The following is a 280,193-nucleotide window of genomic DNA, read 5'->3' as shown; positions in this document are numbered from 1 at the left end:
CCGGTCGGAGAAGATGTAGACGTCCTACAACGGCGGCATAATAAACCAGCCGTGCAGGCGGAGACACCAGTCGGCGGCAGCGAAGGTGAGCCGGCGATGAAGACGGAGACGCCCAACAACGGCGACATAATAGGCCAGCTGTGCAGGCAGAGACACTAGTCGGCGGCGGTGAAGGCAAGTCGGTCGGTGAAGACGTAGACGCCCAATAAACGACGGCATAATAGGCCAGTCGTGAGGCGGAGATACCAGTCGGCGGCGGCAAAGGCAAGCCGGTCGGTGAAGACGTAGACACCCAACAACGGCGGCATAATAGGCCAGCCGTGCAGGCGGAGACACCAGTCGGCGGCGGCAAAGGCAAGCCGACGGTGAAGACGTAGACGCCCAACACCGCCGGCATAATAGGCCAGCCGTGCAGGCGGAAACACCAGTCGGCGGCTTCGACGCAAGCCGGTGGTTATGTTCTGGCTGATCCATTCCTGGAGCGTAGGAGATAAGCTTAAAGCCATTAATACCTTTTATGCATATCTGGATCTGGTTCCTGCAGAACAAACATATAGGATGAGTAGTATCTGATGTAAATATAATACTCGAGGAACATTCAAACATTTTAAAATGTTTATGAATATGTATTTCTCCTCTTGTCAATTTTGATTTCCCCGAGCGGATGAATCCTTACGTTTTAAACACTCTGCCCGACTAGTCATAGCCCCCGCGCACCGGGAGTCGGCCTAGGCACTTCCCAAACATGCATACGAGTGACATGAGTTCGTCATTAATGGAACAAAGTTTCACGGATCGGAGTTTACTACTTGGGTACTTTTGCAATTGTTAAGAGCAGAAAATAAATTATCTTATCTCTATGCTTTTGATTTCTTCCGATTAAAACTTAGCACCTTGCGTTACTCGATCTATCCAACGAGCCCTCAGGTGCTAGGAATTGGCCCAAAGGCAACTATCCATCGACAAACCAAACGGAAAGCATAGGAAGATAGAACTCCATAACTCTATAGGCACTTTTGTACTCAGATTATGTCGCAAGCAATCAAGATAAATATTATAAAAATTGTTAAGGAAATATGATATAACATCTGTAGCCCCCGACTCACTAGTCAACGGCGAACCAGCTGATGTAGTGAGGCAGAGGAAAAGAAAAATATCATATAAAGAAAATTAATGATGACTTAGCTTTGTAATATTCCCCTTGGTGATGGCAGAGGTGGCCAATGTGGGAATAAAGTCGTCCATCAACAACAATGAAGACACCAGTCGACGGCGACGAAGGCGGTCGATGGTGAAAGCGAAGATGCCCACCAACGGCGGCATAATAGGCCAGCCGTGTAGGCAGAGACACCAGTCGGCGGCGGTAAAGGCAAGCCGGTCGGTGAAGACGTGGACTCCCATGAACGGTGGTGTGACCAACCAACCGTATAGGCGAGGACACCAGTCGGCGGCGACGGAGGCAGGCCGGAGGTGAAGTCATAGACGCCCAACAACGGCGGCATAATAGGCCAGCCGTGCAGGCGGAAACACCAGTCGGCGGCGGCAAAGGCAAGCCAGTCGGTGAAGACGTGGACGCCCATGAACAGTGGTGTGACCAACCAACCGTATAGGCGAGGACACCAGTCGGCGGCGATGGAGGCAGGCCGGCGGTGAAGTCGTAGACGACCAACAACGGCGGCATAATAGGCCAGCCGTGCAGGTGGAAACACCAGTCGACGGCGGTGAAGGCCAGCCGGTCGGTGAAGACGTGGACGCCCATGAACGATGGTGTGACCAACCAACCGTATAGGCGAGGACACCAGTCGGCGGCGGACGAGGCAGCCGGTCGGTGAAGACGTAGACGCCAAACAACGGTGGTGTGACCAACCAACCGTGTAGGCGAAAACACCAGTCGGTGCGATGAACGAGGCGGCTGGTCGGTGAAGATGTTGATGCCAACAATGGTGGTGTGACCATCCAGCCATGTAGGCGAGGACACCAGTTGGCGGCAGATGAGGCAGCCAGTCGGTGAAGACGATGATGATGCCCATAGACAGCGGCGAAGTCCGCCAACCATATAGGCGAAAACACCAGTCGGTGACGGTGAAAGCAAGCCGGTTGGTGAAGCCCCCGGGCATGCGACGTGATGCCTCGGACGCATGTGCCACGGGGGTAGTCGGGCCGCGTCAGCCACGCAAAGGATGAAGTCCCCGGGCATGCGGCGCCGTTCCCCGAGTGTACATGTAAAAAAGGAGAAATCAATCTTATAAGCAATCATAGATTAAAGCACATGTATATGTGTAGATGAAAAAATTAAGGCGTGCAGAGCACTCCTAGCCAAGATCCTGTTGCAAGGTGTTGTATGGTCCTGTAGCCTGGCGATGATGTGTCTTCACCTCATTGGTCGGCCACGTTGCCATGGTCTATGGTGTAAGGATTGGATCTCCCAGCCATAAGCTATGCATGGCACGGAGGCGACGCTCGCGCTTGGGCGTCGTGCGCGGGTCGCGTGCGCATGGGCATCGGGGAGATCGGCGAGGTCAGGCGTCCGTGCCGTAGAGGATGGCGACAAGGCCGACCACCGTCTGCAGCTTGGCCTGCCGTCATTGCGGACGATGCTGGCGGGAGATGTGGATGTGGCCTCCTGCGATCGGAGGGAGATCGATCGGTGGCGAGGCGTGATGCTGTTGATGAAGATGATACGGAAGTTGCATCTCCTCCTTAGCTAAATTGAATCTCTCCCGACTGGTTTGAATCCAAGTCAAAGAGCGAGAGTTTGTTGTAGTCGTCGGCGGCGAGGAAGCAAAAAAGATCCCAAAGCGAAGACGAAGCGAGCGACTCATCAAGTTGATTCCATCACACCTTTCGACGGGAAACTCGATGCACCCCTACCTGGCGCGCCAACTGTAGAAACATAAATTCGGTAATAATAAAAGGGGTAGCGCACGAGACCTAAAAGTGGATGGATGCGGAGACAAGAATTTAGACTGGTTCAGGCCATCTCAATGAGAGATAATACCCTACTCCTGTTTGGGGATTTGAATCCGCCGGGTGTGTTATTGATCTGACGATCAGGTTGTGTCTCCTATCCCCTAGAGGGCCTCCTGCCCACCTTATATAGGATGGGGGGCGAGATTACAAGATAGAAACCTTAACCAATACGGTATCGGTTTCCTAAATCTACTTTACAATCTTGTCAAACCAGGACTTTAGGCCGTTCCATAATATACAAGGAAACGTAATACCCAAGTCATGATCTGTTACATATTTCATAGATATAAGTTATCCCCTATAAACAGTCGGATAATCATGTCGTGTGGGTATGGGGTACCCATAATCTCCACATTGATGGTTTCTTTTGACCCGTTTTTTGTGTTCCTACCATTCACCCTCTCTGATAGGCTTAGTTCTTGTGTTTCGATCCTAAAAAAAAATACGGTTTGTAATATTTTGACATACTTCAAGTTTAGGCAAATTTGATCCAGTGAGAAATCCACCTCTTGATTCACTTCCACGATGTAATCCCTCTCATTGCATTCTTAATTTGGCAAGCTCAAAATGTAATGTTTCATACACTGTTAACTTTTTCCTTTTGAAGGTTCACTTGGTTTGTGTGTGTGTTGGGGGTAGGTAGTGATGGAAATAGGAGTATAACAACTATGGCTATAGCCCTACTCCAGAGCCTAGGGAAGATGAGCTTAGGACTAAGGACACAGATTAGTCTAAAGACAAAATGCTACTCTTCCTCTTCTTTCTTCTATATGAAAAATAAGGTTACAAGTTCAAGCTTATTCTTCTTTCTTTTTCCCATCATTCAACCTTATATATTTGATAGTTTTCTGTCAGGTGCGAGTCTATTATTAAGGAACTGCAAGCTCTTTTTCTAGATCTTCCTTACCATTTAGGCAGGGTGTTCAAAGAGGTTCCACCTTCAACTTAAGGAACCCCAACTCCCAATTTGGCGTTTATGTAAAATGAAGGCAATATGAAGGCAACAATATGTAAGATAAAGGAAAAAGTATGTAAATTACATTAGTTTATCCTAGGCTTAGCAAAATTCTGGCTACGGCTCTAGGCGTTGGCAGTAGTGTTCCCACGTGAACTCTGTGTATAGCTCGCTAAAATTATGAGAATTTGAGAATATAGAGTAGAGAAGACGGAATTAGAAGGAGCGGATGGGCTAAAAGAAGATGTGTTCTCCCAAACAGAAATTACATGTCGTACGCTTTATACATTGTTGTGTCACTCTTGGAACGGATGGTTCCTCTGCCTTTAAGACCACATCGTGGCAACAAGCCAAAAATATTCCATATAGCCTCTAGAAGCACATAAGATAGAAGTTTCTGAAATGCTTCTCGAGAGTACATACGTTGAGAAGACCCATGGATATATATATATATATATATATATATATATATATATATATATATATATATATATATATATATATATATATATATGTATATATGTATATATATATGTATATATATGTATATATGTATATATATATGTATATATATGTATATATATATATATATATATATATATATATATATATATATATATATATATATATATATATATATATATATATGTATATATATATGTATATATGTATATATATATGTATATATATATATATATGTATATATATATGTATATATGTATATATATATGTATATATGTATATATATATGTATATATATGTATATATATATATATATATGTATATATATATATATATATGTATATATATATATATATATATATGTATATATATATATATATATATATATGTATATATATATATGTATATATATATATATATTAAATTTGTTTGGTGCTCTATGGTGCCCGGGCACCATTGTTGAAATTGAGTATATACCCAATTCAAATGAGTATGAAACTTTTTCAATTACTTAGGTATTAACATTAACTACTTTACTAACTAGTTTAAAGCAAGTTTGAACTGAATTTGAACTTGTTTTTGTTAGATTTTGATTCTAGGTATATAGCATCCATACATATAATTTGTTAGGTATGTAATCATGGATTGTAAAATAAAGTTAAATTTGAGTTGTTTTGTTGATAAGTATAGGTATGAATCAAATTATTATAACTAGGTATATACTCACAATTTGAAAATTTTGAAAAATTTGAGTGATTTTGTGCATTAGATACCATGGTGCCCGGGCACCATATGAGTGTCCTATATATATATATATATATATATATATATATATATATATATATATATATATATATATATATATATATATATATATATAGGACTAAGTAGAAGTGCATCCGATTCACGGTTTTTACTTAAAGCTAAAAATTTTCATACTTTGTTCAAGGCTTCAAGCAATTGGGGCATTTCCGTGGCAAGCATTCGCTATGACCCATGATAATTTGCCATAGCACACTTTCTTTTCAGAATGCTCCTCTTGTTGTTCTTTTTTGTCCATAAATATGAAAAATATTTTGAATGCATTAATGGAAAAAAACATATCCTGCACAATTATTTTTTTGTCAATAATATATGCTGATCGACCAGCTAAAAATGGGTTAACTACAATTTTGATGTGTATCCTATACATAGGAAAGGAGCTACGTAGTATACATTTGAAATTTGACGACGATTTTACGCGTGTTTGGTGAGATTTGCGGGCGATTTGATTTGACCTAGTCTTGACATCATGACATGTGCCGTATCATTCTTTGATGTACTACCTCAAGACTAAGTTACTATAAAATAACATGAAGTGGAGATGGTGAGGAGGCGAAAATGACAGTCGAGGACTCGTGTTGGAACTTGGCGTTCCACCTCAGCCTCTCAACCCAGTTTTATCGTCGCCCAACTAGCGGTTTAAGGATAAAAATATGTGCAGCAATAAGAGAATCAGAAGTTGCATGACAAGAATTTCTACGTCGCCTTCTATTTGTCGATGCTAGATTGGTGCAAACTGCACACGGGCAGAGCTCTTCTAGAGGAAATAGAGAAGTTAGTGAAAGGAATATATACCATGGCTACAATTAATTATGACGTTCGAAGCTTGGCGCGAAAACACAAACTTTTTTTCATCACCGGCCTCATGGTTGTGATATTACAGCTGCTGTTCACAGATTATCGATGCTACAATACTGTCAAATTTTAATTTAGCAAAGTTACTAATTTAAGAATTTCACAGCATTAATTGTTCGATGAAAACGTGAGGGTAATATCATACATGTGCGGGTGTGCTAGTTTTCAATAAAAAAAAGTAGTAGTGAGCTTGGAGATTTATGCTGTTCTCCATTAATTTCTTTGAGCCTGTGCTAGGAGCACAGGTGAGCACGTGTGATGTATGTGTGCGGCTTTTATATAAGTGTAAAAATACGATGATGATATAAATAAAGATAATATGAGTTGATATTGTAGCTTTAGTAATATAGCCACGTAAATGCATGGACCACCCTACTAGTTTATTATCAAGAGAGCTCGAAAAATAGGCATCATATATTACTCTCATGAGAAAAAGATAAATATTAACAATCTAATCTTGATAGATGTGAATTATAATAGTGTAAATTGGTTAATAAAGCTGTATACAAAATAAGATTGTATCTATGTAAACAAGAGCTAATTAAAATTGTATAAGAAATCTAATACAACTGAATATATGGAAATCTCTATTTTATTATAAAAATTGAAGATGTTTTTGGTAATACTTTGGTACGTCATCCGTATACAAGTCGGTTTTTAAGTTCGTTTGCTTTTGAAAATACATATTGGTATTTGAGTTGGTTTTTTAAGCTCGTTTGTTTTTAGAAATACAAAATGAGTCGTATAAGAAATCTATTTAAAGAAACTCGCATGCTAACTTGAGACGAATGAACTCCTAACTGCAGCTCATGATTTTCTAAAAATATATATATCCAAGCGAATTCCCACGGTAAATTTTACATTAACTAAACCATATAACAATAGTAATCTCTACTATTATAAAATTGAAGATGTTTTTGCCGATAGTTTGGTAAGTCATTCGTATATAAGTAAGTTTTTAAGTTCGTTCGCTTTTGGAAATACATATCCGTATTTGTGTCAGTTTTTTAAGTTCGTTCACTTTTAGAAATACAGAGTCATATAAGAAATCTCTTTAAAAAAACTTGCATGCTAACCTAAGACGAACAAACTCCTAACTACATCTCATGATTTTCTAAAAATATACATATCGAAGCAAATTCTCACAGTAAATGTTATCTTAACTAAACCATATAATAATAATAATAATAATAATAATAATAATAATAATAATAATAATAATAATATTATTATTATTATTATTATTATTATTATTATTATTGCCTTCACCCATTGCAACGTACGGACAATTTTTCTAGTATATGCTAAAAGTTGTATATCAAATACAATTTAATTCATAAAATCTACAGTATATAAATTACATACAATCGTAATTATAAGATCAAAAGTTGAGAGTTATGTAGCAAATTGAATTCTATTATTATCTAGCCCTGCGAAAAGTTGCATGAGGCAATCCACTAGTTTGATGCTTTTCTTTTAGTATGTCTCACATGTATTTAATTTTATCTATAATTCAAATGTAATATTTTTAAAGTTATGTACTGTTTTAACATGTAATTTTGACATTTGTGAAGAGTATTAAGGAGAGCGAGTCTTAGGTTGCGTTTAGAAGTGAAGGTTGGGAACTTCACCTCCTCGCATGCAAAACGTAGTTATCCATAATGCATGATTAATTAACTATTAATTAATATAAACTTGAAAAAAATGATTAATATGTTTTTTTAAAATAAACAACTTTCATATAGGATTTTTTTTAAAAAAATACATCATTTAGCTGTATGGAAAACGTGCACGTGGAAAATTGAGTGAGTAGAAATTGGGAAGAGGTGATAAAGAACGCAACTTAAAAAAAAAAGGTGAACATATGCAATGTCATGGACATGAACACGAGGTACATTGGAGCAAATTTGTGTCCCGACCAAAAGGCAACCAGCGTATCGTATCGTTGAAGCTAGCCATCGTTTTGTCATCAGGGTCATGCACTGATGCATGCGCCATGACCTTATTTGCTTGCTCAAAAGCATGTTAATGATGATACGATTAGTACTGATCAACTTTTGTTCAAACTTCCAAATAACTTCCCTGTCAACCAAGCGAGGGAGCTTTTTGTGCTATGCCGTACGCGGAAGCTAGTCGCAGACGCTTGGTACTTTCGTCTGTACCCTGTAGTACATTCTTCGCGAGGTCCTGGATAGTACTGTCGCGTTTCGCCCTTGGCTGGCTAGCTGACATGTTCTGGGAAGAAAGTGACGCAGGCGCTTTGTATGCATTGACTTTCAAGAACGCTCGTATACCAAAGCAGATTATGACTTTACGACCGTTCTATCTTGATCGGCAGCTGTATACCTTATATCGAAATTGAGAACAGTGTTCAATGAGATCACCTAGCTCGATGTTTGTATTTTTGACGTTTATTTTCTGTTCAGATTTGATGAGTTGTACAATAGGCTAGGACTAGTGGTTTGATGTTTGTTTTCTGTTTCAGCGCCAGGGTTGCAAAATGTCAATGTCCGCACTCCTGAGGTTAGACATTTATGCCTGAGTGAGATTCTCCCAATAACATTTTTAGTCATCGAAGATGATCCACCTGTGATTGTTCGATTGGCTGAAGTCAACAATTAATAAAAGAGAACAAAGATTCGATCCAAACGCACTGCACCATCAGCTGCAGTTCTTGTACTAGTACTTGTTTTGTGTTTACATAACGTTGGTAAATTTTCAGTAAGATAACACGCTTTGGTGGAAAAATATTGACCATGCATGGACCATACTTGACTTCCAGCTCGACCATCACGTTTGACCAACCACTATTTTTGCAGGATAGGACAAAACAAACCACTCTTGTCCTCTGGCCACTTACTCTCATTCTCCCACTTGCTCCTGGATGCTCATATTTTTCTCTCGCCGTCGCCGCCTCACAAGGACCCAAACAGCAAAGCGACAATTCCAGGAGAGACGAAGAAGAGAAGGGGAATAAGCTGACGACAATAACACGAAAAATAGTACTACTACTCCGATCTGTGCGTGATGCAACGTGCAGGCTAGCTTCAGCAGCTAGCAGAGTCGTCATGGTACTTAATTATATGAGGTGAAAGTGGCAGTTGGCCAGCCTGAGGAGGAGGAGGAGAAAGGCGTTTGGATTTCGATCGATCGATCGATCGGGGACTCGGCCGGGCGGGTGGTGATGCGAGAACCCACTCCTCGCCGGGGTGGAAGCGTGCAGTCCACGTCGAGGTGCCACGGGATTAGACAACACCGGGGACCCGCCGGGATTTCCTCGCGGATCCATCTACCACGCGGTGACAATTTCGTCGTCGCCGCAACTGAGTGTGCACACTGGCGTTGGCGTCATCGCGACACGTAACGGGCCGATGCCGATCTTTGCTAGCTATGCGCATAAGGGTGTGTTTAGTTCCACATCAAAATTAAAAGTTTGAAAAAATTAAAACGATGTAATGAAAAATTAGAAGTTTATGTGTGTAGAAAAATTTCAACGTGACGGAAAATTTTAAACTTTTGAAGATCAAACTTTGAATCTAAACAAGACCTAAGTTGTACAGGCTCGTTCTTACGCTTCAGCACGAAGCTAGCACTAGTAGCTTATGTGCCTTTTTTTTTCCGGGGAGCTTTTACTGCTTGTTTTACAGGAAAATTAACATTGAATTTGTCAAATTACAATAACAATAACAAACTGTTTCATGTTACGATGGGGCTCTCACTGTGAAATAATAATATTTGAAATTATCACAAAATTGCAATTGCGATAGAACCCATCAAAACGTGGTACCGAAACGGTGAGCCACGTCATCATGACACTTCAATCTACAAGCTGGGGGTCTGATTTGTCAATAATAAAAAGATTTTAAAGGGTTCCAGTTTTATCATAATTTGTAGCTAATTGAAATATGTCACTAATGTTAAACCAAGTCGATAATTTTGTCACTAAAATTGTAGTTCTATGAACAACTTTAGTCAACTATAATTATACTAGATCAGGAAGGAGAGCACATAATCATGTATTGTTCTGGGGATATAAGTTTTGGTTGAATCCCGTTAACAAAAAAGAAAACAAATATTTTGCCACACATTGTCATCAAGTTTAGATCTTCTATGATGTTCTTCCGTGTTATGCTACTGATGTCTATATCGGGGTCAGTTTTTATAACAAATTGTACATAGACAAACGTTATATTTGTGCAACAACGCGCGAACATGTGTACTTGTCCCAAGCACATGCTTGAAAGAGATTGGAGGCTCTAGTCTTGAGTGCACCAGTAACATGTATGCAATCCACTAAACATGCACACATGTGTTCCTTACCTAATCAGAACTAACCAAAAAGTTAGTCCTGGCAATGGCAAAGAGTGGATACCTTCTTAGGTGAGGTTCATGAGATGACCCCGTGGATTGAAACCACGATTGGCCTACTGCACGCCCCGGTGCCTAATCGACTGTGCTATGTGCAGTCCTCACTATTAACAGTTTCATATTTATGGTTTTGCTAAACAATCACTGATGTTTTAAGATATTTACAAATGTATAGTAGAATTCGTGACCATTGGATGTACATAAAGATTCATGCTCAGCTCCCTATGATAATGCAGTTCTAGTCATCTCCAGCGTACTTATTCCCGCACCGGGGTCTGGGCTTCCTCCATACCAGCACTGCTTGGGGCTGAGGTCAGCACCGCCTAGTGGCGTAGCTAGGATTTTAGGTTAGGGTGGTCTAACTTAACATAATTTTTCTGAACACTATAAATGTTAACATACAAGCATAGAACTGCTTCAACAAATCTACAATAGGATTATGCATTGCTTTAATTTATCAATCCAATTCTAATTGGAATTCCCAAAATCGAACCGAAACTGACATGGTGACATAGCTACTTGCTGAACGCTGCTCTTGATCCTGGTCGCCAAACGCCAGTTGCCGCTGTTGGACACAGGTCCCCAATCCCAAGCGTTGAGTCGTCGAGTTACGAAAGAAGCACTCGCACGATCAATGGCGTAGTTAGGATGGGAACTGGGAAGGACGGAAGCTGGAACGACAAATCGATAAGGCAAATCAACTAATGAAATAAAAGCATCATTCTTTTCTATGTTTGGACCAGAACAGGGGTAATTGGCACTTGGGCCAGATTTTACTGTGGTCCATGGCCCACACGGACCACCATGTGGCTCCGCCCCTGGCCCTGCCTGATCTCCTAGCACTGCTATCGACGGGGACGGGGTCCTCATCCCCTCTTTGCAACGATCATCTTCGCTAGTTGGTTGGTAAACACCGTCCACTCTCTTCCAAACTTCACCGGATCTGCACAGCCGCTGCCCACTAAGGGCATTATCTTTATCGGCAGGACTCCGCCATGGTCTGTTGTCCCGTCCACTCCGCTGGCTCCACCAACCGACTATAATCTAGTACGCGCCGTTGACACCCTCTCTATACCGCCACACCTCCGTCGACGGCTTGTCACTCTACCTCTGGGCGATTGACTCACCAGCAGTCATCTTGTTCGAGCATGGCCTCCACGCCGTTCCTCCATGATGGCTCCTCTCATGTTGCTAATCTCCACGAACACTATTGGGGATATCCTCTTAGCTTGTTTGCCCAACAGCCCAATCTCCGCCAGGCTTCGACGTAGCCGCCGTCGGCTGACCCTTTGCTAGTCTCTGTCACCAATTCTCTCGACCTTGTATCCACTGCCACTAATATCTTCCTCCAAACCGTTGCCGCTTCAGGGTGAGGATGTAGGCGCTTCCCTCCGGGCTCCGGCCGTTTCCCGCCATCTCTGCCTCGGGCGTTGCAAAATGCTTCATGCTTCACCATGTTCTTGAATCTAAAATATCTAGTAGTTCTATCTACTGTTAGAAACAAACTTTGATGTGTGAATATGTAGCTAGCATTCTTGAATTAATGTTGTATTGAGTTCGGTATAGCAATGCAGCATAATATTGCCAAATGTACATGTCAAAAATACAAAGATGGTACATGTCCACCGGCCAAAGACAAAAACAACTCGAAAGGACAATTTCAAGGGAGACCTATGTGTTTGGACAATTTCACCTTTGTGGAAAGGGCGGTGGGCAACTTCAGCTGGTTTTGTGGTCCATCCCACCATTTCCACCTAACATGCAACACGTCCCATGAGGAATGCTCCTATATATGCATGCAGGTTGACTTGGGCACTAGGCTACAAATCACAAGCTTAAGTCAGAAGTGGCACTCCAACCTAAAAACCGGATACGGTAAAACCACCACATCCATGTCGAGGAACGAGCCACAGGCTGTTAATTGACGTAAGATAAAGGCAGCAATATCTTCTTGTCCAAACTCCAAAGTTGAAGGCTAGTTGTATCCAAGGACATGATACTTAAAATAAAGTCATATGTGTGGCCGGGTTAAATCAGAAGTCACACAATTAATTAATTTCAGGATGGATAGATCGATCAGGTTCAGAGTACTATATTTGCAATCATCAACTATAAGTGAAGTTAAAGAATTAATAATATAGCTCGACTAAGCTAGTCCGAAAGTGGGTCTCCTATACTTTTAGCTAAAGTGGGATCTAACGCTGGCTAATTCCCTTGCCATACAGACAAAACAAATGGTTAATAGTTGTGTATGTTTAATTAAAGGTTGTCAATAACCATTCTGGAAAAACACACTGGATTTTGTGAATATTGTACACATACTTACATTCTATCTGGAATAATCAAAATGCTAATCTATTATATACTAAAAGTCCATTAATCTTCCTACAAACCTCCTAAGCCGCCACTTAACGCTCTAATAAATTAGAGAAATCAAAGAAATTCTGAGAAAAAAAAACATCTATTCGTTGATTTTTACTTAAAATAGTGGGTCCACTATTAGAAACCGTCAGATTAGCTAGATTGATCTTAAAACGTACAATTCCACACCATCCGTAGGTACGTACGTACTTACGGTTCCATCTCCTTCCCTCCTTTTTCTTTTCATATATATATAATCTAGTTAAATTTTATATAATCATAACTTATATAATTATATTATGATATATCTTTTTTCAAAATAAAGTTTACACTACTATATTTTTACCCATTAAATAAAGGTATACGTGAACCCTTTATGTGGAGCATTATTTTCAAATTAATAAAGTTTACCCTTTATTTTTACCCATTAAATAAAGGTATATGTGAACCCTTTATGTGGAGCATAAAGTTTATAAAGTTTATACCGCTACATTCTGTACGCATTAAACTAACAAAGAAATATATTAACTAATTTATACTTAAACGTGCTATTTTAGACTTTTTAATAAAGGCCGGATTAATTTTACGAGTCTTTACAATTATTTGTACCATAAATTATATATCTATTTTTATTTTTCAAATAAATATAAAATTTTAATATCTATATTGGATTTATTGCATTCTAGACCCACATCCATCTTGAGTGCTCCACTAAATAAAAGAAAATACTAAAATTTGTCATTGAAAATAAAAATATGCTAGCTTATTTTTTAATGAAACTGTTAAACCCATTAAAAATACATTGTTAGACATCTAATGACTTTCTACCAACTTAATTAATTTCTTCATAAAAAACTTCATTAATTTCTCACAACATACACGTGGGGGCTATTTAGATATACGAATTGATCTTGATGCTTTTGTAAATAAATGATATTTTAATTTTAAAAGATAAATAAACGATCTTAAAATGATCATAGCATCTAAATCATACATATGATTGCTCCTACCACTCCTATAAACACTTCTATGTTGTTATGTGGCATTCTATTAATTACAAAAACTCTCATATAATCGACCATCGGTTTCCACTTAAACCGATGGACCCAATTTTTATACCATCATATCTATCTTTTGGTAAAAAAAACAAAGTCTATCAGAACCTCTGTCTGGCTCACTGCATAACATGCATGTCTGCTCCTATACCTTTTAAACCGGTAGAACCATTATTTATAACAAGTGTTTATTCATGGTACATGACATTCCAAAAATATTATTATGCAATGATATTTTGTCGTTATTGTATTCCTGCTAGGTTGCGTGGAGCCTCTCATTCACTCTACATGAAATGTTCATAGGTAGATCACCTCTCAAAATATATCAATCATATTAGGCTATATAAACTCGTGCATTTTTCGTGTAGCTTAATGTCCCACCCAATTCATCCTTTAACATATTATGATAATATATTATACAAATAAAAAATAAAAACACCTTAATTTTTTTTACACTTACTTTTACTTTCGTTGACATGTTTTCTAAAGAAAATAAATCTACCTTCTTTTTAAATGATGAAGAAGATTATAAATAATTACTTATTGATATTACTTATATTTGATATAATATAAATCTAATAGGTTAAAATATTATTAAATAATTAATTAATGCTGACAAAAATAATTTATGGAGAAATCGTGGCAGATGTTCTCCTGTTAATATATCGCTTTTATAAATACCTCAAACTTAGCGTACGACGCATGCCCGCGCGAACGCGTGGCTACCTTCCTAGTTATACATAAAAGTAAATGCATATATGAATCGGTCACTTAATAGAAAACTTCCATGTTAGTATCCGACTGTTTATGTCGATCATATTATGGCCACGCGCGTTAATACGTTATAATTGCACAATTGAGAAGCTTATATACCTATCTAGCTAGATTATTTTTATAAAGATAGTTAGGAATTAAAGGAGGCAATGCGTTCGCTCTAAGTATAGTTCTCATATTCTATACTACTTAAAAATGTTAATTCGTAGTGGTGGTATCCATTTCCACACCAACCTACCACTACCACTGACATATACTATTACACCACTTACTATTGGCTCCTCTAATTTTCAAAATCATCTACTTGTTAAATAAGAAAAAATATAGTATTACTTGGACTAAATAAGCGCATAACGATTTATTTAATAAGCTAGAAATTCAATTTATTTTCCGTTGTGTGTTTGTTTTCCATTGCAACACACAGACTTTAAGCCAGTTATCAAAAGAGAAACATATTAACCATCCGATCATGATATATTTAACTATAGAGGTGTAGATCAATTGATAAGGTAGCACAAAATCTATGAAATAGAAGTTAAGAGTTTTATATGAAATCCAACCATACTATTAAAAACTACTATATAAAAATAGAATTGTATCAATTAAAATATATACTATGGTTGCATATAAAATCCAATTTGACTTGATGTATATTACAGTTATATTTATGAATCAAAAGAGTTGTATACCAAATCCAATTCTATTTATCATAACCCCATCCAAAGTAGCCGGGACAATCCACCAGTATTAATTAATCAAAATATATAAAATCGTAGATTGTATTGAGAATCCATGTTAAATAATCCAAAGCATTGGAAACACAGGTGAACTCTTTAGGCTGTGTTTAGATTTAAAAGTTTTTCTTAAACTTCCAATTTTTCCGTCACATCAAATGTTTAGACACATGCATGAAGCATTAAATGTGAATGAAAAAAACCAATTGCACAGTTTGCATGTAAATCACGAGACGAATCTTTTGAGCCTAATTACGCCATGGTTTGACAATGTGATGCTACAGTAAACATTTGATAATGACGGATTAATTAGGCTTAATAATTTCGTCTCGCAGTTTACATGCGAAATCTGTAATTCGTTTTGTTATTAGTCTATATTTAATACTTCAAATGTGTGTCCGTATACTTCAAAAAAATTTCGCACACGAACTAATTAAACACAGCCTTAGTTTAAATGTATCAAACTTCAAAAAAGTCATCCTATAAATAATAATAGGCCGTGTAAAATAGGGTTTGACAATAGAATACTGAAATTGGTCATCGTCGAAAAGGGAAAAGAACTATACTTTATGTCCGTTTGATTTAGATTAAGTGGATTACATTCATGAATTCTCTACCTGGTTATAGGGATAAATTATAATATTTTGATAAATAAAATTAAATAATTGTTTACAAAAAAGTATTATTTTGAGAAAACATTTTTGAAAAAAACATAGAAGAAATAATCTGTTTCAATAATCTAATGAATAATTAAAATAACATAGCGTAAAGCCTGATCGTTGCAAATCAAGTCCGGTAAATGGTATAATAATCATGTACATTTAGAGTAGACTCATCAACTAGGAGGTAGGAGTAGCAGTGCCGTGTTATGAGACTCCGTAACTTTAAGACAAAATACATCCAAAATTTATGGTCGATCTTGTCACAGGAGACCCAAAACACATGACATGGTTGTTGGAGAAAATATTAATAACTAGACGTGGGCACTACTGCCATTTATTATTTTTTATTTCAAATGAAAAAAATACCACGTGAAAAAGATAATTCTATCCCGCTTGCGACTAGGTCTGTCCTGAACCAAAACCAAACTACTCTTCCTCCTCCCATCCTCTCTCATCCTCTCTTCAAGGCCCTAGAATTTGGGGCAGCAATAAGGGCGTCTAAGGTGGCTATAAGCATTTGACTTTATGGTAAAATTTTCTTTCTTGTATGATGATGTTTTTAAGTGAGGTGTTACAAATACCATAAACTTTTGCTGTGTTGTGTACTCCCTCTATCCATAATATAAGAGATTTATTTGAATGAATGTCACACATGTTAGTAGTACGAATTTAAATATGTTAGGATTTATAACATTCTTTTAAAATCATTTAGGGCCCCTTTGAATCGCAGGATTGAGAAAACAGAGGAATAGGAAAAATATAGGAATTGAATGCCACATTTATTGGATTCCTATGGGATTTTGAAACACAGAAAAGTCTTCAAACTGTCGTCGTTTGATTAGCACATAGGAAAAACGCAGAAACCTTAGACACATGAAGAGGAAAACATGAAGTGAGACCTCATGCTTATTTTCCTCCAAAATTGCTCTAGTAAGGTTCATTTCATAGGAATTTCAAAGGAATTAATAGAAAACAATCATTTGTTTCAAATGACTCTATTGGATTATTTTTCATAGGATAAAATCCTCTAGAATTCCTGTGGTTTTTCCTTCGATTCAAAGGGGGTCCTTATACTATGCTGTATCAAATTTCCTCGTAGCTCAAAACCCCATGAGAGCCTAGGTCGGCCAAGCTCGAAGGCTTGCCGTGAATCCGTACGTCCGCTTGTTCTGATGCCTGCGCTGCAGGGTGCTGGGTAGTGGATCGGTGGTGCACATCACATGTGCCTGAGACAACAGCACAGTGGCGCGCATGCGAAGCTACTCCATCCGCCGAGTGGAGGAAGCTCTCGCTCGCGGCGGACACGGAGCAGCACGCACCTACCGCGCGCAGCAAGCAAGCAGCAGGCGGTATAGCAGTAGCCCACTTTCGACCGGTCGGTCGGGGCGCGATGATAGCTATACGAGCTAGCCGGACGACGCGACGGAGCAGAAACCCGTGCTCCGGCCTAGCTAGTCCTAGCGCGATCGATCGATCGATCGAGAGCTTTTTCGGCTTTTGGCTGAGGAGACGGCAGCTTCATTAAGGCTGCGTTCGTTCAGTGGAGATAGGGAGATTGTCCCTCGTTTTTCACGCGCACGCTTTTCAAACTACTAAACGGTGTGTTTTTTGTAAAAAAATTCTATATAAAAGTTGTTTAAAAAAATCATATTAATTCATTTTTAAAGTTTAAAATAGTTAATACTTAATTAATCATACGCTAATGACTCAACTCGTTTTGCGTCTCTTCCCGATCTTCCCAATCCTATCTCCCACAAACACAGCCTAAATCCGTAAAGATGCATGGCTAGCTCGCTCGATCTGTCACGGCACATAGTGGGTGTCAGTGCCTGCCTGCTTGTCTGCTCTCTCCCTTCCCCGAAATTCAGTACGTGTGCGCGCCATCTGACCTGACATGACCATCCTGCATGAGCTGCCGCATTGTGGTGTGGCAAATGTTTTGTGGCACTCGCTTGCTATCCTGCGCCTACCCCCTACCACTTCTGGATCAGTACGTAGATAAGTCGAGTACCATCAGCGATAGCAATAAATCAGGTGATCATCCGGGTATGAACAATGATGGCTGCGATGTGTGCGCTGAATGAGCTTGTGACTTTATGAGCGTGAGAAGATGGATGGATAGTGGGGGCAGATGTTTAGTTTCGTTGGGCAAAGTTATTCGCGTTTTATATTAGTCACGTATAAAAGGGCCACGTAGAGGAAAATTCAACCGAGCAAAGTAAGGACTACTTAATCGACGTGACAAATATACTACTCCTACTGTCCTAGGCATAAAGAGAAAGGAGTAGAACCGACCTTCGTAAACAAATATATTAGCACAAGTCATCATAACAAACTGGTTTAATCTTATCTGCTTAGCTAAACGGGTGCTAATCGCTCAAAGCGAACGCGTAATCGCCGGCACCTTTATTCCCTTCATACTTGTCAGTTGTCACCACCTTTGCGACTAATTAAGGTCTCGAGGGAAGTTGTGATCATTCTCAAAAGGTGGTTTCTACTCGTCTTCTGCCTTTGGGGGAGGAAAAGGGGAATTTGTTTGATCAGCGAGAGATTAGTACGCCCTCGTACTACCTTGTCACGGACCGCTTCTAATTACTACTTTGCAGAGTCTTCTGTTTTGATGAATCGTTTCTTTTGGACGCTACTGACAAAAGCTCACACGAAGCGAAGGTCTCAAAAAGGGCTATCACGGCCGGAAGCGATCAACTGTGGACGAATTCGCAGAAAAGACAGCGAAAAGGTAATAAAAAGGGGACAAAACCGATATCATCCAACAAAAGCTCGTTGTTGAGTTCAGAAAGAAAGAAAAGCTCGTTTTCTTTTCGTGTCTTTAGCTCTTCCATCTGTTGTTGCTGCCGCCGCTTCTTCCCCTTTCGCCTTTCTCCAAAATAAAAATTGTCACCTAGCCAAAACAGACTCGGTTGCGAGTAGTATACCAAAGTTATTACTCCCTCCTGCCTGCAAAGCTCCATCCGAGCAGCCAAATTAATTGGGAAGTGGTGGTACTAGCAGCTATACGAGCTACAGTACTAGGTATATTAGCTGCACCCGGCAGGCTGTCGTGGGTGAATGGGGACACGGCGAAGGAATTTCGATGGATCCATTCGCCGGTGGCAGCCGAACAACAATAATGGTACGTACCCACTAGCAGGCGCACACGCACGCACATTCACCGTTGGACTATGCGCGCGGGGGCGGCAGGAGCAGGAGGAGCAGCTCCCACCCCATCCGCGCGCACTAGCGATAGCGATAGCGATATCGTGAGATGGCGCGAGGCCCTCACCGCCGCGGCAGGCAGGGGGGGTGGGCTGCCACCGCCCCCGCAGACGTGCGCGGCCGCTTTAGCCCTTGTCGGAGCGAGCGGGTCCCCTTCCCACGCGCGGGCGGCTCGATCTGGCTCTCCCATCGATCCACCGATCGGTTTCGATCGATCCCTCCCGCCCTTCCCGCGCGCCGAGTGCGATCTCTCGCCACCACCACCAACGTGGCACGGCACCGCGTGTGGTGTGGTACGGTGGGGTTGGGGGTGTGGTGTGCGGTGGCGTCGCGCCGTTGGCTCGCGCGGATGCGGATGGATGGGTGCATTCGCCGGGGCGGGGCCCTGGCCGAGACGCCCGGGAGGCTTCGATCGATCGCATTGGCTGGCGCGCGTAAGGGGGTCAGCGTGTGGCGGAAGTGGATTGACCGGAGGCGGACGCGGACGCGTCGGCCACATCACCCATCACCAAAGCTAGGGCGTGCAAATTAAAACCTGTAGCAAGTTAGCAACGGGATTTCCCGTCCGTATATACATCGTGCGCGACTACAACGGACATCGACCATACGTACCGGTACCACGAGAATTCACCGCCGGACTCCCGGCTCATTCTGCTACTAGTTTCGTTTTCGCATGTCCACCTGTTTCCACCCACTAACCCACTCAAACCTATTACTTCTCTCCCAACTAATAGTAGACATACGTGGTGTTTTTGTGTTAGTGACAAGTAAGGAACCTCGTTTTCCGCGCACGCACTATCCAAACTACTAAATATTGTGTTTTTTCAAAAAAAATTATATAGAAAAAGTTATTTTAATAATATATTAATCTTTTTTTAAAATAATTAACAGTCAACTAATCATACGCTCATGTCACATCGTTTTGCGTATTTCTTGATTTTCCTTTTATCTTTTCTCTCGAACACACCCAGTTGGTATTACATGGCCGAACTAGTTAATTGGTTGGCTAGTAGGTTCTGCTTGGTGAGAAAATTTGGATCTTTGTCAAAACTAGTTTTACAGCACTAAGCCAAGTGGAGGTTTCATTGTTACCATTAGTCATTGGTCTACTTACATGGAAACATATATTATGTATACAAGTTTTCTACACACCAACTAAAAAATATCATAAAAATTCTTTACCAATTGATAACTAGAAACCGCGCGCATGCGGTTTATATATACAATCAATTCTAAGACTTTTCTCATTAATTTTTTTTTCTTAATATAATAATACCAAAATCGTAATTAGTAATAATACAAATTTGGAGTGGCTGTGAAGTCTTAATTTAGTTTACGATCAATCAAACAATATATAGATTTGGGAATTACTAAGATCAAAGTTGCATTGTGTATGGGTCTCAATCTTAGTAGTTTCATTTTTTTCCTACAAATATTTTCATTACTTAATAGTTCATAAATTCTATGTTTGATAATGTGAAGTTTCAATATATTGATATCTTGATTTTTAATATTTCATTAACTTTATAAGATTGAAATATAGAATTAATGACAAGCCTATATTTTCATATTTATTTACTATTTTTTACATGCAATTTTTTTATCTGAATGTCCATTCGGTATATAGGCAAAAATTGATAACGAAAATGCTATAGACGGAGATCCCGTTCCAAGGTGTGGACCGGGTCTGCCCCCCATACGCCGGGAGGCATGCGCAAACCACCACTTGATCTAGTTGATTAGCTGCTTATCGCCTGTAGTGTCGCCTCCTCCTACTCCTCCTCTTGCCTAGGAAGGGCGAGGATCACCGAAGCCACTGTCACGATGACTAGGAGGATGAGAGAAACCTCAGCCATCGCATCGAGAGGATGGAAGGACTGTGCCGATGGAGGATAGGAGAGTGGCAACGTAGTCGTTGTCGTGGGGAGACCATCATCACCGTCATCGCCAAGAGAGGATAGGGGTTGAAGCGGCTGTCTCCATCGAAGGAGGTAGTGGCCACCTCCATCGATAAAGGAAGGGCGATGCTAATGAAATCGAAACATATAAATATTACGAATTGATACTCTGGTACCTTATCTGGTATTAGAAGGTATCGATATGATACCGATGCAGTATCGGCTAGTACCAACAAGTATCAGCTAGTACCAACAAGTATCAGCTATTACTATGGGTTCTAGATCTGATCTCGACAACTATCAAGTGATAATGATGGGGTATCGGATCTAATATCGACGACTATTGGCTAGTGTCGATGAGGTATCAGAATCTTATACCTGCTGTTGATTGGTATCATACCGTTCTAACGGAACTATGAGGTATAGCAACCCGTATTTGATAGAGTAAATACATAGTAACAGTGGATTGCAGCTTATATTTGCAAGTGTGTATGATGTCCAACTATCGACCTATTATCGATTTAAGTAGGAATGCTATGGTGTAGACTGATCGATATAGTAAGAGTTGTACATCATATATTCATGTCTAATGATCTCTACAGTCATTCATATATGAAATACGTTGTATCTCATTTGTGAAAATAGATTCCAATAGTTGTACATCAAATCTAATTCTGTTTTTTATAAATCGATTGTATACAAAACACAAACACATACTATATGGAAACAAAAGCTCAGAGTTGTATATCAACTCTAATTCTACAGCTTCGTGTAAAATTACCTAGGAAAGTCAGCTGGTCCCTCTTAAAAATTTCCTTGACATAGTTCCGAACATCATGTAATCACTTCACCTAAAAGCAGGTAGCACTGATGAGCCAAGTCATATTTAAAAGCGCAATGAATTTGATCCTGCCCGTTGCTGTTGAGAGCTGATCTGTACCCCTCCTCAAGTATCTATACGCAGCTTCATACTGCTAAGCGCTAAAAACACCCTGGTTGGTTTGGCTCGCACGTGGCGCGTCGTCCTACGCACGTGCACGGCCCCACGGACCATCATTCGTAGGGCTGCGCGCCTCTCTCCCCCTGCCTGCGCGGCTGCGGGCCTGCGGCTTCCTTCGCTAGGTTGACTACTCCCACCGACTGGTTTTGCGAACGGCCCACGCACGCAGGTGGCGGCACACTCAACCAGCCAGCCAGAACAAAAAATTTACAACCAAAAACGGAGGCAAGCACAGCACGCTGCTGCACCAATTTCCCTTGCTGTTCCTCCTCCCTCACATCCGTCCTCTCTCCTCTCCTCTCCAAGAGACATAAAAATATTGGGAAAAGAATCCCACTATCTCATGACATATGAGAAGAGAGAGAGATAGAAAGGGAGAGCAATTCAATTGAGGCCATCCACAAGACATTCCTCCTCTCCTTGACTCGTGCCTGCAGCTAGCTACTCGAGACATCCAGGAGCTCCTCATCCTCCTTGCCTCTCTCTCTTCTCCTTGTGTTGATAGCGAGAAATCGTTGGCGAGGATCGAGCAATTGGGATTCTTCTTGCATGGATGCGGCCCACTGGCATCAGGTAATTAAGCTGCGGCGGCTGATCTGCGCTCGATCCTTTCTCGAATCGGTGCATGCAACACCGGCGACATGTCTACAATTAAGATCTCTCACCGGGGGCCCGGCCGGGTCGATTTTGGCTTCTGCTCTTCTTCTGGATCTTGTTGATGTGGGTGTTTCTTGGTCGATCCTTCTTGTTTAATCTGCCTGTGCCTTGATCTTGGCGCTTGCTTTTCCTCTGGTGGGATACGGTGATCTCTATTCTCTCTCGGCTTTGTTTGCTCTTGGGAACCGCCATGGCCAACCTTTTATTCTTTGTGCAGATCTATGCACGGATCGGCCATATTCTTCTCGCTCTGTGTGTATGTGGGTTAGTTTCTGTCTTCTCCATTGGCTTCGAGCTGAGGGCTCTTGTTGTTGTTGTTTGGGGCCTTTTAATTCTCTTGCTCCCTCCTCTCCTTCCCCTTTTAATCCTTGAAAGGAGCACACGACGCACCGCTTTTCTTTTCCTTTGTTCCTCGCTTTCTTTCTTATCCTCCCTTTCCTTTTTATCTTTTCATCTCTCTTTTCCTCATGGCTTTTCTCTCCACCCCTCACCCTTTCGTCTCTCTCCTCAAGCCCACACCTTGCATCAAAAGAGTAGCCATGTCTTGGAGGATGATGTAGTAGCAGCAGCAGCAGTACTGCTACGCCACAAACACAACCCTACAAGAGCACAAACAAAGTTGTGTGTTTTGTGTGGTGGTGTGTTTTCTCTCTCATCTTTACTTTGCTTTTTTTTTCCCGCTTTATTTCTATCTTTCACCTTTCCCTCTTCTAGCTTTAATCTCGCTTTGTATCCATTTGCTTGGTTCTTTGTTGCACCATAAGGATCCTAGCTCACATCACACCTCATGCTCATTCATCTTCCCCCATTCGTCTCTCATATACTACATGTTCTTGCTTCTTGGTTCTTGCTAATTGTCTAGTATTGCATAACTTAGTTCTAGGTTTGTGTTGATACTTGCAATTGCAACATCTAATGGAGTGCAACGACATGTGTCAATCACCAGGGGCTAGGGCTAGTGAAGCCCATGGAAGAGATGCTGATGGGTGCAAATCCAAATCCTAATGGGAGCTCAAATCAGCCACCGCCACCGCCGTCCTCGGCGGCCAGCGCCCAGCGGCCTATCGCCCCACCGGCGGCTGGAGCGGCCGCCGGCGCGGGCGCCGCCGGAGCTGGGGCTGGCACGGAGCGCCGCGCGCGGCCGCAGAAGGAGAAGGCGCTCAACTGCCCGCGGTGCAACTCGACGAACACCAAGTTCTGCTACTACAACAACTACAGCCTCCAGCAGCCGCGCTACTTCTGCAAGACGTGCCGCCGCTACTGGACGGAGGGCGGCTCGCTCCGCAACGTCCCCGTCGGCGGCGGCTCACGGAAGAACAAGCGCTCGTCGTCCTCGGTGGTGCCGTCGGCGGCCGCGTCGGCCTCCACCTCCGCGGCGGTGTCCGGCTCGGTCCCCGTGGGGCTGGCGGCCAAGAACCCGAAGCTGATGCACGAGGGAGCGCAGGACCTCAACCTAGCGTTCCCGCACCACCACGGCCGCGCCCTGCAGCCGCCGGAGTTCACGGCGTTCCCGAGCTTGGAGAGCAGCAGCGTGTGCAACCCCGGAGGCAACCTGGCGGCGGCGAACGGCGCCGGTGGCAGGGGCAGCGTGGGCGCGTTCTCGGCGATGGAGTTGCTGAGGAGCACCGGCTGCTACGTTCCGCTGCCGCAGATGGCGCCGCTAGGGATGCCGGCGGAGTACGCAGCTGCGGGGTTCCATCTCGGCGAGTTCCGCATGCCACCGCCGCCACAGCAGCAGCAGCAGCAACAAGCTCAGACCGTGCTCGGTTTCTCCCTGGACACGCACGGCGCGGGTGCAGGCGGCGGCTCCGGGGTGTTCGGCGCGTGCAGCGCTGGGTTGCAAGAGAGCGCGGCGGGCAGGTTGCTGTTCCCCTTCGAGGACCTGAAGCCGGTGGTGAGCGCCGCGGCTGGCGACGCGAACAGCGGCGGCGATCATCAGTACGACCACGGCAAGAACCAAGGTGGTGGCGGCGGCGTCATCGGTGGCCATGAGGCCCCAGGGTTCTGGAATAGCAGCATGATCGGCAACGGCAGCAGCAATGGCGGCGGCGGCGGCGGTTCTTGGTAAGGTGGTGCGAGCTGCTACTGCTTGCCCGCCGCCGCCATGCATGGCTCATGCATGCACGCGTGGTGGTCAGCAGCTAGCAGCATGTGGAGATAGAGAAACGAGATAGAGACAAGGGGGGTTAATAAGCCTGTGGTGATTAGTGTTACATATGGCGTTTTGTTTCTCTTTGCTTTGTTTGGTTTTTCGGTTTCATGGTGTTGCTTCTTTGTTGTTTGTTCATGTGTGTGTGGTTAATTATCGGCTTGGGGGCTGGCTAACACAGCAGGATACACAGATTTTTAAGGGTGGTGAACTTGGTGATATTATACAGCTGCTGATCTATTCACCAATCAATCTCTCATTTTGTGATTTAATCATGTCATGTAGAATCTGCACTGAAGCATGATACTCTTATCATTTTTTTAGTTTTGATGGCTGTGTGTGTGTCCACGGACGGTACGTACGCCGTTTGAGTTACTGTATGTAGTCTGAACAAACAACATGTTGGTTAGTTGCATATGTCCGATTGATTGGCCAAATTCTTGTGTTGGTTTTGCATGGCATGCATCTTGCAGATGCAGGCACAGGTGACATGTTAGAAATTTCAATCGATGGGGAATTAGAGATACAGAATTAATGGCCACTTGTGTCGTCAGAAACCACATTGATATACCTCCAGTTAACTCGGTGCATAGTTCAATATATGCGTCCTAAACCAAGCTCACATAGATCACTGAGGGGCCTGGTGCTTTAGCATACAATGCTCTCTGTTAGAGGGGCACCTAGCAACAGTCATTTTTTATGGTGGCTTCAGTAAGTTCATTTATACACCATGATAGTAACTTTGAGGAACAGCTTGTAATAATACTCCTATTAATTTACTGTCGTTTACAACTACTCCTACATTAATATATTGATTATATTTGCCATCCTTTTATTATGTTCTCCTGCATGCAAATGCTGATTTGTATATATACCGATCTGTCATCTCGATCGCTCGCTCGCACTCTGTGCTATACTATTTTCTTGTGGCAGGTAGGCTTAGCTACTCTCTGAGATGTCGAATCGTCTCTCATCATCATCATCATCCCAGAGGCAAGAATCTTCCAGCCATGAAAGCCACTAGTGGGAGCTAGGAGGAGAGGAGGGAAGAAGGGCCGGCATGGCGCGAGTATGTATGACAGACGCCCCTACTTTAACTTTCTCTCTTTCTCTCACCTTCCATCCACATGGTACTATTATCATATGTTAGGCCATCTGTTTTAGTGCACGGCATGGTCATTTGTACTATCCTATTACAAACCATGATATATTTATTTTTCTGGGCCAAAAAGCTATATATAGGTACTCCTCTAACTCTTCATCACCATCATCATGCTTGCACCCTGCCTTTGCACAATTGCACTCATACTGTATCTTGAGATCTCTCTTTTGTCAAGTTTACAACGAGTGCATGCTGGGCTTTTTTTACTCTAGATTTTTTTCCCCGGATGCAAGTTCAACTGCCCATACCAGAAAGTTGCCATATACTATACCTAATGATTCTTTCACCGCTTCACTATGCCCATGTACATACGAACGCGGCCATGTGTAGCTTCTTCTACCTGGATGTACGGCGCTAGCTAGGAATTGAAAATATTGATAATATTTTAGCCATGCAATTAGGCCAGTCACAATGGGGGTTTCACTGGTGTGTCATGCACATTTAATAGGGGTAAGACTGAATAAAAAATGATTATTTGCATGAAATGGGGATGAGAGAGAAGGAAAGAGTTTCATCCTGGTGAAACTCGTCAGCGTCGTTTCCAAGTCCTCGGTAACAGAGTGAAACCCCCGTTGAGGCCGATTCGTTTCATTCACCGGATCTCTTGCGTCCGCCTCCGCCGTGCGACCTCCGCATTCTCCCGCGCCGCGCCGGATTTTGGGTACAAATGATCCCAGCAACTTGTATCAATTAAATGCTTTGCTTAGTCTTGGAAACGTCAAAGTGAAACCCCTCCACTGTGGGGATTGTTTCATAAAAGATTTCATTTGAGAGAAGATGGTATAATATTTTGGGTAGCCGTGCAATGACACTAGCCATTGTGACTGGCCTTAGCACCATTCTTTGGAGGGCCCGGGAAAACATTCTCCTAGGGATGCGGGGCTGCCGAATACTACCAGTCCACCTTGTGGTTGCATTTTGGCCGTCCTAATAAATTAGTGTGCTGCTACTTGTAGCACTACACTCATTAAGGAAGATAAGATATGCTACATTTGGGTGTGTGTGCAAGTGCAACCATGTCCTACAGTCCTAGCCATAGCAGACCACCATGCATTCACCCATGCTTCACGTTTAGTATGCTAGTGGTGTACTACAATGCATCTAGCTATCGTAACCATGACGTACTCTCTGATCGATCCAAAAGGGTGAAAAAAACGTTGAAATTTTACAGGTGTTTTCACTTCATTTAGTGAATCCTGAAAAAGAAATCCTTCATTCTAAAAACAGATATTGTAGAGAGTTTCAATTAGGTTACTTTGCTTAATTACGATTTTAGATAATGTCAAATTACCTGAAACTTCGAACCACCCTCTAAAAAGAAAAAACTCTAGCCACCTCAATGCTAGCTTTTCTAACTCTTAGAATAATATAATACATAGTATTATTACATTATTGACTAAAAAATTGGTATTATTCTTTCCTGTCCTCTCTACTCATTTTGATTTGACAGTGTCGGCTTTTCAATATAGTCAGGATGAAAATCACATAATTTTATGTTCCTGATAACTTTATTTTAATGTAAATAGATAAATTTGTAATGTTGTGAAAGTATTTTTATTTGGTCGACAAGTATTACACCAGTAGTCTTTAAATTATAATCCCTCCGTCCCATAATATAAGAGATTTTGACATTTTGCTTGCACTGTTTGACCACTCATCTTATTCAAAAAAAAATTGTGCAAATATAAAAAACGAAAAGTTGTGCTTAAAGTACTTAGGATAATAAAGTAAGTCACAAAAAATAAAGGTTCCAAAAATAAATAATAATTTTAATTTTTTTAATAAGACGAATGGTCAAACAATATAAGCAAAATATCAAAATCTCTTATATTAGGGGGGAGTATGTCCCTTCCACCTAGGTTCGATTAGTAAAATAATAGCATTGTGAATGCTTTTTCATCCATAAGTAAAAATAAGTAGGAGTATTATAGTTTTCATATCTCCATTTTACATTCTGGATAGTTTTGAGCAGCAGTCTGACGATTCTAATTTATAATATGAAGTAAAAAAAAGAGGCAAATTAAAGTACTTTGTCATATTTTTGCCAAAAAATGATATTGATTTTTATGGTGTAAGATACTTAATTTATAGGTAGCATAAAAATTGATGATTGGTGCGTACTCCACTGAAAAAAAAATCATATATATTACATAGTTTTTTCACTTTATTAATTTCACAATATAAGGCACATGCAACTATATAATGCTATCTCCTCTTTCCCTTTATTTCTCATTATCGATCGTCTCAATATTTATGATCTAATATTCACACAAGTTATTTCTTGTGGCCATTAGAAATCTACAATGTACTTCTATTATTTTTAGCATTGTTTTTCCGTGGCATATTTTTGTTCTTTTGTGCTGAATGGTTGAATAGATAAATGATTTGTGATAATTATTCAAGAGTAGAAACGAATGAATTAACTATTATAAAATTGAAAGATTGATTTTTATAAAGTTCTCTAAGAAATTTATGAAATATTTTACAAAAATTACATCGTTCAAAAGTTCAAAAAGCATTACCGTTAATCCATTCATCCATTAAGCATAATCAAGCTAGATGACATATTTAAGTATTTCATAAATAAGAAAGCTAAGAAAATGGATCATGCATATTCCCTGTAGTATCTATGCCGTCCGATTGGCACTGTGTCTGGGAGTACTTGAAATGATGAACTATATATATATACACCACACTGGATAAGTTACTGTGCTGAGAAATAACGTTTGTTATATTAATTATATTACCATCAGTTACACACCCCCGCTGCTCATTATACCTTGATTAATACTGTGCCAGGCCAAGCGAGATTAAGTCATGGCCGTTGCCTATTAATTGTAATATTTATTGTTCGTATTGCATACAAGCGTGCATGCGTTGGTCGATCACTTGTATATGATAATGCGCAGCTAGTGTACATTTGTGTTACTAGTAAGTAGCTAATGTGCAATTTTTTTTTTTGCGAAAGTTAATATAAAAAAGTTGCTCTTAAAAAATCATTTTAGTTTATTTTTTAAGTTTTTTTAACAAATATTTCGCATTAATAGGCAATACTGTTTTCCGTGCTCAGCTGTAAGAGACGAATCAATCATCACCATACGCATGCATGTAAGCGGCCGGCAACAGAATGTTAGAAACCTACTTTCTCAGTTCTAAAATAAACAAATCTAAATATCTTAAATTCATAATACTAAAGATATGCCATATTTTATACTATGTTTATTTTTTTGACTGAGGAAGTATATATATCTTTATCTTTACTATTATAAAAATTAAAGATGTTTTTGTCGGTAGTTTGGTACATCATCTGTGTATGAGTCGGTTTGTAAGTTCGTTTGCTTTTGAAATTACTATTATAAAAATTGAAGATGTTTTTGCCGTACTTTAGTACGTCATCTGTGTATGAGTCGGTTTTTAAGTTCGTTCGCTTTTGGAAATACGAGACTCATATATATATATATATATATATATATATATATATATATATATATATATATATATATATATATATATATATATATATATATATATATATATATATATATATATATATATATATATAGTAAATTTGTTTGGTGCTCCATGGTGCCCGGGCACCATTGTTAAAATTGAGTATATACCTAATTCAAATGAGTATGAAACTTTTTCAATTACTTAGATATTAACATTAGCTACTTTACTAACTAGTTCAAAGCAAGTTTGAACTGAATTTGAACTTGTTTTTGTTAGATTTTGATTCTAGGTATATAGCATCCATACATATAATTAGTTAGGTATGTAATCATGGATTGTGAAATAAAGTTAAATTTGAGTTGTTTTGTTGATAGGTATAGGTATGAATCGAGTTATTATAACTAGGTATATACTCACAATTTGAAAATTTTGAAAAATTTGAGTGATTTTGTGTATTTGATATCATGGTGCCCGGGCACCATGGTGCCCCCATATATAGTTAATACCTAAGTAATTGAAAAAGATTCATACTCATTTGAATTGGGTATATACTCAATTTCAACAATGGTGCCCGGGCACCATGGAGCACCAAACAAATTTACTATATATATATATATATATATATATATATATATATATATATATATATATATATATATATATATATATATATATATATATATATATATATATATATATATATATATATATATATATATATATATATACAAACTCGCATGCTAAATTGAGACGATCAGAATTACAGCTCATGATTAAAATAGTTTTCATCCGTTACAACACAAAGGCATTTTTCTAGTCTTGATAACTTTTAATTAATCCACTATCAAATTAATGACGTTATACGGTTACCCCGCACCAAAAAAGAAATAAAGAAAAACGTTATAGAATGTGCATACGAGCATACCTAATCCTGGACCATTCGATACAGATCCAATAGTCCACCTCCCTCCTTTCTTTAACCCTAAGTCCCTAATTAACCTCCCTTTCTCAAAGTACAGTGTTGATGAGGCTTTGCTGTAATCTCCCTACCTCATGCCTCCATCCTTGACCTGCACACCACCTCCCTTTGACGCATCGACTACCTTATTGCCGCCTTTAACGTTTATAGCAATATACAGTGTTGTGTTCTTTCCCCACCACCGAAAAACTTTCGTTGCATCTTGCAACACCGTCTTCAGTTCTAAACGCTCGGATTTGCTTCTTGGATCACCCTAGCTAATCTAGCGTGCCGGCCTGTTGATGATCCCTGTATTGTCTAGAGCGTGTGTTTGGTTTAGTAATGAGATGGAACGAATCTAACCCATCTTTGTGTTTTGATGGGATGGTTCCACATATATGTTTAATTTGCATGAGAGGTGGAACGGTACTATTTCTTGAGAATGGGATGATGTGGTCTACGTGTCAATGAGAAAGAGAAAGTGAGTTGGATTGGTCTACCAGTTTTTTAAGTATGGAATTGACCCGGATCTAGAGAAAATATTTCTTTTTAGGGATCATATCATCCCACATGTCCTAAATCAAATACTCTGAAAAATGGGTTCGCTCTAACCGTACCCTTCTTGTCCCTCCAACCAAACACATAATAAAGGAATGATTGGGAAAGTCTTTTATAACCCTCAATGGGGCATCCCCTCCATAAACATGCAATCGCGTTTCTTATTTTTGTTTTTACTTATATTATGAATTTAAACTTTATGTTTATGGAGTGATATTTTGATCTTACAAAGTTTTTAAAATTTTCTGATAACTTTTTAGGTGATATATGGAGGAAAAAAATATTCTGAGGGGTATTGGATATTAAAAGAAAGCATTAATTGAAATGCCCATCAAAATACCTTTCCAAAAACAGAAAGAAGTTATATACTCCCTCCGTCCCAAATTATAAGGCATATACTATTTTTTTAAACAATGATATACTTTATTCCATGTTATGTTCCCAATAAATATAAAATTAACATCACATAAAAATACTTTAAAATATAAATATAATGATATAATATGTATAATATTTAGCATATAAATGATTAGTATGGTTATTAGTCAAAAATACCGAGTTTGATTTTCTTTGAAAATATGGTGTCTTATAATTTAGGACGGAGGGAGTCCTAAAGAAACCAAGGCTGACGACAACACATGTACCACATGATACGTACAACTCAATTTTAATTTTGGTACATGTTTGAGTGGAACACTAGAAAATATAAATGACAAAAACCTGGAACCGGTTATATATCCACATCTTCTACCAAACGAACATCAAACGAACTCGGTGCCTTAACCGGCCGGATACCAATCCGAACAGTGAATATGACAATCTCGAAACGAGCTGAGGTAGCATGCACAGCAGCTCAGGGCTGTTCAGCTGTGCTGTTCAGGTCAGAGGCTTCCCTTGCAAGCACAAAAAAAGGCATGCATGTGTTGCACGCGTGCAGCGGTACTCCTACTTGTGTGCACACAGTGCCGGCCGGTTGCTCGTCTCATGATCGAAAGGTCGGCATGCATGCGTCCGCAGGTACGTGACGCAACGCTGCCATCCATTTGCTTATGTTCGGCTACATGACAACAGTTCATGCAACAGCACAATCATAGAACATGGGTCATGAGGTAGTAGCGTGGAGTTGTGTGCCACTAACCCACTGCATGATCCGCAACAAGATCCCTACTGGTAGTCTGGTACTGATTGCAAACTCCTGAAATTAACATAGCTTTTCATTCACAACATAGTAATAGTATTTATTCTTTTTAAAATATAATGATCTAATACTATATTAGATAGATTATATCACTACTAGTCTAAACAAGTTTTTTTTTTCATAATATCAAGATACGTCTTTGTTGCGAAAGGGCTTGTAGCCTAGTGGTTACAAAAGTCTCAGTAGCATCTAAGGTCCTGGGTTCGACTCCCCATGGAAACGAATTTTTCAGGATTTAACTGCGTTGTGCTTTCAGTGGTAGGCGACGTACCCATGGAAATGAATTTTTCAGGATTTAACTGCGTTGTGCTTTCAGTGGTAGGTGGTAGGCGACGTACCCGTTGACAGCGAGGCGTCTGTAGTGACTTTGTTAATCTCTCCAGGATTTGCCGGCCCAGGGGTAGGGTACTGTGTAATTCTCAAAAAAAGATATGTCTTGGTTAATATATTTTAGAATAAAAGGAATATTAAGTAACTGATGTCAGCTAGTACTACCTGAAACTCACAAATTGCAGTAACATTTCCCCTCCCATTGTCATTTTACGTGTGTAATGGGCATAAGCAATTCTATACAAGTACAGTTTGAAATGCGAGATTTTATCCTGCGAGCCCAAATCTTGCTGACAAATTCCTGCCCCCCCCCCCCCCAGATGGGTCTAATTGTGCCATTTTTTTGTGTTCCTGGTCGACGCACAGCATTGATAACAAACAGTGGAAAGTGCAGACACCAGAACGCACGCTTTATCATGCCCCATCCATCCATCGACCGACTCACTGCTGGTAGGCCGCTAGCTGCAGTTCAGGGGAGCTCGCCTGATAAAAAGACGGGAGCACCACGCACTGTGGTGGCATATGGCATCAAAAGGCCGCGTTTCCCTTTCGTCACCGCAATCTCAGGCGGACCCCGCCCGCGGCGTACCGCGGCAAAAAGCCATTCCATTCACGCTGGTCGGGCGAGCAGTGAGTATCGCCGGTGAGGAGAGACACCGAGAGTTTTTATTATTTTGAATTTGTTATTTTTACAAACAAACTATTCTAAAACTTATTTCTTAAATCTGAATCTTTTGGTCAAGCCAGCTTGCCTGACATGGCCAAAAGTTTAAATCTTGAAAATGTTTATTTTAAAATTAAGAATTTGAAAAGTTCAAAAATAAAATCAGAGGCCGAGGGAGGGGGAAAATATACCACGTCGCTAGCGGGGAATGATTCAGCTGTTGCGTGTGAGCGGTATGGGAATAAAGGTGGGTTGGGTTCGGCTGATGCTGATGAGGCCGGCCGGGACAGCGGTCCAAATCAGCGGACGACAATGCCGGTGTAGTGGATGTCACTGTTGCCAAGTCCTCACCGTTTCTCCGAGTCATCAGACTTCGTATGGAAGCAAGGAAAGCCGCCGGTAAAATTCGGTGCACGGGGTTTTCAGTTTTCACCACGGTTTTTCACCCACCCCAGGACGTTGCAGCACGTTGTGCGGATGGTGGATGGAGCGGCAGGACGCCGGCGTCGTCTCCCACCTTTTGCGGTCGGCTCAAGCATTCAGCATTTACCGAAAACGAAAGAGGAAGAAATTCTTGTTTTGACAGAGCAATTCGGGCGAAGGATTCTCTTATACCAGACAAAAACAAAAAAGCCCTCGTGTAACACACATTAGGGATGCCGCGAAACAACTCAATCTAAATTGAGTTGCACTGATGTCATCGTGCCAGATGAGCAAACGTGTTTCTTTTGGTGTCTTGTAGAGTCGCACTTCTGCTGACTGCTGCCCTGTGCAAAGCTACATCAACCACAACTGTTTGAAATAATTTCCCATCACCTGTGCGTTTGACGCGACCCGCACTGTGTTCCTATCTTGGAGAACCATACAAGTATGGTTCTGAAAACAAGTATATGAAGGTATTGTTCTGAAAACAAGACTCTACATGCAGCAACTGACAGATATTTGTATCAAAGCATATAGCAGCGTTAAGAGTCTACAGAATTCGTGTACATCAGATATACAGCAGCATCGTTTTCAGCCTCTGAGCATCTCTCTATACAACGATCACAACCCATCAGCTAACAACATTTAAGCTCTACTCCTTGATACTCTGATGAGCCAGATGAACTGGAAAGGAAGATAGGTAGATGTCTGCTGAAGGATCCTGCTGCCTAGTTCCCAGCATTAATTCCAAAAATCCGGACCTTGTGCATGTTCGGTAGTTTAGCGACCACGAGCACTGCGACTGCAAGGGTGTTGAGGAAGAGCATAGGATGTTGGTAGTCTGTAGTGTGTGAAGCTATCAAATACCTGTCGACAAAATAGCAAAATGGTTACCACTGCATTCAGCGATGCATAATAAGCATCTTAAACATAAGACACAAGTATAAAACCACACAGCAGGTATCGTTACATATCTATGTATCATGGAGAAAATAGTTGATTCTGCATTATATTTCTCTAAAGATATTTGTCATAGGTAGGGGCCAAGGGGTCGAGGCCTAGTGGGCCGAGGGGTCAAGGCCCTATCCTGAGATTAGATTGGGTCTTTTCCTCCAGCTGTATAAGGATGGATTGTATCGTCATTCTAATTAACAAATGAATCAGAATTAGTCTCCCCAACCTAAGTCCTACTCTTACCCCTAGTAGCCGTCGCCGCCCCGCTATCTTCCTGGCCGTGTTTACCCCATATGAACCCTAACCCATAGCATATTAGGACAGCATAACAGCAGCTCTGAATTAGGCACTAAAATCTTGTCTATTTCAGGACTAGAATACTAGAAACGACCTAGGATGCCTATTCACAGTGCCTGAAAATATTTGCAACAGGAAAAATAAAGAGGTCACATGAAACATCAGTCCATATTTACTGTTCTACAGTTATAATACCATGTGTGCAAATATCATTAACCATGAGCAATGTACAGAAGCCAACAGAATCACTGTTGGTAATGCAGCTAAAGCATTCAACTATATGCCATGCCTCAGACTGATTCCAAAAATCTACTACCTCCGGTTTGGAATATGTCACTGTTGATTAGTAAAATTTTAACTTTGACCACAATAAATATTGAATGGTTAGATTATGATGTACGGAGGTTTCGTGACTGTAAGTAGGATGCAACACACTTCGTTAATATGCCATTTTTTCCAAATAAGATGAGTGGTCAAAATTTGAAGATGAACAATATCGAGTGAAAAGTATTTGAAGACAGGGAGTATCTTCTGTAACTGGAATATTGGTGTTAATGCTAAAAATAAAGATGGCTTTTTTCTCATTGCACCCTGACTAGGTATCATTGCAGTGAATGAAAATTGTAAGGCATTAATAATCTGCTATTCTCTGTCTTCTATGGAAATTCCGTATTTGAGGTGGTATTTTAAGTAGTTTTCTTGTTTTTAATCAAGCTGTGATTCTGTAATTCGCAATCATTTGTCCTGAAACCTCTGTAATAACTGGCTGTAGATTTTCTAAAGCAAAGGCCGAAATGAATTCCATTATCTAAAAAAAAATGCAACTGCTATTCTGCTCCATAACTCCAGTCAGATGGTGAAATATAGCAGGAATTTCTTCATTAACTAGAGAAGTGGCGTTTCATGTAGAAGTTAGCAGAGACCTTTATGGAAAATCCAACGATGTCAGTGTTTTTCGGGGGACAAATCTAGTTATATCATTTCCACATGATTTGGTGTATCATGTTATTAGAAGTCCAAGTTTTGAAAGTTTAACAATCTGTTCTAAAACATTTTTTTAAAGAACTAGTGCCTGAAGATGGAATACAACTCGTCTCTTAGCAGCAAGATGGGGATTATCAGGCCAAAATGAGAACATAAATCATAATTGTCATCAGTGAACAGGAGGTGATGCTACTTTGAGGCTATGAAAAGTACAATACAGAACCTCAAACACGAGAGGCTTTTTACAGTGATCATTGCAGTTAGCCTTTCATGGACAGGCTGAATTCATGCTGAAGAGAATTCATAATAGTTCAGCTAGAGCCCTATTAAAAAGACATAAATGTATAGAAGTGCAGGCTCAAGTAAATTGGATAGGATTTTATTTTCACTTCTCAAGAAAGCTAAAACAAGCATGTTATTCCCTCTGATGGGCCAAATTATGTCTAAATTTTTAAATGCATGAGTAGTTACTTGTGCAAATGTGCCACTTTCTTAAAAATCTGCGAAAGCCCAGTGATTTATGTCTATCTAGAAATAGCTGGGAAAGAGACTAGTATCATATAAGGGTTGTGCAACTACCTACATGATCAAGTATTTCATTGCAGCATATAGCTGTTGTTCAAATCAATTACTTATTTGAAACACTCCCTCCCAAAAGGCTAACTGGGGTCATACAAGCAACTATGATGGTCAAACAGCAAAAATAAACTGGAAGAATACCTTTATTTAGTACTAAGGTACAAGTATAACTGCATCCGATTCAGATGGTGTATATAAGATATATCTATGAACTCAAGCACAGAACTGTGGAATACTACCGTTAAGACAGACGTTGACTACATCATAGGATGTATAATCATTAACCGATTCTAATATCTGTAAAATAGTGAAACAACTTAAATGTCCTAACATTAGATGGCATCAAATGGGCTTAGAAAAGATATTACAACAATTTAAAATGATTGGAGCCTTTCGTTCAGAATTGACTTTACAGAAATCATAATATATGCAAATAAGCAGCTCCAAGTCTATCATGATGGTGCTATAGTGGGCTAATGAAACATTGAGTACATGTTGCCTGTTATTGCTCCTAAATCCTAAGTGCCCGCCAATAAGTTTGTATAATTGAAATGGATGCTAAGAAGTAATAGAAGAATACTTACAGGACAACAGGAACTACAACAAGGAACTTCCTGTTGCGAGTAAGCTGTTTGCCATTGTCCATTTGCTCCCACCAAGTCAATGTGTTGTACATTCCCTGGTCATCAGCAAAAGGTGTTCCCTTCTTCCAATGGAAAAAGTGGTATGTGATCTGAAACATAAGATTATTCGATTAAGTGGGAAATCATTGGACACGGTAGGTATCATCCGATGCTATAGAGAAATGCTAACGAAAATGCAAAGAGAATAGTTGGGTAACAAAAACTCAGTATCAATGAACAAACCCTATAATATACAGGTCAATGGCTTTACTTGTGTTTGTGTAAAAATAATAATCCAACCATTTATAAATGTAAGTAAGCTAAAGGAGCTTCGATTCGCAACAATGTTTGGATAGCCCTCATATAACAACATAATCATTCAATGCAAAACTACATGTTACCGCAGCACGGCACTCACAATAGAAGTGGCATTGTTATTACTCTGAATATTTATGGGTTAGCACTTTAACTTCACATTGCATGGATTACAAAGCCCCTTACCAAAGTTTATAAAACCAACTACGTTGAATCAGCGGGCACCTGAGGGAGCATTTGGACAAGCTATCCATTCACAGAAAGTGATCGCAGTCGGTAATTCAGTACCGAAATGGAAACACGGCAGATGTTCCCCTTCTGCTTTTGGTTATAAATTCTGAAAAACCTAACTAAATTTATATTGAACTGGGAGGAGACACCCTGAAACTGGTATAATAAGCTACTAAGTACTAACCCTACCTACATTAATGTGACCGCATGGCTGCACAGGATTTCAGTGTATGTCCACTGCAAGCAACTGATAGTGCCAAAACTAATACCATCAGGTAGATGGACCTAAACCATACCGTAATGCTGATGGCTATGTAAATCAATTACTCAATTTGGGACCAAACAATACGGCAATACGGCATGTAAACGAGAGGAGCATAAGCACACACACACAACAAAATGTTTAGCACAAGCACCTACACGGGACATCCACAACCATGCGCTCCACACTACCTACAGCTATATCGAAAATTCCGTCACACCCTCCTCCTCTTCAGTTCAGATCCACAGAGGCGACCCCGCTCATGCCCCACCATTTACAAAGCAAGCGCGTAGTGGCACTCACAAAACGGACGACGACGATGACGACGGGAATGGTAATGAATGGAGGACGTGGCGCAAGGCGGGGAGGATTACCGCGAAGTGGAAGAGATTGACGACGGTCCAGGCCATGCCGGGCGTGCAGCCGAAGACGGAGAGGACGAGGAGCCAGGAGAAGAAGAGGATGCAGATGTAGGTCGTCCAGACGCCCGGGTACATGAACCACTCCGTGTTCCTGTTCAGATCCGGCGGCGGCACCGCCTGCACGTACAGCTTCGCCATCGCCCCCGCCTCCCCCCTCCCTCCCTCTCCTTTCCCTCCCTCTCCGGCCGCCGGCGGTTGTGGAACAGAGCAGCGACGAGCGAGCGAGCGGCGAGCGCGTCTCCGAGCCGCGCGGCTGGGAGGGATTTATAGCGGCGGGATCGGCGGGGAGGAGGAACCGAGGCCGAGGCCGAGGAGGAGGAGGAGGAGGAGGAGGAGGAGGTTGGCTGTTTGGTTCAAAGATGGGGGGCGAAAAAATAACGCGACGGTGAGAGCGACGGGGTAGATGAGAGGCGAAAGGAAGGAGGAGACGGGGTTGGGTTGAGGCGACACGAGACGAGACGAGACGAGACGAGACGAGGTCAAAGATGGAAGGAGCGTGCGGGCTATTGGGCCCCTCATGGGCCGGACTCGCTTTCTGGGCCCTCGTACGCCACGAGTTACTGGGCCTTACTCACGTTTGAGGAGGACTTGAGGCTTACATCGTGCCACGACGTGATGGGCAGGAGCTTCAGATTCAGCTGCTGATTGATTAGCAAACTTCGAAACTAGAGAGCTTCTGATTTTTTTTTAATTTTTTATTTTGGATTTTGAGGAGCTTTTGACTTTAGAAAAGCTTTCCTAAACGGGCACTGCATCATGGATTCGAATACAAGTAAGCAGACGTCGTCAGCAAGCGAATACATTTCGTAGTCAAGGTGTCAACAAGGGCCAGCGGCAGGAAATGTATTTTAACTCTATCGCTCTGCTTTCTGCCCTGGCAGAATAGTATTCTCTTCTAGGTGAAGTAGTCTTCTAGGTGAGCGAAGGGAGATTTTATAAACTACTAATAATCTTCTAGGTGAACTAATATTTTGTTTATATAATCGGTTTAGGTATAACCGATAAGCCGTACAAAATTTAAAAAGTAACTTAAAAACATTATTTTTAGTAAACTAAAAATATTATTTATAGTAAACTGTTATATACTTATTCTTTGTGGTTTTAAAGTCAAGGCTGAACAATATACTACAAGGGAAAAATAATCAAAATAAACTCCAAATTTTAAAATCTTTGCCATCAGCCTAGTGTATGTGTTGATGGTCCTCATTTTCTCCTACTTTTGGATCAAACACTCCACGGAAACTTCTGAACTCGTTCCTGTTTCCGATTGGTCTTTAAAGAGTAATAACACTGAAATACAAGAGAGAAAGAGATCAAGGACAAGGTTATCTGCTCATGATAACATATACACACCAGAAAAAACCAGCCATGACGATGCAATTATTAGGGAAGTCATTTGCACACCAAAGGGGAAAAAACAAGTCAACAAATCACTACACACAGAACAGCATGCACCCACAACAGTGTCCTGAATTCTGATTACAAGCCTGATTCCTAAATTTGTTTAGTATTTGTACATCTTGGAATGACCAACACTAAATGGAGAGAATATCTCTTAATGATGCAATGCACATATTTTACATCCTCAAAACTTATCATATCTAACAAACCTTACCCCTTGGTAGTCAACTTCCAGCGGCAATCAGCAATCTGAATGTTTTCAGTTGATGCCTCCTAATCTGATCTAATCCAAGTGTCTGTGGTCACTGTTAATCTGTCATCTATCTGCAAGGCCAACCGGCACTGATATTGGAGATTGCTGATGCTCTGCAAACGATGGAACCCCATTCCTAATGACCTTTGATATCTGGTCAGAGGATCGGTTGAGGCTATTTTGCTGAAGTAACTGAACGAGTGACAAGAATATGTCCATCCTAGTAACATTCTTGTTTGCCTGCAAAGCCAAACAACAGAATAAGCACGCAAATAATGAAGATAGAAAGAGCAAAGCCAAAAAAGCTACTATCTTGTTCTCTACCTCGACGAGAAATCGAGCCATGATCTTGCCATCACGGAGCTCCATCAGGCCCTTCAAGATTGTCAGTCCAAATCCCCGAATTGTGTCTGCTATCTCCAGGAAAAATCCGCGTTCCTCACAAAGCATCTGTCGGACAGAAAACAAAGAGATCGTTTCAAATTTCTGCATCGTGCAAAAAGAGCAGTATACTATACTTAGTTCTGAAAAATACCTCCACAAGCATCTGACCAGGTGGTGAAAGATCCTCGATGATTATTGGGCAAACCATGGTCCGTCCTGCAACCTCATAGGCCCAAGTGGCACCACCATTATTGCTTCCAGCACTAGAGTTATCTTTCAAGACAACACCACTTGAGTTCTCTTTCAGGACAGCGCCACTATCCTTGTTGCTGATCATCTTCACATGATAGAAAGACAGGATAAGCACTAAAGCATAACTGGAATAGTTTATGTTGTGTAAGGTATAGATATGCAGTGTTCAGCATGGCATACCTTAGGTTCATCAGCTTGCTTAATTTTCTCGGCATACTTTGTTACGCTTTGCAGAAAGAGCATATGTTTGATTGTTCGGTCCAACAAAGCGTCAATGCTACACTGTTGTGCACAAGACAACAAAACTCAGTCAGTTTCCATGAACCTAGGCACAACAAAATGTAATTCAATACTGATTACCTTAGCACTGTTTGGGACTATCTCACGTAGTTCCTTGACACGATCCTGTATCTGCTGCCGGTCCTTTGGTCTTGGCCGTGTGCTCTCACCCGGTCTGGCTCTTTTCTTCACTACCTTCACTTCCTCAGGCCTTTTAACCTGGCTGACCTTGGAATGTGCCGTGTTCAAACTGCAACAATCGTCCATGGACAACGCCCCTAGGGACAGTGGGATCATCTTTGATGATCCATTTGGCACATGTTCAGACGTATCGCTACCGGAAGGGAAATCCAGTGATGGTTCTTGTTGTGGCTTGCACACTGAAAGAGAGTCCTGAAGAGTGTACGTTGGCAATTGACAGCCTGAGACAAGGCCGACTAATGGATCACCAGCCATCACCACAGCTGAATCACCCGGTGCATCCGTATTCACATTGCCACTAACACCAAGTAGTTCCTCAAAGACAGATTCTGAAAACAAGCTCCTCTCTTCAACTGACAATGGATAACTGCTTGCATGTTCTGTAACAGAATCGGCGGTAGTGGCACCAAAATGGGGAGTGTTTCCTTCTAGTAAGGCATTGTTATCGCACCATTCTTGCACAAAGGGATCAAATATTGTACCATCCAGCAAATCAGAACTTCCATTGTTACTTTTTCTGTCAGAATATAATGCTCCAGTAGCTGTTTCCCCTAGAATTTGTTTGGGTAACTCATGAACCGCAGAATCAGCCTGAGAAGTAAATCCAGTGAGATTGAACTCTTGCATTAAGTCATTCTGAACAAAAGAAGTGGCACTGTCAAATAAAATTGGCTTCAGCTCATCACCCACAGAAAAACAAGATGAGAATGAACTCTGAAAACTATATGGCTTCTCACTTTGTATGCAATATCCTAGCTTGTTAGGTGGGCATGATATCTCGTTCTCTATTCTCGGAAGATTGTTCAAACTTAAAAAAACGTCTGTTGCACTTGCCAGATTAGAATCAGGATGTTGACAGAATTTAATCTGTAGTGGGTTTTCTGAACCAATATTGTGCTGCAGCAATTTTCCGGTACTATTAAATGCTCTCACCGTATTTATTGATTTGGAGTTCACTGGCATGGCCACTATATGAGGATTCATACTGTTGCAGCTTTCATAGGAGGTGAAACCGTTTGAAGAACTCTGAGAGTATTTGCTTGAAAAACTTGCTAAACTACGTAGAGACTCTACACTTGCTGAGTTCTCCAGAAGTTTCTTGTTTTCTGGGTCAGTCTTGATATTTGTAAGACCATCTGCACTACTTAGAGAACTGAGTTGAAATTGCTGATGATATGGGAGAACATTTCTTTGAATTTCTTCAGCAGAAAGATCCCACGGAACGATTTCCCTCTGACAAAATATGCCCTTAACTTGATCCAGAAACTCCAAGCACTCAGAAATCTGGTAAATGTGAAAATTGTGTTTTAGTAAGAAATGGAGCATATTGGCTTGTCCAGATCCATAATGACAAAATAACATATTGAGCCAATGAGGAAATATACAGAACATATATTTGTTACAACACCACAAATTGTTAAACAATTTCCAACCCAAAAAAGAGAGATATTTCTTAATAGGTATAGATAAAAAAATAGCCGCTTAAATGAATTCATGTAAAAGAAATTCTACAGTACCTGAAAACAAAATATAATGAAAAAAAACGGTACCATAATCATGAAATGGCCTTTTTTTTTTTTGAAACCGTAGAAAATGGCCATTTCTACTGGATAGCTATGAAAATTAATTGCATTTGTCAACTTATACCAACCTTTTGCATGGAACCAAACTGTGCGACACCAAGATCTGCAATAGGTATTACTGCAATAGTCTGTAGATATATGTCAATTCAGTCAGGTATAATGAACCAAATTCTTCTCCAAGTTGGTATAAAGCTAGTAGTAGTATATCCTTTGTTCAATTATCATTAAAAAAATTAAAACCCAATTATAACAAAGGATCACAAACCTTTATTCCACACAGGAACTGATGCTGCCACCAAGTATAGCCCTACAAGAAGGTAACCTTCTTCTGTTAAAATAAAGAAACATCTTATTTTCTGCAATGAACTAAGAATACAGTTGAAAGGGTTAATTGGATCTATGCCAAGTGAAAATATTATTTTGAATTCATGTGGCCTTTCTACGTAATGAACCATGTGGTGTTGTTTGTCAACACACATGAGCTTTGAGTCTAAGAATCTAAATTACACCGTCTACAAAAGTAGAATTGTGACTTTAAATAGAACCCAATAAAGGAAGAACATGATAGGAAATATGTACCTGAAATAAGTCTTGGTTATCTGCATCACTTGTCTGGGCAAAACTAAAGGAGGTATCAGAAATCCATTGGCACTCTCCACTTACTAGAGCTCTCCCTATGATGCTGAGACAAAAGATGACACAATATCAGTAAGTAGTTGATCTTTGAGGGTAAAACCATCCTAAAGGAATTCAGAGAAAGAAAAAACCACAACCCCAATGAAGTAGTAGAAGTCAAACACTTAGGGAGGCAAGAGTTAGGCGGATTTGTGAAAGTCAATATTCCGAAAATGGTTAATAATTCCTTTAAAATAGTTTGAAAGGAAAATCTGTACCATATAGTTGGCCGTGGTCACGGTACAAGCAACCAAAATATCAGGCATAGTATAGATATAGAAGAGCTCCAACGGTTCAACTCACTAAAGTATAGAAAGGAAAACTTTGCCATACCCTTCTCCAACAACATGGACCTGATTAAGCATCTTCTCAACAACATTTCTGGTACCATCTTCACTGTGGAACTCACCGATCGTAAGCAACCTTACACATCAAATTAAGCATCTGTAAGAACTTGGATTACCAAAGAGCAGGAAGGATCGAGTCTACTGATTCTTACCCAAAAATAAAGAAGATATAAAAGCTGCATAGATCATACGGAAATAAAAGCAAAGAAACACAACAAAAAAATGATTGATGATGCATGATTAACTTTTGCAATGTGTCCAAAAAGAAAAGAGGAGACAATCTTTCTGTCAATTTTGGTGGAGCTACATATTATGTCTAGGAAAGGGAGGAAAAGAAACCTACTTTTTACAGCCCTGCTTAAAGTGAAGCACAATTGTGGTCAAAAGGGCTAGGGGGTAAAAATTATCGTCTACTAGTGCTGTGGAACTTTGGCACACGTATCAGTAAATTAGCACTGCCTTGCAAATTCCTCAAATATTTTTATTTGCAAGTGAAAACAAACAAGAATTATGAATACTGGTTAGCACACTAGTAGCTTACAGGCAGAAATTGGAAGGTAGCAACAGTAAACTGCCAGTGGGTATACGCTACTTCCGGCCTGAAGAAAGTTCTTGAAGACTGTGCATAAATCGCAGTAGGCTCAGTGTAAGAAATGAGCATATACGGGAAAACTAGAGTTCAGACTTCAGATGGAATTGTGTTATCATTTTCTGACAGTGAAGAGTGCAGCCATCTTAATTTCCCAAACATAACTGCAAGGTTCTTGAGATCTCAATGCGCACTCGAAATTCGAAAAATCGTGCTGGTACTATTTTCCTACAAAACCGTTGTTCATCTGTGTGACATGTAGTACCACAAAGCTTGGCCATGTCTCATTTTTTTTATCAAACGCACATGCATCAAGCACCGCGGCGCAAAAGCATGACGAACAATTTACGAACCCGGACTGGCAATCAGAAGCCCAAAATCAGGAAGGTTGGGAGCGAAAAAATCGTCCGTTCCCGTTTCCAGTTATCCAATGAAACATGCAGCGGAAAAAGAAATAGTCCCGACGCCTACTACCAGGTTCGAATCGCGTGTGTACGCATGTATAGGCAAAGCTAGCAGCCTAGCTAGCACCGATCGAGTGGATCTACGGTAGAGACCGAGAGCTAGCTCACTGACTCACCGTGGGTCGCGACGGTCGGAGCGCCAGATCGCGGCGTAGCACCATCCCCCGCCGCGGCAGAGCGCTCCCAGTCCCAGCGACTCCGCCATGCATCAAGCTCACCGCCCCGGTTGTGCTGTGCACCAGTAGAAGAACCGAAGCGTGGCGTGGGGGCGCTGTGCGTAGCGAACGAACGTAGCGTGCGCGGGGAAGAGAGAGGGAGGGCAGGGGGAAGGAGGGGGGGCAAAGGGGTTTAAGCGCACATCGTGCGATCGAGGGCGCGATAAATACTGTAGGCGCGGGGAGCGGCGGGGCAGGCAAAGGGAGGGGGAAGAGGTCGCCTGTAGGCTGTAGCTAGTAGCTGGTGCCTCCCTGGCCCGCCTCTCGGGCCGCGTTATGAGTTGGTGACCGCAATTTGCAAGGGTAGACGGTAATTTCTGCCGTTTTGCCCCTCGCGTATTTGGGTCGGGGGATTAAGTAGCTAGGCCGGTGCGGGCGGTGCCGCCGCGCGCCGGTACGTTGAGTTGCTGCTCACCTCTGAAACCATCACCGGACCCAGCGTTACAATACTGACTAGGGTGTGTTCGCTACTGTCTGTTCCCAGCCTGGAATATTATGCACGTAAAACAGAATGGTGTATTAATACGTGATTAATTAAATATTAGCTAATTCTTTTTAAAAAATAGATTAATTTGATTTTTAAGCAACTTTTTTATATAAACTTTTTGTAAAAAACGCACCATTTAACAGTTTAAAAAGCGTGTGCACGGAAAACCAGGGAGATGGGTTGGGAAAAGGGGTGCCAGGTGTGTTCGCTACTCCCGTTCCCAGTCTAGAAGAGTATGCACGGAAAACGAAGCAGTACATTAGCGCGTGATTAATTAAGTATTAGCTTTTTTTTCAAAAATAGATTAATTTGAAATTTTTAAGCAAATTTCATACAGAAACTTTTTGCATAAAACGCACCGTTTAGCAATTTAAAAAACGTGCGCGCAAAAAACGAGGGAGAGGGGTTGGGAAAAAGGGTGCCGAACACACCCGCTGCCTTCGGAACTCATCCTTCCCGACCTCTAAAAGTTTGAGGTAGAAGCTTTGCATAGAGTAAACTCGGTAGTATAGAATAACTTATCGCTATCCAAAAATAGTGGACATTTCACAATGATTTACATGAGCCGGCCATTTTTTTAATTCAATTTTACACTGCAGGCAATCTTCTATGAGCTTACTTATGAAATTAACTTATGCAACATAGGAGTAACTAAAATTATTCAAACCTAGTTTTTTTCCTGGGAAGAGAACGTACTGCAATATCCATCCTTGCAAAGTGCATGTTTACATGACTTCTCCAAATGAGAATTGATCTGATATCGATAGTGCACCTTGTCTTTTTCAGCTAGCTTTATTATCAAGATCGAGTGCCCTATGTATATATGCACCTTTTCCATGTGCATTTTCAATGGATGTTCGTCGAGCTACATATGGGTCTAAGCAGTAGCAATTAGTCCTAATCATCGAGCGTCATTTTCGTCACTCATACTCAAAGATATCTGCTCTGGATTTGTGCAGAGTATAATACTGCAAATCAAGTCCACGACGGTTAGTGGGATATATATGGATCACCATGACGTAAAACTAACGTGAATCAGTTTGAAGCCAGTTTGAACTGTCTCCGTAGATTAAACTGAATGACGAGAAGTTTAGGACTTTATCCTGGCAGAGAATTAGGACCACTTCTGTCCAAATAATGTGGACTTCTATTCTAAAGTATATGTACGACGCTAATTATTGGTTTTTTTCCCTAGCAACGGCACGTAGATCTACTACTGGCGTACGTACCTTGAGGAAGAGAATAAAATCATGAACTGCCATAAGACAATGCAATGACTTGGGTGGCAGAAAGATATTGTAGTCATTGACTGTATCACTGTGCCTTTAGGTCAGTTGTCAAAATGAAACTATTTCTCCACCTACATTCTTCTCTCAAGCAAACACAGTCATTATTCTTCACCTACATTTCTTTTCAACCAATTACACACTTCCTTTAATCATTATCATCTATTTTTAATACTTGTACCAACATAAGAAATACTTATATTTTGGGATGGAGAAAGTATTTTGATAGTATGTTTGTTTTGTGTTGAAAATACTACTATATTTTCTATAAATTTTATCAAACTTAAAAGAAGTTTGACTAGAAAAATAATTAAAACGAAAAATAGATAGAGTAGCCTATTTTGCAAGCCCACGAATACATAAATTTATCATACTAACATGTTCCCATGCTAGTACTACAATTGTTGCTAACAGAAACAGAATAGGACACCTATGGTTAATTCTGCACTAGTATTATTCTTGCTACCAAGTGCTAACCCAATCATATGTGGTCACCTACTTCTGAGGCTACCAAGAGAATATTTCTAGGGTTTCCTTCCACTGCCTTTTTTTTGTAGTGATGCCTGACTTTTCATGATTGTCCCTCCAAATACGCCAACCATTTCACAATCATTTTGCAGCCTGGTAGGGCAACAAAGGGAGAGGAAAGGGTGTATAAATTAATTAGATATTCACTGCAATGTGTAATTGCATTGTATGGTCCTACTGTACCAGCCTCAGTACTAATACTCCAGTATGTAATAGAAGAAGTTCGATTCTAGTGGAAGAACATTAGATCACAAACTCATATATTTCGAGTTCATAGAAGTTCAAATTATCATTATTGAAATAAGAAGTTCAAACTATACTATGTTTCCAAATGAGACTTTTTCAGTATTTTGGACGCGGCCTTGACTATAGATTTTACTTATAGCAGAGAGTCTCAACATTTTGGATTCAAAATTTTGAGATGACCCATCGTTTTTATGCCCAATTTATATCTTAATACTAAATGTTCAGCGGCTGATTGTGATCGGGGATCTAAAAAACCGTCGCAAGTTTTTTTAAAAAAACTTTCAGACGTAACTATAGTATAATTGAAGTGTAATTATATTGTAACTACATTGTAACTGTACTGTAACTATACTATAATTGCACTGTAACTACACTTTACCTACAATATAACTTTTAAAACTTGCATTCAACGATGCTTTGGTTAGATAGTACTGTGATCTTACGCATGATACGTGTGAAGATTTTTTTATAGTATTTTTTCTTCATGCATAAATTTTGAGATGATCTGATGGTCACAAATCTAAAAGTTTTAGGGGTAAAAAACTTACCAAAAGTTTTCTAACAAATCCGTTGTGGTCATACTAGTGCGGATTCATGGGCAGTACTTACTCAACAGTGAGGTCAAGGGCTAGTTAAAGGCTAGTTGAAGACACGTAGCGTCCCATCATTTTTGGCGTTAAGGCCCATAATTTTGTCTCTTGAAGCTTTCCAAGTATATGTACGTAGTCTGGCAAGGTCAATGACACGATCCAAAAGGCCTTGCTTTTGCTCGAGCTCTCATTTCCACATGCCCCTCACTTCGTGAAAAGAAGAGAGTACTGGATGGACTACTCCGGTTTAAGGATGCTGAAATTAACGCTGGATGCAGTTCGTTACCAAATGTGTCGTGCTAAATTTGCCGGACTCTAGTTAATGCTTACTTAACCATACATGCATGTCAAATTAGTAGTACAACATGTTTTCGTTTACTACTATATATAGTCACCATTTGATGCAGAGCACACATGCTACAGTTATTTTTAGCACGCACAATCATTGTGCGCAGTAACTTTTCTTTGCGGGGAACATATATATCACTTCACTTCAGTAAATTAACGTCTATTCTAGTCGCTCAGATCGATCAGCACCATCTTTCTCTCAGATCAATCAGCACCATCTTTTCACAACATGGCCGGATCGAGTCAAACTAGAAAGCAACATCGTATCACCGGGGAGATTCCACACCATATGCAGAGCTCGACGACATCGACGCGGCCGATATTACGCGTACAGCAACCTCACAAGCGCGCCGTTATTCCCTCCCCTCCAACCTTCCTCGATCGTATATATGGCAGCAGCGCAGCACGTCGTCGTCGTCCGGCCGGCCATCGACGTCACGCGAGCTGGTCAGGCCATCCACAGTCGCTTGCTTCAGCGACACCCCGACCGAGCGAGCCAGCGAGCGCGGTGGGTGTCGCCATGCCGTGCCGATCGGGTAATCAGTCGGCGAGCGGCCGTGATCGATCGAGCTCGCAGCCTCGGACTTCAAACATGTCGGCGCTCGGTTGCATCCAAGACCAGCCGAGGCGAGAACGACGAGCTGTGATGAGTCGGATCGGCGGACTGTAGCGTTTGGACTGGATCAGGGTCGTCGTCATGGTAGTAATCGCCTAATATAATCTCGGCCTGAAGGTTCGATAGTTACGTGGTATAGCCCACTGGCAGTACTATATGGATGCAGCCGTCAAAGCGTAAGAACAGCTAGCTGATGATCACTAGATCGGTCGTTTGTGTGATCGCGATCGCGCGCGCTTGGGCTGGATCTTCCTCGATGGCGATGAGGATCGAGAGCGATCGATATACACTCCACTCCAGTACAGGTACAGCATCGATCTAGGAGTAATCCAGCAGCAAACCTGTACAAGTGGGCATGCATACGCAGCTTGTGATCGATCGACGCCAGATTCTTTATGGTAAGTAGCAGTTGTTCTCGAGGTGACAGGTGGGCCCGCGGAGAGACGTGGCACGTCGCGAGGCGCACACGTCGGCAGGGACGTATGCCGTGCAGGGAGTTTTTACAGTTTGTCTTTGTGGGGCACGGAATAGTCCTGGTGCAGTGGTGTTCCTGCTCATGCATGCTCGATTGCTGCTGGCTCACTCTGCTCACGGTCTTCGAGCGCCAGTGGCTCCGTGGACCACGAAAAGGAAAGCGAAAAAAAAAAGAAGAAAGCAACAGCGACGTTTGCGAGATCTTTTGGCCGAGCAAGGCCTTGGATTGGACCACCCCCACCAAAATTGGGGGATGGAGCAGCGTCCTGATCCATCGCGTTTGGTACTACACAACTACTCATGCACGCTCCATATTGCGGCTCGCTCGTCCCAGCAGATCTTTCCAAATCGTTCCACATCACATGAGGCTAAAACTGGAATCTGGGGTACCTCAGGATTCAGGCGCACACAAAAATTATGTGGCCAACCGACGGCCGTTATCTTCGATCACCAAACGTAAGTACGTACTGTAACCCGTAAACCTATGGTGCAAATGGTCGATCGAGAGCCGTAATAAACGGGGCACGCACGACAGGGGCCAGGGAATGTCCCGCTGCCGCCTCGTGACCTGCTCCGACAGTCGACAGAGCAACTACAGTAGCACCAGCCCCCCGACCACTGGCGGTCTGCTACACAGTACTGCGCCCACCACCGCTCCTCGAACGCCGCGAGAGACCCGGGCGCTCCTCACGTCGATCGTCACGTGGCTCCTCCAGCCCCCTGGCCTGGGCCGGCCGTCGCCACCACCACCACGCCGCTCCGCCTCGTCCCTCGCGCCCGCCCCGGCCCGGCGCCTGTCGGCCACCTGCCGCCCACGCAGGGCGCACGCTGGCCATCCCGCGCGGTGCCATCGCCAATGCTTCGCGGCTGCGTTGCACAGCGGGTTAACACGTAGTACACGCTTGGTACTCCTGCGCCGCGATGATTCCCGCAAGAGAGACCCCCCCGCGCGCGACCCCAGCCCAACCGGCCTACTCTGCCGATCGAGCGAGCGCGGGCGGGACACCAACCGCGCCTCGTCTTGTCTTCTCCTGTGACGCCACATGCGTCGCGTGCCGTGAGTGCACGCGAGGCCGCGGCCCCTCCGGGCGGGAGAGGCGGGCGCTTCGCCCCCCGCTTTTACCGGCGATTGGCTCGGGGCCATCCGCTTTGGGCCGGCCGAGACTGTTCACTTCCCTCTCTTCTCCTCCACTCCTGTGGCCTCCTTTCGCGTACTACGCTTTGGCCCGCCCGCCGCGGCGTGGCATCATTGCGCGCTCGTTATCCCCGGTGCTTTTGCCTTGCCCAGTTGCCCTCCCTCCCTTTACCTTCGGTTGGCTTCTGTTACGTCGGGATCGGTGGCACTGCTGCTTTGGCGCCACATAAATAGGGGGATGAGTGCGTGTTTTGTTGCTCCTAGTACACTCTCGTTTGGTAGGAGTAAGTACTCCGTTCACCAACACCGTACCTCTCCCATTTTTGGTTTGACGACTTGTCAGGAAGGAACAACAGTGGTTTGTCTATGGACCATGAAGCAGGCTTTGGCCACGAATGTCAGCAGTATAGTGTAGGATTTGGCGTAGTCTATTTCGTTTGGATCTTGGATCGTATAACGTGCGATTCGGGGTTGATGGTCCGTGATCATCAGACGTGCTAGTACTTAGCAGCTTGGACGTCAGGGAGGCCTGCTTTAGTAACAGAATCCTTTGTCCTTTGTATTTGTCCGAGATCCCTAGGCCTAAATTCTCCGCGTGACGCGTGCTTTGCAACCTCTAATCCATTTGTAGAGGCCCAAAAGGAAAGTACTCATGTCCAATGACTATGGCCCATTTACATCTAGTTCAAAGCCTATTTGAGCCTCTATCTCGAAAGCCCATCAAACGACAAAGGGCTGATAAATCCTTTTTCGCCCAACCGGCGTGGAAGCCGGCCGCAAGGGGCTGACAAATCTTGTGCCTAAGGGTCCTTCGGCTAAATTGGACTCATGATAATCGGAGCGGGGCGACTGGGAGTGGCAGTTCAATGGGCGTTTCGAAATTTGTCAGCCCCTTTCGAAAGGAATAAGTTCACTTTAGGTCCCTTAATTTGTCGCCAGTCTGATTTTGTCCTCAGACCAGAAAACCGGATACAATGCATCCCCCAACTTTACAAAACCGTGCAGACGAGATCCCTCGATAGTATTGTGCCCGGTTTTGGATGACGTGACGCCTACATGGCAGGTTTGACTAGGTCCTCGTCCCACGTGTCATTGACGTGGCGTTTACGTGGCAATTGGATCCCGGAAAAATAATAAAAAAACATGGGACCCCAATTTCAGCTACATAAAAAAATAATTTTAAAATGGTGGGGCCCACATTTAAATGACACGTTAGACAAAGACCTAGTCAAAAGAAGCCACGTAGACGCAACCTCAGCCAAAACCGGGGTCAAATACTGCCGAAGGACCTTATTTAAACGGTTTCGTAAGTTGGGAACCCGTCGTACCCGGTTTTGCGATCAAGGGATGAAAATCGGATTGGGCGATAAATAAAGGGACCCAAAGTGAACTTATTCCCTTTCGAAATGACATGTTGGGAAATGGGGCTTTCAAAATTTAAGCTGTCTGAAAAAAAAATCTACGAAATACGAAAATCTTTTTTTTAAGTAGTGTTAAAAATATATTCGACGCCACACCAACTTATGACAAAGCTTTAGTGGGTTCTTTTCTCCCATTATCCAACTTCTACCCTCGTTTTTGAAGCGCATGTTTTCCGAACTATTAAACGATGCGTTTTTTGCAAAACTTTCTATAGGAAAGTTGATTAAAAAATCATATTACTCCATGTTCAAGGTTTTTTTATAGCTGATCCATTATAATTAATCATGTGCTAATAAATCATTCTATTTTTCGTGCTAAAGAGAAGTTTTGAACATGTAGGTTCGAACTCAGCCTTACAAATGCAGAGTTGATTGACCAAAAGCAGTTCATTACTTCACCGAGCTCTACAAAGATCTAGGGGCTGATCCAAGGCCCAACGACACTAGGCTTGCTAGTTGATCACACACTGCACTAGGCGATTGACATCCCCTATCTTCAAAGTTACTGTATCTTTGTCACTAATACGTGGATACAAGATTTATCGGGCTCATAGTAATGTTAAAGTCATGTGACTTCGAAGGTAGAGGATCCTAATCCCACACTAAGATTAGTCGAATGACTTTAATATTTTTATTAATTGTTCAACATTGTGTAAAATCTTTAACACGTGTTTTGCTATGCTCTAGGAAGTTTCAAGATCCGCCACTGCGAAGATCATATCTTTCCTACGGTATTCAGCGGTAACATAGCAATAAGGAAAATTATCTCAAGTTGCATAAAATCTGAAGGACACTTCCTCTCGGTGATCGGTGAGCATTTCCTCCACCAACCGCCGTGCGCCACCCACCGGAGGGGAAAGGCCAGATTAAGTCACCATCAATCTGCAGATACATGCCTCTAGAGAGTAGACTAGCTCCTATGTTGTTCTTTGTCGCGTGCTGGAAAGAATTCGCTCGTACGATATGCGTTTGGTCGTTCCACTACTTATGTGATAGGCGGCTTGGCATCTCAATATGAGCCGTCGTCCTCCCGACCGAGCCCTAGCAAAGCATGATAGCGTCTTTTGCACCACGATAAGTGCTCTCTTCTTGCACTCACCAGCCATCCGTTCAGGCTGCGGTCACTTTAAACAGAGTCGTGAACAAAATTGCCGCCTTTGCAGGACGTGGAAAGGCCTCTTAATTAATCACACCAATATGTTAGTTGGGTGATGGTCTCCTTTACTTTCTCTAAACTTTTGACGGAGTGAGGAAGTACTAGTATATATATGGTGAAGATGAGCTAGATAACTGTGTATCGTCTGTTTTTCTTATCATGTCTCCATGGCAAAACAATCGAAAGCGTTATTGTGGATGCCTTCGCTTCGATGGACTTTCCAGCCTTGGAAGATTACCATCGTCGAACAATCTCGCAAATCGATATCTGGTCTCTGTTGTGTGCATGCCAACACGCACGGCGCCACGGCCTGTCGTTGGCCTCAGCCCTGAGCTGGATAACAAATTAAAGCCGGCGTTGGTGACTTTTGGTGACTGGGTGAGGAAAATGGCAAGACATGCGCGTACGAATCGACGGGGGAAAAAAATTCGGTTCCTGTCTCCGCGGCAGGTCAGCCTGGTGTTTGACACCGTCGAGGTCAAAATTTTCAGGTCCAAATTTGCAATGGTGCTGATCGAGACCAAAATTATGAGTGCCGCACTAAAGGACTGTAATTTTACACCAAGTATATATCTTTCCTGTCTCCAATCTTTTACCTTTTGATATCTTTTTTCTAAAGATTGGCGGAAATTCTCTTAGCAGTGGTCTCAATGTCTCACATTTCAAATTCGATGCACGTATGTTTGATTTTTTTTTTCGCGTGGTAATGAGGCCGAAAGAAATCAGATCCGGAAAAAAAATGTGTTAGTACAAGCAGGTGAGAATAGATCACATAACTTATTTGGCTTGCTGTTTTTTTTTTGCGGGGTATTTGGCTTTCTGTTCACCCACTACAGTCTATACAGAGGGGTTTAAGAGCCCCGATCGACAGGTTTCTTTGAGGGATTTTCTTCTTAATTCAAAGATGGATGGCTATCCCCTCTTGACTATTGCTGTCTTTTCTAGCACAAACGGTGCCATGCCTCATTATTTCGCAGTTTCATGTGTTCCGTATGTGGTTGGCACCCTGGATTCTATCAGTGCCAAGGGCAGGTTTAGTTTGTGGCCTAAATTGGCCTTACCAATTTTTGTCAATGTTAAATTTTGGTAACTTTTAGCATGACTAATTTTGGCAAAGGTAAAATTGTGTTTGTATTGAAGCCAAAATAGCCTAAATTAATGGTTGAAATGGCCTATTTTCTTAGGCATGTCAAAATTTGGCTCCAAACCAAATGGACAATAAACACTTTTGAAATTGCCAAATATTGGTAAGACCAATAGATCTCAAACAAAACCAGCCCTAACTGACAAATTAAGTGATGCCATCATCCTCGTCCTGTTTTCATGTTTCACCTGACGATGTGGTACCTTGCATCCATTAGTTTCTATTGCCCATCTAATCTTGTTTGGTTGTAGTACTATGAGACAGTCCAATTTTGCTTCTCCTGCAGGACTACAATATTCTAGAGAGACATCTCCATGTCACACTAGCTATAGCTGAACATGATACATTGACACATCAGCCAGCAGAGAGCGCGAAATCCTGGGGTGCACACTGCTGCAACAACAGCAATCCTTCTTTTCCACTAAACACAGGTCACCTCTTTCCCACATCCATCGAAATATCATCCCATTACTAGTGGTTTCAAGTACAAGAGGGTACATTTCGCTTGCTTTTCCAAGCCCGCAAGATTATACTAAAGGAGAGCCTCCATTCCGACCATTAATTATGTTTTGCTCCTACAATCACTTTTACTTTAACTAATTTAACCTAAACCATGATTAGACCGAGGATTAATTATAACATGGGATCACAAAACACAATAAAAAAGATCTGACTATAGTGAGTGGGATTCCCTTTTCCCCAAGCATGATAGCAACCCTCATTTTGTGATCATTTTAACCCTTGTGCGCTTACCGAATTAGCTTTTAATCTACATAATCCGACGGACAGATGCTCCGATGAGAGACCAGATCAGAGGAGGATAATTAGCAACCTCTTTTGGTTAATTAGTGCGCAGCGCGCTAACAAGTTAATTAATCCAAGCCATTTTTTAAGATAGGGTTTTCCGGCTAAACTTCACAAGATGATAGGTTAGATGATCTGGGTTTAAAGTTTTACCCCTCTAATTATTTAATATTAGGTTATTCTTTAATATTCGCGTCTTTTAATCCAAGCCATTTCTGCCCTACGCTGAGCGAAGCCGCGCAGCCATGCATGTGGACAGCGCCGACGTGTCAATACATCGACGCTTCTGGACCTCCACGTAGGAAGGCTTCAGTGCCATGTCAGCGCGTGCAAATGCTTCCAGCATTGCAGATAAAGATCTGCCGGGTCGTGAAGGCAGAGGTGGTGATTGATTAGCAAGCGATATAGCGATATAGTAAGAGGCAGACCTGCGTTCGCGAAAAAAGTAAGAGGCAGACCTAATGTGTGATCAGTATAGCGCACGTACTACACTGGGTCCCGTCAATCGTGGTGGCGCCTGCCGAACCTATCGTTTTACGACGCAAATGTGTGGATGCATCATTCAATCTTGTGGTAACTATGAAATTAAGCTCCCATGCTACGTCGCTACTCCGTTGAGCTCGATCTCATCACGTTTCTTTCAAGTCTCAAGCAGGCTTTATTTGGTCCGATGCTATGCGGTTCTCTTTCAGTTTCAGGTACGCATAACGTACGTACTTGGACATACACTGCCGCAGTGGTTAGGGTTGAAATTTGCATATATAATTTGAAAATAGATATTTTTTTAATAGATACCGTTGTTGAATGTTGATACTATGTTTAACCATTCGTTTTGTTAGAAAATTTGTGCAAGTGTTATTTATTCGGTCGTGAGTTATTTGTCATTAAAAACTTTAAACATGGCTTATATTTGCGTATATTTATATTAAATTTTTAGATAAAACTAATGGCAAACGTTATATCAGCATCATCTATTTAGAAAATGGATATAGTACATTGTTAGTCTTATTTTCTTAAACTGGTGTGTTTTAGTCATTGTGAGAGGGTCAAACGCATTTTTAGGCCTGCTTAGCAGTTAGTATAGTAATAGTGTCTCGTCCGTACCTTGCTCACTATTTTAGTGGTTCAATAGTTCAGTACAGTGTTCGACTGACAATAATAGTATGTTGTCACGGAATGGCAGCTGAATCGGTCGTGAAAACTCGGTCAGAATTTTAATTCCTTGCATGTGGGCTTCGTATTTCCTTAAACCTTTTCCATTAGAGCATTTATTACATGTCTTATTAGGACATACATAATTTGTAAATAAGGGGGTGTTAAGCCTCTTGAGAAGTAGTCTATAGATTGTGAAGGTGATCCATATAGGAGGCTTTTGTATAAGCTGGATTAAAAAAACTAGTTAATACCTCACGCTTTATTGTGGATATGTGAATGAATACATTTTATATATTATGCAAATGATAGATATATATTTAAATAATACGAAAATAATGTGCACATAATGATTTTACATTGCTTAAATATTGAGTTTTAAAAATACAATAAAATTGTAAATGATATGTCATATTTGCATGATATTTAAAATATTGTAGATAATAATTATTGGTGGGTAATGACGTGGTACGCTTGCATATGATTTGAAATACTCTAGATAATATTACTAGGGTAACGATGTGACACACTTGCATGCTAAGCTTTAAAAGTTAGCAAACATCAACTTTATAGAAAGATATGATTGATTTTCTCTCCAGTTCTATTGCTTTCTAGTCTCATATACATTGTGGAGATGTCAAATATACTCGTTGGGACTCGCCGGGGCCACCATAATACCTGATTTTGATATATGCATTGATGATGCCCTTAGCCCTAAAGCGGCAGAGGCAGCTGATAGGATTGCCGCCCAGGCTCCGTTGCTAACACATCCACTACAAGTCTACAAATTATCATTAAGGCTCGTAAAAAAAATTGTTATCGTTGGAAAACGCTATTGTTAGTTGTCTGAGCTTGATAATGCTGTTGGCTCCGCTACTACTTGCCGATCCACGTTAATTAATGACAAGTTGTGATGTGTCCAAGACCAGGGCATTTTTGGTTGGAGAAATACAAGTGGCTGTGCAGGAGCAATTCAAAGAATATACTACCTTTGTTTTTTAATAGATGACGCAGTTGACTTTTTCTTACATGTTTGACCATTCGTCTTATTTAAAAATTTTATACGAATGTATAAGATATAAATCACACTTAAAGTACTATGAGTGATAAAATAACTCATAGCAAAATAAATTATAATTACGTAAATTTTTTGGATAAGACAAATGGTCAAACATGTGAAAAAAAAGTCAATGACGCATCTATTAAAAAATGGAGGGAGTATATATATAGGTTCGGTTCCTGTACCGATAGGCTAATTAACCAACTATCATTAATAGGGTCATTAGCGGCTGGATTACCAAAGTAATTAGTACATTTTACTATTTTTATTAGTTGAGTCTGTCAGTCCGAACAGACTTCATGTGGGCCTGCGTGCTCCTTTTATTAAGAGCTGATCTCATCTGCCCTGTATCAGTGGAGGAATTTTTTGTGTCGTTCTGTTGAGAGTTCTCCAGGAAAGCTGATGGCTATCCCATATGCGAATTGAGATTATTGCTGCCGCCGTGAAGGTTGGAGAAGAAGCTAGGTCTGGAGATTATTTTCCTGGTCTTGCTACTTGGTACATGTTAGTGCCCTTTCTTCTGATCGTGTAGAAAGCACGGGTAGAGGATTATTTTATCTAGGGTTTGGTCTTCAACTGTTATACGCCGAGCTCTCGATTATTTGGTTTGTTTCCTGCTGAATTTTATCTATATATGCAAGTCTAGTTAATCTATCAGCGTTGAGATTAATTACTGGAGTTGTGATTTTTATTAGCTGCTGATTGAGATAGTTGGTGACCTCACGTTGCCTGACAAGTTCAGAAAGTTAATTTGTTAATTGCTATTGGTACCGTTAAAGAGAGGGATAAAATCAGGGTACTCACTGTTGGATACTGATCAAGTGGTCGCATAGGAGAGAGATGAGAAAAGTTGACTGGGTTTGCATCACTGTAGAAAGGGCATAGCACTGCCAACTACTCCCTCTACGAAAACAAACACGTAGCATCCCAATGTGGTGTTAAGGACGAAGGCAAAAGAAAAAAAAAGAATTAGTATTGTTTTGTGAGATAAAAAATAAAGAATTAGTGAAACTCTACCACACTTGTGAAGCATCAAAATTTTTACCATTTCAACCTAAAGTTGGTTCTTACCATAACTGCGACGTGTCACACATTTGAGAAATTAGACCCCTTCATCATCGACTCATGACATATCACACTTTGCCAAAACTTCCATAGCAAACTGTGAACGGCACCCAATCAGCCTCTAAAATGTCTTCGGATTCAACCCGTGACAGAATAGCAGGTACGTACAGCACGAGCGCGCGACACTGTTGCTTTCTGTTGATCTGAAGCTTCCGGTTACTATTGGTGTCGTACTTTCGCAAGTAAAAACGAAATGATCCGAGTCCACACATGCATGTATGTACTTAAGAGAAAACTGAATATATATTCCATAATTTACATATTCTGCATAAACAACATTTTAATGCGCAGCAATCTGTAAGTCTCTGTACTACTACGTTGTGGTGGTTGATTTTATCAGTTATTGCCAAGATAATTAGGGAGAGATAAGTTACATCGTTCTCTTCCCTAACAAAAAAGAAACAAATAAGAAAATAAAAGATAAGAGATAAACGTTACTATGATAAGTGGTAACAAACTTAGGTGATGTTCTATTCTCCTGTAAACGAAGATGAAGATAAAAATTAAGTTTTTACGCAAAACTAATTCTTGTAGGAGCTTCTGCTATATGTTAGGCTTTGTGGTTGAGTAGGAATGATATGGTTTTTAACAAATCACTATCTGCTTCATATATGCAGGCAATTTTCAGGGCAACATATTGGCTCCGATTTTGGTCACAGTTGCAAAAGTGTGATGAAGATGGAGAGCTCTTGAAGGTTGCATGCCGTAAGCTTGAGACGACGGTTATGCAACTTTTTGCCAACCATGGATGGAGGTTCACAAATATACTTGAATAATTGTGTGTTCCTTATCTTGGTCTGGTCACTTTTATAATGTTTGGGTGTGTTTAATTCTATTTGAACTACACTCTTTGTTCGAGTGATAGAATGTAATAATTGGCTGTAACTCTGTTGAGCAAAGGCCGGATGTTATCTATTCCATTATCTAAAAAAAATAACGTATGATTAATAGATTAATATTATATTTTAGAGCAACTTTCATATTGAAAGTTTTTGCACGAAACGTATCGTTTAGCAGTTTGAAAAGCGTGCCATGAGTATCCAAATTTTCATTCACTTTTTTTTAGTGGAAACGAACAGGACCTAGAGTTCTATCCGGATTACCCCTGAACCCCACTAGTGCAAATGAAAGGAAAGAAAGTGTTGAGAAGAAGTGACGACTAATTCCTACGCTAAATCCCAAAACCCTAATAGAGTCCGATTGATGTATTGCACTAGAAGGGATTCGTAGTGCTATGTGCATTAGCGTTGCATCCTCTACCCGACGTACAGAACACAGGGAAGAAAAATAGGAAGAAGGGAAGAAGGACAAAAGGAAGAAAATGAACAGAAGCAACTTATGGATTCAATTCATTTGGTCAGTAAACACCTTAATTTACATTTATATCAAGGTGATTACTCCCTCTGTACTCGTAAAGAAAGTCGTTTAGGTTAATGTTTAAGACAAACCTTGAGAATATAAATCATAAATAACTCTCAAGTTGAGTTTGAAAATGTAAAAATTATATGAATAGATTTGTCTTGAAAAATACTGTCATAAAAGTATACATATATCACTTTTCAATAAATATCTATTATATTATTAAAGGAATAAAAAAGGACCCTCCACGTTCGCTCTCATGGCCTAGAAATTCTCACATTAATCGGAGAAAAAGAAAAGACAGAGTCCATATAGAAATACAATGTAAAAATAGCTGAAATTCGGAATTAAAAAATAAGGAATATTAGAAGAGGAGACTAGAGTCCATATAGAAATACAATTTAGAAATAGTAGAAATTCGGAATTAAAAAATAAGGAATATTAGAAGAGGAGACTAGAGTCAATATATAAATACAATTAGAAAATAACTGAAATTCGGAATTAAAAATAAGGAATATTAGAAGTAGAGTATAGAGTCCATATAGAAATACAATTAGGAAATAACTGAAATTCGGAATTAAAAATAAGGAATATTAGAAGTAGAGTATAGAGTTCATATAGAAATATAATTAAGAAAAAAATAGAAATTCGGAATTAAAAAATAAGGAATATTAGAAGTAGAGTATAGAGTCCATATAGGAATTTAAAACTAACTAAAATTTGGAATAAATATAATAAAATTAAAAGTAGAGTTTAGAGTCCGTATAAAAATATAATTTACAAATATCTAAAATTCGAAATTAAGAAAAACACGGGAAGAAGAGTTTAAAGTCAATATAGGAATATAATTTAGAAGTAACTGAAATTCGAAATTAAAAATTAAAGAATATTGAAAGATGAGTTTTAGAGTCCAAATAGAAATACAATTAGAAATAATAAAAATTCAGAAATAAAAATAAATAATATTACAAGAAGAGCATAGAGTGTATATAGAAATACAATTTACAGAAAATTCGGAATTAAAAAAATAAATATTAAAAGACGAGTCTAGAGTCCATATAGGAATATATATAATTTACAAATTACTAAATTTTGATATTAAAAATAATTAATAACTAACACGTAATACAATATAATATGAATATTACACATTAGTAGTTTTGTAAAGTTATTGCAAAATTTAAAATTATGTTGCCATTTTAATATATTTGAAAAATATAATGAGAAAATATATATGCTATTATATGAGAGAAAATATAATGATGCTAGCCGCGTAATCTGCGCGGGCCATCATGCTAGTTTTTATAGAAACAAGAAGTCAAAATTATGTTTTGGAGACCGTATCGCTGTTCAAAACGACTTCCTTTACGAGTACGGAGAAAGTATGTGTTAAGCTAAGTAAATTGGATCATGAGTAAATAATTCTAACACGTCATGTACTCATGTGTGCCTCCATTTTTTTCCGATCAATTCTTGAATGCCATCGTATATTTTCAAAAAGAGCTCGCTACATTATTACAGGCATATGGCCCTCTTATCTGAACGAGAAAGGGATGAGGCGAACATTATTCGGTAGTTGCTGCGCTTTGTCAAGTCGCACAAGCAGTTCGGCTGTGTTCCAGCAGCGCCAGGGCACAATTAATTGAACAATCATAGAAGAGCAGAGCAGCTTAGTATGCTGTGTGCCTCGGTGCTTGGCACCCACCCATCGATGAAGCCGGAAAAACGCGTCTCCGACACGGTAGCCGTAGCAGTGTAGAACCAAATGCCGAACAGCCTACGCGCGCACGAAGCAAGCACGCATACGATACGACGCGCTGCTGATTGTGCTGAGAACGTGGCGTCAATTCAGTTCGAACAATCTGATTGTGATGCCTGGAAAGTTCGACGTATTTATGATCCATTATATCTTTGCACAAGCAATTTTCTTTGATGATACTAGTAGAAATCAAACCAACCTCTACATCAAAGATGCAGGTATTCGATCGGTCACCACTTCTTATTACAATCGTGCAGCGCAAAGTTGTTTGATGTAGAAAAGAAAAGGAACTAGACTATACTAGGGGTGTAAAACACAACTTGTACTGGTACAGTTGCATATACTAGTGTGGAGTGAGTCAATTTGGTGGCTCGAAAATGTGCATGACAGTGCTTCACTTTGAACCGTGTGCCGCTGTGGGCAGTGGCCACAGCTAGGCGCTAGCAGCGTTATCCATTCCGCTCTAAAAAATCGATAACGTACGTATGTAGAAACCGGGGAAGGTGCCGTTTTTATGTGTATCTCGCTTTAGAACGTACGATTCAGAACATAAAGAGGAACGGGGATCTCTGTCTAAAGCAGAGAATATCCTAAGGTGCGTTTTCCTGCACCTTGCGTGCTCGCCGTATTTTGCCGGTTCATCTGGGACTCTACCAGAACGGGCAGTCCGGTGAGTGCCATAGCTTTGCGACTGTTCAGTTGAGAATGCAACCACCTGTGTGCAGGTAATAGTTACGGCCACTCTCACTCGCTCAGCTCCTTGGGTGAAGTCGAATGCGCAACAGGATACACCGGTGCACTGATATTTTACAGCTACCGAAGAAGGAAGTTTCGTGAATTAGTAGTGCGCAGCAAAGCAAAGATTCTGTGTCGATCGATCTCTTCACTACGTACCTAGAGAGCGCGCATGCACGGATGACGCAGCGTCCTTATCGGCGACGGTGATGCGCTGCCCGAGTGTGCTCGCCACTGACACCATCGTGATCGAGTCCACCCAGCAACACTGACCAGTGAGCATGCATTCACCGGAGGAGAGAAAGAGCTAGCAATCATGGCGGCGTCGCCGTACGCCAAAGTGCGGGAGGAGTACGTAGTACGGAGGCGCGATGATGTTGGTGACAAGCAAGGACGATGGAGATGGCCATGGGGTCCGGAGAAGCCGCTATCTATCGCGTTCTAGCTTAAGTACTAGTTGTAGTTGCAAGCGGGGCGGGGCCGGTTGGTCGCGCGCAAGTTGGCTATCGCGCGTCGCGCGCGCGTGATATTTCGGCCGCGCTAGCGGGCTAGTACTAGATCTGTTGGATACAGCTGCTGCCACTACCCGGCCGGCCTCGTACGCGCGCACGAAGTACGCTAGAGCCTAGATGAGTGGAGCTCTGGTTCTTTTCCGGTTCATGGCCAATCCCGTTGGAACTTGGAACTAGGTAATTTGCTCTATGACTCTAGCTAGGTCGTCTTCGAATGTTTCCTTCTCTTTTCCATCCGGTATAATAATTGACGGGAAAATCGTGCGGAGTGCGACGGCATGCGCCTTGCACGGCCGCCGCTGCGCCATCCGTTGCAACTCATCTAGCAAGGGAAAAGTACCAATGATGTATGGATACATAGGGGTGTCAAGAGGCGACCTAGCTAAGAGTATCTTCCAGAGCCTTGTCGAAACTTGATTTCTATTTGCTCATTTGGTAAGCTAGCTAGTTAAAAAGTTCTTCTCTATATTTTCCGTGTGCTCCAACAGTATCTCTCACTCTCTAAATTTTATGGGTCCACATGCCAGTGTCTAAACCCTCTTCTACAATAGCTGCAAATCAGGATGGGTGATGATGGCGCTCGGAGGCCGGAGAAGGAGGGGGCGACAAGTCGGCAAGGCGGAAGACAACGACGTGGGAGATCAGGGATGCGATGGGCCACCTGCTACTTTTAGCGGATGAAGGCCAAGTTAGTGTTGTTGTTGGCCTAACACTACGACGGATGGGGAGGCGTCGACGCAACGCACGAAAGGAAAGGCGGTGGCATTGCGCGCGGAAGGGGAGGCGGCGGCGCTGCGCACGGAAGGGGAGGTGGTGGCATTGCACTCGAACAGGGAGGCGACAATGCAAGTGAGCAATGCAGGAGAGGGAGAGACAATGCGAGAGAGTAGGGAGGGCGAGGGAGGGGAAAGGGGAGATTCGGACGGTAGGGCCCATAGATGGCCAACGATTTTGGCTGATCAGATTTGGCCAACAGGGAAAGGACTTTGGTCAAGTTGATAAGGGTGTTGGAGGGTTACTTTCTCAAGTTTGTCAAATTTTTTCTTGGAGAGCCATCTAGCAAAGCTCTTGGAGATGCTTCGAGTGATAAATGATTGATATTGTTGAAAAAGAGAGCAACATAGCATTTGTGCTCTCTATTGATGTTAATGATAAAGCTAACTGATAGCTACTCCCTCCGTATTTTAATGTATGACACCGTTGACTTTTCAACCAACGTTTTACCATTCGTTTTATTCAAAATTTTTGTACAAATATGAAAATACTTATGTCATGTTTAAAGAATATTTGATGACGAATCAAATCACAATAAAATAAATGATAATTACATAAATTTTTTGAATAAGACGAGTGGTCAAATGTTGGACAAAAAGTCAACAGCGTCATATATTAAAATATGGAGGTAGTATTAATTAAATCCATAGCGTTTAAGTATAGCTAACATGTACAGTAATCATATGCTCCTAACTCTTTTTAGGTCAACCATAGTTCATATAAACAAGATGTGATGGTTGCGGCGGCATCTTCAGCAATTCCAAATATATTTTGTATATATGTTGTTGTGTATTGTCCCAGGTGCTATGATTGTGGATGTAGTGGTAGCTAGTTGATTTAAGCAAAGTTTTTTTTAAACAAATTGATGAGCCACCAATTTCATTAAAAGAGCATGAGAAAACTATAGAGAGACAAAATATCTACAAGTTAGGACCGGAGATCCGGTCTAGCGACAAAGTTAACCAAGCGGTGAGCTTTCTAGCATCCATGAGTGCCTACATTTTGGCCTCCTCGCTGACTTTGGAGAATGGGCTAGACGCCGAGAGCTCCTTGTGCTGAAAGATCTTTGGTTCTTTTTTTTTCCATATCTCTCAGGAAACAGGCAAAGTTGTTTTAACTTTTTTCTGAATCAAACTTCTTTAGATTTGATTAAATTTGATTAAATTTATAGAAAACATTAACAACATCTACAATACCAAATTAGTTTCATTAAATATAATATTGTGTATATTTTCATAATATATATATTTTGTGTTGAAAATATTATTATATTTTTTTATAAACTTAGCCAAACTTAAGATAATTGATTAGAAAATATGCCAACTTTACCTAGCGGCTGACAAGTGGAGCTGCATGCAAGAAAGTCTATGCCCGGCTGTCATGGGCCATCAGTCAGCCTCCACGAGGTGCCGAGGTGAGACTAAGTGGGAGAGAACGAGGGGCAACATGTCACGTCCCTCCTATTCCTTCAGTTGACGTGGGCATGCGGGAGCCCGCGTGCGATGCCACGTCCTTGAAGCATGCGGTTGAGCTGCTTTCCAGGTTGCTGCACTCTGCAGTTAAATCATGGTGTTGGTCAAAGTTTATCCTCCGGACCCACCATTACCTATAAATGGGCGGAGTTCTCCACGGAGAGCCCAGGTAGAGGGTGTGCTTGGGCCCTAGCCTGGGGCCCTGAGTCGCTTGCAACTTGTTTCGGGGCGGGCTCCGTGATCCGGGGCACACTACATGCCCGGGGAATCCTTGGCCGCTCCAATGGCCAAGTCATAGGTTTTCTTGTTGATTTGGACGAGTTTCTCGAAGATGTCGTTGATGAAGGAGTTATGAACATAGCTTGAAGGAGATGCCAAAAATTGCAAGTTGTATCTTCAACTCTTTGAAGACATAGCTAGATCATATAGATCTCGACTCTCTTCTCGACACCTCGAAGATGTAGATAATATAAATCTCTTGAGTATATAGATATTGTCTGTCTCTTGAATATGTACTGTTGATGCCCTGAAGTCCTAGGAGGGTTAGGGACTTTAGTTCATATACCGTTGATGCCTCGAAAACCCAAGAGGGATGAGGACTCCAGTTTTCGTTCCTCTAGCATGTGGCATTTCATTGAAATCACACGAATAGAGTGGCATATTGTCCATTTTCTAGTTCACTGCTAATTATTGGAGGTCATTCAAATAGGAAGCAGGTGAAACAATCTATACTTTCTATATAGTTGGTACCCACTAATAATTATTAGAAGCTAAAGCTCAACATACAAGCATGCCACATCATCACTCACTAGCAATTACTGTTCTAACCCATTTAAAATCCCATGCAAGCATGCCACATCTTCACTCACTAGCAATTACTATTATAGCCTATTTAAAACCCATGTAAGCAATTCCATGCAAGCATGCCACATATTCACTCACTAGCAATTACTATTATAACCTATTTAAAACCCATGTAAGCATGACACATCATCTACAATATTATATTATAAAGATCAACAAGTATGTGCCAAATTATCTTCCTCACATTATTTTCTCAACATTTCAGCTTTCATCATTTCGACAATATTTAATATATACTTATCCATGAATCCCGCAGTAAAGCGCGGGGTATCACCTACGTAGACCCGCAGTAAAGCGCGGGGTATCACCTACGTAGACTATGCAATAAAGTCTCATTGGGACTACCTATTAATCTTTCAATAGATTTATAGTTTCGAATTAGAGAAAACAGGAAAAGAGCTAAGAGGGATCAAACCCAAGAACTTCTTTTCAAGGAGTGTCTCAACCATCGAGCTATGTCACATGTTGTTCATGTATTATAACACACATCTATTTGAACCGCTTTAAACCAGCGGTTTGATTGGTCCGACCAATAAACCAGTGAATCGTGTGCCTTAGCGGTTCGATCCTCGGTCTGGTCTTAATAACTATGCCAATGGATATAGCCCGTTTTAAATGAAATAACAAGAAAAAGAGACAAATATATAAAAAAAAATCGTAAATCTAGAAAAAAAACTGTTGTAAAATATAATTTTGGTTCACTGTAATTGAATGTAAGTGCTATGTAACTAAGTATAAGTACATTGTAACTGAGTATAAGTGCTCTGTAACTGAGTGTGACCGTAAATTGAGTACACGAGAATACGAATTTTGATGAAAGATTTTACGAACGAAAAAGTAAATGATAGAAGTCAAAAATCTATCGCAAGTAAAATAGTAAATCCGTTTTGCTTTTGCTTTTGCTTTTCGTCAACGAGCTAAACGGTTTCGAGCTTAAGCTTGTACCTGCATGTACCCTCACCACTTCACCAGGCTGCAGGCGTGATATCAATTCTGGTAACACGTTGAGCTTAGAGAGTTTATAGTCGCGCCCGAACACAAGCCACAAACGTAGAAGTGAGAGTTAAGTCAGATCAGGGACACAACAGTGCACAGACGTACGTGGCAGGCAAAACAAGGTGAAAAGAAATCGCACCATAGTCGTCACCGCACCTCGCCGTCCTATTGGCGATATCCCACTTCCCGGCATATTTCCAGCGGCAATCTTCTTTCCAAAATGCACTGTATGGTTGTTGCACTTTAGCCCGTTAGCCGCAGCTAACAGGTACCCAGCCTTTCGTGTGCTCAAGGTCGTCGTTGCCTGGCTGACACAAGCAGCGCAACAAGCGTTCTTTTGCATCGCCCTTGATCGTGCTCCCTTGTCAAAGTCCAATACGCCGGAGCTCTCATGGCTATATATACGAAGCCATATCATGGCTTCTCACTTCATTCCAACATAGGGAGGTAGATCACATTTGGCCAGAAGCCTTTGTCACGTTCCTCTCTTTGGAAACTAGCTTTGGTAGCTTGCTTTACTCTTCCTAGGAATATATCTGTGTGTCCAGAAAATAATTGCCACAGAAACGAAAGCAACGAGAGCAGAGGTCAACCCAGTCGTACTTACCAAAGGCGAGCGAATTGAAGCAAATTTAGGCCGCATTTTCGTTGCGTACATAGAGAATCGAGGCTTACAATAGGGACCCATCTGGTGTGTGCAGCGGCGCTCGTGTACCGGTCGCCATCAGCATGGACGCCGCCGCGAGGGAAGCGCAGGTGCAGGGCAGTCTGGAATGGCGGGTGACGGTGCCGGAGGGCTCGTCGGTGACGGTGGAGCACGAGGCCGGCGTCGCCGAGAGGGCGTGGGCGTGGGTGGTGAGGATGCTGGTCGCGGTCAGGGCGGCGGTGGCCGGCTTCGCCAGGAAGGTGTGGAAGATCGGCGCCGACGATCCCCGGAGAGCGGTGCACAGCCTCAAAGTCGGCCTGGCTCTCACCCTCGTCTCCATCGTCTACTACACCAGGCCCGTGTACGACGGCGTCGGCGGCAATGCCATGTGGGCCGTCATGACGGTTGTCGTGGTCTTCGAGTACACCGTCGGTGAGTAGTAGTACAACGTCGTGTGGTGAATTCTGCATGCTCTTGCATGTCAGTTTGCTGTGTTCCTCACCGTGTTTTTGTACACTCGTGCGTGTGTGCAGGTGGATGCATGTACAAGGGATTCAACAGAGCCGTCGCGACGGCGAGCGCCGGGCTGCTCGCGCTCGGCGTGAACTGGGTGGCGGACAAATCCGGCGACAAGCTCGAGCCGTTCATCCTCAGCGGCTCCCTGTTTTTACTGGGTACGTATTTGATAAGCCTACCTCCACCGTACGTAGTGCCCCTGTTTTGTTAGGCTCGTTTCGTAAGCCGTGACAAAGACTTGCACAGTCACATACTACGTGCAACGCTGACACCCAAGTAAAATAATGCGTGCGTGCGTACGTGCATGGTGAACAGCTGCGGCGGCCACCTTCTCGCGGTTCATACCAACGGTGAAGGCGCGGTTCGACTACGGCGTGACCATCTTCATCCTGACGTTCAGCCTCGTCGCCGTGTCGGGGTACCGCGTCGACCAGCTGCTGGACCTGGCGCAGCAGCGGATGTCCACCATCGGCATCGGCATCGTCATCTGCCTCGCCGTCTGCGTCGTCATCTGGCCGGTGTGGGCCGGCCAGGAGCTGCACCTCCTCACGGTGCGCAACATGGAGAAGCTCGCCGGCGCCGTCGAGGGCTGCGTCGAGGACTACTTCGCGGCGAAGCCCGCCGCGGCCAAGTCGGAGGGGTACAAGTGCGTGCTCAACTCCAAGGCGTCGGAGGACTCGCAGGCCAACCTGGCGCGGTGGGAGCCGCCGCACGGGCGGTTCGGCTTCCGCCACCCGTACGCGCAGTACACCAAGGTGGGCGCCGCGATGCGCCACTGCGCGTACTGCGTCGAGGCGCTCAACAGCTGCGTCCGCGCCGAGGTCCAGGCGCCCGAGCACGTCAAGCGGCTGCTCGGCGACGTGTGCACGCGGCTGGCCTCGCAGTGCGCGCGGGTTCTCAGGGAGGCGTCCACCTCGGTCGCCGCCATGACCAGCCCCAAGACGCTGGACTTCGCCGTGGCGGACATGAACACGGCCGTGCACGAGCTTCAGGGCGACCTGCGCGCGCTCCCGCCCGTCCTGGCCTTGGAACCGGCGGCGGAGATGTCGCTGATGGACGCGATGCCGCTCTTCACCGTGGCGTCGCTGCTGATAGAGATATCGGCGAGGATCGAGGGCGTCGTCGACGCCGTCGAGACGCTGGCCAGCCTCGCCAGCTTCAAGCAGGTGGAGGATGATGACGACAAGAAGGGACAAACCGAGATGAAAGTGCACCCGCTGAACGTGCCGGATGATCACGACGCGTCGACACATGAAAGCCAGACTACAACGAAGCACCCTGAACAGGTCTAAACTTTAAAAACGTCCATCAAATCAAACCGCACAAAATCAACCAGCGGGACGAGTCAGACCGGAAGAACACACGAATACATGATTGAATCTAAACTGGCTGAGCCACCGCTCTTTGCTAGCTTCTTCTGGTGATTAACAGAATAACTCTATCGATTTACAGTGGAGAGAATCTTGGCAACTTCATACCACGGCTTACACGACGAATAAAACCGGCTTACCACTGTCATAAAAGTCGGCATGTATCGTCGCATTCATGATGTACTACTACCTTGTACATATATTAACAGAACATTATTTGATATTTTTACAGGAACACTGCAAGGCATATGAGCTCAGATGTTCCCCTCTCCTTAAACGCCATGCACTCGAAATTCAGAGAAATTTTGAGAACATCATTATCTCATAAAAACTCAATCTACTCAACTGATTTTTATTCTTTCTCGGTTTATAAAACGAGTTTTATACTTTGGTTTTCTTTTTCTTCTTCTTTTTTTTTTTTTGAAAACTGTCGGTAGTAGCAGCAGTACGTACCAGAAGCAGGTACCGCTTGTACTCTACCAGAAAGGACCCAACATACGCACAAGCCGATAAGGTCGCTTTACAGGGACCGAGGGACAGGCCACGATTAAACATTTCCAAATACACTTTCGTCCGCGCGTTGCTGCCATTGCTTTTCTTTCTCTGGCAGTATGCACGGTTTTTGCTCTGTTGCAGTACAGCAGCGCCACGCACTAGGGGGATTTTGTGCGCATATATTGCCTCATGTTTCTGATCGCATCGCTGCGGATATTGATTTTATCTTGGATTTAATTTGGGCAATGGACATTGGACAGCCCGTATGGAACGGAAAAGTTGCCCATGTCTGCCTGATCAACGGCGGCGTGCTGCAAACCCATACAATGCACTACCTCCCTCCCTGCACTGCACCTGACGAGATCCAGAGAAAACCAGGATAGGAGTTGGCCCAGCCGGTTCGTGGCTAGTGGAGTACAAAATTTGTGCACTGAGTTTGGATGGAAGAAATAGGTAGATGATGATAATTCGGTCACACACATGCATGCACATACAAGTGTGAAATGGCAGCAGGGAGCACTAGCTCGACCGATCATTGATCAGTTTGATGATCTTTAGCCCGACCCGACTAATGAAGTGATGAGTGATAAGTGATGACAATGAGATAATGTTCCGCGGCATATCCGCTGGGTAATGCATAAGCATTAGCCAAAGTGGTTTGCGTGTTTATAAAGTTCTGACGATCTCTGAACATTATTTCGAGGAGATATATCGTGCATTCACGCGGGGATCGATCTTATACTTTCAGCTATCCTTGCATTATTTTTCTATGATCAACTTGACAGTCTTTATAAAAGGATTTCCGCATCGGTCATATGATCGGTACTACCAATCGTCTGCAAAAGGTTTGCAGGTCTTATTCGTAGGAGATAATTGTCCCTTGGCCGTCATAGTGATGTATCTCGTTCTTCGATCAGTGGAAGCTTCCGAATGACATATGATCTAGCTTATCCTTCAGATGATTGCAACGGGCCAACGGTAGTTCAGCTCCCATGGGTAAACCAGAAATGATTTCCTTGCAGATTTGATCAAGCTTCCCATGGCTGAAATCATGCTTAGGTATACATAAAACCTTTATTTTTTTGGATTTTTATAATCAAAGGATCTTCTTTGCTGATATACTGTGGATAAAGGCATAAAACCAATGTCGTCCAAAGGAACAGATCCATCTATTTATCTTGAACGATGAAATCTCATAGCAAATTTGGCGCTGGAGATTGAAACACCCCCCCCCCCCCAACTGTGAAAACCGATGTAATTTAACTCTCTCGACGATTTTAGAGGACAGTTTCGCTGACTTGGCGCTTTGGCTTGGTCCAATCCGCTAAGTCACCCTATGGGGCCCGCACGTTAGTGTCGCATACTCTTTCTTCTCTTCCTTCCCTTTCCCCGGCAAAACACGGCGGTGATGAGGGGAGGTCGTCGTCGCGCCGCCGCCCCCTCTTCCCCCTTCCGCTCGCCGCTGTAAGGGAGGAGGAAGCACGAGTGAGGATGAAGGCAGCGGTGAGAAGGGAGGCCATTGTCACACCACCGTCCCTCCCGCCACCACCTCTACCTCCCCTCCGCTGTCGTCCTCAACCCCATGTGGGGAAAGCCGCCACACTTGCTCCGCCAGCAACGCCCCGGCGGGCACTCCACTCCGTCTCATCCCATGCCACCTCCTCGCATCCCTCCCCGCATCCCTCCCACCATCGCCTTCGCCTCCCCACCGCTGTTGCTCTCAACCCTAGTGGTTACCCTGCTTCGTCTCATTCCACGCCATCACCTCCGCCTCCCCTCCGCTGTCGCCGCGTGCCTGATTTTGCCGAGATCCAAGAGAGGTAGGGGAAGAGAAGCGGATAGAATGACTGACAACTTCTTGCCTGCTTGAGGGCATAGGCGTGGCTGAAGCGGAAGAGAAGAGAAGACTGGCATGGTGCGGTGCCTCTTCCTGCCTTCCTCCCTACCAGCGGTGGTGAGAGGGGAAAGATAAATGTCACTGACAAGTGGGCCCCACAGGTGACTCCATAGGTTGGAACAAGTCAAAGCGCCACATTAGCGAAACCATCCTTTAAAACCGTTGATAGAGTCAAATTGCACCAGTTTTAATAGTTGGGGGATCGAGATATCTGGTATTACAGTTCATGGGTATGAATTAGATTGGGCCACTAGTTAAGGGGTATCAAAGTGGACTTATTCAGAAAAATCCTAGAAGATTTTTTAGAAGGAATAAGTTCACTTCATGACCCTCAAAAGTGACCCGAATCTAATCCATGACCCTAAACTGCAAAACCGGATATCTTCACCCCCAAACTATTGAAACCGGTGCAATTTGACTCCCTTGGTGGTTTTGGAGGGTGGTTTTGCTGACGTTTCAATAGTTTGGGGGTGAAGATATCCGGTTTTGCGGTTTAGGGCCATGGATTAGATTCGGGTCTCTTTTGAGGGTCATGAAGTGAACTTATTCCTTTTTAGAAACTGAAATTGTTGTAGAGAGTAGACACCGGGCTAATAGAAAGACCAGTGCTGCCTGGAAGCTATCAGCATCAGGCCCGCCTAATATTTCTGTCCAAGTCCAGATCTGATCTTGGGCTGTACATTTTCTCACCAAAGCCTGGTTTGGCTTGGGCCGAAAGTTCTTCACTAAGGCCCAGAGAAGCAGAGACCAACGTTTGAACATGTAGATACGTACTGGTGCAGCACTGCACCTCTGCACCACGGTTTTGAAATTGGAATCCTGCTAAAATGTTCTGCTTTGACACCTACTAGCAGCTTGTACCCCTTTTTGTCACTTGCTAAAATGTTCACTCTGTTCAAGGTGCGTGTTTGCCAGATTTTCCGGTGAGGCGGTGACTCGTCCGAACGTGCCACCTCGGCTTCTGGCTTATCGGTACCGTCAGCATCGTCGGCCGGCTTGAACCCCGCGAGTGTCGCCAGCGTGCCGACGGCGTGGACGACGCCCTCGATCCTCGCTTAGCAGCAGAGCAACGGTGAAGTGCTGATGACCTCTGCCAGCGACGTCTCCGACGCTTCCTCGGCTAGGATGGGCGGGAGAGCCCGCAGGTCGCTCTGCAGCTCGCGCACGGCGGCGTCCATCTCCGCCACGGCGAAGCCAAGGCCCCGGGACGTCGTCATCGTGGCGACGCAGGCGGACGCCTCCTTGAGCACCCGCGCGCACCACGCGCCAACCCTCGTACACGCATCGCCGAGGAGACGCGGGGGCGGGGCTCGCTGGCGCGACGACGCGCCGGCGCAGCTGATGAGCGCCTCGACGCAGCACGCGCACTGGCGCATCGCGGCGCCGACCTTGGCGTACTGGTCGTACGGGTGTCGGAAGCCGAACCGCCCGTGCGGGGGCCTCCCATCGCGCGGCCTGCTGAGTCCTCGGACGCCTTGGAGCCGAGCACGCTCTTGTACCCCTCCGACCTGGCCGCCGCCGCCGTGGGGTCGGCGAAGTAGTCCTCGACGCAGGCCTCCACGGCGGACGCGAGCTTCTCCATGTTGCGAGCGGTGAGGAGGCCCAGCTCCTGGCCGGCCCACACCGGGCAGATGAGCGTGCAGACGGCGAGGCAGATGATGACGCCGATGGCGATGGTGGCTATCCTGTCCAGCACCAGCGCCGCCAGGTCGTCGACGCGGTACCCCGACACGGCGACGAAGCTGTACGTCATGACGAAGATGGACACGCCGTAGTCGAACCGCGCGTTCACCGTCGGTATAAACCGCGAGAAGGTGGCTGCAGTAGCTGCAACATACGTAGTAGTATGTTGCCATGACCAGTGGCGTAGCCAGGAAATTTTTGTTGGGTAGTCCTACTTCATGGATCACAAGTTCACATCACATACTAAAATTTTTCAATCACCGTAAATCCCATATACAGATCAAAATTTAGAGAAAAGGCCATACAAAATTAGAAATATAGCAATTGGTGCATCTTTCATAAATAATTTCTCTGAAGCTTTTTTATTGTGTTTACTTGTTACAACCCTACATGTTTGTCAAGTGCGTCGGATTTGTTCCAATTTCTCGAACCAACCTTATCAAAACTACTACTTAATTTGCCAAAGAAATCCTACAAACTAAAATAAAATGGCAGCAAGTCAACAGCACATTCAGTGATTCACAAATCACAGTTCATAGTTCTAATTCACCAATTAGCACTATCACAAATCACAGTTCATAGCTCTAATTCACTAATTCACATTCCATAGCAAGTCAACGTCACACATTCAGTCATTCACTAACTAACTGATGCACAAATCACAGTTAGAAATATACATCTATTTGATTTCATAGGCTCATAGCTTCAATTCACCAGTTAGCACTTAAACTCACCTCGTCATAGGCTACTAAGGCAGCCGCTGGCACAGGCAGGGCAAGGGGGAGGAGCGGCAATCAACTAGGGCCAACCGGCCAGGGGCCTTGGGCTCCCGGCGCCGGCGACCAGCGGCGCTTGGCGGTTCAGCGGCGTGACGGCGCCACTAACCTCCGTCAGTCCGCCTCTCCATGGATTGAGCAGCCGGGAGGTCAACGACGGCAGCGGCTCAGTGCCTCGGCGGACAAAGAACGACAGGGGAGAGGTGGGAGCTGCGGAACCAATGCGAGGGCAAGGCGAGCTGGCGAGGCCGGGAAAGGAGGAACGGCGGCGGCATGGGCGGTCGTCACACGCGTGCGAAACGAAGTAGCGTCGGGTTGCAGCGAACTCCAAACCCTAGCCTTTCTAATTTTTCATTTCTTATTGGGCTGGCTTCTTGGGCTTAAGTCTGGGCTAAAATTTTTGGGGGGGTGGGGCTCCCTGGGCCAAATTCGGGGGTAGTCCCGAGCCCACCAGGACTACCCCCTAGCTACGCCAATGGCCATGACGATGTTGGACACGTACCCATCAAGATGACCGAGCCACTGGCGACGAACGGCTCCAACGTTTCGCCGGATTTGCTCGCCACCCAATGCATCCCCAGCGCGAGCGCGGCCGCGCTCATCGTCCCCGCGAATCTTTTGAGCCCCTTGTGCATGCTACCACCTACACGCGTACGTGCAAACCAAAGATAGCAAGCAAGCAAGCAAAGCCAAACTCAATAAGGCAGTAATCAAATGGTGCGTCGCACGGTCGTGAGTTGCGACTTTGTGGCTTTGTGCACGCAAATTGTAGTTTTTTTTTACCAACGGTGTACTCGAAGACGAGCACGACTGTCATGATGGCCCACACGGCGTTCCCGCGGACGCCGTCGTAGAGGGGCCTGACGTAGTAGAAGAGGGAGACCAGGGTGAGCGCGACGCCCACCTTGACGCCGTACGTCGCCTTCCGGGGATCGTCCGTGCCAATCTTCCAAACCTTCTTAGCGGAGCCGGACACCTTGGCTTGGAGCGCGGCCGCGCAGTAGACCAGCCGTGCCCGCGCACGCTCGGCCGGACCTTATGACGACGACGACGACGACTCGCCTCCCGCCGGCGGCATCGTCATCTGCCACTTCGGAGCATTCCGTGTCTCCGCCTTGGTGCAGTCCATGTGTCTGATCGCGGCGGTCGCAGGCAGTGTAAGTACACGCGCGGAAAAGTGTAAAAATGGGTGGTGCGATCAAGCGGATATCGGTGGTTTAATTTGCTGTGTTCTCTGGGCGAGTGCTGTTCTTATTGTGCTTGGATGTTGTACTGGTCTTGCAGGCATCCTGGAGAGGCGTGGTGTGTACGATAGAGAAATGCTTGTGTCGCTCACCGCCTCACCGCAGATGGCACGGTCACGACAGCAAATCCGGAGATTGGCGTCTATGCACGGGCGATCTTGCGACAGTTCGCACGCACGGTCAACAAAAAGGCGCTCACGTCGCGGTTAGGACATGCCGTCGCACAGACGCGTCGCTGGTCCGTCTCGCCTCCCGTTCTTGGACCGGGCCTTTTCCAGGCCGAGATTCTTCTTCCGAAACGAAGATGGTTAGGCCTGAGACAATAAGGCCGTAAATTGGCTGAAAGTTGCAGGATAAGTTCACTATTGGTCCCTCAATTTGTCGCGCAGTCTGATTTTCATACTCGGTACGGAAAACCGGTTACCTCCAACTTACAAAACCAGTGCAAATGAGATCCCTCAGTAGTATTGACCCCGGTTTAACTGACGTGATACCTATGTGGCTTCTTTAACTAGATCTTCGTCCCACGTGTCATTGACGTGGCGCATACGTGACAGTTAAATCCTGAAAAAAAATAAATGAGCAAAACTAAAAAGTAAATGAGGGACAGGCGGGGAGGGGGGAGACATGCCAACCAGGGCGGAGAGGCCGGCGAGCCTACCTCCCTCCTGCTAACCGGCGAGCGCCGTCGCTCCTCTCCCTCCCTCCCGTCGGCCGCTGCGCGTTGCCTCCTCTCCCGCCGGCTCCCACGCGCCGCCGCTCCTTTCCTGTCGGCCGCCCTGACGATCTCGCCTCCTCCCTCGCGGCACTCCCATCGGCCGCCCTCTCCGCCGGCGTGGCATGGGCCGCCGCTCCCCTCCCTCCCACCCTCCAGCCAGCGTGCACCGCTGATCCTCTCCCGCTGGCCTCCGCACGCCGCTCCCTCCCACCGGTCCCCGCGCACCGCCGCTCCTCTCCCGCCCTCCCGCCGGCCTGCGAGCGCCGCCGCTCCTCTCCTGTCTGCCGGCCCGACGAGCTCGCCGCCTCCCTCGCGGCGCTCCCGTCGGCCGCCCTCTCCGCCGGCACGGCGCTCCCACCAAGCGCCGGACGCGAAGCAAAAGAAGAAAAAAGAATGAAAAAGAAAAGAAAAAGATAGATACAAAGAAGAGGGTAGTGAGGATGACATGTGAGGCCACATGGGTACCATCATTTTTTATGTGTGTAGCTGACGTGGGTCTCACGGGTTTTATTATTTTTTCGGATCGAATTGCCACGTAAGCGCCACGTGGGATTAAGACCTAGTCAATAGAGTGCCATGTAGGCGTACGTTAGCCAAAATCGGAGACAATACTGTCGAGGGACCTCATTTGCATGGTTTTCTAAGCTGTGGGATGCATTGTATTCGGTTTTGTGATGTAGGGACGAATTTAGAACTCGGTGACAAATTGAGGGACCTAAGGTGAACTTATTCCAAAGTTGCATCACATATCATTTTCCGGTTACCGCCTCGCGTCACGTCGGATGTACAATAATTATCAATGGATCATCTGTCCCTGTCGCTCTTTAGTCTTTGCTCTTTCTAGATCGAGTTTGTGTCGTTGTCATTTCGGTCACCGATTTGTTTGGAAACAATTTACATACTCCCTTCATCCTGAAATAAACGAATGTAGAATTAGATGTGACATATTCTGGTATAATGAATCTGGACAGAGGTATGTCCAGATTCGTAATACTAGGATATGTCACATCCAGTACTAGGTTGATTTTTTTTTGGGACGGATGAAGTAATTGCTAGCAACACATTCGTTGATTAATTAGATTTCTAAGGAATAAACTTAACATATATTTAAAACAATTAATCTAAAAAATACGGTAGAAGAAACTTTCTTGCAAACATATTTTTAATTTGAAACGTGGAATAGACAAGTTGTTTTAATAATTCGATAAATAAGCTAAAAAGAACGTAGTCAATCTAAGAATGATACAGTGTGTTTCACCTATAATGTGGGGGCCTTTATGAAAAATCAGGCTAAACTGTAATTATTTCAGTTGACCATAACTGTAGCATTAATTATACATTGTGAAAAAAAAGTAATTATGACATTTTAAAATAAATGGATGACAAACTAGTACGCAATAAAGTAACATAAGAGAGACACAGATAAAACATCTTGAGAAATGGAGCGAAACATAAAAAAACAAACTAAAATTCGAACCATTGTCCAAACTAATTTGAAACATCTCATTTCTATGTATGAGTATGACACATAAGTTCCAACCGCTACAATATTTTCATAATAAAAATAAAAATGTGAAATATAGTCCAATTCTAATTGGAATATTTCTCTCCTCGTGCATAAAACATTGAATTTCAAATGTTGATACGTCAAATAAAAAAGCACGCCAATCAAGATTGGTTGTCTTCCTCTCCCGCATAGCCACCACGGCGGCTATATTACCAGCAATCATGATTACTTGAGAAGAACCCGTCATCAACCACAGCCCGCACCTCCTATCGTAGGCTACACTAACCAATGGTGCTGATTGCGTAAGCTCCTGCTCTGTCTATGTAGACCTCCGATTTTGTAAATCGGAAATCTTCTGTGTTTATCTGTACCAATCCCTGAATCAGTAGTTGGTACACACATACATAGTTGAATCACAACATATCACGAATGAATTCAGGCTAAAAGAGTTAAATACTTACATTAGGGCCAGGTAGCCCATCAACTATCAGAGAACAGCAGTGGAAGACCAAATAATATAAGGGCCCGGTTAATATGCCACAGGCAGTCGACTGGGGAACGAGACCTAGAACCAGACCGCACTCCGATCATCTTGTTGGATACGCAAGCGTACCGACAAGGGCTTCTCTTCAACACTCTCTTAAAAGATGTATAAATAGCAAGAGTGAGTACCGACCGTACTCAGCAAGCCACCACAACAATAATGCATATGATAGAGGGGGTATTTTAAGGAATAGCCACGGTTCTTTTGCGCAAAGCAAGTTTTGCAATTCTTTTCAGAAGCCTAAAATCTAGCATAGACTGATCAAATTTTAGTACCAATGTTCACATTAAACAACGATGGTTCTGTCCACCATCCATTGTGATCCCAAGGATAGCTTCCCGCCATTGAGTCGTCATGGTTTTCTGAGGACGTCCACCTTCCCTCCTCTCAGGAAGTGGCTCCATCAGCATAAAAATCATCATGCAATATCCCATCCCACACAAGTTAAGAATCTAGAGTCTAGCCAAGTATAATACATGTCCCGGTGCTCAATAACCGCGAGCACGGCTATTCGAATAGATTTGGTTTACTCACACTGCAGTGGATGTACACTTTACTCGCACTCCGCAATTGTCCAACACATGAGCCTCGTCCCAACACATGAGACGCGTCACGACAAAGCTTTTCGATAACCTCGCATTGGCAGTACCCGCTCCATGAACTTAAATCCTCATGCACTCTAAGTGTCCATGTTTCTAGCAGTGAGAGGAGTTCTGGCGCTCCCGGGAAAGGGAAGTCTCATACACATATTAAATTAAGATTCAAGTTAAGTTATCTCTCTCACACACTCATGGCAGTCCTACCAATGGCGACACCGATGTAGGGCACGCCTCTCGGCCCTACCTCAACGGTTGTCCCACGGTAGCGCACCTGCCTCACTCAGGGGTGAACCATCTATGCAGGGATACTGCCTCCGCTCGGCTATCTAATCCGCTAGGTCTATACCCATTCGAGAAGTACGGTTGTACGGGGGTCGTTTCATGCTTAACTTCATGGCTCGGTCCTTAATTGACCGGGGACGGTACTAGCCTTTTCCAGATACCACCCAAATCCTCCGTCCGCCCCAGTCGAAAACAGTTGTTTAGTTTTATTTCTCCTTCCACAAATCATGTCATCAACATCATGGCAATATGGCGCTCATGTCTCCACATGCCGCATCTCAATTACCTTCCCAAAGGTAATTGCCCAAGCATATAGCATTTGATAAATATGAGTATGCATGATTCTAGAATAGCATTTCTAAGCAATTGTCATAATTGACTAGGGACTCATACGTAAACATGGTTACGAAGGAATAAGGGGGTAAACAATAATCAAGGCATGGCATAATCACAAGTAGGATGTTCCTCATTGCATGCAATTTTATTTGTAAACAAAATAATTTCGCAATTGGGATCAACATGTTCAAGGAATAGTGATGACTTTCCTGCGCATGATAGTCCTTATTCTTGATATAATTATTGTTCAACCTTCACCTCCTGGAAGTTGTAGACGTTGCCTTACGACTGATCGATACACAATTTCTATAATACGCAAGAAAAACCAATATTCAAGCAACAATCAAATATGCACAAACAAAATATATTTGATGAGGTCGAACCTAGGGTTGCTCATATTATTCGCGCTTGCTGATGGATTCCAACATGCTAAGGGCTAAAGTTTCTTAATCTTTCTGTTGTCATGGTGGTCTATTTAGGAGCTAGCCAACGTAGTATAAACGAGATACATATCTGGCTAATATGTGGTTTAGTCTAGCTAATGGCTATGGAAGGATTATGGCTACACATGCATTGATCTAAATAAAATGGTCATATACTAGAGGTTCTGTTGTCGTCGGATGGATTTGGGATCAAGCAATTAATCGCAGGGAACCATTTGTATTATTATTTTATTGATGGAGGCTTTGCTTTAATTATGAAAATATTTTACTTGTCACAATAAATTAGAAAAGGTTAATAATTATCCATGCTTTGTATGTTAGAGTTGTTTAGGATAATCATATTATGGTTACAGATTATCCCATCACATAATTTTACAATGAATAATCCTAATTTACAATTGAACTATAATTATATGAGATCAAGATTTATAACTAGTATTTGTCTAATATTCATGTTTATCATATAGTCCCTCTAATTTAATATATGCAACAAGCAAATTAATACTATACCGTATAGCTATAATGGGATGTACAGTATAGGTGTGTGCACAATATCTTAATATTAAATCATTTATTTGAATAGTTACTATTTACTACGAGCTACACAATACATGTGATTTTAAGTGGATTTATGAGTGAATTACCGTCTATACAACTTAAGGGTCGATTTCCAACCTAAACATATACTACTGTATAGGAAATGCCGTTAATTAATTTCGTGCGGGTGATTTTAGTCACACTAGCTCTGTTATTATCTCTCATAAACAAGTTAAAGACTCATCTACGTGTGTTCAACTTTTAGTCACAAAGTATGAGGCTAAACATTATTTATACAATTTGGACGTCATGAGTATAATTATATATTGACATATATTAATAAATGGCACTAGTATTTCCTATGCTTTAATTAATTTGAAACAATGCTCCTAATTAGTTTACATAGGTTTTATAGTGAGAAAGCGTGTTAAAGACAATTATTTGACATCTACTTCACAGTACAATATCAATTTTATTTATTAGCACATTTTTAAGTTAATTATTATGCATCATCTTGATATTAATTATTTAATAATTATAAATATATTTTATCAAATAGTGAATTATATACCATTGGAAAGCTTATGAATTTAGATGAATTTAGGTTCAAGTTTCACTCAAATCGGAGCTAAAATGAATAAGTTATGCTAGTGTAAAGATTCAAATTTGAATTAATTCTAATAATTGCGAAATGGTACTGTTCCTAATTCATTTATTTATAATACAACCTTATCCACAAGCTATAGTGACTGACAGGTGGGGTCTTCCTATTTTCTTTTCTTTTATTTTACTTTTCTTTCTAAAGGAATCCATATGGGCAAATGACAGGTGGGCCCGACTCCTTTGACTAGGGTCAAACCGGCCATTAAACCTAGTAGGGCCCGCTTGTCATAGACTCGAAACTATAAACTCTCCATAACTAGATTTTTAACCACCCGGACCTACATGTAATAGACTTAACTAATAAAGATTAAGGGGATTACTATTTACTAATCACGTGGGGGCCCACTCTAACCTCTCTTCTCTATTCTATTTTCTCTCTCTCTGCTTTCTCTGTTTTCTCCTCTCTCTCTCTCACGGCCGAGCGGCGCGGCGCGGCTACCGGCGATGAAGGGAGGCGGGAGGGCTTATCGGACCGGCGGCAACGGCGGCGGGGTGCGGCGCGGCGGCGGCGAGACGCCGGGGCATGGCAGCGGCGGCGGAATGCGGCGTCGGTGGAGGGGAAGAAAGAGGAAAAAGGGGAGAAGAGGGGGGAATGGCGTGGGGAGGGAAGGGAAAGGAGGGGGTATTTATAGGGCTCGGGGGAGGGGTGGCCGGCTTTAAACGTCGACGGGATGGCACGGCGGCGCGGGGCTCGGGGCGATGGCGACACGCAGTGACGGGACGGCGCGGCGCGGCGTTGGGATGGCGAGCGCGACGGCGACAGTGCGCGGCGCGGGCGGGGCTCGAGGTGGTGATGGCGACGGCGGTGACGCGATGGCGCAGCAGCGGCGCGGGGCTCAAGGGCGACGGCGTCGCGATAGAGCGCGGTGCGGCGACAGGACGGCGCGCGGCGCGGCAGTGGAGTCGACGGGACGGCGATGGCGACGGCACGCGGCGCGGTGATGATGACGACGTGATGGCGATGGCGACGTGACGAGCGGAGGGGTGGGGCTCGAGGCGACACGACCGGAGACGGCGACGGCGCGCGGCACGATGGGACGCGAGGGGGCGCGGCAGTGGCGCGCGCAGAGCGAAGCAACGGCGCACGGCACGTCTGAGCGACGGCGACGGCGACACGATATCGTGCGGCGGCGCGGGGCACAAGGCAGCGGCGCGGCAGGGCTAGGCGCGACAGGCAGGGCAGGGCAGGGCTAGGCGCGGCGCGGGCAGGGGGAGGGCGGTGATGGGACAGGGTCGAGCACCTAGGGGGCAATGAACAGTGCTAGTTGATTTATTTGGATTTTATTAGATGTTTTTCTAATTTAGAAAATGGACTATTGCCACCTAACAATGTGTTTCACACAAAATCTAAGTTATTCCATCGAAATTTATATTCAAATTTAATATTGAACATATCCTTATTATTATTATATATTTTCCTTAGTTTTCCTATTTTCTTACTTTTACGGCTCTGGTTGATATATAAATTGAGAAAAGTTGCAAATTAATTTTGTATTTACTCCTAAGCATTTGGGTGACCGTATTAAGTGTTCAATGTGAATTTGCCCAAAATTTAATATTGTCCAATATTTAAGGTTTATTAAAGATTCTATAATTTCCTATATTTGGGATTTTGGTATTTATCTGTTTTCACGCATATTGGTTTATCTTCTTGGATTGGTTTTACCACCACATGGATTTCTATAATTTAGCATTTATGATTCAATTCAAATTATATAATATCTAATTAATTTTTCCCAGTAAAACTATTCTATAGATAGAGTTCCATTTATTTGAACGATTATCATTTCCTAAGTGTTTATATTTCATGGCACGCATCACATGGTTCAAGTATTTAATATTTGATTCATAAATTAAATTAGTAATTAACCTTCCCTTTTTCTGGCTTTGTTTTCTTGTACGTAAATATTTATAGGGTTCATAATAAATATCTTATTATTATAATTATTACTTAGTTGTATAACTTTAGTTTAATTTTCCATTATGACAATTTATAGTTTGGCAAGCAAAAGCAACCATAACATCCAGCATGATGTAAAAATTTTAAAAAGTTTAAAATTTTAGTGATTTTTATTGTCTTGAATTTTCAGGGTGTTACAGTCTACCTTGGCACCTCCAACTCCAAGCACTCTATGGCTTCATGGGAAACTGCACTTAGAAAATGCACAACATGGAGGACCAAATGTAGCCATCGCTTGTGGAGATGAACTGGATGGGATGTGCTATCAGCCTATAACTTTGGCCGGCAATATGTTCACATATCCTCTTCACCTATCTCGAATTCATTGTCACCTCCCTGATGGACACAACTTCAACAATACTGACGCCTTGAGGAAACATGTGGTCGCCATGTCCCAAGTTACCAACAACGGATGCTCGTTTTCCCTTGTCAACCAGATCGACAACCACCACTAGCTCAAGGAGAGGTAAAAGGGGAAGGAGAAGGAAATGGGAAAAAGAGACAGAAAAGGGATTGGCTTGTGGGCGGGTGGATGTTTTGCTCCTGCCTAATTTTTCTTGATGGTTTCGACGCCTAGCACAAGCATTCTTGTATGTATTTTCACGTTTATATGACAAGTAACATGTTGTACACGTAGATAATATGGTCTAAAAAAAAAGAATGTATAGAATGCCTAATCTAGGCTGTAAGCATCCTTCCTCTCTCTCCGAATCTCCTTAAAAAAGCAAGAGGCCGAAAGTTAATAGATTCTCATGAGGAATAATTTGGCATCAAACTTTTTCGGTTGAACTTATCTAGACCCAACCAATGAATAAGTATTCACTTTGTATTTGGCAGTCATTTTGATTTTTCACAATAATCCAGAAATTTTCATCCTATTCTCAACTGAAAAAAAAAGAACGGCAAGCCTGGTAAAAATGGATTTTCGCTCATGCGTATTAACTGTATCACCGTTTATCAGTATATATGAGTTTGCGTACCATGTAGGGGTTGTTTTGTTCTCTACCTTACCAAATCATTGGTAATACCAAATTCTTGACATGTTTTGGTACTACCAATTTTTTTGGTAGGATAGAAATTTATTATACATGTTTGGATTACTACCAATATGATGTCAAATATTGATGATATAAAGAAGAAGGTTCTAGATTAGTGACAAATTGATCATTGGCATTATCAATAATTTGGCTTCAATCCAAATCCATACTATTACTATTCAAGATACCAATAAATTGGTAGGACACATTTTGGTATCAATCCAAAATCGCTCGTACTTCCTGCATTGCATAAAAAAATAAATCTAATATGAGATGGAGTACAATTTTTTTATGAAGGGAGTACTACCTCTATTTCAAAATGTTATTAACTTTAACACAATATCTTATTCTAAAATGTTGCTATTTCTCTATCTAACATTTTCTCTCAACCAATCACAATCATTTTCTATTTAATTTTTTATCTATTTTTTTCTCCAACCAATTATAATATTTTTCCAATCATTTTACCTGTTTTTTAAATACCGTTTCCATATAAAAAATGCTAACATTGTGTGACGGAGTAATATGAGCGTCATCCCAGTTCACAGATGCAGCTGCTGCTCCCGAACCGTAATAAAGGCTCCAGGCCTTTACTATTTCTCTCCCACCTTTTGCTCCCCACCACCACCTACCTCTCCCCTCTTATTCCTCCTCGCCTCCTCCCCGCATCCGTACACCGGCGCGCCGCTGAATTCCTAACCCTAGCCCTTGCCTCCGCCTCTCCTCCATGGCCGCCGCCCCCGCGTCCCCGTTCGCGTAGCCCTCCATGGGATCCGCCCGCGCCGCCGACGACGAAGGGAGGAGACCGACCGGGGGAGAAGAATGAGGTGCTGCGCCAGCCGCGTGGCGTCCGCCGGGTGCCGGGCCATGGGAGTTGCGGGTGGGGTGAAGGCGACGTCGCTCCGCAGCAGCCGCCGCCGCCGCGAGCTGCCGTCGCCGGCCCCGTTCTCCGAGCCCTTCACCGAACGCCCGGCGATCCTATATAATTAACTGGCCGCCCCGCGCCGTCTCTCCTCCGCTGCATCGGTCGCCGGCTCTAGCTGCTGACCGCCGTGCGTAGCGGGCGCCCGCGCCGCTCCACGCGCTGTCCCGGCGATCTCGCCTGGCTCATCTCGCTCTGCTTCCTCTCTGCTTCCTGATTCGTTCGTGCGCGTGGGGTGATCTGAAATGGAGGTGTTCGGCGATCTGGATAAGGTGGACGATGCTGAGTGCGTGGAGGTGGATCCGACCAGGCGGTACATACGCGTAAGTTTTTTTCTCATTTATTTTCTGATAGGAACCTCTTCCATTTTAGTTGATCTGATGTGAACGTGATTTGACATGCCCATGCTAGTCTATTTAAGTTTGTGATGAACGGATACCTGCATTAAAATTTTCAGGCTTCTAGTTTACTGGTACAGAAAGGCTTATCTAAATTTTGCTTGCTCATAGAATTTAATATGTTTGAAATGCATTACTAAAATGCTGGAAATTTGCTCAAACGATTACCAAAAGGAAAAAAAAACTGCATGCAATTTTGTCAAAATTATCCACAAATGTGCCACTCCTGAACTCTGCCTGCTGTATTCATCTGAACTTTTTCCCTGGTGCAGTACAATGAGGTGCTAGGGAGAGGAGCTATGAAGACTGTGTATGTCCTTGGAATCTCTTCTTTGTTTTTGTGCTTCTTTGTCAAAGAGATATATTTATATTGCAATGGGTTGTCACATTTTCAAAATCTAGGAAAAAATGCTGCATTAACCATATATGCAACTATGTTTCGGCTAACACAAGAAGCCAAGCAGGGTAGTAAACAGCGTTCAAATTAGAGAATTTCAGGTTCCAAACTTTCAACTTAAGGACTACTAGTATTCTAGCAATCGTCTCATGTCTTGGCAGCCTTTTAGCACCTATATATCTATGCCAAATATCGTCCTAAGAGGTAAGAAATACTAAGGCCCTGTTTCTTTCAGCTTGGGTTATAATCCAGATTATTGGGAGTAAGCTAAAAGAAACAGACAACTTATTGAAATAGCTTATTATAATCTGGAGTCCAGCTTATTATAATCTGATAAGCTCATTTATGTGAGCTTTTTCCAGATTATTGGGTGAAAAATTACCCACCATGCCATCCCACTCCCTCTTTAGACTTGCAAACCCAATAATCTAGGCTTTAATAATCTAGGAAAGAAACAACTAACCGCTTATTCTACTACAGATTATAACAATCTAGCTTATAGTAATCTGACTCAATAATCTAGATTATAATAATCTTAAGCTGAAAGAAACAGGGCCTAAGCAACAAACTAACGACCACCTAAGGAGTTTTATCTGTTTCAACTTTTAGGCCTACTAATTGCTGTGGGATTTAGGTTTAATGGTTTACGTGGAGGTTAATCTCTTTAATTTGCTGCCTGCTGGTGTCTAGTACGGTCAACACTGTTACAGAACAAACATCGAATGGGATCCAGGGTATACATTTCTAATGGCAATAGCTGCAAATGTATTAATGCTACCTTGCTCATTTTCTGTCTGTGCTCTTGTTTACATCGGGCTGTTTGTAACTATTTGCATCCATGCTTAATTCGGATATAGTTACAAGGCATTTGATGAGGTTGAAGGCATTGAGGTTGCATGGAGCCAAGTGGAGATAGATGAGGTTATGCAATCTCCAGATAATCTTGAACGGCTATACTCTGAAGTTCATCTACTAAAGTCTCTCAAGCATGAAAACGTAATGAAGTTCTATAATTATTGGGTTGATGATCAAAAGAAGACAATTAATGTTATTACAGAACTTTTCACATCTGGAAGTCTCAGGCAGTAAGTAGCAACTAAGTAATAGTCTTGCCTTCTTAATACTACCATGTTTCTTGTGGAATGACACCATTACCTTTTGCTTATAGGTATCGTCAGAAACATCCACGTGTTGACTTGAAGGCAATAAAGAATTGGGCTAGACAGGTACTCCGTGGGCTGGATTACCTGCACACCCACCAACCTCCAATTATCCACAGAGACCTGAAGTGTGACAACATTTTTGTCAATGGGAATCATGGAGAAGTTAAGATTGGAGATCTTGGATTAGCCACGGTGATGCTAACGCCTAGAGCAAAAAGTGTTATTGGTAATAACCTTCTGCTACTTTGTGATTCCAATGTTATTTCTGAATTATTGTCCTCTGATTTGGAGAGACAGACTAAATGACGATTTTGAGTGTGCAACTAAATGCATAATCCATGGGCAATGTCAACCACTTCTATAGCTAATTAGCCATTACTGATCTGACTTGTCAACATTTATATCTGATGTGTTACACACACAAGTATTGTGACCGATATACTTGGGGTTTCAATATTCCATTAACTCAAAATTGACTTGCTTATACCACATTTATAACCCTTTAAACAATATTCTTATAGTTACATCTTACATGTTGATCCTATGCTGCTCATTTCATATTTTACATTCCTTTTACAATATTCAGCTATGTCTGAATTGAGTTCGATGCACCAACCATGTCACTTAAAAACATAAACTAATGTAAATAGGTCCACAATACAAAACTGTGAGAGTCACCTGTTTTTCTCATCTAAGCATGTTAGCAGGTGCCAAATTAATCCACAGAAAACATTCTGCATTCTCCTGATACATCCCTGTGATATGGGTCCACTTTCTGCAGGTACTCCTGAATTCATGGCGCCTGAGCTATATGATGAGAATTATGATGAACTTGTTGATATATACTCATTTGGAATGTGTATGTTGGAGATGTTCACTCTTGAGTATCCTTACAGTGAATGTACAAATGCAGCTCAAATTTTTAAGAAAGTATCTAAGGTAAGTATTTATTAATTTATCTTTGTATAATTGTGCCTCAACACTATCTTATCTAAATCTCTGATTTCTAGGGTGTCAAGCCGGCTGCTCTGGCTAAAATCACAAATATTCAGGCAAAACAATTTATTGATAAATGTTTAGTTCCTGCTTCTGAAAGGCTGTCTGCCAAAGAACTATTGCAAGACCCCTTTCTTTGCTCTGATAATTCTAGTGTTCTTGTTGGCACTAAGTTTCCGTCATCATTACCCAAATCAGTAGATGTCTCTTTGGAAGCTTTGCACATGGATGTTGACACCAATGAATCTATGTGTACTAGCACATGCAAGAGAAATGATCTTGGTGGTCCACATAGATCTGTGTTGGAGTTCACGCGAACTAACAAAAACACAGAGCTAAAGCTAACAGGCGAGAAACTTGATGACAATTCAGTATCACTGGTTTTGCGAATTGCCGATTTGTGTGGTACGACTTTCTATTGTTAATTGAATTTATCTTTTGTGTTCTCGTGATACGATATCATTTTTATTTTTGCAGGACATGCAAGGAACATTCATTTTCTCTTCTACTTGGATTCTGATACAGCTATGTCTGTTGCTGCTGAAATGGTCGAGCAGTTGGAGTTAGCAGACTGTGATGTTACTTTCATTGCTGATTTTATTGATCTTTTGATAGTGAATCTTGTCCCTGGTCAGCAGCTGATGAATGATGCAGTAATGAGTACTTCCAGCGAATCTAAAATGGGTGAAAGTGAGCACGTAATTACTTCCCAGCAGCATCCATCGGAGTTGACACATGATTATGTACTAGTTGAAGGTATGATGCATTCGAAAGAAGCCAATGCATCACCAAGTGATTATATTGATTCTCTCTTGAATGCAACCAATCTAGGAGGACCAAATAGCTCTGAAGGGTCAGACATTTCTGTTCAGCTTGATGGGAGTTCCAAAAGTCTTAGTGAGTATGGCGTTGACGAATACAGGACACTGGAATGTGGTGCGTACAAAGGAACCGATAAACTGGGCTGCAGACATCCGTTAAGTAATGGTTCAAGTAATTTTGCAATCTTTCAGATGGATCAAGCATCACATCACTCGGAGTTGGTGATCGGTGCATCGGTTTCAATTACTGAAAATCGAGATGTGTTAAATGGAGAGCTTGGTCTGATTGAAGCTCAGTACGAGCAATGGTTTCGTGAATTAACAAGGATGCGGGAAGAAGCTTTGGAAGGAGCCCGGAAGAAGTGGTTACCAGATAAATGATGATGTATAAAGTCAAGTTTTGTGTTTCATCTGAACATCATAAGAAAGAATGTTCAGATGTTCATGTTCCAGCTTCCTGGTTCAACATTTCTTGTGTTTCATACATAATTGAGCAACGTTAATAATTTTTAGTTTAAACGTTGCTGTAGTCTGCAATGCTGTAAAGCCAGCTTGTTGGTAATTATTAAGCCGTTTGGCAAGAGTTTACAGCATGATATTTTGATGGTGTTAATGAATGTTTGATGCCGTAATTGCTGCAAAATGCTGTTGTTGATGATAACCTAAGTAGATCATTCGGCAGAGCGGGAGGCCTTATGGCCGCAATCTTCTCGTTTATTCATGCTCTCGTGTTCTAGACCAGGACAATCTACATCTCTAACACCAACAAGGCAACAAAGACCAAAATCTAACTTCTGAGGGTGTGAGAAGCCTTTTCTTTTTTGGGTTAATGCCTTAATGGACCAGTCTTCAGTTCGGATTCTTAGACAAAACACCACGATAGGTTGGGACTTTGGCACACGCCTAGACCAAAATATCACGATATTTTGTGGTACGTTGGTTTCCCATGTGTAAGTTTTCTTTGGCTCTTTGCTGCGGCATGAGCTGATTACAAAAGGTTTCATATGATTACATAGTTTTAGCAGGAAAAATATCCACACACATTAAACAAGAAATATTACTAAAGTCAGTCCTCCCTCCAATCAAATTGGCATTCTTCTCTGCAACACTTGTAAAATGTAGACATTGGCTCATCAGCTGATCGAATCTGCATCTGCCTGTAGTATGCTTCTCCATTTTGGCACCTTGGGCATGTAGCTGAAAATCAAAATCATTGAATGTATTTAGGATTATGTATGGCAGAATGTCACCTCTAGGGTCACTAATTCAGACAACCATTAGAACTTTATTAAAATGTTTAACCATATGTTAGGTCAGGGTTCTTTACGTGGAAATTGTTAAAATATTGAACTTATTTGCGTTGGGTTGGAGACATGCCATTATAATCAGAACAGCTAAATAAATTCAGGTACAGCTTTGAAAAATGCTTTTTTTTTGTCCTTCCACTATCAAAAGATACAAGCTTATTCTGTCAACACAACAAGCAATCTTATCTTGTGTTGAAAGTGTACAGAATAGATGCTTGAAAAAAGAAAGCACTGATGGTCCACCATTTTACTCCTTTTTTTTACAAGGAACTAAGCACGCACATGCATGATAGTATACCACGGCCATGGTAACAATGTATCAAAACTAGAAGCACCCATAACTATTCAATCATCTGGTTTCCTAATAAATATGTGCCAGACATCCCCTAATGAACATTCCCATCTCAATGATGACTTTAAACAACGAAATACATAGGAGTAGCAAGTTTCTTGAAGGTACTTGGACGAAATCTGGTGCTATTTGGATTTTATCATAGCTTAAGAAGTATATTAATTTATTATGCTTCAAACCAGCACTGCTTGGCTGTGAAGTAAATTTGAGCCTTTTATTTTAGTATATTTTTCATCTCTTTTTTTTTTTTATGAACAAGCAATCATGTCTCCTGTATCGACATAAGCTAAACAAACTCAGAAGACAGAATATGTGCATAAAACACTTTCGTTTATGTTGGACTGCGGCTAGATTACCCAGCTATACATTTCAATGGATGGAAGAAAAGAAAAAAAAACAATTACTAGTACAAAAATCAGCAAGTACATTTAGAACAAAATTTCCCATTGGTGTGGCAATAGCAATGATTTTTCACCTAAATTTAAATGGCAAGATAATCAACAATTCATGACATACAGATGATACACAGTATAATGGAGAAGCTAAGTTCAATTATTCCCAACGAATTGTCTCAACAAAAAAAGTTAAGACAACAATTAATCCCAATGTATTGTCTTAACAAGAAAGTTAAGGGCGAAGGGCTCACTGGTGGTCTTAGGGGCATTCTTCATGGCGTCGCTGTCGCTGAAGATGGGCTCCACCTCCTTCTTCACTAGTCTCGCCTTCTTCACGATCTGCGAAAGGCATCAATCAAACGCGGAGGCCGCGGCAGCAATACGCAAAGTCGCAGACGAAGTAGGGAGGCGAAGTGATAGGGGGGGAGAGAGCTAAGAAGAGGCGTGCCTTGTTTTTGACGGGGCAGACGTAGGGGCAGGTGGGGCAGTAGAAGCGCAGGCGGTTCCCGCCGGTGGCCGGCTGGATCTGCAGCAGCATCCCGCACCCCGGGCAGAACTCCATCGCCGCCTTGGAATCCGCCGCCCCGCGCTCCGGTGGAGACTGGATCCGACGCTAAACCCTGGGTAGAAGAGAAGCCTCTAGTTTGAGCCCACTGGATAGTGTTTTTGGGCCTTGGGCCTAGCGTGACTGCGTGAGCAGAATGGCCAGAGTCGCAAGCTCCCCAATTTTGAGAAGGAATAAGTTCACTCAAGGTCGCTCAACTTGACGCCGTTCGAATTACATCCCAATGCCGCAATAACCGTAGAAATATAGTCCCAAATAGACATGGCAACGGGGCGGGGCAGGGACGGGTTAGACTAGAACGGCCCCGTCCCCGATCCTGGCACGAGTGGAGATGCGGGGGCAAATTAAGCCCCGCCCCCGACACCCCCCGGCCCACAACCCGACCAGGGCCCCGTATTGGGTAGTATTTTCATCCAATCAGAAATTTTTTTTTTCAAGACTATCATATAGAATCAAGCAAGAACACAAATATTTCCATGATACATCGTTCCGTCCATGATCTGAATGCATGCATGACCACAAAGTTCACAAATACTTTGACACAACAATTCACTCAATAAACAAACAACATTTCACCAATTTAGTGAAATACCTCTCGGTGTGTTTCACCTCGCCTGTCACCTGTGTCGCCCGCTCGCCGCGCCTGTCCCCTTGCCAGCCGTCGCGCCTATGCGCCGTGCCGCATCCCTCGCCACGCCCGCCTGTGCGCCTCCCCGCGTGCCGCCCGTGCGTCGTCCTGCGCGCTACCGTGGGGAGATGGGAGGGAAAGGGGAGACTGGAGAGGACAGGAGGTCGGAGGGGAGGGAAGAGGGCGACTGACGACGGCGAGACCGCAAGAGACGGAGAGAGAGCGGCGAGATCTAGAAGGGAAAAGCGAGGCGAGAGGAGTGTGCCACCTCCGTGCCTGTGTGGCTGCATGGGATGGACGGGAGAGGATAAGGTAGGGTTAGCATGTTTAGTTTTTGCTCATATATCACAGTATTTTGCTAAGTTGGGCTTGTTGGGCCTTCTATGGGCTACATTTCGAGGGGTAATATATCCCCCGGGTTCAATATCCTCTCCGTCCGCTCCCCGCCCAAATGCGGTGCCCTGCCCCCGACTCACCCACGGGTCAGAAATGGCCCCTGCCCCCGTAGGGTCGGGTCCCCGCAGGGGACCCGGCCCCGCGGGGGAAATTGTCATCCCTAGTCCCAAATCAGTATTGTAAGCATTTTACATGACATGATGGGGACGTGGCACCAAAGACAAAAATTAAAAAAGAACAGATGGATCCCACATATCAGTGTAACCACATCTTCTACTTCCCTTTGCTCCCTCTCCACTCTCTTCCCCCATATCTTTCCAGGGTGCTCGACCGATGGGAGAAAGCAGCATGGGCGTAGAAGAGGAGTGTTAGCAACCTCTTCTTCTCAACTCAATAATCTCAAGAGCAACTAAAATTCAATGCAATCTCAGGAAAATACAATAGGGACAGGATGAGAAGATGTAAAGGATGCAAGCTACTAGATTCCGGAAGCTTCTAGAAGTATTAGTGAAGAGTAACAAGAGAGAGGGTGGGAGAGGAATAGAGATCAACAAGGTTCAACCGAACCAAGTCGTTGCCGCTGCTGTAGCCGAAGCCGCCGATTGCTAGTTATGTTCCTTCCCTCCCAAGTGTCGCCGTTGCCTTTGTATATGTCCCCTCTCCTTGGGCTTACTTGGGCTCAACTTGGAGAATAGCTGGCACGGCCCAAGGTGCAGCCCAATAGCACCTGACAATCCCATCTGGTTTCAATTTTCCCGAAATCCCCAAATTGAAGAGTACCCCAAAATCTGAATCAAATCCAAATCCAAATCAAATTAAGAAAATTAGGCTTGAGTTCATATTCTTACCGGATTTGGAGCCCTAATTCTACCGGGAAACCCCACCGTTGTGTGGGTCTCACCGGGAAGCGACACTGCCACACCTTCGCCTCCTCGTGGTCGCATTGGGCTTCCCGTGTGCGCGCCTTCTAGGAGTTCCTGGCGATTAGACCAGAAAAAACCAGAACCAGAGGTGACCACGGTTCAGTTTCCTTTAAAAACCGGACATGCACCTTCGCCTCCTCGCGGTTGCGTTGGGCTCCCCGTTTGCGCGCCTTCTAGGAGTTCCTGGCGGTTAGATCGGAAAAAACCAGAACCAAAGGTGACCACGGTTCGGTTTCCTTTAAAGACCAGACATGCAATCGAACCGCTCTGAACCGCCTGAACCGGCCGGTTTTCGGCGAACCGGACACTAAACCGGCACTGGTTGAACCGGCTAGCCATACTAATGGACCACAATGGGATGTTTAAAGGCCCATTTGGTGCAGCTGTTGGTCTTATTTTTGCCCGCCTGAACCGGCCGGTTTTCGGCGAACCGGACACTAAACCGGCACTGGTTGAACCGGCTAGCCATACTAATGGGCCACAATGGGCTGTTTAAAGGCCCATTTGGTGCAGCTGGTGGTCTTTTTTTTGGCAAAAATAGCAAGAAATGGTGCACTACATGGGATTCGAACCCGGGTCCAAGAGTTACAAGAGCAAAGAGCTAGCCATTACATGAGTGAATATGTAATATACATGTAGTTTGTGAACCGCAGTTCGACCGCCCGGGTCACCGGTCAGACCGGCAGACCGCTGAACCGAGAGGTCGGCCGGGTCACTTACCAGTCCGGCTTTTTTTACTATGCCCCCACCCCCCGCCGTCGAAGCCCAGCCTATCTCGGCACCCGTTTCTACTTGCGCGCCCGCTTCATTGGACTGTTGACGCTGTGGCTTGGCTTGGCGCTGCCCTCAGGCACGCCTCCCAGCCGGTGAAGCCGGTGCCACTCGCTATCGCTGCTGCGTGCGTGCTCCACCTCGACGGACTGTCGTCACCACCATCGTCGTTGTCCACTCTCTCGCATCACCAGAGATTGGATCAGGAGAGTAGGGGAGAAGGGGGATTAGGGTTAGGGTTTTCGAACCCCTCCCCCCTCCGACCGGCGATTTCATCGGCACGGGACTGATCCGAGCCGTCCATCAAATCGGATGGACCATATCAGCCCCACGTAGGGCCACCACCGCTATTGGGCCTCGTGGTCTTTGGGCCGCAGAATACAACTGGGCCACGCTTAGTTCGCCCTGCGTCGGGTCATTGCCGGTAGACAGGCCACGCTCACGCTAAACAGGACGGGCCAGTTACGAAAGTAATGGGCTGAAATAAGATTTTATTTAATTCCCGCCACTTTAATTCATTTAGTCATGTACCTTATGGCACATTACAAAGGCTCTCAAGCCTTCTGCCGTGCATGTTTTGATTTGGGTATGTTGTGATTAGAAAGGTTACGACAGCTCTCAATAAGGTGTTGTCTAAAATGGAAAGTTTATAAGTGCACTTTCGTGCAAGGTGAAAGGGATGAGTTCTTATAAGATCTATATGTCACCGGTCTTCCACCGGTGTTTCATGATGCTAAGTAAACATAGGAATTGAGAGTTATCTTTGATCCAATCGTGTTCCAAGATGTGTACTTTCTTACAAGAAAGAAGAAATATAGGAATTGAGAGTTACCTTTGATCCAACCGTGTTCTAACATGTGTACTTTCTTACAAGAAAGAAGGTTTGACTGTCATTTTGTCAACGCTTGATAAAATGCCTATCATTGATGAGATGAACATTGATGAATTCAGCGCTGATCTTTGCAACTTTTCATCGAGGCTAGTTTTTTTTTTCATCAAGAACAACATATAATTGATTCATTAGGTAAATACTTCATTAACACCCTAAACAATATATTATTGTTCTTGTTAGTAATCTCTGGACGCATTCATCAAGGCGCTGAAGGAAGGCCCCGAGGATGAGGATGAGGCCTGACCAAGCATCAGCTTGGCAGCGCCTTGAGCGACCAAGCATCAAATCTAGCAGCGCCTTGAGCTTATTCTCTACTCTAGTCATGTTAACATAGTCACTGGTCATGAATCACGCAAGAAATACATTCTTAGCGGCAAACATGAAGCAGTACTTTCGTTAAAGTTTTGTGCTCTAATTATGTCAACCTGAAATCCATTCTTAGCAGCAAACATGATACTGTCGTTAAAGTTTTGTACTCTAATTATGTCAACCTTTTAGAAAAACCTTGTGTACTGTAATGTTGCTCTGGAGTTAAAAAGTTGTAGTATTTGAGTTAAAAAGTTTCGTCGGAAAATACTAAAGAAAAGTGTGGCGATGCACTTGCGCTAATTAGCCATCCCAGCATGAGTTAACGTACATGCTGTTTTTCCAGGACGGGAACAAATGTTGCATTCAGGATTTGCCCGTGCTGACATGTTAACAAGATCAGTAATGGCTCACGCGTTCCATTATCAAGATGGATGTCTGCCAACATTACAAAACCCAACAATTCTTCCCTCCTCCTGCATTCCTCAAGCGACCAAAAACAATCGACTTACTAATTTTACAACTGGAGTAACTTCTAAGTAAACCGACTTAACTAATTTTACAACCGGAGTTAAAGCTGACGAGTGATAAAATACTTATGTCGTCCAAAGTGTTTGTATTCTTGCACGATGATTCCTCAATGTCATAGTCCTCAAAGTAAGGTGCCGACTGCTTCACATCAGGCAGGCCTCTCGCCGTCTGATACAGTAGGTTTCTGTGATGTGCCTTGATCACCATCTATAGGGGCGCTTGCTCTGGGCGGTGATGGTGGCTGCACCTCTGAATCAGGATAGGCAGCCTTGTACCGTGCTCTCAACCCTTCATCAACAAGCCTTACTCCATTTAACTGGTTACCCAGAGAAAGCCATCTGAGCAAACAAAGAAAAAGGGTAAATGGTACGTAAATGGTTAGCATCTAGTTTGAGGACAAAATAATCTAGGGGAAGAAGAATACACAGCAGGAGCATACCCAGCATGTGCATTATGCATTCTTGCAAACAGTTCCAGCTTCCTTGTCCTTGGGCTTATTCTTTCTAGCATGGGGTACATCTGCACAGCAAAACAAATTTAAAGAATGTAGGAGTATAGCCTTGAAATGAGCATGTTTATTATTACAGTAGGGAAGAAAAACATTATAAACTATAGTTAGAATTTTTTTATAAGAAAAAACACAATGCTTTTGCGGCGAGTATAGAACCATGAATCAAAGAAGCGAGTGTACCTCATCAGGTTTTCTGCTTGTTTCACGGACTTCAGCAACAATAACATCAGTGTCAATGTTCCTGTTGACTAAAGGGTTTCCTTTTATTCCAACAAGGCAATGCTCTTTACTATGATTCAACCAATGACCAGTGCGTCCAGTTCGAATAATACGTTGAAGTTGATTGGTCTTCACCCAAATAATTTCCTCCACACGTTTGTAACCCCAGAGCTCCAAACTGAAGAATGGTAAAAACAAGCAACATAGTTGTCAGTAAGAAAATTGTTCAGGCTGAAAGTTCATTCAGGGAAAGTTTACACTTGGCAGTAGACATTAAGTAAAAACAAAATTCAGTAAAGGAATGAATATGACATAACTTGTTATTACAGTAGCATCTATATCCTATCGAGTTATTTGAGTATGAAGTGTGGGATATCTAAATGATCTGCACTCAGTAAGGGGCATTAGGATATGAACAATGCTAAAATGCTACGCAATTATTAATTAACCTGTTGGTACTGCTGAAGACAACTAATCAAATATAGTTCTGGAAACTTACCACTCCCGACCAAGTTCCATTGCACGACCAGTGACCCATAAGAAAATTAATCCATCAGTTTGTAAAGCAGGGACATTAAGGGTCCTCATTTCATCATCAGCCATTGTGCCATATGGCAATTCCATATGAATATCCCAAGGGGGATCGGCCATAATTACTCCAAACTGTCCTAAGATATCCATTCTGAAGTTTCGGATGTCACAGTTTATCCATTGAGCTTCTCCAAGCTCTACTTCTGAACAATATTCAGCTCTCTGGAGCCTTATTTGCCTTGGGGGTGCAAGAGCACCAGCCATCATTGGAGGTATATCTGGTGTTTGGTCAAGCTCGTAGTGGACATACTTGCAGGTCTACAGATTATAGGATATATGTAAGATACAAAAACACACATCATAATAGAGGAAAATACAAGGGTGTATATGCCATAGTCACCTTTGTGTGACGGCAAGTGTCGAGAAAAGAACAATCTCCTAGGTTTGTATCAGTATGAGGAGCAATAATACGGCGGAAATGGACCTGCTCAGAATGAAATATAAACAGTTACTTCCAGATTAGTTGTTACCATGAACAGCTAAAAGACCAGATAACAAAAGCTATTCAAGTATTCAAGGAAAAAAATGTGAAGATTTTGATTGGAATAAATTCAAGTAACCAGAAATAAGGCCTAATATGTTAACAGGATAATTTCATCGTCAAAGAGGCCATGATTGTGGATAGGCACATCATTTTAAGTGATTGAATCAAACACAACAGGTTTTGCTCTACTGTTGTTAAAAGTAGACAAAATGTAACGTGCGGAAGTACACATTGTGAAAAGGGGTGCAGGACACTATCACCACAGACCTTATCACAGGCAACAAAAGATCCACTTTGGCGTCGGCAATCTTCTTTAGTTAAGTTGGTACAATATTCCTTCAGCTGGGAACCACCTTTTGTTTTAAACTGCATGAACATAAAACCATATTAACAAAACAAGATGAATGATTTTCATGTCAACCATATTATTACAATTAAATGTGTAAGAACTGGAAGAGTGGAAGTTATAAGTGTCGAGAGGTTGACAATATATAGGCAATGCAGATGGGTCAAACAACATTTAACAGTTTTACTTTGACAGTCGCACTAATTCAGTGCAGAATCTAAGCAATTTATGATAAACCGTTCATTATAGCAGTGTGCCTCCGACAACTAGCTGTTATGCGTCCTATGATAGTTTTAACAACAGCAATGCATAAGTAGACCAGCTCACAGGGGCGGGCCCAGAGGGTAGTCCAGGTAGGCCCAGGACTACCCTAGAATTTGGCCTAGAGAAGATCAGGTATTTATTTTTTCTTGGCCCATGAAAAAAGCCTGGCCCAACAAACAAAAAAAACCCTAAGTCTCTTCTCTGTTCTCTCCTGTGCACTCTCCCCTCCCGACCGACCAACGGCGACAGCGCTCCCTCGAGCCGCGAGGCCGGCGCAACTCCGGCGCTCCCACCGTCCGGTGAGGCCGCTACTCACGCCGCCGCTCCTCCCGCCGCGTCCGTCGGTCGGCGGCCTCCCGGCTCACGCCAGGCGCACGCCCATCCGTGGCGGCAACGCCGCTGCCTTCGCGCGCCGCGCCGGCGCCCCCGCGGCCGCGCCATCTCCGCGACTCTGCCCCTGGCCGGCTGGCCGCGCCCTCTCCGTCTCACGTCCGGCCGTTGCCCAGCGGCCTCCCGAGCTCCCGGCTCCCGCGGTCCCGGCGTCCTGCCCGACGCCGCCAGCGCCCAGCCGCCCCTGCTGTAGTTGGCTCACTCATTTCTTAGTGAGCAGGTTGGAACCCAATCAAAACACAAACTTCTATATAGATTTATCAAGACTGAACTTATACAAGGTCACACAACTACACAGGTCTGCTGCAACTCTCGACAGCACACACGGCAAAGAAAACAGCAGCAACGCCACCTGAGAGGCTGAGACAGCAACGAAGAAAATGCAAGTCCAGGAGCGAAATCACAAGGCAAGGCTTGGATGGATTTCCTTGGCAAAAAACATACCGTACTCTTACAGACAGCAGGCAGCAAACCAGATGCAACTAATCACCAAAAAAAAACATGGATCAACCTCATCTCTTCAGGACTACCTCTGGACCATGATTCACTGCAGTCTGCAAACCAGCATTCCACATTAACTCGTGTTGCTAGGGATTGCAAGAAAATCAAGCAGGATCGTCCTGCTCTGATACCATGCTGTAAATTTTGGATGATTTGGACCTGGTGTCCCCCATCTCCTTGTATGCAATGGTCTTTACATTTAGTCCCTAAACATATACATATTCACTAAGACACATAACTCAACAGGGGTCAATTGAAACTGAAGAAGAACCGCCGCTGCTTTATGATGTTGATGATATTGAACATGATCCAGGCTTAAGGGCTTCTATTTCAAGTTTTGATGCCAACGATCAAGATGCGGCTAGAAGAGGGTACATTCTAAAAGGTCCATGCCAACTTTGGACCATTTAGGTAAGATTCAAACTTATTTGTTATTTTCTACTTGTATTGAACCATTTAGAGTTATATACCGTATCGTTTACCACATTTTATATCGAATCATATTGTATTGCATTCAGATTTTTTTTTTTGCTAGGCCTACCCTGGGTTCAAATCCTAGGTCCGCCACTGCCAGCTCATTTACTACTACAGGACTAACAGTGTGAGACTACATCAATAACAAATCAGCAACCCAAAGCATCACTAACTACACAGTGCAAACAACAAAACCACTAGCATAGGTGAAGGGAAAACAGACCTTCGCTGCCACAGCCGTCTCCTTCGCCGTGGGCCGGTGAATGAGATCTAAAAGTTCCTCCCCGGTCTTGGTGTTCTGCTTCTCTCTATATGTCTTTTTGTTCAGCAGCAACTCAAGATCCTTAAGTTCGTCCTCCTCGCTCTTCTGCTTCTGCTGGTTAGGGCTAGGCCCCACACCCCCACCCATTGTGATAACTCCAGCTGGTCCCATGAATGGCCGCTGCAGCGGCATCAACCCTGGTGGCACGCCGGGCACCCTCTGCATCCCCTGCATCGTCATGCCCCTTGGCCGTGGGAATATCGGAGGCATCGAATGCGGCCACATATCCGGCTGCGGCTGCTGCTGCTGCGGTGTTCTTGGTATCATTGCGCTGCCGGCATCGGTCTCAGAGGGGGGCATCTGGGGGGCTGGAGGAGGTTGGAGTAGCGGCAAAGTAGCGGATTCTGGCAGCTCCTTGAGGAGCTTGTTCCGGTCGATGGCCCAGACCATCGTCATCGACTTGCCCCCAATCATGGCCTCCTCGATCTGCACACCGCCGGTGTCCTCGGCTATGCGGCGGAGGGCGAGGACTACAGCGGAGGCCGCCGAGCCGCCGAGTTCGGCGGCTAGGTCAGCGAGAGCAGTCCGCTCGGCCTCGCTGGCGGATGAGCTCTCCGCCTGCAGGCGGCGGGCGAGCGCGGCGGCGTCGATCTCGGCGAAGGGGACGAGCTCCAGGAGGCACACGGCGACCATGGTGCGCACGGCGTCGAGGCCGCCGGGGGCAGCGGCGACGGAGGCAGGGGAGGATCCGGGCGAGGTCTTGCGGCGGGTGGAGCGCGCCGGGTCAGGGAGGGCGCGGCGGTGGTGGGGCTTGAGGGCGGCGGGGCTCTTACCGTGGCCGCCGTCGGGGTTCGGGGTGGGGACGAAGGGGCGGTCGTTGAAGGCGGCGATGATGCGGAGCGAGCGGTCGAGGGAGGGGACGAGGTCGGGGACGAGGCGCTGGAGCGATGCGACGAGGCCCATCTGCGTCTCCCGGCGGAAGCCGATGGCCTCCTCCAGGCTCCGGCACTGCTCCCGCATGGCGGCGAGGTCGTCGCCGCCGGCGTCCGCCTGCGCCTCCATTGCTGTTGCGGCTGCGGCGGAGAGGTCACGGGGGTTTGGGGGTCTTGCAACTCTAGATCGAGCTTGACACGACGCGATACGGCCTTGTTTGTGCAGCTACGTGGCGCTTGCACGGCCCGGCCTGTTATAAAGTCGAGCCCATTTGAGAAAGGGGACGCGGTGGCGGGCCCAATAGCTGGCCGAAAGCAGACAAGTTAACCTGCCACCTCAGCGAAAACCACTCTTACAATAATCTATGAAGTCAAATTACACCACAGCCTCATCTTTTTCTTTTGCTTATGCTTATCAGCCAAAATTTAAATTTTCAACTCTCAATTTGGAGTTGATTTTTGGGTTTTTTTTCATCGAAGTTTATTTTTCAGTCTTTACTTTTAGATCGCTAAAAACACGTGTATAAAAATTTTATTCACAAACTGTTTTTCGTTTGCAAATACTATGTTCTCTTATTCCACGACGGAGCCAGTTTCAAATATCTTTGCGATTAAGGAATTCAAATAAACTGGACTTATATTTTGAGGGAGTCCTACTGGACTTATTCCGCCTAGCCCCTTGCGTGCACAGTTGTGTGGAGGCCGAGAGGAGGCGGAGGGAGGCCGCGCTGGCAGACCACTTACTTGAAGGCCGACACCCACGGCCCACCTCACCGGCCCACACCCTCTTTTCTCAATCGGAAGTCGGAACCGTGGCGTCGCGTTGTGGTTCCTTTTCCTACTGGGTTTCGAGTCCGCATCTCGCACGGCTCCGCCCTCCCCCTTTTCTTCGGCGACACGGCGAAGGCGCAGACTGCAGATCGGAGACCACTCCCCTCTCTTAAACCCCCGGCACACGGCGGCGGCAACCAAAACCGATCGTCCAGAAACCCAGAAGGCACGCAGCGGCAGCAGCAGCCCACGGCAACCCTAGATCAGCCAGCCATGTCCCGCGCCGTTGACGCCCAGCAGGAGCCCACGGAAGGGCGCCGCTTCTACTCGCCGGATCGCCCCGAGGGCCTCGCCTTCCCCACCTCGTACCGCGCGCTCTACGACCTGCCCACCTCGCCGGAGTGCCTCTTCGAGGAGGACAAGTTCCGGCAGACCCGCACCTGGGGCGAGAACCTCACGTTCTACACCGGCGTCAGCTACCTCGCCGGCGCCACGTCCGGCGCGCTCGTGGGCCTCCGCCGCGCCGCCGCCGAGGCCGAGCGCGGGGAGTCCGCCAAGCTGCGCATCAACCGCGCCCTCAACCAGAGCGGCTCCGTCGGCCGCGCCTTCGGCAACCGGTTCGGCATCGTCGCGATGCTCTTCGCCGGGACCGAGAGCTTCGTCCGCGACCAGCGCGACGGCGCCGACGACTGGGTCAACACCGTCGCCGCGGGGGCCAGCGCCGGGGCGCTCTACCGCATCGCGTCCGGCCCAAGGTCGATGATCGTCGCCGGCATCCTCGGCGGAGTCCTGTCCGGCGCAGCTGTCGCGGGTAAGCCGATGCTTCAGAGATTCGCGCCGAAGCTATCCGCCAGATTGGATTATTTACGCTGAGTAAAATTTCAGGCTGAATTACTACTCAACATGGTGTGCGCCTGGAGAAGTTTTTATTCGTAGTATCTAGCTAGCAACTCTGATCTCAATTAATAGTTTGTAACTGTTCATATTTGGTGTCCTGCAAATTAATGGACAAAAAAATGCTAATCTTTTCGTTGAGAATCATATTTATACTAATACTATATACACTTTAAAAAATAAAACATAGTGGTGACGGTAACTCCATCCCTAACCGACCAATCGTTAGATCTTGATATGGGTCGGTTCATATACATCACGCACTTCAATCTTGGCAGACACGCCGATTCTTCAACTAATCGTTAGATCTCGGTATCGGATGCATATCCTTCCCACGAAGCTGAGTGCAATTTATTTGCCAGGTTGAACTACTACTCAATGTGGAGTTCCTGCCTCTCCCACGAAGCTGAGTGCAATTTGTTTATCAGGTTGAATTACTACTCAATGTGATCTCAGGAAAAGTTTTTATTCCTAGTATCTATAGGAAAGTGATCTTAATCTCGAGCTTAATCGTCCATGGCCAATGCCGGATTCATAGTTCATATATTTTTCATATTTGTGTTGTTATTCGTGAAGTTTGATTTCACTATATGTTTGCACCTTGTGAAACCTGTTAACGCTAAATTTTAGCGATATGTTAAACAAGCCCTCTCGGCAAGATCATTTGGAAATCCCGCGCGCCGGCGAGATACAAGTTATTCATGTTTCTTGCCGTCCGCAATGCTTGTTTAACAACTGACAACCTGTAGCGGCGAGGTTGGAAGCTCGCGCCAATTTGTCACCTATGCTCCAATGATGGCCAGTCATACTAACACATCTTCCAGGGTTGCCCCTTCTCAACCCTTCTCGCAACAGGTTTGGGTACAGATTCGGACTCGTTTGAGTCTCTCCTGTTCTCCATCGTCTTCGGACTTTCCCAGTTGGTGGCTTACTGCCTAGCACTCCGTTTCCAAGGTCGACCGTGGGACGTTCGACGCCGGAGTCATCCTCGTAACTTGGTAGATCTAGAAAGAGCGCAACATGTGGGTATTCGATGGAACAACCTCGTCGGTCCCTTAGTTGTGTGCAATCATGTGTGATGAGTGGGAAACTTGAAAATCAAAGGCTCTTTAGTTTGTTGAGTATTGCCACAACACCAGTTTCAGAGAGATTTCAACCTATTGTAATTTCTTAATGTTGTAAAGGCGATGTACCGACGCACTGTATTTGCGCTCCCTCTAGAGAGGGTATGTTCGTAAAGTTTTCTCCCTTCTCCTTAATATACATCAGTCGGCATCTTCATCGACCCAACGATAAACAACATCAATCTCTTTATATATTTGTAAGGTTTCAAAAACATGAGTCGGATCGTGTGGTTGTTGTGTATGCTTCACTGAAATAAAGGTAAGTAGCACCCTAAACACACAACAGTGTGCATATCGTATCTGCACAAACACGGAAATTGTTCAAAAATAGCCTCTTTCAGGACAGGACATGGATATACCAATAATTCAATAATCATGATTGTAAGGTTGGTGTCTATAGTCTTCCAATTATGCGTACGTTTTTTCATACCTGGACCCAGATGTATCTTTTCATAAACAAGATGAATAGACCGGCCATCGCAAATCTACTAGCATCATCTCAGGTACTTATCCGTTTCACAATGTAAGACTTTCTAGTATTCCCACATACATATAGGTATTAATGAATTTAGACATATGGAGTACTTGGCAGCTGCTGAAATCAACTTAGTAAGAAAAGCTCCGTGACTATATCAGATTCCGGTCCTAGACTTTTCCATGTGTAACTCTAATCGATTATTTTGATCCTATAAGCAATGCGCGTGAGGAGAGTTTACGCAAAGGAAGAGAATACGCTTTCTGTTCGAGTTCACGGGAACCAACAGAAATACGCCTTCGGATCGAGTTAACAGGTTAACAGAATACGTCTGCAAACCCCAAACCCTCCTCGGACCTCGGCGCCGCCCAAAGTGCGACCGAAGAGAGAGAGAGAAATCCTCGGCGCTTCTCCATGGCGGCGGCGGCGGAGGAACCGGAGCCGAAGCCCGAAATCGAAACCCCACCGCCGGCCCGCGAGCCTCCAACTGAGCCACCAGCCGCCGCCCCCGCCCCCGCCGCCGCAGCCAGCGACCGACCGCTGCAGCCATGGGAGCAGCACGCGGCGGTGATAAACCTCCCGCGCTACGACTACCGCGCGTCGGGCTCCCTCCTCCTCCGCTCCCACTCCGGCTTCCTCATCACCTGCCCCATCAGTGCGTGCCCCTCATCCATGTTTAGACTTACTCGTGCTATTTTAGCAAAAACTATTTTGTTGGATATGGATACGTAGGGGAAGACTAGATACTTCAGGTGGTGGATTTGTTAGTGGATTCATTCGAGTGACCCCTGTGACGCTAAAAGGTACTAGTAGCATTTAGATCATTAGATGTGGATATTGGAGGCGCAGAACTAACTACCTTTTTGTTACCCTTCGACTTTGGTGTATGAGTTTTTAGTACATTGTTGTATGGATATCGGTTAGCTTACCCAATGGTTGTATACTCGACCCTGCCAGACACTTCTTCTGTTGACTTGTCAGTTAGTAGTTGATGAACTGTAGTTGTATGTGCTGAAAAGTAAATCAAATTTACAACTGTTTAATGTTGGCATAGTTTATAAATTTGTGGTGGATCACCTGCAACTATTGTACTTTTATTTGTCATAATGCAGTATAGGAGAAAAGGAAAAAAATATGGTGAGAAGAAAAAACTTCGCTATACTTGCCAGTGTCCTCAGTCCTCATGTAGTCCAGCTAGAAGATGAAGCTGAGAGGGGGCTGACAAGTAGGCCAAATACACACTAACTAGACATATGGCAAAACTGATGCTTTTTTTTTTGCAAGGGATATCTGCATGCTTTCAAAAGTTTATCGACATATTTCAAACGATTTGGAGTTGGGGGTGAAAACTTAAACCATGGAAAGAGTTGAGAGACCAAAGGTGTATTGTCTTAAAAAAATAAGTAATGATGTTTGGTCTGCTGTATGTGCATTCTGGAAATTGTAACATGCTCACTGAGTCAAGGATTGAATAAAATCTGTAACCGCTTGTGTAGCCAGGAGTGTTCTTAGGTATGTAATGTGCTGAAGCATCAGCCAAACCACTTAGGTTGCGGTTATTCTGGAAAGTTCTGCTGGTCTTGAGTGATCTGGGTTATCCTACATTTTATCCCTGTTTTGATCTTATTCCTACTATTGGGTTATTTTAGAATCCAGCTGCTACCCTGTGACAGATCTTACAAAGATATTTATTAAAACAAATCTTAAATATAGCTAAATTCTACATATACACTTAATTTCTATTCACTACTGCAAAAATTTGATGTGATCATCATCTTCTTACAGAACGTGAGAAAAGCGCAACAAAGGAAGCCATTTCCATTCTTGAAAATGTAGGTCTTGCTCCTTATTCTTTGGTTGTTCTTCTGCAATGGATAATTCTAGCACATAAAACTTAATGTTACAGCACATTTGCTACCATCTGAATATCTTGCAAGTATAGAGCAACTTTAAGTTGTAGTATTTACCTTTGATTGTGGTAGTTTATTCATACTTTGGGCAACCATTTTCCACTTCATCTTCCTTACACTCTATTCTGAAATATACTGGGTGTGCTACTGTTTTTCGCCAGTCCATTGGTCATGCAAACAGCTATAGTTCTGAAAAGTCAGAACCAAGTGATACGGAAGTTTCAGCAAAGAAAAGGAAAATATGTTCCGAGACACCAGATATTGAAAATTCAGGAGATGCAGTAACATATGAGAAGGGTGATGCTTCAGAAACAACTGGTTAGCATCAATTGTATTTCATAACTTATTAGCCACATTCATTCATTCAATCTAAAGGGTGTGATTTTGGATGGTTTGGTTACCTGTCTTTTTTCTAACGCTGTGTCTTTTCTGGTTCTGTAACAGGCAGTGTAGAAAAAGACTCAGTTTCACCTCACTCCAAAACAAGTAAAAATGTTGACGACACTTCAAATCTCTCACTGGTTAAACTGTCAAGAAGTGGCTTGCTTTTCTTTTCGTTTCCTAGCGGAGGCCTTCGTGTTGTTCAAATGCTTACACAAATGTTTCATTCACTGCATTCTGGCAAGCTTAAATCTCCACAGTAAGTTCTTAACTTCATTAGACACTCATTCTCTCAAAATGCTGTTAACAAAGTTGATTTATTAACTACAGGCTTCAGCTGTCATATGGAAGTGCCGAAAAGTAATAAGCGATCCCACATATTACAACATACTATTTCTAGAGCACGCTTTGTCTAGCATAATTTCTTTTACTAGCAGATTCACCACTCACCACCACCACTACTCCCTTTTAAAAGAGTATAGTTAAGTTTGTCAACCTTGATTCAGTTTTCAACTTCAAAACTTGTTAATTTCGGTACCGTTTAGTGACTGCGCAATATGTTACGCTTGCTTGCTTCTTTCTGCTAATATGCTGAATGTGTGAATGATGTGCAGTGTAGACCAGATCACTAAGAAAGCAGAAGAAGATAATATTATTATCATTTTGTCCTTTTCTATTCTAGATTTGCATCATAGCGATTTGATTTATGCAACCTATTACCATTCATTTGTTCAAGAAATATGGCAGCAGTGCGTCTTTCTGCCAACCAATTCCGTATGCCATGATTGACTCTAGTTGCACTGGAAAATTTCTGATTTGAAACTATTCAACCTTCAATGGGCAGATGGTGTCATCGCATATTTCCTATTCAGGAAACATGTGTTCTGTCAGAAGCAGAACTACATACTACTGTGTCAAAGTTATTTCTTGACTTTGTAAAGAGTAAGGAAGACCAAGATGAGCCTATCAAGGTACACAGCATATTGCACTGCTTACATTTACTGATTGGATTAAACCGTTGATGGAATCCAATCAATCCAGTTCTATAGCTGGATTTCTCTTGTCCAGTTCTTTTGTGATATATATTTGCCATTGCAGATCTCATATCCAGTTCTCTTGCCATTGCATGTGTTGAGTTAAAAATATTTCTTGTATTTGGTTTAGTTCTCTAAAATGGTACTGTAATGCTATGCACAAGTAACAAAATTACGCATTTCTGTTATCCTAATCATTACCCATTGAAATAGCTTCATGCTTTGAACGGTTTATAATTGTATCTATCTTGAAAATGGCATGGGCTTTAGCATTGGCAGCATTATCTCGTGGAAACATATCAACTGTTAATATTTCATATAATGTTAACCTATGGTAAAGTTCGCAGTTGGGTATAATAGAAGAGGCATTGATGAAACAGAGATGAAAGGGCAGAAGAATGGCAATGAAGGTTCAAAACAACAAACTTTAATGGACAGGGACCAATGCTTCAAGGTCGTTGCTGGTGCCGTCAAATCAGTTGCTGAGAACTCAATTGTGGATCTCAGATCTCCTGAGGTAAAATCGGTTCCTTGAATGAACCTCTCAATACTTTAGCAGAGTTACTTGCCAGCTAACATGGAGGATTTAAAGAACCATAATCTAAAGACACCAAATTGGAAAAACAACAAAGTTATCAATGCTGACTAGTGAAGTTAGCGTGTTATTTTCCACTCGATCATGATGACAACTGAGATAAGTTTTTGAGTCTTTGGACAGTATTGACACGTGATTATCTGACATCCTGCAATTTCAGCACGTTTACTTTTGGATGCAGCAGATGTCAGTAAGTCAATATTTTTCATCAAAGTTGTCATCATCAAGATTGTTCAATAATAATCTTTTTGGTCCGCTAAGTATACCTCTACTTTCACCACGTCTTTTTGTTTGAACTTTGAAACCCAACGGCCAACTAGGTTTTCTGATAGTTCACAACTTTACGTGTTTTTTGGCTTCTACCATGGGTTCCAAATGTTATAATTCACTTTTCAATAATATAAACGAGGAGTGATGAGAGTAAAATGAAACAAACTAATTTACTAGTGAGATAAAAAGTTGGAACCATTTATCCAGAGTCATAATAACTATGTAAAGTTGAATTCTATGTATACTTATCTGCTCTTTTACTTTGAAGCGTAGAGGACAACTTACACTTTTAGATAACTTCTGCACTATCATGTTTGAATACGCAATTATATTCTCTGTTCTTTTACTTTAAATACAGAGAAAAACTTAAGTTTTAGATCTATGGCCTTTTGGAAATTGCTTTGCACTGTTGTGCATAAATCTTGCATACTGTTTTGCACAATAAATGATATATTCTAATGTCCAGGTGGCAGTACTAGTGGAGATGCTCCCTATTTCTGGGGTATCCCTGGGATCTTCAGTGGCTGGGGTGTCCGTTCTCCCGTCTGAACTCATCTCGACTAAGCCTCGTCTCTGTGTCAAGGCTTTGGTGCCTGATGCAAAAGCGGCAAAGAAGAAGTGATGCCTCCTTGGTTGATATCAATCAGATGGCACCGTGATGGGCATAATACAGATGATACAATTTGATCAGTCTGCTCATTTCAAGTTTACAACTCTGCGGCAGCTTGAATCTTCTATGGTCGAGATGGTTTAACAAACATCAAACCCTTCCATGGTTGCGTGCTGTTCTACGCATCATATCATCTGTAGTCCCCACCAACTGCTGTTTGGCTGGTTTTGGGTAGGTCAGTGTATAAGTTGCAGCCCTGCAGAGTTCGTTCATGCAGCTCTTGGAGGGTACTTCTTGTCGTTATTTTTGCATGTTGCGATGTCAAAACCATGAGGTCGCTGGCTATTATGGTGTTCTACTGTTTTCTGAACTTTATCTATTATGGCCAGTTCAGACAAAAGCATGCATGTTGCTGAAGAAGCAGCTACTGAGATGGCTTTTGTTTCGTCCACCGTACTTTTTCCCTGCAATCTACTGTGGTGCTCATCATGGTAATAATGTGTACTTGAGATGAGATGCTGTCAGTCTGAAACTTTTGGGTAAGTGGTAAATGGTTTGATTTTGACAAAAGATGATGCCATTCGCAGTATCAAAGGTAAGCACAGAAACTGACGAGTATATATTCCTAACCACCTTTTTAGATGTTTTCTTTACTTTTGGCGACCAGAATAGTGTTGTATTTGTCAATCTTTTAACCAGCAAATCAGTGGTCTACGTGACATGTTTGCTTCTCTTAGGCTTTTGAGAAACAACAACTCGAAACAGACAACACACGCACGCACATGAGCTGACTATGTTTTAATCATTCTGTTTGTGTTCCTTCCAGCAGAGCGAGGGAGAAGAAAGAAAAGCACATGGTAGCTCTACTACAGTATACCCATGAGTACATATTGCTTATAAATACAAGCCTGAATTTAAGCTACTACTGTTTGATCTCCTGACACATAATATACTGTGCAACATGTGAGCTATCACTACTGATGCTAGTATGCTACTCTGAAATTCCATTTATATATACACTTGCGAACCTCAAAATTATCACCTGATTCTTTTATATATGCTGAATGCCTTTAGACAAGGAATAACAATTTCAGGACAGGAGGAATCTTCTTTGTTCAGCACATTCCTGCAGATGCAGGAGCTGTCAAAGTCGGTGGCAAACTGGTAATGGGTGATTTTTCTTATAGGCCGCCCTCATTTCATTTCCACTATATCTAGTTAAAATGTGCAGACCTTTCATAGTTCATGTATGAATTAAACTGTATTTGTGGTATGTTGCAAAGATCTTGTGAAAAATTTGAATTCATGAGGGCCCAAAGTTTGCATTCCTTGATGTGTCTAACTAGGGTTAAGGAGGTGAATTGAAAAAAGGGAATTTTTTTTTTTTGAAAAAGATAATGGACAAAGGTTGTGTTTAGTTCCCTTCAAACTTCTAAAAATTCTGTCACAACAAATGTCTGGACACATGCATGGAGCATTAAATGTGGATGAAAAAAAAACAATTACACAACTTGCATGTAAATTGCGAGACGAATCTTTTGTGCCTAATTACGCAATGATTTGAAAATATGGTGCTACAGTAAACATTTGCTAATGATGGATTAATTAGGCTTGATAAATTCGTCTCGTAGTTTACAGGCAGAATCTGTAATTTGTTTTGTTGTTAGTCTATGTTTAATACTTCAAATGTGCGTCCGTATACGTCAAGAAAAAATTGGAGGAGGAACTAAACGCGGCCAAACTAGCACACAAAGCTCAAATGAGGGGAAAAAAGGGTACATGTCTGAAATGCTACTGTTTTGCGTTTGAAATTCTAGCCACTTCTACCAGAGGCCTTGCCAAAGTCAAACATAAGTCACGCATAAAGTACTATTCATATTTTACAATCTAATAACAATAAAATTACTAATCATAAAAAAAAATTTGTCAAACATAAGTCACGCATAAAGTACTATTCATATTTTACAATCTAATAACAATAAAATTACTAATCATAAAAAAAATTTAAATAAGATGGACAATTAAAGTTGGACACGAAAACTCAAGTCCGCTCTTAAAATGGGACGGAGCGAGTTCATGTTTAGGAACCGTGTAGCCTGCTATTGTGTACTCCCTCCGTTTCACAGTGTAAATCATTCTAGCATTTCTCACATTCATATTGATGTTAATGAATCTAGACATATATATTTATCTAAATTTATTAACATCAATATGAATATGGGAAATGCTAGAATGAATTATATTGTGAAACGGAGGAAGTAATATACTCGTCTGTAAATCGTGTGTCGAGTAGCTAGCTTATAAGTTTGAACTTGCTCTGATACCTTGATCCATACGATCAGCAATCACAGCTTCGAGGGTGTTTCACGAGAAACGAGATCAGCAGAAATTAGTAATAGCACCATGACGAGGGACTGATCAACAAAAACTACCATAATTATTAATATTAATGATCTAAATTATGATCCACATATTGACAGGGAAAGTTCCAGGTTAACTCTCCGGCCAACAAAGCTGCACCCTGGAGGCCCAGAGCAGTCAGTACTGAAGTTCCTCGGCGACGGCGAGATAACGCAGCTGGCCTCGCTGGGCCAGGAGGAGATAGCGTTCGCAGCTTTCTGGTCGACGGCTAGCGACAGCGGCGGTGCGCGTTTCTTGACTTGTTCATCTCTAGTTGCACTTCTCACCATGAAGAATCTACTTTCGTGGTTCTCCTTGCAAGATATCTTCATGTTCCTGACCATATGGTTCAGTTGATGTGCTTTGGGTTTACTAATCTGCAAAATCCAACGACACAGCAAAGGTTAGGAAGATATATCAAACTGTTCTAAATGTTTAACTGCATTTCAAGCAAGACAGGCTTTGTTTTGTCCTGCTGCAACTGTCAAATTTATTTCCCTGATATGCAGGTTGATAGCCCATATATACGAGTGCAGTGAAACTGTAACACACAGAAGGAGCTACAGATCGAGCTAATGTGCTTCCAAAGCAAAATATTTGACACTAGTCAACTTTTGCTACTAATTTGCAGCCGGAGCAGGGGCACCAGAGAGCTTTCATGATCTTGTTCTTTCCGTCCGCACCGCGCCATCATCGTCCATCATGAAACTGCTGCGTGCAACTGCAAGGATAGCAACCGAGTTCTGCAAAAAGCCACTTCTTTTGGCTTATCATTGTCGATGAGCTGAAGGGAATGCTCTGAGGCAAAGTTACACCACCGTCGTGTTCCTATCAGAAAACAGGGCTCTCAAGGGCCATTTGTGGCAGTGTCCTATATATACTGGTGCCTAGTACAACTGTGACAGTGTATGTACCACACTGTCCTAGTATTTCTATACTATGTATAAATTCTATTAATCCTGTTCTTTTCTTCTCTCTCTCTTTTTTGAAGGACACGTCTGGAGTTTGTTGACCTTTGCTGGGATGTGCATGAACATGCCCATATCGATGCCAATCAGAGATATGACTCCCAAGTCCTAATAGGTAAAGTGTCCTAGTATATCTTTGGACACTCTAGTCCAGTTCCATATAAGTGAACATGTTATAGTATGCACGATGAGGGAAAGGAGGTAGGTATCAGCAAATCTAGCTAGCATCTGGGAGAATTATACGAAAAAAATATTACGCCAACCATGCAGCAATATGCATAAAGCTAGGAAGAAAAGACTAGAGATAGTGAGAGACATGTGAAGAGAAAGATCAGTGGCGGCAAAGCAGTTAAGACAAGAGAGCTAGATGTATCTTCTTTTGATAAGCCTTTTGTTCTTGCCCTAGCTAAGGTTTCTTTTAGCTTTTCTTTTTACCTGGTGTACCATAAAGGGCTCCTCTCTTCTTCCCTGCACCCAAAATCCCAGTGCCTGATGAAGGCTTGAAGCAGCAGCAGCAGGAGCACGAGCACGAGCGGCAGCTGCAGCATCGTGTTGATCTGATCTCCTCCTATCCATGGACACTTCTTGCAGTCGCATACAATCATCGATGAAGTACCGGGTGCCTGCAGGAGGAGCACTACTCCTCATGTCACTGCTCCCTTCCATGCATCTGTATTTGCCTGAAGCTTCTGTCCCTACCTTGGCCCTGTTCATCCAAAGAGAAGAGCGAGAGAATGAGTATGGAAAAGGTGCTTGTGCCTTAAAGAGATTAGGCCACTAAAGATAATCTTTTTAACTTAGCACTATTGGGAGCTAGCTAGAAAAAGCTAGCGGCAGCAAAACCTTTTTATGGGTGGGCACATGAATTCCTTGGGGCTCTGCTCATCACTGCCGAATGAGTGCTGCTTCAGATGTAGCTGTGGCTGCATATCTGATGGTAACATGAGAAAAGAATAAGAATAAAGTCGGTTTAGCTTTCCATTAGCAATTCACATGTGTGCTGAAGAATTACAGCCCCCACAAGTCCACAACCACAAAGTGAGGTCCTAATTTACACCAACCAGAACTGGGAAGTTTCAGGAAGTTTAGATCTCTTGTTTCAGATAGAGTAATGTAATTAGTATACAATAATTAGGCACGTATAACATTGTCGAATTATTACACTATAATCAGCTCCTGTAAAGCATAATCCAATCCCAATTCCCAAGAAAGAGAAGAACTAAGTTAACAAAGCCTCACCGTTTTGTCCAATGCCATGCCGTGTGCCTCTGTACATCTGTCGAAATTAAACAAACAGTAAATTCTGGTGTACTTTCTTATAATTCCATGGTCGATGACTAGTATAGCAAAATAACGCCTGAAGAACGGGAGAATTGAAGCTGACCTGTAGGTGACTTTTAACGTGAGATATGGTAAGCCCTCTGACATCCATGAGCTGAAGAATGAGCTTAGGAGTTGCTTCTGCAGTTAAACAACGCCATTGAGAACATGAGGCCATTGGAAGACAGAGATCGCATGAATGTACGCACGCGTAAGTGAGGGTGAACAAACAAATGGATAAACAACACCCGTTCCAGAGAGAGATCGAAGCAGAGATCAGCAAGAAAGCAGGAGAAAGGAATTAATTGAAGTGACTGATCTGATCGACGATCGATCGAGGCATTACTTTGTTGGCCGCCAAGGCAGTCGATGGCTCGCACGAAGCTGCGGTGGAGCTCCGCGGTCCATCTCAGCCTCGGCACCTTGGACCTGTTGTACTGCCTCGCGGCTCCCTTCCTCTCGCCGCTAATTCCCATTTTACCACTCGCTCGATCGATCAATCTCCCACTCTCCACGCCGTTTCGCTTGTCGCCGCCGCCGTCGCGCGCGCAAGCGCTATAGCTCTCTCTGACGTCGCGCGTGTGGTGTTTGCCTTGTGGGCTTTGGCTGATGGCTATGCGCTCATGGCTGCTATATATCGATCGTTGGGCGTACTACGTACGGAGTACGTGTGCGGTAGCCGTCTAGGGTTCGCGACAGCGTGCCAGGCGGCGGGCATCGGCAATAGCGATCGATCTGACGGATCCGCGCGCGCGCGGCGCAACCACGCCCCGCATCACGAGACGAGACGCGAGATGCATGGCGCGGCCATCATTAGCGGGAATTCAATGGGATCGATGGCTAGCTAGCTGCTGCTGCTCGGCTCAGCTCAGAAAGCGCGCGCGGGCGGACGGACGACAGGAAACGCGCTGCACGTTTTGTCGACCGATCGATCGATGGGATGCACAGTGTATATAATTGCCGCTGTACATTGCGCTAGCTAGCTAGCTACGGTGGAGCTAACGTAGTTAGTTACTCCCAGTGACGTATAAGGGAAGAGAGGAGGACTAAGCAGACTAGATAAAACTGCAACTCTCCTAGCTTTTCTGTAAAAAAGTTTAGTAGGGGTTTCGTGGCGACTCCTATGGCCCTCGCGTTAATAGTGGAGGCTTAGAGTCATCACCGTCTTCATGTTAGATTCGTCCCAGGCTACTAGCTAGCTTGTACAAGTACGTGCTTACCAGTGTGTGTTTATGCATACCTGCACGAGTACATGTGAGCCTACGTGGCCAGAGCTGTTTGATGGCATTGCAGTAAGCAGTTACGGCGCAGATGGAAGAATATATCAGGCACATTCAGAACGGCCGGGACCTCACCCCTTGCTGCGTGGAGGAAACGTACATATAGGCATCGAGAGCTAGCTAGGTAGTAGGTGACATGGCTAGCTAGCTCCGAGCCTCCGACGATCCGGCTTTGACTGCTCGATCGAAACGTACATGGTCGATCATGGTGTGATGTGGCCCTGTGGCTAGCATGCGAGAATCGCGTCGTTACTCGGAAAACCTGAGAGACACAGACGCGATTCTCGCACTACCGCTCGTTGCACGTTGCCCGTTGTTGGTTTCTTCCGTTCTAGGCACCGGCACGCCGCCCGCAAGCGCTATGACGTACTACCTTCATCTCAAAATATAGCAATTTTAAACTATGATATGAATCTGGACAATTGACATACGCTATGATCAGTACGACACGAGCCGTCGCGCGTCCAGGCGCGACCCAATCGCGATCGACCAGAATTCCCACTGGACCACCGGGGAGTACGTACATGAAATTTAGCAACCGCGCGCGCGCTTCTGCCTGCGCGCATCACGGCCCATGCGTGTGTGGCCTGCGTACCATGTACTCCGTAGTAGATGCTTTTCGCAGTGCACGAGAGGGCGGCGTGCCGGCGGGGCACAACGGCATACTAGTAGCTAGCTCGCGTACGTCGTTCGGTCGAACGAACAGCACAAGGGACCGGAGACACGGGCACACAGCTCACGTCGATCGGTAGGCGTGTACTGTGCAAAACATACTGGAACATAACTCGTAAACGGAAAAGACTCGGACCGAGAAATTTGGTCACTTTATCCAGAGGCGGAGCTAGGTTTGGAGGAGAGGGGGGCTCAACCTTCTTCTTCCTCCTCCAGCCCCCTCTCTCCCCCATTTTCTTCTTCCTCTCCCTCTTCCCCCCCCCCTCCTCCCTCATATTTCCATGGAGTCCAGCGGGGTAGCGGGGCTCGAGCCCCCGCCCCCACGCTAGCTCCGCCGCTGACTTTATCCTGTTTGGCATACTTTTTCAGATCTAAAAATTTTTTAGAACTTGTTACTTAACTTCAAATAATCGTGGGTCTGTGACCGTGAATAATTTTTAATATTTGGATTGATCATTTTGTTTATATTTCAAAGAAATTATAACATTTTAAACCCCTTATAATTTAACTTACAAACTTTAGACCCATTTTGTATTTCAAATAAAACCTAATTCAATCACTGGATCTAAGCAATTTTTATTCGGTCCATTCGGCCACTTTCATGGTTAACTGAAATACTTTAACAAATAGAAATTTGATAGTAGACCCACCACCAGCCCAACAATATATATAGTAAACGAGGGGGTGAGGTTGGGAACCTCAAGTTAAAGAATACAGCCAACTCTCTCTGTATTCCTCTCCTCACGGCCCCACCCACATGGGGTTTACGATTCCGAGATAACCTTCCGTTTCGGGCTCTCACAGAATGACGATTTTTCGCAAAATCCGGTGAAAAGTCGGTAGATTCCGAATAAATTTTATAAACCAAAATTTGAATACAAATTCTCTGAGTTTACTGATTAGCTCGCGAAAACCAGTCGGCTTTGGTGAAATTCCGAGCGAAATAACCGAAATTTCAATTGGTGACTAGAAAAATAGGAAAAAGCCTCGTCGAAACCTCGAAATTTCGCGAAATTCGATTGGTTTTCATCGGAATTGTGAATCCTGCACCCACCCAGCTGATCTGATGTTTGTTTATAGCTAGATTTTTGCAAAATGCCTATGCTCCTCAATTCTCACTCATAGGGTCTATTGTCCAATCTGGTCATGACCAAGACTGAATTGCTCGGTCTTTAATTCTATTGTTCAGAGCTGATCATGCTTTAATTTCCATTGACAGAAATCTACTAAAGAACGAATACCTAGACTGAATTTATCAGTCTAACCGAATACACACCTAGGCATGTCGGCTCTAACGAAAGAGACTAGTTATATATCACTCAAAATCACACAAATGCAATTACAAATATAAAGATAATTTAATTACATTATAACTACATTTAAATTGTAATGTAATTTCATTCAATCGTTACTTTTTTGAATAATCAAACCAACCCATACATGCGTGTAGCTGGACTATATCAATGTACTCATTTCGTTCCATAAAAAACCAACCTAATACTAGATGTGTACTACGTTGATTTTTTATGAAACAGAGGGAGTAAATGAGTAAAGGATGAAATTAGGTCTAACTTGACAGCTTGATCGGTAAAAAATTGAAATCCAGTGAAAATCATATGTCAAAATAAAACGTATGATTTTTAAGGAAAAAAAACAAAACGGCATATATATAGCAAAGGAATAAGTCCACTTTGACTCCCTTAAAAGTGACCCGAATTTAATTCATGACCCTAAACCGTAAAACCGAATATCTCGACACCTGAACTATTGAAACCGGTGCAATTTGACTCCCTTGGTGGTTTTGGAGGGTGGTTTCGCTGACGTGGCGCTGACGTGGCAATGTTGACCTAGTATGTGGGTTGACGTGGCACTTAAGTGGCATTTGAATTAAAAACGTATACGTGGGACCCGTTTGTCATTCACACATATTGAAAATTGTAGGGCCCACTGACATGTGGGCCCCACATGTCATCCCCTCTCTCTTTCTTCTTCCTCCCCTCTTTCTTTCTCTTTCTCTTCTCTCCCCTTACGGCCGGCCGCGGGGGAATAGGCTACAACGGCGGTGGGTGGGGGCCAGAGCGGCGGCGGCGGATTGCAATGTGGAGGAGGAGTCGGCTACATACTGGGCGAACGGCGCGACCATGGGAGTAGTAGTAGGAGTGGGCGCCATTTTTCGCCTCCTGACCCGGAGTTGGGGTCGTGGAGGGTTCCGGCCATGGGGGGCCGAGACGGCAGCCTCCTAGGGCATGAAATGCGGCGAGTGTAGGTGAAGGACTCTCCCCTGAGCTCCACAACCACACGCCGTTGGCCTGCGCGGTACGCGCCATGGACAGCGCCGGGGCGTTGGGCGGTGACCAGCGCGCGGCAGGTCGACGCGGTCGTCGTGGAAGGTGAGCTCGCCGCCGCCGCTCTGCCCCCGCCCGCCGTCGTGGCGAGGCAGGTCGACGCGGTCGTCGTGGAAGGTGAGCTCGCCGCCGCCGCTCTGCCCCCGCCCGCCGCCGCTACAACCTGTCATGTGACCCCCGCGGCCGGCCGAAGGGGCGAGAAGAGAAAGAGAAAGAAAGAGGGAAGGGAGGAAGATCAGTGGGCCCCACAATTTTTAATATGTGTGAATGACAAACGGGTCCCACGTATGCGTTTTTAATTCAAATGCCACCTAAGCGCCATGTCAACCCACATACTAAGTCAACATTGCCACGTCAGCGCCACGTCAGCGAAACCGCCCTCCAAACCACCAAGGGAGTCAAATTGCACCGGTTTCAATAGTTCGGAGTCGAGATATCCGGTTTTGCGGTTTAGGGTCATGGATTAGATTCGAGCCACTTTTAAGGGAGTCAAAGTGGACTTATTCCTATAGGAAATTCGCCGACGAAATGAATTGTAGCCTAAAGAAGCCCACTAGAGGCCCAGTACAACACCCTCTCGAGACAGGGGGAACACAACGCGTGCATGAGCTGCCTCGCACTCGCAGGCGAACCGAGAGAAGCCGCCGGAGCTCGGAAAGGCCTTGCAACTTTGCAACTTGTAACTCTGCGATCCTGATGCTGCCTCGCAGTCGCTGCCGCTCGCTCGCACACCCAGATTGGTCTCCGTTGCGCTTTACACCTGCGCACGCAACGAGTACGCTATCTACTAGTGCCTCCAGACAGACACTTGCCTTTTCTTAATTGTTCTCGAGTAGGTGCAAAAGCCGAGGGTTGCACGAGTGCACGGCATATTCCCGTCTCATTGCAACTTGATCACGAAACAGGGCACAACAATCACAGGGGAATTAATGGCTTAATGCTCGCTTTCCTCCCCCTAACCTCCTTTGCCTTTGCATGCGATTGCCGGAAATTAACCGATGCTTTTGTGCACGGCCATTGTGGCGTGTGACTAGCTAGGCGCTCTATGCGTTAAACAAACCCCTGAATATGTAAAGCAGATACAGTATAGTCGTATAGATAGGCCATGGAATTAAGGTCTCCGTAATTGTTTAGTTGCAAAAGGATAAGCACCAAACCAAACTGGCCACTTGCCTCTGAAAACAACCAATTGGTGGCGCGAAGCGGCAGAGCCACATAAAGCGTCAATCCAGTGATCCGTCTCTTTCCTGCGTACTATATCACATATTCGAGGCTCGAAACCACTCACAACGACCCTGATAAATAGTGACATGGAGTACCGGGCTACTGTACTGGAATTGGCCTTCCTCCCGTCCAGGGCCCCACATGTCATTGTCACCTCCTAATTAACCCCGAAGGCAACGCACTGTCCTAGCTAGACAACTCCCGGCTAATAACATTAATCATCGCCAGTTTGATCTTGCTAGCAGGAGCAGAAAGCATGGCCAAATCAAGCTACTTCATTAGCCACAATATAATCTGCAGGGCAAGCTAGCTAGCTAAGGCACAGCTGCAAATGGGTGCCAATGGCCTCCCTGTTTCCGAACAGTGCGTGTGGTGCCTCACCATTAAGTCCATTGCCACCACTTCACCAGCAGCGAGATAATAGCTAGATTAGATAGCAATCTGGTTTGCAGGTAGCGACCGTGCGTTGCTGCTGCGTCGTCCGCCAATACTACACATACACCATCGCCGATTCCCCCGGTGTCGCTTTCTCGCGCGCGAGCGGCCACCACACCCACCGCCAAATCAAACACCGGTTCTTTATCTATAAGGACGCACCCCTCTCTCTCTCGCCTCCACCTCCTCCAATTATTTCTTTGTTCTCCTCCTCCTGATTCGTCGTCCGTCCCTAGGAAGCAAAAGGAGAAAGTTTCCACTCTGTCTGCGGGATATATCATATATATCTCAATCGATCCGCCATTGGCGATCGACGAAGTGATCAGGGGCTAGCTCCTTTGCGCTGCGGCTTTGACCGCGGTGTCGAAGCTTCTTGCACATGGCCTTCCAGTTGGACAACGGGTACTACTCCCATCAAGGTACGCACGCATTCCCGCTTTTAGTTGCCTCTCCGATCGCGATCGCTGTTTCTTCCTCGATCCTCGCTTCTTCAGTTCTTCTTCTTCCTATTTGATTCTTCTTCCCTTCTTTGCTTCTGTGAACACAGTTTTTGCCTGTCGATCGAACTGTACGTACGTGAGATGCCCATTAGACTGTTGCGGTTGGTGTTAGTGCTACAGTTACTAAATAGTCTCCCGTGCATGTTGTAACAAAGCAGTTGTTTTCCAACCTGTTCCCCTGTCGCTGGTGGATGCAGCTCCCCCTTTTGTCGTTCTTGATCTTGATTTGACGTGCACCGGGATACGGCCAAATTAGGGGGGCGGCCTGGGCCGGGAGACGGATTGAGAGGATCGGCTGATCGATCAGGTTAGGGATAATGATTGCTAGCACAGGCTCTTCTGCCGTCGAATGTTCGATCGGCGGAGCTGGGTTAATCTGGACCGGGAGTGTCGACATGCTGCCGTTCTGGCGTTCTCTCGGTGAGTCCAGCAAACCTTCGCACTGCCAGAACATTAGCCAATCAAATCAATGAACAGGAGAACGAATTTGACAGATGAACAATATGCTTGCAACTTCGATGAGAAGGATTAGGAAAAATGAAATGTACCAAATACGACAGGTGAGCAGGAAATTTGACTCGCGATTTGGCAGATAAGCCAAGGACAATAATAGTGGAATAACCAATGGGAAGACAAAGCTTGTTTCTAATCCACGTGAAACCGAAATAGCCACGGAGGTTGGTGGGGCCCGCGCGATCTTGTTTAACGGAAGCCACACTGACCGAGGAAGGGCCCCGCGGGCCAGGTCGTGGGTGCCGCACCAGGTGCGTGCGGTGGGGGCCTTGCAGGTGGACCCCACCTGACACGTTTCGAGGCTTTAGCGGTCCAGGTTTTTTTTTTCCATCAGTGGGCCGAAGCCGCCTCTGGCCCACTGGCTAGCTGCTGACATGTAGGGAGGCGTCAGCGGGCCGGCCCACTCCCCACTTGGCATCTTTCGATGTGTACTCCATTTTCCTTTTATTTTTCCCTACATTATATGTGTACTGCTCCTAGTACGCATTTCCTTTAACAACGATTATTATAACACAACCAAATCTACTAGAAGCAGCTGTCTATATGTATGGACGGTTTACCAGTAAACCTGGCGATTGCTTGTTCTTCCTTGTGCATAGATCAAACCGGTTGCATAAACAGATAGACTAGTCTAACATGTGCAGATTGACTTGCACATCTCAAGAAAAGTATATCTTCTACGAGGCCTCAAAAAAAGTTTAACCAGGAGTAAAAACCATCCATAAAAAAGTACCACTACGTACTGGATGACTTGAAGTAGTACGTGTTAGTACAACAGTACATGGCAGTTGTGGTCTTGAGATTTTCATGTTTGTACTTCAAACTTGTATACGTCGCATTCGCTTCTATACGATGCTGGAGTGACTGGTTTTATCCTCCGAAAGCTCTTGACCATGGACTTGTTGTCCTTATAGACTTGATAGGCTACACTGTCGGCTTCCACAGCAACGTTTAGGTCAAGTTTGAGAGCGGATTCTCTACTTATTATAAAGATAAATTATTACTTTTTAAATAGGCTTAGCAAACAGTTTATTAACGAGTTATCTAAATAATGGAAAGGAAGAAAATATTTTTGGGAAAACATATGTTTAAACGCGTGGAACAAACAGTCTAATAAAATAGCGAAAATAACAGTCTAAAATCGTGCTTTACTAGCATCGTGGCTCAATGTTATACCAAGTACCTATGCACGTTTTGGTCCTTGAAGTTTTCAATTTTACCTTTTTTTAAGATAATAGACTAGATATAGTTAAAACACTCAACTTCCGCTATTAAAGTGTTTAAAAATTCAAGGACGTTTCGCTCTTAATACCAAATCAAAATTTGATAAGTCTTAACAAAAATATAAAATTTTGGTAGTATCTATTATACATACCCTCCGATCCATTGTTGGGTCTAACTTTCATACAAGAAGTACTAGAAGAGTTTAACTAGAATAACCTTTTCGATAGATGTATTTATTTTGAAATACGAGGGTGTAGAAGCGAACAAATTCAAGGGATTAATATCACCAACAATCATCCTATTTTATTCCCAAAATTGATTTCGAGAGATTTCAGTGAAAAAATCCGATCCAACAGATCCAAAAAGCACTGCAGTAGTTTTGGATTTTCTATCCCCATATATCTTGCTATGTGGATTTAAAGGTAAGAGAGCAACTCCCCATCTCTAGTTGGTGTGTTTCTCTCTCCTTCCCCATGGATTTTGAGGGTGAGAGAGCGACTCTCAATCTCTGGTACGTGTGCGAGCGCTGAAAATTTATGTTGGGAGCATGCTGGGTGTGGAATGAAAAAAACAGAAATTTCTATTGGTAGTTTAACAAAAGATCCACTTTTAATTTTGGGATTAAATTTAGGCTATCTTTGAGCTTTTTCACTCCCTATTTAGTTTAGGAAACTAAAAAAATCAAATTTTGGGTATAGATTATCGCTAATGTGCTGGTGCTCTTAGAAATCTATTTAGGAAAGCAATTAAGATTATAAAACGGATGTTTCTCCTTATCAATTACCATTCGGTTTTTCAGACTCCTTAAAATACGGAGGAAAACAGGGAGAAGATTGACACGAAAATAAAGCAGAAAGGATAAAAGTGTCTCCACACGCAGCCCACGAGTGCACGACCGACCTCGCCCAAAACCGCTCTCCCGTCACCCTCGTCCTCACCCCGGTTCGCTCGCCCCTCGCCTCCCCTACCCCTAGTCCCCTTCGCCGCGCACGCGCACCCGCACCCGCACCGAGCCCTCGACCCCCCTCCGCAGCCGCCGCCTCCTTCCTCGGCTCCGCTACCGCTAGGCGCTCGCCCGCCGCCGCCGCCCGTCTTCCTCCATCGGCCCGGCGCGCCGCGTCGTGCCCGCGCTCGTCCGCACCGGCTCTTGCGCCGGCGCCGGCGCCGACGAAGGGGGAGAGTCACCGGTTCCAGCGCTCTAATCGTTCCCCTACCCAGCAATCCCTGTCGGGCCATCCGTCTCGATTTGTAAGGTAGGTGCCCCGAGGTAGGTGCCCCGCGTGAGTGAGACGTGTTAGTGTTGGGGTTGATCTGCAATATCCTGTAATTTGTTTGTTGGTTGATGCGATGTTGTTATATGCTATTGCTACCTGATTTCCTTTGTTTGTTGGTTGATGCGATGTTGTTCTATGCTATTGCTACCTGATTTACCTCGATGTTTACAATGCAGATTGTTATACACGATCTGTAGTATTTATTTGGAAAAGAACCTAATCAATGCAATCCTTCCGATATATACCTAATCCTTCGTTAAACATAGTATTTATTTGGAAAAGAACCTAATCAATGCAATCCTTCTGATATATACCTAATCCTTCGTTAAACATAGTATTTAGGATGCAAAGATGATGCTGGATAAGCAACCATATATGCAATCCATCCGATATATACTTCGTTAAACATAGTATTTAGGATGCAAAGAAAGATGATGCTGGATAAGCAACCATATATGCAATCCATCCGATATATATAAACATAGTACTTAAGTTAAAGATGCAAGATACAAGATGATGCTGGCGTGGTCTGAAAATGGAAAACCTAATACTTTGTATAAACATAGTACTTACATGCAAGATGATGCTGGCGTGGTCTGAAAGTGGAAAACCTAATACTTTGTATAAACATAGTACTTACAGGCAAGATGATGCTGGCGTGGTCTGAAAGTGGAAAACCTAATGAGTACTTAAGATGCAAGATGATGCTGCACCCATTTATTTTTCTTTTCTTTTGCATTTCCCTATTATTTACTTTTCTTCCTCAGCAAAATTACTTCCACTACATTGCTCATCAAACTTCCATTTCATTTCCAAGTTCCCATCTCTCCCATTTCCCAAAATTACTCCCACTTGATCACGCATGTCATATTTGTTTGTGGCTTTCTAACATTGTCAAGGGATTTCCAAGTTCCCATCTCTCCCATTTCCCTATTATTTACTTTTCTTCTTTAGCAAAATTACTCCCACTTGATCATGCATGTCATATTTGTGTGGCTTTCTAACATTGTCAAGGGAATTAGGATGATGTGACTTGTTTAATTACCTTGTCGAATTTCGTCCTATTCAGTATTCACAATGATTCTCGCTCACTTTCTCTGACTTTTTAGCATGCTGACCTGAGTATTGACTACTGTCGATCACTGCATCTCATGTGGAAAAAGAAAAAAGTTTATCTTGTTGCTTGTAACTCCTCTTTTTCTTTTAATGCATGAATCTGGGAGCAGCTGCACTTTGTAAAGATACTTTGAATTTTTGGGGGTATTTGGGGACATAACAAAGATAGTATCATTAATATGGTGGCAAAGACTATGTAATATTATGTGCTGTACCGCCGTTGCCTGAAAGATTATAAACCATGTTGTAATTCAGGTCATTCAATGTGGCAGATGTAGTATCTTCGATTGTATGGCAATGATGGATTTCCCTCTTTCTATTTATTATAGTATTTGCCTGGTCATTCTACTTTCTTATCTGTTTTGCACTTGATTTTGTGCCTTGGGCCTCCATCACTCTTTAGATTTGTATTAGCCTATGATAATAATAATACTAAAGCTATAACTGCACCTTGCATTGCAGCTTTAGCCATGATGAGAAAGAAAAAAACTGAACCCCGTAATGCTGGGGAAAGTTCTGGAACTCAACAAGCCACTGGAGCTCCTGGACGGGGTCCTTCACAGCGACCTGAGAGAGCTCAACAGCATGGAGGTGGTGGTTGGCAACCTGCCAATCCTCAATATGCTCAACAAGCTGGTCGTGGTGGTGGACAACACCAGGGACGTGGTGGACGTTACCAGGGTCGTGGAGGGCCAACATCACATCAACCAGGTGGTGGTCCGGTTGAATATCAAGCACATGAGTACTATGGCCGTGGTGTCCAACGGCAAGGAGGAATGCCACAACACAGGAGTGGCAGTGGTGGACATGGAGTTCCTGCCAGTCCATCAAGAACAGTTCCCGAGCTGCACCAAGCCTCACAAGACCAGTACCAAGCTACGGTGGTTGCACCATCACCATCAAGAACTGGCCCATCTTCGCTGCCTGTTGAGGCCAGCAGCGAAGAAGTCCAACATCAGTTTCAGGAACTTGCCATCCAGGGTCAAAGCCCCACTAGCCAGGCCATTCAACCAGCACCACCATCGAGCAAATCAGTGAGATTTCCAATGCGCCCTGGCAAGGGTACATTTGGTGATAGGTGCATCGTGAAAGCCAACCATTTCTTTGCTGAATTGCCTGACAAAGACCTTCACCAGTATGATGTAAGATCTTGTTTATGTGTTGCCTTGTTATACTTATACATATGAAGCTTTGTAACTTTTGTTGTTTTTCATGAGCTTTCATTTAACATGCTTTCAGGTGTCTATAACTCCTGAGGTTCCTTCACGTGGTGTCAATCGTGCTGTCATTGGAGAAATTGTAACACAATATAGGCAGTCTCATTTGGGTGGCCGTCTTCCAGTCTATGATGGAAGGAAGAGCTTATACACAGCTGGTCCATTACCATTTACTTCTAGGACCTTTGACGTTATTCTGCAGGATGAGGAAGAGAGCCTTGCTGTTGGGCAAGGTGCACAGAGGTACTCTCTGGACATATCAACATTCAACAATTTGATAAATTCATCTTCCAATGATTCATCTGCTTGTCTTCAGGCGTGAGAGACCATTTAAGGTCGTGATCAAATTTGCTGCACGCGCTGATCTCCACCATTTAGCCATGTTTTTAGCTGGAAGGCAAGCGGATGCTCCTCAAGAAGCTCTTCAAGTTCTTGACATTGTTCTACGTGAATTGCCTACTGCAAGGTAAATTTACCCTGCCATTTGTTGCTATATCATTATCATGTTAGCAAGCTTTTGAACATTTCTATATTTTTTATATGTAGGTACTCTCCAGTTGCAAGGTCATTTTATTCGCCTAACTTAGGAAGGCGCCAACAACTTGGCGAGGGCCTGGAAAGTTGGCGTGGTTTTTACCAAAGCATACGACCCACGCAGATGGGACTTTCTCTGAATATTGGTCAGATTCCAAGTCCTCGTTTTCATGTTCCATGTTACTACTCGAAGAAAAATAATAATTCCTTATAATTTAGAATAGCTACTTTTTTTTGCCCCCTTTAGACTAACCTGTAGGTCTGTGTTCTCATTGAATGATCTATTTGACTGACTATTGATAAATATCATTTGTGTTTTGGAAACAATAACTTAGGAGATTTCTATGATACATGGAACTCTTAACTGCTAATTCTTTTTTAATATTTCATTTCCTAGTATTTTTCCTACTTACACCACTTTCTGTTGTAGGCTGATAGTAAGAAAGTTTATCTAAGCTGCATAAATTACATGCACATCTGTGGAAGTTATCTACATAAATTACAAATTTCGATTAATTGAGCTTGTTGGTTGCAAAGCAAATTATCATAATCTAATGTTATGGTACAATAGCAGCCAATATTAGGAATCACTTGTATTGGGAAACCTTGAATCTTAGATGTTGTATTCAATATTTATCTGTCACTGGTTATGGTTGATAATCATCTAGAATGTGTGTACATTGTCATATATTGGTAAAGATCATCAAACCACGTCTCTTTTCTCTTGCATCTGGGGGGTAACCTGATATTTTGTCCTGCAGATATGTCATCGACAGCATTCATTGAGCCTCTACCTGTGATTGACTTTGTTGCACAGCTTTTGAACAGAGACATCTCAGTTAGACCATTATCTGATGCTGATCGTGTGAAGGTTAGGTTATCCTATTGACTACTTTATTTGTATATTTGTGTTCTCTGTGTTTGCTTTACATGCTTCCTTACTGTCCCATTGGTCAGATCAAGAAGGCCCTAAGGGGTGTAAAGGTTGAGGTCACACATAGAGGCAATATGCGCAGGAAGTATCGCATTTCTGGCCTTACCTCGCAAGCAACACGAGAGTTGTCGTACGTAGTCTGCTTTGCTCATATCTGAAGCCTCTCTATCATGTGGTTGCAGATGTGTGTCTGATTGGATAATTTGCTGATTTCACTTGCTTGGTTTGTCCTGTATAGTTTTCCCATTGATAATCATGGTACTGTGAAGACGGTGGTGCAATACTTCCAGGAGACATATGGATTTAACATTAAGCACACAACTTTGCCTTGCTTGCAAGTGGGCAATCAACAAAGGCCAAATTATCTACCAATGGAGGTTAGTGTCCTAAAATGCCATCTTTATGAAGTATGAAACCTCCTTTTGTTCAACACCCATTAAGGTCAGAAATGCTATAGGCACCTTTATGATATCAGAAAAGTGTTTCATATCACTCTTAACTTTCAGGTCTGTAAGATTGTGGAGGGACAGCGTTACTCAAAAAGACTAAATGAGAAGCAGATAACTGCTCTTCTTAAAGTGACCTGCCAGCGCCCTCAAGAGCGTGAGCTGGACATTTTGCAGGTAATTATGGGTGCATTTTGTTGGCAGATTACTTCCAACTGCCCTATAACATTGTTGTACTATAAAACTGTGCTATTTCATTGTTTCATGCCTTGGTGATCTATTTCTTTATTAAGCCATATGCATTTTAGGCCATGCATATAAGTTCTTCCAATATCATGTAAAATTTTTATCTACTCTTTTTGGACTGAGTATTTGAGTATGTATAAACACTTGTTATTGTATCTAGAGTTTGTATTGCCTTATGTATTGGCAAGCCCTTTATTTGTAAAGGTTTTGTGGTTTCCTTATTTCAATTTTTTGTGGGTCTGAACTCTAAAACAAGTTTTTTTAGTTCTTACTCAAATATCCAATGCTTTGCTATTGTACCCACAGTTGAGTCCTCGTTATATTTTAATTTTGGATTTAAACTGTTTCTATATGTTTTTACATATTAAGGTGGTTTGATTCATGTCAATTGTTATGCCAAAACACATTTCAAATGTAGCTCACCATCTATTTGTGTTACTTGGATATATAACCATTAATCGGGTTCCCTATTGGAACATCAGAATCGGCTTCTAAGTTTTATAATTTTATTGTTTTGTCTTTGATGACCAGACTGTGCATCACAATGCATACCATCAGGATCCATATGCACAGGAGTTTGGCATAAGGATCGATGAGCGACTTGCATCTGTTGAAGCTCGTGTTCTACCACCCCCCTGGGTAAGATCAAAGTTCAAGACATGGCTGACATTTGTCAATATCTCATGCCTTTTGTATGTTATGCCTCAATATTTGACTAATATTCTTTGCAGCTTAAGTACCACGATAGTGGCAGAGAGAAGGATGTCTTGCCAAGAATTGGCCAATGGAATATGATGAATAAGGTATGGTTTTAGAAGTGAGTTATTAGAAAACAAACCTATACGAAGCATCCCCTAAAAACAGTATTAGGCTATCCTTTTTTTCTTTTCCAACAAAAAAATTGGTTTTCTTCTGTTCTTCAATAACTGTTGCTTTGCCGTCTTTCAAGATGTCTCCCAACTATAATTGCGTACAGTTGCGACAATTAGTTTTCTTTAATGTGCTTGTTGCAGAAAATGGTCAATGGTGGTAGAGTTAACAACTGGACATGCATCAATTTTTCTCGTCATGTCCAAGATAATGCTGCTAGGAGTTTCTGTCGCGAGCTTGCTATTATGTGCCAAATATCTGGGATGGTAAGTTTTTCTTCCATCTAATGGTGCCTCCAGACATCTCTTTCAGTGTTGCTATTTGACTCTGTATATTCTTGGACCATAACATCCTTTCACATGCTTCATATCCTCTCGTTGTAGGACTTCTCAATTGATCCTGTGGTTCCTCTAGTGACTGCAAGACCTGAACATGTGGAAAGAGCGCTCAAGGCACGCTATCAAGAGGCCATGAATATACTGAAACCACAGGGCGGGGAGCTTGACCTGCTGATTGCAATATTGCCTGACAATAATGGTTCTCTTTATGGTATGCCTTTTTATTTCAAAACAACACTTGATTGTTATCTGATAAAAAAGTCTTTATTAATATGCTTGTCAATCCTCAGGCGATCTCAAAAGGATATGTGAGACTGATCTTGGATTGGTCTCGCAATGCTGTCTTACGAAGCATGTTTTTAAGATGAGCAAACAGTATTTAGCAAACGTTGCCCTTAAAATCAATGTTAAGGTTCGGAAATGTTCTACCAATTATTTTTGCCCGATTTTGTAGTTTTTTACCTTTATTTTGTAGTAATTTATATTCCTTTAATTTATAGGTGGGAGGAAGAAATACAGTACTTGTTGATGCTTTGACAAGGAGGATTCCCCTTGTGAGTGATAGGCCAACGATCATTTTTGGTGCTGATGTTACACATCCCCATCCTGGAGAAGATTCTAGCCCTTCCATTGCAGCTGTAAGTGCATAGCTTTTCAATGTTACGCATACCGTCTCTTTATTATCATATGATAGAACAATGACCTTTTTTATGTCTTGCGTTGCCTTCTGATTGTTTTTGGTGATTTCATGCTTCATGCAGGTTGTTGCTTCTCAAGACTGGCCTGAGGTCACCAAATATGCCGGATTAGTGAGTGCACAGGCCCATCGTCAGGAATTGATACAGGATCTTTTTAAAGTATGGAAAGATCCTCAAAGAGGAACTGTAAGTGGTGGAATGATCAGGTATATATGTCCTAGTTCGCATTGAACCTGAATATTTCTTGGTAGTAGTACATATATAAATTCTATTAGTTAAATATGCAGAGAGCTTCTCATTTCTTTCAAGAGGGCAACTGGACAGAAACCCCAGAGGATTATATTTTACAGGTAATTTTCTTCATTTGTGCACAACTGCATATTCAGTTGGTACTGTTTTTCCACATATTTAACATCTCTCATTTCAGGGATGGTGTCAGTGAAGGACAGTTTTATCAGGTTCTGTTTTATGAGCTTGATGCCATTAGAAAGGTGATTTTAATTTATCTACTTTTCTTCTCACCATGAAGTTATCTCTCTAGTCCCCGACTAACAGTTCAATAAAAACTAGGCATGTGCATCTTTGGAAGCCGATTATCAGCCACCCGTTACCTTTGTGGTGGTCCAGAAGCGTCATCACACAAGGCTGTTTGCTAATAACCACAAGGACCAGCGCACTGTTGACAGAAGTGGAAATATACTACCAGGTAATTTGTCGCCTTCCTGTAATTTTAGTTATTTTGTATATCTTGTTAACCCTATGATTGACACCTCATTTCTTTACCTGAATTTAATTTCTTTATGTTCATCTGATTTCAGGCACCGTGGTTGATTCAAAGATATGCCATCCTACTGAGTTTGATTTCTACCTGTGTAGCCATGCGGGCATTCAGGTCAGCTTTTCTGCACTTACAAATATTACTTCTCCGCAACAAAAAAAACATTCTTTTACAAGATGAAATGGACTTGATTTTACTTTATGCTATTTTTAGGGAACAAGTCGCCCTGCACATTATCATGTTCTGTGGGATGAGAACAAGTTCACTGCTGATGGTTTGCAAACTCTGACAAACAACTTGTGCTACACGTAATTTTCTTTCATGTCATTATATATTGCTATTTAGGAGTACATTATTACAAGACTAGTAAGCTAACCATTGTCCCTGTAACCCTATTATTGCAGCTATGCAAGGTGCACCCGTTCCGTATCAATCGGTAAGCAGATGACTCCTCTATTTAACCTGATTAGAAAACGTTAACCCCTTGGTCCCTCGGTGTGGCTACATATTCTTACAATGGATTTGATTTCTGCAGTTCCTCCTGCATATTATGCCCATCTCGCGGCATTTCGAGCTCGATTTTACATGGAGCCGGATACTTCAGATAGTGGGTCGATGGCGAGCGGTGCCCATACCCGTGGCGGTGGCCCCCTTCCTGGTGCACGCAGCACTAAGCCTGCTGGGAATGTTGCTGTAAGGCCGCTTCCTGATCTGAAGGAAAATGTCAAACGTGTCATGTTCTACTGCTAAGTTTGGGAATATTTGTGTATGGGGGAAAACGTCTGACGGTTTGAGTCGCCCCCTGTTATCTAAGACGGAACGACCTATAGTGTGTGTACGTTAATGATTGTGGTGCTGTGAACTATCGACCATGATCTGGTTGTTTATCTATTATCAACACTAGAAGTTGAGGATTCTAGACTCTTTCAGTGTGGCTACTCAAATCATATCGTCGAAGAAATGTAATAATTGACAATTACATTGCTGCCATGTTTCCAGGACAAGCTGATCTCAGCTACTGCGGTTCCTTTCCACTTGTTGGATGCGCACCTTGATTCGCAAGGATTATTAGCCTTTTGTCTCGGACAAAATTATTGCTTAGTTGGCTCCTGGTACATAGAATCTAGATTTGCATTAAGCAGTTTAGCCCACTTTTGCTCAAATAATGTCAAGGTTGAAATAGTTGTTTGATGGTAGACAGCTCTAAGTATGATTGCTTTCATTTTTATTCTTTTTTTCCAAAGACATACATTCCAAATAGTTTGTCTGAGCATGCAGAGCAACTATCCTATACAGTGCCACAGGACATTTTCCTAGTCAACATGTAATAGTTCTGTACCTGAGCGCTCTACACTAGCTATGTTGCTTTGCTACATCTACCTACACGGCAAAGGCATGGTATATTCTACTAATTTATTCCAGCCGCTCGTCCAGACAGACCCCTACCTGGTACAAACCCAACACCTGCTTTGCACCCACGGCTGGAATTGTTTCTGAAGTTTTCATGAGCATAACACCAAAACGGCCTACAGAAGAAGCCACAGCGATCACACAGCTCCCTTCTCCTGCACTATGATTTGCTTACTGGAAAGCTATATGTTAACCAGCATATATTCACACATTGGATTCTCCCGGCCATATGGCCCTCAGAAACTAGAACACGCCCGTGACCGTGGGCGATATATTATAGTAGTATAGATGCGCAATTATCAGCCGGTGGCTATAGGCGAAGGATCTCGCCGTGCATCCAGGCCAAGGCACGCTGCGACAACGCTACAAACAAAACAGGCGCCACATCAGCAGCAGTGCAGATGTGTGTGTGCAGAGTTGTTAACCTGGCACAAGCTAATGACAAGTGTTAGGTGAGCAAAAGCTTTCTACAGGTTCATGCAGTTAGTAAAAAGGAAGTTTAGCAACAGCTTAATTTGTTCCCGGCAGTTGGGCTGGGCAATGTAATTATAATTTGGTTCTGTAGCTCTGAGAGCTTCCAGAACACTAACACAGAATTGCAATCACCATAATTATTGTATAGTACATTGCGTACTGCTTCTAGTACAAAAGGTACAGCATATCCATCATTTTCCTGAAGATCGATTAGACATTATGAGGGCCATTACAAACGTCCGATGATATCCATGATTGTTTCACTTAAGTACACACAAGTGCATTAGTCATTAAGGACAAACAATTTATCAAGCAGAACTCTTCTAGCTGTCTGCTATTATTCTAGCATGCTGTTTACACAAGACTCTACTCTTTTGATCTTTTTATCCTTCCGTTTGAAAGCATATATGGTACCAACTGTATACTGTGCCAAATCTTAAGCTCGTCATCATCTGTATCATTAGTATTCTGTCACGGACACGACACATACAGGCAACACGACGCCACTAGGTGGCCTGTGGCGACAGACGATCTCGAAAGGTCGCTTTCACCAGCTACCAAACATTCACTTGTTTTCCCTCAGAATTATCATCAGAATGGAACGCGAGCTTCGTGCAAGCAAACCCTATAAGTATATATTAACTTGGGCGCTACCCTTTAATTACCAACGAAAAGTACGTGCAGAGATCGCCATCGAGGCTTGCAGATTGTTGACTAATTAATTTTGCCGTCTAGGTGCTGAACTTTTTTAATGCACAAATGGAATTAGGGACGTACTCATGCATATGTATATGCCCTACTTTATAATTAAGAAGAGAATGTACTCGAGGACTTTGTCTAATTCCGTTCTCCTGTGAAATATCAACGTCGATCGAGGCAGGCATGTACCGAACGATCGAACACCTTGTCCCCCCACCACGGGGAATCATCGCTGTCACGTCCTGTATACGCCCTGCGTCACACGGTTGCCGTAGTATGCAAGATAGCGATAGGAACCACGGTTTTTTCATTTTTCTCCTTGCCCTCTCTTCAAAACCTAATTGAGGAGTGCCAGCGAAGAGCTAACCGGCCTCTATCTTGAGCAAAATCTCATCGAGATAAATTCAAAATCTGAACAAAATTTTAATTAAATTTGAATATATGCACTTTCTTTGACCGGTTGAAAGAAAAATACCAGGAGTACTCCGAGACAGTGAGATCACATTATAGAGAAACCAATCAACGGTATGATGAACTAGTCTAGTTGGCAAATTAAGTTGTGGATAACATCTCACTAGATACGCTTTCGCTATTTTATGGATAAAGCTGTAAGGTTGCTAGCTCGCGGACGCCACAACAAGCAGCCAATCATTTGTGGCAGTACCAAGCCCAGACGTACGATCACCCATCATTTACTCTACGGTTCATCCGTGGAAAATGAACAACGCAATAAAACTAAAAGTTATTATGGGTAAAATTTGTATATTAATTTGTGTTCTTAATTAGCGATTTAAAAGGTAATGCATAAAAACAAACACAATAAAAACAACTCTAAAATAATTAGATTTATTTTTTTTGCATAACTGATAAGCTAATTAGAGACAAATGATAGAGCTAGCCGCCAAACTCGTCATTGCATGACCATGAGCTATATATTCTTCTTAGTTCCCCTGCTCGCTACATATATAGCCAAGTGTATGCGAGAACCTATCAAGTGCCCTCACCCCAAGCAAAACCTTCATGTCAGAAGAATTTCCCGCTTGGCGTGCTGTCTTTGAGGTTGTTGCAAAACACTCTTTGAAACTTAAATCCCAAGTTGAAAATCGGAATCATTCAATTTTCATTTGGACCAAAAAAAAATTCGAACATTAATTAGTTGAGTGATGCGCTATGAGACAGAAGTCAAACATATAATTGAGAGGGGGAATTAATATATAGGTCGAAAGTGGCTCTAGTTTTTAATAATTTGACCAGATCTGCACAGAAAGCACCAACTTTTTGAGAATTAATTGAGGCTATGAAATCCACTCAATTTTGAAATACTTCAAATCCCAAATAATATTAAAATTAATATATAGACCATATAATTCTCTCACAATTTTTCAGAAAAGGATAATGGTTTGAAATGTTATTTCCAGGACTTAAAAATCACATTTCATATTGATCAATCGCATATCTATTATAACTTTTCAATGGTTTTATATATATCTCATATACATGTAACCCAATCGTTATCCCAAAATATTTAATAACTTAACAACGTTGGCTAGATTTGTACTAGGTGAAATCAATTATATATGTTCCAATGTAGAAAGTTATAATTGCAGTTTTGAATGATGTGATCATTAATGATTTATATGTTTATTACAAATTTATAAAAATACTTTGAAATTGTAGTATATAAGATAGGAAATCTCAAGCTATTTTAAAGCAAATTGAGGCCCTGATTCTTTTTCTTTTGATTCACATAATCCGGTTTCTGGATTGTGATTTTTAGAAGTTCTTAAATTGATTGTGGATTTGGAAATAGTCGCAATACTCGCCGTGAACATCATTACCCAAAATCCACAAATAGCTCAATATCCTGCTTTTGGATTTTAGAAGAAAAAAAACAGGATTTGATTTTGCTAATCTGTTTCCGGAATCAAGCTATTTGTTTTTCTTCAAAATTAATTGTTGGGGCAGAATCAAAAACAAAAAATGAAACATGGCCTGAGTTGGGTGATGATTTCTACTGGTGCATTTTTATTCAACAACACTTTAGATCACACTCATGCACCGCCCTCCTGTTTTCAAGAGATCCTTTTGGTGCAAGTTATCTAGGTGTTAACATAATTTATCAATCTTACAAAATCACATATATAGGCGCACACACACGGGTAAAAGAATATCATACTAACTATATAAAAATGAAAATGAGTCGCAAAATAATTAACCCCTTGAATATATATATGTATATATATATTTTTGAGAATTACACAGTACAACGCACGCACACTCACCCCATGAACGCACGCACGTAAACCCTACCCCTATGAGCATCTTTGAAGACTGGACCGGCAAATCCTGGAGATTGACGAAGTCACCACAGACGTCTCGCTGTCAACGGGTACATCGCCTACCACTAAAAACACAAAGCCGTTAAATACTGGAAACCACTAGGTTACAGGCCCTTTTGCAACCCCTTGAATATATTGGAACAATTACCTAAATGTAGTTGCAGGAAATGGAAAAAAAAAAGGTTGGAATCATTTTTTATTAAGTTTGTTTATCCATCCCGTATATATATAATGAAAACAATAGTACAAAGATAAAAAAAATCGATTATAATCAGGGAGAAAAATAAAAATATATTAGCTTTGTTTTCTTTCTTGTTCTTCTTCAGGGATTATGGACCTGTTTTAGGAAGCTTTTTGGCGAATTGTAGCTACTTCAAGAATCTCCAGCTAGCTCCCAAAACAACCTAAATTATTCGTCTTGATTGTGAATGTTAGTAGCTATAGATAGAACCCAAGAATAAACTAGCAAAAAAAGTTATATTGGAAATTGTAGCTATATACCTTCGAAATAAACTAGCAACAGAAGTTATAGAAAGATCTAGTAGTTTCTCATCGGCTACTTTTTAAAATTTCGAGCTCAGTAAACATAACCCATCTATATTAGCAACACAGCCGACACGTTGATGACATAATTAACATGAAACGACATACACCACAACATGGACTATATATCATGATTAACTGCATTAATTGCAAGAACAATATTTTTGCTCTAGAGGGTTAACTGAATGACTGAAAGAGGACAAAAAATAGAAAAGATCAGTAGGGTAATTAAGTCTCATTATCCCCCACAGACCTATAATTCGTCTGACAGAAAAGAAAGAAGAAGATAATACAGTCTCATTGCAGTTATCCCTGATCCAGTACAATTAACCCAATTACATTTAGCAAGACCTATTCTTTCAAATGAAATTTAGCAATAAGATCTATCAGGAACAGAATAGTATATTGCAGTAATAACGCCTAACTTCAGCTCAAGTCTCATGATTCCTGTTGATCTAGCTTCATCATGCATTAGTAGGAGTCTAGGAGAAGCTCTTCTGCTCACCATGTCTCTCGCTAAGATTGTATCATCATCAAAGCTGGCTTTATCCTTTTGCATGGATGCATGCAAAAACATCTATCACATGTGTCACAAGTCACAGCATTGTATTGCAACCTGCAAATCAACAACTTATTCCTGCCATGCATGTTGATGCCAACGTGCCACGTATATATGCTTAAGAGATCATTGCATCCTGCCTCCGTTGAAGGACGACGACGCCGACTTCATCTCGGCCTCCAAGGTGCCATGCATGTCGCTGCCGCCACCGCCATGGTGCTCCCCTCTCGCCATCGACATCCCCCTCATGAAACCGCCGCCGCCGACGCCGAGGAAGTCACGCGTCACGTCGCCGTCGCCGCCGCCGCCGCCGCCGCGCTGCAGGCTGAACTTCACCTCGTGCTGGTCCATGTCGTACAGCCTCGGGTCAATCATGCTGCCACTCCCAAACATGCCCTGGTGGTCGGCGTTGCCACCGCCGGCGAGCGAGTTCATCAGGCTCTGGAGGTGCATCTGCCCCTGGTCGACCATGGTCGTCCCGCGGCCGTGCGGGATGGACGACGGCGCCGACGAGCCGGCGAAGCCGCCGCCGAACACGGACGCGCCGGCGCCGTTCGCGCTCGACGTGCTCGAGCCCATCTGCGCCGCCTTCTGGAGCAGCGCGGTCGCCGACATCTGCGGCAGCATCATGGCCTGATCATTCGCGTACATCCCGGCAGGAGAAACCTGGTGGTGGTCGCCGCCGGAGAAGTTCCCACCGGCGCCGAACAGCGCCGCCGCCGATGTCTCTGAACCGCCGCCGCCGCCGCCACCACCCCCTCCTTCGCTGAACTGGTCGGTGTTCGTCATCTGTCCCTGGCTCGCGTGGCCATGGCTGGAAGTACCCGAGCTGTTCGCGCTGTTGGCGATGTAGCCGAGGTTGTAGAGACCCGGACCCGACGGCGACGGCCCGCCGGTGCCATTCCCTTGGAGGTCAGGGAGCTGCATGAGGCCATGGAACGGCTTACCCTGCAAGAATCCGTGCGGACCACTGCCGTCGCCGCCGTCGCCGAACCCCTGCGGCGCCGCGCCGAGGAGGAACGGCGCCGGAGGCTGCTGCTGCGGCGGCGGCAGGGGCCGGAACGCGGAGGCGCTGGACGACGACAGGAGGTGCTCGAGGCGTGCAGCCATGGCGCCACCGCCGCTGCCGCCGAAGCGGAGGAGGTCCGGGGAGGCGCCGTGATGGTGGTGGTGGTGGCCGTGGTCCTGGAGGGTGGAGGCGAGGTGGGAGCCGACCTGGGAGAGGCTGAGCGCCATGTTGGCGGCGCCGGCGGAGCCGTAGAGGTGGCCGGCGGCGGCGGGTGGCAGCCGCGCGCTCTCCTGGGCGAGGGCGTCGCAGAAGGCGCGGTGGGTGATGAAGCTGTCCCTCCTGCATTTGCATGGACGACGACGGACACATGCGATGTACCATCAAACTGATCACTGTCCGTGCGGCACAAGTTTGCACGTGAAATTGTACGACGCAAAAGTGAAGATAACTCGAAGGACAGTGCATGTCACTACAGTATCGGGTACTGATACAGAAATCACGTGAAGTGGTGCTCATCAGCTAGACAGCTAGATGCAAAATTTTTGCTGTGTCATCCGTGCAAATGTAGTAGTACTCTCTCTATTTTATACGGTAAGTTATTTGATTTTTTTTCCCTCGTCAATTTCTTTTAAATGTATAGAAAAATTTAGCGACATCTAAAATATCAAATTAATTTTATTAAATCTAACATTTGATATATTCTAATAATATGTTTATTTTTTAAATACTATTATATTTTTCTATAAACTTGGTCAAAATTAAATAAGTTGACTAGAAAAAAACAAAAGACTTATACAATTTTGTTGTATTTTTAGAACTCAATATGCAAACAATGTCAAATCAATATCTCCACATTATTTTTACATTATTTAAACATATACATTACCATTTCTATGATATATAACATGCATTCATCGACATATTCCGCAGCAAAAAGCGGTGTATCGACTAGTTTACTATATATTGGAAAGAAGGCATTGATCATATCGATACTAACAACTAAGGCTGCGTTCTTTGTGATGAGTTCTGGGGGATTGGGTGAGAAAAGGACATCGTATTCCGCGTGCACGCTTCCCAAACTACTAGACGGTGTATTTTTTGTAAAAATTTTTTATAGGAAAGTTGCTTTAAAAAATCATATTAATCCATTTTTAAAATTTAAAATAGTTAATACTCAATTAATCATGCGCTAATAGCTCACCTCGTTTTGTGTATCTTCCCAATCTTCTCAATCCCCCTCTCCTCAAACTCTCAAAGAGAGTTGAGAAAATAGTATTTTTATTCTAAACTCTTAGAAGGATGTCCCATAATTGTTTGCATGTCACTCAAATAGTCTAGTTGTTTTTTTTAAAAAAATGAAAAGATATATTAATATGGGATATATCACTCCACAAACATGAAGCTCAAATTCGACTTCTATATCTCACAACGAAAAAAAATTAAATTATAGCTAGTTAATGCATATTCATGGTTAAATTTATTTTTTTTCGTTACGACATGTAAAAGTTGAATTTTAACTTGCATGTTTGTGGAGCGATATATCACATATTAATACATCTTCTCATATTTTATTTAGATTTTTTTCGTAACTATTTGAATTGCATGCAAATAACGAGGGGATATCCTCTCGAGAGTTTAAAATCCACTCCCGAGAAAATGATTATTTTTCTCTAATCAATTGCATGTTAAGCACAACAGTACAGAAATCCATGCAAAAAAGCACTATAATAATTAGATGCAATGTGTATTCAAGAATTATATATTTGCATCTTTTAGGAGACGTAGTACGTACGTTCCATTCTTGCCTTGAACCGATAAGATTCCAAGTTCCATACACAGGACGACCATATATTTGTACGGAAAAAGTTACAAGCTGGAGTACTAGCTAGTACAGTAATTGGCAAGGATGCATGAATGTGTGTACACTGTGCGTATGACTTGAGGTGGGTACGAGAAATAATGGTCGTCTAAACAGTAGAACTGTGTGATATACTATCGTTGAAATATCTTTAATTCTTTCTTCTACAAGTAAGTGAATTTTATCTATTGCGTGTAACAACTCCTACTGTTAGTATTCCGAAAAAAAAAATCTTGGGAGAAGTATTTTAAGCTATATTAAATCAAGAATGTGTGTCGTGCGCGCCCTCGTTTCATGTATGAAATCTAAATAGTTATAAGCTAACAAGATTTGGCCATATAGATTATGCCGTCACATGCATGTATTACTGTACAGACATCCACGACCAAATTCATTTACATCAAAGAAAAAACAAACCTAATTAACTATGAAATTAAAGTAGTGTGTGTGTGTATTTCCCGCAGTTATATTTTTTCCCACTTGTTCAAATTAAGTTTGAACATACATATTTGTAGGGTAACTATATGACAACCCAATATACGTTATTAATGTTTTATTGATTATGTAAGCGACACGCAAAAGGAGGGCAATGACCTTCTTATTTTAGAATGACCTTTAAAGGCTCAAAATATGTACAACTTCTACCAAGGTGCAGATAAATGCCTAGCGACCCCGGGTAGCTCCTAGGCCACCCAGGGTTGTCAATGAATCACATTTTTATAATGTCTTGTATTTGAAGTGTTCAATAACATTGATATATAATTGTTCGTACTTGTGTTTGCATGTACTTTAAAAAATTATAAATCTTTTTTTTAGAAAAAAAATCTAAATCTACCAGTGATTCTACATGTTTTCAAGTGTGGGGTTGACTAAAACCTGTTCGTTTCATCACTTGACTTCTATCACACTCAATTGAAGCTCGAGATCCCAGAAACTCATGTCAATCAGGGATGAAAACGAGGAAAAGAGTAGGCAGATTGATATAGCATGGCGTCACCGATATATATAGGTTCTTAATTAATATATATGGTGCAAGAAGCTTCCAAGGAGAAAGGGCTGGGAAAAGAAATTCTACTACTAGCTAGTACTAGTAGTAGACATATTGGACATCGCCATGGTAGAGAGCAGTAGCACACGCACACGCCAACTCGCCCGGAGACATGAGAAGACTTTGTAAAAAGCTCATTTTCCAAGGAACCAAAGGGTGATCCAACAAGAATATATATGGATGAAAAAACACATGCAAAACTACAAAAGCCTACACATATATATAGGGCTAGGCCCCCATTGCATCAAAATTATTGATGCTAAGAACTCTGCATGCAGAGGTCATGCCATGAAGCCAGAGAGGAAAATGCTCGAGTTGTGAAAGATAGGGGTGAACACTTGCTGCTATTCTGGAGAGAGAGAGAGAGAGAGAGAGAGAGAGAGAGAGAGAGAGAGAGAGAGAGAGAGAGTCTGCAGTATGCGTGACACTGCTGCTAGCAAGCGAAGTTGCACCCATGTGACTCGTGAGATCAGATGTAAGGGCCTGGATCGGAGTATGCATGTATCCGAGGGAAATCTAAGCCGTGTGAAGCGTGAACCACAGGCTCTTCTGACACGTAAGGCCAACGAAAGGCCCTGCACCGCACATCTATCTAGCCGGCCAGCTCACACACATTCACATATCATATTCTGCATGATATAAGTTATAGTTTGCATTATATTATTTTTAGATATAAATAGAAAGTCGGCTCAATCCACGGGTGGATATACACAGCGAAAGACTATATATATCCATACTCTTCTATATGGCAGCTCAAAACAGATTAGCCAATTACGATCATATGGGGGTGTATAATGCAGACGTGTACAGCTCATTTCTTTTGTACAATTTACTCCTTCTATATTCAATAAAATTGACGGCTCGCTGATTCATTAAAATAAAAATATAGTGCAGACGTGTAGTGCCACACATATAAGCTTGTTTAATTATATTTTTATATATATGGACGACAATTTTTCTATTTACTAGTCCACTGGGATTTTGTTTCTTAAATCTTGGCCAATTGATCTATGAAGATCTTGATCCGACGATTCGACAAGTGGCAAGCATCTTCTACCTCTAGCCGACCGAGAGAGGTGCGAGGAAGAGAGGGAGGCAACAGGATGACTCACTAAGAACATCACTAGTGACTTCATTGGTAAGCCCTCTTGGCACCAGCGACATCCGAACTTCAGCTGCATGAGCTGTATATCATAGATGAAGCTATATATACCCCAATAATAACGCTATGGTGTGGATGGAGGATTTGATATGGAGAGGACAACTAGCTGGAATTTCTGGCGCCTTCCAATAAGGTGGAGATCGATCGAAGAGCTAGCGGAGGCGAGAGATGGATCAGGATTCCGGGCATCGAAGTGGTTTATTGCATCCCCAACAAATGTCCAATATTCTCCTCTAATAAATATCTTATTTGAAATCTCTAATAAGAATTTAAGGATATAAAATATACCTTGATCTCTATAACAGATAGTCTAAACTTAATTTCCTAAAATAAAAAGGGGCCCTTCTCTCCTCATGGGCGATCTCCCTCGCCCACCTTCCATGCCGCTATCTCGATAGCTCTCATCCCACGCATGATCAGTTTTTTGGGTGTGCCATTCCCTAGATGTGGAGAACGATAAAAACGGAGTTGGGGATGCTAAATTTTTTTTATCATCTCTACATGGGAATTGTTGGATCCTAATTTTCATAGAAAAACCCATCTTTTTATGGTTGGATTTTATTTAGGAGCATTGTCTTTTTTTAAGGAAAAAACTGTAGGAGAGTGTCTTACAGTGTATATTTAATTATTAACATTTAGAGAACTGTTGGTCATGCTCTTACATATGTATATATATATATATATATAGTTATTGCACGGATCTTGGAATAATTCTGACCGCTTAGATATTTCAAAATTCAGTTGTCTGATGAATAGACAGACAGCCCAACGAATTAAGAATGTGCTAGCTAGCTGTCGACGTTCCGGGCATATCGATCCCGAATTGGGGCCATGAATCAGTATAACACACGCGCACACATATATAAACATATCGCGTTTATTTGTGTGACTTGTAATATATATAGCATGAGGAAGAGACGGGAGGCCTTTTCAGCCAGGCTTGACGACGATGCATGCCAGCACAAGAACGCTTGGAAACATTTGCATCAGCAAGACAATGGCAAGATCACGTGCGAGCAGTAGCCCTAATGCTCTTCGCCCATACATATGCATATGCATCCTGCAGACCACGCGGTACGTACACGTGTGTACGACATCGATAATTCTTCTCCTCCCACTAGCCATTAACCCTCGTGAACAGATTAGTTAAAGTACTACACTATACCACCCAGACAAAACCCTAACCCCGGCCGAACGTGCATGCTGCCATTTTTGTGCGCACACTACTAAACATTCTTCGCTAGCTAGCACGCACACACATGCAACGTCTCATGCAGATGGAGAAATCAAGCTGCGAAAAACACCATACATATATACGTAGTAGAGAGATGGGTAGAGTGTGGGCTTACCGGGAGAAGAGGGTGCCGCAGTCGCAGCGGTACTCGCGGGTGCCGCAGATCTTGGAGTGGGCCTTCCAGTCGGACTGGACGGCGTAGCGCTTGGAGCACTTGTCGCACTTCCACTTCTTCTCGCCGTGCTTGCGGCAGAAGTGCTTCTTGATGCCGGTGAGGTCGCCGAGGGCGCGGGAGGGGTCGTGGTGGACGCACGTCGGCTCCGGGCACAGGTACACCCGGCGGCGCTGCGCCTGCAGCGGGTTCTTCTGCTTCAGCTTCCACGGCAGGTTGTGCCCGCGCCGGTGCAGCTGCAGGTTCTGCTCCCGCTGGAACCCCTTGTTGCACACCTCGCACACGAACCGGTTCGTCGCCAGCAGCGTCTTCGGCGACAGCGCTATCACCTCCGCGTCCGGGTCTGCGCATGCAATGCATGCAAGTACAGCTTATTAGTACTAGTGCAAAGTAGTATTAATTAGAAGATAGGAGTATATACATATGCATGCGCTGCACTACCTGATCAAAATGTTAGTTCAACATAAATATTAGATGCATATATGTGAATGGTTAATTTAGATCGATATATAGATATAGATGCACGGTGGTTTTAACATTATGTGGGGATTAGAAGAGAGAGAAATAAGGAGTACAGCTTGCCGCACTACTGATGACAAAACCAAATTGCAGTGTGGCTGATGATGACAAACGCATGCATGTTTCTTAACACGAAAGAATTTCCCAATCGGAGTAGATTTATGGTGATGAAGATCGGTTAGGCATGCAAGGATGATTTGTAATGGGGAGTAGTGATTTTTTTTCCTTTTGATTTTAGTAGCCAGGGACAAATTAAGGCAAAAAGAGAATATTTGCACGAGATTATGAAGGAGGGGGGGGGGGCAAAAGAGAATTAATTTTGCAGCAAGAGGCATGTAGGGAACAAATGAATTGACATTGCTCGTGCATATGTCATGGCCCGTATCTGCATCTCTCATGATTGGTAAGAGAAAGGAAGAGGCCAGCAAGGGTGAAGAGGAGAACAGCTCACGTACATGGAATCTTGCCCAAAAAATCTCTAAGATTAATTGATGATTAAATGATGGTGATTGTCTATTTGAATTAAGGAACTTTACTGCGGTAAAGAAATAATTAGGGGAACCAATCTATCTACTGAAAAATAAGTCTGATTTATAATGACATATGAGAAAAAAAAACAAAAAAAAAACAAGAAATCATTTTGTGCTTTGTACCTTCACCTGAACTGAGGACTATACTATTCATCCAGGTGAGACTACAAGCTTTAAATGAAGTAGTGCTGGGTGACTACAATCCAGGTGCGTAAGAAATTCATTGGACCAAGCTAGAGAAGAGAGAGAAATTAGAAACCGAAGAAGATATAGGACCATTTCATGTAATTTAAATCCAAGGGAACCAAATCTTGGACTCTATGCTAGCGTACAAATCCCTTCCAAAAAAGACATTATGCATGTGAATCAAAAATTTCAAAACCAAGAAAAAAAATCACTAGACAAACACGGTAAAATCGATACAAAAACCATGTGAATCTTGGACAAGCTAGCAGTAGCTAGCTGTCTTCTTGTGCATGCTAAAACAAAGGAATTGAAACTCGCTCCAACCGATAAATCGAGACAAGATCAGCAAGGAGATAGAAGAATGCTATGCTGGCATCCATGCATGCATGACTGAAAGTCTGAAACTGAACAAAAAAAAAGGGATAAACTTTGCATGGATTACCTGGTAAGGTTCTCTTCTTCTTCGCTGGTGGCGCCGCCACGGCCGCTTGACCGGCCGCCGACCCTGCCGCAGAAGCCGCCGCCGCGGCGTTGGATGGCGCCATAGGTGGCTGGTGGTGGTGGTGTTGCTGCTGCTGGGCAAATAGCGGCTTAATCTGGTCCTCATGGTCGCCATCCCTAATTCCAAACAACGCCGCCACAGCTGCCGCTGATGAGTTGGATGCCATGGCCGCTCTCAGATTTAATTACCCTCGAGCGAAGCTAGCTACTCAAGAACAGAAGGGAATCTTTTCCCTTCTTGTAGAGCTTTGGCTTGGGCTAGTAGCAGCTTTCTTTTCTTGATTTCCCGTCACTGCAAGAAGCTGTAGTGTCCGAGTGAGACATGGCGATAACAAACTCAAGCAAGAACAACCAAGATTGACACTACACATCATGCAAGCACACAAAGATGAGAAGATGTCAGAAAGTTCTCTAGCAAAAGGAGGATGGGGATAAAACCAAAAGAAAAGAGCAGAAAGGAGAAACAGAAAGGGATGAGAATACCTCTCAATACTTATGTAAGTATCTGCTTGGAATCGATCTGAAACAACAACAAAGGAATCGACAAGAAGCTGGGGAAAAACTCCAAAGGGTTAGGGCTCGTCCGAGATGAACAAAAGAACAAAGTGCGCAGGGAAATCCAAACAAACAGTTACACTCAGAAACAAAGGAAAAGAAGAAAAAAAAAGCTCGCAAACACCCAAACCCAAGACGTATATAAACTAAAGAACCAAAGCAAAAACAAGAGCTTTGCTTAGCTTCTTCTCCATACCTCTCCCCTCCTCTGTGCCTGTCGTCTCTAGAGCTGCATGCTGCTAATACTCTTCCAGCTGCTTGCTCTTGCCTGCTAGTCCTGGTCTACTAGGGAACTCATGGCAAGGGAGAAGAAGCTAGTGGAGAGGAGGAGGCTAAGAAGGTTGTTGTCTGATTTCTTTCATCTCCTTGTCATACTTTTCTCTCTCCCCCTTTTGCTTCCTTCTTTCCACACTCTACTATATGCTCTCTCCTCTCTGCTACTATATATTTTTAAACAGCCTTTTTACCTTAGGTTTATTCAGGGGACAAGTCGATTTAATTTATTTACCCCTTTTCCGATGCCTACGCATACGTATCTATCAGGGTTCACATGTACAGAAATGTACAGTCTGATGTACAGAGTGAGACAAGTGAGGGTCGTAGTAGAATTATAGAAAAGAGGAGTGTATAACTCCGGTAGAGTTGATGGGGGAGAAATGCTCACGCAGGCGAGAGCGGCCGGTGTCGTCAAGCGGCTGTGGATTGGGTCCACAGACTGCGGGGGCTTACCGCATCCATCTCTCCCTCGCCGATCAGCGGCGCATGTGTATATGTGCTGTGTGCACTGTGAGCACACGAGATACCATTCACATAAGCCGACTTACTTTTGGATTGGGACAAGAAAATTTTCGCTATTGTGACCTACAGTGCTACAGCCTGCAAGCATAAGTACGAGGGCATTTCTAATTAAGCTACTCAGGGAGGCAGGAGCAGTGACTGATACAGAAATAAATAGCAGTGGGATCTGAATAAACTAGATAGAGTTATAGCCCTCCTTCTAACTATATATGGTAAAAAAATTTAGTGGTATCTTCGTGGGGGCTCTCATAATCTTCATGCAAGTAGTGAGGGCTCGAGACCCCGCTGCCCCTATGCTGGATCCGCCCCTGGCTAGGAGGTGGCGAGAAGGCATTATGTTTCTCATGTTTTTTTAATTAGCTGTTGATGAGAAAATATAAGCAGATTGATGATGGCTGTTCGATCCCAATCAAACGGCTTACTTACTATGCTTCGTTTTTTTCTTAAGGAAAACATTGTAGGAGAAATCCATACGGTAAATAAATTATATTAAAAATAGGGAAAAATTACCATGCTTCTTCATCCCTCTAACCATTGGAGGGGAAGGATATGCTTACCAGTGACAATGGTGTGGCTTCTCTGATGAGCGCTCCTCACAACAGTGGTGAGTTCACCGCTTGGCAAACACTACAAGAATCCGAAATTTTCTTGGCGGCCACCTGATTTTTTTTGCGGTTAAACCGCCAAGTTTAATCGCGGTTATGGAGAGAGATAATAGTAAGTTCACAATAAATCTTTGGCACAGTTAGATTTGTCCGGGCTCTAGAAAGTTTTGGTTCCGCCAATGCTTTAAAAGATCCCTTATTGCAAATAGCTACGAAGTGGTAGCACAACATTAAATTAGTGTTCTAGATGTGTAAAAGGGAGGAAGGACGGGCTTTAGATACAAGAGGCTTTGTTTGTCACCATCTTGGCAGCATAAAAGAAGAGGATGTATATATGTTTCGTGACGTAGGTAGGAAAGTTAAATGGTGCGAGGATGTGAATGATGACGCTTATTTCCTAAAAAATGATGGAGATTAGGAAGGTGCAATGTGACGAAAGGCTCGATCGACAAAGATGATCAAGCATAGAGGGGAACGGGCCGGAGAGGCAGATTGCATGGAGGGGTTTGAGGTAGATGGAAGTGAAAGTGAGGAAGGTGATGTTTCAAAGGCGTCAACTGGTGGCCCAACATTAGCAAGGCAGACGGAGTGCACGTTGGGAAAAAAATGTAAAGAGATTATGTTGTGTACAAATATAAAAAGATTTTGGAGGTTGTACTTAATGTCAGGTAGGTGAGGAAGACTACTAAAATTAAGAACACTTCTCAACGCAATATAAATAGTTCCTATACGACCAACACAACTAGGTCGACAATCCATATATATGTTTTTCTATCTCCACAAAAGATAACAAACACAATAGTAGAGGCACACCTCATAGGTAGGTGGGAGGCCACCCGATCGAACTAAATACTTAGGTAGCATATATCATGGTCCACCGCTGAAATAATTTACCTTGAACATAATCATTATTCAGTAGAATCTACTTGTTGCCTTATTTTTTAGTGCTCTTGGCTCTGTTAGTGCTACTGCGAGATAATAGTAGAAAAAAATGTTTCAAGCATAAATATTTACTAATAGCTTATATCAAAACTTGACTTATACTATATGCCAACGTATGTTATTTCTTTATTTGTGTTTGTGCAATTGTGCATGTGTTGCGGCGTGTACACACTAGCTTGTACGTATAAACAAATCAAGCAAGGGAAAAATTCTTGTGCATATATATATGCTGAGTTCACTGTTTGACTAAGGTCCACCCGCACATACGCACGTACGATTGTCACCTTTGTAGGTGCTGTATATATGCGCACGAGCCATATATAGATGCATGCCTCAGCCTACGTACGTACGTGCGCAGATTGGTACAAGAAATAATAAATGCTCGACCGACGATCGATCAAACAGGAGACCGGATGGAGTTCTCAACCGTCAAATTAATGGCACGCGTACCGCACGTAACCATGGATTCTTCCTGCTTGCTCGCTAGCTATCTACGCCTGCCGCGCCGCCGTCGTCGCGTATGGCGTCACGCATCACGGCCTTCGATTCAACTCAACCCTTTGAAAAAAAACCTTGTGTCGTTTTACGGGAGTAGTATATATCGTCGGCAATGATGGACAATTAGACATGGGCCGGCCGGCTGTAATCCGGATCAAGGGCCACGTACGTGTGCATATATTAATCCAATTTAACGGTGACCTTAATTTCAAGAGCATTATAGAATTAGTACATGGCATTGTTATACAGGAAATAATCTAGTGATGTTGTTTTCCATAGTCAATTATTGCCTTGGGGGCCTTCTTACTTTGACGCGGTTCTCTCGTAGATATTTCGTGTGTGCGTGAACTGAACACGAGTACTGGCGGTTCACGTGCGATCATTCCTCTCGATCGGTGAGGCATGATGGTTGCGGACATCACTGAAAAATCATTTTTGCAAGTAGACAAAGCTAATTTTCGCAGGCGGGAGAGAGGTCCGCCTGCACCATAACGACTGCGAAAATCATTCATCTTTGCAGTCGGGGCAACGGCCCGCCTGCGAAAATAGAAGAAACGAAAAAAAAAAACGCCAGCCCGCACCGGGAGCCGCCGCCGCCGCTCCACGCTGTCGGCGCCGCCACCGGCCTCCCCCCTCCCTCCTCCGGCCAGATCTGGGAGGGAGGGGGGCAGGGGAGCCGCCGCCGCCGCCTAGCCTGCGCCGTCGCCGCTCCACGCCGTCGGCGCCGCCGCCGGCCTCCTCCCTCCCTCCTCCGGTCAGATCTGGGAGGGAGCGGGGGAGGGGAGCCGCCGCCGCCGCCGCCCGGCCCGCGCCATCGTCGCCGCCGCCTGCCTCCCCCCTCCCTCCTCCGGCCAGATTTGGGAGGGAGGGGGGAGGGGAGCCGCCGCCGCTACCTAGCCCACGCCGTCGCCGCTCCACGCCGTCGGCGCCGCCGCCGGCCACCTCGGCCGCGCCGCCTCGCCTCCTCGCCGCTGCCGCCCTTCGCCGCCACCGACCGCCGCCGCCGCCGGGAGCCGCCGCCGGGGAGAGTAGAAGTGAGGGGAGGGGAGAGGAGGAGAGGGGAGGGGAGGGGCCGGTGGTGAGGAGAGGTGTGGAGGGGAGGACTGAGGACTTAGAAAAAATTGCCGCCCGCGTGTATTTATATTAAGTCTATTTTCGCAGGCGGACCACTTAAGCGGCGCTTGCGAAAATGATTTTCGCAGTCGCCCCTTCGCCGCCACCGACCGCCGCCGCCGCCGGGAGCCGCCGCCAGGGAGAGTAGAAGTGAGGGGAGGGGAGAGGAGGAGAGGGGAGGGGAGGGGCCAGTGGTGAGGAGAGGTGTGGAGGGGAGGACTGAGGACTTAGAAAAAATTGCCGCCCGCGTGTATTTATATTAAGTCTATTTTCGCAGGCGGACCACTTAAGCGGTGCCTGCGAAAATGATTTTTGCAGTCGCCCCTTAAGTGCTCCCCCTGCGAAAATGATTTTCGCAGGCGCCGCTTAAGTGGACATCAAATTTCACCCCGATTTATATTTTCGTAGGCGGTCATTTGGCTCTAAGGGTCATATCCGCCTGCGAAAATGAGACCTCCACGTCGGGAAAAATGATTTTTCTAGTAGTGTACACAGCGAAGAAACCATTTTATTTTTTTGTTTGTTTATATGACAACTAAAAGATCTCTTTACAAATTACTCAGCGATTATTTACATCCACGCTTAATGTTCAGCGCGTGATTATTTTCTTTGCAGGGAAAAAAACAACGATTAATTTCGGACTAATCTTTCCATATATATATATATATATATATATATATATATATATATATATATATATATATATATATATATATATATATATATATATATATATATATATATATATATATATATATATATATATATATATATATATATATATATATATATATATATATATATATATATATATATATATATATATATTCACGAATCATGCATGGGTGTGGATTTAATTTGCGATGATGTCTAACACATTTTCTTAATTAGTTGGAGTTTGATTCGTTGCATGTAGTTACATAGATCACATCATGCATAAAATGCTAGAACCCACACTACTAGCTAGAGAACATCCTATAGGTGCCAATTGGAAAACCCATATTGATGTCGGTTTCTCAACCGGCATCCCCAAGGTGGCACTTATGAGGAGAAATGATAGGTGCCTGTTTAGGAACGACACATCACGCAAACAAGGTCTCACGAATAAAAAAAAATGGCTCGATGGATGCGTCGGTTCGATTTGAGCTGATGCATCGCGCAACTCCCTATCATCCCAACAACATCCCATCCAAGAACATATTCATCAACATCCACACACCACCAATCCACCACTCAATAACAACAACATATATAGAGACCCCGATATTGAGAGATATTCAAGAACATCAAAGCACAAAATTACAGAATCTAACATGCATAGATTAACATCGAGGAAAAAAGATCTTCAAGGAAGAGAACAACGCCACCACTGACGCCGCTCGCCACCATACTGTGCCGAGCTCATGGCGGCCGTACCTGGAAGGCCCCGAGAGGGGGGCGGGAGGGAGGCAGAGCGCGACCGGGAGCGACAACACGCGCGAGCTCCTGATCCCATCAAGCTGTAGTGGGATGCCCGTCGACCGGGACCAACCGCCCCTCGACGCGGCAGAGACCGCCCCGACCGGCCACCCGCCCCTCGATGGAGGGGTGCCACCTGCCGGCCACTACCCCCGCTCGTTGCCTGGCAGTGCCCCCCCGCGCCGCCTAGATGGATCCAGAAGAGAAGAGAATGTGGGAGATAAGAGGTCGACCACACTTAGAAAACCGACCACCTACTACTTGAGATATTTTTGTCAGTGCATTCGACTCGGCTCAATTCATAGCTGTCGGTTTTATAAAAACCGGCACCTATCTCTCACATATAGGTGCTAGTTTTATAAAACCGGTACTATTGTTTTATATATAGGTACCAATTTTTTATAATAACTGGTACCTATGACTATTGGTACGGGTTTTTATTATGAATCGGCACCAATGAGTGATTATAGGTGCCGGTTTTTAATTTGATCCAGTTAAAAATGCTCGTTTGCGCCGGAAAATTCCTCAAAAGTGTTGGTTTGAAGTGAACCGATACTTATGAGGGTTTTATGGATGTGGAGTTTGGTAGTAGTGCCGGTCCAACCAAACTAGCTAACCTAATAGCCTTAATATAGCTATTCTGCCCATTGTCCACATAAAACCGAGCCAAACCCGGTGTCATGCTCATGCATTATACGGGATTGGAATTAATGGATTTAGTTTTTTTTCTATGCGGCTTGTCGAGTTGATTTTCGCGTGAAAATACTGGTTTTTTGGTGGGGAGGTTTTTCATAAGGTGTTTTTTTATATGGGGAGCTAGATAGTGAGGGAGGAGGATGACGATACTTTTCTTATAATGGGAAGAAAAATATTAATAAATGAAATTACACATGGCATCTTCTTCCATCATACTAGGATGCACATAGCCAGAATAGAGGAAAAAAAATTCTCAGTCACCGAATAAATACAAAGACCTATATAAACCTACTTCAAAACAAAGCCTTCAAGAAGAAACTGTCGCATGTCTGCCGCTATCATCTTTAACCGGAACTAGATTTTTATCCAAGTCTAAGACGACACCTTCAACTAGGAGACAACATACAATCAACAACATTGCCAAATCTAGAAATAGGATTAGGATTTTCACCCGCAGTTATCTCACTGGACCTCATGGCCCCGTTCGATTACCAAATAGCTCACCAAAACAAACATATGCCTCCAACAACAGTGGTCACCGAGAACAGTCGGATATGACATGCTCATGACCGGCCAAGACTGCCGAATCGGCCTTAGTTGCCCATGACCAATTTTCCCAATCCTGCAAAAAGCCACTACTCTTGTAGCTATCTCCAGTTGATCGCTAGTAGCCTAGCAGGCGGCTGTCCCCACGATTAGAGAATGAGGGTTGCACTAGACATGAAAGGAACAACTACCAAGTTGAGGAGAGTGGGGTGGTTCCTTTCTTGGACCCGAAGGTTCCGTCGATCATTTGCCATTGGCAGGCGAGAATTGTTCAACATCATTCATCCATGTGCAGTCATCCCCATTGGACGATGGTATGGATGGTTGGATTGCGTAGCATGAGTAGGTACCACGATCCATGGTATTGCCCATGTTGATGGGGGCACTGTCGTCGAAACGCTGAAATTTGTGCACATGCTGGTGGTAACCACAACACCAGCAGGTCGATGTGAGCCTGGCCAAAATCCTAGATCGCTAACCAATCTTATCTGGTTGCCAAGCTCCTTGATCACCAACTAATCTTATCTGGTTGCCAAGCCCTAATCTGATCCCCTTTCGGCGCCTAGAGAGACCATGGCGAAGGCGGATCTGCATCCATCAGTCTTGTGCTTGGATTGAGAGGAAGCCCCCCCCGGCCGCCATAGCCCTGAAGGTGGGTGCTTATGTTGCCCGCACGCAAAAATAAAAAACCGAAAAAGAAAATCCAAATATCCGAAACCCTAACCCTAGAGAAGCCATTGCCACCATCCTCATCGTCGCCGTCGCCTGGTCTGCCCGCTCCCGTCGCCGTCACCTGAGCCGGATCTGCTGCCGCTACGCCTTACCACCGCCAGATCCGCCGCCGCCTGCATACCCCACCACCAGATCCGCTGCCACCTTGCGTGGGGAGGGCGGCGCTGCTCCCGGCCACCTCTTACTCGGTGGAGGCGGCGACGCAGATCTGGCCATCACGCGCGCGCGCGGCAGATAGCACCGTCACTCCCGAGCCGCTAGCCGCCTGTTCCCGGCCACGACGCCCAACCGCCGGTCGCCAGCCACCGCGCCGCCTCCTGCTGGCCGCCTCGGCCACGGCGGCGCCGAGCCAGCCGCCTCCCGCATCCCACGTGCCGCACGCTCGGAGGGGATGAGAGGAGAGGAGAGGTGAGGCAGAGAGAGAGAGAGAGAGAGGAGGGAGTGAATAAAAGGGAAAGGAATAGAGAGGAGGTGAAAAATTTGAAATGAGCGAGAGGGAAAAGAGGGAGAGGGGATGGGATAAAAAAATCTGTATTTTTGCGTGCGGTCCACTTAAGAGACCCGTTTGTGAAAATCGATTTTCCCGTGTGGTCCTCTTAAGGATCCACACCCGAAAATGGAGGACGATTGTTGCAGACACGACCAGTTACGGTCCATCTAAAATCTAAAGAGCTCTGTGTATAAGAAAATCGTTTTTATAGTAGTGACAGTTCCTGGGATCGAATTATATCTCTTGATTCTAGGGAAGCACCGGTCGTCTCGATAAAGTCATATGACTATGATTGTATGATTATTTCAAATCTTGGTGCGTATAAATATTACTTACACGTGAACACGCTTTCAATAGGAGATTTAAGTAATAATGTGTGTATATTTCTTCCATATAATCACAAAATATCGCTTGATTATACTACAATAAACAGCAGCAGGCAACGGATGAGTCTAAACTACGTGCGTATTTCACCTTTTTCATTACAAGGAAATAGAAGTAGTTGATGTAGCCTCAATGACCACAGGTAGCAACAGGCCAACCATGTGAGAAATTCACGGATCATATGTTCTAACTGACAGTTGTATATATATATACACATATATATGTTTTCTGAAGATCGATCCAGACAAGAATCAAGATCAGACATTAATAATTAAACGTGCTTTCTCTGGTTTTGGTGATTTTACAATCTTTTCACGCATGTCCCCAGCTAGCGGCATGCTAGCCTGATCGATCGATTTGCCAAGCAGGCGTCAAATCGCACGCGACCAATGACGTTGTTAGGCCGGCAGTTACAGTGTGATTATTAGTATTGTAATGCTGCCCGTCTATATATCAACCGGGAAAAATGGTGTGTACGTATTATTGCATATACTCAAACAATGACCCATACTCTAATCCGTACGTCAAGGAGGACCTTTTTAAACAGGACCCTTCGATGTCCTAACTATAAACAAAAAGTAAACTCCAGAAACGTAATCAAAATTAGTTTTAGATATCACTAACCTATAACGAGTGTCGTGACAACAACCCATAGATATCACAAGCATTAGGTGAGGAAATTGCGTCAAAGCTATAGGTCACATCAGACATATATATGCATCCATATAGTAGTATTTATATATATATATTAATTCATGGCTGATAGCCTGATACTATCAGATGATAGATCACGGCTTAGTCTAAAAACATTCGCTAACCTTGGGAACGGCATGCAATAGGCTAGATTACTAGAGCTTAGAACAGAATCGATCGAGAGCTATATAGCTGCAGAGGCCGAGTAGTAAGTTCTGTTCCCGTGTGACACGGTGAGAGGAGGGGAATTTGGTCGCTTGGTTTTATGCGGCAGAATTATGCCGCGCCGTTTGGATTTTACCGGGAGGTGATCGAGTGAGAGTGAGAGCCAGGCAGAGGAATATGGCTGCATGCCTCATCTGCTGAGTTGGGGGGCTGGGGCCCCAGCCTATACGCTGAGATTCTCCCTGCTTTGGCCTCATTGCGGTTGTTTTCGTTGATGCGGACATACAATCGCGTTTAACTTAATCGCGCACCTGCGTACTGTAGATGGCATTAATTATGGTTTCCTGCGCAGATTATCCATGTTCTGAGTATGCTGTTCTGTTCTACTAGTTCGTACATGCATGAGCATAGTAAAAAATTTGTCTCTCTTGCCCTTCACCGAGGCCCATTCTTCAAGTGTTCTGCATTGCGTCGAAATCATCCTTTAAGTCATATAACTGCTTGACCCATCAACATGTGCTAACTTTTCTCAGTAATAAGCATTTCAACATGAATCACTACTACAAAACCAGTTTGTACATACGGCTAGAATAGATTTTTTTTTTCATATATACATGCTGTTGGAGGGTTCGCCTATAACTTAAAAACCTATAAAAATAGTTGATTTTCACATATGGCTCGATCCACCGCCGTCTACGAAAATTGATTTGGGCGCGCCACCAGTGGAAAGGCCAAGGTGAATCAGATCTTATGGCTTTGAACTCCTTGTTAAGCCTATGCGGCGACATCAACGTGGGATGTGTGTAAAGGAAGAGATGACGAGGGTGGCGCCTAGGAGGAGAGGAGATCGAGTTTGGTGCGGGAGAGGAGAGTGAGGAGCGGAGAGAGATGCGAAGGGGCTTGCGGCTAGAAGTGGCCCACCCTCCTTCGATTTTAATAGATTATTTGCTTTTATACATGTGGTGCTCCTAGGGTGACTCCTGTAAATATATCCTTTTTATATGCGGTCCTCCTAAAACTATATATTGTTTGTGAAAATTAATTAGAAAAGTTGTTTTTATGCTCATTGCTGAAGGACACTCCAAAAACATGACATAGCTATCGGAATCCTAAAAATGGTAATCAACTATGAGATATTGTGATCATTATTTTATTAATTTTGGTCCAAATGGAGAGAGAAACCGTGTGAAAAAGACTATTTTTCCTCTAGGGCCAGATTGCTTGTAACCTGATTGAACTAATCCACTCTCCCTCTCCTGATCCCCCTCCAAAACCCTATAGAATTTGGAGGAGGAGGCGACGACGTCCATGACGGCTAAAATGTATTTCTTTATATGTTTCTCTCTTCATTTGGAGTGAAGATAATAAAATAATTGCCGTAGTATCTTATAGCTAATTACTCTTTTTTTTTTGTCCACTAGCCGTATCACTTTGGGGTGTCCTGTCAAAATTTTTACACGCGGGTCTTGATAAGGAGACTCCTATGCATTTTCACACACTGTAAATTTTTTGGACCGCATGTAAAAATAAATAGGAGATATGTACGAAAATGGTTTTTTTAATGAGAAATCCTATCCAGTGATTTTCGAGGTAATTATTGAAATGACAATATGTTCAAGGAAGCATTTCCAACCAGATTGAGTGCATTGGATTAGTTAGGACTATGTTTCAAGCAACAAGTGAAGAGTTGGGTGAAAACTACGGCTAGATAGAGAGATGAACATCCGGAACCCACGTGAGAAAGAGGCATATATGTACGTATTGGAACTGTATGTTTTTTCTCGAACATATATATGCATTATACTCCCTCCGTCCCTAAATATTTAACGCCATTGATTTTTATAAACATGTTTGACCGTTCGTATTATTTAAAAACTTTTGTGAAATATGTAAAACTATATATACATAAAAGTATATTTAACAATGAATCAAATGATAGAAAAAGAATTAATAATCACTTAAAATTTTTGAATAAGACAAACGATCAAACATGTGTTAAAAGGTTAACAGTGTCAAGTATTTAGGGATGGAGAGAGTTTATGGCTAGGAAAACAAAGACGTCTCCAATACATTTCGCTCGGCCCACGTGCTAGTAAGCGTGCCTGCTATCTTCACGAGGTGACGGGGGAGACGGCGACTTAAAAAAAAGGAAAAAAAGATGAGTACTCCGTTCGACTAAAAATATAACAATTTATATCTTCATCTACCTTGCTGATGGTATTTTTAAAATTTCTTTTTTATTTTTAACCGATCACAACCGGTTTTCTTTATCTAATTTTCATAGTAACATTCATAACAATTAATTTCTTTTCTTGATTTTATTTTTTGTTAAAACTTAAAAAAATACTTACTCCCTCTATTCCAATATATAAGAACTTAAGATAGAATGTAAAATGGTAAACTTGAACAAAGATATATCTAACTTTATTATCCTAGAATGTGTTCCATTTTAGATTACTATATTTTTCACACGAATGAAGTATATTTTGCATGGACGCGAACCTCACTGTCTCTCGGTTAGTGAGATGACGACGATGCCGTGCTCGTCTCTACACGCATGCCGGCCAGAGTTATTCCCCGGGTACGTGTTCTTTCTGAAGATTGGTATACGTGACGAAGAATCTGGGAGGGAATAAGAACCTGCAGCACTGAGTACTCGTCCCCTTTTTCCTGTGAGAGCTTGGAGAGGAAGCCATGCACGCAAAGGCCTACCAGACGAAAGGCTCCTCGTGGTCACGCCCGAATGAATGTCACTCTGCTCTCAGAGAGATCCCGTCCAGCTCGTGTCAACTCTCACAAGCAATCGTGGTCTCCTTGACAATCCCTGTAAAGCAACAGCACACTTTGTATTCTGTTCGTGTGACTGTGTACTCCTTTGTAATAGTATTATCAGTGTATACATGTAACGCTCAGCGCTCTTGCGGTAAACAATACTGTAGCAGCAACTGTGTGTTATCGGATAACTGAGAGTATTCTCTGAAACTCCGGAAGCTGGGAAAAAAAGGCAGACGTGTTCAAATTTTGTTTATCAACAAGTACTGGCTAGCAGTCGATATCATAAGATGTGACATAGGCAATCTACTCGATCGGAGTACTATCTTGGACCGTGAAGTCACACTCAACCTCAGAAGTCGATGAAACTTCGGATGTGGCAGAGGCAGCCAAGCGTACCATCGGTCAGCAGTCAGCGCAATCAGCTTGCACACATCTGGTGGAATTTGCGTTTCTTCAGAGATGATCAAACTTCTTACCGTTCATTCATCAGTACGGAGTACTACTCCAAGGATTGGTTATTTGGAGTAGACTTTTCTTCAATTCCTATCTGCCCTTTACTTGAAGACCTTCAATTCTTCTTTCTTGTTTGTTTGGGGAAAAAATATCTCATTTCCTATGTATACTACTCCAAGGAACCGAAGGTAAAGGGGAGCAACATCGTATTCGTACGTATAGTACCTACCTTAGCTACTGCACACTACTGTATCTAAAAAAACTACTGTACAATAAGTCAATAACAGACGTACGTGTTTTAATCATATATATACTCGCAATATCACAGTGCTATATATGCTGGCCCGTCACATGCACGCGTAGTGTAGCCTGTGGCCACCCTGGCTACATATATATGTATGTGACCACCTCGATCGAACCCGGTCTGTCTGTCTCACCCTGCAGCGGTGCAGCGCATGCACAGCCACGGCACTACGCTACTACAGTACAAGCCCGGCCGGCTCCCGCACCCCGCACCGCAGGTCGATCGACCGACCGATCGATCATCGGGGCCCGGCCATGCATACCGCTCCGACACACCTCACGCCAGCACAAAACGCCGCGCACGCTCGTACGCACGCGCCGCTTGCTGTCTTCGCGTCGTGCCACGAGGACCGCGCGCGCCACCGCCTTTTCACGAACGCTTACGCTGCCATATGCATGCCGGGTTGGTTGGGTGATCGATGGAGGTATAGCGCGATCCGCGCGCAGATGCCATGCATACAGGGAAGGGCCGCAGCGGGGGGCGCGGCGTCGCCGGGGCCCGTCGGGCCGTCGATCGGTATAGCAGGCCAGGCGCGCGCGCAGTGCAGGGCCTCGGTGTACTGTACAGGGGGAAAGCGCGCCGGGCCGGCTCGTGATATCGCTGTGCCGCGCTCTCGGTGCGAAAGCTGCATGCATGCCATGGGCCCATGCAGCTCCAGGTACCCCGGCTTGGCTGGCTGGCTCCTGCTGTGGAGTGATGGAGTCTGATGAGCTGATATAGACAGGCAGCGGCAGCGCGCTGATATAGTTGGCCGCACTACCGGCAGTCTCCTGTGTTCGTGCTGAGCATCCTGAGTCTCCTGACAATATCTTAACTCTTGCACTGGGCTGCCGTACGTGATTTCTGGGGTTTCTGCAGCAAAATATGCTGTCAAAGATCAAGATAGTGTTTTGCGCTTTCGGCCGGGTTGGACGAACCATTTTTTTCGCCAAAATGAAAACAGTCATCTGTTAAGATGTTACGAAATATCAACGCCTTTGTTCGCCCCCATGCATAACTGATGCAGACAAACCTGGACCAATATGGTTCCCAGCACTGCTTTAAAAAAATCTTATTGGTACCGGTTGGGAACAGTCCATAAGCACCGGATTTCCTACCCGCATCCTCTAGACAATACCGATGTGAACAATTAAAGGTACGGGTTTAAGAATCAGTACCTTTGATGGTTATAGGAATAAAAAAAAAAGAGGCTCGCATCGGCTCAAATCGAGTTGATGCTTCGGGTACTCAATGCTTCAGGCCAAGAACAACAGGGACAAAAGCTGAATAAAAATTCTCACAGATCCAATAAGAAGAAACCAAATAACAAATTCTCACAAAAACCACTGCCGCCACCGCCGCTGTTTATTGGAGGCCAAGGCATTACCGCTCACCACCACTGTCAAATCCAGAATACATAGTGAGGGGATTTTTTTTTTGGGAGGGATGGATGGGGAAGGAGAGGAGGGATACCTACCTGCTAGTCATTGCTCACAGGGAGGCAGGGTCAAAGGGAGGGCCACTGCTCGCCGTAGTCGGACCGCCATCACCATCGCTGTTGGAGGGGGGGGGCACATCCAACGACCCCTGAGTTGGAGGTGACGCCATCGATGCATCGACGCCCGAGAAACAAAGAGGGCGAGGGGGAGTGGGAGTCGTTATCACACCAACCAAACCATTGCCGCCGTCATCTTTGCTCGAGCCCCCATCATTGCCTTGGATTGAGGAGAAAACAACAACCTGGGGAAGGGGAAGGGGGATGCTGCCACATGCTGAGGAGGATGGGAGGAGAAAGCGGCAGGGCGAGAGCAAAGAGATAAAGGGTATGGCAGGGCGAGAGTGAAGGGATGGCGTGGGCGAGAGAGAAAGGGGTGGAACGAGCGAAGGGATAAGGATGATCTATGTTGACTTTGCTAAAAAAATATCTCCCATTTTTGGCTCGATTCTTACAATGCCTTTTTTTAATTAACTAACATCTATAATATATTGAAGGCGGCACCTATAAAATTGGTGTCGGTTTTTCTTAGAACCGGCATCTATAGTTGTTCAAAGGAACTAGTTGTATATTATTTTTAACCCATGTAGATAGGAAAAAGGTTTATATATGTCAGTTTTAACAGTTTTAACATTTTCGGTATATATAGTGCTAGGTCGTCTTTAGATTCAATTTTTTTCTTCAAACTTTCAACTTTTTCGATCACATCAAATGTTTGGACACATGCATGAAGCATTAAATGTGAAAAAATAAACCAATTGCACAGATTGCATGTAAATCGCGAGACGAATCTTTTGAGCCTAATTATACCATGATTTGACAATGTGGTGCTACAGTAAATATTTGCTAATGACGGATTAATTAGGCTTAATAAATTTGTCTCGCAGTTTACAGGCGGAATCTGTAATTTGTTTTGTTATTAGTCTACGTTTAATACTTTAAATGTGTGTCCGTATATTTTAAAAAAATGGCACACGAACTAAACACAGCCCTAGTCCTTTTATGATGTTATGTAGTAGTGCAGATATTTTTTTTTCCAGAAGATGTTTTTGGTACGGTATATGGAGTCATTTATGTATGACTTGAATATGAATTTAGTGAGGTAGAAATTTGTCGCTGATCTCAAACTTTTTTAGCGTGTGTTTTCAAGAGGAATGTGTTAGTTTTGAGTAGTATCGTAGATTGGACATTTTTTTCCTCGACACATTGGGCACTCTTGACGTGGTCCCATATGCCCCCAAAAACATTAACACAGACAGGGCCGTACCTAGCAATTTTAGGCCCCAGTGTGAAACTTAAAATGAGACCTTATATTTAGAAAATATCAACAAAAGGGATACTAAATTGTTCAGAAAAAATATTACGTAAATGGTGGCTTACACCTCCTTAAGTAAGAAAAATAAGTGCTTCTTAATGTAGTTATTCGATTTTCTTTACTAATCGTAAAAATTGAATGTTTAGTATCTAGAATGCACGTTCATGGCGCCGCTATAAACTATATTTCTTTGAGTTTGCCATAATTATTATTGAACATCTATTGAATGCAAAGAAAATAAATATGTTCTAGCCAAATCAGTACGTCAAGATGAGGGGAACTTTTAAAAAAAAATAAAATGAATAGGATAAAAACATATTGGAAATTAGTGTCTTGTATTTAAATATGAGAATTTTGGGGCCCTTGATTTTGGGGGCCCCTGTGCGGTCGATCACTTGGCACATGGCCATCGACGGCACTGAACACAGATCAAGCGATGTACACGTTGTGCGAAAATAATTACTCCATTTATCTTCAAATTAATATAATAACTTTTAACTATAAATCTAGATAAGGGCATATTTATATTTATATTTAAAAGTTACTACTCCATTCATCCCAAAATGTTTGACGCCGTTGATTTTTTTAAAAAAATGTTTGACCTTCGTTTTATTAAAAAAATTAAGTAATTATTAATTCTTTTCCTATCATTTGATTTATTGTTAAATATATTTTTATGTATGCATATAGTTTTTCACATTCCACAAAAAGTTTTTGAATAAGACGAACGGTCAAACATGTTTTAAAAAGTCAACGACGTCAAACATTTAGGGAACGAGGGAGTATATTTTATGATAAAGTACTAGTTTAAGATAAAGATAGCACTCAATTCATACCTATAGATATTTATGCGTATAAGTATAGTAGTTGTTAAGGTTTGTTCTATCTAGTCACAGTTAGTGATAGGATTAGCTTCCTAACTTTGAGGGATAGATCATGGTTGTTAGTCTCCTGTGTTTATCTCTTAATCTTGATAAGATTTGTTGTAATCTCTCCGCTGTAATCGTGCCACGCCAGGGGCTGTTCCTGTGCATATTTAACACGCAACCGTGGAGGACCGAGAGAGGTATCCACGTTAAATCCAATCTTTTCATGGTATCAGAGCCTGCTTCCTCGACGTCGTGATTATAGCGTCGTCTTCATCCTCGCTAGCCGGTGGCGCTGCTCCTTCTCTCGCGCACGCGGTCACAGAGAAACTCTCCCGCAGCAACTATCCTCTCTGAAAGGCGCAAGTTCTTGCTGCGCTCAGGGGAGCTCAGATGGCTGGATACATCGACGGCACAAAGGAGGAGCCGCCGGCCACCATCATCACCAAGAAGGACGACAAGGATGTGCGGGTCACCAATCCCGCGCATACCGAGTGGGTGGCGCAAGAGCAGCAGGTTCTCAGCTACCTGTTGCTCTCCCTCTCACGTGATGTCCTCATCCAGGTGGTCTCAATTCCCACTGCTGTTGGGGTTTGGGATGCCATAAGTGGGATGTTTGCATCTCACTCCCGTGCGCGTGTGATGAACACACGCATGGCTCTGACGGCCACGAAGAAGGGCAATCTGAAGGTTGCCGAGTACGTGGCCAAGATGCGGGGTCTTGCTGATGACATGGCCTCGGCAGGAAAGAAGCTCGACGACGACGACATCGTCTCCGACATCCTGGCTGGGCTCGATGATGATTTTGACCCGGTTGTCTCTGCAGTCGCCCAACGTTCTGAGCCAATCTCAGTCGGTGAGTTGTTTTCACAGCTTGTTACTTTTGAGCAGCGATTGGAACTTCGACAGGGTGGCATTCAGTCGTCCACCAACTCTGCTTCTCGCGGCGGCAATGGAGGAGGTCGCGGCCATGGTCAGCCAAACCAGGGCCAAAATCTGAACCGTGGTCGCGGCGGCCAAGGCCGCGGCCGTGGTGGCTTCACCAACAACCAAGGAGGAGATCACCCCAAGTGTCAGCTGTGTGACAAATTGGGCCATACGGTGGTCAAGTGCTACAAGAGGTTTGATGCTTCCTTCACTGGCGAAGAGAAGAGTGCTGCTGCTGCTACCTCCTCCTACGGTGTTGGTACCAATTGGTATATTGACACCGGGGCGACGGACCACATCACCAGCGATCTTGACAAGCTGACGGTGCGGGAGAAGTACAATGGAGGTGATCAAGTTCATACTGCCAGTGGTTCAGGTATGAAGATTAATCAAATTGGTCAATCTATTGTTCGCACCCAACACCGTGATCTTATACTAAAAAATATTCTTTATGTTCCCGAAGCAAACAAAAGTTTAATCTCTGCTCATCGCCTTGCATTTGATAACCAAGCTTTCTTAGAGCTTTTCCCTCGTTATTTTTCTATCAAGGATCAGGTAACGAGGAAACTACTTCACCAAGGCAGATGTGAGCGAGGCCTTTATCCTCTGAAATCATTCCCAAATAAACAAGTTTTTGCAGCTATCAAGCTTTCTCCTTCGCAGTGGCATTGTCGCCTAGGCCACCCGTCCTCAGTCATTGTTCAACAAGTCTTGAGTCATAATAATTTACCTTGTGTTAGTGAGTCAAACAAGCATTCGGTTTGTGATGCTTGTCAGAAAGGGAAGAGTCATCAACTTCCTTATTCTAAGTCTTTGAGTCGTTCTAGTGCTCCTTTAGAGCTTATTCATTCAGATGTTTGGGGTCCTGCACCAACCTCGGTTGGGAAGAATAATTATTATGTGAGTTTTGTGGATGATTTCAGCAAATTTTCTTGGATATATCTCCTTAAACATAAATCCGATGTGTTTCAATGTTTCCATAATTTTCAGAATCCTGTAGAACGACTCTTTGATCGCAAGATATTAGCTATGCAAACTGATTGGGTGGTGAATATCACAAACTCAATTCCTTTTTTCAACGCATCGGTATTTCTCACCGTGTGTCATGTCCATATGCACATCAACAAAACGGGTCTGCCGAACGTAAGCACCATCATATTGTTGAAGTTGGGCTATCCCTTCTAGCCTATGCTCAGATGCCTCTCAAGTTTTGGGATGAGGCATTCCTTACAGGTACTTACCTTATTAATCGGCTTCCCACTCCTGTTCTCCAAGGCTCCACACCTCTAGAAATGCTCTTTCATATCAAACCTGATTACACCTCCCTCCGCACCTTTGGCTGCGCGTGCTGGCCAAATTTACGCCCTTACAATTCTCACAAACTCCAATTCCGCTTGAAACGGTGTGTTTTCCTTGGTTACAGTGTAATGCACAAAGGGTTTAAGTGGTCGGGTTTATATTTCTCGTGATGTGGTTTTTGATGAACATATCTACCCATTTTCTGACCTTCATCCAAATGCTGGTCATTGTCTCCGGGCTGAAATTCTTCTCCTCCCAGAACATCTTTTGAATCCTTCTCGGGACGAACATGTTGACCAATATGTGATTAATTCTTCTACTAACCCTGCTCATGAGTCTCCAGTTGATGTTGCTACGAGTGCAGATGCTGCTGCTGAAATTTCTGGGCGAACAGGGCAAATTTTGGAGCAAAACACCCATGGTTTTCTGCTCGGCGGGCGGCCCGGGCACTCCGCGGCTCCTAACACTCACGCAGCCCCTGACGACGCTGCGACTTCTGACGCAACTGCGGCGCATCATCCTGGGGATATAGGCGCTGCAGCCGGCTCTTCTCTCAGCCGATCGCCATCCACCAGCCATTCCTCGTCGCGTGTCTCCGACAGTGCGCCCGAGCCGGCGTCTCCTCCACGCGGCGATGACTCCTTGGCTGTTCCGATCGACGGGGGCTCGTCGGAGCCTCTCTCGGACAGCTCGTCGTCAAGATCGTCCATGGCGACCAACTCTACGGCGAACAACTCTACCACATCCAGCGAAGCTGCCCTGACTCAGCCTCAACGACCAGCCACTCGTCTACAACAGGGAATTCGTAAACCCAAGGTTTACACAGACGGTACAGTTCGTTGGGCAAATTTAATTACTGCTGAGTCAGAACCTGATACTTTGAATGATGCTTTGAATAGTAAAAATTGGAAGCTAGCCATGGACAATGAATTTCTAGCATTGCAGAAAAACAAAACATGGCATTTAGTCCCTCCTACAAAAGGGAAGAATATAATAGATTGTAAGTGGGTCTATAAAATTAAACAGAAGGCTGATGGAACTATAGATAGATACAAGGCTCGTCTTGTTGCTAAAGGTTTTAAACAGAGATATGAAATTGACTATGAGGACACCTTCAGTCCTGTAGTCAAAGCTGCCACTATTCGTCTTGTGTTGTCAGTTGCAGTTACAAGAGGATGGAGCTTACGCCAGCTGGACGTACAGAACGCATTCCTTTATGGAGTTCTGGAGGAAGAGGTATACATGCGGCAACCTCCTGGGTATGAAGATAAATATCATCCACATTATCTTTGCAAACTTGATAAAGCTTTATATGGTCTCAAACAAGTGCCTAGAGCATGTGACGGAGCGTGGGGCTCCTCACCGGGAGACCGCGCGGGCCCCCCTTTGCCGGTTCGGCCGGGGGCGCTAGGTGAGGTTCTAAGCACTCGATCTGTGGAATGTTTCGCGAGAGAGCAAATGCGCAAGACATGGGCGATGTAGATAGGTTCGGGCCGCTGAGAAGCGTAATACCCTACTCCTGTGTTCTGGTGGATCTGTGTATGAAGGAGTTACAAAGAGCTGGAGAGCAAGAGAGTTCAAACTCTAGAAACCCTCTTCCTCTTTCTCTCCTCTACGAGCTCAGGTCTTCTCCCCCCTCTTTCCCCAGCTCCCCCCTTCTTAAGTGGGCAAGGTCCTCCTTTTATATCTCAAGGGGATCCCACATGCACCACTTCTACCTACTCTTCTTTTGGGTGGGGACTCACCCTATCTTCCCAAAAAAGAAAAAACTGGCTTGCGCCTTCGCCTGGAAGCTAAATCACAGCTTGTCTTTGAGTGAGGCCCAGCGTCATCACTCGCCTGACACCGGGGATCTCCCTGTTACTCCCTCATTAATGGGCAGAGATTTGCCATGGCTGTTGTCCGAATGACCCTCTGATGGGATGGGCCATACCTACCTCCACTCCGCCGGAAGCAGGCGCAACATGGGACCACGGTTGTCTGCCGATGACGTGACCGGCGTCAGACCAGTCACAAACCGGTCATTCTTGTCTACCACGCGTCAGTTTAGCATGCCACACGTCAGCCCTTCTTCATAAAATGACTTCCTTGTAATGGTTGCGATGAAGCCTGGTATGAATCTAGCCGGGACTGACGTGCTAACTCCAGGAGTCAGCACGCCGGCTCCGGCTAGGGACGAGTGCCTAGAGGCTCTCATCATTCCGACGGGACGGGGCGAGGCGTGCGAAAGGCCGCCTGTTGCCACCTAACCCGCGATCTGACCGGTCTGTGACCGGTCACACACTGTGACCTGTCACGGACCGAACGAGTGTGCTGCGCTGCATTAAATGCGGCGTGGGGCGCTCGTCCAACCCGCAATAAACGCGGTTAGGTGAGCGCCGCTGTGCTCACCTAACCCACACACGTGGCGCCAAACCCACAGGGGGTCGGGGCGCCCCAGCCCTCGGGGCCGAAACGGGAGCGGCCCGACCCCTCGGGGAGACAGAAGGAGGGGCGGCCACATCACCCTCGGGCCCGACCCCCCCGAGGGGGTTAGGCCACGTGGGTGACTGCAGCTACCCCAAACCTCTAGTCAAGATACCCCCGGTCCCATGTCACCGACAGCATGGTATTCACGCTTGAGTCAGAAATTGCAGTAGCTTGGTTTTATTCCCTCTAAAGCTGACGCTTCTCTCTTTTTCCTTAACAAAGGACATTTAACCATGTTTGTTTTAGTATATGTGGATGATATTATAGTTGCCAGTTCTTCACAAAGTGCTACAGATGCTTTATTAAAGGGTCTTGAAGCAGATTTTGCCTTAAAAGATCTTGGAGACTTGCACTACTTTCTTGGCATTGAAGTACAGAGAACAGATGATGGTCTCACAATGAGACAAGAAAGATATGCAACTAATTTACTTCAGCGTGTAGGGATGACCAACTGTAAGTCAGTCACATCTCCTTTATCAGTGTTAGAAAAGCTGTCTATTACTAGTGGAGAACAGCTAGGGCCATTGGACTCCACTCGGTATCGGAATGTAGTTGGAGCACTACAGTATCTCACCTTGACTCGTCCAGATATTTCTTTCTCTGTTAACAAGGTTTGTCAGTTTTTACATGCTCCTACTACTACTACTCATTGGTCAGCAGTTAAAAGAATTCTTCGGTATGTACATGGTACAAGAAATGTTGGTCTTAAGATAAGTAAGAATTCATCTATGCTTGTCAGTGCTTTCTCCGATACAGATTGGGCAGGATGTCTAGATGACAGAAGATCAACAGGAGGTTTTGCTGTGTTTCTTGGAAAGAATCTTATTTCATGGAGTGCACGCAAGCAAGCCACGGTCTCTCGGTCTAGTACAGAAGCAGAGTATAAGTCTTTGGCTAATGCTACAGCAAAGGTAATGTGGGTACAAAAAGTGCTTGATGAGTTAAAAATTAGTCACCCAACTACTGCTTGTCTTTGGTGTGATAATTTGGGAGCTAAGTATTTGTCATCAAATCCTGTCACTACGCCAGATCCTCACACCTCTGACGGGATACCTGTGACGGGCAAACGAATTGGTCAGTAGTGACCATTACCTTTGACGGGTTATACGGGATGCCGTCACCGGTGAGGCATCTGGCCGTGGCCCGTCACAGGTATCCCCTCACCTGTGACGGGCCGAAAGGAAAACCCGTCAGAGGTATACCAGTGACGAGTTTTTCTTCCAACCCGTCACTGGTATCCCCTCACCTGTGACGGGCCGATACATTAGAAGCCGTCAGAGGTGATGGGCCGCCACCTGTGACAGCTTTCATTTCTGGCCCGTCACAGGTGAGCGGATACCAGTGACGGGCCGTTGAATAGAAGCCCGTCAAAGGTATGAGCAATACCTTTGACGGGCTTTTTTTATCTAACCCGTTTGAGGTGTGTTGGGTCTATAAATACCCCCAAACTGCCAACTGCTTTCCATCCCGACCATTGTACTGTTCACAAATCGGTTGGGAGGGCAAGGGGGGCGATTTTTTGCTAAAATTCAAGGTAAAAAACACATTATTCTCCATTCATTCTCAACATATCGATCATCATTTATTTTTCTTCGTATGTTGTTGATTTCAGATGGATCGTAGATGGATGTACTATGCGCATCGTTCGTCTACCGAGTATAGAGAGGGGGTCACTGAATTTGTCACATTTGCGGATAATGACAGAAAAAGTAGGATGAGCATGCACATGTTGTGCCCATGTAGGGACTGTAAGAATGAACAGATGATCGAAGACAAGGATGAAGTGCATGCTCATTTGATAATGAATGGATTCATGAAGAAATATACCTGCTGGACCAAGCATGGAGAGCAAGAGGCGCCTGATGACGCAGCTGAAGAAGTGTTGGATCAGGATGTAGAGAACACCGCCGCAGCTCGAGAAGGCATGTTCGTACCTTCTCCTTTAGGTGGAGAGACCATAGATTTGGACACTCAATGTCTATCTACAATGTTGCATGACATTGAAGACGCAGAGGACAACGACAGAGATTATGAGAAGTTTAGTAAGTTGGTGGAAGATTGCCAGATGCCGTTGTATGATGGATGCAAGTCGAAGCACAGCAAGTTGTCATGCGTGTTGGAACTGATGAAGCTTAAGGCTAGTAATGGCTGGTCGGACAAGAGTTTTACAGAACTCCTTGAGCTGTTAAAGGATCTGTTGCCAGAGGGGAACAATTTACCTCAGACGACATATGAAGCGAAGCAAGTATTATGTCCGTTGGGCCTGGAGGTCAGAAGAATTCATGCATGTCCGAACGACTGCATTTTGTATTACAAGGAATACGCTGACTTGGATGTCTGCCCTATTTGTGGGGGATCAAGATACAAACGAGCAAAGAGTGAAGGTGAAGGAAGTAAGTCAAAGAGGGGAGGCCCAGCAAAGGTGGTGTGGTATCTCCCAATTGCGGAGCGCATGAAGAGAATGTTTGCGAACAAGGAACAAGCTAAGCTTGTGCGCTGGCATGCCGAAGAACGGAAAGTCGATACTATGCTGAGGCACCCAGCAGATTCAGTGCAGTGGAGGACAATCGATAGGATTTACCAGGAATTCTCAAATGACCCAAGAAACATGCGTTTCGCAATGTGTACGGACGGCATTAATCCTTTTGGTGATTTGAGCAGTCGTCACAGTACATGGCCAGTTCTGCTTGTTAACTATAACCTTCCTCCCTGGTTGTGTTTCAAAAGAAAGTACATTATGCTTGCCATGCTCATTCAAGGACCGAGACAACCTGGCAACGATATCGATGTGTTCCTTGAACCGATAATCGATGACTTCGAAAGGCTATGGAATGAGGGCACACGAACATGGGACGCATATGCACAAGAGTATTTCAACCTCCATGCGATGCTGTTTTGTACCATCAACGATTATCCGGCCCTTGGCAACCTTTCTGGCCAAACTGTGAAAGGGAAATGGGCGTGTTCGGAGTGTATGGAGGAAACAAGAAGCAAATGGTTGAAGCATTCACACAAGACGGTCTACATGGGTCACAGGAGATTTCTCCCAAGGTATCACCCGTATAGGAATATGAGAACGAATTTCAATGGACACAGAGATACAGCCGGACCCCCGACAGAGCTAACAGGGACAGAGGTGCACAACTTAGTGATGGGAATAACCAACGAGTTTGGAAAAAAGAGGAAAGTTGGAAAGCGAAAAGAGAAGAGCACATCGAAGGAAAAAACAGAGGAGCATGTGGAAAAACAAAAGACAAAAGAGAGGAGCATGTGGAAAAAGAAGTCAATATTCTGGAGACTACCATACTGAAAGGATCTTGAAGTTCGCCACTGCATAGATTTGATGCATGTCGAGAAGAATGTATGCGAGAGTTTAATGGGATTACTGCTTAACCCAGGTACTACAAAGGATGGTCTCAACGCCCGACGAGATCTGGAAGATATGGGTGTTCGGTCGGAGCTACATCCCATAACCACGGAATCCGGCAGGGTTTACCTTCCTCCAGCCTGCTACACTCTCTCGAAAGAAGAGAAGATTGATTTGCTAACATGTTTGAGTGGTATAAAGGTTCCATCTGGTTACTCATCAAGAATCAGTAGGCTCGTTTCACTGCAAGATCTTAAGTTGGTTGGAATGAAGTCGCATGATTGCCACGTTCTTATCACACAGCTGTTGCCCGTTGCAATAAGGAATATTTTGCCTCCTAAGGTGTGACACACGATCCAGCGGTTGTGTTCCTTCTTCCATGCAATCGGCCAGAAGATCATTGATCCCGAGGGACTAGATGAACTACAGGCAGAACTTGTGAGAACCCTATGTCATCTTGAGATGTACTTTCCTCCAACTTTCTTTGACATAATGGAACATCTTCCGGTGCACCTTGTGAGGCAAACAAAGTGCTGTGGTCCAGCATTCATGACGCAGATGTATCCTTGCGAAAGGTACCTGGGGATCCTTAAGGGTTATGTACGGAACCGTTCACACCCCGAGGGGAGTATCATCGAGAGTTACACCACCGAAGAGGCCATCGAATTTTGTGTGGACTACATGTCAGAAACATCTTCAATTGGATTACCACGATCTCATCACGAAGGGAGGCTTGACGGTGTTGGTACTGTTGGAAGAAAGACTATTAGGTTGGATCGGAAGGTGTACGATAAAGCTCATTTCACGGTACTACAGCATATGACTGAGGTGGTGCCGTACGTTGACGAACACCTTGCAGTTATCCGACAAGAGAACCCAGGCCGATCAGAGAGTTGGGTCAGGAATAAGCACATGTCTTCTTTCAACGAGTGGCTGAAGAACCGAATTGCCAGGTTGCAGAACTTGCCTAGTGAAACACTTCAGTGGTTGTCACAGGGTCCTGAATGGAGTGCCACCACCTGGCAAGGATATGACATAAATGGATACACCTTTCACACGGTAAAGCAAGACAGCAAATGCACAGTGCAGAACAGTGGGTTACGCATCGAGGCTACTAGTGACGGTGGTCGTCGTGATCAATACTATGGTAGAGTTGAGCAAATATTGGAGCTAGATTACTTGAAGTTCAAAGTCCCGTTGTTTCGTTGTCGATGGGTCGATCTTCGCAATGTAAAAGTTGACAATGAAGGTTTCACCACTGTCAACTTGGCTAACAACGCGTACAAGGATGAACCGTTCGTTCTCGCCAAACAAGTTGTTCAAGTGTTCTACATAGTTGACCCGTGTAACAAGAAACTACATGTTGTTCGTGAAGGGAAAAGGAGAATTGTTGGATTGGACAATATTGCAGACGAGGATGATTACAACCAGCACGTCCACGGCATAGGTCAAGAAATACCTCTAGAAGAGGAGGAGGAAGAAGATGAAGTTCAATATGCACGTGTCGACCATGAGGAAGGATTATTTTTGTAATTTATGTACGTAGTTTATGTCTACATGTCTGTTATCTGTATGACTCTAATATGTTCGCAATGATCAATAGTATATTGCTTATGAAATAGTCAAATAAAATAATTAAGTGAAGCACCCACTAGAAGTGAAATAAAATAATTAAGCAAGTATAAGCATTGGAAATAAAATAATTAAAGTAGTATAATAATGAAGTGCAATTACTACTGTTAGTGAAATAAAATAATTAAGTATAAAAAAAATATGTAGTGTATGTGAAAATATGTTAAGGAAAATAAAAGAACTAGTGAAATAAAATAAAATAAAATTGCTCTAGGCAAACTCACCTGTGACGGGCTCTATCTGTAGGGCCGTCACAGGTGACCTCACCTGTGACGGCCCAGAGTGTTGGGCCCGTCACAGGTGGTCTTACCTGTGACGGCTCCACGGTTGGCGCCCGTCACAGGTGAGGCCACCTGTGACGGCCACATAGTTGGAGCCCGTCACAGGTGAGTTTGACTAGGGTTGACCTAGGGTTGGACATCTTCTAGATCGATCCAGATCCGGCGCCCACTCTCACTCACTCACTCTCTCGACCGCCGCCTCGCCTCTCCACCGCCGTCCTCGCCGCCGCCAAATCCGCCGCCCTCTCGACCTCTCCGCCACCCTCTACGCCCTCCTCTCCACCGCTGCCTCGACCTCCCCACCACCGCCTCGACCTCTCCACTGCCGACCTCTCTGCCGCTCACCCTCTCCGCCGACCTTCCCGACGCCGGCCTGCACCACCGCCGCCGCACTCACTCTCTCGACCGCCGCCATCCATCTCCACCGCCATCTCCACCTCCTCGCCACCGCCTCTCTCTCTCTCGATCCAGACCCTCCTCGCCGCCGCCCTCTCTGCCGCCATCTCCGCCCTCTCCGCCGCCCTCGCCGCCTCCTTCTCCACCGCCGCCTCCTCACTCACTCTCTCGACCGCCGCCGTCCTCTCCACCGCCATCTCCACCGTCGCCGCCTCAACCTCTCCTCCGCCCTCTCCGCCGCCATCTCCGCTGCCCTCTCTGCCGCCATCTCCGCCGTCCTCTCCACCGCCATCTCCGCCGCCGTCTCCACCGCCGCCCTCGCCGCCGGTCGTCCTCTCCGCCGTCCGTCCATCGACTTCCCCGACCTCCCCGACCCTGACCTCCCCGACGCCGGGATCCCCGACCACCGCCGACCGCCTCGACCTCTTCGCCACTGCCTTTCCGCCGCCGCCACCAGGATCCAGGACGACTACGGTCTGCGCCGCCGTCTCCAAGTACGCCGCTTCTCCAAGTATGCCGCCACCCTCCCCCATTCCTCCTTTTTTCCGATGGATGAATTGCATTGTTTAGATGAATGAAATGTGATTTGTTGTTTCGATTATTGGTGCTGCTGTATAGATGAATTAAATGTGATTTGTTGTCTATGGATGTTTTGGATGAATGTAGGGGCTAGATTTTATATACATGATTTTGGTGCAGTGAATCTTAGCATCAATAGAGGATCTTAGCATGAATTTTGCTGCAGTGGATGTTCTTTTCTTTATGGATAAGAACAGATTATCTACACTTATTGATTTATATACCCTTGTTGTCTATGAATAGTTGAATTGTTGTTTATATACATGATTTATATACCCCTGCTGCTGCTGCCACATAAATTATTGTAGGCTGTTTTATTATCTACACTTGCCCCTTGCTGTCTATGTTTGCCCATGCTGCTGCCTATGGTTGCAACTGTTAGTTAAAACTTGAATGTGTAGCTAGTTTGCAACTTGGATGTGGATTTAAGAGCCATTTGGACATATAACCATTCATGGAGTGTCTTTGATAATTAAGGACCTTTATTAGGTGTAGGGTTTGAAATCTAGTTACAAGGGAAGAATTGATAGATTGGCCGCAGATTTAATGTAGTTCCGAGGTTATCAAACCATCACAGAATACAAAATGCATGGGGAATTTTGGTGGATAGGCCAGTGTAGTCCATGGACGGAACCGACCTAGACACCAAAATTCTCCATGCATTTTGTTTTCTGTCATAATTTGATGATTAAGGAGGCTTTGCAGATTATCTAAACTTGTTGATTTATATACCCTTTTTGTCTATGAATAGGTCAATTGTATGAATTGTTGTTTATATACATGATTTATATACCCTTGCTGCTGCTGCCACAATGATTGTGGGCTGTTTTATTATCTAGACTTGCTTGAATTGAATGGATGAATTGCTGTTTACATGAAGTTAGTAGTACTGTCTCCTTTTTTATCTACACCCCTGCTACTGCCCCTACACTTGTTCACTTGTTCCTTATTAAATGGCCAGTGTAGAGTGGTTATATACCTCTACACTTGTTCTTTTTTTATGCATAAGAACAGATTTTGTGCACTTGCTCTTTTTTTATGCATAAGAACAGATTTTCTGCACTTGCTCTTTTCTTCTGGATTGATAAGAGGAGTATATCTAGACATGTTGTTTTAGTTAATTTGCCCCTGCTGTTGCTACCCCTGTGGCATATATACTCCTCCTGCTGCTGTTTTATGTCAATCATGCAAATTCTGTACCCTTGCTGCTGCTGTTTTTTAAATTTGCATGATTGATTCAGTGGTTATATACCTCTACACTTGTTCTTTTTTTATGCATAAGAACAGATTTTGTGCACTTGCTCTTTTTTTATGCATAAGAACAGATTTTCTGCACTTGTTCATTTTTTTATCTACAATAATATATGCATGATTTATATACCACTGCTGTTGTTGCCCCTGTACTTCTTGTTAAATGGCCAAGGATGAATTGCTTAATAACATTCTATCTATACCTGTTCTTTTCTTTATGGATAAGAACAGATTATCTACACTTGTTGATTTATATACCCTTGCTGTCTATGTGAATTTCCCTCTGCTGTTGCTGTTTATGTGAATTTCCACCCTGCTGTTACTGTTTATGTCAATTTCCACCCTGCTGTTGCTGTTTATGTGAATCTCCCCCTGCTGTTGCTGCCCCTGTGGCATATATACCCCTACTGCTGTTATATGGCCCTGCTACTGCTCTTATTGCTGCTATTATATGGCCATGCTGTTGCTACTACTTTAATTTCCTGCACTTGCTCTTTTCCTTATGGATAAGAACAGATGAACTACACTTGTTCTATTTTATTGATAAGAACAGATGAACTACACTTGTTCTATTTTCTTTGGGTTGCTTTTTTCTCCTAGTAGCTGATTTCCTCTTTTTATCCCTTCATGCAAATGATTGTAATTGATGCATATTTCTCAGCAAAACTGAGGCCATATCTTTCATAGTATACCCCGTATTACATTGGATCTAATGCTATTTAGTCTAATGGTAGGAAATTTATAATCTTTTTCGCGAAAGTTAAACCATGTCAACGCCCGGCGCAAACCCGCCCTCCCCAACACCTGCGAGGATCCAGGAAGAAGCAAACCCAGCCACAGAGGCAATTGCCGAAGGTCATCCCGGGACAACGGCGGTCCAACAACCCGAAATTCATGGTAATTTATAGCATAAATTTTCACCACATGACCACATAAATTTTAGCTAGCACCCCTTAGCAAATATTGCCTTCTGTTTGTGCTGCAGAATTGCCGCAGGAACAACATACGTCGATGTCGGGCGAGACAAGTGCAAGTAGGTCTAGTAGAAATCCGCGGTCACAAAATATATGGCCGACCACAGTGCAAGTTATAAGAGAGGTTGACGCTAGTGGTAGGCCCACGGCGCCCAGGACTGTCATTGGAAGATGGTCTAACTGCTGCGGGCTAGTGGCACGTGAGAACTTCGGGATCCTCTATAAAGATATCGGGAAGGTCACAGAAGCCGAGAAAGAGCGAGCTTGGACGGCAATGGAGAAATGGTTCACATTTCCAGCCGAAGCAAAGGATAGGCTCAAGCGGAAGGCATTCCAAAAGATGGGCAAAGCTTGGAAGAATTGGAAGTCGAAGCTCTTCACCGAGTATGTCAACCCGCCCGGCAATCATACGCCGTTCGATGAATACCATCAAATAACCGAAGCGGTGTGGGAGGAATTCTGCTCTCTCAAGACCACCCAAGAGTTTAGGGAATCCAGCGAGGCACATCGCGTACTGCAACAGCGGAATGAGCACCCGCATCGGCTGGGCACCGCAGGGTACATCGGCAAGGAGGCAATATGGGCCCAAGAAGATGCAGCCGCTGCAGCAGCGAATGTCCCTGCCCCGTTTTCAGACATCCCTGAACAAAGAGCTCGCAACTGGGCGCGGGCAAGGGGTAAGGTCAACCCGGACGGCTCTGTCACATTTGAGAACAAAAGTGATGCCGTCGTCTATCAGGAACTGGTGAGTTCACTACTTAACCTAACTAATTTCCGTTCGTATAAAGTACAAGTTCGTATAAACGACTATCTTCTTTTCTAGTTGGGCTTGGTTGCTGAACAAGCTTCACAAAGCGAGGTTGAGTCCGCGCCGAAGAGGCGCGAAGATGACATCCTCACAAAGGCGCTCGGAACCAAAGAACATCCTGGCCGAACTCGGGGAATTGGTAGCGATGTGCCCTGGAAGCATGGACTCCCTCAGTACAGCTCCCAATACAGGAAACGGAAAGTCTCCAAGGAAGAGAGGGACGCTCGTTTGAAGGCTGAACTTAAGGTTGAGGTCATTCAAGAACTAGAAGCTAGCATGAATGCAAGGGTGGAAGAAAGGGTTAACAAGGTGCTCGCCGACATGAATATACCCCGAGTCACAACACCTGCTGTGCAACCAACTCCTCGTGTACAACACGACGCGAGTCCGTCACAGCATAGGAGTAGTTGTGCATCCACAGAGGTGCCGGCCCCTGGTCTCCCGATCGCACCACTAGCTGCAGTGGACCACATCGAGGTAATTGTTGTTATCCGATCCATATCTAATAAAAGACATTTACACATTCCAATATTAAATTCAAACTTTCACCTTATGCAGGGCGCAGCACAGTGTGTCCTACTAGCGAGAGTCCACCCAACTTTCGCTCCTGAAGTCGCTGAGGGCATGGCTTTCAAGCCCTCGGTTACAGACAAGGTCCACGGCGCAGACCTGCTAGCTGGGTATGCCAAGGTGTCCATCGATACAGTAAAGGACACCTGGTCAGGCTATCCGCTGCCCGTGCCCCCAAATGATGAAATCATGACTTTGGGCGATGCGCGCAAGACGTTCATACAATGGCCCAAAGAAGACATAGTTGTGAAGATGACTCCTCGTCCAAGTCGACCGACGGAGCTTACACCTCCCAAGTGTAAGCTATCAATTGAGGCTCCCCGTGGACCGGCATTGTCAGTACCTCATTCTCCTGGTGGAGCTGATATGGACTTGGCAGATATAGCTCAAAGCTTGGCTCCAATAAAGACCACAAGAAAGGCCGATAGCTCCCCACCACTTGTCAAGGGCCAGAAGCGTGAACGCGGCAAGGGGAAGGTCGGGGAGTTGGCGCCGGAGCCAAAAAGGGGCAAGGCTGCGACGTCGATGCCGGTGAGCAAATCGGGGAAGGTCGTGAGGGCGCCAGCCCAATTTGAGCTAGGCATGCCATTGGTGGAGGACAATGTGTTAGCTGTGATGGGTATTGCTTGCCGAGAGCTACATAAGCAATACATGGAGCTAAGCAATGCCAAGCGGAAAATGAGGGAGTCATCCATAGTTGGACATCACGACCACCAGCCGTTCCTATCGTCGCCTGCCTATATAACTATAGGCTTTGATGACCTCTTCGACCTTTTCAGGATCCGGAAGTTGGACACTGGTCTTCTAAAATGCTACTCCTTGTAAGTGCATACCTTCTATACTTGTGATATGACTGGACTATATCTCCTAATTAAATTAGTTCTAATACGTAAATATTTTAAGGTTGTGTTGGATCGAGAGTCGTCGCCATGGTAATCAGGTTGGGTTCCTTGATCCATCCATGGTGAATGAGGTTAATTTACGACAGAGCTTCACTGAGGTGGTTGACTATGTCAACCGGTGTTTATGGGCCCATCAAGACAAGGAGTACATCATGTGCGCACACAACCAAGAGTAAGAGGACAATACCCTTCGTGTATATTGTTTTTGAAGTTAAGGTTCTTAGTACTAACGCTACATAACCACTGCGCAGGCGACATTGGATTCTCCTAGTCATTGTACCTAAGTGGAGTAGGGTTACCTACCTTAACTCCAATAAGTCCAAAGATTATGATTTCAGTGAAATCACCAAGGCCTTAAATATGGCTTGGGGCCCATATGTGGAAAAGGGTGGTAGGCACAAGGAGGGCAAGAATGAACTTTATCATGACACCAAGTTTGCATGCGCACAACAGATCGGAGACCAATGTGGTTTCCACGTGTGCCACAACATGTCAACACTTCTAAGAGAGGTGAAAGATTTCGACCCTGAGGTTGTTGCTAATGGCGAATAAGCTCATTTCAATATCTACATTGCTATTCAAAACGTGCTAATTAACCTCTTATTTATTAAACAGAAATGTAGAGCTGGCTTCAAGATCTCACCCATCAACCCCCCCGCTATCAGAGGCGAATTGTGCGCCTTTATTCTTGCAGAAATAATGAACAAGAAAGGACGTTTTCATGCCAAATAGACTCATGAACTTGGCTAGATAATTTATTGTGATGTAAAAAAGATGTTTTTATAATTTCTGGCGATGTAAAAAATTATGTTTTTATAGAGTGCAATGTAATTTACTTTCATATGTGCAATATTTATGGTACTTTACTAAATTGTCATCACATTTGATCAACTACGATTTATGTTGTACTATTCATCTGTTTTCTCCTTTTTTTTTTCCTTATTGACAGGTTGTGCAGGTCGATGACATTATGGCTTTAATCCATTTGGTAAGTATATATGCGGTTCTATGAGCAACGACCGAAATTGTGGCTTTCAAGGGGTGTGAATTTGCTGTGCAAAATGGTGGCATTTGAACTGCATATATGTGTTGTTGGGGATCTGTGATGTTATATTGGGGGGGTGATGTATCTGTGATGGATCTGTGACTGGAATATATCTGTGATGTTTCTATTTTTCAGAGGGCATGGCTAGCAAATCCTGAGGCTAGCCAATATTTAGCATTTATTTTTTTTCTGGAATTAACTCATCAGTGACGGGTCGGAACAAAAATCCGTCAAAGGTAACATAACCTGTGACGGACTAGCAAATAAAGGCCCGTCAGAGGTGACCTACCTGTGACGGGCCTTTACTTTTGGGGCTGTCACAGGTAGATCACCTGTGACAGCTTCTAACTACGGAGACCTCAACCTCTGACGGCCTTTATTTAAAGGGCCGTCAGAGATGAGTCACCTGTGACGGGTCCTAACTCGCTCAAGGCTAGCGGAGACCAACACCTCTGACGGCCTTCTAGTAACTTGCCCGTCAGAGGTGGGTGTCACCTGTGACGGCCGGCCACCCGTCAAAGGTGACTGGACTCACCAGTGACCACTGATCACTGACCATGCGCGAAGCCGTCAAAGATGAGGGTTTGGGCCCGTCACAGGTGACCTTGGCCAGTGTAGTGTGTGTTTCATGCAAGAACCAAACATATTGAGATAGACTTTCATTTTGTGCGAGAGCGAGTTGCACAAAAGCTATTAGAGATCAGGTTTATCTCTACAAGGGATCAACTTGCTGATGGTTTCACCAAAGTCCTCACTGCTCAACAAATGGATGCTTTCAGGCGCAATCTCAACTTGTTGCCTGTGTTGTGATTGTGTGGGGGTGTTAAGATTTGTTCTATCTAGTCACGGTTAGTGATAGGATTAGCTTCCTAACTTTGAGGGATAGATCATGGTTGTTAGTCTCCTGTGTTTATCTCTTAATCTTGATAAGATTTGTTGTAATCTCTCCGCTGTAATCGTGCCACGCCAGGGGCTGTTCCTGTGCATATTTAACACGCAACCGTGGAGGACCGAGAGAGGTATCCACGTTAAATCCAATCTTTTCAGTAGTAACTTGTACTGCTATCTGAAACCCAATTATGCGACACTTTAATCTCTCTCTCTTCCGAAACTCAGTGCGTATTCACGGGCCGGTGTTCCGGAAGAGATTGATACTGCATCCAAAAGCTTCGCAAACAAGGAAGAAAAAAACACGGTAGTGTCCTAAGTCCCAACGAAACACGGGGACACATAAACACACAATTCAAGTCCGTCCATGCAGATAAAATCGGCTAAAAAGTGGCCGACACTAGGATGCAGTACACGGCAATTGAAGAACCGAGTACGCGCATGACGTCCTTGCAAGTTGCAACGCAAGTAACGTTGTTTCAGGCTTTCGATCGGCAGCCTGCATCTAAGCATATGCGCAGCTAGCAACCGCCGCGCCAATCGATCGATCGATCGAGTGCTAGCTACAGTAGCAGATGGTACCGCGCGCGCGTACTCCATCGATTGAAAACCTGTTCTTCCGCTAGTCGACGAGCGATCGCGGATCAACGTACGCGAAGGATTAGGGACCGAGGGACAGCAAGAGGCCGAAGCAACCACCCGACAACTAGAATGTCAAACAGGATACTGTACGAACGCGTACTACTTTCCAGCGCGAGCGCTGTTGGAAAACATGCATGTGCTGCATGCGCCTGCGCTGGGCCGTTCCTTCACCGTACTATACACTCTTTTGCGCCTTTTTGCAGGGGGCTTGCATATGCATACAGCCATACACGGAGACCAATGACCGATTTCTGTTGCCTTACGTCGATCACCAATGAGAACATACGTCATCAACGACGATTCTACTTTCCAGCTTTAGAATTTGTTTAAATTTAACAAAAGGCCCAATTTCCAGGTTTTGTGTGGTAATTTAGTTCGAAACTTCCAAAAAAAAAACCTAATTCCAGTCCCTCTATTTTATTTACATTTCGAAAAGGTAAAAAAAATCCTAAACAACGATTAATTGCCATGAAACCAGTACTTACCGTAGATCTTTTATACATACCACGGCACACGGGTTTATATATTGAGCACAGCCGTACAGGTAACATGTCGATGTCCCTCTCCGATGGTGGCACTGACCGCGTTACAGTGCAACAAGCGGGCTGAACGCGTGATATTCTCTGAAAAGGAAAAGCAAGCTAGAGAACAGATCAGGTACATGGAGCTGGACTGCTGGAGTGTTCACGGGCGGTTCCAACCAATGCCATCAGAACGGCGCCCATCTTCTCGACCCCACTAATAATCACCGCAGCGCAAAGATTCCTCCAGATGTATGCACCAGCCTACGCGGCAGCCAGAGCGTGACAGATGGAGCTAGCATGCAACAAAGGAGGTTTCAACAGTCGCACGATCGAAGTTCAAGAGAAAGAAAATGATTCCGAATGTCCTTATGTATGCGTGAATGGGAAGTACTAGTACTTACGATGGGCGACTATGCTCGGTAGCTAGCTAACGGCGATCTGTCGAGAGGTAGAACGAGCTTTTCTCGGTCACCGGTGCTGATTAGGTTGGGCAGCTGTACGATTACTCCTGTACTTATCTTGGTCTCTTTGACACGACAAAGAGTATCATATGCTTTGTCGAACTACCTTTTTCTTCATAACCTTTTTTTTTAAACACAACCAACTTTATTAAGCAAGAACAGATATTAGGGGATAAACCCCAGTACACAACAACGGACTGACGATTAGATCTTCTTAGTATGAATGATGATCACAACACACATCCCTTTCGAGAAAGAACAACTGTGGCCTGTGGCCCGGAAAGCAAGAAGTGGAGGGAGCATGTTGCGCCCGGGAACACCACCGTGGGCCGCACAATGCCCAAACGAAGCATGGCCCAGGAAGACCGAAGCGCCTCACAATCTTGTCCACGATGCGACGATTCCCGTCTTGCCGACTTGTCGATCGAGAAACAAAACCGTGGGCGAGACACGCTGCGCAGCCGTGTTGAGGCTGGCCACCTCCAACTCGACCGATCCGTACGCCGACGAACGGGACCCGATGTTGTGTCGTGGACTGGCTCTGGACATCGATGGCAGAGGCTGCATCTGTGGTTTCATGAAAAAAAAAATAAAGGCGCGGATGAGGCTGGCCCGAAGCAGTGATTTTTTTTCTCTACGCGATTGATCGATTCATGTTCAGCCACGCTTCTTTCCCTTAGCTTTGATCTCGTCTTTCTTTTTTTGAAGACTTGATCACGTCTTTCGGATATGTATTGTAAATCTTTCCACAAAATAAAATAATATATATAACATGTTAACGACGAGTTTGAATCACATCCCTAAACCACAATAACATATATAACATGTCCTTCAACTTATAATACCGGTGTAGCTAGCTAAGATCCCAGCCAGTATAGTTCTATATTTTTGTTGATGTGGCGGCTGAGTCAGCGTGGAACCTGTATGAACCCCACATGTTAGCTTTCTCCTCCTTTCACCTTTTCTCCCCTCCTAGCTTTCTTCCTCCTCTTTCCCCTTCTCCCTCTTCCTAGCCTGCAGGTAGCAGGCCAACGGGATATAGGGAGAGAGGCAACAATCGAGGCATGGGTGGCATACTGGCATAGCTCCATAGCTCCATCCTCCCATCGTGTCGAAGAAGACAGGTGGCATAGGTCGTCTTCTATGGGTCGTGCCATAGCTCTAGTATCCCCGAGTAGCCGGTTGCATCAACGGTGGCGATATCAAGCGCTCCTACTCGGCGCACGTCCATGTCGTCTTCATCCTCAACATCCCCCGTTTGCTCCCTCTACAACTCCCATTAGCAGAAAGGGAAGAAAGAGGAGGAACAAAGCGCTAGCCACTAACATATGAGGTCTCACATGGGTCTCACTGCTTACCAAGTTGTCTCATCAGTCAAAATCGGACACAATACTATCGTGTGATTTTGATAATTTAGTTTTATATAAGTTGAAGGACGTGTTATATTAGTTTAAGATTACGATCAAAACTCGAGTAAGGTGAACTTATTCCTCATCGAATTGGTGTTACCGCCGTAACAGTCTTTCGGCCCAAATACCTTCAAATTATCGGGCCCAAGTAGTACAGACGCTGCCGCTTGGTACTCGGGCGTGTTTTCACACCTCCGAGCGCGTGCACACCCACCCGCACCGCCGCACGCTCAACCGGGCCACTTATCTTACAGAAAGCTGGGCTACGAGAGACCACCACCACCGCCACGGCCCGCGCTGCGTCAGCCGACGAACCCACCGTGGCCACGCCCCCGGAGGCATCGAGGGCAGCACAGTTGCGCCGCGCCGACGGTGCCGGACGAGCAGCCGACCGGCCGTCGACCAGTGGCTCCCACCGAGTCCAGGTTCCTCCCGCGGCGCCACCCAAAGGCGCAGCCGCGCGAGGTACCCCGGGCGGCGGCTGCGGCAAGTGAGGTGAGGTGAGGCTCTTTCTCAAGTCGCTGGTTTCGGGGCCAGTCGGACGAATCGTTTGAAACGGGGGTTGATGTTACCCACGATGTTAGCTTTGATGATGACTAGATCCAGTTCATCCCCTTTTGGTGCGTTTGGTACTGGTTCGGTTCGAGGAAGTAGACGATTTGATCCTTACTCTGAACCTATCCTAATTTAGAGAACTGATTTATTGATCCTTACTCTGAACCTATCCTAATTTAGAGAGCTGATTTATTTAGTTTGGGGAACGTAATGAGTCGATTCAGTACAGAAATACATTACCACATCATCTGTATGGAAGAAGGATTGAGATGAGGGCCTACGAGATCAGCACTTTATTTGGTCTCTTCTCTAGCAATTCACTTGGGCACATAATGATGCGTGATTGGTTGGGCAATTCACTTGAGCACATAATGATGCGTGATTGGTTTGGCAATCGTTAGAAGGTAAGCAAACTTGTGATGTGATTGCAGTTTGGATTTTTAATTCAAAATTGCAATGTTCTCCGCAGCTTGTATTATTCATGGTATAACCAAAATGATGGCTTTGCACCGTTAGGTATGGAATAGCTACTGCCATTTATGCTGTATTATGCTATTAGGTTGTGAGGATGTGTAGGCTGCGTACCGCCACATTCATCCCTGTCCACTACTTTTCTTCCTACATAGGGGCCCTATGCTAAGTAGGTACCTCGTATTCTTTTTGTGGTGTAGAATTGCGGACTGTATATGCTGCTGTTTGGATGGTTTTGTGTGATTGCTGTCACCGATGGTGTTATGTTAGGGTGGTCCAGTGTTAGTGACTATGAAATGTGTGGTGGATGCAAGATGGCTGTTATGCTGGTGGTGAATTGATAGTTCAGCTGATGATTGAAGCCAGTGTTAAGCCCTCGGATAGGCAATGTGGAATATACACATTTTTGTTTTGTAGTGGGGCGTGTATTCTCTTAGCACGGGTACTGCCCTCTGGAGGTGTACATATCAGGAATCAGCAACAATATGGCACTCAGCACTATCTTGATGTCTCCTTGTTTGGTTAAATAGGTTTTTGGAGGTAACCTAACTAGATGCTATTTTCTTTCTTTTTTCTCAGGTGTAGTGATTTTCTTGTGATGCCATGGAATTTTGTTTTGATTCATACTACTCCCTCCGTTTTAGGTTATAAGATGTTTTGACTTTGGTCAAAGTCAAAATGCTTCAAATTTGACCAAGTTTATAGAAAAAAATAGTAATATTTTTTACCCAAGATAAATTTATTTTAAAAATATATTTAATTATTAATTTAATAAAACTAATTTGGTAATGTAAATATTGCTATATTTGTCTATGAACTTAGTCAAAATTAAAGCAATTTGACTTTGACCAAAGTCAAAACATCTTATAACCTGAAATAGAGAGAGTATTACTAAAGTGCACCTTTCTTTATTTGTCCTCTATTTAACTCTTAATTTTCAATGCAGCAGTATGAAAGCATTGAAAAAAAAACTCCTTTGCTGGGCCGGTGGAAAAAAGAACAAGTATGGAGTCGGAATTCTGACTTGCTCTTTGGATCCTATGAAGATTAAGAGTATTTGTTTTGTATGCCATCAGTCATCAGACACTTCCAAGTTCCAACTGAACGTTGTAACCTAAGCCTAGATTCTCAACTGTGGAGGACTAATCATGCAGTTGCACTTAAATGTCAAATACTATATATTTGATCAATGTTAGGGCCCTTTTGACACTGTAAATCTTCTTGATTGCCTCTAATATTAATGCATATTCTTTGCCAAATGAATCTGCATATAGTATCTTTTACTATCTGCATCAACTTTAGTTTATAACTAGCCAGATACCCATGCTTTGCTACGGATTAAAACAAATTAATAGTGAGGTTTTTGGGACAATTTTGTACCTGTAGATGTTATATTGTACAGGTGAAATATGATATAATCATATATGTAAAGGGATTATTTTATAACATAAAAGTACATGGGGTAGTTGGTATAAAACATGATGGAGTAGATGGTAAATAAGAAGTTACTATACTTGGTGAGGTGGAGGCAGTGAATCTGCCACCACCATTGCCCTCTTTTAAGAAGAATATCGATATGTCTGAAACCATTTTTAGGTACATTGAGATGTTCTTGACTCCAGAGGATGCATTTGAGCTGGCTACAAAAGAGCTACAGCATACTGCTGTGTCCAGGTAACCTTTTATTCCTCTGTCCTTTTCTAGTTCTGTCATATTTTATATCTTCAGTTATCATTAGTGACTCAGTAAATCTGCATCCACATATTTTATTTTGTATTCTGTATATGTCTCAACATGTCCATCCGGAGTATCTTTTCATATTTATGAACTGACATTTCTAATAATGTATGAATTACTATTTTGTCCTGTAGTCAAATTCACCTCTAGGCTCTAAGCTAACTACAGTTGGTGATGAAGTCACTAGCTCCTGCACCAATTTGTATAGTGACCTCGGTGTAAGTGTGTAGCATGATATCCACCGTGAGACCTTTCAAGAGACATGACTCTTCTTTTGACCATCTTCCTATTCCAAGTGCTTAACGTCTTTGACTTAACCAGAGTGATCTTGTACCTGTGAGCATGTCACGACAGGAAGAGATTTGGAGGCTCAAGAAGAGTCCAAAACTCTGCTTACATCCATCTCATAGTTTGTCATGCATGAATGCAGTATTATCACACGGTTGTCTCTAGAGGTCAGCTATTTTTCTCATTGCAAAATGCTATTTTCACTGATCGCTGTCATCCTCCACCAACCTACTAAGGTCGTTAGTGGGGAAGCTTCACGCTCGACATCTTTCAAATTGAGGGAGAATGAGCTGTCTGTCCTTGCCTCCAAGCTTCTTTTCTTATATTATTCTAGTGGTTGACACATTTCACTGAGAGTCAACTTGGAGTAAACAAAGCTACTCCTTCAATTGCCTGTCATTAAGTTCACCGTACACAGAGCCTCCTCCTGGTGTGCTTTTCCTCTTCTATTAGAATATGTGATGCGCGTGCTTAATGCTGCCTATCCTTGTTTTGTCTCTCTCCCTTTCCTAAAGGTGGAGGGTCCGTGTGTAGTCATTCCTTTAGATATTATATATAACCACTTGAAAAACTTTATGTGTAGGCGTGATGCCCCTGCAATGCTTGTTTATGGTCTTCTTAAATCTTAAGCATGTTGTAAATACATGGATAGGATACGACTGGTTATTCTTCCTGTCTCTTGTCAAAGCTCAAGTTGAAAACTTTGCCACCGCACTTGGGTTGACATCTCAACCTAATTGCTATTTGACACTGCTAACTTTGAGCACGCGAAAGGAAATTTCTCCAGTCCATGCTTGTGTAGTTAGCTACCCAGAGTGCAGACTTGGTGTACTGCACGAATGGAGACAGGGTGGCGGCATTGGAAACCATATTCTTTGTTCGATGATATCCAAAGTTAGTCATCCCCTTATAAACAAGAACCTGACGAAAAGTGCCTGCTGTTCCTTTCACAACATTCCTTTAGCTCGATGAGACAACCAATTTCAGTCAGCTGATCCCAGATGACAATTAGGTTACTGAGTATTATTAGGGCACGCTTCCTCCTCCTCTTAATTTAACTGCTAAGATTACCAGTTTTTTTGGGTCAGATCAGGCAAGTGATCAGGGATGAGTTTTCTGAGAATTAAATAGTGGAAGTGGAGTTCACATAATTGTCAGCAGGAACCACCGCTGTGGCAAGTCTAAAGCACAGGAAATAAATTATTTGTATTTATTTAGTGTTACTGATTGGAGGCCATTTGCTCAACCATTTGAGTGTGGACCAGATGATCATATGCTGACAAGTGTTATGAGCAATCCCAGTTTCCACTGAAGTCCTGTTATTAAATTTCAAGCTCGTCTTTATTTTGTTCTATAATCTGTGCGGGTCCCCAGGATATTATTGATTTGAAGAAAGGCTATTTGAGGCATGCTGCTTGTGATGGGACACATTTTAAGCTTATACTCCACTATGCCCCTTTTACACGTGCCAAGGTGTGATCCATTGTGAGTTCTTGTCAATAGCTAATTTGAGTATTTATTCATATCATGGGCTCATTGCTAATCTTAGTTTTGAATATGAGTGCTATTTTTCATGTATTCCTTTTTAAATTTGCACTAGCCTAGTGCTTATAACCTTCTCATATCCATGATTATGTATTAAAAAAACTGTGCCAGCAGCCCAGCATTTTGTACAGCAGTAATTCTCAGTCCAAGCTAACAATTTGCTGACTTGAATATAGTGTGAAATCACTCTGTTATTGGGGCGCTCCTGTAGCTGTAAGTGCCACTTTCTTCTCTTGCTGGAACATGTAAACTACTGCTTTGCGAAGGAAAGAAAATCACAGAGTACATATTGAGTTACATCAGTATGCTATATATTTGCTCATATGTTACTTTCTGTATTTGAGATATCTGTTATACTACATATGATGCCCGTTTTGTTACCCTGATAAAAAAAAAACTGTCTGCTTTAGTCACCGGTCTCATTCTGTAGCTTTCCCTTTCAGTTTTGTCTTGGAAATTTCATCTCCCTAGGTTTCTTAGCATATTACCCTATAGTTCTACATCTATTTGTCATGCTAATGAAGATACTAAAGTATTTTAATCAACAGTTTATTTGCATTTTTACCGGAGTACCTCACTGGGAAGAGATGCCTTATCCTCAATTAAGGAAAGGCAGCCAACACATTATGCTGTTTCCCTGCTTCTCTTTCTGCATCTGACCTGCCGCTGATTTTAATCTGTGTTCAGATTTCAGGCTGATACTTTCCTGGCATTCACACATCATCTTATGTGACGCAAAGCGTCAGGAAGCAATGAATTGCATTCTTGAAGCCTTTGTCCCCAAGCCCACTACCACCAAAGCCATCACCGTCACTCACCAACCCTAGGGCGAGCTCTTTGTTCAATGGCCCTGCAAATGCAGTCTCTGCTCCATTGTTGGCCGAGCAGCAAGAGAACAAAGAGTAAACAAGACAAGGTGGTGCAGTAAGCAGGGAACTAAACAGCAGAGGGATTCATGACACTGAGACACAGTCAACTGACCCACTCAAGTGGAAGAAGACCATGGAGCAAAGTAGCTCTTCTTACTGTTTCTGAGAATATTCCTCCCTCGTCGGCCATAGCTGTGTGATTTCCCATGGCTTCATTTTGTAATGATAAGTTACCTGACATGGTCATGGTAAAGTAAAGTTGATGAAAAAAGTCAGCTTAGGTTAGTAAAATGTACTCCACTGTAGAACTCCAAAGTGACGTGATATGACGTCTCGAAGTTGAGTGGCTTCTTTTACTTGTATGCTGCAGATCTTCACCATCTGGAAGACATACTATCAGCAGACTAAGCAGCACGTCCATATCATTTCCAGAATCATATCAAGCAGGCTGCTGAGCGTGCGACGGGTTTTGCAGAAGCACAAGGCTGGTACACAGAGATGCTCGAGTTTCCGGTGTTTGCGGTACTACATCTTTGGTGCACACATCTGATTAATTACTTCCTAGATTTGGCTTGCTTTATGCCCCGAAGACGGTTGAGTTGTTGGGACTATTGTGTGACTGTGAGTTTTTTTTTCAGTGTTTACCACTACGAAAGAACACTATTAGGACAGAGTGATGCTCTTGATGCGCAAGAAGCCGGGTGCTGCTTACTCCGTGCGAGTTGTGACAGGCACCTTTCATGGACCAATCGCCCATCACCGAATAACGTGGCAGCAGTCTCAGTGAGAAGGTTGGCAGGTTATCACCGTGTCTCGTACTGACAATTCAAGTTTCTGAATTAACCTATGCCCATTTCTTCTGCATCTATAAAACCTTGTAATTAAGAAGCTTTTGTCCTGCCTCTAATTTTTACCTTTAGAAGTAAAACTATATATATGCACATCATGTTATCTTAAGTGATGTACTGTCTCCTTCCCAAAATATAGCTATTTTTAGCACAATCGTGTTTCAAAATAAAGCTATTTCTTGACCTATCCTTTCCTCTCAACCAATTACAACCATTCTCTTCACCTACATTCTCTTCTCCATCAATCGTAGCCTTCTTTTAATCATCTCTATATACTTTCTTTTAATCATCTCTATCTACCTTTAAAATGCATACATTCTGAAACGGAGAAAGTAGTATAAGTAGTATACTAGCGATAAGCCTGCCACATCAGTTTTAGCAGTGAGTTGGAGGTGAGAGAGTATATCACCGGGCAACTATTTAAGCACTAGCTGCACTCGCGCTCCAACACAAGCATGAGCAATTCAACCAATTAAATGCCATGCAATGCCACTTGTATCACGAGAGAGCGTACGGAACAAGGAGAAAAATAATAGTTTAACTAACAATGCATTGATTAAACAATGTTTTTTGCTAATGTGAAAATTTTTGGAGTAAGCATTTGTTTCCGCTAGAAGTTGAAACAGCATCTAGGCTATCTTATTGGGTTTGTCGCACATGCAAGACCAATTGGAGCCACAGCTAAGCTCTTAGACCTACATAATCCCCAAAAGTATTAGTTCTATTTGAAAGAGCTTTTGACAGCTCTAGTTAATCTCTAACTCTGTCGAACAATTTGGATTTTCACCTAGATTCTAGATTCTAAGAATCAAAAGCTACATAATTCATAATTCAGAAAATGAACAAATGAACCAATTAATAGGCAGAAGTGGGGAAATGCAACCTCTCTAGATTCTCATTAACTAAACTAGTTGGGCGGCCCGCGCAATTGCGCGGCTAGCACCCAAATAAAATCATATATTTTTTATATGATTTTACTTAAATTTTTTTAAATAACTATCTCATTGTCTTGAGACTTTAAAAAACCAAACCTTATCATCCTCGTATTTCTAATTATATAGTTTTTAAAAGTCACACCAGTTGCTACCCCTTATGTCATCTCCTTCTTTATTTGCTTGCTCGATATACCACTATTTCTATTCATTATTCTTGGAACCTTTAAAAATTGGATTTTATAGTTTTTAGAGTTTATTATCACGTTGGGTTTCGTTTTTATAATTTCTAGATGCCCCGTCAAACGTTGCCATTATACTCCTCTACGGCCCGTCCACTGTTTCTTTTCTTTATTGTCATTGAGATTTTTAAAATCGAACATAATTATTGTTTGGGTTTATTTTTACTTTCTAGAAGTCCTGCCAAATCATCAGCGGCTTTCTCATTGTACTCCTCTACGGCTCGCTCGCTGCCTCCCTTTTTTATTGTCATTGAGATTTTAAAATCGAACATGATTATCATTGGGTTTTTTTAATTTTTGGAAGTTCCGAACCTTTAAAAATTGGACTTGTAGTTTTATTTTTTATAATTTTTAGAAGTCCTATCAAACGATGCCACTATGCCCTCTACAGCCTGTTCGCCTACTCTTTATTGTCATTGTGATTCTAAAAATCGAACATAACTATCATTGGAATTCATTTTTTTATTTTCTAGAAGTCCCGTCAACCGTCGGCGGCTCTGCAGCTACACTCTTATACACCCCGCCCGCTGCTTCTCCTTTTTATTGTCATTGAGATTTTAAAAATTGAATATGATTATCAATGGGGTTTATTTTTTTTTTACTTTCTAGAAGTCCCAGCAACTGCCTTACTTGTTTGCTTCACGGCCTGCCTGATGTCCCTCCTTTTAATCGTCATTAGGATTCTATTTGGTGTTTTATTAACAATTTTTATATGTCGTATCAACCGCCACCACTCTACTCCTTTATAGGCATGTTACTTAATTTATCTCGTCATGTGTTTTAGATGGTCTTTTCTTTCAATAGTCTTTATTTTTATCACAAATTTTAGTTATTTATAAATTGTATTCCTAATTAAAATCTTATTTTTCTTTTTCTAATTTCAGAATTTATTTTTTAAAAAAATTAGTTAATACCGTATTGTGTTCTTTTAATGTTTTTATTTTTTATTTTCAATTTCAGTTGTTTAAAAATTGTATTCATACTTGAACTCTCTTTTAATTTTTCTAATTTTGGATATTATTTTATTTTTTATTCGAAATTTTAATTAATCTCGTATTGGGTTCTTATATGGATTTTTCTTTTAATATTGCTTAATTTTAATTCCGAATTTCAGCTAATTTTAAATTGTATTCCCACTTGAACTCTTTTTTTATTTTCTTTTGCTAATATTCTTTATTTTTAATTTCTAATTTCAGATATTTTTAATTTGTATTCCTACTTGGACTCTTCTTTCCTTTTCTAATTTTGGATTTTATTTTATTTTTATTTCAAATTTTGATTAATCTCGTATTGGGTTCTTATATGGAAACTTATTTCAATATTGCTTATTTTTAATTCTGAATTTCAGTTATTTTTAAATTGTATATCTACTTGAACTCTCCTTTCCTTTTCTAATTTTATATTTTATTTTATTTTTATTTCGAATTTTGATTAATCTCGTATTGGGTTCTTATATGGAAACTTCTTCAATATTGCTTATTTTTAATTTCGAATTTCAGCTATTTTTAAATTGTATTGCTACTTGGACTCTCCTTTCCTTTTCTAATTTTGGATTTTATTTTTTTTATTTCGAATTTTGATTAATCTCGTGTTGGGTTCTTATATGGAAACTTCTTTCAATATTGCTTATTTTTAATTCCGAATTTCAGCCATTTTTAGATTGTATTCCTACTTGGACTCTCCTTTCCTTTTCTAATCTTGGATTTTATTTTATTTTTATTTTGAATTTTGATTAATCTCGTATTGGGTTATTATATGGAAACTTCTTCAATATTGCTTATTTTTAATTTCGAATTTCAGCTATTTTTAGATTGTATTGCTACTTGAACTCTCCTTTCCTTTTATAATTTTGGATTTTATTTTTTTATTTCGAATTTTGATTAATCTTGTATTGGGTTTTTATATGGAAACTTCTTTCAATATTGCTTATTTTTAATTTCGAATTTCAGCTATTTTTAGATTGTATTCCTACTTGGATTCTCCTTTCCTTTTCTAATTTTGGATTTTATTTTATTTTTATTTCGAATTTTGATTAATCTCATATTGGGTTCGTATATGGAAACTTCTTTTAATATTGCTTATTTTTAATTCCGAATTTCACCTATTTTTAGATTGTATTCCTATTTGGACTCTCCTTTTCTTTTTCTCTTTTTCTCCGATTAATGTGGGAATTTCTAGCCTCCACAACAAACGTGGTGCCTCCTTGTCGAGCTGTCTTAATAATATAATAGATAGATTTTAGAATCCCAAAACTCTCTTGTCGTCCTCAAACCATTACCTGGCATAGAATTAAATCCAATCCAATAAGTTGTCAAGTAAAGCGTTCGTGAATGTAAACTCATAAAGTATAGTGACGGTCCTTAAAACTTACCATGCTATGTCATTTTGGCCCCTTCAAAATGCATAGCAAGCAAGTTCCGGGCCACTTGTTAAGTATGTCATCTATGTCCAAAACTCCGCATACCCCTTCAAGTCCACATGGTGCTGACGTGAAACTGTCACATACACCTTTTGAGTGTCATTAAGAGAGTGAAATGTCAATCAACCATGCAAGCACCTGAAGAGTTTTGGATCTAGATGACATACTTTTAACGAGTTTTGAGACCTTGATTTGTATTTTTGAAGTGTAGGGACATATATGACAATGCAATTAGTTTAAGAACTGCCGGTGAATTTTACTCATTGATACTCCAGCTAGCTAACGAATGGATAGGTAGTAAATTGAACCTCCCAGGATGAACCACATAACATCTCAATTCTCAAGTAGACTGATTGAAAGGCCCTTCAAGTAGCACTTTCAAATTCAGAAGTACCACCACCAACAACCAGATTGCTTCAAGATTTGCAAAAAAAAGAAAAAAAGGTATACTTCTGAGAAAGGACAGGGTCGCTACCCTATACAAGTTAGCTATAAAAATTATATGCTTACACTAACGCATTTTAACTATGGCTGCTTCATAGCGTGCATATTATAAATTGAAAAGAAAAGAAGCAAAAAAAAAAAAACTCATCAATGATGTCTTGCAGCATGCTTGCATCACGCCGACGTAAGCACATATCCTCCTCGATAACCCCACCGGAAAATATTCCAAGCGCCTACAAATAGGCCCCAGCACCAACTTTGGTCCACTCCACATTCCAATCCTCAGCTCCGAACCCATGCGATGCGTCTGCACGCCGGCGCAGTGCAACTCCAGTATTTCATGCCCCAGCAGGGAGCCACCGCCGCCGCCGCCGCCGACCACCACCAGGCCGACTCGGCTACCGCGTGCAGCGCCTCCACTTCGCCGGCCGCCGCCGCCGCCACCATGTGGGAGTATCATCACCAGCTGTCGACGCACGCGGCCTTGCAGCCCTCGTCCTCTTTTCCCTACAGTTACTGGAGCCCCTACTCCGGGTCGACGGCGCTCGCCGGCTCGGCCTTCGCCGCCGACTCCTCCTCGTCGTCGACCGACGTCATGCGTCTCCCGGCTGCCGGCGAGCACGCCCACGGACACGGCTGGAGCCACGGCGAACTGTGAGTCCTCTAATTAACAGCTCTGTCTAGCTCTATATATTTCATGCTTTGTGTAAATGATCGCAATTCCAACGCCGGTGAATTCCTCCTTTCAGAAGCAACAGCACCACCGGCGGCGGCTACAGGGAGAACTTCCTCGATCTGCTCGCGTCGAAGAACGTGACGCCGGAAATGTTCGAGGAAGTCCCCGCCTCCGAGCACTACAATGTCGCACCCGCGGGGACGACCCTGACGACGACGGCACGGTCGTTCGATCATCATGCTCGCTCCGACGTCTCGCCGATCAAGTACGAGATCGCCGGCTCGCCGCTGTACTTGGGTGGCACTAACACCGTCCTCCAGGTCCAGGACATGACCATGATGAGTAGCACGCCAGCATGCTACGGCGAACACCACCACCACCACCATCATCAGCTGACGAAGGAAGGCAGCTGCAACCATCAGCAGCAGGAGCAGCACGAGCTTGCGATTAGCCCCATGGCCTCATTTCTGCAGCAAATAAGCTCCGGCAGTGCTAGCGTTGGCGTGCACAACAGTAGCCTGGATTATTCAGGCTTAGGAGATCAGCCTGACAAGATTTGCTGCCAGGACGGCCGGGAAATGGAGGCTAGTCCTTTTGGCATGAGGAGCTTGCCGGATCTTGGGTCATTCGCCGGCTACACGCCGGCCATCGAGTCGACGTCGGTGCAACCGTACATGAGATGCGCCAATTCGTCTGACAGCAATCGACAAGAACAGGAGACTGTCCCGGTAAGATTCACGTGCCATTTCATACCCCCAACATAAATAGGCCAGTGAGAATAACTGAATAAGTGCAAAGTAGTCCTATACGTAGTACTAAAACGCCTGCTTGTAGTACGTAGTACTAAATAACTGAATATATGCAGTTTTGTATCTGCATATGTGCGCGTGGATTTTGAATCATGTTTGTGGCGTTGTGCTAATTAATTATCTCGTTTCAGGCAAGGAGTAGTAGCAGCGGCAGTGGAGCGGCGGCGACTGATCGTAAGAAGAGGAAGTCAGAGGAAAGGCAGGAAAGCACTGTCAAGAAGTCCAAGCAAGAGGCTTCCAAAGCATCACCTCCTAAGGTAACAACACATAGAAGACAAATGGAGTATTTGATATTATCTCTGAAATCGTCCGACCATATATTCAGTATTTGAACGAACTGATCGTTTTAATTTGGAACCAAATGCAGCAACCAGTGCCTAAAGTAAAGCTAGGGGAGAAGATCACAGCACTTCAGCAAATCGTTTCGCCGTTTGGGAAGGTATGTAGGTTACATATGTCTGCAATTACTACATTGATTTTTCTTCTGCAAATAGTGTGAAACTGCAATTCTTCTGTATAATCTAACTCAGCTCCCTATGCATTGCACCACATGACCAGACGGATACAGCATCGGTACTGTTTGAAACGATCAAGTATATCAAGTTTCTGCACGAACAAGTACAGGTAAAATTCCGTTCCTGCAACCATCCCGACATGCAAATTATGTATTAGCTCCTATATTTTTTTTTCGGGGAAATAAGGAATATATTACTCATGAGAAGCTTCCTCACACACCATATCTGAGACAAATTAAGTTACAAGAATTTTCAGGCCAGAGCTCCGAAACAGACTCGCACCAAGCCTTATTTACTAAAATATGGCTAATACTGTTTTGGCTCCTATGGCCCTCGATGAATTTAATCTCCCTATCTCCTGATAGCAGGTCCTTGACCTCACGGATTAAAAAGGTTAGGTACTAGCTCCTATATTTTGACCTAGCTATAAATCTTCCAGAAAAGCACATGATTTTTGTGACCACCGTGACATTAGTAGTAAAACGGAAGTGTACTACAGGTGAGCAGCGTACATACACACACAAATCCTCGCGTGTGGTATCTTCAGAGATGCAATGGATCATTTGCAGTGACTGTTTAGCTGGTTCCATATATGAAAAATTGACCCGGTAGTGCTCCCTTTCGTCAGTGGGCTTCCTAGTCACACCCAAGAGCAAAGTAGAGAATGTTTCTCAACTTGTACTGCCTCTCAACAGCCACGAAAACATGAGAAAAGGACAGTACGTGTATACAGCATCAGCATGCATGTTGCAATCATTTCGCAAAACGACCCCTTTTGAGCTCTCAAGCCGTGCTGATTATCCTTCCTCTCATCTTCCTTTTCTTATACTATGTGTGCAGTTGCTAAGTGAGCCGTACACGAACTCCAGCAGGAGCAACAAGCAGGTACATGATTGATTAAGCTTCAGAATCTCTTGTAGCCGACAGGCTAGCTAATAATCAGAAATTCAGAACCAGTACTGTGAGGCTAATAATCACAAGCTGTGTGTGGTGAAATGTTTGATTTCAGGGTAACAGCGTTCCATGGGGAGATCAAGCAGAAGCGAGCAAGGGAGAGACGATGGAGCATGACCTGAGGAATAGGGGGCTTTGCTTGGTGCCTGTCTCGTGGACGCCCGAAGTGTACCGGGATGGCAACGCGATGGACTACTGGACGCCGGCGTACCGGGGCTGCCTGTACCGGTGACATCTAACTGAAATGCAATTTGTTTGGAGAGCTGAAGATTCTAAGACAGCTAATGAGTATTCAGATAGTGAGATTCCAGAGAAACTAATAAGTCCAGCTTTTAGTTATTATATTAGTTCATTTTCTGGACTCTGCGGCTAATGATTCTCAGAAACCGGAAGAGAATAGGGGGTCTCCAGCTCCCCAAACAAAGGTAGTGTTAGCTGCGAGTTTCTTCTAATCGGTATGTAGGGTGTGGCGCACGTACGACGCGCGGCTCGTCCAGGTTACATAGGGGAGGCGAGTCGTCTGCTTAATTATTCTATATGTGGTGCGGTGCTTTGTGTTTCTGAATTAGCATGTAATTTGTTTGCTAAAGCTTGCTGATTTGTAATGTGTGCTGCGGATATTAATGATCTGAAAAATCGACTTGAGTTGCTGACACTTCTATTACTACTTTAGTACGGCACCAGATCTAGCTCTTTTTTTGTTATTGTGTTTTATTGATTGAGGATAAAGTACATTGATAGCTAGTTTTGCATAAAAGCCCCTAAGTGATGGTCAAATTACACTTCAAACATAGCATACGCAAAGAAAGACCTAATTAAAAGGATACAGAAAAATAACTAGATCCTTACAACGACCACATCAACGATGCGCCGATCCTCACGCACAGCGACGGTAGAAGCAGAAAAACCATGGTTAGGTGCAATTGGTAGAGTCGATGAGCATACCCTAGACTAGTCTCCTGACAGAGATTGAAGCCACCTTAACCCATAGAAGAAATCATCCGTCACCTTTTGCAAAACTGATGTAGGAGACGGGGCATATGACCATCGTAAGTGTGGTAGATGGAGCAAACAGCCTACACAACCTTCTGTTCAACGAGTTAGAGGACAAGCCTTCGTCCTTCAATTCTAAGCAAAATAACAAAACTCCGGATTGAAGGCATTGAAGGTGAACCCAGTGTTTACTGAACAAGAACACCGATGAGATCGGCCATGTCCATCAAGTTGAGAAAAAAGAGTCGAACACCAGCAACTCTTTTGAACTACATAAAGAACAGGATAGACCTGACTAAATCTAAACTATTTTTATTAGTGGAGAAGGGACCGAACCCTCCTCCCACAACAACGACCAGGATGCCGCCGGAGAGAGAAGGGTGACTCTTTTAAAATAAATAAAGAATAGGAGATATCCGACTAAATCTAACCCCCAAGGCCGATAATCAGGAAGCCGCTGGAAAAGAAGGAAAGTGGCAGGGAGATTGAAGGGCTATTTTTTATTGAAGCCAAAATGTAACTTCACCAATTTATTTGTATCTTGAATAATAATATTGTATGTTTGGATTGAAGCCAAATCATTAGTAATGCCCATTAACAATTGGACACTAATCTAGAACTTTCTTCTCTATATCATCAATATTTGATTTTATATTGGTAGCAATTTAAATATGTACCATGCATTTGTACGCTAACAAAGAATTGGTAGTACTAAAATATATCAAAAGTTTGACGCTACTGAAGATTTAGTAGGGTAAAAAACCAAACAGGCCCAAAGTTTTTTTTTTCGTCTGAGTCGATCGCCGCCTTTCGCTAGAGCCGTCGAGGCTAGCGCTAGTTCAAGTTCATTAATGTGTGCGGGTCTGGGACTCATGGTGGAACATTATCAAATCAAAGTTAAATTAAATGTACGATGCGTTCGCGAAAAAGAATTAAATGTACGCTTCCCCTGGAGTGTAGGGCCCATCCATGATTCTCAAATGGCCCAAATTCTTGGACCACGCCCAATATTTCTGGGGCTGATTCTGTTAAAAGAAGCCTTAATAAGTGAGCTTCTTGTTATCTGGCCCAGTCCATGAAAAATACATGGATTCAGGCATGTTAGTACTTTGATGGTTGGACCACGGTTTCGTCATCGAGAAATGTTGCGAGCTGAAACATCAGAGAACCTTGCGTATCAGACTACAGAATCCAAAAGGTAGGTGTTTTGGAGTGCCCCGGAAGGCCCGAGGACAAGAGATGCAGCAGTCGTCTTCAGCTCCTTTTCCTTGTGGACAACACTGATGTTTACGGGTACTTGCCTCGGTTCAGGGCGTTGCAAACCGAACGAGACCCACATTTTTATTTCTTAATTACATCAAGCAACCGCAAATGCACTAAATAAATGAACACCTGCTTATTCCAGCAACAGGGTTTCTTCATAATTCAGCATCTCTTTCCAGCTACCGCTATCATGGACGAGTCAGCCACGGCTATGCATACTGATTCTTCACTTAGATTTATCGATGAAGAAGAGAAGATTGAGGAGGAAGGGTAAAGGATTTCAGAGAATTTGATGCTTTGTTCATCGCCGCACATAACTGATCCCATAATTATTTTCCCTGCCGCCCATGCGTAATCTCCTTATCATCCTTTTCTCTATCTCCTTATTTTGCTGTCAGCTCTTTGCCCCACGTACAGGAATCAGGAATTGCACATCCATTTCAGGACGATTTCATCCGCAGATGGGCTATCACTGCTTGTACTCGAGCAATCACATCACAAAAGCTTCACCACAAATTCAGACGTTTGAGCACAACCAAGGCCAGTAGGCCACACATTTGCGGCCTCCCGCACCTATTGGCGAAATGTGCCATCAACTTGATGCAAATTGATATCACCTTGGCAGACACTGATATTACAGAAGTTGACCAAAAAAATCCATAACGTCATGTATATCCATGTCAATTATTTGGGTATATCCATAAAAAAAATCCGTTATAAATTTTTTCCAGGAGCCATATGTATGAACTGAAGCAACTCAACTTTAATATAACAAAGACATAAACCTTTATTCAAGGGCAACATTGACAGTGGACATCGAAACTTAAAAGTTCCCAACAAATACAACTGAGGAAACTAAGCTTCGTGGGTGATATAGTTTCAGAAATAAAGATATTTTAATGGACAAGATGTACAAAATAAAAAATAAACAAAGAACAAGATATTAAACAGAATTATTGATTTCCAACTTTGCTGAACACCCTGCTGATGCAACTGCAAGGGTAACGAAGAATTTACCGAGACCGAGGCAGAGATTTGTCGATCACGAATGCTTCAAGAACCACCAATCCGGCAATCTCTGATTCCGTTCATCCTTCGTTCAAGCTTGGTATGATCCAGGAAGGCGTCTCGCCGCGGAGGGCCATCTCCAGCTTGTTGAGGCGGCACGCGAGCTTCTTGGAGCTCCGGTGCTCCAGGCTGAACACCGACACGCTATACTTCACCGTGGTGGAACGCCGATCATTCACCTCCTTGGTGGTCACGGAGTAGATGGTGTTGCCCTCGAGGTTCTCGAATCCCGCGGTCTCCATGGCGAACCCGTGGAGGGAATCGACGAACAGGGCGCGGCCGCCGATGCCGGTGAGCTCCTGCCAGGCCGAGTCAACGCTGCGGTGATCCACCCGAAAGACCTTGGAGAAGTCGATGTCGTCGCCGAAGAGGTACATCCACTTGGACTTGACGAGAAGGAAGAGCTCGTCGCCGGCCACCGCGATGCGCGCCTCGGAGGGGAGCTCGACGGCGGGCGCCGGGATGACGGCCGCGATGGCGAGGGTGAGGGCGTCGACGATGGTTGTGCGGCAGACGTCCTCCTCGAAGACGAAGAACTCGCCGCCGGAGTAGTTGATGCTGCTCGCGTTGCAGTCGGCCATGGCGGGGATCGGGGCCCAGGCGGCGGCGGGCGGGTCGGAGGCGTAGAAGAGGAGTCCCTCGCCGCAGGACGCCATGACGCCGTGCGGCGACCAGTCCCAGGCCAGGTCGTCCGTCTCGGCGAAGAAGGCCGGGAGCGGCGGGAGGGCGCAGACGGCGCCGGTGAAGGGGTGGAGGAGCGACGCGGCGAGGTCGGTGGGGTCGATGGCGAGCGTCCACCCGTGCGGGGAGGCGTAGAGGCGGCGGCGGCGGCGGCGGTGGGCCTCCGCCGTGAGGGCGGGCATCCGCAGGTCCGGGTAGAGGCGGTCCTCCCGCGGGCAGAAGAAGAGCCTGGAGGGGGAGGACGGGAGAAGCAGCCACGGCGGCTGCGGCGGGGGAGCGGCCGCCGCCCCACCCGCCGCCGCGCGCCAGGAGGAGCAGACCGACCGGAACCGCGCGATGTCCCCCAGCTCGACGAGGCCGCCGGCGATCTCGGAGAGGAGCTCCGACGGCAGGTCGGACCAGCCCGTTGCGGCCATGGCGACGACGAACCTGGTTCGGAATGGCGTTGGGCGGTGAAGGGATCGCAGTAACCGCCCTCGCCGATTTATTCGCGAGTTGGGGACTCGGCGTGTGGGGGGGGGGGGGGGGGGTGGGAAGACGGGGCGCGCGCGGCGCCGTCGGCGGGAGGGAACAAGAACACGCTGGTGGCTTCGCCTCCGTGGCCGCCCCGAGGCGTCGCGGGGTGGGCGGGTGGCGTACTGGCGTGCGCTTTGGGGGCTCGGGTTCGGTGGCCGGCTCCTCCCCTCTCCTGCAGCAAACGGCGTGAGGTTGTGTGTGACCGTGTGCCGCCCATCTGTGTGTGCGTGCTTCGGGGCATCGTGGCGATGGGCTGGCAGAGCCAGATTGGCTTGTGTTTGGGTTCGGCGTCCTCGTGGAGGCCTCGCGGTGAGCCACATGCGCTTTCCTTTTGGGCCTTCCAGATGGCGATGACGTACACGTACTCCTTGCAAGAGTTGTCCCGCAGTTTTCTTCCTCTGATCGTAGGAAACAAAGGCCTGTTCTGTTTGCCTCTTTCCGCTTGGGCCCGTTTTGGATAACGCAGAAATTTCAGCGGAAGTCTGAAGAACTTCACATCGAAGTCGGATCTAAATAGGGTCGTATTGTTCTTGCACACGATAATGATTGTACATCACTCTTTTTTCTTTCTGTAGGGCAATACCGGGAATTCCTTTCGCGTTTTCACACATTTGCACCAGCAATACACCGAGAAATTAAAATGAGAAAGGAGGCATTTGTCATGATATAACAAATTCGTTAATTTATAACAAGAAGAACACCTCTAAAACATGTGGAACCTCTCACATCATATAAAACCCAGTTTTTACGGTCACAAAAACAACCCTCCAACACTATACATTATTGTTGCCTCACGCTAACAGCAGTCGGATTTCCTTGCTCACCTCAATTGAGTCGTTCTTTCCAATCTGTTAACCATACCCATTCCGGTTGCCGGCTCCTCTCTACTTAGGTCTTGATTCCTCAATCCTCATCCCCTCACACAATCCCTATTTAAAACTCTGACTTTCACTAAACTAGCTGGGTGGCCTACGCAATTACGCGGCTAGAACCCAAACAAAATCATATATTTTTTTAAGTATGATTTTACTTATAATTTATTAAATAGCTATCTCGTTATCTTAAGACTTTAAAAGATCAAACCTTATCATCCTCATGTTTTCTTTATTTGCTTACTCGATCTACCACTATTTCTATTCATTCTCCTCGGGACTTTTAAAAGTTAGATCTTATAGTTTTTTAGAGTTTATTGTCTTATTGGGTTTCTTTTTATAATTTCTAGAGGTCCCGTCAAACGCTGCCATTATACTCCTCTACGGCCCATCCACTATCTTTTCTCTTTATTGTTATTGGGATTTTAAAAATCGAACATAATTATCGTTCAGGTTCAATTTTACTTTCTAGAAGTCTCGCCAAACCGTCAGCAGCTATGGCTCTCCCGCTGCCTCCCTTCTTTGTTGTCATTGAGATTTCAAAATCGAACATGATTTTCATTGTTTTTTTTACTTTTTAAGAAGTTCTAAACCTTTAAAATTTGGACCTTTTAGTTTTTAGAGTTTATTGTCTTGCTGAGTTTTATTTTTTATAATTTTTAGAAGTCACTTCAAACGATGCCACTATACTCCTCTACAACCTATCCGCCGGCTACTCTTTATCGTCATTGGAATTCTAAAAATCGAGCATAACTATCGTTGGAATTCATTTTTTATTTTCTAGAAGTCTTGCCAACCGTCGGCGGCTCTGCAACTATACTCCTATACACCTGTAAGTTCAAGTGCCTTAATTTGGTTTCGGTGATTAATGACAAATCTAATTATATGAGACTAACATTTTTATGAGCCTTTCTTTGACTAGTCTTATTTGGATATGAAAGTAAAAATGATGGGAGGTATGTATTAAACTTCACATATTCTAACTTGGTCTCTCTTGTGGATCCAAAATATAGTGTGAGCTCCCTCATTGATCTTGATTGATTATGTGCATATGCATTCCTTCATATCCATATGTATGCACATCTTGAGGGGGAGCTTATTCTATATTTTATTCATTATAAGATCTCTACCTTGATTTGAAATTATCTTTCATCTCATCTCTTTGTATTATTTATATCGGATTATTATCTATCACAAAAGAGAGAAAAGATTAAAAGATCTTGGATTAAACAATTTGTGTAATTGTTACTTTGGTGATAGATGATAAACCGATGTTTATGGGATTAACCTCTCTTTTACATAAGTTTTCAACAAGGTTATTTCCCGATAATGAGATGTGGTAGATATGCATTCTTTGGTGATGGACCTTAATTATGACAAGGATGAAATTCATGGAGATAAAGCGATATGTATCACTTCTTATCTCCTACTTTTTGATAGGTTCATATATATGATTTCCATGTTATTGTTATATAAGTGTGAGACTAATGTTTACTTGAGTCTTATCTTATTTAGTCTCCTTTACATTGAGAACATGGAGATCATGAAGGTATGTGTTTTTTTGTTTATCTTCATCATTACTACATATGCCTTCTCTATGTGTATAGGATAAACCCCCATTGGTTCTTCTTTACTTATGCATACACTTGTCTCTCTTGTATATTTCTTTGTATGCATATACTTAGGGGGAGCAAATCCTATACATTTATTGTGCATGTTTTAGATCCATGTTGTTCACCTATTATATATATCGGATCTTTGCACTTGAGCTTGCATACGAGTATATGACACTTATGATGTTAATGAATACTCAACAAACATATCCATATCTTTCATATGCAACCGGTTGGTCACCAAGTGGAGGATGCCAACCAATTTGTTGGGATTAATGTTTTCCTTTGAGCCGTGCAAAGGAATAGATCTAATTGCGATGAGGCTAATGAATGACACCATGGGTTAATGGTCACCAAGCCAAGGACATTGTCATGTTGGCAAGAATGAAGTCAAGCTTGTGATGAGAATAAAGTCTTGACAAAGGATGGTAAAGACCTCGGCATAAACATGGTTCAACCGAATGGTCACAAGTGTTGATGTTGGCTCAAGCATTGACCCCAAGTTGGATGGCGCAAGGCAAAGGTATAATGGAGCTAAGAATGTTTTCTTAGTCTTTTTCCCGGTCTTGGTGTTTGGTGTAGACCGGATTTACTAGATAGGTGCCGTACTATCAAGAGGGGTCTATGAAGCGAGCATGTGGATGATTTTGTGCCATATTAGTTCATATGCATATAGGTGCATTTTGTGGGCTTGTCTAGCCAAGTGTGGTGAGTTTTATCAAGTCCCAAACAAAGAGAGAAGTGGGCACGTCCTATAGGTTTGGGTAGCCTCATGTGGTTATGTCCGGTGGAGTATCCTTTGGAGTGTGAGCCATTTCTCCCTGAGAAAAGTTGTGTTTCTTGGATGGATTGTTCATGGGTTAGATAGCCCTTTGAATAAGCTTTCCATAGAGTCCGAGAACGCCAAATTCTGAGATCCGAGTCAAGAGATATCGTCGTTTTACTAACGGTTGGTTGTGCTGAAAAGTGACCTGCGGTCTGACCGTGGACCTTAGGTCGGTCTGACCGGGGCTATTAGCCGGTCTGACCGGCGTGGTAAGGCTGGTCTGACCGGCCCTACTGGTCTATTGCACTGGCCTGGTTTTTGGTGGCGATACAAAGCCGCCAGAGCCGCAACCGGTTAGACCGAGCCGTGGACGGTCTGACCGGCCACTTCACTGCGGTCTGACCGGCCAAGTTGAGTGGGCTCAATGATTGCCCTGTAACGTCTAGTTTTCTAGCCGTTACAGAGTAGTCCGGTCTGACATGCCACTCTATGGCGGTCTGACCGGTAGAGCACAAAGTTGGGGATTTCGACTCCAACGGCTAGTTTTGGTGGTTGGGGTATATATATATCCACTCCCCAGCAGCAAGGGCAAGATTTTGGCACTCCATTGCATTATCTTGAACCCTTGCAAGAGCTCTCACACCCTTGTGCACTTAGTTTATCTAGTGAGGTGTTAAAGAGTGAGTTAAGCCAATCCAAGTGCATTGCTTCATTGTTATAGCTAGTGTGGCACTTGATCATCCTCGGCAAGCATCCTAGACTTGTTACTCTTGGAGGTTGCCGCCTCCTAGACGGCTTGTGGAGGTGTTGCCCGGTAACCTCTCCGAGGAGATTGTGGAGGAGGCCCGGCGCCGGTTGTGAGTGGTTTGGAGTTCACCACCTTCGGAGTGAAGGAAGAATTACCCTAGTGATCAAGGCTTTGGTAGTCCTCTCCGTGGGCCGGCCCCCGCCTTGCCCACCCCTTGACGAAAGGGGCGTGTGGTGGCTTCGTGGTGGAGCGGTAGAGTTGGGCTCGCCTCAACGGGGATTAGGAAACCGGCGAGTTTCCGAACCTCGGTGAAAATTCCTTGTCTCTTGTCTCCTTTATTTTGTGCAAATTTACTTTGAGCAAGTTTACATACTAGACTTTATTTGTGCTATTATCACCCTAGGCTTGCAAACCTCAACATAGACTAGCTTCTTTGTGCACTTACTTGAGACGAGTTGATTTAGGTTTTGAATTGTGCAAAACCATTTTGATTTACGCTTCCGCATATAAAACTCGGTTTTAGCCAAAAGTTTGAAAAACCGCCTATTCACCCCCCCTCTAGTCGGCCTCCTTGATCCTATAACACCCCGCCCAGTGCTTCTCCTTTTTATTATCATTGAGATTTTAAAAATCGAATATGATTATTAATGGTTTTTTTTACTTTCTAGAAGTCCCGGCAACCGCCTTACCCGTTTGCTTCATGGCCTACTTATCGTCCCTCCTTTTAATCATAATTAGGATTTTATTTGGTGTTCTATTAACAATTTTTATATGTCGTATCAACCGCCACCACTGTACTCCTTTATAGGCCTGTTACTTAATTTATCTCGTCATGTATTTTAGATGGTCTTTCTTTCAATAGTATTTATTTTTATCACCAATTTTAGTTATTTATAAATTGTATTCCTAATTGATTTTTTTTCTTTTTCTAATTGCAGAATTTCTTTTTTTTTCAAATTTTAATTAATACCGTATAGTGTTCTACTATTTTTTTTATTTTTAAATTTCAGTTGTTTCAAAGATGTATTCCAACTTAACTCTCTTTATTTTTTGTAATTTTGGATATTATTTTATTTTTGTTCTAAATTTTAATTAATATCGTATCGGGTTCTGATATGGATTCTTCTTTTAATATTGCTTATTTTTAATTCCAAATTTCAGTTAATTTTAAATTGTATTCTTACTTGAACTCTTCTTTTCTTTTTTGCTAATTTCAGATTTTATTTATATTCTTATTCCGAATATTAACTAATCTCTCTTTTCTTTTTGCTAATTTCATATTTTATTTTTATTTTTACTCCGAATATTAACTAATCTCGTATTGGGTTCTTGTATGGACTCTTTTCTCAATATTCCTTATTTTTAATTCCGAATTTCAGTTATTTTTAAATTGTATTCCTATTTGGACTCTCCTTTATTTTTCTAATTTCGGATTTTATTTTATTGTTATTCTAAGTATGAATTAATCTCGTATTGAGTTCTTATATTGACTCTTCTTTCAATATTGCTCATTTTGATTCCGAATTTCAGCTATTTTTGAATTATATTTCTACTTAGACTCTTCATTTCTTTTTCTCCGATTAATGTGGGAATTTTTAGCCCCCACAGCGAACGTGATGCCTTTCTTTCAAAGCTGTTTTAATAATATAATAGATAGATAGATAGGGATTGGGGATTCCTGCCGTGTCCGTCCTCGGCCCCACGACCCTCCACCGCCACAGCGCTCTTCTCTCTCCACGGTTGCCCTACAATCCTCCGTTGCATGTTATTGTACCATCCAGAACTACATCTTCTCTTTATATACTCATTGATAGTTGTGCCGCTAACAGTTGTGTGGATACGTGATTTTTGCTAGGGCTGCCATACCAGTCACCATTATCACCAGTCACTTGCTCCTACATAGGCATGCTAGCGTGGTGTTAGCCAACTGCCTCCCTTGCTCTCCCACCTATTTAGACTGCACGTAGGAGGTCAATGTGCACGGGTTATGTTGGTGATCGATTTGCTTGGAGTCACTGGGGCTGACAGTATGAACCCGACCGCCATGCTCGATCAACACACACAATAAATGCAATCAGGGTATGCCAGTTTCTACTTCCTACTTAATTGTGTTTTTTTTGTTGTGCTTAACAATTCTTTGTTGCTTTCACTTCTACTAACCTATTATATTAGGCTCCAGCAAAATGTTCAGATTTGTTTGTTCTATGTAAATGTTTCATCTACCAGTGACACAGGTTTTATCATCAGAGGGCATGCTCTTGTTTTCTAAAGCACCACAAGCATGTAGGCAAGCAATGAGTAACTTGCTAATATTATCTTTTTTTACTGTATAAGACCAACATTGTAGGTTCCTACGGGTCCATGAATAGATTGTTTGGTCTAAGGAATCAACCCATTTAAGATGGATGATTCCTTATAGGATATCTCATAAAATTGGTGGATGATTTTATTCATCACTATTCAAGTTAGCATATGTTTTTAACAAAAAGTGGCGATAGACAAACCAGTTACATTTGTCAAACCAATACATATATTCTCAAGTGGTCAATTCATCATTACGTTCCTCAAAACAAAAACTTTGCAATTTACACATCAACAAAAGATCATGTAGGTTACAACATGACCAAGTTCATTTATTATGCCGCTTTTCTTTATATTGCAAATACGCTTTGGTTAATGCCCAAGAAAAAAGAGCATGTACTCGGATGCACCAGAAGTAAAGGAAAAATTGGTTGTGATGCATCCTTACAACAAGATAATTTGGGATCTACATGAACTTATCACTCATCGATAAGAATTCCTTGACAAGCCAATGATTTTGGTTTTTCTATATCACTCACAAGCATGCTACTTGCAATATATCATAACATTTCTTATCAATAGTGTGGTAGATAACTTGCAATTCTTGTGACTAAAAAAATGTGATATGAACATAAGGCAAGCAAAAAAAATTTAATGTGGGGACATTTTCACGTAATCATTCTGTCAATGGGCAAGGCCAAATAGACCATAATCCGGTGAACCCTGCATACTTTGGCGTTTGGCGGGGCTTACGGTTGAGGCTTGGCAGAATTCTTACTGCAAAACGATGATTTACCTAGGTTTGAGTCTCTCAGAGGATAACAACCCTACTCTTATCTTTCTTTTTTAAGATGGATTGGTCGATCGAGTATATGAACCCTAAATCTCCCTGCTCTTGTTCGTCTTCTCCAGCCGTCATCACGCTTGCTTTGCCAACTGTGACTCATGTCATCCTTCTCTGGTTTTGGCAATGGGACAACCCAACTACCCTCTAATTGGACGGCGTAGTGAGCAGTGGATGCGCGCGCACACATGCACGAGCGCTCGCGTGCGCGCGTGCGCACGCACACACACACAGAGAGAGAGAGAGAGACTCGCACGATTTCTTAAATCTACCTTCATTAAGGCACTTTGACATGTTGTCCATAGTGTGATGTCACTATTGGTTACAGCGACAAGGCACATAGATTCCGTGCTTTTGGTTACAACGGGGTGTGGGGCCCATAGAGCTCCAGCATGGCTCTCTCAGCCCTGCTTTAGCCTAGTAGGGCACGCTATGCGACCAGTCCTGGCTTAGCCAGGGACAGCCTCCAACTCTCCTGGCCATGTGTCTAACCTCGATCAGGGATGTCGTGCCCCTTGGAACCCGGGGATGTTTGTGAGCGTCATCCCCTGGGCAACCCCATATGCCAACTTCTTATCGTCCATTCACACGTCGTCCCACGAAATATCTTTTGGTGAGTCGGGGGAAAGAGACCCGGTGCCTTAACTCTAATCATGCGCATTTTTTTGTATGTAGGACCCCAAGTCTGTGACGGTCACATTTAATCAAGATTCACACGAGGCAAAACATAGTGTGGTGTCATGACATTTGTCTAGCATATGTTTAGTTGTTTGATACATCTGTAACACCACGAGCATGGTATTGCATCATAGGCATACCAAAACTATTGTCATTTTCAAATATACATGTCAACACAAGTGAGCATGCCACATCACGAGGAAAAAAAAGGCAATATGTTGTGATGCATTTTTTTTTCCACAAACACTAATTTTGTGATACGGTACACGCTCTAGAGATAGGTGTGCCATGAGAGGATGGTCTCCGTGACATGTCAAATGCTCCAAATTTTCAAACAGCACGACATGCTGGTGCCATTAACTAAAATAGTATTTTTCGTGGTGTGTTCCTTGATTCAAAACAAAACAAAAACCTTCCATACATGATAAAATTTGATAAACTAGACAAGGAAATCAAATTTATTAAACAGAAAAGGAAACACAAGTAATTTGGTTCTTATTGTTTTTTTACACAGAAAACCAAATGCATTTCCTTATTTCTTTGCTAATCATCCACCCGGAGCAATTAAGCACATCCACCTAATTTTTCAATCAAAATTCGAAGAAAACAACTACAAGGGACACCGCAGAAACCAATGGTGCCCTCGGGACGTGTCTTATTCAGAGGGGCACAATCCGGGGACAACCTAGGTGTCCCTGAACGTGTTGGGCAGCGGCATGACTCTATTGACCTTTTTGTCCTCCATGCTATACCAACAAATTAAAGGAACCTATACTTCCCGCCAACTAACCACGTCCGCTTCTAGTGCATAATGTAGACACAATCTCACCTCAGTTCGGAAGTGTCGTTGGGCTCCAGCGAGAACCCATGCATGTACTTGTCAAAGAAGAGCATGCGGACCCTAACGCTCTCCACCTTGGCCCACATCGTGGCGGCCTCCTCGTGCTCCTCTAGCTCGTACACATTGATGTATTGTGAGAGGAACCTATTCCTGATATTATAACCTTGTCACATTCCAGTTGGATGCATTGACACCTGGGTTCAGTACAAAGGAACAACACAAGTAAAGTGAAATCGATTAAAAAAACATATTTTTGCTATAATACCAACAACACAATAGATAGGTTAATACCAAAAACAACACAAGCAAAGTGAAACCGATAATAACATGTTTCTTACTACCACAAAAACAATACAATTGGTCGATATATTGTATGAACCTAAGTATACCATGAGCGAAATACACACAAAATGTTTTACTTTCTTTCAATTAGCATAATAATGGACCGAAAGGTAAGTTATCACAATAACAACACTAGCACTTTCGGCAAATTCATGTGTGCGAAAATTGCATATCTTTGAAAGCATGACACATAAATTATTTTTTCTTAAGTAGCATAGACAAAACATGGTAGGTACACGAGCTATAATTTGTTTGGTAAAAATGTGCACCGTAGAAAAGTTATTTTCTAGTAGTAGTTTCTAAGATGGCACCCTACCGTAACTACTCTACTATTTTCAGACATTAATGATGATATTCTTTTTAACAAATTAACAGAAGTATGTTAACGCCACAGAAAAACTAGACACAGAAAACAAATTTTATTAAACATAAAAGGAAACACTTGTAATTTGGTGCTTATTGTCGTCTGAAATAGAAAACCAATGCCTCTCCTTGTTTCTCAGGCTAATCGTCTACTCGAAGCAATTAAGCACATCCACCTAATTTTTTAATTGAAATTTGGAGAGAAAAACTACAAGGAGCACCGCAAAAACCAATGATGCCGCCAAGACGCGTCTTATTCAGAGGAGCACAATCCGAGGACAACCTAGGTGTCCCTAAATGTGTCAGGCAAAGACACGACTCTATCAACCTTTCCGTCCTCCATGCTATACCGACAGAGGAACCTGTACTTCCCGGCATCCAGCCATGTCCGCTTCTCATGCATAAAGTAGACACAATCCCACCTTGGCCCCGACGCGTCATTGGGCTCCAGCGCAAACCCATGCCCCTACTTGTCAAAGAAGAGCACGCACTCCCCAATGCACTCCACCTTGGCCCACACTGGTGGCGGCCTTCTCGTGCTCCTCTAGCTGGTACACGTTGATGTATTGTGAGAGGAACATATTCATGATATTAAAACGTTTTCACATTCCGGTAGGATGCGTTGGCATGTGGGTTCAGTACAAAGAAACAACACATGTAATGTAAAATCGATAAAAACATATTTTAGTTATAATACCAACACACAATAGCTAAGTTGATACCAGAAACAACACAAGCAAAGTGAAACCGATGAAACACATGTTTCTTACTACAACACCAACAATACAATCGGCCGATACATCGTATCAGCCTAAGTATACCATGAACAGAATACACACAAAAGTTGTTTGTTTTATTTTGATTAGCTTAATAATGGACTGAAAGGTAAGCTTTCAAAAAAAAACAACAACACTAGCACTTTTGACAAATTCATGTGTGCGGAAGTGAAATATCTTTAAAAGCATGACGCAAAAAATATTTTTTTCTCAATTAGCATAGACATAAAACATGGTGAGTATACGTGCTATAATTTTTTGGTAAAAATGTGCACCATAAAGTTATTTTATAGTAGTAGTTTCTAAGATAGCATCCTACGTACCATGACCGATATGTAAACATTTATACTAATAATTTTTTTCTCGAATCAATGGAAATATGTTAATACTGCAAAAAAAGACACACAAATCAAATTTTATTCAACACAATGGGAAATACATGTAATTTGATGCTTATTGTTGTGTGACACACAAAACCCAAAATTTATCCATGTTTGTTAGGACAATCATTCACCCGGAGCAACTAAGCACATCCTCCTAATTTTTGAATGGAAATTCAAGGAGAAAAAACTACAAGGAGCACCGCAAAAACCAACGACGCTGTCGGGACGCATCTTATTTGGAGGGACACAATCTAGGGACAACCCAGGTGTCCCTAAACGTGTGGACTAGCGACACAACTCTATCAACCTTTCTGTCCTCCATGCTATACCGATAAAGGAACTTGTACTCCTCGGAATCCAGCCACGTCCATGCATAAAGTAGACGCAATCCTGCCTTAGTCCCGACGCGCCGTTGGGCTCTAGCGAGAACCCATGCCCCTACTTGTCTAGGAATAGCACGCGGTCCTCAATGCTCCCCACCTTGGCCCACACCGTGGTGGCCTTCCTGTGTTCCTCTAGTTAGTACACATTGATGTATTGTGAGAGAAACCTATTCATGATATTGAAATTTCTTCATCACATTCTAGTAGAATGCATTGGCACGTGGGTTCAGTACAAAGAAACAACACATGTAAAGCAAAATTGGTAAAAACATATTTTTGCTATAATACCAACACAAAATAGCTAGGTTGATACCACGAACAACACAAGCAAAGTGAAACTGACAGAAACATATTTCTACTACAACACCAACAATATAATTGGTCGATACATTGTATGAGCCTAAGTATAATATGAACCGATCGAATATACACGAAAGTTATTTGCTTTCTTGGGATTAGCTTATTACTTCCTCGGTTTTACAATGTAAGTCATTCTAGCATTTTTCATATTCATATTGATGTTAATGAATCTAGATGGATATATATGTCTAGATTCATTAACATCAATATGAATGTGGGAAATGCTAAAATGATTTACATTGTGAAACAGAGGGAGTAATGAACTGATAGGTAAGTTGTCACACTAACAACACTAGCACTTTTGACAGATTCATGTGTGTGAAGTGAAATATCTTTAAAAGCATGACACAAATTATATTTTCTCAACTAGCTCACAGATAAAACATGGTAAGTACACGAGCTATAATTTGTTTGGTAAAAATGTGCACCATAAAAAAGTTGTTTTTTATACCACGACCACCACTATTTGCAAACATCATTTTTTTTATCAGACCAATAAAAATATGTTAAAGCCACAAAAAGTTAGACACACAAATTAAATTTTATTAAACATAATGGAAAATGCATGTGATTGTGTGACACACACAACCCAAGACCTCTCTCATTTTTCAAAGACCAATCATTCACCCAGAGCAACTAAATGCATCTATTTAATTTTTCAATGAAAATTCAAGGAGAAAAAACTACAAGAAACACCGAAAAACCAACAACATCGCCGGGACACATCTTATTCAGAGGGGCACAATCCGGGGACAACCCAGGTGTCCCCGAACGTGTCGGGCAGCGACACAACTCTATCGACCTCTCCGGTCTCCATGTTATACCGACAAAGGAACCTGTACTCCCCGGCGTCCAGCCATGTCCGCTTCTCGTGCATGAAGTAGACGCAATCCCGCTTCAGCTCCGCGGCGCCGTTGGGCTCCAGCGAGAACCCGTGCCCGTGCTTGTCGAAAAAGAGCACGCTATCCCCGACGCTCTCCACCTTGGCCCACGCGGCGGCGGCCTTCCCGTCCTCCTGCAGCTGATACACGTTGAGGTAGTAGTCCTCGGCCGACGTGGTCACCACGCCGTCGCGCGGGAACAGCACGGCCCTGATCAGCTTCCCGCGCGACTCCACCAGGTAGTCCCCGCAGGAGACGCCGGCACCGGCGTCGGCCGAGCGTGGCGGCGGCGGCAGGACGGACTCGACGGCGCCGGTGGAGGCGTCGATCACCAGCGTCTCCTGCGCGTTTGTGTTGACGTAGAACCGCCCGCCGTGGTACGCGCGGTGGCCCATGTCCTGGCGCCCGTCGACCAGGGTCCACTTGGTATCCCCCTGGCGGCAGTACCCGAAGTGCCCCGTCCTCGTGGATGCGTTCACCACCAGGGGAGCGCCGCCGCGGCGGCGGCCGGCGGCCACGACGTGGACGACGCCGTGGCGCCACTGCGGGTACGGCGCGGGGGGCAGCGCGAGGCGCTCCCCGGTGAGCGGGTTGTACAGCGCCGTCGTGGAGAGGTCCACGGTGGTGACGAGGTGCTCCTGGCACGCGCCGCCCATGACGAGCCAGGAGCGGCCGCCGTAGCCACGGACGCCGTACGTCCTCCCGGAGCTAGGCGAGTAGAAGCGGAAATGGGCCCTCGCCTGGAACGCGGACCCGCGGCGCTCGACGACCCACGGCAGCTGCGGCGGGACGTCGGACAACGGGGCGGCGTCGCGCCACGCGCTGCATACCGTCCGGAAGCGCACGAAGTCGGCCGAGTCCGGCAGCTTCTTGCAGATGAGCGGGAGGAGCTCCGGCGGGAGCTGCGTCCACCGGTCTTCCACCGCCGGCGCCGTCCCGCCCGCGTCACGTCGCCCGGTCTTCCCCGGCGGCTCCCCCATTCCACGAGGTTTTAGTTGTCGCTCTCAACGCCGGGTTTATGGTGGCCAAATTAATACGCCATTTATAGGTGGGCGGCTGGTGATAGGATAAGGATCGACGATACACACGCACCCCGGACCGCCTCGCCGGCTACCGGCTCCCAGCGATTGCGTCCGCGTCGCCCCGTCTCGTGTCGTATCTTTCTTGTGGACTTTGCCCACCCACGTCCCCTCCCACGCTCGCCTCGCCGGCGCCGCTTGATGGTCCACCACATCATCACGCTCCAATGCTTATCTCCTCCGTCCCGCCGCCGCGGCTCGTACGAGCCGCGACCCCCGAAACTGGCAGGTGTTTCCTCGTGCCCACCCCACACGCCGTCACGCGGGGTCGCGTACAGGTACAGCGGGCGCTAGCCTCACGTACTACTAGGTGACACCATGTGCTAGGTGAGGAAACGGAGACGTCCCGCGGCGTCACGCTGTGTCGTGTCTGCACTTGGCTCGGCACGGTGATTCTGCCCTTTTGTCCTACTCTCCACGGGTGGGATTTGTCCGCTTTTACAGCGAATTCGTGGAACGCTTGCCCCTTTCTTAAATGGAGGCAAGCAAAGTGGTGGGCTGAAAAGACCTGTACAGCACTAGTACACCACTGTATTCCGGAAACTTGCCGTGTTGGAGCATAAAACTGTGCAAAATCTCTCGTCTGCTCGACACGCGGACTCCGCGTCTAGCTGGTGCTCCAGTGAAAAGTGTGAAACCAACTGGATGGATGGTCGTGTTTTCGTCACCCTCTTGCTCAGGAACATTCCTGAAAAGAACACAGGGAAGAAAATAGTAATCGGGCGGGTCAGACTGATACCTAACCTGCTAACCACGCGGTTAATTAGGTTGACGAGACTCAGAGATTGCCTGAACATAAGAACATTCCTTTTCTGCGACTGATAGGATTGGGTCGGATCGGACAACAGTTAACAAACGTAGCGCATCAGCGCCAAACAATTTGGCCCAACTCTGGTAACGTGAGAAGTCCAGGTTGACAGCCCATCTAGCGTCAAGCAACGGCCCATATTCTCCTCGTACAATCAGAGCGAAGCGAACCGCTTGTCCTGCAAGAGATGGGCCGGACACGGACAGTAGCCCGGTAGCAGTGCAACCTAAAGCATCACAATCCCTAAGAAGCAGGTTTGCCGTGTCCGTGTGCTTCGCCCTCTCTGAAAACATAAGCCATGAAAAAACAGCCGTGTGTATCGGTTATCCTGCCAATCGAACCACACGACCCGGCCAGGGAAGCGATAGTCACCGGAACACAGTCATCTTAGAAAAAAGAAGAGTCGATCGGAGACAGCTATACCTACAATTAACATGTCGTTAACGTCAGACCGCCGTCGCTGTCAGGAAGAGAAGCAAATTGCAATACATCATCATGAAAAAAAGGGCCCCAGGAAACCCCACCCTGAAAACGAAACGAACCCAAGAAAAGAGCAACTTGTGAGCCGCGGAGCATCCTCAGCCGAACAAACGACGGAAATGTTGGGTGAGAGCACCGCCTCAAGTTCACGGATGCAGATCAATTGGCTCGTCGTCTAGACCTTATCCGATGACAGTAACATCTTGGCACGGTCGCATTGGCTTATCATTACTCAGTACTTATATATACGGTCACTGGAGGATAAGAAGAGAGACGAGAAAAAAACAACGGGAAAGGCACACGGGAAAAGATAATAAAGGATTCTTCACCTGATTAGGGAGAACGATTGATCAGGAAATGTAGAGATGCCCAGAGCAAAAGAGGAGAGTCCGCTTACGTTTTTCTTTTTCTTGCGTCAGAACGCCAGATGAGAATTGTAACTCTGAAATGTTCCACGACGTCAGATATTTCGACATGGAGGACGCGATTTGCTCTTGTCTGAATCTAATTTGAGTTCTTTCGTGATAGAATTATATGTGCAACATTGGTAATAACAGGCAAGCTGAAAGAAGATTCGATATTTCGATTGGTAGTTGGGGCATTACAAGTTTACTTGCTTGGGACAAAACAGAATGAACAGAATAGAATGTATACTTTGCCAAGTCGTCCCGATTGCTTGCCTTCCTAATTGACACAACCCGCAGTACCGCACACAAGCTGCAACCTCAACTAGACACTTTATTTATCAACTAAATAGGCTTAAACTTAGACTGAAACTTACTATGTCCTTTCATCGATTCCACCGTGCAATGCAGCAGCTGAAACATCCAAGACATACACATAAATATTAACTGACACGAGTAGCTATGGGAATCTGTCGTTGCAAAACCATACAGATTTCTCCATGCCATCCACGCTAACTTGTACAAACCATCTGACTTGTAATCGAAAGAATGCGGCCGATGCACGCTGTCCATGCCCAAATCAACAGCAAGCTGAATTGGGCATTGCCCCTCTGATCGACCGATCACCTTCTCTGTACACGAAGAATGCAACCAGCGTACCTGACAGGCTGACACCCGCGCGCGAAGCAAATGAGCAAATCAATCATCGGCGCAGCTATCCGTAAAGATTCTCCAGAGATTAAGCGCTGGAGGAATGGAAGATCTGCAGCAGGGACGTGTAGGTGCCGAAGACGGCGAGCGAGAGGCCGAGCAGGACGAGCAGGACGTCGCTGAGCACCCCGGACCAGGACATCTCGGCGCCGAACACCTTGAGGTGGAACGAGGCCGGCAGCACGAAGCCGAGCAGGACGCAGACGCTGCTCCCGACGAGCGCCAGGAAGTCGGTGAAGTTGGGCACGTACATGGCCGAGAGGCCGACGGCCAGGACGAGCAGCCACCGCAGCCACCAGCAGTAGCGTTTGCCGTGGAGCAGCCGCTCGGCGACCTCGTACACGGGGTGCATCATCACCGGCATGGTGAAGAAGAGGTTGATGCACAGCCCGAGCTGCACGGCGGCCGAGAGCCACCCGGTCCCGAGGTTGGTGGTGATGATGTCGCGCGTGGCGTCGCCGAAAGCGATGTACCCCATGGCGCCGAACAGGCCGTACATGACGGCGATGAACCCCATGGATAGCCCGAGCGTGGTCCCGAACTTCTTCTTGTTGGCGGCCTCCGCCTCAAGCGGAAGGACCATGCCGATTCCCTCGAAGGCGTACACGGACACGCCGATGCCGTACAGGATCGCGCTCAGGCCGCCGAAGGCGAAGACGGGTGGTGGTTTGGCGAGCCAGACGGACACGTCCTCCCCGAGAACGACGCCCATGGCGCCGAGGTCAACCACATCGGCGAAGATGCTGAGCGGCGCGAGGAGCGTCAGCGTCTTGATGGAGTTGAGCCCGAGCTGGAACGGCAGCATGGCCCAGATGAAGAGCGCCTTTGGGGAGAGGAGCGCGTTGGAGGAGGGCGCGAAGACGGGGTAAAGGTGCGCCATGGTGTTCGAGATGAAGATGAGGTACCCGACGCAGAAGCTGGCCTGGCTGAGCACCAGCATGGTGTCCACGGCGAGGCGCCCCGGACCGCGGAACACGGCGTCCCCCAAGTCCCCAAAGGAGGCGATCTTCGGGTGCTCGTCGGCGAGGCGGCGGCGGCAGGCGACGAGCAGCATCATGCAGTAGAAGGTGAGCGCCGCGACGGAGAGCAGGAGGATGGACCCCGCCGCCCACCCGGTCCGCGAGAACGTGTACGGCAGCCCCAGCACGCCGGCGCCGACCACCGCGATGAAGACGTTCGCGAAGGTCTTGGGCTGCGACGACAGCTTCCCGGCGCCATCTCCACCGTGGTGCGGCAGCAGAGGCGCCGGATCCAGCAGCCGCGACGACGACGAGCTCGCCTCGTTCCCCAATCCCATGGCGACCACTGCCCTCCCCCAAACGAAAAGCACGAAGCAATCAAAATTCAGAACCACCAACACCACCCCAAGCGACGGCACGCCGACGCCGCGATTGACCGGATTTCCTCTCCTCTTCTCCGGGCGCGACTCGCAAAACACCGAAACGAATCCGGAGATCTCGCGGAGTAGGAAGGAATGCGTGAGTGTTGGTGCTCACGGCCGCCGCGGGATGGAGGATCTGATTATTGCTGCAGTTGCTAGGAGGCCCTTTTTGTAGAAGAGAGGGAAGCGAGCCATTCCGCCGAAAATATCCTGGACCTGGTCCATGGGCACGTTGGAGTCTGTGCGCCTCATGGGCCCACATGGAAGCGTGTCCGGCGTATGAGCTGTGCCTGCGGTAGTAGCAATTGCCACGAGTACTAGAGTGAAACGGTACAGGGCGGCTATGCACGGCTGGCAATTTCTGTCGTTTTATTAGTGTTTCCCCCGTATTTCCGGAAATATGAGATTTTTTCGCATGTGCTTCTTTTAAGCGAAAAATGCATCTTCTGTGTTCCTCGTAAATAGTAGAGTGCCATCGTTTGCTAATACTCCCTGTTCTGAAATTGATATGTTTATACACTAAGACCAAGAATAATTTAAATTACATCAATTAAAAGACCATACTCATATTCTCTCACAATGCATGCATCAATAAAAACATCATGCCAATTACACCTTAGCATGCATACATTTTCTCTTGCTACATTAATTATATTATGATGAAATCCGTGTACATGCGGTTATATAATGATCAATTTGAGAAATTTTAAATTATATTATATGATGATTAATTTGGAAAGGAGAGAGTATTACCTAGTAAGCAAAACGGTTTATTAGGGAATAAAAATAAATTTATATGTAAAACTTTTATATATGTGTTCGTTGTGACTTAAAAACCAATGCTTAAAAGGAACTACGTTAAAAATATCTTAAAATCAATCTCAAATTAAGTTTCAAAACTCAAATTTTGCCTTTTTTTTTCTTCGACTAATTAGAGCATCCGATGGGAGCCTGCTCGTGTTTGTGTATTTCCTTTCCGAGATGGCTAAGATTTTTCACGTGTAGTTTGGGAAAAAAATGAACAGTTATTCAAAGCGCTAGTATTGATTCGTCTCCAATTCATAGAATTTCTAAATTATAACCAGCTGATATCTAGGAAGTGTGCATGCATCCGGCGTTCCTGCAGTCAGAGTCTCATGGAGGCGAAAACGAAAAAAGAAAAAAAGCAACCGATTGCCAATAAGCATTTCACGAATGACGCATCCACGGAGAAAAATGAGAGAAGGAAGAGAAAAGTTGAATTACGACACCGTAAATTTGACACAAAAGTACGTAGGGCCGATGCACGGGAGTTTCTACTCCAATGCTCTCCAATCCAATCTTGTTCCTAGTCCAGCACCTATCTTATCGGTACACGTTAGCACTCGATCAGCCTGCTCTCCGAGAGCAGTTACGTCACAAAAATATCTGCACATCAAGTATGGGACACGGCCGTATCGTTTTGCCCGATCCCATTTGCTGGTCATGTCGGTTCATTCATGACCATACGTTCTCCGCGCTGATGCTTTACAAGACGAGCTCAGAGGACGAATTTGAGGGCCACGGGGGGGTCGACGGTGCAGGACCAGCAAGCAGGCACCAAGGATGCGCAAAATTTAGTTAAGCTAGCATTTGGGAGGCACCTATCCTGTCTGCCGAGGAAAATAGTTTGCCGGAGAGCGACGGGGATAGTATCATACTGTCATACAGCAGGTGGTCCATGCGTTCGTTGGCCAGTAGCTATCCTCCTGCAAAATGGCGTTTCTAGAGGTAGAGGTAGTCGACTTGTGCTCGTTGGCTCGCATGTCGGCTAGCTCGTTGCATACTTGCATATCATAGCTAGCCATTGCCGATGAACGGATGGAGTGATGGATCGGCAAATAGAAAACATGCATGTCGGCTAGCTCGTTGCATACCTGCATACCATAGCCATTTCCCGATGGACGGAGTGATGGATCGGCACCATTAGCCATTGCCGATGGACGGAGTGATGGATCGGCAAAAGCATACATGCATATCATAGCCATTGCTGCCGATGGATCGGTGATGATGGATCGGCAAAAGGAAAACATGCATATGAATAAAGCTCCCGGCGAGGATCGAACTCGCGACCTTTCGCTTACGAAGCGAACGCACTACCACTATGCTACGGAAGCTGGGATGAACTAATTGTTCATATTAGCTCTCTTAGCACAGAACTCATTTGCTTGTAGTTGTACATGCTACCCTTGAACGTGAATCACATCGTGTCGATGAGAAAGTCAGAAAACCAAGGCAACCAACAAAGCCGAACGATTTTGCTAAACATCTGGCGGCCCCAAAATCACTCGGATTTGCTTCCCTTGGATTATTCTCTGTATGATTTAATTAGCGGCTGTGATGCCTTTCCTTCCCACGCACGCATGAGGCCAGCAACATCTAGCTTTGGCACATAATTGATGAGTACACGCATCGCACGTCGATGCGGCTAGGCAAAGAGATTAAAGAAAATTACATTCCTATATAACTAAAATTATATTCGTAAATTCAGTTGATACGATATGTAAGTGCACTGTAGGTTTGGTAAAAATATTACGTAAGTAAATATGTATTTTTTATTTCCTTTAAAATATAAAATTACAATCCTATATAACTAAAATTACATTTGTAAGTTTATTTGGTATGGCATATAAGTGTACCGTAATTACACTATAGTTACACTGTAATTACACTATAGTTACACTTCACAGTGTAACTTTTAGTAGATGGGTTGGTGATATTTTTTTCTTACAATATAAAGATCTAATAAATAAAATATATGCAATATATGTTGATAACTCTTCTAATCAAGTGATCAAATGAGCTTAATTCAATTAATCTAAAATCTGTGTGATTTGAAAAAAAAATAAAATCTGTGTGATTCGGAAAAAAAAAAATCTGTCGCGTGATGGATAGCTAGTCCCAAGCCGAATGGTAGTGTGGGCTTTCGACCCGGCCGTTTCTCCGGGACGCGCAAAGGCCCACGCGATTCCCCACCGTCTCGCCACGCCACCTCTCCTCGCTCCGAACTCCGATGTCTCCACTAGCCAGCGGCAGCGCCGCCCCCTCGCACGGCCGCACCACCCGCGCCTCCCCCACGCGCGCGCCCCTCCTCCACTGTTCCTGGCGCCGTCCCTCCGGAGGTCGGCTTGCCGGCGGCCACCCCGAGGCCTCCTCCTCCTACTCCGGTTCTTTCACGGAATGAACCTCTGAAAAAGATTTCGGCTGGTGGTCAGTTTTCCCATTTTCTCGTTTTTACATGATGACTGCTTGATGATGTGGCTATTTGTTCTGATTAGGTGGTGGTTTATTTGGTAGCACCGGCGAGATTGCGGTAGTATTTCATATTCATTACCTGTGGCAATGTCCTGGAGAGATTGTGGCTTCACTCCTCTGCTGTGTATGCCATAACTGGGATTATCGCTTAATTTAATGTGATCTGCTATCAAGTTTAGTGCTGTTGTACTAAAGTACACTGATTGTATGTGTTCCGCTGTTGATCAGGTTTAGTTGAATAGTCTATCCTTGGAGGTGCAAGAAAAGCAAATATTGTTAGGTTTACGTGGGTCTATCCGGCCTACCCTCTATTCCTTTTCCGTTGTTCCGCTCACAATGCATTATGAGGCTGGAGGGTAGGGACCTATTTATAGACTCCACTTCCAGATATACACTATATCTGTTTCCGGTACACCGTTAGACTCCTGAACCATGTCACCAACCACAATTGGACAGTTCAGTTAAATGAGTCTACAATATAATAGTCCCAAGCACACATGATGTAATCATTGCACATGACTCACACATGTGTGCTTGGGACTATTATATTGTAGGCTCATTTAACTGAACTGTCATCGTATGTCTATGAATTCGGAGTCAATTAGTTACCTATTTTTGTTTTTCTTGCGTCAACAACCATGATGATGCTACCAATTCTTTTGAGGGGAATTTAGCTGGAAACACTAGTTCAAAGTTTGATAAAATTGCAGTGCTGAAGCTGCGTTGGAGACTATCAGCATCCACTGCCGATGCAAATTCATGCTCTAATAAGATACTTAATTTTGACAAGTTTGCTCCATTGTTCCAAGGCTGTGCAGATATTAGGTCTCTAAAGAAGATCCATTGTCATGTTTTCACACATGGATTGTGCTGGGATGTGATTCTTGGCTCTAAGATTGTGAGTTGTTATGCTAATTTAGGGGCCCTGTCTGAGTCAAGACTTGTTTTCCAGAAAATTGTAAATGATGAGCTTTCCCTGTGGAATTCAACCATGGTTGATTATTTTAGAGCTGGTTATCCAGAGGAAGTTATTATCTTGTACAAAAGGTTGAAATTACACCAGATTGGTTTGGATGGGAAAACTATTACTTTTGTTTTGAAAAGCTGCACTGAGCTTGAGAATCTGTACTTGGGTAAAGGAATGCATGTGGATTCACTTAAATTTGGTCTGTCTGGGGATAAATTCATCGGTTCCTCCCTCATTGTGTTGTACTCCAAGCTTCATAGGATGGACGATTCACAGGGAGTGTTTAAAGAGATCATTGACAAGGACGTTGTTGCTTACACTTCGATGATCACTGGTTATTCAGAAATTGTGGATTCAGTTGCATGGAATGCATTTGATATTGCCATTGATATGCTGCAGGGCAACTTGGAAGTAAACCGTGTGACTATGATAAGCTTACTGCAAATAGCTGGGAATTTGGGAGCACTTAAAGAGGGCAAATCACTCCATTGCTATTCCATAAGGAGAGCACTTGTTGTCTCAGATTATATTCTAGAGACCTGCATTGTGAACTTGTATACTCGATGTGGAGCTTATCAATCAGCAGTTGCTACTTTACAGAATTCAAAGGGAACTGCAGCTTCATGGAATGCTATGCTTTCTGGTCTTACTAGAGCTGGACAGAGTTTTGATGCAATCCACTATTTGTCTGTGATGCTGCATGAGCATAAAATAACTCCAGATTCTGTCACCTTCGCAAACGTGATTTCTGCTTGTGTTGAGGTATGCTATTTCGGCTATGCTGCTAGTATTCATACCTACTTAATAAGAAGATATATACCTCTGGATGTTGTTTTGGCGACTGCTCTTGTTAAGGTGTACTCCAAATGCAAAAAAATCACGATATCAAGACATCTCTTTAATCAACTGATTGTTAAAGATGCAGTCTCCTATAATGCAATGATGTACGGTTACCTACATAACGGCATGGCCAATGAGGCCACCTCCTTACTCAATTACATGATGGCAGAAGGTATTGTTCCAGATTTTGCAACTGTTCTTAGTCTGCTTGCTGCTTTTGCTGATCAAAGAGATTTAGTGAGAGGGAGGTGGATCCATGGATTTGGGATTAGGCATGGGTTTTGTTCGGATGGTGACGTTGAAAATCATATTCTTTATATGTACTCAGTTTGCGGAAAACCTGCAGCAGCAAGGGTTATATTTGATTTACTGGAACAGAAAAGCTTGGTTTCATGGACAGCCATGATGAAGGGTTGCTTACCCTATGGACATGGAGATGAGGTGGTTCAATTATTTCACTTGATGCAGAAACATGGGGAGAAACCTGATTCCATGTCTCTTGTAACTGCTGTTCAAGCTGTCTCTGAGCTTGGCCATCTAAATGGTCTAAAACAAATCCATTGTTTTGTTTACCGTTCCCTGTTAGAGAAAGATAAGATTACTGCAAATTCATTGATAAGTGCATATGCCAAATGTGGAAGACTGGATTTGTCAGTAGGTTTGTTCTTTAGTTTGGAATACAGAAACTTGGATACTTGGAATGCAATTATCAGTGCTTATGCGATGCATGGATTCTATATTAATATGCTTGAAATGTTTAAGCAAATGGAAGAAGAAAACATTCAGCCTGATGAGTTAACATTCTCTACTGTGCTTACTGCTTGCAGCCATGCTGGTCTTGTCAAGGATGGTTGGCGTATGTTCAATTCCATGACCTCAGTATATTCAGTTCTTCCACAGGAAGAGCATTATGGTTGCATGGTTGATTTATTGGGTCGTGCTGGGCATCTGGAAGATGGATACAAATTTATAAAGCTATCTACCTTGAAGGATAAATCCACTATATTTTGTGTTTTGATCTCTGCTTGCAGAACGCATAGAAATACACAACTGGCACTTGCTATTAGCAAAGAGCTCCTTGAGCATGGACCACAGAAACCAGGTATTTATGCTCTGATTTCAGAAGTGTATGCTCAGGAAGGGCAGTGGAATGAATTTACCAATACAAGGGCCAGAGCTAATTTAAGTGGGTTAAAGAAACATCCTGGTTCTAGTTTCATTGAATTAATGGAGCAAGGCATGTGTTAGCGAAGAGCCTGCGGACGGCATGCTACTCTTTATAGTGTGTAAACTATACATTATGACCCTTTTTAACTTCTTACTTTACAAATGGGCCCATGAGATAACTAATAGCAAACTAATTGCAGGAATGGACTCCTCCCTTTGCATGAAGAACAGAAGCGCACAACTGCCCATCTCGCATCTCTCTCCTCTCAAATCCTTCTCAAATTGGCCTGAAATCAAAGGTTTTTCCGTGGGACGTGTGGACATCGTCTAGGAAGGTACTCTCCCTTGATTGTCCTCATTTTGATATTTCCGTAGTTGACTCGAGCATTGGGGTGAAACCCTAGCATTGATTTAGATTCATTCATTGGATTAATTTTATCGGATTGATTAAACGCACAGTCAATTTGTGATTGAGTGTAGCAGGATTCAGGTAGATCAGTTTGTATGAACTTTTGGTTTAGTTGAATTTCATGCAATGACTGGGCACAAAAACCGGTTCACTCAGCTGCAAAATTAAGGAATTGCATCATAAATTTCAGAATCCTTGCATTGGAGGGAAAAGAACAAGTAATCCAACATGCTTCATCCTATATAAGGTGCCCATTCCCTTCTACTCCCTCATCCCAAAATATAAGGGATTTTAGCTAGATATGACACATCCTACCCTATCTAGATTCGTAGTACTAGGATGTGTCACATCTGGTCAAAATCCCTTATATTGGAGACGGAGGGAGTATTGTATTTTCTCTCCCTGGACGCACACTTGAAACATTAAAGTTTCAACTTACAGATGCCTGACTGGAATCGAGAACTGATGCTTGCATGCAAGCAGCAAAATCATTGAAGATTGTTCAGGTAGTGGGTGCATGGTCGTAGTTTTTAGCTGAATCGGTATTTACATTAACAATTTATTCAAGCTCTCATTTGTTTTTTCACAATTGATTTCTTGAACTGACAGCTAATCGTTTGGTGTTTCTTCCTCACCAATATTCAACCATTCAGGCCATCACTTTGCTATCAGGTTACTTAGCCGAGAGCAATTGGGCAATGGTTCAAGAAATGGGAGAGAAGACACCACAATGGTTCCTTCGCTATGGCCAGTTCTCCACGTGCAGCAAGTATAACTTTAAAAAGAACAGCAGCCAGGAATACATTTGCCGTATGTATCACTTATTTATTACCGTTCACCATAAAGTTAGTCCATTCTGGTTTTGTTATGCCCTTAAAAACATTTCCTTCAATCTTAAAGATAATATTGAGGAGATTGGAGGTACTAATGCTGCCACATTGGAGATAAACAACTCTTCAAGTTGGGGACTGGGATTCTTGGGACTGGACAGAGAAGAACATGTTTGATCTTGAGGAGCTTGATCGCAGTGACGTAGTCAGCAACCTCGAGTGTCATCTGCTATATTCTCATCGCCCAACTTAAGATCCAAGGAGAAGGATTGCTCTAAATAATGTACTTACAATATTATCTAAAAGAATATATCTAGTTATTAGGGCCGTATGCATTGCTTGATGCATATGCTGGAGAATTTTTTACTCTACTATCTTAAAAGGTATGTATGGATACTTTTGATTAGTTTAGGTTGGTTATATGCATTTAGTGAGGAATTTACTTTTTGTGATATGATGGCTTTTGTTTTGTGACAAACCAATTATCTTTTCTCTTGATCATCTGGCAAACCATGAAATCGTTTGTCTTGAACCCAATCTTTATTTTTGACCAATGGTCCTTTCCTGAGATCTGCTGGGAAAGTATAAGCTTTTTCTGCCTTTCACAGAAGCTATTTCTCCCTGCGCATTTTACTCTCTTTATGATAGCTCGATTTTTTTTTCATCTTACAAATAAAATGATGTAATGTGCATTCCAGGGTCGAACAGTACTCTCTTTATGATAGCTCGATTTTTTTTTCATCTTACAAATAAAATGATGTAATGTGCATTCCAGGGTCGAACAGGGTTGAAATGTTGTTGAGGAAAATGACAAAGCAAAATAGCACGTGAAGGCGTGAAGCGATAAATCAGGGAGATGGCAGCCCCACTGCACGTTTTTCTAGTGGAGGCAAACCTACCTACAAGATGTAACCGAAGTAAATCATATCCTTGGAGAAACATTATGCCGGTATGTAACACTACGAGATAACTAAGCGTTGTGTGATCATGTATTTGGCTCATCGGGATTCAAAATTCAGACTTAACAGTAGTATACTCCCTCCGGACTGATAATACTTGTCATTTTATAAAAAGGTAAAGTCAAACTTTAGAATATTTAATTATGAATCATTTCTAAAATATTTGTCTTTCAAATATGGTGACTACATGTATAGATTAGTCTTAAAAAGTACTTTAATAAAATCATATATTTGTTAATATTTTTATACATATTATAATAAAAAAACAATGGTCAAACTTATTTTTTTAAGACCGTGCACTTGTATAAGACTAAGTATTATCAACCCGAAAAAAGTATATCGGCTTTACTCCCCATGGTAAAATGAGGGAGCACCGGTCCTAAGTGACTTAAAAAAAGTATATCGGCTTTACTCCCCATGGTAAAATGAGGGAGCACCGGTCCTAAGTGACTTAATTAGGCGGTACCTATCGAGTACCGATTCCTAGATCTAGCCTTTAGCTGGTTGTATCCAACGATAGCATCTTTCGCTTTTTTATTGAAGGAATTGTCTGGAATTACTCCTCACGGTGAAAACTTGTAGTTTGGTCTTAACTGATAGTGTCATGGCAATGACGGCGCATGTACACTTTGTTACTTTTTTAAGGTATTGTGTCACGCCCCGAACTAGTCCCGACCGAAACTAGCCCGTGACGCTCCAAATTAACCTGTTAATCGATATCAGTCCCAGGAAACAGTGCTGGTATCACAGGGAGACAGAATATCACAGCAACAGATGTCTCTTTATTATAGAGTAGATGTACAGTCATGTTGGGCTGCAGACAGATCCCGAGCTCACAACTGCATTACAAAAGGAAAGCGGAAGCCAGGACTTGGACCAATCAACACAGGCGCGACTTGGGAACTAGGCCGAAACCCTAAAACTCATCGTAGCCGGCTTGCTCCTGGAAGAACTCCTCATCAGCAGGATCCGCTTCATCTTCTTCAGCAACTGGGGGGGGATTATTTATATAGAGCAAGGGTGAGTACGGGAGTACTCAGCAAGCCATGGGAAGTAAGTGTTTAATGCAGGCTTCAAGGAAAGGCTGGTGTTTTTGCAATTAATTTTATTTGAACTCTTTTCTGAAACAACTAAGTGAGTGCTTCTCAAACGACACGGATGAGACAGTGCGTCTCGTCCGGTCGGAGTATGTGCAATGTATCAGTCTTTAGAATTTAAACAAGGTTGGCACCCGGCCAACAGCTTTTTCTACGGCCACCCGGGCCAACAACTTTTCAAACGGCCACCCGGGCCAACAACTTTTCAAACGGCCATCCGGGCCTAGCTGATCTCATCAGCTGCAGATTTTTCAAACACCGAACCCCCCTTTTCACACAGCAATTTCACAAGCAGTAGTCAAACCAAACTACGCTAGGAATCACCTCACATCCGCCCATGACCGTGGGCACGGCTGTTCGAACAGTTTGTTAACCTCTGCAGAGGGGGTACACTTTACCCACACGACATTACTAACTCGGATCACCCAGCCCGTGGGGATCAGCCACGTCGGGAGACCTCCAAGCTTTCATGACAAGGCATTTCCAAAGCCGACACAGGTTTACCATATGCCGACGAGAGGGGTCCCAGACCAACAACAGGTTAGGTCCCAGACCATACTGCGCCAGGAAGCCCAGGGGTCCTCCCCGACACTACCCCGGCGAATCCACATGTCTCTCGGCATCAAGGCTCCCCTGATAAGCTAGTTACTCAGCCAGGGGTGTCCCATTCCACCCATGTGGTCGTACTTGACTTATGTTTGGATGAAATTCCAAGGAATCGGTCCTTAAGTGCGAGAGCGGGAAACCGTACACCCGGTACGTTTCCCGGTCCGCGGTTTTGGAAATTCATTTAGTTCGCAAGCACCGACCCAGGTGTCGGGTTTTCCAAGTCTTTTGTAAAACTCCAGTTTTACCCAAGTTGTTACTCAGATTTTAAGTTTGAAGGCGACCGTCGATACTGGCACAGGGTGCACGAATATCGAGGCGCAACTGGATGGTTACAAGGGGACATTGTATAGCAATTAACAATGGAAGGATCAAATGCAACAAGTTAGGTAGGTCTGCCAATCTGCCTTGCAGACAGAACAACAGATTAAGTGCAATCCTATCAATGCATAATATTTTGCAAGCAATATAATTAGATTTCAAATATAGGCTCAAGATGTTCAAAGGTGGCTTGCCTTGCTCGAGATCTGGAGCTTGATCCTCGAAATCCTCGCACTGCGGGTCTTCGGGCTCCGAAACTATACGCAAAACGGGACAACTCAACAAACGGCGAAAATAAAGCTCTATTAATGACCTCTAAGCGTGCCATTAGATAGATCTCGAGATTTGAGAAATTTTGGAATTTGAACGGAGTCAAACGGATTTACGGTTGGGAAGATATTGAATTTCTAAGATTATTGGATTTTTGGTCTAAAGAAAAAGGATTTAATTAAATCCTTTTTGGAAAAGAAAAGAAAAGAAAAAGGGAGAGGGAGGGAATATAGACTTCCCTCGGGCGGCTAGGGCGCGGCCCGAGAGAAAGGGCGGCTCGGCCGAGCTTAACGGGCCGGCCGGCCCAAGAAGGTGGCCCAAGGCGGCCCAAGACGCGCGCGCGCGGGAGGGAGGAGAGAGAGAGCCGGTGGACCGGGCTCACCATGCGTGGTCCCGGGTGGGACCCGCTTGTCAGCGGCTCGGCTCACCGTGCGGAGGGAGTATGCGGCTCATGCGCGCGGGCGGGGGAGGGACGCGGTGCACGCGCGCGGTTCACGGTGGACGCGGATGCGGCGGGCCCACGCGCAGCCTTACGGCTCGCGGTGGAATGCGCGCACGGGGAGGGACTGACCGGGGTCGGCTCGACCCGGTCTAGGCTGAGCTGGCGCCGACGTGGCGCCTACGTGGCTGCCACGCGGGCCGGTGGGAGGTAGACGACGACCCGGCCGCGAATGGACGGCGGGCGGCGGCGGCGAGCGGCGGAGCGAACCACGGCGATACGGGCAAAAGCTAGCACACCGGGCGATTGTTCGTGATGAGGGGAGACGAGCCAACGGCTCGGATTCGCCAGAGGGAGTTCGACAGCGGCGAATCGCGGCGGCGACAACCGGCAGGGAGGGAAGAGGGAAACGCCGACGAGGTCACGAGGGACCGATTCCCGGCGGTGAGAGCATCCACGCGACCACGGGAATCTGATGCTAGCGTCGGATTGGACGGAGCTACGCCGAGCGAGGCTGGCGACGTGCGGGTGCTACGGAGCTCGAGCGGCGACGGCGGCGAGCACGCGGCGAGCGACGGCAACGGTCGGGGCGGCGCCGGCTAGCTACGGGGAGTCTACTCGAGCTACTACCAAAAGCTAGGGGGAGGAGATGGGGCGAGGAGGAAGAACGGAGGGAGGCATCATCGAGATGAGGAGGGGCGCTGTGACGAGAGGCCGACGGCGCGGGAGTAATCTCTCCGGCCTCGGGCCGGGGAAGAGGAAGGAGAGGGCGCGGCCGAAGTCCCCTTCCGCGTCCTTGCTCGTGCCGACTCCTTCGACACGCGCAACAACGAACGGCGACGGCGAACAGAGCACGGGGACGGCAGCTATGGCGAGGAGGCGAAAACGAGGGAGATTGGAGGGGAAGGAACTGGGGTTTAAAGGGGGCGGCAATGTCGGTTTGGGAACCGACTTAGGGCGGTCAAGGCGCGAGCTGGCGCTCGGCGGTCGCGGCCAAAGCGGCGACAGGGAGGATGACGCCGGCGGGGGAAAAAGGGGAAAAAGGAGGGGGAGAAAGGGGCTTGCCCTTTTGCCGATTCGGGAAAAAGGAGGAGGGGAGCGGGGGCGACGCGGCAGAGGGAGGAGGGGCGCTGCCTCCGTCCCTTGGCGGCTTGCGCGCGGAGTGGCGGGGGCCGGGCGGTGACGACGGCGATGACGGCGGGCGATTTGGAGCGGCGCGACGACACGGGCGACAGACGCGTGCAGAGGCTGACGGCGGCGGCGACCGGGCGGTCGGCCACTCAGCACGCGCGCGTGGCTTGCAACGGGCGGCGTCCGCGCGGGCGCGCGCACGCGAACACGGCGTGCGGGAAGCGGCAGCGAGGGAGCGGAGAGGGAGGACTTGGCTCGGCGCGGGCGGCTTACGCAGGCGCGGCAGAGCGAGGAGAAGGGAAGGGGGCGCTCGGCGCGGCGGCTCACGCGCACGCGCGCGGGCGGAGCGGAGGAGGAGGAGCACTCGGCGCGGCTCTCGCGCACGCGCGCGCGGCGCGCGGGCGAGGCGGAGCGGAGCTGAGCGTGGGGGAAAGCGGAGCGCGCTGGGGAGGGGAGAGGGCGAGAGAGAGAGAGAGGGAGCGCCCGGGAGAGGGAGAGAGGGAGATGGGCCGAGCGAGATTCGGCCCTTCGACCCGGGGGAGGCAAAATAGACTTTTGCGGAGGAATTTGATTTGGAAGGATTTGGATTCGGATTTGAACTCGACGATAGATCGGGGATTGAGATCTTGAGATGGCACGGACACTAGACAACAAGCAAAGAAACAAATTTCGCAATTAGGGTTTTTAAGAGATAATTTTCCCGCTAGGCGCCACGACGGAACGGGCGCTACATATTGCTTACGGAAAGCCTTCATTATAGTCTAAGTGTTGCTTTGGTCGAGATTAAGGATGAAGAACACTTGTGCCTGTAGTTTGCCACGGCTTGTTGTTATATCATTTTTTTAGTTTTTAAAAATAATTATAGGCTATAGAATAACTATGTGAAGAATGTGAGTGGTTTTAGAGTAATTGAATTATCGTGATATAATTATCTAAGTAGGCAGCTAAATAGCTATATTCTAGAACAGAGAAGATCAATTAAAGCTTAATTTATGTTGAAAAAAAAAATATCAACTCTATGAGCATACAGATGTACTGTATGTGGTACCTGTTGATTCTATCCAGCCAATCCGATATCCTAAACATTGGTAGCTCCACATGTTAGTGTTCTCTGTTGGATCACCTAGGTTTAGATCTAGTCAGGTAGAACACTTTGGATGGATGAACAGCAATAGATGAATTAACAAAGAGGGAGTGAGAGGGTTTAGGGATGTGACCAGTCGTTGTTGAGGAGGAGGAAGTGCGGCCGGCCATCGTCGTCGTCGTTGCGCGCTTGATGTGGACGGCGGTGACGGTGAACTCGGTGCCGATGGCGGTGATGCAGCGGCGGTGTCGACGACGAGGCGTGGCGTGGCGGTGGACTTCCCGTCACTGGCTGCGCCCCCTCGATCGGTTAGGGTTTGTGGGGTGGAGTGGCGGCGGCGACGAACCTTGTGTCTTGTGCCGTCCCGTCCTCCACCCCTCTTTATATGGCACAGGGTGACGGGGGCCCACCAGCTATTGGGCTGGGCGCCCCCAATCAGAGCGCGGGTCAAGGCCCCCTTGAGCCCAATGGCTCAAGGGGAGGGAGATCCATTTAACACCACACACACAACCAAAAAAACCCTTCAATTCTAAATGCGTAGCAGGGTGACTGCTTCACCAGGGAGATCCATTTAACACCACACACACAACCAAAAAAAACCCTTCAATTCTAAATGCGTAGCAGGGTGACTGCTTCACCCTATAGTTGTTAAAAGCCTCTCATACATTCTTCGAACCGTCTCCATCACCAAGATGATGCTCACAGTTCGCTACTTGGCAATATCATTCCAGGATAAGAATTTGAACTGAATTTGCGTGGCTGGTGGAGAAGGCGATTGATCGATCGTTAGGAGGAAGAGACGGACAGCCACGGACGAAGAAGTCCTCAACACCCAACCACGGGAAGAAAAAAGCCCCATGTTCCAAGGCGAGCAAGACAAAGGATCTTGCATATGCGAGCTATGAAAGCGACGTCGCACCCAACACAGCAAACCGAACCCCGTTCGCTGCCAAGGCAGAAAATGACTCAACGAGAGAGGTTCCTCAAATCTCAATTTCTCATGCATCAAAACCTACGCCACTGTGCTACCCGCTCTAACCTAACGAAAATGGTTTCATGCACCATCATGACGATCTAAAGTACGCACTATATGTATATGCAGATATCCTAAGTGTCGTTGTAGTAATAATAACGAACCGAACTGAGTGCTGGCTTGCTAATTTGCTGACAACATTGTTGTGTGACAGGTACTTTTCCTAGTCAAGTAGGAATTTAAATTTAAATGGTGGAATGTTATATTTTGTTAAGAAGAGAATGTAGATGAAGAAGTTGTTACATTTTAAAATAAATTTTAAAAGTTAAAAGTTGTTATATTTTGGGATAAAGGGAGTAAGATTCAAAACACATATAAAAATTGGTCATCAACCAAACATCTCAGCATCTCAAATCATATTGATCGAGAAACATAGGTAATCTATAGAAATAATCGTTTGGATGAAACGCAAGAAACCACACGAAACAGAAGAAAGATAGACACACAGAATGTTTCCAATAGGTTGGACCTTATGTTAAAATTACTCTTAAATCTCTGTATTTGGAGCAATAAAAGAATTCATAGGATTATATTCCTCCAAGAACCCTTTGTTTCAATGGAGTCATAAACGTGTGTACGCTACTTTCGCTTTCCCTCTTTCGAAAGTTCGAATAGTAGCAGCAGTTCTGGTGCTAATCATCATTAAGCACAGACCAGTGAACATGAGGTGGAGCGCAGTGTCGGTGGCTAACCGTTTTGTGGGTTGGGTATGCAGAAAAGCAGGTTCTGATTCCTGAAGTCCCAACGGCGCCATCAGCTGCTGACCATTCCGACTAATCAGGCCAGCTGGTGTGGATTTAGTAAACAATTTGGTTGGCTTAGCCAACCTCTGCTTCTCTTAATCCATTCCATTTGATAACATTTTAATGTTAAGGAAACCCGTGTTTGGAGAAGGGCGATTGCTGCAATTGAGCGAATTTGCTCACCGGGTTGTCATCAGTAGCAGCACTCATCCTTGAACGATAAATCTATCCACCAGTTTATACACAACTTGATTATTAATATTATTAGAATCCACATACAGGACTGGAGTGACACAAATCTTATTCACTCGATTCGATTCCTGGGCACCGATCCAGACCAATTGTGCTTCTTCTTTCACGGTTAAAACAGGGCGGAGAAAAAAAAAGAGTAAGGAAGGGGAGAAAAAAATGAAGAAGACGAACTAGCGAGTAGACGGAGAGGAGCAACGAACGAACTTTGAATCCAGTTCGAACAGCGGGTTGGTGGTGGTGGAGGCCGGTCAGCCGCGGCAGCGGGTGATGGCGGAGCAGCCGCGGGAGTAGGGGTTGGCCTGGCCGCCGGGGCGGCAGTTGTAGTAGGAGGCGCCGCGGACGGAGCAGGGCGTCGTGTCGCGCCGCAGCGCGCCGTAGCTGATGTAGCCCCGCCCCTGCAGGACCCGCCTCACCACCGCGGCGCCGTCAGCCGCCGCCCCGGAGAACCCGAAGCCGTCGTCGTCGCCGCTGCCGCCGCCGACGCCGACCCCGAGCTCCCAGCCGAGCGGCACCTCCCCCGCCCCCGCCGCGGCTCCCCACGCCAGCGCCAGGAGCAGCGCCAGCAGCAGCGCGGACGACGCCGCCGCCACGGTAGCGGCTCTCGCCATGGCGCGCCCCTGCTTCTTGTGGTGGTGGGGGATTATTTGGTGAGGTCGCCTTCTTGCTTTGCCTCGCTCTCGCTCGCTTGCTCGTGGCGGATAGCGTAATGGTTGTGGTAGAGTGGTTGGTGGTCACCGGCCGGCCGCCGGCGCGCGGGGGATTTATAAAGGAGAGGAGAGGGGGAATGCGTATGCGCGTGAGCAGCGCTGCGGCGCGGGGCGAACCGTGCGTCGCGTTAGGTTTCGACTTGTGTCACGGAAGCAGGTTGGACCTGAATACCTGGCTGGGTGGCTGACCTGAGTACCTGAGTATCCGGCAGCGAGAAATTTCACTCACTCACCTAATACGCTGGACCTTCAAAAATTTACCATTCAATCCGTGTGTTTTTTTAAATTAGCCACCGGAGATGTGAATTCTTTCGTTCCGTGCTATTCAATTAATCCAAGCTCGCTGCCTTTATTGGGTATTTGCTGTAGTAGTCACAGCTCCACGTCACTCGTAATCGTCTTGCCTTGCCTCCAATGATCGTGTGAACAGGAAGCAGATGGGCGTGTACCGGCCACCGGGTAGGCGTATTAACCGTAGGGACGTTTTCCCTCCCAATGTGAATCACCAACGACTTGATGTTGATCTCGCTCGTCCTCTCCTCCTTCGACATGCTCCGTGTTTGTAGTGACAGGGAGTGCACTATCAAGTTCCGACTCGGCAATTGTGAGTCCGTCACTATGGTGTGCTAGCTGTAGTTGCCTCCGTCGTCTAGCTTCTCAGCCTGTTCGCTCACCCTGACACCCTCGCCTCCATCAACGATGATGAGGATGGTTACTGGTGTGCATCCTTCGTCGCCACTGCCGAGCTCATGCCAATGCATGGCAAGGACGAGGTGGTGCCGTCGTTGTGGTGGTGTCCGGTGTGGTGCCGTCGCACTAACCGAAGTAGCAGTTCATCGTTGTGGGGATTGTTGCCGCACAACAACGCGGAGGTAAGAGGTCCTCCCTCTGTCCTATAATATAGTAATCTATGATTGGATGGGATATTTTATAGTGCAACGAATCTGAGTAGGGGTGTGATCTATGATTGGATGGGATATTTTATAGTGCAACGAATCTGAGTAGGGGTGTGTCCAGATTTGTTGTACTATGAAATATCAAATACAGTCCTAGATTGCTATGTTATGAGACAGAGGGAGTACCGCAGTGGTGCATAAAGGCGGGAAGACAATGTTAATAGTGGTGGATAAAGGCGGGAAGACAATGTTGATAGAGGGAGTACCGCAGTGGTGGATGAATGCGGGAAGACAATGTTGCCAACGAGAGGGATAGTTTGGCATGTGTGCTGTTGGAGATGGGGAGTGATGGGAGGTAATCCTCCGTCCATAAAAAAAATCAGAATAAATCTAGATAAGTGTTTATACGGAATTATTTGTACAAGTTGATTTTTTAAAAAAAAATGTAAAAAAAATTATAGGCATCCATGTTCTCTCATGGTACGAATGGTATAAAGGTTCAGTTCTTTTGTTTTTACTTGTTAGAAAGGGGAAAATATTCTGTCAGAATCGGGGAGCACCAGCAGATGGTCGACACGGTTTATGCTACTATTAACAGCATTTGCTGGAATCCTCGAAGTTGAAAAGTCAAAGCAAAGGGAACCGTATAAAGCTACAACAAGCCTACAATGCCTTGTTTATAGAAAACTAAATCATCAATATCCAAAACGAGTTCAGTACTTACATATCTTCGGTCTGAACTTACTTAATTTGATACGAAATCTTAGATCACAATTAGATGGAACAGCATAAGAGCGGGCAATGACAATTGAGTACCATCACAGAAGCCTACCGACTCAACGAACAATATAATTCCATCCACTATGAAGTAGCTTCAGCAGGCATCTAACGAAAGCAGAAAGCAATGGGAGGGATTCACCATGTGTGTTAAGCTAGGTAAACCAAATGCATCGAAACAAGTGTATAACACCAAATGTAATATGCAATTAACGAAATTAACGAAAAGAAAGCTAACTGAATTGCTACTAGATTAGCAAATGAAACAAAGTTCTGTGACAAGTGGTTAGCAAAAGAAAAGCAACAGAACAGCAGGCGGCATTCAGGCTTTTTCTTTGCTAATCCACTGTAGGAAAACATTCTGAGTACCATAATTCTAAACGGTCCCCCTTCACACCCACGCACGCCTATTCCCAACATCTTAGGGTCGAAGATAGCAAACTAGTAAAGCTAATAGGGGACCTAAGACACAGTTTGCTACCTCATGCCCCCGGATACACTATTTACTCTTCATCGTCCTCATTTTCCTGCAAAGAGCAAATTAAAAATGTTCATTAGCAACACAACTAGCAGTAGTAAAAATTCATTGGGCATTCAAGCTAAAATAGGGCACCGGGTGTTCCTTTAATGATTACCTCATCGCTACCACCATCCTGGTCATCGTCGACCTCAGACTTGGACTTGTCAGAGCCTTCTCCATCATCATGGGTCTTAGCTTTCTTTGAGCTTGTGCTCTCCTGAAGAAGTAATTCAAGAAGTCCAATTAGTGCCTAACGCTTGAAGGGCTCTATAATTAGGATGCACAATTATTCTATCATCACCTTCTTATCGAAGTTGGCCTTGGTCTTCTCGTAGTCCTGCTTCTTTTGGCCAGCCTTGTCCACATAAGGTGCCTTCTCCTAATAAAATTTAACACGAAGGGCCAAAAACATATGGCACATTGTCACATCAATAGCCACCCATGGTACTTATGTGTACTTAAGCGCTTCACTGAGTAGAATTCAAAAACAAATTGCAATTTTCATTCAACTAGTACTTTAGGAGCAATTCAATCTTTTTCCTAACAAACAGGCCAGAACAATTATTAAACAGTCCTCTAGTGATACTCATGGATGATGTATGCTAAATAACAGATGCACACACTTAATAGGAACATGTACTAATTTTTGAACACTGCAGAGAAAAACTCACTTGCTCAGACATAGCTCGCCACTTCTCCCCTGCAGCCTTGCTCACCTAATGAACCAACAGAGGAGAAAAAAATTGGACATCTAAAGTACATCAGCCAAAAAGTGGCGAAAAAGATGATGGTGTCAGGAAGCTCACGGCGGCGACACTCTTGTTGTCAGGATGCGCTGCCTGGTACTCCTGCCTGAACTCAGACCTGCAAAAGTAAAAAATAAAAACCACAAAAAATATTAAAATTCAAGAAAATCAACAAAAATTAAACAAAAACTCAAGACAGATCTGTACTAGATCTGAACAGAGCAAAACGTGGGCGAGGGAGCGAGAAACTCACATGAAGACGAAGAAAGCAGACGGCGGGCGCTTCGGCTTGCCGCTAGCGGCGGCCTTCTTCCGCTTCCCGGCGCCGCCGGCGGCCTTGAGCCTAACAACAACAACAACAACAACACCAAACACAAAACCGCTCAGATGTGAACCAACAACAGCCACCGCCAGAAAACCCTCCTCCACCGCCCATACGCAGCAGCAAAGACGGCCGGAGAGAGGATCTTACCTGCCCTCGCCCTTCTTGGAGGCGTCGGCCTTGCCCTTCATGGCTGCGGCGCGGAGATCGCGAAGTCGGTGCGCTAGGGTTTTTGCGGGGGTGCAGCGGAGGAGGAGGAGGCGGAGTTTGGGAGGCGGCGCAACGGGCGTTGTCTGGCCTTTTGGGGCGGAGCGTTGCGCGGTGCGTGGCCGCGTGGGAGTGCGTGAAAGGGAAATAAATAAAGGACAGCGACGGGCTGAGCGCTGTACCTGCGACGCGTGGGTCGGTGGTACGATCGGTTTTGGGTTGGAGGAAGCGGGCTGGGCCGTGTGGGATGGCCCAACATTGCGGTCAGTCGCGGCACTGGGCTATTGGGCCTTATGTCACCGATAAAACACAGAAAAAAGCCTAAATCAAAGAACCTGTTGCAAATGTGTTATGAGATTCAGGATTGTCAAAGGGAAATGGATGAATGGCTAGGACTAAATGAGATGTGAAGATATAGATGAGAAGAATAGATGGCTAGGATACGATATTACCCTTCGATGGATGGGATATCATTTCCCGATCCCATTTGCCAAAGAAGCCTAAAAGACCATTACAACATGTAACAAGAGATATGTCGATTTTCTAGATCGGCAATAATATTTATCGGGTGCACTAGACGTAGGAAAGATGGTGACACAGTGATTATGCTAGTTCAGGCACTCGAAGAGAGGTAATACCCTAGTTCAGTCGTATGAGATTGGATCTGTGCAGAATTTCGCAATACGACGTTGAGAGTAGCTTGTAGCGATCACCCGAATTAGGGTTAGCCGACCCCCTTATATAGTCATCAGGGAGCCAGCTAAGACATGCGTGATATCTCTTATAATCCGGTACATGCCTCCTATTTACATGAGATAAGATCCATTGCCTTATCTCTAATTCCTTTCTTATAATAGAAGTAAGTTGGATGAGTCTAGGGCACTTGGCCCGTGTAACATCCTGAAAATCCCCGACAATAAAAATCACTAAAATTTTGAACTTTTTAAAACTTTTGCATCATGCTGGATGTTATGGTTGGTATTGCTTGTCAAACTATAAATTGTCACCACTGAAAATTAAGCTAAAGCTATACAACTGATTAATAATTATAAAAATAAGATATTTATTGTGAACCCTATAAATATTTACGCACAACACAACAAAGCCATACAAAGAGAAGGTTAATTACTAATTTAATTTATAGGCCAAATATTAAATATTGGAACCATGTGACAGGTGTCATGACATCTAAGTAACCATGAAATAATCGCCACTATGACGACCCTATATATAAAGGAGTGTTGCACTGGAATAATTAAATTAATATTTACAATGTTCATCAAGTCTCTCAGGGGATAGATTCACTCATGTAAAATAATTTGTCATGTAAATAAATTGAGTTCTATATATAAAAAAGAGCTTATGGGAGTATTCGATTCAATGTTTAAGACCAATATTGCACCAAATCTCATAATACCTTCATAGAATAAAACTTAAATAAATTAAACCTATGTATGTAAAATATATTGCTATACAAATAAATTCGACCAATGTGCTATTGTATTATTAAATGTCACAATAGAATATTTAATTAGTTTTTAAGAAATATCAAAGCCTAGAAGTTGAATTGGATAATTTTTGGATAATCTAATGGAAAGCAAACTCATTTGGGAACTAATGAATAACTAAATAAATATTCAAATCAAACATTTGAATTCTCAAAACCAGAATGTATAGATTTCATTTCATTTCAAATCCAATCCCATTCACTTTTGCAGATTAGCCCTTCCCCCTTTCTCTTTTTCCTTTTCCCCCATTCCTTTTCTTTTTCAGTCGGCACTGTTCATCGCCCATGAACCGTTCGATCTGGGCCCAAGCCGCTCACATGCTGCGAGTCCGCTCCTTCCCGGTCACTACTGAGCCGCGCACGTGATCAATCGCGCCATCTCCGCATCTCGTGTCGCCCCCGTGCACCGCATCGTGTCCGTGCCGGTGCGCCATCCCCTCCGTGCCGCACCAGAACCGCGCCAAACCTAGCCGCCTCCCCGCCAGCGCGTCCGGATTCCCTCCAGGAAACATGGCGCCTCGCGTCTTGTCGCGCCGTCGCCATCGCCATCACCCATCACCTCGCCACCGATGGATAACGGCCAGAACGCCAATCCGCGTCATCCCTAGCCCTAGCCAACTACCTTAGGACGGGAAAACCGCCCCAGCAAGCCGCCGCTCCGCCACAGCTCCCATGTGCGCGCGTTCCGTCGCCCCCATTCGCGCCCAATGAATAAAACGGAGCCTCCTGCCACAGCTAGAGTTAGAACGCACAGACTTTAGGCTTTAGGTACGATGATGGAGCCACATAACCTTAATGGAGGAGGAGATCAAACCTTATCCGCGTCATCCACCTCATTGCTCTTATCCGATCACCATTAGTACTCCAGCTCGCCTAGGCATGTGCTGGTGATCTTATCCCCATAGTTTGCTTGCATCCTAAGCGAAGCCCTCAACAAAATCCTCATCCCTCTCAGCCTTCTTCTCGTATGCATTTCATCGAACACCTTGCGATCACCCTCTCACCACCGCTAGAGATCACCATTGTGAGGCTCCCCGGCCGGAGCTGGAGGTTGGAGGGAGTGGAGGAAGAGCCGTGCTGCCGCCGTCGCCATGGGGGAAGCCGGGTAGCCGCTGGACATCAAGAAACGTTGTCAAGCACCTTACGTCGCCGTCGTTTGCCCCTGTCCTGCACCGCGTCGAGCTCCACTTCGCCGCGTTTCGCCATCTCGCCGTCTCGCGGTACACCCTCGCGCCCGTAGCGTCCTCCATACATCTAATTGCTAGCGCCGGCTCTAAAATCGGCGATTAGCGCCCATGGCCGTGCCGCCCCGGCCGCCGTTTCGTCGCCGGCGAGCTCTCCGTGGGTAGGCTATCCCGGGAGCTCCCCTCTCCATATAGTTCGTGAAATCGAATCCCCATACCCCGTAGATGCTCCCTCACCCTTCAATTCGGCCGGAGGATGTCCCTAGCATCGAAGCCCCTTGTAGCCGAGCTCGGGCATGGCGTCGCCTGATGGCGCCGCACGCCCCCGTCTCCTCGCGCGCCGGCTGCCATCGGCGGGAGATCGCCGGAGCTCCTCCGCGCCTCACCCCGGCCGTCTCCGAGCCGCCCGCCGCCGTCCCGGATCGGGCCGGCCACGCCGGCTGCGCTGAGCCGCGCCTCTGCCTCGCTCGGTAACAGGCGAGAGGAAGAAGAAGATGAGGAGAGAGAGAAACCGTGTGGGACCCACATGTGATTAGCGCACAGTAATCCTATCCCTAACGGTGATTAGCCCACTCAATGGCAGGTGGGGTCCCTATAGTTAAAATGTAAGAAAACACAATTATATATTTTATTCCTATGACAGGCGGGACCCACTGGTAATTAAACAAGAAGGTTTGACCCTAAGTCAACCAGGGCCGGTCCCACATGTCAACCACAGTGGGTTTTGGATAATGTTTCCGATTAAAAATAAATCATTTATGAACAGTGCATTTTTACAATTTCTCGGATTAACTCAAATTTGAATCTTTAAACTAGCATAACTTATTCATTTTAGCTCCGATTCGAGTGAAACTTGAACCTAAATTCATCTAAATTCATAAGCTTTCCAATGGTATATAACTCACTATTTAATAAAATATATTAATATCAAATGATTAGATTATGGTCAACTTAAAAATGTGCTAATAAATAAAATTGATATTGTACAGTAGAGTAGATGTCAAATAAATATATTTAACATGTTTTGTCACTGTAGCAACCACATAAACTAAGTATAAGTGATGTCTCAAATGAATGGATGTATAGGAAAATACTAGTACTTATTTAATATTCGATGGCCATATAATTAAACCCATGACTTATAGGTTAGTTAAATCAAGTTTAGCCTCATATTTTGTAACTAAAATATTAATACTCATAGATAAATCTTTAACTTGTTTATGAGAATAATAACATAGCTAGATGTGGAGGAATCACCAAATAATTTAATCAATGCAATACCATATAGAATAGCACGTATATACCTAAACTGGTTACCACTTATTAGTAACCCAACAAATCCAGTGCTTAAACTTGCCCATCACATATATAATATCACTCATAGAAACTAGCTAATGTATAATTTAACTATAATATATTCAGGAATCACTTGGAGCATTGGGTAGTACACCTTCTAAAGTGAAAATTAGAACCATGCCATTATAATTTTGCAAAGTTTGAGATATGCCATCCTGACCTACATGTCATTGACTCATGTGGGTCCTACATGTCATTGAGATACCGATGGCATATCTCAAACTTTGCAAAATTATAATGGCATGGTTCCAAATTACCCCTTTCTAAATGGCTCATGTACAGTAGGCGACCAAAACCATATATGTTGTTGCACACACATATAATGTACATTCCATTATAGCTATGCTATTGATTTACCTTTTCCATACATTAAACTGGGGAGTATATGACAAATATGTATATTAGATAAACACTAATTATAAATTTCGACCTCCTGTAATTGATCATTACGGGACCACAATTACAAATAATCTGTACCTATAACCTCACAGATCTAACATATAGAGCATGGATAATTATTAAGCCTTTTATAATTTATAATGACAAGTAAAATATGATCATAATTAAAATAATGCCTCATTGGAAAAAATGATAATATAAATTAATCGATGTAATTATTTGTTTGACCCTAAATCCATCCAACAACAGAACCCTTAGTATAAGACCATTTATAGATGTATGCGTAGTCGTATAACCCTCCCATAACCTTGTAGCTTGACTAAACCACATATTAGCAAAATGTGTATATCATATATTGTGCTAGTTAGTACCAATAGAGCCATCATGACAATATAAAAGACTAAGAATCTTGGCCCTTAGCATGATTAGAATCCATTAGCAAGCCGGAATAGTATGAGCAACCCTAGGTTCGACACCATCATTATATTTTGCTTGTGCACATTTGATTGTTGTTTGAATATTGGTTTTTCTCGCGTATTATAGAATTTGTATATCGGTTAGTCGTGAGGCAGCGTATGCAGCTTCCAGGAGGTGAAGATTGATCAAGATTATATCAAGAATAAGAACTATCCTGAGCAGGCAAGTCATCACCCCATTCCTTGAGCATGTTGATCCCAATTGTGAAATTGTTTTGTTTACAAATAAAATTGCATGCAGTGATGAATATCCTACTTGTTATTATGCCATGCCTTTGATTATTGCTTATCTCATTATTCCCTTGTACCCATAATTACGTATGAGTCCCTAGTCACTTATGACGAATGCTTAGTAATGCTAATTTAGATTCATGCATTCTCATATTTATCAAATGCTTTATGCTTGGGCAACTACCTTGGGAAAGGTAGTTGAGATACGGCATGTGGAGACATGAGCGCCATATTGCCATGACATTGATGAGATGATTTGTGAAAGAAAGTTAAAAACTAAACAAATGTTTTCGACTAGGGCGGCTGGAGGATTTGGGTGGTGTCCGGTAAAGGCTAGTGCCGTCCCTGGTCAATTAAGGACCGAGCCATGAAGCTAAGCATGAAACGACTCCAGTACAACCGTACTTCTCGTATGGGTATAGACTTAGCAGAGTAAATAGCCGAGCGGAGGCAGTATCCCTGCATAGTGGTTTTCTTGATGTGTGTGAGGCAAGGCCTATGGTGGGGCAGCCATTGGTAGGACCACGAGGGGCGAGTGCCTACAGTGGTGTCACCATCGGTAGGACTGCCATGTGTAAACCTAAACTTAACTATAACTTAATGCATGTGTGAGTCTTCCCTTCCCGGGAGAGCCAGAACTCCTCTCACTGCTAGAAACCTTGGACGCCTAGAGTGCATGAGGACTAAAGTTCATGGAGCGGGTACTGCCAAAGTGGGGTTATTGAAAGGCTTTGCCGTGGCAAGTCTCATTCGTTGGGACGTAGGCTCATGTGTTGGGCAAGTCGCGGAGTACGGGTAAAGTGTACATCCACTGTAGTGTGAGTAAACCAAATCTATTCGAATAGTCGTGCTCGTGGTTATTGAGCACCGGGACATATATTACACTTGGCTAGACTCTAATTTCTTAATCTGATTGGGTGGAATGTTGCATGATGATTTTGTACTGGTAGATCAACTTCTCGAGAGGCGAGAAGGGGTAGACCCCAGAAAACCATGACGACCAGTGGCAGGAAGCTATCCTTGGGAACACAATGGATAGTGGACACAACCGTCGCTGTTTAATGAACAATGGAATTAAAACATGATTAGTTTATGCTAGGTCTTAGGTTTGTGAAATGATATTTGAAAACTCAGCTTTACGCAAAGTAACCATAGCCACTCGTTGTATTATCCTATACATTACTGCATTTTGTGTGGTGGCTTGCTGAGTACTTTTGTACTCATTGTTGCTCTATATATATCTTTTAGCAAAGTGTTGAAGAGAAGCCCTTGTTAGTACGCTTGCGTACCTAACAAGCTGATCGGAGTGCGGTTCCATTCTAGGTCTCGGGCTAGATATTATTTTGTTTTCCGCTGTTGTTCTCTGATAGTTGTTGGCCTACCTGGCCCTAATGTAAGCATTTAACTCTCTTAGCCTGGATTCATTCGTGATATGTTGTGATTCGGCTATGTATGTGTGTACCAACTACTGATTCAGGGATTGGTACTGATAAACACATAAGATTTCCGATTTATAAAATCGGAGGTCGACAGCCCGCCCCATCATATCTAGCCCCAAAGAACTACTATCGAATACCCGGGTATCATAAACCCCACAAGATCCTACTGCAAATCAAAGGGCTGCCAATTTGCCAAATCATATTCTCACGCCCTACCTAAGGGCTGCCAATTTGCCAAATCATATTCTCACGCCCTACCTTTTTCTCGTCTCTTGTGTCTATTTGCTGTTGGATCCGCTATCACTGGCCCACTGCTAGTTACCGACTACTCGGCTATGGCAATTTTGCCGCCAGCCCATTCCACTACCTAACCATCTCTTTAAGGTTGGCGAATTCCCTCCTCCTACCCCGATCTTAATATGGGATCCTAACTTAAGTCGCCACTATCTCGCTGGCTTTCAAGGAGAAAGAGTGACAAGGATCTAATGGTGAAGGATTCATCAGATATTCAACTCAAATTTGTGTCAAATGAAGGTTAGCAATTCTGCTAAATATCCCATATTATAAACAAGCGTTTCTCAAAAGAAAATTGAAAAATAAGTACAATAATAGGCAAATGGATCTAATATTCTTTTTTCATTGGAATGGATCTAATATTATAATCTTGACCCCGCAAAAAAAATTCTAATCTTGAGAAACTCAAAATGTTTTTGAACACTGATGAAATTTGAAACGAGGTGCCAGTGTGCCACAAAACATGTATATTGCCGCGATATGCGCCATGCGGCCATGCCGCCATGTGCTCCTCCCCTGATGCATGGGTTCCCAGATGACAGTCGACCAGTCGCCCAGCCAGGAGCAGCCTTCCTCCAGGCCTCGTCTCGTCCTTCCACACCACGTCCAGGTCATTTCCGCCTCCTTTTTTAATAGAGGAAGAGCGGAAGACATGGCGAAGCACGTCGCTGGAAGGACATGATCTACGCACACAAGCCATTATAGCTCGGGGAAGAGACTCACAGAGAGGAAGTGCTCCCGGTGCTTCCCTGCTCGTTTGGCTGCTCGCCGGCCGCGTCCGCCATGGGGAATTGCTTCGGCTCCGATGACGGCGAGGTGGAGGCCGTCAAGGTGATGGCCCGTCATGCGCTGCCACAAGGTACATATATGAATATCGACATCCCGATGCTCTGCTTACAATATCACTACGTTTTCTTTGTATTCGTGAGATTTATTTTGTTCATCGGGATCTGGAACCAACAAAGCCATTTTGTCATGGTTTTGGTGCTGCGTCTCTAGTTCTGACGCACTTCGTGTGCTGGGTTTTGCTCTTTTGCAGCGGCAATGGCGAGACCGGTCATGGTCGCGATCGCGCAGCCCAATGCACGCGTCGCGATGAGCCCAGGGCGGCCACCAACTGGTAAGTTGCCGAGCCAGGCCACAGCCACAAGCACCGGCGGCGGGCGATCGGTGGCTGGTGGTGGAGGCCGGACGAACGCCGGCGGCGACGCCAGCGCGGAGGGGAGGATCCTGGAGGCGCCCAACCTCCGGATCTTCACGTTCGCCGAGCTCAGGGCCGCCACGAGGAACTTCAAGGCGGACACCGTCCTCGGCGAGGGCGGGTTCGGGCGGGTGCACAAGGGGTGGGTGGACGAGAGGACCATGAGCCCCGCGCGGAGCGGCTCCGGCATGGCCGTCGCCGTCAAGAAGCTCGATCCGGAGAGCTTACAGGGCGTGCAAGAATGGCAGGTGCGTGATATTTCTTTTCGTCAAATAAACCATGATCAAAAGAACAATAACTTTGTAGAATCCGCGACTAAATGATTTAGCCCTCTTGATCTCATCACATTCTCATGCGAAGCATAAATTACGATTGGTCCTTAGTTCCCCGACGCATGGACGCGTTCCCGTCATAATCTGAGATGCATGAGTCAAATCTTTCTTCGCTGACAAAATGGGATGCCACCTTGTGATTGATGAAGAAATGGTGTTGATCTTGTTGGTATTAAAATGTTCATGCAATGGTTCGTCAGTAGGCAGTGTGCATGTTTAGTGGTCGGCACGTCGGGTGCTGATGCGACTGTTGTTTTTCTCTTCTTCTTTTTGGCTTTTCCACTGTGTCGTTAACGAATTTGTTTGCAGTCCGAGGTGAATTTTCTGGGGAGACTTTCACATCCCAACCTGGTGAGGCTACTGGGCTACTGCTGGGAGGACAAGGAGCTACTGCTTGTGTACGAGTACATGGCCCAAGGCAGCTTGGAGAACCACCTCTTCAGAAGTGAGCCACGCAGTAAGTAAACTTTAAGACAAAAGGTTTCATGGTGCTTTCAGATCCATGACGGTATGGCCATGATTATTAAGAGCTGACAACTTGACTTGGGCTGCTAATTAACGATGCCTGATGGTGGTCACAAGGGGACAAATTGAGATCATTGTTCTGCTTCACATGGAGAGGGGATTAGTGGATGTTCTGAGAACAGAGTCAACTGATAGTGCATAATTTATACAGGTGAATAGAGTATCAAAAGCTAGCTTGATATGAAGAGTATAGATATATAGATATAATTGGGTTGCCAGGTTGGAATTGGAATGACAATGGAATTTACTTCATTATTGGATTGCAAAGCTGGCATCGGAAAATCAAACCAGAATTTTTCTGAACACACTGTAACTGAACGGTAGAACGAGAGCTGAAAAATGACAATCTTTTTGTGTCAACCAGAGGGCGGAAGCGCGTCGCCTCAGCAGCCGCTGTCGTGGAGCCTCCGGCTGCGCATCGCCATCGGCGCGGCCCGCGGGCTGGCGTTCCTCCACTCGTCGGAGAAGCACGTCATCTACCGAGACTTCAAGGCCTCCAACATCCTCCTCGACACGGTAACGCCCTGCACGCTGCCGCCTCCCGCCAGAGTACACGCCGTCGTCTAACTCGATCATCTCCTTTTCCTCGCGGATTGATCATGCGTACGTGCAGCAATTCCACGCGAAGCTCTCCGACTTCGGGCTCGCCAAGGACGGGCCGGCCGGCGGCAGCAGCCACGTGACGACCCGCGTGATGGGCACCTACGGCTACGCGGCGCCGGAGTACGTGGCGACGGGCCACCTGTACGTGAAGAGCGACGTGTACGGCTTCGGCGTCGTGCTGCTGGAGCTCCTGACGGGGCTCCGCGCGCTCGACGCCGGGCGGCCCAGCGGGCAGCACCACCTGGTGGACTGGGCCAAGCCATTCCTGTCCGACCGCCGGAAGCTGGCTCGGCTCATGGACCCGCGCCTCGAGGGGCAGTACTCGTCCAGGGGCGCGCAGCGTGCGGCGCAGCTCACGCTCCGGTGCCTCGCCGCCGACCACAAGAACCGGCCCTCCATGAGGGAGGTCGTCGCCGTCCTCGAGGAGATCGAGTCCATGTCCAGGGGCGGCAGCGGCGGTGGCGCCCCCGGCTCGGCGTCCCCGCGTCCCGCGGCACGGGGCGGCGGCGGCGGCGGCGCGCACGGTTACGGCCAGTCGCCGCGGCCGGGGTCGGACTGGGCTGGCCCGGCCGCTGGCCACCCGTCTCCGAGAGTGAGATAGCGTAAGAGCGACCGGCGCTTGCAGCTGCTGCAGATCGTGGGCATACGCAATGCTTTTGCTGCACCATATGCTTTGGTCTTTTCTGATCCTCGATCGTTCTTCCCTGATGTCCGAACGGAACACTTGAATCCTTTCATGTGACCGATTTCTCGGGAAAGAAACACAGAAATCTTTGGTGTGCCATATGGACATAGAGCGTAATTTCTAGATGAGGGGGAAAAATTAACATCTTGCGGATGCCGTTGATAATGATGTAAATATATATTGATATGTTTATACACTATATATACTTAGTGGAAACAGAATAAAGCATCTTGGCTACGTAGTATTTTTGGACATTTAAAACGATAGTTTCTAAAACGCTGATAAAAAAATATTGTTTGATGTTGTTGATTACATTATATAGTTACATTTGATAGATTTTAGGTGTGGTTTTCTGTTGAATGTTGTATACGTATTCTCTTAAAAATTTTGAGGTGCTTCGGTACAACAAACATAGTTCTCTAAGCCAACCCTCTTGAAAAAACCGAAGCTCGCATATGCCTTGTGCTGCACACATCATCAATTGAGTTATTGTTGGCACACACCACATGGACCAATAATTCCTATTATCTCTATCCTTTTTTAGTTTTCTATTTCTCTTTTCTTTTTTTTCCCATATGCACGCACCTGTTCTTTTCAATGATTAGTGAATACGTTGTCCATGACTCCATGCCCATGGACTTCGTAAAACCTAATTATTGTAGTACGTGCGAGTGTATGGAACATCCCATAACATTTCTCTTATTTTTTTCGCACGCTTACTAAAATACGATGCGTCTCTTATAAAATTTTTATATACTAACATTGCTTTTAAAAAAATCATATTATCCTATTTTAAAAAGTTTTTAGCTAATATTTAATTAATCTTATGCTACTCCCTCCGTCCCATAATATAAGTGATTTTGAGTTTTTATTTGCATTGTTTGACCACTCATCTTATTTGAAGAATTTGTGCAAATATAAAAAACGAAAAGTTGTGCTTAAAGTACTTTGGATAATAAAGTAAGTCAAAAAAATAATAATTCCAAAATTTTTTGAATAATACGAGTAGTCAAACAATACAAGAAAAAAATCAAAATACCTTATATTATGGGACGGAGGGAGTAATAACTTGCTTTGTTATACGTGCGTGAGAGACAAGTTTCTAATTGGTGGTACCAAATGCAGCCTTAGTAGCAGCCAAAGTTCTATATCTTGCAAATCAAAAATACTTTTGATCATCCAGAGAAACAAAATTTCCCGAATTGCCCGAAAATTTTGACCTTAAAAACTTGAAATTTAAACAAGTTTTGATTAAATTTATTTTTTTTAACGATCTTTTTGGGGTTGGGGGTTGCGATTCCTAAAATTTCAAACCAAAATATTGAACCCTGGCCGCAACAGCTACTCCACTCCTAGAATCTCTAGTACTCAAATTGTCTTTGATTTTACTCTCGGTTCTCAATAAGTATATATAGAATTTAGACAATAAACGTAACTTCTTCAGCGCTCAACTGGATACCCGCCGGTTATTTCTCAGCTCCTCCAAACAATGAGCCTAACAGTAATTGATGTTCTAGTTGAAGGATAAACTTTGTGTCATTCAAGATTTGTGATTTTCTTTCTTTTTAGATAATAGGAATTTATAAAACCTGGCTTCTATACACCAATGGGGTACATACAACCACATAAATTCCGAGCGAACAAACTCAGTTCTTACACACAAGTTTATAAACAAAAGGAGCACAAATCTTTGTGATTTTCTTTTTTTAAGTCTCTGCTTGGCTGTAGCTTGTTCATGGATAGCAGTGGTGCTACCGGCTTCATTGCTCCAGGCACGTAAAAGATCTTGCTAACAATATCGTTATTCACGCTACACCATATATATTGAGCTTGCCCTGATTTGAAGGAAAAACACTAAATTTTGTAGGAATTAAATTATATAACATTTTCTGCCTTTCTTCTATGACCCTTTCAAAAAAAAATGGATACTATTGAATCCTACAATATTTCTAAGAAATGCCTCTATCTGTATATATTTTGGAGGAATTTTAAATATGAGATTGAACCCCAAGGAAAGTTTCCTTTGATCTCCTCTAATTCATATATGTTTTCTTGCTGTCTAATCAAGCAATTATTCCTAAATTTTTCCTATATTTTATTTTATAGTTCTATATTTTACACTTACAATTTTATTTTCTATTTCTCTGTTTTTTTAATCATGCGTTTCATGTTTCAAAGGAGATAATAAAAGTTCCCTGAAAACGCATTAAACGGCTCATTATGTTTTAGTATATTTTTCGCAACATCATATTCGCAAATGACCCTTAACTAAGCAATTAATTCGGTAGTACTACATCACTACATCCTAAATATATGCCACAGTTGAATATCGCTCGCGCGGTGGAAGGCGTGATTCTCGTTCGCGTGAAGCAATTGATGTATGCTCAACGAGTTCCCAATGGTTTTCTTCTTGGTCTTTAAAAAGAAAATCAAGAGATTTTCTCGCTAAACACGCCGTGTTACTCCCGAACTTTCCAGCTGGAGCCGTGAAAGCTATCGACGCCACGTCAGCGCATCTACTCTCCTCGCGTTTCGGCTGGCCCACGACACCGCCGACGCGCGACGAACGCCGCCGCGCCGCCGCCCCCAAACCCCCAAACTGCTCCGGCGATCGTCGAACTGGCCACGCCGCCCACGCCAGTTCGCGCTCACCTGCCCAGGTACTCGATTTCGATTCCACCCTAGCTTGGGTGGGTGTCTCTCTTTTGGCTTTTCCCCTAAGGCTCTTCGATTGTTTCGAATTCGATTCCGTCCCAACCTAGATTGCAACCGCGTCATCTATTTTGTGTTAGTTAGGTTTTTAGGAGTTCAGCTCCGCAAGCCGGGTTGTTCAATTCGAGACGAACCCCATCTGATTGCTCTGTAACTTTGCCTTAGCGGTGGATTTTGGTCGCGCCTATGGTATGAAGGGCATTAGCCGTGAGAATTATCTTCAGTTGCTCGTGGATTTATGGACAGAGAAAAAAAATATGTGAGCGGGTTTATTAGCTAGACTTTGTGCAACTATCGTTGCCTATACTAGTTGCCTAGTTGGATTGTGTTTATGGGGGAAAGAAGTTTTTCTTGCATAACTGAATCTATTAAAACGGTGAATTCGTTTAGTCAGCACACTGTGTAATTCTACATTTCTGCTCACTCCTATTCCTATAGGCCTGTTGGAGTAGGCAAGGAGATTTTATTTACATACTCAATTATTCACCGTTATCTCTAAATAGGGTGGTCTATTAGTCACTCAATTTCCCAATTCTCATATGAAATTTCGTGCTGTTGGTAGATTTACATTATTTAGACATTTTCCTTGCAGATAGTAAACTATTTGGGTTGGGAATTTGATTCATATGGTGGCAGCATTGGGTTATATGTATATGATACCAAGCCCATTCAATTGAAATGCTCCGCCTTATGGTTAAGGAGACTATATGATGTTGAGTCCTTATAAGTTTATTGGACTTCAAGGAAGTGTTACCAGCTGTCATGAGGGTCAATCCTGCGCTCTTCCTGCCTTTGATGGCCGAATATGCAGCACCCACATGGGCCATACTAATTTCAGGGTTCTTCATGCTGCTTTCTGTTTCCCTCTCTATGTACTTGATATTCCAGCACCTTTCAGCATACAACAATCCAGAGGTTTGCTTTGGAACTCCACCATGTTATCAATACTAAGGTTTGTCATGTCTGCAAACAATATCCATTTCGTTTTTGTGTTTTTCCAGGAACAGAAATTTGTTCTCGGTGTTATCTTGATGGTCCCTTGCTATGCAGTTGAGTCGGTAATATCTCCAAAGCAACTTCTGTTTTTTTTTGTTGGATTAGGGCTCTTCAGATATTTTAGTTGCGTATTTGATGATCTTTGCTTCTCCTCTGCAACAGTATGTTTCATTGGTAAATCCTGACACTAGCGTGTACTGTGGCATCCTGCGTGACGCCTATGAAGCATTTGCTATGTATTGCTTTGGAAGATATATTACTGCTTGTTTAGGTGAGCTGTTTTCTTAGACATTCTAACTTTCATTGCCACTCTCAGGGTGCTACTTGCACTTATACATTTAGTTAAAGATTGATCTACGGTCTACTCTTTTTGCAATAGATCTGTCACATTTATGATGTTGCTATGATGCACCAATCTTTTTTTCCCATTTTGAGGGAACGTGGGGATGGATATGTTAAAACAATGCAGGTAGTTGGGTTATGTTTGGTTTGTGGCCTGTCTAACCCCATGGACTTTGTCAATGACTAGCTACATATTATTGTGCTTTCAATTTGGGCAAAACTTTGGCAGGATGACCAATTTATGGGCATTCATAAATTTTTCAACACACCAAGTAACAGAAACAGACCTTTGGCATTGGAATGAGGCATGATTTCATTTATGGTCCTTTATATATAATATGTACCTCCATAACTGGATACAGGTTTTCCATGTATACAGCTAGTCTATATTCACCCCAGAACAACTGGAACTATTGTTCGATAAGGTTATGCAAAGGCATCCACCATTCTATCTGCCTAAATTCCTGAGATAACAGTATCGTTGTTATCAAGGATTCTATTCGAGGGAATTTACCCGAGAGAAGAGGCTTAATAAAATGAACCTGTGTATAACTACTAAAAATGTCACCTTGGACAAACAAACAATGCATCCCTATGTATATTTTCCCATTAATTGCTTTTTTATACAAGGAAAGTAGGATTAACATGATAAAAATACTATATGGAACCGGTTCATTAATAATTTGGAAGCTCTCCATCTATCGCTCTTATTTAATTTGAAAAAAAATGTATATATTTTGTATATAGGTGGTGAAGAAAGGACAATTGCATTTTTGAAGAGGGAGGGTGGCGGAGATTCTGGGGAACCTCTTTTGCATGGTGCTTCTGAAAAAGGGATCATACACCATCACTTCCCTGTGAATTACATATTGAAACCATGGAGAATGGGTGTGAGGTTTTACCAGATTATCAAATTTGGTATATTTCAATATGTATGACCACTTGTCCAGCTAGTTGAAATGGAATTTATGATTTTGAGAGCATATTGGTTAAGTACTTTGTACCTGTGCAGGTGATTATAAAGACCCTCACAGCTAGCCTATCCCTGATTCTTCAACCTTTTGGTGCATATTGTGATGGAGAATTCAATTTGAGATGCGGGTAAGACAATTTTCCATTTTCACCTCTTGTGTCTTGAGTTCAGCAAAGCAAAAGGCATTCACCTTTATAATTTGAATTTCATAATGCTTGGAAAAATTTTATAATAGGAATAATGCAGAGACAGATAACTGCATAGAAGAGTAATGCAATCTTCTTGATGACTCTACCTGTGTCACTGCATAAGCTGTTATCACCTTGTCTTTATCCCCAGAATATATGTGAACATCTAGCAGTCCACTTCAATGAATTATTTTATGCATGCTTATCCATTTTTTCAACTTCATTGCTTTTGTTCAAACTGCAGATACCCATACTTTGCCGCTGTCCTTAACTTCAGTCAATATTGGGCCCTATACTGTTTGGTGGAGTGGTACACGGCTACTAAGGACGAATTGGCACATATAAAGCCATTGGCAAAATTTCTTTCGTTCAAATCTATAGTATTTTTAACTTGGTGGCAGGGTATTATGATTGCTATCATGTATTCTTTGGGCTTGGTTAGAAGTCCGTTGGCACAGAGCTTGGAGTTAAAGTCAAGCATTCAAGATTTCATCATTTGTATAGAGGTACCTCACCTTTCCGAGTTAGACGGGCTTCCAAAGAATATCGTTTATTTTTCATAACCTGCAAGCTCATTTCTGTAAAGAGAGTTCTTGGGTTGAATTCACCTACGGTATATCACCTGCGGGCAACTCCTCATACATGTTTTCCTCAGAGTGTATTTCTTTTTCCAGCGCAGATGGGTATTGCTTCAGTTGTTCACCTATATGTGTTCCCTGCAAAGCCCTATTCGCTATTAGGTAATCATCGTTCACCTGAAAACATTTCAGTGCTAGGGGACTATGCCGCCACTGACCCTGTGGACCCTGATGAGATAAAAGATATTAGTCGGCCTACCAAATTGAGGCTTCCACAGTTGGAACCAGATGAGATAATTGTGACAAATGTTAAAGAGAGTGTTCGAGACTTTGTAATTGGCAGTGGAGAATATGTGAGTTCTTGCAAACTAGTCCTACCAAGATTTAAATCTATTCTGTTCTTTTATTTTTTTACACTTCATAAGATTTTCTTCGTAGAGCTCATATCTACTGCTTTCACCCCTCCGAGGTGTGGGCTTCTCACTGTGTTTCACCATTTCTTTTTTATCTGCTTCACCTAGTTTGCACGTGTTTGCCAATATTCTTATTATGTTTTGTGTTTTTCTTTATCTTTAGGTGATAAAAGATCTCAAATTCACGATGAAGCAAGCAGTGCGACCAGTCGGGAAGCGCTTTGAGAAATTAATGAAGAAGAAGGGCAAGTTCGGGCAAAGCCGTGATGACAATTGGGTGAGTACCTCCACGCCACAGAGAGCAATCCATGGGATCGATGATCCTCTCATATGCGGGAGCTCTAGTGACAGTGGGATCGGTAGAGGAAAACGGCACCGCAGGGACGTAAGCTCAGCTGGTGTTGTGGACAGTTGGGAAGGCAGCGACCAGACATCAGATGGGTATGTCATACGGGGACGCCGCTGGGAAATCAAGAAATCATGATATTCTTTTGTACAGGAGCTACGGAATACAAGCTGGGTTGCTGACTCGCTGGTAAATTTTGGTGCTAGCGTACAGCTCCCGTAGATTGCTTAGCTACTTGTGTGATTGATTGTTTGATACTGTACATGGTTTCTCGTTTTCTATCTATAGGTGCGGTCAGAGTATTGTAAGTGCAGAATTCCACAAATTGTGCCATGCTTCAAGGGGCCAAGTGTAATTGAGTTCCTTTACAGAAGTGCAAGGTATTGTACCAGAACACAAGTACACAACTCCCTCTGTAATTTCGTGAAAGTCGCTGACACGAACTGGATGTACGCCAAGGTAGGACACTTCATGTGCACTCGGCAGCACCAAACTTACAAAATACAAAAACCCTCAGAAAGTTGGAGAAAAAAAATCTCTTAACAGAAATAATGGTTTCATCACGGTCGTCAAAATATCAGATGAATGCATGACTCATTTGCCTGTGCAAGGAGAGAGGGAGGCAAGATTTCAGTGGACAATTTTCCTTCTGATTTTTGAATTTTGTTAGCAGAATTTATTTTGCTCTCTGGAATTTTTATAGCTCTTGGGAAGTACTCCATGAGAAGTAACCATGAGGTACTCCCTAGAATATACTAGGGAGTATATACCTCCCTATTAAACCGGAAAAATACTCAATACTACGCCACGAACTGCATTCAACTCTTTCCACTCTTGCACAGTTGTACATTCATTCAAGTGCACCGGAAAAATACTCAATACAACGCCACGAACTGCATTCAACTCTTTCAACTCTTGCACAGTTGCACATTCATTCCAAGTGCACTCTTGCTCATTCATTCAATTGTATGGAGGCCAAGAAAAAGGCAACACAGAAGATCAGTACATTGCATACTAGCACCGAAACGAGCACTTCACCTATATGTACCTAATGTACCTGCTACTTCAACACAACTATATCTATTATGATGGATCAACACAGGACATTTGCCTGAACTGCATCGACAAACAACGGTCAGTTAGCAAAACTCCAAAGTCAGAACTTCCCCACAAAAATTTGATCTGCAAGCAGCATTTGCCCAGAACATTCTGCATTGATCTGATAAATTATAACCACCTGGAGAGGAGACCCTTGTATTTTACAAGCTGTGTTCACTGTAGTGTCAGATGGAACCTCTATGCCAATGCCTATGAAACTTTGGCTCTTTCTCTAGACAACCTTTCCTCTTCGGCATGCCTCAGGGTCTCATCCAAAGCTCGCAGGGAATTGGAAGAGTAACTTTCTAGGGCTTCAAGAACACGCTTCAAACTAACCTGCACACTGTTTGCCTCAAGAAAATGGACCTGGTACGTTTGTGCTGTTGGAAGAAGGCTTTGCCGGCCCGGTACTAGAGCTAGCTTTCTGTTGAGTGTGTCGGCCTCCTTGTTAATCTCCAGGGTCTTCCTTTCCAATATCTTGTTCCATTTTTCTCTTTCCCGGATTGCAATCAGCTGTTCAGTTTGCTCAACATTTTGTTTCTCCCATAGGCTCCGTACACTAGACACAAGAGCTTGCATGCTGGTAATCACCTCCTTCTCAGAAATCCGATCCATAGCTTGGGACCAGCTATTACAGATGACAAACACAAGGGGTGCGCCCACTCTTCCAGGAGAATACGGAGGAACTCCATCAGCCGTCTCCTCCTGCTGATAGTTAAGACAGAGTGCCAGCCATCCATTCAGTGCCTTGATGAAGCTCCTCTGCTCATTCACCCAGGAGGAAAAATTGACGATCCATTTAATCAACTCTAGTTCAAGCTCCATTGCCAGATCTCGACTGGTTCCACCAGAAATTATTGAATCCAAGTTTTTTGCCTCTGATATTGCTTGACACTGGATGTGGTAGCAGTTCAGCTTATCTTGCCACATTTTCACAAACCTGTAAAAGATGGCTATAAGACTTTTCTTTTGACACAAACTAGATTTGAAGATAATATGAAATGCAAGAATATCTAGAAAATAAATTTGGAGTGTTCAGTATTCCACTTGATTGTTCTACAACATAGGTATCGTCAAATACACTTTTGCCATAGAGTACCCAAAAAAAAAAGCAATTCTAGACGTACACATGACTGTTTGTGATGCTTTAACTTGATTAACTTAAATGTGCATAAATCATTTTTGTTATGAAAATGTGTCAATTTCTACAGAGATCAATTTAGTGCACTGGTACATAATTACCTTCAGAATTAAGGCAGTTACTTTCTGATAGACATACTACACATGTGGACTGACATTACAAAATAAAAAAAATAATGGGTAAAGACAAAGCTAAATCAGACTATTTGAATAAATGTCAGAGGGAAAGAATAGAGTGTACCCTTGGATTAAGGTATTAACTTGTGGCCATAACTCCTCGTCCCTTACTCTGTTTATCTTTTTCGACACCTTAGCAATAACTCGCACAGCTATCCGTATTTTTGTTGATAGCTTCCTAACCAAATTACGAGTTGCATCAATCTTGGGAGCTTCAGCGCCTTTTTGATCCAAGAATTTCAGCCTCTTAGAGTTCTTGGCAAGCAGGAGCCGCATTTTCTCTTCAGCCTGGAAGAGGAAAACAGCACCAAAACATTCAATACGGAATAGAGACTACCAAGGGTGAGCTCAAGCAAACAACATGATTTCCCCAATGTAAGAGCAGTAATTCTTCATTGATGGGTTCCTCATAGGATTATTAGTTTACACGTAGGGTGATAATGATATGAAAACAAAATATAATATTGTCCTGTTATGCTACAAGGGAACCTAAAAAGGCATGGCAGCAACATCTTGATAAAATTGCCATTAGAGGAAAAGGCACCAACCCGTAAGTGTTCTTACTAAATAAATCTCACTAATAGGCTTATGAAGAAAATGCATAACTTAGAATACAGCAAGTAAAAGAACAGTTCCAAATCTGGCTGTTAGGTCCCCATAAAGGCACTTTCAACTCTGCTATTCAATGAGCCATTTTCTTAATCAAGCAGCACACCTAATTCAAGATAGACCCAATGCAACAGTACTAAAATAACCAACACTGTTAGGGGTGTATGCTTTTGTTTGGGGATGAGTAGGTTGGAATTGGGAGGAGTGGGCAATACATAATGCATGAACATCTCAACAAGATTCAGCCTTAAAACACCTAATGCCATGCTAAGATCTCAAATCCATCTTTCTACATAGGCGTGACTATTGGTGACTGGTTAAGGACGTTGTCACTGTGCAAACTTGCCACAGTGAAATGAATGGTATTGCTCTCTAGTCAGGACCTGTACTCGGTTGTTTCAAATGGGAGTATGGGACCACTCAGCGAGCAGCAATTTTGCATCCTGACCTACAACACTTTGAAGAGCAATCTCAGGGCTCATCTCATTTAACATGCTACTAGCATATTCCAACATATCTCTACATCATACTGTCGAAAAAATATACTGCATCATACAGCAAAATAGGGTACTACTCCTACTTAACAAGGTGGGCACCTTCAATCTGTAAATACATACCTTCACCTCGTCGTACAGCTTCTTCTCCCAGATATAGAGCTTTTGCAGAGTCAAAGACAAGTTCCTTGCTCCCACCACCTTCTCCCCTCCTCCGACATCCAACAGGTCGCTGCCTCCGTATCCTGAATGCGGCAGCGCAATCACTGACACCATCCGAGATGAAACTGTTTCCGAACAGCAATCAAACAATGGCTCCAATGATCAGGCACGAGGTAATCGGGAGATGCATGCGTAGGTTATACAAAGAACAGAGATAGCTCACCATGGTACACTGAGCTCCGGGGATGGTAGCTCCGCCTCCCGACTTCAAGAATCGGCGCGAGCGCCCTGACCGCGTCCGCCGCTCGGACAAACTGCGCCTTGATCTCGCCGGCAACGTCTGCACCATCGGCGGCTCTCCGGGGAGTCGGAACGGACGCGGCGACGTTGCCATGCGCAGGCGTCTGTTGCCGCGCCACGCCGCCGCCGACCACTCCCTTGTCGACGACTGGATTCTCCTCTTCGTCGACTTCGGCAATGCTGCTGCTCACGCCGCCGATAGAGCTGCGTCGGCTGCGAGCGCCGCCGCTCCCGTGCGCGGAGTACTCGCTGGAAACCTCCTTGACGACCGCGTCGTCCTCCTCCAGCTCAGGGATGCCCTCCTCCTCGCGCACCTCCCGGGAGCTCCGGCTTGGCGTGTACGGCGCTGGCGTCGTGGCGCCGGTGCCGGGAGCATCGTAGCAGTAGTTGTCGTACACCTCATAGTTGTCGAACACATTAAAGAAGTCCCACGAGCTCGCCCTCGGTGGCGACGGCGGTGGCGCGGCCGCCCTGTCTGCCCTCCTGGTCTCGCCTCCGTAGGGGTGATACTGCGCCGGTTCGAACGAGCCGAAGTAGACGCGCTCCGACGCGGGGGCGCGCTGCTCGACGGCGACGGACGGCGGGGGCGGGCGGCTCCGCGCGTAGTAGAGCTGCAGCGACCCCGGCGGGTACCCGAACGGCGGCTCGGGCGCGTACCCGTATCCGTACGCATAATGCGGGAACGGCAGCGCGCTCGGTTGGTAGAGTTGCTCGTGGCCGGCGGCGACGCGGCGGCTCGGCGAGGAGGACACGGACCCCGACTCGGATCCGGAGGACGGCGCGAAGTTGATGTGCGACGACGAGTGCGGCGGCGAGGCAGCGGCCTCGGCCGCGGCGTCCACGTCCTTGCGCGCGGAGGGCAGCGCGACGGCCGTCCCCGCGGCGACCGCGGGCGCGAGGACGAGGTGCAGTGACGCGGACATCGACGCGAGCGAGTCGGCCAGCGCGGCGTGCGCCTCCGCCAGCGCGTACCGGTGCCGCACGGCCGCCGCCAGCAGGTCGGCCCTCCCGCGGCACAGCGCCACCGCCTCCTGCTGCTCCAGCTTCGACCCCTTGCACCCCATCGCCACACACCCACACACAACTCCAACACAAAAACCTTAACAACTTCTCCTCGTGGTCGTGGCGCGTCGGCCTCCTCGCCACGGTGACATGGAGCGGAGCGGAGTGATGAGGAAATGATAGCAACAACCACCAAAAACGCCAAGAAAAGAAGAGGGTGGATGTGGATGGAGACCGCACGCGGGTGAGCGCTACTGCTAAACTGGAGGGGTTTCTGATGATGATGGGCGTGAGAGAGAGAGAGAGAGAGAGAGGGGGAAGGTTGGGTTGGGGGAATCACTTCCCGGTTGATTTGTTTGCACTCGCGCAACGACGCTTCTTTTTCTGGGCTTGATATGGCAGGGCCGCGGCTGTTTTGTAGCGAGAGGGGAGAAAAATACAAGGATGACCGATGGCTATAGTTCCGGAGTTCGCTATCCCCGCACCCAAGCCCGCGAGTGTGGGGAATGTGACGGGGAATGGAGGGGACAGGCGAGGAGGCAACACGAGGCCATGTTCTTTTTTCTCCCCCTTCTCGCACACACTATAGCTCTAGTGTAGCCTCTCACGCTGCACACACTCGGGTGGTTTTACTGGTTTTGTCCGTTTCCTTTTGGAAGGGAGCGGAATGGGGTGGCGCCTGGCGATGCAGAGGAGCAGGGGGTTTGCGGTTGCGGTGCACAGGGGGTGTGGTTCGGTTTGGTGGTGGCATTGACGGCCTCCCGCCCGTCTTGATGGTCCGTCTTACCGCTGGATGGTACGGGCTTGACCGGCCTCGTCAGCGGATCAAACCGATCAGACGACAGCAAGCCTCTCCTCTAGTGCGAGACGCACGCTGCATGCGCCGCTGTAGGCTGCAGTGCGGCACAGGCAGGCGCCAAAACACGGAGGACGGAGTGGGTTGCCTGAGGGTTGACGACACTAAGACAGCGAGGGCCGGCTGTCCGTTGGAAACCGGTAATCGTCGCTCGTCGGGCGGTGAACAGGGTTCGCGGCTAGCGGCGTACTCCGTTCATAAAAAAATCCAATCTAAAATAAGACATAATCTAATATCATCATTTTTATCTAAATTTATTATTGCACTAGACTATATCTCATTTTATTTTAGGTTAACGTTTTTTTTATAGAGAGAGTACTTGTGTTTTATTCTAGTTGTGTTCGTGTTGCAACTTGCAACATTCCAGCTAAGGGATGAACAACGTGCAATGGCCGTGATCCTACCCGTGGGAACGGTTGCCTTCGCACAGTTTCCCTCGTTCTTTTTTCCTTTTCGCATGAGCAGGAGCGCAAGCTTCCTAGTTCATAAATTGAGACCGGTTAATTAATGGTACTCTATTAATGAAAACTCGAATTACTAGTCTAGAAATATTATTTTAGGCTTTTAAAAACAATAAAGGTATAGGCTCTGATCATTGTGCTAATTACAACATCACAGCCACAACAACTATATAATCGTAGTTTATTTTTCATTGTGGATATTGTTGTGGTAGCTGTAACACAGCCACAAGTAGCACAAATAAACAGCCCCGTGGTTCTAACTTCATCCTTTTATAAAGATATTAAAATAGTTTGTACTAATAATTTTATGAAATCTTTTGTTATAGCAAACCTGCCGATATCATTTTCATATACCTAAACCTACAATTTTAAATAATAATTATGGTGAAAGTTAACTCACGTTAAGTTGTTAGCTACACTAATTCTAAAAGGTTTTCTAGACCGTAGCTTTTTTCAAGTATAATTGAACGTGCAAGTGTGCGATGGGTGTTGCTTGCACTAACACCATCCTATTTCTTCAAACCTTGCATTCACCTTTTCAACTATCATTAGCACTTGTCTTCTGTCCCATAGCTCTTTTGTCGAACATGCCATTTCAACAACTATCATCCCTTGCATTTTAGATTTATGCATAGTGATAGGAAATAGATTGGTTCTGAAAAAACGATCGTGGATTTCAAGCATTTATTATAGGCTGTGTTTAGATCCAAAGTTTGGATCAAAACTTCAGTCAACCTATCATATACATACAAATTTTCAGTCACATCATCTCCAATTTTAATCAAAATCCAAACTTTACGCTGAACTAAGCACAGCCATAGTTAAAAAGGGATGAAATGAAAAGGTTAGCCACCATGATGAGCCTGAGGAAATGATCATGCACCAATGACAGCTTCTCTTTCCCTATTCTTTATCCTCTTCCTCCGATCTTTCCATTATTTCGTTTTGACATTCAGGTCTCACGATTTCAGAGTGGACTGGTGGACCACGCCAATCTCTTTGGGAATAGCAAGATCTGAGGGAGATGGCCAGAGAGATTCCAGAGAGAATTATAACAAGATCTCATTGCAACTTCGGAGGGAGATAACACTGTAGCGAGAATTTACTTGGAGGCCAATCCCTATCTTTTCCGGCACTTGCTTGGGCTTCCTTTTGCTCAATGTGCATGGGGCCTGCCTGTGACTTCTGCCTTTGTCTTTAATTCCATCAACTACTGTCTGCTGGGGCTATGGGTTTCACTGCAAGTCCATGGTTTTTGTGGTTTTCTTGGTTCAATCATTTATTCTCCTGTTTCTCTGAGCCAGGTTACCTTTCCTGGGCTCCTGCCACTGTTTATCTCAACCATGCGTGTCAGTGTTTGTGTGCCACTTTCTGTTGCTAAATACAGTACTACACTGTACTAGTAACCAGTGATGGATCTAGAAAATCGGTTATTTAGTGTCATAACGTGTTTATCGGTGTCATAGTATACTAATTATACTTAAAACATAGTGTTATAGCATATGGAAAAGCAGTTTTGTTATAGGTTTTGCCGAAAGTCGTCGGTGTCGCCTGACACCGACGCTTGTACTGTAGATCCGCCCCTACTAGTAACACATCTCAAATCGAAAATTTTGCCCCAAATGAGATGTGATATGAGCGAATTCATCACTTATTTATCTCTGAGGTTCTTTCTGCTTGGATTATTATTTGTGACAAAGTAAAATAACATGGATGTTTATCAAACCAGCCAATTATTTATTTCTCCCCCTTTTTTTAAAAAAAATGTCCAAGTCAATGCCACACTGATGGCATTTGTGGTATCAATCGTACCCTAGGAAGACACTTATGATGCTAGGTTTTTTTCTATGCATAATTCTCTCAGGTTTCAACATTTACAAGCTGTCACACACTCCATAGGCACTAGATCTTCTGAACGAAATCTTTTTAAAGCCATCCAGATTAGCTATCCTTACTGTTTCCCTTCGTTATTGTATCTCTTCAACTTTACTTGGCAACCATCTAAGATGGGAGAAAAAAAGTTACAAAAAAGTTGACCGTATATTCTGCTTTGGTGATTTGGGGCCACAACCAAGACTCCATGATTTGGTTGTACTACTGTAGACAGATTATAATTTGGGCATGGTTATGTGAAAAGCAGCTCAGCATGGCTCCCACTACAGTAGAGAGTGACAGGAGGAAGAAGGCCACTCTTCTTCACTGTACAATGTACACCTATGTGTTTGGGAAACAAAGTGAACAGTACCCTCCTCGCATGCACTCAACTTAGGCCCCGTTTAGTTCCCAAAAAGTTTTTCCTAAAAATATCATATCGAATCTTTGGATATATGCATGGAGCATTAAATATAGATTAAAAGAAAAACTACTTGCACAATTAGAGGGGAAATCGTGAGACGAATCTTTTGAGTCTAATTAGTCCATGATTAGCCATAAGTGCTACAGTAACCCACATATGCTAATGGTGGATTAATTAGGTTCAAAAGATTCGTCTCGCGGTTTCTAAGCAAGTTATAAAATTAGTTTTTTCATTCGTGTCCAAAAACCCCTTCTGACATCCGGTCAAACATCCGATGTGACATCCAAAAATTTTCATTTCACGAAGTAAACAGGCCCTTATATGCCCTATTTGGATCCAAGTAATACTTTTTAGCCCTCCCTCAAATAGCCCAAATAGCTCAAAAAGATTCAAAAGAGTGAGCTAGTTGAGAGCTATTTGGAAATAACACATAAAAAAACTATTCCACCCAAGGAGTGCTAATTGGGGCTATTTCGGGTGGGGCCCACTGAAAAAATGTCTTTTCTTTCTATCTCTCTTCATGGGAAGGTGCATTAAAGGCTAAATAGCTCTCAAAATAACCCTTGAATCCAAACAATTTAGGACTATTTTATTAGAGGGCTATTTCCTTATGCTAAAAAATAGCTCTTAAAATAACTCTTGTCTAATTCTCAAAACAAGGCTATAGGCTATGCAAAAAGGAAGTGATGCACGTATGTGTAGATAAGTCACTTACAACTCTGATCTGTCTGGGACCATGGCTTTTACCTGTTCACTGGCAATTTCTTTCTACACTTGCCATATTTCTCTGCACGGATTCCGAAGCGAGAGAATGGCAATTGAAATTAACTAAAGAGAGTGAGTCACAAGAGTGTGTGCTTCGGGGACAATATACTTCGGTGAACATGCATCTGTGAGAGATTACAAATGCACTTTGTTCTTCTGAATTCAGATATTGTAATGCAGAGTTGTGTGTAAGTGGAAGCAAAAAGAAAAATCTCAGTTCATGCATGCCCCAGTTATTCACAGTTTCACGTGGTGGGAGCTGATGCAGAGCAAAACTACATGCAAACTAGTGCCAATTTTGTTGTATTATACGGACAGACAGCCTTATAATGAATCAATTTTAAATTTTAAAATCACAACTTGTAATCCTGGTGACGTTTTGGCATTTGTTTTCTTTTCTTTTCCTTTCTTTTTTTTTGGGGGGAGGGGGGGGAGTAGTACATGTCTACATGCATACACATGTCGTAAACCACAGGTAAACAGTGGTGGTCTTTCATAGGAAAAATGGTACTTCTTTCGTTTCACAGTGTAAGTCATTCTAGTATTTTCCACATTCATATTGATGTTAATGAATCTAGATAGATATATATGTCTAGATTCATTAACATTAATATGAATGTGAAAAATGCTAGAATGACTTACGTTGTGAAACGGATGGAGTAATGACCAATCCGATCCAAGTCTCATACTATACGGGCAGTGGAGATAAATTATTAAATATTTAAATCCAGTTGCAAGAAAAAATTAAGGTGTCTAATGGAGTGCATAATTCGGTAATCAGTGTATGATTGGTGGCTTGATTCCCATTCTGTTATAGGAGACCGTACCACGGTTTTAGTGTCCGTGATCAGCAGTAGCGTTTTTTTTTTCTGAAGCAGATCGAATAATTTGAAGTTAAGCACGTGGGTTCTATGTAATACAGCATCTTTTAATACAAACGATGTGGTTGGGACTGGAAATCCTATGGTTAAGGATTAACCTTTTCTAATTTTTGGAAGTTTTCAGTAGTTAAAAAAAATCGATGTTTTCCTGTTGAATTGGCAACTATTTGGTGAAGTTTCATGTTTACAAACGAAATCCAAGCCAAAATGAGCATTGATCCTTCCATGAAAAAGTGTAGGAGGGAGGGACGGTTGGTTGATAGAGGTACGTACTACAAGGTTCATAGCCTCCATTTCTGAGTCTCGGATATCTGTATAATTAAAGATACGAAATGCCTGAATCTTTTCGTTGCTCGGGAAATGTTCAGTTCTTAACTGAAACAATTCATTTGCAAGGCAAATTGTGAAGAATATGTAAAATATTGTACTAGATTAATTCCAGTACGGATCTCCAAGTTTATAGTACAAAAGAGAAAGTGGGTTAGTGAGAAATACCTGTAGTCTTCCAGCTAGTTCCATGAGATGGTGGGCTAGCCGGCTTAGGTTCAAAGTATCACTCCTTATATTTATTTGATATTAGATCATTCTCTAATATTCATGTTTTTTAGAAAGTGGGTTAGTTTTCTCAGTACACCGGCTAAACCATTAGAGTTATCCCTGATAATTCATAAATGAAAACGTAATAACACCATATGCCCAATGATCAATTATACCATGATTCTAAATTCACTAGTCCACTGAAGACAAAGTGAGTTGGCACTTGCGATCTGTAAAGAATGTGGAAGAAGACAATTCGCAAAGTACAAAAGGTAGTAGTTGGTTAGTTATAATTCAGAATAGTAAAATTCTCTGCATTTTTGCATCCCAAACACCCTTAGAGCTTATTTTGTGAAATGCATGTTCTCCGGGCTCAAAGAAGACGAGCGGTTAAGTTCTGTAAATATGAAGATTGCACAAAAAGGACTACAACATCACTGTTCGTGAATTTTGTCGCTTTTCCTTTCTATATAGCACAGAAGCTAGTTCGAGAAAGACAAGTGATATGTTGAGGCCTAGGTGACTAGGTATAGGGTAATAGGAAGAGGTAGATGAAGGCTTTAGTTTTTCAGATTCAGAAAAAGGAAAAGGGAAGAGATAGCATATAGTAGTACAGTATGCTTAAGGAATGATGTATAAGGGTGAAGCGATGAGTACACACTAGTTCCATGTCTACACAGACCATATGATTGTGAGTCAGACAAGGAATACCCAGTACAGAATGTCCATCAAGTGATAGAATCAGCTAGTGTAGGATGAGAATTCCAACTCCTGTTTCTTTAGGATATTGTACACCTTTTTTGCCTAGCAAATTATAAGGTCTAAACAAAAACCTAGTATGCTCCAACATAATACTGTATGTCAATTTTGGCCAAATGTATGATGATAGTTGTACAAAAAGAATTGTATAACATTGTCTGATTTTTATGTCTCATGGGGCAACTACCAAGTAGCCAGTTTTACTATAGTTATACTCGATCTCCTAGAGTAACCAAGGAAGGTGCCAACAAGACGAAGTGCTCTAGAGTTTTTTTTTAACAACATCTCGAGTTCTTAAAAATAAGATCTCCCTCAATTGCCATACCCTCTCGCAAATACAATAATCCTCGTTTTGGAGTTTTTGTGAGTGAAGCATACAAAATTCATGATCTGAACTGGTTCTGATAATTTCATATGCTTGCAAGCACTCCAGTGTACATTCTGTGGCGCTGTGCCTAAGAACATAGGGAAGGCAATAATTTAACTGGTGGTCAGTTCTGGATTCGAAGCTTCTAAATATACCAGAACGGCGGAATCCAACGCTAATAAATTTTACTTCACAGATATGAGTGCAGTATTATACAAGAGTTTGTCAGGTATCAATGCAGGTAAATTCCAGATTATGTCAGGCATGGAATTTTGCATCACTAGGATAAGCTGATATAATGATTAACTACCATGCTTGTGTTTGCTGCGGACTGCGACGTTATCGTTCGATATCCTTTCTTCTGTCAGGTAAATTTCATTGATTAGTTATTCTGAACATTCAAAAACCAAATCCAGTACCTAAAACAAAGATCACTCGCTAAAGAGCCAGTGTTCTATTGTCACATATTTACATGTGAAATTAATTACTAGTGACTAGCACTTCTAGTCGAACTTTAACTACGTCTATATATATCCACTTAATTATTTTATTGCCTATGCTCTTATTGTATGGGAGACTATGGAGTTGTATTTAGGGCAAGTGATATGATAGATGTGACTACCACCTCTAAATTTATTTATTTTATTCACTCATGAACTAAAAGGTAACTCATACAATGTATCACCTCTAGTACACAAATACCAATATGTCTAATATTCTCACATATTTTTTAAAATTTGTGTGGAGGTTGCCTCTTGATTTAGGGGTGGCTCATCTACTCTCTCCTCACTTCTCTCATCCATCTCATCACTCAATCCAATGTGACACTTTTAGGGGCAATATATGGTACATTATAGTTATTGCCCTAAACCATACAGCACACGTACGTGTACCTGGAAATCGTTAGTTAATTGCAGCACAAACCTCTAAGCTAGGACAGCTAACTTTTTTACTGCTAAGCTCACTAATCTATGTTTGGTACATTTTGGACATGGATTAATATTCTACTAGTGGCTTTTTACCACCTCGGCAGATGAAACTTAACCATGGCCAGGATCGCCTGCTTATCCGTTGATTCGACGAGGCAGTCAAACTTCAACTGCAAAGAGGGGGAGACATTTTGCATCCTTCCTGGAGTAGCCATCATCTGATCCAGTGGCCATGCCTTGTTCAGTTTATTACTAACAGTTTACATCACAGTAAAGCCCAGCAGCAGCAGCAGTAGTACGTTTGGTCAAGTCTCACCTCGAGTGAAAACTTGCTGCTGCTGGCTGCTCCTCACCTCGATCGTGCAGGTCACGTACTGATTCGCATATACTTTCGCACCTCTTTGCCCCTGTGCTTTTGAAGCCTTGAATCTTATGCCATTGCCAGCCTTCACCACGGATTACACCGAACTTTACTGCTTTTCCTTGCCTGGCTGATCTTGTATTTACTCCTTTATCTTTTTTCCTCTCTTGGCGTTCCTATCTTTGTTTTTCCGACTGTAAAGTTGTGGCAAAAGTTGCTGGATCCGGATGTGTGGCTGGCTGCCGTAGCTAGCTCAGCTCTGAACTGTTAGTCTGCAACTGCGAGTAAATATTTCAGCAGCTGGCTAGCTAGGACAGCTTCGAATTTTCAGTTAGGAGCTTAGGATACCCCAGAAGAAAAGCTTAGTACCCATGCCTTGCAACAATGTCCGGCCACACACACATAAAATGGCCGGCCACACACACAGAACGAGCAAGCAAGCACGCACGCACGCACTCGCACGGACTACTTCATTTCTGCAACAACTTGTAAAGGGCACTACTACGCTAGTGCTACCGGGATTGGAATGCTTGGGCCCTGTTTGGAAGATTAACCCAGGGCTAATTTTGAGAACCAATGTTTAGTCTTGAATTGGTAAGCTAAATATTAGTTTAGGGTAATATGTTTGGATCCATAGGCTAATTGAGGGCTAAAAGATGGAGAGAGAGTAAAGAGAGAGGAGAGATTGAGGGAGATATGGCTGCTTTTTGATGGTCCCCACAAAAAATTAGCCCCATTAGCATTCCTTGGAGGGGCTAATATTTTGAGGGGTCTAATTCACTTTAGCCCTAAATTAGCCCACATATTTAGATCCTTATAGGGTAATTTAGAGCTAAAAGGTGGAGGCTAATAATTAGCCCATGGAACCAAACAGGACCTTGGAGCCATTGAAATCTAGTGCCTAGCTAGGAGTACTGTAGTAGTAATTGGATCTCGCAAAAAACCTTTGTGGAAGTAGTGGTCAAGATTTGCACGCCAGCCAATGCACAAAGAACACAACGAAATCACTCACCCCAACACCAAAACAGTTGCTCAAAGAGGCACAAAGTGACGATGCCCTTGTAGAAAAGAAAAGGAATTCTGGTACTATACGCTCTATACAGGAATCGGAGCCGTACACCATCAGCAGGCAGAGAGTGATTGAGTGAACGTCCATATGTAAGTAGTCATGCAGATTGTGCTTTTGACAGTCTCTCATGAGTCATGTGTGCATGCATGTGGGCAACCCAAACACATTTTATACTGCTTCTGCTACACAAGAATATGCAGCTCTGTGCCGTATCCAGAAGCCAAGATTAGCACATGAACCTCCCTAAAAATTAACCGGACGCATCCATGCCTGCCTCTGATCCGCGGATCATGATGGAGGAGCCGGTTGGTGGCTGACCACCAGCCTTCCAGAGATTCTGTTCTTTCAAACGAAAGCACGAGCTGCATCTGCATGCTTAAGCGAACACCTGGCCCAGTAGAAAAATGATGTAAACAATTGGCTTTTCCGATCACCAGGTGGTGGATGCGACTGTAGGTGCGTGTGAGGCTACGAGAGCTGGAGTAGCATGCATGCTCACGAGTCCGCATGCAGCTGGCTGCAACAGTGCAGGTTTGTGCGAGAATGGATCGCAACAAGCTACTACAAACCAGCAGCGCTCTAATCCGTTAGGATTAGATCATGGTGGTGCGGAAATGCAATTGATCTGTGCGCATGTGCTGTAACCCAAGAAATCATACTGCTTCTGAATCAAGGTACATCGGTGTTGGAAAGATTTTCAGCAAATCATGATGTGTTTGCTCCTCGCTATGGAGGAGAGACTCTGCAAGTCTGCAGCTTGTTTCTTCAGTTTCTCTCTATAAAAGATAAACGAAAAGGTTTCTTCAGTCACAACCCAATGGGATTTTTGGAGGTCTAATTTTTCTTCGTGCAGTGGGCTCGAATAGTATAAGCCCAAATAGTAAAGCCCAAGATGTTAAGAAATGGCTAATTCTGGGGAAAAAGTACACGGAAGGTCCCTCAACTTGTCACAAAGATACAAAAATGTCCTCGAACCGCAAAACCAGATATGCGGGGTCCCTTAACTATACAAAACCGGTCACCCGAGATCCCAGGACAGTATTGACGTCGGATTTGTCCTATGTGGCGGCTGAGTCAGCGTGTGACCCACGTGGGTCCCACATGTCAGGATGCCACGTAGGACAATCTCTTTCCCCTCTTCTCTCCCTTCCTCTCTCTCTCTCACTTTGCTCCTCGTCTGGTGGCCGATGACAGCAATGTGGCGCGACTTGGTGCGGCGCCGATGAGGATGGGGTTGAGCCCGGGGGCAAACCGAGCGTCGCGGCGTCGAGCTCCACCCTGCGTGCGACGGCGCCGAGAGAGGGAAAGAGAGCTTCAACCGAGCATCGTGGCGTCGAGCTCCCTGACAGAGGCCGGCGGGGAGAAGTGGGAGAGGAGGAGGTCCGGCGGCCGGCGATGCCATCAAAGATGCTAGCCACCTCGAATCTTTCCTCTTTAAATCCAGGTAGGGAGAGAAGCCACCTCGAATTCAAATTATCCCCAAATTTTTTCCTCATTCTTTACGCTTCTTACATTTGCTCTTGAATCCTTAGAGTTGTCGATGAGGAAGTGAAGCCGATCTCGCCGCCGCCGAGGAAGGAAGAGGAGGAGGAGGAGCCGATCTCGCCGCCGCAACCACTGAAGCGGGAGATCTGGCAGGAGAAGGCGAGTGCGTTCTCGTCGGTGGGCTCCTCCTCCTCGGGGAAGAGCGGCGGCGCCGAGAGCAGAGGTCGGCGTCGCGGAGGCCACAGGAGACGGCGATGGCAGCGTCCGGCTGGAGATCGAGGAGATCGCGGCGGGGGATCGCCGTCACGAGACCAGGAAGCGGAAGAACCACCTCGGTGCGCGCGCGCCCCTCGCCTCTCGAATTCCATCTCCCCCTTTCACCACTGCTCATCCTCGACGCGATGTCCATGCCCCCTGCAGGTGGTGGTGGTGCTCGGCGACGACAACGGCGCCAACGCCCCTCCCTTGCTCCTGCGTCGTCGCCGCCTTGTTCCCCCGCCGCCGCCTTGCTCTCCTTCCCACCTGTTGGCTGGCGACGCTGGCCTGCCCAGAACCCCAGAGAGAAGAGTGAGAGAGATAGAGAGAGAGAGGAGAAAGGGAGAGAAGAGAGGAAAGAGAGAGTAGGCTGACCTGGACAAGCTGACACGTGAGGCCCACGTGAGTCCCACGGTGACTCAGCCACCGATGACCGTGGTCAAAGCGCCACATAGGATAAAACCGGTATCAGCCGAGGGACCTATTGCGACCGGTTTTGTATAGTTAAGGGACCCCGCATATCTGGTTTTGTGATTTGAGGATGTTTTTTATTTCGCTGACAAGTTGAGGGACCTTCGGTGTACTTTTTCCTAATTCTGGCCCCAAGTCGTACACGTTACCTGTGGCGGTATGCTTCTGTGGGCTTTTCTGCTTGGGCCAATCCTGAGCGTCTCTTACTCTTCTCACGAGAACCCAAACGACGCCGCATTCCCCTTTTCCTCCCTTCCCGGGAACCCCGGCCGGCGGCGACCGGCGACCTCCCCTCCGAGTCGGCGACTGGTGCCTCCTTTTCTCCCCTGTGCTCCTTCTCCCTTATCCGTTAGGTCTACAAGCACCTGATTTGGCAGCGTTGATCCCCATTGTTGTAGGGTGCCATAGAGGAAGGAGGCGGTGGAGACACCGGCGGTGGCAAGGGCGACATCGGCGAAGAGTTCGCCTCCCTCCTCCTCCCATCCTATCCCACGGAAGGTGTGAAACTCTATTCGCACATGTGTGGCAAATTTTGGTAGGTCGTGAAGTCAATGTAGTAGTGCTGCTTGAGTGACCCTGGTTGCCCACAAAACACGGAGTTTGGATTTCTTTTTTTTTTCCCCTCTATCACCTTAATCCGATTGTATCATGTGATATGCATGACAGAAAGTCACATAATGGTGAATTAATCTGTCGTGTTAAAAGCTCATGCTTTGGAAGTTGTTGTATGCGTCATTTGGGAGTTGCGGTATGCTCTAAGTACTAAGTTTGCCTTGCCTTGAGGATCCGAACCGTAGAACTTGGGTGGTAGGGTGTACACCCACACCTCCACCAAGTGAGCTAGGGTGAGTTTTCCTTCCGAGAAGAAGAAATTGCGATGTTTTTAGTTTTTGGCGCATGCTACCCTGATATAGGTCTTTTTTGACGGAAGAAGGTAGAACAGGCTCTACCTTATAGTCATTTCATTAAAAGAAATGAGGTTTACAGATTACATATTAGGTGCGGGAATTATCAGAGAGAAAAAAAGAGCAAAAAGCAGAACAGACCAAAACAGAAAAAAAGGGAGAATTTACATAAATATGTACAATGAGCAATCTTCTATGAAAGCCGTGAGCACCAGGATTGAATTTTTTGTCTGTTTATTTCATTGGTCCTTAGGCTCCAGAGGTGCATGGTGTCTGAGATCTGTTGAATAATGTGTTGTAGACTGTCAAATTGTCTTTCGAACACCTGGTTGTTGCGTGCTTTCCATAGAGTATATGCGCAAGCAGCAAACCAAATTGGCTCAATTCCTTTCAAAGTTTGATTTCTGCTATAATTGCCTGGAGGAAGGTTGAGATAGAATCTGAGTTGTTGGCTAGCTGCAGTAAATTCAATTTTTCCCAAAGGCTATTGGCCTGCTTGCATCTTAAGATGATGTGGTCAGCTGTTTCTAGCGCAGGGCACAAAGAGCAGTGGGGTCTTCGTTCCAGTTTTTGTTGACCATATTGGCTTTGGTGTTTAATCTGTCTCTGAATGCCAGCCAGAGGAAAACCTTGCAATTTTGCGGGATGGTGTGGAGCCAAATATAATCTGCTGGAGTCCAAAGTGACCCATGGAAGGACATCATCCGATAGGCATTTGCTGTTGAGACTTTGGGTTCCGGGTATGAAAACTCTCTTGCGTTTGTGTTGTCTGGGTAGGGGTGGTGGTTTTGCAGTATTTGCAGCAGTTCATGCAGCTCTGACTCTGCTTGGTAGGATAGGTTTGGATGGAGCTGGATGTGCCAGGAATTGTGCCTGTATTGCGATTCAACCGTGCAATCCTTGTGTAGGGCAAAAGAGAATAAAACTGGGAAAGCGAACTCTATGTGCGCTGGGATAGCCACTTATCTTTCCAAAAGAGGGTTGTTTTGCCGTTGCCAAGTTTTACCTGGGTCGAGTAGCTTAGAATCTGGAATTGCGACTGGATGAGTTTCCAAGTTGGTGTATCACTGGCTCTGGGGTTTAGCTGTATTGCGTTTTGCAGATATCTTTCTCTAAACCAGATAGCCATTGGATCATCTTCTGCTGAGAGTACCTTGTTTGCTAGTTTTAAGAGTAACGCTGTGTTATGTGTTCTTAAGTCCTTGATCCCTAATCCTCCTTGTTGTCCCTGATATAGGTCTGATACTCTGATGTAATATCATTCATGATTTGTGTCTATTGCCAAGGAGCACCACATGCTTGTGTACGTTGCCAGTTCACGGAGTTTCTAAATCCAACAATATCAGAAAAGAGTTGCATGCAGCCTCTTCATGAATAATTTACAAACTTATCTTCACCGCATCTAAGCAAATCTCTATTGAATAGAAGACACTGCAGCTTAATTGCTGAAAAGTTCTTTTTTCCAGCATGGCCCTTTCAAGTTCAGGATAGGACAAAATCTTGCATCTATTATATTGCTCAGTTTGACACCCTGTCAATAGAATCATCAATTTCTTCTGAGGTTTTTGCATGGGTAAACAGAAGTTGAAAAAGAGCTTATTGTTTGCACTGAAACCTTGGCACTCTTAATAACGGTTTCCATTTACTGTTTACCACAGATTTGGCCTTCCCATGGAATCTGATGAAGATGCTAAGAAGGGGTATGCTGATTTTGAGGAGAGGGTAAAGAGAACGATATATATCGATCACCTTTCTCCTCAAGTCACAAGCTCAGTAATTGAAGCAGCTATTTCCCAGTGTGCACGCGTTGTCAATGTGGACTTCATTGTTAATTACACAATCCCATATGATATTCCTTCTGCTGCGTTGGTGGAACTAGATGATGAAATACAAGCTAAGGCTGCTATCGACTTGATGAATAATTTCCCTTTCATAATCGGTGGAAAGCCAAGGCCTGTAAGAGCTATCTATGCAAAGCATGAAATGTTTCTGGATCGGCCTCCTCGCCCTGGAATCAAGAAAGAGTTCCAGTGGGTGAAACAAGAAGATGGAATAGAGTATGAAGGAATGAACAAACTGCGGCTCCTTGCAAGAAGGCAGGAAACAGAAAATATGGCACTCATAAAGGTAAGTTGGATGACTTTTGAGTTTTTTCGGATGAGTGACTTATGTATTGTGCTTTATGTCCACTACCATGAAACAGCAAACTTTTCTGCTTAACTCCCTATGAAACTGTTGGTAGAACAATAGCTCAGAATTCACTCAGAAGAATGCTCAAGGGAACTGGGGGCAGGCTCCTTGATAGCGCATAGACAATTGGAACCTAGAAAATGTCAACCTGAATAGAATTTTGCGCATATGAATATAATTATCTAATTATGGAGGATGTTTCTTTCTGGAGAATCAATCAATGCCTACATGTATTTTTGTAATGGTTGATCTGCCTTTATCATGACTAAGGACCAATTAGATCTTAGGGATGGGCATGGATTACTCCTTGAGTACACACCAAGTGACCCGCGTTCATCCTTACTAGAATTGTAAATATGCTTGAGGAACTTTCATGGCCATTCCAGATTGGTGTTGTCTAAGCATTGTGTTTGCACTAGTTTGATAGTTTGAGGACAGTATTTTGATATCTTGATGCTGTTAAATTACATATATATAATGCGTTGACGATGCTTTGATCTTCAGATAGCATGTGAGAAAATATTTTCATTTGGCTGTTCCCTTCCCCAGAATCTATTGGAAGAGGACAAGGACCTAGCAAAGCAGCAACAGGAGTTACTTGATGGAATTTACAAGAAGTACTGCATACTAGACAGTGACGTGATGAATGATATCAAGAACCTCTCTCGCCGTTATGGAGTCAACCTGGCCGGTGACTGATCAGTTTTGACCATCCAAGAGACGGACTGCTTCAAAAGGTCCAGATCAGTCCCCAGGGCGAGCAACATGCATTGGTGTGACCCAATAACTGCATCTTCTATGTAAATATTTTTTTTGAGAACTTTCTATGCAAAGATTCTGTAGTGTTACTGTTGTTCCCGCATCCTGACCCACCCAGCAACAGTATGCTCGTTTTGTGATGTGTATAGGAGTAACTTCTTGCGCTGCGCGGAGATGATTCGCTGCTGTCGGATGCTGTCTATTATGCATGTCTGAAATTAACTTGCTGTTGATTAATCGGAGGTTACATTCATAATGCCTAGTCTTGCCTTGTTTACATTCATTGTTTCGGTTCAGTTGAGAGTTCAGAGATGTCCTGATGGGGTTGCGGATATTGTTGTATCAATCTCTCACTGAGCAAGTTTAATAATAGGATATAACCAACCACAAACTTTTGTGAAAGAAAGGGAGAAACAATGTTAGTTCTCGTACTAGCAGTAAATGCACTACTTATATAATAAGTAAGAGTAAGACAAAGAGATAGGGAAAAAAAATAGAGACAACCTTATAGTAACTAATACTCCCTCTATCTACTTTTGATAGTCGTATTTTATCTTGGCACACAGACCAAGGATAAGTAATTCTACTTATCATCCATTTAAACATGTTACCAGTCATTCCTCGTAAACAAGCGATTCATTAATATTTACATTTCTCGATGCCCATATAGCCAATCTTGTGTGGAAGAATGAAGAGTCATGCATTACAACCAAGAAAGTCATTAAGATGATAGATTGTTGAATTGAAATATGCCTATCAAAAATATTTTTTTCAGATTTAGAAATATGACTATCAAAAGTAGATGGAGGGAGTATGCTATACATGTTAGCTTTAGTTTTTTGCCGGGATGGCCAACCTAATTTTATTAAGGCTGAAAGGAATTGTTACAAATTTTACAAAATTGACATTAAACTGTAGGGGGGTGGGGGGTTGGGGGTAGAGAAAATAAAACGAAAAACAAATAGGGCCGGCTGACAGGGAGGTTCTCAGCCAACTTCTCTAAAAATACCGGCCTCCCTCCACACCAAATCTCATCTCTAATTTCTCTATAAATCTCTGAGCGTGACTTTTGCTCAAAGATCCTAGCATTCCTCTCTTTCCACACAAACTAACATACCATCATATTAGTTTTAGTTTGAGCTTGCTAAGGGCAACCGCAATGGTTATCTATAGGCTATCTACAAGAGATCCATATCAGCATATTTTTCTACATGGAAGAGATTAAATGAAGAGAGAGAGAGAGAGTAAAGCTATCTACTAACCTGGAGATAGTCTATAGAGAAAAACGAGGCAATGGATTAGAGAGCTATAGATATCCATATAGACATACTATTGAGGTGATTTACTATTAATCTAGCATATTGCTGAGATGTACATGTTTTATAGAGAGCATCTTGCTTTACTATTGTGGGTGCTCTAATACTTAGTTTTATTATTAAACTTGCTCCGTTGGAAGATAGCCTTAAAAGAATTTTGCATCCCAATGCAGCCAAGTATTAAGAGATAAGGGACGCAACTATCTAAACAGTAGGCGGTCGCCGTAGGTGCCGCATTTGCCGTAGGAAGGCGACGTCATCACCTGACCTTCAAATAACACTGTTTACTACCCATGCTCCCAGCTCGAAATAGCTGCGCATTCCTCCAGAGTCCATACAAATATGGAATATGGCCTTGGCGAGCACGGACAAGTAAAATATACAAGCAGCTGGTGTAATAAACAAGCTGTGACACACTGTGGAAGCAGCCTGTGGACAACCAAGGTACAGCCGTCGACTGCACTGTTCCTAGGAAACGAGAAGGCAACGGCTTTGCGCTGGAGAGAGTCACCGTAGTCCGCGGCCAGGGGAACAGGGGGCACGCATCCTGTCGGGCACCCAGCCAACCAGCGCTCCTTCTGCACGCTCGCGTGGTCGTATTCCAGCGCCACCACCGCGTGGCAGCTTGGCAGCTTCCTTCCGCCTAAAATAAGCGCCACGGGGACTCCCGGGCTTGGACCTCCAGAAGGTCGCGAGATCTCGAATCCGCACGGTCGCGGCCCTCGCTCCGCGCGAAAGCGCGTCGAAGCAGACCGCGACTGCAAGCGATCGAACTCGATACCGTACATGGCCACGTCCGGGGATCCAGGAACTTCGGGTTCGCAAACGCAAAGCGTGGAAACTGGAAACCCAAAGGATTTGCCATACGGAACGGAATCCGATCCAGCCGAGCGCACGGGCGCGCTCGTTCGCCGTGCCGAGCCGTGCGCCGCGCGGCTAGTAGCCGTGGCTTCTCGTTCTCCGCGCGCGTCCGTGGCAAGCAAGTCCCACGGAATCGGGGGCGAGTTGCAAGGCTTGCAGCTGTCGAGCCGTGGAGCGTACGTGCGTTCATCAAAGTTGGACAAGGCCCTTTTGCTTGCCAAGTTTCGAGTCATCACCAGTTAAGCATGCCCCAGGTGGCCAGGTATGGAATGGATCAAATGAGGTAGAAATAGCAGGAGCTGGGATACGAACACATGCGTGTGATCTGGCCATGACAACTACTCCCTTCAATAGCATCTCCCAAATACTCCTTTGATCACAAATTTTTGTAAATTTTATAGAATGTATTAAAATGCAATATGACGAAAGTTGTCAATGAAACAAGTCTGAGTGGTAGGACCAGCACCGCCCATTTCGACCATAATTGACGGCACCTCTAAGCTGAAGTCATGATTCTAAGGATAGAGGGGATGACATAGTAGTAGGGTAGTAGTTGTAGTACATACGCATGCTACATGCAATGCTGGGGTTTTTTTCTTAGGTTGTGTTGAGTTCACACTGAAGTTTGAAAGTTTGGTTGAAATTGATACGATGTGATAGAAAAGTTGTGTGTATTAAAGGTTCGATGTGATGAAAAGTTGAAAGTTTAGAAAAAAAAACTTTGTAACTAAACTGGGCCTTAGTCAGGCTTCTCACCGTCTAACGCTGATCAATTCAACGATATATGATTTTTCGGATCCTTTTTCGTTGCAACCAACAAACCAAGGACATGTTTACTTTGATGCCAAAAAAACCTTACTAAATTTTAGCATTTGGCAGGATTTCTTATATAGTTACCAAAATTTGGCAAGAAACTAAATGTAGCCACTTTTTTTTGTAACTTTACCAAAATTTGATAAGGTTGAAAATGATATCAAAGTGAACAGGCGTCAATAATTGTGGATGTCAGATCAAGCAGCTCTATACGTCCCGATTGCATTTCGAAGCCAAGGAGATAAAACCAGTAGTCCTCTACCTGCCTGACACTGGCACACAGGTTAGGTGGTCGTGTGATCGATTAGAGAAGCAAACGAAGATATGCCGATCCTAAGTCAAAAGATTCCTCAAACCAAAACTTGCTCTGGACCGATCACAATAGCTCTGATGTCATGCCCAATCTACCTCGAGAGCGACCACATGAGGAATGAACTCTCAACGCTCCCTTTTGCACACGTGGTTTTATCTCATAGAACGCCATCCCCTGCATGTCAAAAGGATAGTATGTGCTGCAACGGCTGCACCGTGGAAAAATGGAGTGCGGAGTCGAAACTTCTCTCACCGACGCAACAACACACACTTTGCAACCCGTCGAAAAACGGCCACGCCACAAACAACCGCAACACACCATAGCCCCATCGGAGATCACCCGATCGGCGTGATTGGCGGAAGCATCGATCGATCGACCGAGCGTCCTCGCACGGGCTCCGCCCCTGCCGATCGCGCTGGAAAAAAGCCTGCAGAAGTGCAGATCCCCGTCTCCCGATCTCATCTCATCCACCACGAAATCCACGATCCCTCCACCTCTACGGCTCTACAGCGACTCCACGTGACCTGACCCAACCCAACCAACGATCGGGAGCCAGCCGCCTCAACCGCGCAACAGCTAGCCAGCGACGACTATAACGGCAGCCGTATCCTTCGCAGGTAGAACAGTATGAAAATCACCGGTGATTGAGCAGTATACCAAAAAGATCCACTCTTTGTTAGTATCTGAACGATCTTTGATTCTTTATCCTGAAGCTAATGCTTTGGCTCCCATGTGAATACTAGCAGTATGCTAGTAGTACGATGATGATGATGATGAAACAAAGGAAATGGAGCTCTCTAAACATGCCAGTACTATGATTATCAAAAGCCTAAAAAAAGGCCCCATTTTTATGTACAGATGTCTTTCAAAGTAGCAAAATTCGATCGAGTTTGCGTTTCTAGTGATGTTTGGTTGGGAATTCATCAGAAGCTTGTGCTCAGAATGTTGAGCAGTGAGACTCTGGTGTTCACCAGAGCGCGGAACACCTTCTCGCCGATGCTCTCCACGTCCGCGATGCACCGTCCCAGGTTGTCCAGGCGCTCGAACGCCGCCTTCCGTTCTCTCTCGTCCGGGTCCACGGCGACGTTGGGTTGGGGCCGCGCCGTGGCGGCGGAGGAGGTGGAGGAGGAGGAGGCGTCACTGTCGGCGTGCTGCTTACTGGCTGACCGGCGCTTCGCCCGCGACATCCAGCGCATCAGGTCGGCGACCCACCATATGCGCAGCGACGATGGCTTGGTGGTGATGATGTGGTGTCTTGGCGTCGCCGATGGTGTGGTGAATCTCGCCGGGGAGGGCATCCAGCAGGGCGTGGCGGCGACCTCGACACGGGCCGTGGCGGCGGCGATGGAGAGGGACGACACGCCGGAGAAGACCGCGGCCGAGGCCGAGGCGACGGCCGCGGTCGCGTCGGCGATGGCGGCGGCGAGGGCGGTCCCGTCGGCCGGGAGGCCCGCGGGAGGGGGAGGCGGCGGCTTGGCCGCCACGGCGCGCGCCGAGGAGGCGATCCGCGGGAGGTCTCGCCCGGACCGGCGCAGCGCGCGGGCCGCGGACGCCAGGCGCGCCGGGTCCTCGCGCCGCAGCGCGGCGCGGGCCTCGGCCTGGAGCGCGGAGAGCGCGACGAGCGCCGCCCTGAAGCTGCCGTGCGCGTCGGCGAGGCGGAGGAAATTGTCGAGCAGGCGCTCCGCGAACGGCGACCGCCCGAGCCGCCGGAGCGGCTCCTGCGCCTGCGGGTGGTGGAGCAGCTCGGAGAGCGACACCAGCACCCGCCCGAGCTGCTCCGCGGCCCCCGCGACGGAGCCCGCCGACGCGGCCGACGCCAGGCGGCCCACCAGCTCCCTCATCGTCGCCACATCCTCGTCAAGCTGGACCACCAGAGGATGGAACCGGCACGGCAGGCTCGCCGACCGGACGCGGTAGGCCTCACCCTTCGCGGCCGTCGCCGCCTTGGGCGCGGGGAACGAGATCGTGCGGCGGAAGCCGACCACCATACTCCACCACCTCCGTCACTCTTTGATGGGATCGATCAAGCGAAGGGTAACCTGTGCAACCTGTGCGCGGATGGCGAAGGGGAGGGGGGCGCGTTTTAAATGGGAGGGGGGAAGTGGGATTCGGGGTGGAAGCGTGGAACGCTCGAGGAAGGCGTGGGCGGCGGAAGCGGTCATGGCCTCATGGGTCGTCACGGCGCACGGCCGCGCGAGAGTACGTAGTAGACGGTAGTAGACCGCGACCACAAGTTGTGGGGAGAGAACCCAAGAATGGTGTGGGTTTCTGGACCGGTTCTATTCGATTCCACCGTGACGCAAGGTCGTGCTTGGCACGCATAGCTTTTGTCTGATTTTAATCCTTGTGCTTTTGGGGGTGCTTTGGGCAGCTAGTGTACTTGTGTTGGGTTTGGTGCTTTAAACTTTTTCGCGTTCCGTGACGGGCGGAGCAGATGGGGCCTGGAGATAGATATCATAAACCCCCTGCCTTTGGATGAAATCTGATGGAGAAGAATGATTCGTCGATTCGCATCTACCGTTGTACTGGACTACTGGTGCCTTTTCTTCCAGAACAGTTGTGGTGAACGGAACACATACCATTTCCATATTTCACAGAAGAGGGGGAAAATTGCTGTTGTACCATCACCAAAACTTCAAGTTCGTCAAAAGATGATACTTGGTCACGATCCAAAGTACCACTACTTTCGGCGTTACCCAAGATGCCACAATGAGCTAATGACAGAGGTGAATGCACTGATGTACGGTGGAGCATGTCAGTAATCGAAGTGAATACACTACTTCACTGGTAGTGGAGCAGTTGCGTTGCAATAATAAAACAGGAAGTAGTAGTAGTTGCGTTACGTATGTGGATAACACAGATTAATCTATACTATCAAACACGGGAGAGATATTTCACTCTAACTCATCACGTGGTTAATTACAACTTGTAACCGAGTAAGCGACTACTCATGACTGTGCTAGTCGGAGAAAAAACAACTGTGGGGCAGAAAAGGGAAATTTTATTATCCTTGAGACCTTGAGAATATATTATAGTAGAAGATATTATAATTTTTTATGTATACATGCATCAAAAATTTCAGTGTAAAATTTACATATCTCGAGATATTTTCTTAAGAACGATAAATTTAGGTAGAAATACATGCCAGTGCAGTGTGTCTAGCCGACACTTGAGACCATAGCGCAGTGTCTTCATCCTTCGACTGAATTTTAGGTGCGGTCACTCCAACGACGATTCAGACTGGAACCCTATCAACAACAAGACCTCTCTATCAGGGGAGTTAGTCCAGTCCAGTAGTCAAAATCAACCTCAGCCGCCTCTGGCTACGTTCAGTGCATCAGCTTGCCTTTTCACGTGTCGTTAGAATGGCTATGCATGGAACCTTCACACGGATA

The 280,193-nt window shown here is 44.1% G+C and overlaps 26 protein-coding genes, 5 long non-coding RNA genes, 2 other non-coding genes and 1 pseudogene across 54 annotated transcripts; 18 read left to right on the top strand and 16 right to left on the bottom strand.

Annotated features, from left to right (window-relative positions):
- The first annotated feature begins 22,532 nt into the window (after nt 1-22,532).
- On the top strand, nt 22,533-25,775 carry LOC4330293 (dof zinc finger protein 2-like). Of its 2 annotated transcripts, none has more exons than NM_001401919.1 (2): nt 22,533-22,705; nt 23,736-25,775. In NM_001401919.1, the coding sequence occupies exons 1-2, from the start codon at nt 22,682-22,684 to the stop codon at nt 24,855-24,857; spliced, it is 1,146 nt and encodes a 381-aa protein (NP_001388848.1). In that variant the 5' UTR covers nt 22,533-22,681; the 3' UTR covers nt 24,858-25,775. The 2 variants fall into 2 exon arrangements, with proteins under 2 accessions (NP_001388848.1, NP_001388849.1); NM_001401920.1 differs by lacking the exon at nt 22,533-22,705 and adding an exon at nt 22,730-23,427 and having other exon boundaries at nt 23,736-25,022.
- An 8,409-nt stretch (nt 25,776-34,184) lies between these two features.
- On the bottom strand, nt 34,185-38,735 carry LOC4330292 (uncharacterized). The gene is made up of 3 exons (XM_015772114.3): nt 38,304-38,735; nt 37,083-37,231; nt 34,185-34,551 (listed from the first exon to the last, which is right to left on the bottom strand). Exons 1-3 carry the CDS (start codon nt 38,487-38,489, stop codon nt 34,413-34,415), a joined length of 474 nt encoding a protein of 157 aa, XP_015627600.1. The 5' UTR covers nt 38,490-38,735; the 3' UTR covers nt 34,185-34,412.
- Nucleotides 38,736-39,697: 962 nt separating this feature from the next.
- On the bottom strand, nt 39,698-45,100 carry LOC4330291 (transcription factor bHLH157). 2 transcript variants are annotated; one of them, XM_015772236.3, is made up of 11 exons: nt 44,896-45,100; nt 43,713-43,802; nt 43,284-43,386; nt 42,970-43,011; nt 42,773-42,832; nt 42,055-42,405; nt 41,002-41,712; nt 40,822-40,923; nt 40,541-40,726; nt 40,330-40,455; nt 39,698-40,245 (listed from the first exon to the last, which is right to left on the bottom strand). In XM_015772236.3, exons 1-11 carry the CDS (start codon nt 44,982-44,984, stop codon nt 40,069-40,071), a joined length of 2,037 nt encoding a protein of 678 aa, XP_015627722.1. In that variant the 5' UTR covers nt 44,985-45,100; the 3' UTR covers nt 39,698-40,068. The 2 variants fall into 2 exon arrangements, with proteins under 2 accessions (XP_015627722.1, XP_015627720.1); XM_015772234.3 differs by having other exon boundaries at nt 41,002-42,405.
- Nucleotides 45,101-67,468: 22,368 nt separating this feature from the next.
- Nucleotides 67,469-69,846, top strand: LOC4330288 (aluminum-activated malate transporter 10). The gene is made up of 3 exons (XM_015768188.3): nt 67,469-68,115; nt 68,217-68,357; nt 68,515-69,846. Exons 1-3 carry the CDS (start codon nt 67,767-67,769, stop codon nt 69,489-69,491), a joined length of 1,467 nt encoding a protein of 488 aa, XP_015623674.1. The 5' UTR covers nt 67,469-67,766; the 3' UTR covers nt 69,492-69,846.
- A 2,706-nt stretch (nt 69,847-72,552) lies between these two features.
- LOC9271073 (aluminum-activated malate transporter 10-like) lies at nt 72,553-75,453 on the bottom strand (annotated as a pseudogene).
- A 9,443-nt stretch (nt 75,454-84,896) lies between these two features.
- Nucleotides 84,897-89,630, top strand: LOC4330286 (probable serine/threonine-protein kinase WNK4). 2 transcript variants are annotated; one of them, NM_001416819.1, is made up of 7 exons: nt 84,897-85,535; nt 85,883-85,920; nt 86,865-87,092; nt 87,176-87,396; nt 87,952-88,109; nt 88,181-88,571; nt 88,644-89,630. In NM_001416819.1, the coding sequence occupies exons 1-7, from the start codon at nt 85,458-85,460 to the stop codon at nt 89,366-89,368; spliced, it is 1,839 nt and encodes a 612-aa protein (NP_001403748.1). In that variant the 5' UTR covers nt 84,897-85,457; the 3' UTR covers nt 89,369-89,630. The 2 variants fall into 2 exon arrangements, with proteins under 2 accessions (NP_001403748.1, XP_015625441.1); XM_015769955.3 differs by lacking the exon at nt 85,883-85,920 and having other exon boundaries at nt 84,917-85,535; nt 88,644-89,585.
- Nucleotides 89,631-89,927: 297 nt separating this feature from the next.
- On the bottom strand, nt 89,928-92,548 carry LOC4330285 (uncharacterized). Its single transcript, XM_015769956.3, has 4 exons — nt 92,199-92,548; nt 91,490-91,661; nt 91,293-91,380; nt 89,928-90,184 (listed from the first exon to the last, which is right to left on the bottom strand). The coding sequence occupies exons 2-4, from the start codon at nt 91,601-91,603 to the stop codon at nt 90,054-90,056; spliced, it is 333 nt and encodes a 110-aa protein (XP_015625442.1). The 5' UTR covers nt 91,604-91,661; nt 92,199-92,548; the 3' UTR covers nt 89,928-90,053.
- Nucleotides 92,549-95,859: 3,311 nt separating this feature from the next.
- Nucleotides 95,860-101,211, bottom strand: LOC4330284 (mRNA m(6)A methyltransferase). The gene is made up of 7 exons (NM_001416818.1): nt 100,057-101,211; nt 98,126-98,224; nt 97,715-97,798; nt 97,283-97,632; nt 96,745-96,961; nt 96,493-96,572; nt 95,860-96,391 (listed from the first exon to the last, which is right to left on the bottom strand). Exons 1-7 carry the CDS (start codon nt 101,155-101,157, stop codon nt 96,202-96,204), a joined length of 2,121 nt encoding a protein of 706 aa, NP_001403747.1. The 5' UTR covers nt 101,158-101,211; the 3' UTR covers nt 95,860-96,201.
- A 731-nt stretch (nt 101,212-101,942) lies between these two features.
- On the top strand, nt 101,943-102,839 carry LOC4330283 (mitochondrial import inner membrane translocase subunit TIM23-1). 2 transcript variants are annotated; one of them, XM_015769382.3, is made up of 2 exons: nt 101,943-102,609; nt 102,684-102,839. In XM_015769382.3, the coding sequence occupies exons 1-2, from the start codon at nt 102,072-102,074 to the stop codon at nt 102,686-102,688; spliced, it is 543 nt and encodes a 180-aa protein (XP_015624868.1). In that variant the 5' UTR covers nt 101,943-102,071; the 3' UTR covers nt 102,689-102,839. The 2 variants fall into 2 exon arrangements, with proteins under 2 accessions (XP_015624868.1, XP_015624867.1); XM_015769381.3 differs by having other exon boundaries at nt 101,943-102,839.
- A 1,805-nt stretch (nt 102,840-104,644) lies between these two features.
- LOC4330282 (uncharacterized) lies at nt 104,645-109,542 on the top strand. The gene is made up of 7 exons (XM_015772106.3): nt 104,645-104,946; nt 106,077-106,123; nt 106,363-106,519; nt 106,646-106,841; nt 107,427-107,553; nt 107,957-108,133; nt 108,948-109,542. Exons 1-7 carry the CDS (start codon nt 104,706-104,708, stop codon nt 109,101-109,103), a joined length of 1,101 nt encoding a protein of 366 aa, XP_015627592.1. The 5' UTR covers nt 104,645-104,705; the 3' UTR covers nt 109,104-109,542.
- A 1,964-nt stretch (nt 109,543-111,506) lies between these two features.
- On the bottom strand, nt 111,507-114,381 carry LOC107276067 (myb family transcription factor MOF1-like). Its single transcript, XM_015769034.3, has 6 exons — nt 114,126-114,381; nt 113,844-113,920; nt 113,699-113,735; nt 113,303-113,390; nt 112,895-113,165; nt 111,507-111,868 (listed from the first exon to the last, which is right to left on the bottom strand). Exons 1-6 carry the CDS (start codon nt 114,253-114,255, stop codon nt 111,551-111,553), a joined length of 921 nt encoding a protein of 306 aa, XP_015624520.1. The 5' UTR covers nt 114,256-114,381; the 3' UTR covers nt 111,507-111,550.
- Nucleotides 111,594-112,481, top strand: LOC136355361 (uncharacterized). Its single transcript, XR_010739577.1, has 3 exons — nt 111,594-111,735; nt 111,814-111,894; nt 112,001-112,481. It is a non-coding gene; the product is annotated as an uncharacterized lncRNA (long non-coding RNA).
- Nucleotides 114,382-119,821: 5,440 nt separating the features above from the next.
- On the top strand, nt 119,822-131,483 carry LOC4330281 (protein argonaute 1A-like). 3 transcript variants are annotated; one of them, NM_001416817.1, is made up of 23 exons: nt 119,822-120,154; nt 124,825-125,504; nt 125,602-125,822; nt 125,896-126,045; nt 126,126-126,259; nt 126,875-126,984; nt 127,071-127,177; nt 127,286-127,424; nt 127,554-127,670; nt 128,271-128,378; nt 128,471-128,542; nt 128,753-128,875; nt 128,993-129,158; nt 129,238-129,359; nt 129,448-129,585; nt 129,709-129,851; nt 129,933-129,995; nt 130,073-130,136; nt 130,216-130,351; nt 130,464-130,537; nt 130,637-130,731; nt 130,828-130,859; nt 130,959-131,483. In NM_001416817.1, exons 1-23 carry the CDS (start codon nt 120,115-120,117, stop codon nt 131,171-131,173), a joined length of 3,249 nt encoding a protein of 1,082 aa, NP_001403746.1. In that variant the 5' UTR covers nt 119,822-120,114; the 3' UTR covers nt 131,174-131,483. The 3 variants fall into 3 exon arrangements, with proteins under 3 accessions (NP_001403746.1, XP_015626097.1, XP_015626098.1); XM_015770611.3 differs by lacking the exon at nt 119,822-120,154 and adding an exon at nt 122,862-123,225 and having other exon boundaries at nt 130,959-131,457; XM_015770612.3 differs by lacking the exon at nt 119,822-120,154 and adding an exon at nt 122,862-123,239 and having other exon boundaries at nt 130,959-131,457.
- Nucleotides 131,484-135,993: 4,510 nt separating this feature from the next.
- On the bottom strand, nt 135,994-145,645 carry LOC4330280 (zinc finger protein GAI-ASSOCIATED FACTOR 1). Of its 3 annotated transcripts, XM_015770630.3 has the most exons (5): nt 145,418-145,645; nt 145,150-145,217; nt 144,608-144,968; nt 142,874-143,273; nt 135,994-137,795 (listed from the first exon to the last, which is right to left on the bottom strand). In XM_015770630.3, the coding sequence occupies exons 3-5, from the start codon at nt 144,831-144,833 to the stop codon at nt 136,574-136,576; spliced, it is 1,848 nt and encodes a 615-aa protein (XP_015626116.1). In that variant the 5' UTR covers nt 144,834-144,968; nt 145,150-145,217; nt 145,418-145,645; the 3' UTR covers nt 135,994-136,573. The 3 variants fall into 3 exon arrangements, with proteins under 3 accessions (XP_015626116.1, XP_015626115.1, XP_015626118.1); XM_015770629.3 differs by lacking the exon at nt 145,150-145,217; XM_015770632.3 differs by lacking the exon at nt 145,150-145,217 and having other exon boundaries at nt 144,608-144,958.
- A 13,251-nt stretch (nt 145,646-158,896) lies between these two features.
- Nucleotides 158,897-159,699, bottom strand: LOC107280095 (uncharacterized). Its single transcript, XR_001543157.3, has 2 exons — nt 159,330-159,699; nt 158,897-159,251 (listed from the first exon to the last, which is right to left on the bottom strand). It is a non-coding gene; the product is annotated as an uncharacterized lncRNA (long non-coding RNA).
- A 1,966-nt stretch (nt 159,700-161,665) lies between these two features.
- LOC107278127 (retrovirus-related Pol polyprotein from transposon RE1) lies at nt 161,666-163,382 on the top strand. Of its 2 annotated transcripts, none has more exons than XM_015768177.3 (2): nt 161,666-162,831; nt 163,011-163,382. In XM_015768177.3, exons 1-2 carry the CDS (start codon nt 161,922-161,924, stop codon nt 163,043-163,045), a joined length of 945 nt encoding a protein of 314 aa, XP_015623663.1. In that variant the 5' UTR covers nt 161,666-161,921; the 3' UTR covers nt 163,046-163,382. The 2 variants fall into 2 exon arrangements, with proteins under 2 accessions (XP_015623663.1, XP_015623662.1); XM_015768176.3 differs by having other exon boundaries at nt 163,005-163,382.
- On the top strand, nt 162,279-162,417 carry LOC112938020 (small nucleolar RNA Z247). The gene has a single exon (XR_003241068.1). It is a non-coding gene; the product is annotated as a small nucleolar RNA Z247 (small nucleolar RNA).
- A 7,931-nt stretch (nt 163,383-171,313) lies between the features above and the next one.
- On the top strand, nt 171,314-177,833 carry LOC136355091 (uncharacterized). Of its 2 annotated transcripts, XM_066307234.1 has the most exons (7): nt 171,314-174,626; nt 174,715-175,448; nt 175,527-175,988; nt 176,070-176,902; nt 176,985-177,155; nt 177,235-177,514; nt 177,599-177,833. In XM_066307234.1, the coding sequence occupies exons 1-7, from the start codon at nt 174,497-174,499 to the stop codon at nt 177,713-177,715; spliced, it is 2,727 nt and encodes a 908-aa protein (XP_066163331.1). In that variant the 5' UTR covers nt 171,314-174,496; the 3' UTR covers nt 177,716-177,833. The 2 variants fall into 2 exon arrangements, with proteins under 2 accessions (XP_066163331.1, XP_066163330.1); XM_066307233.1 differs by having other exon boundaries at nt 175,527-176,902.
- A 4,418-nt stretch (nt 177,834-182,251) lies between these two features.
- LOC136355090 (uncharacterized) lies at nt 182,252-184,237 on the top strand. Its single transcript, XR_010739173.1, has 2 exons — nt 182,252-182,452; nt 183,925-184,237. It is a non-coding gene; the product is annotated as an uncharacterized lncRNA (long non-coding RNA).
- Nucleotides 184,238-186,922: 2,685 nt separating this feature from the next.
- Nucleotides 186,923-188,378, top strand: LOC4330278 (uncharacterized). The gene is made up of 3 exons (XR_003240491.2): nt 186,923-187,698; nt 187,788-187,939; nt 188,056-188,378. It is a non-coding gene; the product is annotated as an uncharacterized lncRNA (long non-coding RNA).
- A 4,169-nt stretch (nt 188,379-192,547) lies between these two features.
- Nucleotides 192,548-195,928, top strand: LOC4330277 (transcription factor bHLH110). The gene is made up of 7 exons (XM_015768191.3): nt 192,548-192,956; nt 193,052-193,706; nt 193,919-194,044; nt 194,155-194,226; nt 194,346-194,411; nt 195,143-195,187; nt 195,312-195,928. The coding sequence occupies exons 1-7, from the start codon at nt 192,604-192,606 to the stop codon at nt 195,486-195,488; spliced, it is 1,494 nt and encodes a 497-aa protein (XP_015623677.1). The 5' UTR covers nt 192,548-192,603; the 3' UTR covers nt 195,489-195,928.
- A 2,346-nt stretch (nt 195,929-198,274) lies between these two features.
- Nucleotides 198,275-199,715, bottom strand: LOC4330276 (uncharacterized). Its single transcript, XM_015767683.3, has one exon. The coding sequence runs from the start codon at nt 199,675-199,677 to the stop codon at nt 198,601-198,603; it is 1,077 nt and encodes a 358-aa protein (XP_015623169.1). The 5' UTR covers nt 199,678-199,715; the 3' UTR covers nt 198,275-198,600.
- An 11,854-nt stretch (nt 199,716-211,569) lies between these two features.
- Nucleotides 211,570-212,940, bottom strand: LOC4330275 (uncharacterized). The gene has a single exon (XM_015770309.3). It carries the CDS (start codon nt 212,906-212,908, stop codon nt 211,775-211,777), a length of 1,134 nt encoding a protein of 377 aa, XP_015625795.1. The 5' UTR covers nt 212,909-212,940; the 3' UTR covers nt 211,570-211,774.
- A 1,906-nt stretch (nt 212,941-214,846) lies between these two features.
- LOC4330274 (amino acid transporter AVT3B) lies at nt 214,847-216,933 on the bottom strand. Its single transcript, XM_015770308.3, has one exon. It carries the CDS (start codon nt 216,705-216,707, stop codon nt 215,439-215,441), a length of 1,269 nt encoding a protein of 422 aa, XP_015625794.1. The 5' UTR covers nt 216,708-216,933; the 3' UTR covers nt 214,847-215,438.
- A 1,921-nt stretch (nt 216,934-218,854) lies between these two features.
- On the bottom strand, nt 218,855-218,926 carry TRNAT-CGU (transfer RNA threonine (anticodon CGU)). Its single transcript has one exon. It is a non-coding gene; the product is annotated as a tRNA-Thr (tRNA).
- An 883-nt stretch (nt 218,927-219,809) lies between these two features.
- Nucleotides 219,810-220,476, top strand: LOC136355464 (uncharacterized). The gene is made up of 2 exons (XR_010739720.1): nt 219,810-220,019; nt 220,088-220,476. It is a non-coding gene; the product is annotated as an uncharacterized lncRNA (long non-coding RNA).
- A 142-nt stretch (nt 220,477-220,618) lies between these two features.
- Nucleotides 220,619-225,330, top strand: LOC9271215 (pentatricopeptide repeat-containing protein At4g21300). Of its 7 annotated transcripts, XM_066308054.1 has the most exons (7): nt 220,902-223,153; nt 223,239-223,373; nt 223,638-223,694; nt 223,889-223,953; nt 224,101-224,257; nt 224,348-224,660; nt 225,053-225,330. In XM_066308054.1, exon 1 carries the CDS (start codon nt 221,056-221,058, stop codon nt 223,117-223,119), a length of 2,064 nt encoding a protein of 687 aa, XP_066164151.1. In that variant the 5' UTR covers nt 220,902-221,055; the 3' UTR covers nt 223,120-223,153; nt 223,239-223,373; nt 223,638-223,694; nt 223,889-223,953; nt 224,101-224,257; nt 224,348-224,660; nt 225,053-225,330. The 7 variants fall into 7 exon arrangements, 6 of the variants coding, with proteins under 6 accessions (XP_066164151.1, XP_015622880.3, XP_015622885.3 ...); XR_010739719.1 differs by lacking the exon at nt 225,053-225,330 and having other exon boundaries at nt 220,619-223,153; nt 223,519-223,694; nt 224,348-224,773; XM_015767394.3 differs by lacking the exon at nt 225,053-225,330 and having other exon boundaries at nt 224,348-224,773.
- Nucleotides 225,331-232,196: 6,866 nt separating this feature from the next.
- On the bottom strand, nt 232,197-232,945 carry LOC4330272 (rapid alkalinization factor 23). The gene has a single exon (XM_015771540.3). The coding sequence runs from the start codon at nt 232,818-232,820 to the stop codon at nt 232,461-232,463; it is 360 nt and encodes a 119-aa protein (XP_015627026.1). The 5' UTR covers nt 232,821-232,945; the 3' UTR covers nt 232,197-232,460.
- A 1,865-nt stretch (nt 232,946-234,810) lies between these two features.
- Nucleotides 234,811-236,449, bottom strand: LOC4330271 (HMG1/2-like protein). Its single transcript, XM_015771539.3, has 7 exons — nt 236,331-236,449; nt 236,112-236,201; nt 235,919-235,976; nt 235,784-235,828; nt 235,414-235,491; nt 235,228-235,329; nt 234,811-235,119 (listed from the first exon to the last, which is right to left on the bottom strand). The coding sequence occupies exons 1-7, from the start codon at nt 236,369-236,371 to the stop codon at nt 235,096-235,098; spliced, it is 438 nt and encodes a 145-aa protein (XP_015627025.1). The 5' UTR covers nt 236,372-236,449; the 3' UTR covers nt 234,811-235,095.
- A 7,468-nt stretch (nt 236,450-243,917) lies between these two features.
- LOC4330270 (probable serine/threonine-protein kinase PIX13) lies at nt 243,918-246,844 on the top strand. The gene is made up of 5 exons (XM_015771538.3): nt 243,918-244,132; nt 244,313-244,722; nt 245,116-245,263; nt 245,696-245,847; nt 245,945-246,844. Exons 1-5 carry the CDS (start codon nt 244,057-244,059, stop codon nt 246,533-246,535), a joined length of 1,377 nt encoding a protein of 458 aa, XP_015627024.1. The 5' UTR covers nt 243,918-244,056; the 3' UTR covers nt 246,536-246,844.
- A 2,293-nt stretch (nt 246,845-249,137) lies between these two features.
- LOC4330269 (protein LAZ1) lies at nt 249,138-253,606 on the top strand. 4 transcript variants are annotated; one of them, XR_001543908.3, is made up of 10 exons: nt 249,138-249,279; nt 249,924-250,246; nt 250,333-250,389; nt 250,490-250,598; nt 251,417-251,601; nt 251,682-251,770; nt 252,075-252,336; nt 252,510-252,761; nt 252,985-253,356; nt 253,456-253,606. XR_001543908.3 is itself a non-coding variant. In XM_015772021.3 (9 exons), exons 2-9 carry the CDS (start codon nt 250,094-250,096, stop codon nt 253,303-253,305), a joined length of 1,428 nt encoding a protein of 475 aa, XP_015627507.1. In that variant the 5' UTR covers nt 249,138-249,279; nt 249,924-250,093; the 3' UTR covers nt 253,306-253,606. The 4 variants fall into 4 exon arrangements, 1 of the variants encoding a protein (XP_015627507.1); XR_010739172.1 differs by having other exon boundaries at nt 252,505-252,761; XR_010739171.1 differs by having other exon boundaries at nt 252,505-252,761; nt 252,985-253,606.
- A 491-nt stretch (nt 253,607-254,097) lies between these two features.
- LOC4330268 (protein ALTERED PHOSPHATE STARVATION RESPONSE 1) lies at nt 254,098-258,473 on the bottom strand. Its single transcript, XM_015772020.3, has 4 exons — nt 257,071-258,473; nt 256,809-256,972; nt 255,647-255,870; nt 254,098-255,205 (listed from the first exon to the last, which is right to left on the bottom strand). Exons 1-4 carry the CDS (start codon nt 258,209-258,211, stop codon nt 254,476-254,478), a joined length of 2,259 nt encoding a protein of 752 aa, XP_015627506.1. The 5' UTR covers nt 258,212-258,473; the 3' UTR covers nt 254,098-254,475.
- An 11,404-nt stretch (nt 258,474-269,877) lies between these two features.
- Nucleotides 269,878-273,751, top strand: LOC4330267 (ASI1-immunoprecipitated protein 1). Of its 3 annotated transcripts, none has more exons than XM_015768753.3 (5): nt 269,878-269,950; nt 270,040-270,139; nt 271,784-271,849; nt 272,205-272,673; nt 273,286-273,751. In XM_015768753.3, the coding sequence occupies exons 3-5, from the start codon at nt 271,842-271,844 to the stop codon at nt 273,433-273,435; spliced, it is 627 nt and encodes a 208-aa protein (XP_015624239.1). In that variant the 5' UTR covers nt 269,878-269,950; nt 270,040-270,139; nt 271,784-271,841; the 3' UTR covers nt 273,436-273,751. The 3 variants fall into 3 exon arrangements, with proteins under 3 accessions (XP_015624239.1, XP_015624240.1, XP_066164171.1); XM_015768754.3 differs by lacking the exon at nt 271,784-271,849 and adding an exon at nt 271,164-271,286; XM_066308074.1 differs by lacking the exon at nt 271,784-271,849.
- Nucleotides 273,752-277,586: 3,835 nt separating this feature from the next.
- On the bottom strand, nt 277,587-278,854 carry LOC4330266 (uncharacterized). Its single transcript, XM_015767857.3, has one exon. It carries the CDS (start codon nt 278,784-278,786, stop codon nt 277,722-277,724), a length of 1,065 nt encoding a protein of 354 aa, XP_015623343.1. The 5' UTR covers nt 278,787-278,854; the 3' UTR covers nt 277,587-277,721.
- Nucleotides 278,855-280,193: the final 1,339 nt, after the last annotated feature.

Source organism: Oryza sativa, chromosome 2 (genome assembly GCF_034140825.1).
Source record: "Oryza sativa Japonica Group chromosome 2, ASM3414082v1".
NCBI classification, from domain to species: Eukaryota; Viridiplantae; Streptophyta; class Magnoliopsida; order Poales; family Poaceae; genus Oryza; species Oryza sativa.
The sequence above is the reverse complement of the archived record's forward strand: the minus strand, read 5'-3'. Positions and strand labels throughout refer to the sequence as shown.

Bases quoted from the DNA above. Each gene is read 5' to 3' on its own strand.
- LOC4330293 (NM_001401919.1), top strand. From the start codon at position 22,682: ATGGATGCGGCCCACTGGCATCAG. The intron at 22,706-23,735 runs GTAATTAAGCTG...GTCAATCACCAG, and splicing joins ATGCGGCCCACTGGCATCAG to GGGCTAGGGCTAGTGAAGCC.
- LOC4330292 (XM_015772114.3), bottom strand. From the start codon at position 38,489: ATGGCGAAGCTGTACGTGCAGGCGGTGCCGCCGCCGGATCTGAACAGG. The intron at 37,232-38,303 runs GTAATCCTCCCC...CTTATGTTTCAG, and splicing joins TCAATCTCTTCCACTTCGCG to ATCACATACCACTTTTTCCA. The intron at 34,552-37,082 runs GTAAGTATTCTT...TTTTGTCGACAG, and splicing joins GTTGTAGTTCCTGTTGTCCT to GTATTTGATAGCTTCACACA.
- LOC4330291 (XM_015772234.3), bottom strand. From the start codon at position 44,984: ATGGCGGAGTCGCTGGGACTGGGAGCGCTCTGCCGCGGCGGGGGATGG. The intron at 42,406-42,772 runs GTTGGTATAAGT...CACATTTACCAG, and splicing joins AGTTTGGTTCCATGCAAAAG to ATTTCTGAGTGCTTGGAGTT. The intron at 40,456-40,540 runs GTATTTTTCAGA...TCTGTCCGACAG, and splicing joins CTGGTCAGATGCTTGTGGAG to ATGCTTTGTGAGGAACGCGG.
- LOC4330288 (XM_015768188.3), top strand. From the start codon at position 67,767: ATGGACGCCGCCGCGAGGGAAGCGCAGGTGCAGGGCAGTCTGGAATGG. The intron at 68,116-68,216 runs GTGAGTAGTAGT...GCGTGTGTGCAG, and splicing joins GGTCTTCGAGTACACCGTCG to GTGGATGCATGTACAAGGGA. The intron at 68,358-68,514 runs GTACGTATTTGA...CATGGTGAACAG, and splicing joins CGGCTCCCTGTTTTTACTGG to CTGCGGCGGCCACCTTCTCG.
- LOC4330286 (NM_001416819.1), top strand. From the start codon at position 85,458: ATGGAGGTGTTCGGCGATCTGGATAAGGTGGACGATGCTGAGTGCGTG. The intron at 85,536-85,882 runs GTAAGTTTTTTT...TCCCTGGTGCAG, and splicing joins CGACCAGGCGGTACATACGC to TACAATGAGGTGCTAGGGAG. The intron at 88,572-88,643 runs GTACGACTTTCT...TTATTTTTGCAG, and splicing joins GCGAATTGCCGATTTGTGTG to GACATGCAAGGAACATTCAT.
- LOC4330285 (XM_015769956.3), bottom strand. From the start codon at position 91,603: ATGGAGTTCTGCCCGGGGTGCGGGATGCTGCTGCAGATCCAGCCGGCC. The intron at 91,381-91,489 runs GCACGCCTCTTC...TGCCTTTCGCAG, and splicing joins TCTGCCCCGTCAAAAACAAG to ATCGTGAAGAAGGCGAGACT. The intron at 90,185-91,292 runs GTGAGCCCTTCG...TTTGATTTTCAG, and splicing joins GAATGCCCCTAAGACCACCA to CTACATGCCCAAGGTGCCAA.
- LOC4330284 (NM_001416818.1), bottom strand. From the start codon at position 101,157: ATGGAGGCGCAGGCGGACGCCGGCGGCGACGACCTCGCCGCCATGCGG. The intron at 97,799-98,125 runs GTCTGTGGTGAT...CATTCTGAGCAG, and splicing joins CTTTTGTTGCCTGTGATAAG to GTCCATTTCCGCCGTATTAT. The intron at 96,392-96,492 runs GTATGCTCCTGC...TTGTTTGCTCAG, and splicing joins ATGCATAATGCACATGCTGG to ATGGCTTTCTCTGGGTAACC.
- LOC4330283 (XM_015769381.3), top strand. From the start codon at position 102,072: ATGTCCCGCGCCGTTGACGCCCAGCAGGAGCCCACGGAAGGGCGCCGC.
- LOC4330282 (XM_015772106.3), top strand. From the start codon at position 104,706: ATGGCGGCGGCGGCGGAGGAACCGGAGCCGAAGCCCGAAATCGAAACC. The intron at 106,520-106,645 runs GTTAGCATCAAT...GTTCTGTAACAG, and splicing joins TGATGCTTCAGAAACAACTG to GCAGTGTAGAAAAAGACTCA. The intron at 106,842-107,426 runs GTAAGTTCTTAA...TTCAATGGGCAG, and splicing joins GGCAAGCTTAAATCTCCACA to ATGGTGTCATCGCATATTTC.
- LOC107276067 (XM_015769034.3), bottom strand. From the start codon at position 114,255: ATGGGAATTAGCGGCGAGAGGAAGGGAGCCGCGAGGCAGTACAACAGG. The intron at 113,921-114,125 runs GTAATGCCTCGA...GTTTAACTGCAG, and splicing joins CTGCCTTGGCGGCCAACAAA to AAGCAACTCCTAAGCTCATT. The intron at 113,391-113,698 runs GTGAGGCTTTGT...TGTTACCATCAG, and splicing joins GCATGGCATTGGACAAAACG to ATATGCAGCCACAGCTACAT.
- LOC4330281 (NM_001416817.1), top strand. From the start codon at position 120,115: ATGGCCTTCCAGTTGGACAACGGGTACTACTCCCATCAAG. The intron at 127,178-127,285 runs GTACGTAGTCTG...TGTCCTGTATAG, and splicing joins CAAGCAACACGAGAGTTGTC to TTTTCCCATTGATAATCATG. The intron at 127,671-128,270 runs GTAATTATGGGT...TTTGATGACCAG, and splicing joins GTGAGCTGGACATTTTGCAG to ACTGTGCATCACAATGCATA.
- LOC4330280 (XM_015770630.3), bottom strand. From the start codon at position 144,833: ATGGCATCCAACTCATCAGCGGCAGCTGTGGCGGCGTTGTTTGGAATT. The intron at 143,274-144,607 runs GTAATCCATGCA...TTGCATGCGCAG, and splicing joins GAAGAAGAGAACCTTACCAG to ACCCGGACGCGGAGGTGATA. The intron at 137,796-142,873 runs GTAAGCCCACAC...ATGCAAATGCAG, and splicing joins TGCGGCACCCTCTTCTCCCG to GAGGGACAGCTTCATCACCC.
- LOC107278127 (XM_015768176.3), top strand. From the start codon at position 161,922: ATGGCTGGATACATCGACGGCACAAAGGAGGAGCCGCCGGCCACCATC. The intron at 162,832-163,004 runs GTATGAAGATTA...TTTTCTATCAAG, and splicing joins TCATACTGCCAGTGGTTCAG to GATCAGGTAACGAGGAAACT.
- LOC136355091 (XM_066307233.1), top strand. From the start codon at position 174,497: ATGTCAACGCCCGGCGCAAACCCGCCCTCCCCAACACCTGCGAGGATC. The intron at 175,449-175,526 runs GTGAGTTCACTA...CTTCTTTTCTAG, and splicing joins CCGTCGTCTATCAGGAACTG to TTGGGCTTGGTTGCTGAACA. The intron at 177,515-177,598 runs GTTGTTGCTAAT...TTTATTAAACAG, and splicing joins TGAAAGATTTCGACCCTGAG to AAATGTAGAGCTGGCTTCAA.
- LOC4330277 (XM_015768191.3), top strand. From the start codon at position 192,604: ATGCGTCTGCACGCCGGCGCAGTGCAACTCCAGTATTTCATGCCCCAG. The intron at 194,227-194,345 runs GTATGTAGGTTA...CCACATGACCAG, and splicing joins TCGTTTCGCCGTTTGGGAAG to ACGGATACAGCATCGGTACT. The intron at 194,412-195,142 runs GTAAAATTCCGT...CTATGTGTGCAG, and splicing joins TTCTGCACGAACAAGTACAG to TTGCTAAGTGAGCCGTACAC.
- LOC4330276 (XM_015767683.3), bottom strand. From the start codon at position 199,677: ATGGCCGCAACGGGCTGGTCCGACCTGCCGTCGGAGCTCCTCTCCGAG.
- LOC4330275 (XM_015770309.3), bottom strand. From the start codon at position 212,908: ATGGGGGAGCCGCCGGGGAAGACCGGGCGACGTGACGCGGGCGGGACG.
- LOC4330274 (XM_015770308.3), bottom strand. From the start codon at position 216,707: ATGGGATTGGGGAACGAGGCGAGCTCGTCGTCGTCGCGGCTGCTGGAT.
- LOC9271215 (XM_066308054.1), top strand. From the start codon at position 221,056: ATGGTTGATTATTTTAGAGCTGGTTATCCAGAGGAAGTTATTATCTTG.
- LOC4330272 (XM_015771540.3), bottom strand. From the start codon at position 232,820: ATGGCGAGAGCCGCTACCGTGGCGGCGGCGTCGTCCGCGCTGCTGCTG.
- LOC4330271 (XM_015771539.3), bottom strand. From the start codon at position 236,371: ATGAAGGGCAAGGCCGACGCCTCCAAGAAGGGCGAGGGCAG. The intron at 235,977-236,111 runs GTGAGTTTCTCG...TTACTTTTGCAG, and splicing joins TCTGCTTTCTTCGTCTTCAT to GTCTGAGTTCAGGCAGGAGT. The intron at 235,330-235,413 runs GTGATGATAGAA...TTACTTCTTCAG, and splicing joins AGGCCAACTTCGATAAGAAG to GAGAGCACAAGCTCAAAGAA.
- LOC4330270 (XM_015771538.3), top strand. From the start codon at position 244,057: ATGGGGAATTGCTTCGGCTCCGATGACGGCGAGGTGGAGGCCGTCAAG. The intron at 244,133-244,312 runs GTACATATATGA...GCTCTTTTGCAG, and splicing joins CCGTCATGCGCTGCCACAAG to CGGCAATGGCGAGACCGGTC. The intron at 244,723-245,115 runs GTGCGTGATATT...ATTTGTTTGCAG, and splicing joins AGGGCGTGCAAGAATGGCAG to TCCGAGGTGAATTTTCTGGG.
- LOC4330269 (XM_015772021.3), top strand. From the start codon at position 250,094: ATGAGGGTCAATCCTGCGCTCTTCCTGCCTTTGATGGCCGAATATGCA. The intron at 251,771-252,074 runs GTAAGACAATTT...TTCAAACTGCAG, and splicing joins GAATTCAATTTGAGATGCGG to ATACCCATACTTTGCCGCTG. The intron at 252,762-252,984 runs GTGAGTTCTTGC...CTTTATCTTTAG, and splicing joins TAATTGGCAGTGGAGAATAT to GTGATAAAAGATCTCAAATT.
- LOC4330268 (XM_015772020.3), bottom strand. From the start codon at position 258,211: ATGGGGTGCAAGGGGTCGAAGCTGGAGCAGCAGGAGGCGGTGGCGCTG. The intron at 256,973-257,070 runs GTGAGCTATCTC...GTTCGGAAACAG, and splicing joins CCGGAGCTCAGTGTACCATG to TTTCATCTCGGATGGTGTCA. The intron at 255,871-256,808 runs GTATGTATTTAC...TTCCTCTTCCAG, and splicing joins AGCTGTACGACGAGGTGAAG to GCTGAAGAGAAAATGCGGCT.
- LOC4330267 (XM_015768753.3), top strand. The intron at 272,674-273,285 runs GTAAGTTGGATG...TCCCTTCCCCAG, and splicing joins AAAATATGGCACTCATAAAG to AATCTATTGGAAGAGGACAA.
- LOC4330266 (XM_015767857.3), bottom strand. From the start codon at position 278,786: ATGGTGGTCGGCTTCCGCCGCACGATCTCGTTCCCCGCGCCCAAGGCG.